Genomic DNA, 288,358 nt, shown 5'->3' with positions numbered 1-288,358 from the left:
TCTTAACAATTTAATTAAAAATAGACAAATAGTCATTATCTTCATAATAAAATTAATAAATCAGCAAAAAGTGATAGCACAGTATTCTAGGAAAATGTAGAATGAGAGACAAAGACCAAGAGGACCAAAGAGCCCCTTTATCCCTCTCACTTCACCTGTTTCCTGTATTATAAAGTTAGCGTTGCACCTTAATTCCTCCCCTCTTTTCCTCCCCTCCCATTAACCTTCAAGTGATCTCATAAATAAATTCATAGATTGAATCTCTCAACAGTTCCTTTCGTTCCGTGTGATTTACATTATTAAGATTAGAGAACTTATTACATCTAATTTATCTAGTATATCCTTTTCCTGTGAATTTTATCTATTTTAGTTGTTCTTCAGCTCTATTGTTTTTTTCTCTCTATAGAAGGGGACCCATTTTTTCCAGCCAGCGCCTCCACATCTTATCAAATTCCTTGAGGTTGCCTCTTTTTGTATACACTGCTCTTTCTTTACAGATGGTCTCATTTATCTCCTTGATCCAGTCTCTTACTGTAGGGGGTGCCCTCGACTGCCATCTAGTTGCAATAATTTTCCTAGCTTGAAACAGGCATCTTAATATTGCAGTTGTGGTGCTCTTCCTCTCCCCCCGTTCCTTCCTATAACCCAGTATACATAGTACAGCATCCATCTCCAGTGTTATTACAAATATATTGCTCATGGTATCACATCTCCACACCATATGTATGACATCGCCAGTTCCCTGACATCTGGGGCACTTGTCATCTGATCTTCTGCTAAACTTAAACAACAGCTTGGGGGGTATAATAAGCTCTATTTATTAACATCAGGTGGAATATCTTCTGCAGAGGTGAGACTGATACCATCGGTCCTATCTCTAGAATTCTTCTCCACTGCTCCTGTGTTATTGCCCCTATATCCTCTTTCCAACTCTCTCTTTCGTTGCGAAGTTTCCACCCAGTGTTGGCTTCTTTGCTTATCTGTCCATATAATTCGCATATAAGACCCTTAGTGGAGCCTACCTGGAGTATATTTTGAAAAAGGGGCGTTTTATTCCATTCTAAGGATTGTTTCCTTAATTGGGCTTCAAGGGCATGCTCCAACTGTAAGTAGGTATAAAATGAGCGTTGCGATATGTTATGTTATATTCCCGTCTCAAGTCCGAGAATTTTTTTAAGAGTATTAACCACATACAGTTGTCTCAGCCTTTTAATGCCTTGTATTTCCCATTCTCTAGCTTTTCCTATCAGGAGAATTTCCTGCAAGTTGCTGTTGTTCCAAAGTGGGGTGTATTCAGTTAACCCATTATTATTATTATACAGGATTTTTATAGCGCCAACAGTTTACGCAGCGCTTTACAATATAAAAGGGAGACAATACAGTTTTAATACAATATAATACAAGAGGATTAAGAGGGCCCTGCTCAGAAGAGCTTACAATCTAATAGGGTGGGGCAGGTGGTACAAAAGGTTGTAACTGTGGGGAATGAGCTGGTGGAAGTAGTAGGAGATTAGTTGGAGACGTGACAGGCTTTCCTGAAGAGATGAGTTTTCAGGGATCGCCTGAAGGTAGCAAGAGTAGGGGATAGCCGGATAGATGGAGGTAGCGAGTTCCAGAGGATGGGAGAGGCTCTGGAGAAATCCTGGAGACGAGCATGGGAGGAGGAGATGAGAGAGCTTGAAAGCAGGAGGTCTTGAGAAGAGCGGAGAGGTCGATTTGGGTGATATTTGGAGACAAGATTAGTGATGTAGCTCGGGGCAGAGTTGTGAATGGCTTTGTATGTTGTGGTTAGTATTTTGAATTTAATTCGCTGGGTGATTGGGAGCCAGTGTAGAGATTGGAGTAGAGGGTTGGCAGACACTGAGCGGTTGGTAAGGTGGATAAGTCTGGCAGCAGCATTCATGATAGACTGAAGAGGGGATGGCCTATGGAGAGGTAAGCCAATGAGAAGGGAGTTGCAATAGTCAAGGTGAGAGATAACAAGGGAGTGAATGAGGAGCTTGGTGGTTTCATTTGTTAAAAAGGAGTGAATTTTAGAGATGTTGCGGAGGTGAATTCTACAAACCCATTGTATCTCATCTGTTTATTAACTGTTTTCCATATTTTGGTTATCATTTTTATTGTTGGCTACCTATAGCAAAAGGAGTCTGCCTCTAGCGCATCAATAATTGTGTTATGTAAAGCGCCAGTTAATATTATTCTCCCATTAGGGGTACCTCCTCTCGGAGTATCGCATCCCTTTAAGTGCTGCAACTGTGATGACAGGTAGTAACGCTCGGAATGAGGTAGTGCCAAACCTCCTTCCCCTGCTGGGAGCTGTAGCATTCGAAGTCTGATCCTGGCTTGTCCCCTTCAGGGCCGGTGCTACCACTAGGCGGACTAGGCAGTTGCCTAGGGCGCACTGCCTCCTAGGGCGCAGCCACAGCCCCTGGGAGGGAGGAGGTGGGGAAGGATCTGGCAAAAGTGACAAGCCGGCGGGAGAAGTCAGGGGTGCAGAAATTGGTTCTCGTCCCCGGAAAACCCATCCACCTGCTCCTCTCCTCCCCCTCCCTCCTCCGATGGCCGCTCCGTCCTCTGCTCTCTGTCCCTGTGTGTGGACATTGCAGGTGATGGCTCCGGAAGTGTAGCTGTCCTATGTGGTGGGGATCCATCCCTCACGCTGCTCTGTCCAACTCCACCTCCAGCATGCCTGCAGCTTGTCCCGAGCAGCTTCACACACATCCCTTCTCTCGCTCTTCCCTCCCTGTTCGTGTACTCCATCTGTGAAGGAGAGGTGGGCCGGAAGATTAAAAAGAAGCAGCCAACAGCCCCACTGATATACTGCTGAGTGAGCCATAGAGCCCCCAGGAGCATTCCAAGTGAGTGTGTGCACTTCCACTGACCCCTCCTCTCTCTCTCTATCTTCCTAACCTCAGCTCAGCATACAGAACATCTTCTAGAAAATCACCCTTTGCAGGGAGAATGGCTGTCATTTCCAGGAGCACATATTCAGGGACTATCTCTTCTTTCTTCTCTTTGCATGTTTCCAACCTTTTCTTCCACTTTTCATCACTGAGGAGTACTACAGCTTTACCTTGAAATCCCTTGAAACAATGCATTTTCCTGTGCTGTGCAGAGCTGTACAGAGTACACTGATCAATGATATATAATTTATCTTCCTGCAGTCAGTCAGTGACTATATTTGCAACAATATGGACTGTGTTTTTAATGTTATTTTATTTTATCGCTTTTCAGTATTTGAATCGCTTTTCATAAAAAAAAAAATCATTTTTGGGTTCATTTTGTGTGTTGTTCACAGCCTCATATAGGTGCAATTTTATGTATTTTGATAAAATGTTATTCTAAAAATATTTTCAGATAATCTTTATTCACAGTAATGCCCTGTACACACGATCGGACATTGATCGGACATTCCGAAAACAAAATCCATCAGATTTTTTCCGACGGATGTTGGCTCAAACTTGTCTTGCATACACACGGTCGCACAAAGTTGTCAGAAAATCCGATCGTTCTGAATGCGGTGACGTAAAACACGTATGTCGGGACTATAAACGGGGCAGTAGCCAATAGCTTTCGTCTCTTAACCTCCCTGGCGGTATGATTTTTTTAGATTTTAGGTGCTGAAAGCGGTACAATTATTTTGCACAGAAATTTGGCGTTTTATATTATAAGCCTGTAATTCTTAGGAATAATTCACTTAAATCTGTCCAAACAAGAGTCTAGTAGAGATCCCGGGTATGATAAAGTTTGAAAAACGAAATAAAAAATTATAATATAATAAATAACTATAAATAATTATAACAAATAATAATATAATAATAATAAAAATTATTCAATAATGTAATCAAATCAAAAACACTGAAATTTGCCCATATAAGAATCTGGCTGGGCAACCCTTGGTGTAATACGGCACCTCATCCCTGTAGTTTGAAAATCAAATTAGAAAGGGGAGGAGTATAGGGATTATGGCGGTGCCAAGAGAAACAATGTACAAACCTTAAAGATTAAAATTAATATTGTTTATTTAACAAAAATCATTAAAATTAGACATGAAATACACATAAGCAAGGTGTGCAGGAAATTCTAAAATCAATTCTGTAGCAAAATTATTTCACATGACTTGGCCTGATAATTGTGGCGGCCCGTTCAGTGAGTAGGTATTTAAATGCCCGACATGTTTCGCCAGTATTGGCTTCTTCAAGGACAGTTGTTTGATACCTAAAACGCTACAGAGCTTTCTATAAAGAGAAATATAACAATCAATAATTGTTTTAGAACAATTAATACAACAAAGTGCAAAAAAGGGAGATATATATATATATATATATATATATATATATATATATATATATATACACACACGTATGTTTGCGAGCTGTCCGGGTAGACTACCCCCCACCACCCTAAATGGTCCCAAGGAACCCCCCCACACCACAGGGAGCCAAAAACTATCCCAACCGGACTATCCAAAGATGGCAAAATACCTGCAACTCGCCAAGGATGGATGCGAATCGCATTTTGCGTTTTCGGACCTGTGCTATTGGATAGTATCACCTGGTACATAAATGCCTCTCCCCTCTCCTCTCTTTTTTATCATTCTCTAGTGACATTTTCTACATCCTTTATCTTATGATAATTACTCCCAATAATGGCTGCTTTCCGGTGTCCTGTCTCGCATTTTGAATAGCTTACTTGTAAGTACAAATTAGAGACTATGTTAGTCTAATACAAGATTTCTCGTTTGAAATTGATGTGTGGCCACTGTATGTACATAATTTGTTTATATATATATTCCTTTAGGCATACTTTCTGTCAGGTCCCTCTTATTGTCCCCTGCAGCTATTCTATTGTGATCTCTGTTTGAGGCCCTGCTCCAGAGGCGCGTAGCATCCATCCTTGGCGAGTTGCAGGTATTTTACCATCTTTGGATAGTCCGGTTGGGATAGTTTTTGGCTCCCTGTGGTGTGGGGGGGGTTCCTTGGGACCATTTAGGGTGGTGGGGGGTAGTCTGCCCGGACAGCTCGCAAAGATATGTGTGTGTATATATATATATCTCCCTTTTTTGCACTTTGTTGTATTGATTGTTCTAAAACAATTATTGATTGTTATATTTCTCTTTATAGAAAGCTCTGTAGCGTTTTAGGTATCAAACAACTGTCCTTGAAGAAGCCAATACTGGCGAAACATGTCGGGCATTTAAATACCTACTCACTGAACGGGCCGCCACAATTATCAGGCCAAGTCATGTGAAATATTTTTGCTACAGAATTGATTTTAGAATTTCCTGCACACCTTGCTTATGTGTACTTCATGTCTAATTTTAATGATTTTTGTTAAATAAACAATATTAATTTTAATCTTTAAGGTTTGTACATTGTTTCTCTTGGCACCGCCATAATCCCTATACTCCTCCCCTTTCTACTGAAATTTGCCCAGTTGCAGAATTATTGCTTTCGTTACTTTTTGTGTTTGATGACGGATTTCCCCACAAATCACTATCGCTCAATTCTGCAAGTGATTCTAATTTATTATCGCTGTTTTCTAGCTGGTCTAAAGCCACTTTTGATGTAAAGGGACAGTTTTGGTTGCTATGGACAATCTCCAGTTTCCAGGCAGAAAGAACAGTTTTTATAATATAAAACTGCATGCAGGACACTGGGCAGACCACTAGGGACAAAGGGGATGTGCAATTATTTGATACAGTATACTGTAATCTTACAGATTACAGTACTGTATCTGTATTGTGTGTTTTACTTTTTGAATTTGGCGCCGAACTCTGTCCCTGTGCGTCGCAACGCTCGCAGGGAACGGAGCTCGGGACTGTGAATTGAGCGAGACACGGCGGCTCACAGATCACAGTGAAGAGACATCGCAGGTTCCAGGGGACAAGGTAAGTAAACTGTACAAGGATGCAATCCCGAGTCTGGCTCGGGGATACCGCTTTTGGTATTGAAAATCCACCCCGAGCCAGACTCGGGAATACCGCCAGGGAGGTTAATTTATTCTGAGCATGCGTGGCACTTTGTGCGTCGGATTTGTGTACACACGATCGGAATTTAAACGATCGGATTTTGTTGTCGGAAAATTTTATATCCTGCTCTCAAACTTTAGTGTCGGAAATTACGACGGAAAAAGTCCGATGGAGCCCACACACGATCGGAATTTCTGACAACACAATCCGATCGCACTTTTTCCATCGGAAAATCCGACCGTGTGTACAGGGCATAAGTGTAAGGCTGGCCGGAAGCCTCCTCCTCTGTCAGGGCCGGTGTTGTCGGCGGTTCTGGGTTCAGAAGGGGCTGGGGCTGAGACGTCACTTCCGAGTCCTTGCTGAGCATGGTCGGCTGCATCATGGTGGTGGTGCCTCTCTTGGTGCTCACACCGGGCTCCACCGGGGAGTCTGCCTGCCCACCCACCCACCTTGTTACCCCTGGGCACATCCCACATCACGAGGGGGGCGCCTGCTTCTCCCGGTGTTCACGCCGGGGGGGGGCGATCGGCCTCCCACCCACCCACCAGCTTCTTTCTTCCTAGGCAGATCCAGCATCAAGGGGGGCACCTGCCCGCTTCTCCCGGTGTTCCCGCCGAGTGAGGGGTGGGGGTGATCGGCTGCCGCCGCTGACTCCTCTCCCCATGCACATCCAGCTCCACGAGGGAGCCGCCCGCCTGGTGCCCCGCCGGGGGGGTGATTGGCCGCCCACCTGCCAGCTCCTCTCTTCCCATGCACACTGTCAGGAGCCAGGGAGCGTCTCCGCTCGCCGGGCTCCGGTGCGCATGCGCACGGGACGAGCGCTTCGCCGCACACCCGTCCGCGGCCTGATGGTGCGGCGCGCGCGGGTGCACGGCGGTCCCCGTGTGCGCGCCGTAGCCCGTGCGGGTGCCCGGTAGCGCGTCACACTGACGCGCTCGCCGGGCACAGGGGGCTATATCTGACGGCTCCAGCACCCAGTCGGGTTGCTGGTTTGTCGTCAGCTCTCCCCTGTTCCTTGAGCCTGTGTTCCCTAAGTAACTTTGCCTGATCTGTGTACCGAACCTCTTGCTGCCTGATTAACCACTACTCTCCTGGATTGTCCCTAAGTACTTTGCCTGATCTGTGTACCGAACCTCTTGCTGCCTGATTAACCACTACTCTCCTGGATTGTCCCTAAGTACTTTGCCTGATCTGTGTACCGAACCTCTTGCTGCCTGATTAACCACTACTCTCCTGGATTGTCCCTAAGTACTTTGCCTGATCTGTGTACCGAACCCTGGCTTGTTTAACCACCACTCTGCTGGACAATCCTATCAGATACCTGCCTGATCTGTGTACCAAACCCCTGGCCTGTTTAACCACTTCTCTGCTGAACTATCCTGATTATACCTGCCTATTCCCTAACTTCTGCTTGTGTTTGCAGCCTTGCTCCCCCTGGATCCCGGGGCACCCGCTTCCAGCCTCTGAACCTGCTATCCGTCCGGAAGCCCGTGCCTCCGCGTGCCCCCAGCCTCCTGTACCCATTTCGGGGGTCTGGGTGCGCGTGGTCGTAAGGGCGAGCCGCTCTCGGCATCTCGGCCTCGGTAAGTACGTGTTCGTGACAGTACAAACCAGCCAGATGTCTGAGGCCGACAGAGCGCGCTCTCCTCTGGAGATCCTGTGCCAGCAAGTGTCTACCCTGGCGGACTCCGTACAGAAGCTACAAGAAGGTTATACACAAATTGATAACCGTCTGCAGCAGATCACCGGGTTACTACCCTCCGCAGCCGCAGCTCCTGCACCCAGCAGTGGGGGTCCGCTTCCCCAAGCTCCGGCCAACCCCACTGTGGTCATGGCCCTTCCTGAGCCCAGGGTCCCTACACCTGAACGGTTCTCGGGAGATCGCAAGAAGTTTAGGGCTTTTAAAAACGCATGTTCCCTCTACTTCGCCCTACAGCCAAGAACCTTCTCTTCAGAGATCGTCAAGGTGGGGTTTGTCATTTCCCTGCTTTCCGAGGAACCCCAGGCTTGGGCCCACAGCCTGATGGAACAGAGCAGCCCTGCCCTGAACACTATCGAGGCATTCTTTGAGAGCATGACCCAGCTCTACGATGATCCGCAACGCATGGCCACCGCCGAAGCTATCTTGCACCATTTGTCCCAAGGAAGAAGACCTATTGAGGACTATACAGTAGAGTTCCGTAAGTGGGCGGCCGACACCAACTGGAATGAGCCGGCCTTACGTTACCAGTACCGCCAAGGCCTATCTGAATTACTCAAAGATGAGTTAGCTAGGATGGAGACCCCTGCTTCCTTAGAGGAACTCATTCAAGCAGCTACAAAACTCGATCGGCGCCTTCGGGAGCGGCGCTCAGAACGGTTTCAGCAGCCTCGCCCTGCCTGGGCGTCACCACGACCTCACTCTACAGTACCCCAAACTTCACCTTCAGTTACCACTGCATCGGTCCCTGAAGTCGAACCAATGCAGCTCGGTTTGGTCCGAGGTCCATTGACCTCCGAGGAGAAGCAGCGCAGGCGGCAGTCTAACCTTTGCCTCTACTGCGGAGGAACCGGGCACTTCCTGCGCAGCTGTCCGATCAGGCCCAGTAAGTTCCCTCAGTCAAACATATTGAACTTTCCTAACCATAACATCCCCAAGGCTTATGTGATGTTGTTTGTTTCTCTGCAGCTTCCGGAAAAGGAGACTCGCCTGCAGGCCATCGTTGATTCCGGGGCCTTCAGCTGTTTCATTGACTCCGCCTTGGCACACAGATTGAAGATCCCTCTACAGACCAAAGAGCAGGATCTACAAATACACCTGGCCGACGGATCCCTTCCTTGCTCGGGTCCCATCACCCAGGAGACCCAACCTATTTCAGTCGTCACAGACTCCGGCCACCGGGAGTTCTTACGGCTTGACCTAATTCGCTCACCAATCTTCCCCATCATACTTGGCCTACCATGGTTGCAAGCCCACGATCCGCTAATCAAATGGAGCACCAAGTCAGTATCATTCTCTTCTCAGTATTGCTCCCAACACTGCCTGCTTCCGGATTCCAAAGTTTGTGCCACAATGGCGGTACCGCCAAACAACCTCCAACACGTCCCCTCTGAGTATCTCGAGTTTCAAGAGGTTTTCAGTAAACAAATGGCCGACCGCCTACCACCTCACAGGGCCTACGACTGTCCAATTGATCTTCTTCCTGGTTCCGAGATTCCATTTGGCCGGATATTTCCCCTTTCTGAAACCGAACTGGAAGCTCTAAAACAGTACATAGATGAAAATCTTGAGAAAGGTTTCATCCGCCCTTCATCCTCACCCGCTGGAGCAGGTATCTTTTTCGTGGGAAAAAAAGATGGTACCCTAAGACCCTGCGTAGATTATCGACAACTCAACAACATCACAATTAAGAACCGGTACCCGTTGCCGCTCATTCCTGAGCTATTCCAAAGGTTTCGATCGGCCAAGGTGTTCTCCAAACTTGACCTCCGGGGGGCCTACAACCTCGTCAGGATCAGGGCTGGAGACGAATGGAAGACGGCCTTTAGATCCAGATTCGGTCACTTCGAATATTTAGTGATGCCATTCGGCCTCTGCAATGCTCCAGCCACCTTCCAACATCTAGTGAATGACATCTTCCGACAATATCTAGATGACTTCCTGGTGGTGTATCTGGACGACATCCTCATCTTCTCCCCTACGCTAGAGATGCACAGGAGGCACGTTAAAACAGTTCTTGCTATTCTTCTGCAACACAAGCTATACCTAAAAGCCGAAAAGTGTGAGTTTGAGAGATCAACCATACAATTCTTGGGATTCATACTCTCCACCAATGGGGTTGCAATGGACCCCCAGAAGATCCAGGCAATTCAGGAGTGGCCAGCTCCATCAAATAAAAAAGCAGTACAGAGGTTTATAGGGTTTGCCAATTTCTATTGGAAATTTATCGTGGGATTCTCTGCCATTGTGGCACCTATTACCCAACTGACTCGGCAGCATCATTCGTTCCAGTGGTCCGCAGCCGCTCAAGAGGCTTTCCTTAAGTTAAAAGAACTATTCAGTTCTGCTCCAATCCTTTGCCATCCTGACCCGACTCAACCCTTCGTACTGGAGGTAGATGCATCAGAAATCGCAACCGGAGCAATTCTTTCCCAGAGACAGGGACCAAAGGCCATCCTGCATCCAGTAGCTTTCGCTTCTCGGAAACTCAGCCCACCGGAACTCAATTACGACGTGGGTGACAGAGAGCTGTTGGCTATAAAGTTTGCTTTGGAGGAATGGAGGTATCTGCTGGAGGGGGCAGTTCATCCGGTGATGATCTTTACGGATCACAAAAACCTCGAGTACCTCAGAACAGCAAGACGGTTAAAACCCCGCCAAGCCCGTTGGGCCCTGTTCTTCTCTCGTTTTAATTTCCATATTGCATACAGACCTGGGGCAAAGAACGGGAAGGCTGATGCCCTTTCACGAATGTTTTCCGCAGACTCCCAAATACCCACACCCAGCACGATCCTCTCTCCTCAAAATTTTCTTGGACTAACTCAAGCAGACTTAATATCCTCCATCAAATCTTCATCAGGCACATGTACGGAACCAGCTGTGCATTCCCTGAAAAAATATGAAGACCTTTTCTGGATTAAAGGAAAAATATTTGTACCACAAGTGACTCGGTCCCTAGCCCTTCAGATGTGTCATGATCACAAGATGGCAGGACATTTCGGGAACAAGAAAACGGCTGAACTCCTTTCTCGTTCTTTTTGGTGGCCAGGATGGAGAAGGGACTGTAGGGAATATGTGGCGTACTGTCCCCTATGCCAGAGAAACAAGGGCCAGAACACCAAATCCTGGGGTTTGCTCAGACCTTTGCCCATTCCGGAACGACCATGGGCTGACGTGTCCATGGACTTCATCGTTGACCTACCCAGCTCAGAGAGTTTCTCCACCATCCTAGTTGTTGTCGACCGCCTTTCCAAAATGGCCCACTTTCTGCCCATGAGGGGTACTCCCTCTGCCGTAGACACGGCCAACATCTTTCTAAAGGAGATCGTTAGGCTCCATGGAATACCAAGGAGCATCGTGTCAGACAGAGGCGTTCAGTTCACGTCCAAATTCTGGAGGGAACTATGCAAGGCTTTGGGTATCAACATTTGTCTTTCTTCTGCTTATCATCCTCAGAGCAATGGTCAGACAGAGAGGACCAACCAGACGCTAGAGCAGTACCTCCGATGCTTTTGCTCGGGTTCTCAGGATGATTGGGCGAGCCTCCTCTCCTACGCTGAATTTGCGTACAATAACTCTATCCATGCCTCCACCAACCAGACTCCTTTCTGGACCAATTGTGGGTTTCATCCCACATCCTTCGCTAACAACATTCCCGAAACGGCAGTTCCTGCAGTCCAGGATAGGATAATCTCGTTACAGTCCAATTTTCAAAGAATTCAAGATACATTACGCAAGACCCAGGAGGACTATAAGAAACAGTACGACCGGGGCAGAAAGGCAAACCCAAAATTTGACGTAGGAGACGAGGTCTGGCTGTCCACCATCAATCTGAAATTACCACTGCCATCTCGAAAGCTCGGGCCTAAGTTCATTGGGCCTTTTCAAGTCAGGAGGATTATCAACCCTGTGGCGGTGGAAATGACACTTCCCAAAACATACCGGATTCACCCCGTTTTTCATGTGTCACTATTGAAGCCTGTGGTGCCCAGCCCTTTTCCAGGAAGAAAAGAACCTCCTCCTCCGCCAGTCAGAATCGATGGCGAGAATGAATTCGAGGTGGAATCCATTCTTGGTTGCAGGAAGAGGGGCAGACAGTTACAGTACCTGATTCAATGGAAGGGGTACCCCCCCGAAGATAATTCCTGGGAGCCCGCCAGGAATCTACACGCTCCACAGTTAATTCGAGCATTTCATCAAGATCATCCAGAACTAATGGCCAGCCTTGGCGTCCAGTGTCCGCCCTTAGGAGGGGGGCACTGTCAGGAGCCAGGGAGCGTCTCCGCTCGCCGGGCTCCGGTGCGCATGCGCACGGGACGAGCGCTTCGCCGCACACCCGTCCGCGGCCTGATGGTGCGGCGCGCGCGGGTGCACGGCGGTCCCCGTGTGCGCGCCGTAGTCCGTGCGGGTGCCCGGTAGCGCGTCACACTGACGCGCTCGCCGGGCACAGGGGGCTATATCTGACGGCTCCAGCACCCAGTCGGGTGAGCCTGTGTTCCCTAAGTAACTTTGCCTGATCTGTGTACCGAACCTCTTGCTGCCTGATTAACCACTACTCTCCTGGATTGTCCCTAAGTACTTTGCCTGATCTGTGTACCGAACCTCTTGCTGCCTGATTAACCACTACTCTCCTGGATTGTCCCTAAGTACTTTGCCTGATCTGTGTACCGAACCTCTTGCTGCCTGATTAACCACTACTCTCCTGGATTGTCCCTAAGTACTTTGCCTGATCTGTGTACCGAACCTCTTGCTGCCTGATTAACCACTACTCTCCTGGATTGTCCCTAAGTACTTTGCCTGATCTGTGTACCGAAACCCTGGCTTGTTTAACCACCACTCTGCTGGACAATCCTATCAGATACCTGCCTGATCTGTGTACCAAACCCCTGGCCTGTTTAACCACTTCTCTGCTGGACTATCCTGATTATACCTGCCTATTCCCTAACTTCTGCTTGTGTTTGCAGCCTTGCTCCCCCTGGATCCCGGGGCACCCGCTTCCAGCCTCTGAACCTGCTATCCGTCCGGAAGCCCGTGCCTCCGCGTGCCCCCAGCCTCCTGTACCCATTTCGGGGGTCTGGGTGCGCGTGGTCGTAAGGGCGAGCCGCTCTCGGCATCTCGGCCTCGGTAAGTACGTGTTCGTGACACACATCTTGCTCCATGTGGGAGCCGCCCGCCCGCTTCTCCGGGTGTTCAGGGGGGGTGATCAGCCGGCCGCCTGCCCGCCTGCTCCTCTCCTCATGCGGCTCCACGAGGGGGCCGCCCACCCGTTTCTCCCGGTGCTCACACGGGGGGATGGGCGGCCACCCGCCCACCTGCTCCTCTCTCCCCACAATTAGTATCGCTGCAGCACAGTCACAGAGGACATCAGACCTGCACACAACAGTCATGGCAACCGCCAGACGGGAGGTGACAAGTCTGTTGTGGCTTGCAGTAGATGTACCATGCTGGATTGTTATCAGTTATCATTATCAACTTTCATTGGGGTTTTTAGTCGCATGTCATTCTCAGGCTTACATAAGGTCACATTCATTGTCAGCAGGGCTTGGCTTGGCAAGACGGGGAGGATGTAAACCACATACATTGCTGCTTTTACTTGGTTATTTTGTTTCTTTGGTCAGTGTTTCTGTCATAGCGTTTCTGCCCCAGGAGTTCTGTCATAGCGTTTTTCGGTCATAGCGTTTTTCTTGCCCCAGCGTTTCTGTCATAGCGTTCTGCCCCGGCATTTCTGTCATAGCGTTCTGCCCCGGCATTTCTGTCATAGCGTTCTGCCCCGGCATTTCTGTCATAGCGTTCTGCCCCGGCATTTCTGTCATAGCGTTCTGCACCGGCATTTCTGTCATAGCACTCTGCCCCGGCATTTCTGTCATAGCATTCTGCCCCGGCATTTCTGTCATAGTGTTCTGCACTGGCATTTCTGTCTCAGTGTTTCTGCCTCAGGATTTCTGTCATTGCGTTCTGCCCCAAGATTTCTGTCATAGCATTCTGCCCTGGCTTTTCTGTCATGGCGTTTCTGCCCCAGGATTTCTGTCATAGTGTTCTGCCCCTGCTTTTCTGTCACAGTGTTCTGCCCCGGCATTTCTGTCATTGCATTCTGCCCCGGCATTTCTGTCATAGCATTCTGCCCCGGCATTTCTGTCATAGCATTCTGCCCCGGCATTTCTGTCATAGTGTTCTGCCTGGCATTTCTGTAATAGTGTTCTGCACTGGCATTTCTGTCTCAGCGTTTCTGCCCCAGGATTTCTGTCATTGCGTTCTGCCCCAGGATTTCTGTCATAGCGTTCTGCCCCGGCTTTTCTGTTATGGCGTTTCTACCCCAGGATTTCTGTCATAGTGTTCTGCCCCAGCTTTTCTGTCACAGGGTTCTGCCCCAGCATTTCTGTCACAGCGTTCTGCCCCAGCATTTCTGTCACAGCGCTCTGCCCCAGCATTTCTGTCACAGCATTCTGCTCCAGCATGTCTGTCTCGGAGTACAGTCTCTGCATTTCTGTCATAGCGTTTCTGCCCCAGGGTTTTTTCATAGCGTTTTCTGCCCCAGAATTTCTGTCATAGCGTTTCTGCCCCAGGATTTCTGTCATTGCATCTCTGCCTCAGGATTTCTGTCATGGCGTTTTTCTGTCATGGTGTTTTTCTGTCATAGTGTTCTGCTCAGAATTTCTGTCTCGGCGTTCAGTCTCAGCATCTCTTTCATAGCGCCTCTGCCAGGTTTTCTGTCATTGCATTTCTGCCTCAACGTTCTGTTGTTGCGTTTCTGCCCCAGGATTTCTGTCATGGCATTTCTGCCCCAGGATTTCTGTCATTTCATTTCTGCCTCAGCGTTCAGTTTTCAGCATTTCTGTCACAGCGTTTCTGTCATAGCATTGCTGTCCTTGCGTTTTTGCCCCAGGATTTCTGTCATGGCATTTCTGCCTCAGTGTTTCTGCCCCAGGATTTCTGTCATTGTATTCCTGCTTCAGCGTCTAAGTCTCAGCGTTTCTGTCATAGTGTTTCTACCCCAGGATTTCTGTTATTTCGTTTCTGCCTCAGCGTTCAGTTTTCAGCATTTCTGTCATAGCGTTTCTGTCATAGCGTTGTTGTCCCTGTGTTTTTGCCCCAGGATTTCTGTCATGGCATTTCTGCCTCAGCGTTTCTGCCCCAGGATTTCTGTCATGTCTGCCTCAGCATTCCAGTCTCAGCGTTCTGTCATAACGTTTCTGCCCCAGGATTTCTGTCATGGCATTTCTGCCTCAGCGTTGCAGTCTCAGCGTTCCTGCCCCAGGATTTCTGTCATTATGTTTCTGACTCAGCGTTCAGTATCAGCATTTCTGTCATAGCGTTTTCTGTCATAGCATTGCTGTCCTTGCGTTTCTGCCCCAGGATTTATTTCATAGCGTTTCTGCCTCAGCGTTCAGTCTCAGCATTTCTGTCATAGCGTTTCAGCCTCAGCGTTCAGTCCCAGCATTTCTGTCACAGCATTTCAGCCTCAGCGTTTCTCAGAGGGGCGTTGTTGTTCAGTCATGGCATATACTTCGGTAGCTGTTTTTATCTTCGTTGTTTGTCATGTCTCATTGTATCTTTGTTCATGTTTTTACCTGGGTCAGTTAGCTAGGGCTCACATGTCGGGATCTGTTACGTTTACAGATCCCTACGGGCTGAGGTTTCGTTTGTTAATGATTGTTGACCACAATCTTCTTGCCCGTATACCATACGTCATACGATGCACGTTGATTCACCACACCTGTACGACCACCCACCATGGTCTGTGGGTACACCAGCCCTGAGTTTCAATTTAATTACCTGTCTCTGCACTGCAGGTTACTCGGGCTTACTTGCCACTTACACAAGGGGGGGGGTCCGTCATCAGGTCAATTTACACGCAGTGGTCTTGACATTTCGGGTCATGTTCTCATACTTAGGTAAGCACAGAGGGGCGTTGTTGTTCTCATGTCTGGTTGCCTTTATTTCTGTAGTTTGTGTTCTCAGGTTGGGCTGTATTGGCATCCATACTGACATCAACCATGCTTGCACTCACTTCCATCAGTCCTGCCCGTTGTTAGGGCTAGTTGATTGGTGCAGATGTCGTTTCACCACTGGGCTCAACCTTGGGTCGGAAGCAGTCGTCAGTTTTCTTTCAGTTGACGTCCTGTTGCAGAGGCCCTGGTTACTGCCCAGGGATTTATAGTCTCTCTCAGTGTTTGCTGAGCCACATCCCCTTGACGGTCCTTAAGTGGTAGGTTTGGGCAAATGTCGTCATGATTCTGCATTCCACTCTCGGCTCTGATCTCTTGTCTAGGACGTTGCCTGGAGAACTGCTCAGGGATGTCAGTCCAGTCATTTTTTCCAATCCCCAGCCTGTTCCATGTGGGGGGTTACTTTGGGTACGACGATGGTATAATGCCATGGGACTCATTTCCCTGGGATGGAGTCTGGTCCTCCTTCCTCTGTTCAGGATTCAGACTCGGTTGTCAGGTTTCAGGCTGAAGCACGACCCGATCGAATCAGGTGGGACTGGTGTTCTGTCTCTGGCATGGTTTCTCCATGTACAAGGATGCCTATTGCCATAGCGCATGGGCCTTATCTGCCTACTCCATCACATCCATCAGCATTCGAACTCCTGCCAGTTGTCTTTTACACTCACCCTCTCACTTCCCCATACCAAGTATGAGTAGGCCAGGGGTTGGGGGGCATTTCAATGAGCTACTTCACTGGTGTCCGTGTGAAGTTTTTCGTTCTTCGGGGCCATCATATTGCAGGGGCTCCTCGGGCCAGCCCTTGCTCCCTTTCCCCCACATATCCTCTCATTCACAATTCTGGGTTGTCTCGGGCATCAGGCTCATCCAATCTTTCACGGGACGTTTAGTTGGGTTCTGGGTAGCTTCGCAGGTTCTATAGGGGGTTCCTTCTCATCACCAAGTCAGAAGTCGGTGGGTTTCTCCTGTCATAGCAGATGCTTACCAGATACATACTGTTGCCATCTGGGCACACGCTACTCCACCTAATGGATTGTTACCTTCCCTTCTTCACCTAAATTTAGTGTATTTTTGCCCTCTTTTCAGGCATACTGACCAGTCAGGCCAAGGCACACCTCAGGCCTTGGTTATTAGGAGTATCGCATTTCACACTTGAAGTCTCTGACTACAAGTGTAAGGCTGGCCGGAGGCTAGCCTGTGTTTGTGGGAGGAGTCTGAGAGGGCTATTTAAGCCTCCTCCTCTGTCAAGGCCGGTGTTGTCGGCGGTTCTGGGTTCCCACCCACCCGTTCCCCCCCAGCCTTCATACATACTCAGTACTTTTTTCTTATTCTTACTTTCAGGGTATGCCCTCTTTTCAGGCATACTGACCAGTCAGGCCAAGGCACACCTCAGGCCTTGGTTATTAGGAGTATCGCATTTCACACTTGAGGACTCTGACTACAAGTGTGTTTTATACACATCTTTTGAGCACTTCACATTGCAACTATTATATATATATATAATATATATATATATATATATATATATAATTTTATGGTAATATAACAGTACCTCACTTTACTGATGCCCAAAACTATTGATAGTGTGATCCACACTTATGGGGCAGCAGTTATAAGTTAACCAATTATAGGTTGGCGCCTTCTTTAATTTGATCATTTAATCCAGTGGCACCAGCCTGATCAAACACTGAGTTGCTACCTGGACACGATGATCCTTGGCTTTCTCATCTTCTTCAGGGCATCTGGTCCTGCTGTCTTCAGTTCTGGCAGTTAGAGGGTTGAATCAATCTATTTAACAATGGCAAAGAGGGTGGAGTCAGGGGCGGAGCCGGGGGGGGTGTGTGTGGCAAAATAACATTTCGCCTAGGGTGTCAAAAATCCTTGCACCGGCCCTGGTCCCCCTTTCCATATTAGCTCCCTAAAAAGGGTCTCAATTTTGTTGAACCATTTCCTGCATATGCAAGCTGGAGAGTTATGCAATAGGTACAACAATTGGGGCATCCAGATCTTCTTTATTAGACTACATCTGCCAGCCACCGACAATGGAAACCATTTCCAGATGCCAATTTTTTGTTTAAATTTGGTCAGTAATGGTATAAGGTTTTTACTTATAAATTCGTTAGGGTCTTTTGTCAGGGCTATCCCCAGGTATTTCAACGTGTCCACTACCGCCAACTGAGGTCTTCCTGGTATTGTTAAATCACTAATGGGATCCACTGGTAAGAGCTCAGATTTCTCCCAATTTATCTCTAAGCCTGTAAAGCTACGAAATTCCTCGACTATGCTCATTGCTTTTGTCAAGGATTGCCCCGTATCTCCCAGGAAGAGCAGAATATTGTCCGCATATAACGCGATTCTTTCATCTCCCGTATTCCTCTGAAACCCAGTTATCTCAGAGCTTGATCATATAGAGATAGCCAAGGGTTCCATTGCTAGGGCAAAGAGCAGGGGTGACAATGGGCACCCCTGTCTCGTCCCCCTCTCCAGCTCAGTCTTATCCGAGAGTTCGTTATTAATTCTAAGTCTGGCACTGGGCCTGTCATAAAGCATCTTTATCCAGCCGGTGAAGGAGTGACCAAATCTAAATTTCCCTAATTCCCTTCAGATGTATCCCCACTCCACGCTGTCAAAAGTTTTAGTCACATCCAGTGACAACACAGCTCTTGATCCCTCCTTCTCCATCGGGGTCTGTAAATTTAGGTATGTCCTTCTGATATTCATGCTTGTGGATCTATTAGCTATAAATCCCGCCTGATCTGGATGGATCAGTTTTGGGATAATTCTATTCAGCCTGGCTGCCAGGACCTTGGCTAAAATTTTAGCGTCGGAACATAAGAGAGAAATTGGTCTATATGCAGCTACGTCTAAAGGGTCCTTCCCTTCTTTTGGTACAACTATAATGGTTGCTTCTAACATTGAAGGGGGCAGTCTTCCCTCCCTGACCGCTCCCCCCCAATGCTTTTAAAAGCTCCGGGAGTAGTATTTCTCCATAATATTTGTACACCTCAGTCGGGAGCCCATCTGGACCAGGGGACTTTTGTTTCAAATATTTTTATGGGTAATTAACAAGCAACTGTTCTATACATTTCAGTACAAAAAGTAGTGTAAATACTAAACACTGCATATCGCAGTCAACAGTATTACATTGGTGTGATGGAGGATAGGGAGTTTCACAAAAGATGGATACTCAGTCAGATAACATGTTGGCATACTTTAGTTGAAACTATGAACAGTAAAAGGGGAACAGGGCCCCTGAATTAGATATATTGGGGTGCCGGCGTTCCCCCAAGGGGTCAGACGAGAGAGCTGCCGGGACCATCTTATGAAACAGAGTACACTACCAATAGGTATTAAAGGTAGATAAAAGAAGAGAGAAAAGAGGAGAGAGAGGGATAGCTAAGAGGGGAAGGTCCAAAAGAAGGGAGAAGGATTAGTGGGGGGGGAGGGGGTCGGTCAGAGCACTCGGGCACGGGTGCAAGGTCAAAGTCCTAGATTGTCACCAGGACTATCTCAAAGTCTCAAGAGATGTTCGTCAATATCAGTGGGTAGAAAATGCTCAATCCCTGGTTGCCAGATTTTGGTGTGCTGGGGGACTTTATCTAGGATTTTCGCTTCTATTTTGCTGTGTATCATTGCTTGAGTGATCCTGTTCTTCATTTCAACTATACTAAGTGTGGGTGTTTTCCATGCCTTAGCAATCATTTGTTTGGCAGCAGTGAATAATTGAAGGAGGCGGTGTTGTGCTCTGGTGTAATCTTGCGGAATGAGATTGAGTAAAGCTACAGTTGGGTTAGGATCTAGGGTGATATGGTGGAGGGTAGATGCCATTTGGAATGTTGTTTCCCAGAAACGTTGCACCAGTGGGCATGTCCACCAGATGTGCAAATGTGTACCCCTATCCCCGCATCCCCTGAAACAGTTTGGGGGAAATTCGGGTAGGAATTTAGTGATTCTAGCTGAGACTAGATACCAGCGCATCAACACTTTGTAATTTGCCTCTGAGGCGACAACATTTTGAGATGAGTTTTTTGTGTTGTTCCAAATGGTCATTCAGTCCTCCGCCTCTAGATTAATATTCAAGTCCCTTAACCATCGCTGTGCGTAGGTGGGGAGGCTTGAGGGGGGCGCTGTGAGGTGGGCGTATAGGCGAGAGATAGCACCTGGGGCATGCGGGTCCGAGTCGCACATAGTTTCGTATTCTGTTACAGTATCCAGCCCAGAGAGAGCTTTTATGGTTGTTTGGACAAAATGAGCAATTTGGAGATAGCGGAAGCATTCTCTACTGGGGAGCTGTGTTTGTGCTTGGATACTTGGAAACGATTTTATAGTGTTACCATTAATTAGGTCACATATGAGAGTCAGACCCGCCTTGACCCAGGCTTGAAATGAGGCTGGTTCCGTGTAGGCTGGATAGAATTGAGGGTGGCCTAGAAAAGACAGAAGCGGGGAGTGCGGGGAAATCAATTTGAAGGGGATCTTCAGTCTATCCCAGAGTTTAAGTGCATGCTGCGTTAATGGGTTGGTTATATGGCCTCGCACTGCTAAAGGGGAGCCATAGCAAGTTAGTTACAGTAATCGGGTGAAGGTCAATGGCCTCAAGGCTAGCCCAGAGTGGTATTTCAGTTTTAGAGTGGTAAAGAGTGGACTGAGCCAGCCGGGCTGCATGATAATAGTGCAAAAAATTGGGTATACCAAGGCCTCCGCTGAGCTTATTACAGAGTAGAACCGGTCTCGAAACTCTGGGCTGTATAGGGCCCCAGACATATTTAAAGACTTTGTTTTGTACGGTTCTATGATAGTAAAGGGGGACCGCGATAGGGAGTACTATAATTTCGGCAACAAGGACATTTTCACAGCGGCAATACGTCCGAGCCAGGAGACACATAAAGGTAACCAGGAGTTAAGTAGAGAAGTTAGTTGGGTTAGCATTGGGAGATAGTTGGATTGGAATAGATTTAACGGGTCGCTGGTCAATTTAATCCCTAGGTAGGGAATAAATGTGGAGGACCAGTGAAAAGGGAAATTTTGATGGAGCTTTTCAAGATCAGCATTTGGTAGAGACACATTGAGTGCTTTTGATTTTGTTTGGTTGACTTCTAATCCGGAGACCTGAGCAAACTTATCTAAGGTGTGCATTAGATTTGGGAGGATGGTATGGGGCGACGTAATAAACAGTAGTGCATCATCAGCAAAGAGACACAATTTGTGCGAGGTTGAAGCAACCTCTAAGCCTCGAATGTCAGGGTTAGCTCTTATCAGGGCCGCTAAGGGTTCGATCACGAGCGCAAATAATAAGGGGGATAAGGGGCAGCCCTGTCTAGTTCCTCGTGAAATAGCGAAGGGTTCCGAACGAAATCCTGAATAGTGCACGTATGCTTGTGGGTGATTGTACAAAGCATTGATCCAGCCAAGAAAATATGGGCCGAAACCCCAGCGTTGGAGGATATAAAATAGATAGGGCCAAGAGACTGTGTCAAAAGCTTTCCGTATGTCTAGGGAGAGGAGATGCATCGTAATTTTATGAGCAAGGTGCTGTAGGAGGATCACACGTCGGATGTTATCGCTCGCTTGTCGTTTAGGTATAAAACCTACTTTGGTCTTTATGTATCAATCCCCCAATAATAGGATTAAGGCGTAGGGCTAAAATTTTGGCCAGGATCTTGATGTCCACGTTTAAGAGTGAGATTGGTCTATAGTTGGACCATAATGTAGTATTTGTGTTTTTGTTTCGGGATCATTGATATGAGCGCCGTCAATGTGTCTCTACCAAAGGAGTGTTGTCTAAGTATAGCGTTAAATGTATTGGTGAGGAGGGGGGCTAGTTCAGGTGCAAATTTTTTATAATAGAGACTAGGGAGGCCGTCCGGGCCGGAATGCTTATGGGGTTTGAGCGACTTGATAGCCGACAGGACTTCCACAGTGGTGATCACGCCCTCCATTAGCTCACGATTGGCATCTGATAGTGTAGGGATAGGCAAATTACGGAAAAGCTTCTCTGCCTGACGCAAAGGGAACGCTGCTTTAGATTCATAAAGATTTGCCAGCTGCTTACGAAATTCCGAGAGAACTTTGATCGGATTACTAGTAATCGTGTCTTTAGCCAATCTGAGTCTAATGGGAACGCGAACACGATCCGGCCTGCGTAGGCATAAGGCCAGGTATGTGTCTGGTTTGTTTGCTTTGGTATAGATCGTATGATTGGATCTGTGAATAGTCTTATCAGCCGCCTCAGCCAGAAGTAAGTCCAACTCAAGTTTAGTTTTTTCTAAAGTTGTTTTATGTGCTTCAGTTGGACTGGATTGGAATTGTAGGAAGCTATCATGATAACTTGACTCAAGCTGGCGCAGTCTGAGAGCTTTATCCCTATTGAGGTGTGACGCAACTGAAATACATGTGCCTCGTATGACTGGCTTATGTGCCTCCCAGAGCAGTATGGGGGAGATGTCAGGAGTGGCGTTATGTGTAAGATAATCTTTGAGGGCTACCTGGATATCCAGACAGTATGACTGGTTGGTTAGAAGAGAATCATTCATGCCCCATGACCTGTTTGTAGCTTGTGGAATTAAAGATGACACTGAGGTGATGACAGCACAGTGGTCAGTCCAAGTGATTGGCTGGATATGTGAGTGAAGCAGGAGTGGAGCGGATGCTATAGAAATAAAAATGTGATCAATTCTTGAGAAGGATTTATGGGGGTGTGAGTAGATTTCTTTGTGGGGTTGGCTTCTCTCCACGTATCTAAGAGAGAGGCCTTTTGTATTTGTTTATGGAATTGTGTTGAGGGGTTGTAGTGCTCAGGGGCATAGGGTGATTTATCTGCGTGTGGTTGCAATACAGAGTTAGAGTCACCACACAGGAACAAAGTTCCTTTACAGTGTGCTCTCACAACCTGTAACAAAATGTGAGAAAAAGGGGTTTGGGTTTGTATTGGGAGCATAATAGGAAACAAAAGTTGTCGTTATGTCTTGCAATAGTCCTACAAGGATTAAGTAGTGACCTTCTGGGTCTTTTATTTCAGTTAAAGGGGTGAATGGCATAGTGCGGTGGAAGGCCAGCAAGACCCCTCTATGTTTCGTGCCTGCTGAGGCGGTGAATACTTGTGGGTATTTAGAACTAAAAAAACTCGGGGTTTGAGGTATAGAGAAGTGGGTTTCCTGGAAAGCCACTACACTGGCTTTCAAAGATGCAAACATTTGAAAGGCTTTTACCCGTTTGTGTGGAGAATTAAGTCCCTTAACATTTAAGGTAAGTATATTAAGCGGGGCCATTGATGGGTACATGGAGAGCTATTATCAGGGAGCACAGGGCCCATGCGAGCCGACCGACAATGGGGGAGAGAAAAAGTAGAAGTATAGGATAGGAGAAGGAAGAAAGAGAGGAGAAGAGAGTACATGAGGTGTAGGGCAAACCACTGAGATATCCCCCTGGTGGGGAGGCAATAGATCAGTAACGCCCGACCGAAAAGTGCACTGACCCTGCAACCAGAAAACCAGTCACAGAGCGGGTGCACCATGGGGGGGGGGGAGAGCAATGACTGCTCCCCGCCGCAAACGGGGATATTAGAATCGATTTAGAATCTAGAACTTCAATACTGTAGATAACATTAGGGTATCAACAAAAGAGAGGGTAAAAACATAAGGAATATTGCGTTTAAATAACTGAAAAGTGCATACACAAACGTTCCACTGGTGACATTCCCATGAATAGGTACAAATGTAGAGGGGCTAGGAGGGAATGGGGGAAGGGGAGGAAGGGAGGGGAGAAAGGGTAGGTGGACATAAGGGAAAAAGGGGGAAGGGCAGGGGAAAAGGACGAAGAGAGGGGCAAAGGGGGAGAGAGGGGAGAGGAGGAAGGAAGGAAGGAAGGGAGTAGGGAAATTAGGGGAGAGGGGTATGGGGAATGCTCTAGTGAATTACATCCGATATAAGCATTATATTAGTCTAAGTATAGAGGGAGTGTAACTACTATATTGCTAGAGTGTCAGAGTGGGAATGGCAAGGTAGTGAGGTTAATCTGGCTCACTAAACACAGACCAGATTAAGCGTACTTAAACACGTACAGCTTACAAGTACATTACTAGGTAAGTAACAGAACAGTACTAAAGTAAAACAATAAATCAATAAAACAAAACAACTGAACCTGATCAGGCCCTAAAGGGCCTGGAAGCCCTGGATAAAAGCCATTCAGGACGAAGAGTAAACACAACCGACGATTGTGGTCCAGCAGGTCTCGGTCGCAGATAAGTCCTCTGGCTGTGGTATGGGGTCAGTCACTGCGGATGCAACCGAGAACCTGTATGCAAAAAGAAAAGGGGAGATAAAAAAAGAAAAAAGAAAACAGCTTTCACGTTGTCAGCGGAGGGCTTGAGATTTCGGGCTAGGGTGATAGTTTCCAGATGATTGAGCTGGGGTTCCTTTCCGGATAGATAACGGGTCAGAATTATTCCTCTTTGGAGTCGTGGTGTATGGCTGGGAGGCAGATCTAGCTGGTGTACGTGGAAGCGATGTTTCCGACTGGCGTGTCTGGGGCGACAGGTGAAGAGACTCCAACAGACGTTGTAGCGAGTCCGGGGTGGAGCAGGTATGTTGCTGTCCTTGGAAAGAGAACTGCAGGGCGAATGGGAATGTAAATTGTCAATTGTCTCCGGTATACCTCGGAGGCGCAAGTTGGACCTGCGAGAGCGATTTTCTGCGTCTTCGAGACGAGATAAAAGCATGGAGTTTTCTTCACGGAGGGCAGCTTGTTCCCGGGCTTGTTCTTGTAAAGTTAGCTCCATATCATCCACCCTAGTTTCTAGATCTGCTGTACATTGGCCTATCTCACGAATTTCTCGTGTCAGGCTATTAGTGATCTGGTCTGATGTCGTCTTTAGGGCCTTATGGAGCACTGATTCCATTAGCCTTATAAAAGCAGATTGTGACATACCTGTCTGCGGAATGGAGGGGGAACCTCCTGGGTTAGATTGCATGTCAGTCTCTTCCTCGCTGTCTAGTATGTCAAACCGTGCAGGAGAGGATGCTGCTTGTTCAGCTAGGGCTTGGGCCTTCGCCGCCATCTTGGAGGAAGCGTGGGCCAGCGCTTCTTTGATGGGTTTTGGCTTTGTCTTGCCGCGATGACCCGTTAACACCATACTGGAGGAGGCACTGGTGTGTAGAGAGGTGATCCCTGGAGAACGGGAGCTGAAATGCCGGTTCAGTGGATCGTAAGAGTCCCAAGTATGCGACGGGAAGTGCAGAGCTTTACAGAGAAGCATCTGCCATGTAAAGCCGCACGCATGCGCCCCCGACCAGGGGACTTTTGATTTGCCATACTAGCTACTGCCTGTTGGAGTTCTGATAAAGTTATTGGAGTTTCCAACTCTTCCCTTTCCTCTTGCGTAATGGTCGGTATTTCCAGGTTTCCCAGGAAATCCTCCATTACGCCCTCTACTCTCACCTTCTGAGCTGTATAGAGATTTTTATAATAAGCCCTGAATGCCTGCACTATCTTTGTGTTATTAGATATAGTCTCTCCTCCTGTAGATCTAATAGTAGGGATAATGGAAGATGGGGAGTTGGACTTCACCAACTGCGCCAACATCTTTCCTCTGCTTTCGCACTCTGCGAAGGAAGACTGCCGCAGGAAGAGTCGTCTAGTCTCAACTTTCTGCATGATTGCTATCTTATAATCTTGTTGTTTATCTAACCATATTTTTTCCCTCTCGGATGTTGGATCTATTACATAATTATTTTCAGCCTCCAGTACCTCTCTTCAGATATTTTTTTCCCATACCCTGGCGGCCAATATGGATTGATTTTCCACACACTCTGGGCTCTTTTCCCCCCTAATTTCAATGTAAGCACCATAGGGGAGTGATCTGATATCCCTCTTGGAAAATATATGATCTTTTCTGTAATCTGGAGTGCTATATCATTACCCAAGGTCATATCTATCCTGGAGAGCGTGGAATACGAGGTTGAGTAGCAAGAGTATTGCTGGACTCCTGGATTCCGTGCCCTCCAAATATCCATCAACCCCACTTTGTCCAAAAATTGGCTCAATCATACTTCTCTACAGGCTCTAAGTGTATCTGTACGGGAAACCTATCCAACTTTTTATCTAGGACCTCATTGAAGTCCCCTACTACTATAACAGGCACTTCTTCTTTATCTAACAGGAATTCATTTAATTTGAACATAACATCCATTTTAAATGGTGGAGGGATATAAATATTTGTCACAATATACATTCTATTTTCAATTGAGCAATACAAAAAGATATATCGGCCATTCTCATCTATGCTGGTCTGTCTGCAGGAAAAATCCACCCCAGTTCTCACCATAACACTTACCCCCCTACAGTAAGAGGAGTGTACCGAATGGTACTGGAGTTGGAATTTCCTATTCTGTAGTTGCTGGGATGTGTGTTTAGTTAGGTGTGTTTCCTGCAGGCATAGACCTGCTCTACACCATATCTCTCCAGCATGGAGAATACTGTTGCTTTTTTGGCCGGTGTCCCCAATCCCCTTACGTTCCAGGATCCTATATTGAGTATTTTAGCTTGCATATAAAGGCAAGAAATATATAAAAAACTGTCGAAGGTGCCTATTCAAAAGTAAGTTTATATTTAGTTTGATTCTAATCTCTACTCTAATACCCTTTATTTTGGTCCCTCTCTAAATGGGAATCGGACCTTGAAACCCAATTCACTGACTCACAGACGGAGAAGATCCTTCACTTTGCCCAGAAGTCTTCCATGGCCACTAGAATCCAAGAGACCGGCTACAAAATTTTGACCCGATAGTACAGGGTACCCACTGCTCTACACCCCTTTTTCCCCAGGTCCCTAGTACATGTTGGCACTGTGGCAATGCAACGGGAACAATGCTCCATATCTTTTGGGATTGTCCCAAACTTAGGGCTTTTTGGCAAGAGGTGATCGGTACTGTCAAGCACCTGACTAACGTTGACCTGGAGGGGAACCCTGCTGCCTGTTTGTTGCATCTCTCGAACCGTCCTATTAAGAAATATAAGGCTTCCCTCACAATTCCGTTGTTGAATGTGCCCATGGCTTGCATCCTCCTATGCTGGAGATCTGAGAACCCGTCCTCAAAATCCTTGTGGTTTTCCAAAGTTCATGAACTTGGGGACATGGCTCACAGCTACTTTGCACAATTGGGAGGATACCTTCCAAGGCACCTGGAGACCTTGGCAACACTTTGTGTTCACTAATGCCTATTTTCAGGAGGTCTCACAACCTGGCTGACCCCCTGGACATAGTCCTATCCCCTGGGTGAGAGGTTCTATCTGTCTTTTTTAATGTCTGCTCTTTTCCTTCTGTACATGGGATGTCTGATCCCCTACCTGTACTTTTCCTGACCGCCTTCTATCTCTCACTTTCCCCCTACCTCTCTCTTCTATTCCCCTCCTCGTTTACCTGGCTCAGTGCTGCTTTCTTCCAGATATGTGAATATCCTGTAATACATTACAGACTGCTGGTTGGAAGCTAAACTGTGGGGACCTTGAGTGGAGAGTGAACAAGTCTTGCTTTTTGACTGCTGGGAATTGCTGGGTTGCATCTTTAGGTTCTTTGTGAGGCTTTTCCTTGTAGCTTTTTAACACCTTTTTCTGACACTTTTTAAACAGCTTTTTTTCTTTGCTTCCTTCAGCCTACTAAGTGGTTAATTGCTCACAGGTGCTTGAGGTATATAAACTGGTGTAGAACTCATTGTGAGCCTGCTCATTTTTGAACTTGAACTCTGTCCAAGTGAAACTGGTCTAAGTGGTGAGTTAAAACCAGAGTTGAAAACAGGAGGTTATGACAGGGGTCATAGTACCTGTGTAGTGTAAGTACCTGAGTGTTGTCTGAGTAGTGTGTGTGTGGATCGTTAATACTTGTGTATTGTGTACTGTATACTTGTGGTCTGCGAGTGCACGTAGTTCTGTGAGTGTTCTGCGAGTGCACGTAGCTCTGTGAGTGCACGTAGTTCTGTGAGTGGTCTGCGAGTGCACGTAGCTCTATGAGTGCACGTAGTTCTACGAGTGGTCTGCGAGTGCATGTAGTTCTGCGAGTGCACGTAGTTCTGCGAGTGTTCTGCGAGTGCACGTAGTTCTTCGACTGCACGTAGTTCTGCGAGTGCACGTAGTTCTTCGACTGCGCGTAGTTCTGCGAGTGGTCTACGAGTGCACGTAGTTCTGCGAGTGGTCTGTGAGTGCACGTAGTTCTGCGAGTGTTCTGCGAGTGCACGTAGGTCTGCGAGTGCACGTAGGTCTGTAAGTGCCTGTATATTGTCTTGTTGAGTACCTGTGTATTGTCTTGAGTATTAGTGTCAGGAAGCTAGTTGTTAGATAATTTGGACAGGGTATAATCCCCAATCCTCATTAAATTTAATAGGTACGATGCCCGGCAGGTGTGGAGAGGCGACTCTTTGTACATCTTGCGGCATGTATGCGTTCCTTGATCATCCGATCGAGAGTGAATACTGCTGTGCAAAATGTAAGCGCATTGTTTCCCTGGAAGCCCAGATTCTGAATCTGGAGAAGCAACTGTCAGCACTGAGAAGTCCCTCCGTACTAAAGGAGAGCCAGGAACGTACACGGCAGGGGCCAGCACAGAGGCAGGTGGAGACAAATAGGTGCAGCCACTAGCAAAAAGTAGATGGGTGACAGTCAGGAAGGGTAGAGGGGGAAGTGCCAAGGAGGCCGATCCAGGGCTGGAGCATCCCAATAAGTACGCTCCATTGAGTAACATTGGTGAAACCACTCAGGGACCAGCACTGCTGGAGCTGAGGGACTCTCCTAGCTGCCAGGGGAAGAACTCCTCCAGTGAGATGGGGGGAAGCAAAGGGAAAGGAAAGACAGATTCTGGTGGTAGGGGACTCAATTCTTAGAAGCACAGAGAGGCCAATCTGTAACAAAGACCTGAAGCATCGAACAGTATGTTGGCTACCGGGCGCTCGGGTTCAGCACATCACGGATCTGGTGGACAGATTACTAGGAGGGGCTGGGGAAGACCCAGCTGTCATGGTGCACGTTGGCACCAATGACAAAGTCAGAGGCAGATGGAGTGTCCTAAAGAACGATTTTAGGGACTTAGGAGCTAAATTGAGGAAAAGGACCTCCAAGGTAGTATTCTCAGGAATACTACCGGTACATCGAGCCACACCAGAAAGGCAGAGGGAGATTATGGAAGTAAACAAGTGGCTGAAGAGCTGGTGTAGTAAGGAGGGGTTTGGGTTCCTGGAGGACTGGGCCAACTTCTCAGACGATAACCAGTACTATAGAAGGGACGGACTGCACCTAAATGGGGAGGGAGCAGATCAGCTGGGAATGAAGATGGCCAAAAAGTTAGAGGGATTTTTAAACTAAGGGGAATACAAAGACTGAATTTCAAAAGAGCCAACTTCCCTAAACTACGAACCTTGCTAGAAGGCATAAATTAGGATAAAATCTTGGGTTTGCTTTAAGAGCATATTAAATAAGGGCATTAGCCAATGCATCCCATTGGGTAATAAATTTAAAAGAGCGAACAAAAGTCCTGGATGGCTTAACTCCAATGTAAAAATGCAATTAAAAGCAAAGGAGGAGGCCTTCAAAAAATACAAGGTTGAGGAATCATCATCAGCATTCAGACTTTATAAAGAATGCAACAAGAAATGTAAGGGTGCAATAAGAACAGCTAAGATAGAACATGACACATAGCGGAGGAGAGCAAAAAAAATCCCAAGAAATTCTTTAAGTATGTAAAAAAGGGAGGAGAGACCATATTGGCCCCCACTCGAGATGGTTTAATGGCACTCTCACCCTACTCAAGCAAGAACGTAGAAGAGCTGAAAGAGCATGGAGAAGAAATCCTACCAAGGAAAACCATACTAACTACAAAGCACTCACTGTGAAATACCACAAGGCAATCTTCAAAGCCAAAAAAGAGCATTTCTCGCACACCATCTCAACTGCCTTAAACCGTCCGCGGGAACTTTTCAAAATAGTCGCCCAGTCATTGAACCCAACCTGCTTAGAGCCCCCAGCAAACAATACTCAAGAATTTTGCAATTAGTTATCAAATTTCTTCATCGACAAAATCGACAACATTCGGAAATCAATTCATCAGAAAATAACAACCAACCTCACTCAACCAAAGCAAAAAGAGGATATTGGCACGAACATCACACAACCACCGAATTTCTCTTTTTCCCCAATCACCACTGACATGACTAAAAACATCATCAGAAACCTTCGAGACAGCACATCACCAAACGACATTATTCCCACAAAACTCCTGAAAGAATGTTCCGACATCTTGGCCCCTACCATAACACACCTCATAAATCAATCATTCAAAGAAGGGACTGTGCTAACCACCCTTAAGCAAGGCATCGTCAAACCCCTGCTAAAGAAACCCAATCTCGACTCTAAGGACCCTAACTGCCGCAGACCGTTAACAAGCCTCAACACCATCTCCAAGATTATGGAGAAAGCAGTAGTACATCAGCTACAATGCCACCTGGACACACACCAACTCCTGGACCCTCTGCAAGTGCTGTTTCCGCCCAGGCCATGGCACAGAAACAGCACTTCTCAAAATATGGGACGACGCCCTTGAAGCAGCAGATGACGGAGAATCGTGTCTCCTGGTACTGTTAGACCTCAGCGCAGCATTTGATACAGTGGATCACAATACTTTACTTGTCCACCTCGCAGAAGTAGCAGGAGCTACAGGTTCTGCTCTAAAATGGTTTGCATCCTTCTTAGAGAATCGCTCTCAGATAGTGAAACTAGGAGCATTCACCTCGGAAACCCGGGCAATCTCCTGTGGAGTCTCTCAGGGCTCACCCTTGTGACCAGTGCTATTCAACATCTACATCCGCCCACTCCTCAATATCACCAGAAAAACGGACCTCTGCTTCCACTCATACGCTGATGATACCCAAATCTACTTCCGCATCACCGGACAAAAAGACCATCATCAGCAATTAGAGAAATGCCTCACTTTAATAGATGACTGGGTGACCATTAGCTCCCTCAAACTCAACGGTTCAAAAACAGAACTTCTTCTCCTACACGCTAACAAAAATTCCAAAACGAAGACTCCGTGGACACCTCCCAGCATCTTCGGACAGACCATCTCTCCAAGCACCAAAGCCAAGAGTCTCGGAGTCATCTTTGACTCAGGAATGACAATGGATGCACAAATAGGATCAGTAGTTAGCGGATCCCACCATCTCCTCCACCTGCTACGTAGACTCATCCCCTTCATCCCAGAAGAGGACAAAGCGGCAGTTGTTGGAACAATCATCAATTCCCGACTCGACTATGCAAATTCGCTCTACATAGGATTACCCCAATATCAGCTTGCGCGCTTACAACTCATCCAAAACACGGCGGCAAGACTGTTAACAGGAAAAAAACCCTGGGAATCCATTTCCCCATCCCTAAAGAGCCTACACTGGCTAACCGTAAAGAATCAGATCACATTCAAGACCCTCTGCCTTACCCACAAATGCATACAAGGAAACGCTCCGCTATATCTCCGGGAGAAGATAAAACACTACACACCTAATCGCAGTCTTCGATCAGCCAACCAAAACCTCCTCATCATTCCCAAATACCGCTACAAAGCAAAGGGAGAACGAAGATTCACAGTCCAAGGACCTCGGCTATGGAACGCTCTTCCGACCTACATCCGCATGGAAGAAAACCATCAGGCCTTCAGGAAAAAACTAAAGACCTTCCTTTTCTAAGCAGCTGACAACAGAGAACGCATCTAGCGCCTTGAGGCGATTCAGTTCGCATTTGCAGCGCTTTACAAATCATTCATTCATTCATTCATAAAGAATGAGGAAGGATATCTGGTTACAAATGATGGGGAGATGGCGAAGGTATTGAATTTATTCTTCTCCTCAGTCTTCACGAGGGAATCGGGGGGCTTTAGTAACCAAAACTGCAGTGTTTATCCTCATGACACATCACAGGAAGCACCTCCATGGTTAACAGAGGACAGAATTAAAATTAGACTTGAGAAACTTAACATTAATAAATCACCGGGACCAGATGGCTTGCACCCAAGGGTACTTAGGGAACTCAGTAAAGTAATTGCCAGACCATTGTTCCTAATTTTTACTGACAGTCTAGTGACTGGAATGGTACCAGCTGATTGGAGAAAAGCCAATACAGCACCAATATTTAAAAAGGGCCCAAAATACACCCCTGGGAATTACAGACCAGTTAGCCTAACATCAATAGTATGTAAAATCTTGGAGGGGATGATAAGGGATTATATACAAGACTTTAGTAATGAGAACGATATCATTAGCAGTAATCAGCATGGATTTATGAAGAATCGTTCTTGCCAAACCAATCTAATAACCTTCTATGAGGAGGTGAGTTGCCAGCTAGATAAAGGAAGGCCCCTTAGACGTGGTATATCTGGATTTTGCAAAAGCATTTGACACAGTTCCCCATAAACGTTTACTGTACAAAATAAGGTCCGTTGGCATGGACCATAGGGTGAGAACATGGATTGAAAACTGGCTACAAGGGCGAGTTTAGAGGGTGGTAATAAATGGGGAGTACTCGGAATGCTCAGGGGTGGGTAGTGGGATCCCCCAGGGTTCTGTGCTGGGACCAATCCTATTTAATTTGTTAATAAACGACCTGGAGGATAGGGTAAACAGTTCAATCTCTGTATTTGTGGACGATACTAAGCTAAGCAGGGCAATAACTTCTCCACAGGCTGTGGAAACCTTGCAAAAAGATCTGAACAAATTAATGGGGTGGGCAACTACATGGCAAATGAGGTTCAATGTAGAAATATGTAAAATAATGCATTTGGTTGGCAAAAATATGAATGCAATCTATACACTGGGGTGAGAACCTCTGGGGGAATCTAGGATGGAAAAGGACCTGGGGGTCCTAGTAGATGATAGGCTCAGCAATGGCATGCAATGCCAAGCTGCTGCTAACAAAGCAAACTGAATATTGGCATGCATTAAAAAGGGGATCAACTCCAGAGATAAAATGATAATTATCCCGCTCTACAAGACTCTGGTCTGGCCGCACGTAGAGTATGCTGTCCAGTTCTGGGCACCAGTCCTCATGAAGGATGTATTGGAAATGGAGCGAGTACAAAGAAGGGCAACAAAGCTAAGGGTCTGGAGGTTATTAGTTATGAGGAAAGGTTGCGAGCACTGAACTTATTCTCTCTGGAGAAGAGACACTTGAGAGGGGATATGATTTCAATATACAAATACCATACTGGTGACCCCACAATAGGGATAAAACTTTTTTGGGAGGGAGTTTAACAAGACTCATGGCCACTCATTAAAATTAGAAGAAAAGAGGTTTAACTGTAGGACTGTCCTAATTGCCGCTGTAGGAGCGGCAAGGATGTGGAATTCCCTTCCACAGGCGGGTGTCTCAGCGGGGGGCATCGATAGTTTCAAGAAACTATTAGATAAGCACCTGAATGACCGCAACATACAGGAATATACAATGTAATACTGACATACAATCACACACATAGGTTGGACTTGATGGACTTGTGTCTTTTTTCAACCTCACCTACTATGTAACTATGTAAAATTAGCTCAGTCTCATTGTCCCCATTCTGGGTCCAGTTGGCCACCGGGAGGCACACTTCCCGGTACAATATATAGCTTTGTTAAAATATAGTTGCGCAGCTTTATACACACAAGTCTATGTTATTGGTCTCTCTTATCGCTACTCTGCCATACAGGCTTTGTACACTGTGGCCATCTTCATTTTTGAAATCTTTTACTTGACCATTCATATTGTGTTCATTTTGTGTAAGTCCTTAACGTCAAGCTCCAGACAGGCAGCTAAAGTGTTTAAAAGGGTGGCCCCAAGGAAAATGGGCAGATGGCGCTTTTGTAAGCGCACCTGTAAAAAGTCACGGGATGTCTTTGTAGTACCCAAGTCAGTGTAACAGGGGGACATTGGGAAAGTCACCTGATAAGACTGGGTTTGGCCCTTGTGGGTACCCTGCCAGGGTCCAGGTCTAGTGAACAGCCAGTACACTAATTGGTCAGCTGTGTTCTGGGCTTTAAGTAATGACCAGACCAGGGTTCTGGTCTCCACCCTGCAGACAAATCTGGCCCAGGAGTCAGTAGGGCTTCACCTAGACGAGAGGTGGGAGCCAGTGCAAAACGAGGCTGTTAGCGATAAGCGCGGAGTTGCTGAGTGTCCGGTCTGTGGGGGACAGACCAAGGCCTAAAGTACAAGGCCTGAGCAGGAGAGCTGCTGTAAGAGAACTGTCAGGATGCGCCCGGCACGCACACGTGCGCATGCACGCATTCACGGGCATCAGCAGATTTCCTTGCGCAGGAACACACATCTGACCACAATTGGCACCTGACAGCCTATTTAAGGGTTGCTCTGATTTCTGACAGGTGCTGCTTGATCTTCAGCTGTGTCCTGAGATTCTGAAACCCTGTTTGTTTGACTTGACTTCCTGTTGCTGAAACCCTGGCCTTCCTGACCCTGTTTCTGGACTCTGATTACTCTGATTACTGGTTCATGATCCTGGCTTCCTGTTTGACCTTGCTCCTGTTTATACCTTGGTACCTCGCTGCCCGCCCGTTACTGAACCCGGCTTACCTGATGACCTCGCTCCTGTCTCCTGTTTGGCTCCACGCTGTTTCCGAGTACCTGTGCTGGCCGTCCATCCTCTCAGCTGTGCTGGTTCCAGCTCTTCACCAGAAACCCTGCCTGCACTTCCCAGTCTGCAACACTTCCGGCAAGTTCTGCACGCAGCATTCACAGGCACTCGTGTTCCTCCTGATCCTTGCCACCATCTGTTCCATCTCCAGTGGGGCTTGGATTGGAGATACAAGAGAGGCTGACCTCGTCATTTCAGACTCCTACCAGGTACGTGACAGCTGCGGTTATTAGCCAAGTGGGCTGAATGTTTATTTCTGTAGCAGAACTGGAATGCTGAATACCCCTGCAAGGGAATTTACTGTATATGATGAGCTTTCTTTTAAATAAAAATCAGCAAAACCAGCCCTTAAATGAAGGAAAAGTGTGTGGTGACGTCCTTAACCAGTTGCCGACCGCCGCACGACGATGTACGTCGGCAGAATGGCACGGGCAGGCAAAAGGACTTACAGGTACGTCCTTGCCTGCCCGTGGGTGGGGGGTCCGATCGCCCCCCCCCCCGGTGCCTGCGGCGGTCGTCGATCGGAGGTGAGGTGGAGGTCATCCATTCGTGGCCCCCCCCCTCGCGATCGCTCCTAGCCAATCAGATCATTTCCCTGCCTCTGTATTGTACACAGAGGCAGAGGAAATGATGTCATCTCTCCTCGGCTCGGCATTTTCCGCTCCGGCGCCGAGGAGAGAAGACTGTAATGTGAGTGCACCAACACAACACATCACAGTAGAACATGCCAGGCACACAATACACCCCCGATCACCCCCCAATCACCCCTCCCCCCCCTGTCACACTGACACCAAGCAGTTTTTTTTTTTTCTGATTACTGCATGGTGTCAGTTTGTGACAGTTAGTGTGGTAGGGCAGTTAGTGTTATCCCCCTTTAGGTCTAGGATACCCCCCTAACCCCCCCAATAAAGTTTTAATCCCTTGATCACCCCCGTCGCCAGTGTCGCTAAGCGATCATTTTTCTGATCGCTGTATTAGTGTCACTGGTGACGCTAGTTAGGGAGGTAAATATATAGGTTCGCCGTCAGCGTTTTATAGCGACAGGGACCCCCATAATACTACCTAATAAATGTTTTAACCCCTTGATTGCCCCCTAGTTAACCCTTTCACCACTAATCACCGTATAACCATTATGGGTGACGCTGGTTAGTTCGTTTATTTTTCATAGTGTCAGGGCACCCGCCGTTTATTACCGAATAAAGGTTTAGCCCCCTGATCGCCCGGCGGTGATATGCGTCGCCCCAGGCAGCGTCAGATTAGCGCCAGTAGCGCTAACACCCACGCACGCAGCATACACCTCCCTTAGTGGTATAGTATCTGAACGAATCAAAATCTGGTCCGATCAGATCTATACTAGCGTCCCCAGCAGTTTAGGGTTCCCAAAAACACAGTGTTAGCGGGATCAGCCCAGATATGTGCTAGCACCTGCATTTTGCCCCCCCGCCCAGCCCAGCCCAGCCCTCCCAAGTGCAGTATCGATCGATCACTGACACTTACAAAACACTAAACACATAACTGCAGCGTTCGCAGAGTCAGGCCTGATTCCTGCGATCGCTAACAGTTTTTTTGGTAGCATTTTGGTGAACTGGCAAGCACCAGCCCCAGGCAGCGTCAGGTTAGTGCCAGTACCGCTAACACCCACGCACGCAACGTACACCTCCCTTAGTGGTGTAGTATCTGAACGGATCAATATCTGATCCGATCAGATCTATACTAGCGTCCCCAGCAGTTTAGGGTTCCCAAAAACGCAGTGTTAGCGGGATCAGCCCAGATACCTGCTAGCACCTGCGTTTTGCCCCTCCGCCCAGCCCAGCCCACCCAAGTGCAGTATCGATCAATCACTGTCACTTACAAAACACTAAACGCATAACTGCAGCGTTCGCAGAATCAGGCCTGATCCATGCGATCGCTAACAGTTTTTTTGGTAGCGTTTTGGTGAACTGGCAAGCACCAGCGGCCTAGTACACCCCGGTCGTAGTCAAACCAGCACTGCAGTAACACTTGGTGACGTGGCGAGTCTCATAAGTGCAGTTCAAGCTGGTGAGGTGGCAAGCACAAGTAGTGTCCCGCTGCCACCAAGAAGAAGACAAACACAGGCCCGTCGTGCTGATAATGCCCTTCCTGCTGCATTCGCCAATCCTAATTGGGAACCCACCACTTCTGCAGCGCCCGTACTTCCCCCATTCACATCCCCAACCAAATGCAGTCGGCTGCATGAGAGGCATTTTCTTTATGTCCTCCCGAGTACCCCTACCGAACGAACCCCCCCAAAAAAGATGTTGTGTCTGCAGTAAGCGCGGATATAGGCGTGACACCCGCTATTATTTTCCCTCCTGTCCTGACAATCCTGGTCTTTGCATTGGTGAATGTTTTGAACGCTACCATACACTAGTTGAGTATTAGCGTAGGGTACAGCATTGCACAGACTAGGCACACTTTCACAGGGTCTCCCAAGATGCCATCGCATTTTGAGAGACCCGAACCTGGAACCGGTTACAGTTATAAAAGTTAGTTACAAAAAAAAGTGTAAAAAAAAAAAAAAATATATATATAAAATAAAAAAAAAAATAGTTGTCGTTTTACTTTTCTCTCTCTCTATTCTCTCTCTATTGTTCTGCTCTTTTTTACTGTATTCTATTCTGCAATGTTTTATTGTTGTTATGTTTTATCATGTTTGCTTTTCAGGTATGCAATTTTTTTATACTTTACGGTTTACTGTGTTTTATTGTTAACCATTTTTTTGTCTTCAGGTACGCCATTCACGACTTTGAGTGGTTATACCAGAATGATGCCTGCAGGTTTAGGTATCATCTTGGTATCATTCTTTTCAGCCAGCGGTCGGCTTTCATGTAAAAGCAATTCTAGTGGCTAATTAGGCTCTAGACTGCTTTTACAAGCAGTGGGAGGGAATGCCCCCCCCCACCGTCTTCCGTGTTTTTCTCTGGCTCTCCTGTCTCAACAGGGAACCTGAGAATGCAGCCGGTGATTCAGCCAGCTGACCATAGAGCTGATCAGAGACCAGAGTGGCTCCAAACATCTCTATGGCCTAAGAAACCGGAAGCTACGAGCATTTCATGACTTAGATTTCGCCGGATGTAAACAGCGCCATTGGGAAATTGGGAAAGCATTTTATCACACCGATCTTGGTGTGGTCAGATGCTTTGAGGGCAGAGGAGAGATCTAAGGTCTAATAGACCCCAATTTTTTCAAAAAAGAGTACCTGTCACTACCTATTGCTATCATAGGGGATATTTTACATTCCCTGAGATAACAATAAAAATGATTAAAAAAAAAAAAAAAAAATGAAAGGAACAGTTTAAAAATAAGATTAAAAAAAAAAAATAATAAAGAAAAAAAAAAAAAAAGCACCCCTGTCCCCCCCTGCTCTCGCGCTAAGGCGAACACAAGGGTTGGTTTGGCGTCAAATGTAAACAGCAATTGCACCATGCATATGAGGTATCACCGCGAAGGTCAGATCGAGCGCAGTAATTTTAGCAGTAGACCTCCTCTGTAAATCTAAAGTGGTAACCTGTAAAGGCTTTTAAAGGCTTTTAAAAATGTATTTATTTTGTTGCCACGGCACGTTTGTGCGCAATTTTAAAGCATGTCATGTTTGGTATCCATGTACTCGGCCTAAGATCATCTTTTTTATTTCATCAAACATTTGGGCAATATAGTGTGTTTTAGTGCATTAAAATTTAAAAAAGTGTGTTTTTTCCCCAAAAAATGCGTTTGAAAAATCGCTGCGCAAATACTGTGTGAAAAAAAAAAATGAAACACCCACCATTTTAATCTGTAGGGCATTTGCTTTAAAAAAATATATAATGTTTGGCGGTTCAAAGTAATTTTCTTGCAAAAAAAAATAATTTTTTCATGTAAACAAAAAGTGTCAGAAAGGGCTTTGTCTTCAAGTGGTTAGAAGAGTGGGTGATGTGTGACATAAGCTTCTAAATGTTGTGCATAAAATGCCAGGACAGTTCAACCCCCCCCCCCAAATGACCCCAAGCTATTTGCTGAGAGGCATGTCGAGTCCATGGAATATTTTATATTGTGACACAAGTTGCGGGAAAGAGACAAATTTTTTTTTTTTTTTGCACAAAGTTGTCACTAAATGATATATTGCTCAAACATGCCATGGGCATATGTGAAATTACACCCCAAAATACATTCTGTTGCTTCTCCTGAGTACGGGGATACCACATGTGTGAGACTTTTTGGGAGCCTAGCCGCGTACGGGACCCCGAAAACCAAGCACCGCCTTCAGGCTTTCTAAGGGCGTAAATTTTTGATTTCACTCTTCACTGCCTATCACAGTTCCGGAGGCCATGGAATGCCCAGGTGGCACAAAACCCCCCCAAATGAACCTATTTTGGAAAGTAGACACCCCAAGCTATTTGCTGAGAGGTATAGTGATTATTTTGTAAACCTCACTTTTTGTTACAAAGTTTTGAAAATTGAAAAAAGAAAAAAAAATTTTTTTTCTTGTCTTTCTTCATTTTCAAAAACAAATGAGAGCTGCAAAATACTCACCAAATTGAAACACGTTAAAAAGCTGGCATAAAGCTAAAAACAAATAAACCACATACGCTACGCAGTGTATGCCATTACGCTATCTAGCCCCATGTAACTGTGCACGGGCGGTTTGTTTGTTTTTAGCTTTATGCCGGCTTTTTAACGTGTTTCAATTTTCCTTGATACTTTGTAATATGATGCCTGATGTATCGAGGCAATAAAATTTTTAAAATTTACCACACTATCGGAGTTTTCTCTCCCCCCTCCCTTCCTCGTTCATCCATGGTCCCTGTGACGAGTGATAGCGTCTCTCAACGCTGAAGGACTGGAATCATTCCCTGCTGGATGCGGTGCATGTCGACTGATCTGTTATCCATCTGTCCCTGCAGAGGGCCATATCTGCATGCCCATACGACCTTGCTATTAAGGAGGTCCAACGTGTCTGGTAAAGGTACATCTTTTATTACCCCTTGGATCCACTGGTGGCTGGAAGTTTTTCTTCACATCCTTCTACTTTCCCCCCATTCATATGGGATGCAGTGAATGAACTGTGGATATGCATCTTTCTACCTGTGCGATTTTGAATTTCTTCATGCAGTTCTAAATCTTCAATTTTTCACCTTGCGTTGGACTGAATCTGAACACCATTCTTTGCACTTTTCTTTACATTTGTTGCTATGAATTGAACACTTTTTGTATTTTTATTTTAATCAATATGAATTCAGCATTTAATTTTCACATTGCCTATACCATGTAGCATAGCGATATTGTTCACTTGGAGTCATTTTCCTTTATGATCCTATATGAATATTGATAGAATGATAGATACCATTTAATGCAAGCGCACATTTTTTTATATAATTTGTTTACACCTCACTGATATTTGTGGTATTTGTTGCAGCTGCAGTTATTACAAAATATTTTCTTTGCTTGGTAGCGCAGGTTTTGGGCTCTTTCACACAGGGGATCCGTATGTCCGTTATTCATCCTTCCGTTTTCGGATGAAAAACTGACATACATGTATCCCTATGGAGCGTCGGATGTCAGCGGTGACATGTCCGCTGACATCCGACCCACTCCGATCCGAAAAGTGTAACGGAGCAAAACCCTACTTTTCCATCCGTTTTCGGATCGGAACGGGTGACGACGGACTCTACGGTCCGTCATCATCCGATCCCTCATAGGGGAGAGCGGCGCTCTGACAGGCGGACCTGTCATTTTCCTGCTCAGCGGGGATCGGTGGAGCGGGTGTTCACTGATCATCACTGATCCGCCCCGTGTGAAAGAGCCCTTTTTCCTTCCCTTTTTTCTTTCAATTGCACTCAACTTCACTAATTTAGTGGTTGATACATCCTGATCACATTTACTAATGGATGCAATAATCACTGATGCATACTCCTGAAGATCATTTGACTCCCCAAGGTAGATTCATTCTTGAACATATTCCAGTCAGTGCATCTAAATCAATCTCCCCAAAATGTCATAATTTTCAATGATGGCTTAGTCCTCCTATGATTCGATTCTGGTGCGAATTCAGGCACAAATTCAGACTGAATTTGCACCTGAATCAGTGAACAGGGACGCACTGGACCCCATGCTGTGAGCCGCGGCCGCAGCATGTGTGAACCCAGCCTAATATCTGTGCATATGATGTTAACAGAAACATTTAAATGTGATCCAATGCTCTGAATTGGGCATACGGATCAGTTTTAAAACCTCCAGGGACATTTGTGTACACATTAGGGTATTTACACCTCTATTAAGGATATGAACATTCTAATAATCCCCAGCCACAATACAAACCCCATCAGGATGTTTGGCCATATGCGCACAAATTGTCTTATATACAGTGTGCAGTACATCTTTATTTTTGGCATCTGGTGGAATATATACAGCAAACAGGTTGACAGACTCCACAGCTATTGGCTTGAAATGGCACATGGAGTGATTACCTTGGGACAGATGAGTATGTCTTGATGCAGTCTGTTTGCATACAGGGCCAATCCTCTCTCCCTTATTACAAATAATCACTTGTGTGTGACATGTGAACAGACATAGACAATAGTAACCTGTCATTAATATGTATAGGCTTCTTGACCATGGCTAATCACAAACATGTGGCCGTACCTGCCACAGAATTGCACTGATCCTGGTGGTGTATGGCCCTGAATGACCATTCAATCTAACAATAAACAAAAAAACATGATATTTTGCAGCTTACCAATCATTAGATGCCATGGCTACATTCCTTTTTTTTCAAACATCTGCCTTTAGTTTCACCTGGTGATTCTGCCAGTAACACACTTTTTGTGCTAGGATGACGATGTTTACTCAGCCTTCTGTGTCAGGATAACTAAAACAAGATAGGACTATGAAACCCTGCCCCTCTCCCATTCTCCATACCAGGGGCATAACTTAAAGTTTGTGGGCCCCCAGATGCAAAAGTTGACCTGAGGCCCCCCACTGCCACTCGCTGCTTCCGCTGTTTGCTAAGATCCTCCAAGTTGATGCCAGCTGCACGTTCACACAAGGTGGGGCAGGCAGGCCACACTCCGAGCTGTAAAAGTGATGGACTTGTATGTATAAGAGGAAACTCAGAAGGCCCTCTGACTTCCAGATTCACAGCTTTCACCCGGCAGCTCATAGTGTGGCTTGCTTGCTCCCCCTGGTCTGCACGTACACGGTTCAACAGGACAGTGAGTGCACCACTAGGGGAAAGAGCTTGCCCACTCACCCTGTGTAGGTGAAACCAGAAGGCGGGGGGGGTTAAAGTGTCACTTACCATCACTGATTGTGGGAGTTTTTGTAGTCTTGTGTGGGGGTGCAAGTTACTTAGTTACTTAAAACACTTTTGTACAGAGTGTATAGTGAATGTACTCCCTCTCCCCTGATGTATCCGAGCCAATGACAGAAGCACTGCCTTCACCCTGCTCTGCACAGTAATGCTACATCCTGTAGACTGTGTGATGCAGCCACAGGAGCATGCATAGAGCAGGATGTACAACTGCACCCTCAGATCAGCCTCAATTCCTGCACCTTCACACCTCAGATGACCCAAATTACTGCACTTTCCCGCCTCAGATCCCCCAATTCTTGGACCTTCACAGGATTTGGGGCATTACTCCAAATCCTGCACCTCCACCCCTCATCTGTAATTTCTGCGCCCTTACACCTTAGATCACCCCAATTTCTGCACCTTCACAACTCGTATGAGCCTCAGTTCCTTCATCATTACATATCAGCAGGGCATAGGATGAGGTCAGCAGGGACGAGGACACAGGTCAGCAGGGCAAATAGCAGGGGTCAGCAGGGCATAGGATGGCATCAGCAGGGCATGGGACAGGGGTTGGCAGGGCATAAGACAGGGGTCAACGGGCATAGGATGGGGTCAGCATGGAAGAGGACAGGGATCAACGGAGCAAAGGATGGTGTCAGCAGGGCATAGGACAGGGGTCAGGAGGATGCAGGAAATAGCACAGGGTGCAGCAGGGCATAGGACAGGGACAGCAGGCAAGAGGACAAGAGTCACAAGGCAAAAGATGCTGTCAGCAGGGCATAAGACCGGTGACAGCGGGGCATATGACAGGCTCAGCAGGAAAGAGGACAAGGATCAAGCAGGGCATAGGAAAGGGGTCAGTGGGGCATAAGATGGGGTCAGCAGGGAAGAAGACAGGGGTCAGCATGGCAAAGGATGTTGTCAGCAGGGAACAGGACAGGGGTCAGTGGGGCAGAGGAGAAGGGTCAGTGGGGCTGAGTACGGGGTCAGCAGGGCAGAGAACAGGGTCAGCATAACAGAGGATAGATGCCTGCAGGGCAGAGGATAGAAGTCTGCAGGGCAGAGGATGGGGTACCAGGGCATAGAACAGGGGTCTGCAGAGCAGATGATATAGGTCTGCATGCAGAAGGATGTTGTCAGCAGGGAACAGGACAGGGGTCAGTGGGGCAGAGGACAGCATCAGTGGGGCTAAAGACAGGGTCAGCAGGGCAGTGAATGGAGTCAGCAGAGCAGAGGTTAGGGGTCTGCAGGGCAGAGGATGGAGTCAGCAGGGCAGAGGATGGGGTACCAGGGCATAGAACAGGGGTGTCACGTACCTTACAGCGGAGCCCGAAATGACGAGGGTGGGCTCTTGCACGGTCCCGGTCCTAGCACCCCTGGAGGTTGAGACAGGAACTGCTAGGGCAGTGGAAGGGTGCAGGTGCCTGCAGACAGGTGACTGAAGATCAGGAACACCGGAACCTTCGTTGAGGGGATGAGACACTGATCACCGGACTTGTTCAGGAAAAGTCTAACAGGATCACTTGCAGAGTCAGGAACAGGCAGAAGTTGGTGGCAGGCTGGCAGCAAGGTACACAATCAGAAGGCAGACTCGTAGTCGGGGACAGGCAGAGGTAGGCAACGGACTAGCAGCGGAGTACAAGATCAGAAGACAGAGCCGTGGTCAGAAGTCCAAGCCGGGATCGGTGCAGGGAGCAAAGGCAGTCAAGGATGCAGGGGTAATCCGAGAGACTGGTCAGAGGAAGCCAGGTTTTCAGGATCAGGACAAATCAACCAAGACAGCAACAGGAACACAGGGATGAGCTGAAGACAATCCAGCACTGGCACTAGGTAAGCTCTTCATTTAAATAGGGCACCGTGCGCCAGGATTAGTTGGTGTGCTTGCGCTAGCGCACACTTGCTTGTGTGGGTACGCCATTGCGCATGTTCGGTCCGGGGCTCACTCTTGCCTGAGACTTGGCGCACGCGCGTTGGTGTTAGAGGAACGAAGATTAACTGCTGGCGCATGGAAACGAGTACTTGTTACAGTGGTTCTCTGACATTGCCCCCTCCTTAGGGGCAGCCTCCAGATGCCCATCTGAGCCATCTTTTCTGGATGAGAGCGATGAAAGGCTCGTATAAGTCTTCGGGTGTGGAGATTTGTCTCAGGCTCCCAGGAATTTTCCTCTGGACCAAAACCTCTCCACTTGATTAGGTATTGATTCTGTCCCTGCCTTCTCCTACAATCCACAATGGTCTCAATCTCAAACTCTTCCTCTCCATTCACCATTATAGCTTCTGGGGGTCCCACTTCACGACCCGGATAGGGATTTACCATGTTGGATTTTAGCAGGGAGGCATAAAAACACAGGGTGGATTTTAAATGAGTCAGGAAGTTCAAGTTCATAAGCCACTGGGTTGATCTTTTTCTTGATCGGAAAAGGTCCCAAGTATCTAGGTCCCAGTTTCCTGGATGGACATGCCAATCTCAGATTTACTGTTGAAAGCCACACATGGTCGCCAACTTTTAAATCCAGTTCCCCTCTCCTCTTCTTGTTGAAGAATCTTTTGTTATCTTCTTGTGCCTTGGAAATGGTCTCACTCAGCATCTGATTATTGGTAGCAAAGAAATTCAGTCTATCCTGGACAGCTAGCAAAGGAGAATCCGGAATCAGTGTTGGTAAAAAAGAGGGGTGAAACCCATAGTTGGAGAAGAAGGGTGATTGGTTGGTAGCTGTATGGGCAGAGTTATTAAATGCAAATTCTGACAAGGGCAGCAGTGAGGCCCAATCTTCCTGGGTAAAGGAGGAGAAGCAACGTAAGTACTGCTCTAGCGTCTGGTTAGTACGCTCAGTCTGCCCATTGGTTTGAGGGTGGTAGGCCAAAGTAAAACTGAGTTTGATGCCCAGGGCTTCACAGGGTGCTTTCCAAAATTTTGAAGTGAACTGCACTCCACGATCTGAGACAATGTCACTAGGAATTCCGTGCAGTCTAATAACTTCTTTGATGAAAACTTTGGTTTCCATTGCTGATGGGGTCCCTTTCATGGGGAATAAAAATGTGCCATCTTGGAGAGGCGATCAACTACCACAAAGATGGATGAAAACCCTTCAGAAGGGGGGAGCTCCACAATAAAATCCATTGAGATTTTATCCCAGGGTCTTTCAGGAATGGGCAGTGGTCTTAGTAATCCCCATGCTTTGCTTTTACTATTCTTGTTCCTGAGGCAGGTTGGGCAAGAACTGACATATTTCCTGCAATGCCTTGCTAGGTTGGGCCACCAGAAATGTCTCTGGACCAAGTCCATGGTCTTGTATCCTCCGAAATGGCTGGCCAAAGGGTAGTCATGGCACACTTGCAGGATGGTGGTGCGCAGATTCTGTGGTATTAAAACCTTATTATCCTGCCAATAGAGTCCATCGTTTTCCTGAAGGTTTGTGTCCGGGGGCAGAGAAGCTCCCCTGGATGCTTGACGGATTTGTGACCATAAATCAGATTGTGTTAGTAGAAAATTTCCAGCCTGTAGGATGGTATCCGGTTGGGGTGGAACTTCAACTTCTGTAAACATGCGGGATAGCGTGTCGGGTTTTACATTTTTGGACCCAGGCCGGTAGGTAATATGGAAACTGAAGCGTGAAAAAAAAGAGCCCATCTTGCTTGCCTGGGTCTGAGGCGTTTGGCGGTTCTGAGGTACTCTAAATTTATGTGATCCGTGAAGATCAGTATTGGGTGTGCTGCTCCCTCCAAGAGATACCGCCATTCCTCCAAGGCTGATTTGATTGCCAAAAGCTCTCGGTCCCCCACATCATAGTTCCTTTCTGACGGCCCCAATTTCTTTGAGAAAAAAGCCACAGGGTGCATTAAAGATTTAGGTCCTTGGCGCTGGGACAAGATGGCCCCCACAACGCTTTCTGGGGCATCCACTTCCAGGATTTAGGGTAGGGCAGGTTTGGGATGCTTCAGTACTGGAGCAGAGGTGAATAGTCCCTTTAATTTGTCAAATGCAACTTGAGCTGCCTCAGTTCATTGAAAACGGTTCTGTTTCTTGGAGAGTTGATTGATGGGTGTGATGATACCAGAGAAGTTTTTAATAAAATTCTTGTAAAAGTTAGAGAACCCAATGAAACGGTGCACCCCTTTTTTATCGATTGGAGGTGGCCAGGACATTATAGCTGAGACCTTTTGAGGATCCATTGCCATACCTCTAGTTGAGATTACCAGTCCCAGAAAGTGAATGGTCTGCCATTCAAATTCACATTTCTCGGCTTTAGCATAGAGTCCATTTTGTCTTAGTCTGAGGAGGACCTGCATCACTTGGCCACAATGTAATTCTAGAGAAACCGAGAAGATCAGAATGTCATCCAGGTAAAAGATCATGAATAAGTCTAGGAAGTCTCTGAAGATGTTATTGACGAAGTGCTGGAAGGTTGCCGGTGCATTGCATAGGCCAAAGGGCATGACGAGGTATTCAAAGTGGCCAAAGCGAGTCCGGAAGGCTGTTTTCCACTCGTCCCCTTTTCTGATTCTGATCAGGTTGTTGGCACCTTGTAAATCCAGCTTAGTAAATATTTTTGCAGAACGGAGTCTCTGGAACAGCTCTGGAATTAGAAGAAGGGGGTAACGATTTTTGACGGTGATCCAATTCAGTTCCCTGTAATCCACACATGGACAGAGTGAGTGATTTTACTTCTCAATGAAGAATATTCCTGCCCCCACTGGGAAGGAAGAGTGTCGGATGAACCCCCTCCTGAGGTTCTCGTTGACATAATCCTTCAGGACCAGGAGTTCAGGCTCTGAAAGAGGGAAAATCCTTCCAAATGGGATTTCTGCCCCTGGTAGAAGTTCAATCGGGCAACCATAAGCCCGGTAAGGGGAAAGAGTGTCCGCCTTCTGTTTGTCAAAAACATCCAGGAAATCATGGTATATGGATGAGACGAGATCTTGGGATTCGGATACAGGTTTTAGACAGCCTATAACTGGGGTCGTATGGTCGAGGGTCTTGAGGCAATTGTGGAGACAGTAGGAAGACTGGAAGACCACCTTGCCAGTAGTCCAATCAATCTGGGGGTTATGAGCTTGCAACCATGGCATCCCCAAAATGATTGGGAACTGTGGTGAGGAGATAATGTCTAGGCATAACAGTTCTTGGTGGTCTGGTAAGATGTCAGCCGACAGGGGTTGAGTCTCGTGGGTGATGGGCCCAAATTTTATGTTTGACCCATCAGCTAATCGTATGGACAGTTTCTGTTGTTTGGATCGCAGAGGAATGTTGTGTTGCAGGATGAAGGCATTGTCGATGAAGCAACTACAGGCGCCTGAATCAATTATGGCCTGGACCTGGAGTGCCCCTTCTGGAAGCTGTAAGGCTATAGATAGATGATTGTGTATTAGCTAGACTTTCATCTGCTTCCTAATAAATGTTATTATATTAGAACTTTCACTCTAGGTCAAAGAACTCTCATTTAACCCACATCCTATCTATGAGATATAAAAAATCTTAAATATAGATTTTTCAGGGTAACAGATGGTGACCACGGAAGTAGAGTACAAGACTGAAAGTATTTAATATAATACTGAGATTTGTGTAATGCAGAGTCAGTTTGTCCTGGAAGTTGGAGGTCACAACAACTTTATCTAGGGAAAAATATAGGTAAATGTTTGTTTTATAAGTGGGTATTAGATAAACTCTAAAAAGGAGGGAGGATACACCACATATTTTGTTTTGCTTAATATCCCGTAATTTTAATTGAAAAAGTTCTTTGGAAGTACCATTATAACTGGTCAATGTAATGGGGAGGAAGTAACTTGGCGGGAAATTTTTCTTTTTGTTTTTATTTGTTTCTTTTGTACTCACCAAGCTTCATTGCTCTCTCTAACCAGTGTTTGAGTGTGCTGTATGGTGAGTACATGTGTTTAATTGGAAAGACACCAATTGAGGGTGGTCTTGGATTTGTTGAAAAGGTTCAACAGATTTTTGTTTTAATTTAAATGGTGTGTCCACTAAATGCATAATATTTGTACATAGGACAGTGAAAATAGCTACAAGAGAGTAGTTTGTTTGTTTTAGCTGTGGGAATTTACAAGCAGTAATATTCTCATTGTTGTCAGTTAAAGTACAAAACTGTGGAAGTCTTGTTGCTGAATGCTGAAGCTAATATCTGAGAAAGATTATTATTATAGGGTATAAGGTGCATTTAGCATACTGGATTATACCTTGAAATTTTTTTTAAGGATAAACCCTACCAAAAATTTGATAATCTGAGTTTATGGTATATTCGTTTTTTTTAAACTGAATTGGGTGTAGCAGATAGTGGTGTAAACACAGCTGTGTTTACCTTTCTATTGTCTACCTAGAGGGTTACCTATTGTTCCTTGTGTGCAGATCTCAGCACCTTTGTTTTTGGGTATAGACATTATTCGGTGAAGATACTAGTGTTATTTTAATGTTTGTGTCTCCACTCTGGTGCATATTCTAAGTGCTATGCCGCGTACACACGAGCGGACTTTACGGCAGACTTTGCTCGGCGGACTTTTCGCCGGACTTTGTCGGCTCCTTGTGCCGGACTTAAAAATGGACGGACTTGGCACACACGCTCACTGCAAAAGTCCGCTGGTTTGGAACGCGGTGACGTATAGCACGTACGACGGGACTATAAAAAGGAAGTTCAAGCCCCACTACGGCACCCTTTGGGCTCCTTCTGCTAATCTCGTGTTTATCTCGTGTTAGTAGAAGTTTGGTTAGAGACGATTCGCGCTTTTCACACTTCAGCTTATTTCGATCGTTTTCTGTGGTTCAGTTTGTGCTTGTGAGGTTTGTATCTGCTTTTCAGTGCATGTTGGTCAGTTCGTACCCTGCCTTGCAGGCCGTTCTGGTCCATCGTTCCTGATTTTCAGGACGTTCTTCATAGGCCTTGCTGTTCTTCAGTGCGTTTGTTATAAGTTTGTTTGTTTGACCAGCCGACCATGTTGAAGCCATGTCGCGTGGACGTTCTCGTTCTCGAGTTCGTGCTGCGTGGGGACTTGGTGTTGGGGTTAATACTTTGACCCGAGTCCAGTCCATGAACAGGGCGAGGAGGAGTTCATGGATGAAGAATTGGTTGCGCCAGCGTGACCAATTCTCTCATATGCCTTTGCTCCGTGAGCTCCGTGAGAATAATTTTGAGGATTTCAGGAATTATCTCCGGATGACGGACCCCGTCTTTGAGCGTCTGCTGGCTATGCTGACCCCCTATATCAGCAAGCAGGATACCTGCATGAGGCAAGCCATCAGTGCGGAGCAGAGGCTAGTTGCCACGTTACGTTACTTGGCGACAGGGAGAAGTCTTCAGGACTTGAAGTTCTCGACAGGCATCTCCCCCCAGGCTCTGGGGATCATAATCCCAGAGACCTGTTCTGCTATTATTCAGGACCTGCAGAAGGACTATATGAAGGTAAGTTTTATCCTTTAACATTACATGATGTGTATTAAATGTTTTTTAATGAATTGTATAAATGTCCTCCTTACCTAATTGCCATGCTTTCAATATGCTGTGAATGTCCCCTTTATCTTCATGCATGACTGTTATTGGACATTAATCATTTATTGCCCTACATGCATATTTTCCTTCATTAACCACTTGACGACCGCCTCACGCCGATTTACGTCGGCAAGGTGGCACGGACAGGCAAAAGTCCGATCGGTCCCCCCCGGTGCACGAGGCGGTCGCCATTTCTTCCCGGGCGATGAGAGGTGAGGGGGAGGCCATCCATTGTTGGCCACCCCTTCCCGATCGCTCCCGGCGAATGAGAATGCTTCCTTTCCCTCTGTAATGTAAACAGAGGGAAAGGAAGTGATGTCATCCCTCCTCGAGTCGGTCTTTTTGATCCGGCGCCGAGGAGAGAAGACATCAAGTAAGTCTGCACAACACTACACTAACAGTAGAACACGCCAGGCACACTTGTCACCCCCCGATCACCCCCCGATCACCCCCCTGTACCCCCTGTCACTCTGACACCAATAGCATTTTTTTTTTTTTTTGCATTGGTGTCAGTTTGTGTCAGTTACAAGTGTTAGGGCAGTTAGGTTAGCCCCCTTTAGGTCTAGGGTACCCCCCCTTAGGTCCAGGGTACCCCCCTAACCACCCCTAATAAAAGTTAACCCCTTGATTACCCCCCGCCACCAGTGTCGCTAAGCGATTGTTTTTCTGATCGCTGTATTAGTGACACAGGTGACGCTAGTTAGGGAGGTAAGTATATAGGTTCGCTGTCAGTGTTTTATAGCGACAGGGACCCCCATATACTACCTGCTAAAGGTTTTAACCCCCTGATTGCCCCCTAGTTAACCCTTTCACCAGCGATCACCGTATAAGTGTTACGGGTGACGCTGGTTAGCTAGTTTGTTTTTTGTAGTTTATTACAGTTTATTACAGTTTATTATAGTTTTAGGGCACCCGCCGTTTATTACCCTATAAAGGTTTAACCCCCTAATTGCCCGGCGGTGATATAAATTACATTTTTAGGGTCAGCTTAGGTCTGCGTCGCCCCAGGCAGCGTCAGGTTAGCGCCAGTACCGCTAAAACCCACGCACGCAGCATACACCTCCCTTAGTGCTATAGTATCTGAGCGGATCGATATCTGATCCGATCAGATCTATACTCCCCAGCAGTTTAGGGTTCCCTGAAATGCAGTGTTAGCGGGATCAGCCCAGATACCTGCTAGCACCTGCGTTTTGCTCCTCGGCCCAGCCCTGCCCAGCCCACCCAAGTGCAGTATCGATCGATAACTGACACTTACAAAACACTAAGCACACATAACTGCAGCGTTCGCAGAGTCAGGCCTGATCCCTGCGATCGCTAACAGTTTTTTGGTAGCGTTTTGATACAGTCGCTGACAGTCAGGAGCTTTTTTGCCTGTGAGTCTCACTAGTGTACCCCTAAATTTAGAGCCCAAAATGGCAAATCGAAGGTACACTAGTGAAGAGGCCTACACGTTTCTGAGTATGACAGATAGTGAAGAGGAAGTCACTCATCTGTCAAGTTCAGGCTCAGAATACGAACCTGTAGAGGACAGCGGCTCCATGACAGATAGCTCTGACGACAGAGTTGTGGTCCCTGCTAAGGTCAGGCGTACCAGACCCCAATCTTCTTCTGTCCTTGAAGTGCAAGAACCGCAGGGCTCTCGTATGGAGCAGAGAAGTACTAGCGCCGCTATTCCTTCTGGTGAACTGGCAAGCACCAGCGGCCTAGTACACCCTGGTCGTACATCCAGCACTGCAGTATCACGTGGTGACGTGGCGAGTCCCATAAGTGCAGTTCAAGCTGGCGAGGTGGCAAGCACTAGTAGTGTCCCGCTGCCACCAAGAAGACAAAGACAGGCCCGTCGTGCCCATAGTGCCCTTCCTGCTGCATTGGCCAATCCGAATTGGGAACCCACCACTTCTGCAGCACCCGTACTTCCCCCTTTCACTGGCCAACCCGGAATTCAGGTGGAAACAGTTGACTTTATGCCACTGGATTTTTATTCACTGTTTTTCACCGAAGATCTCTATAGATCTATTGTGGACCAAAGCAATTTATACGCTGGTCAACACATCGCCGCTAATCCCCAGTCCTCCCTTGCCAGAGATTGGAGACCAATTACGGTCTCCGAATTTAAGACCTTTCTGGGCCTTTCCCTCCTCATGGGGTTGAATAAAAAGAGTAAGTTGCGGTCATATTGGTCCACTGACCCAATTTACCATTCACCCTTGTTCTCTGCTTCCATGGCCAGGGCACGATACGAGCAGATTTTGCGGTTCATGCACTTCAACGACAATGAACTCTGTCGTCCTCGTGGAGACCCTGCATACGATCGGCTCTACAAAATTCGGCCCCTCGTAAACCACTTCAACCAACGTTTTGCAGACTTGTTTACCCCCCATCAAGTTGTCTGCATTGATGAGTCCCTGATTAAATTTTCTGGCCGCTTGTCATTCAAACAGTACCTTCCCAGCAAGCGTGCCAGATACGGGGTCAAGATGTATAAGCTCTGTGACAGGGCCACAGGCTATACATATAGTTTTATGGTTTACGAGGGCAAAGATAGTCACGTAGAGCCGACAAACTGCCCTGACTACATAGGAAGCGCTGGCAAGATATTGTGGGACTTGGTGTCACCCTTATTCGGAAAGGGGTACCACTTGTACGTGGACAATTATTATACGAGCGTGCCACTTTTTAGTCACTTGTTTGATCAGCAGATTGGAGCATGTGGCACCGTGCGACCTAATCGCCGGGGCTTTCCCCAGCGGCTTGTAGATTCCCGTCTTAGGCTGGGGGAGAGAGCCTGCTTGAAGTATAATAATTTGCTCGCTATGAAGTGGAGGGATAAGAAGAATGTTTTCGTTCTCACCTCCCTTCATGCAGACACGACGACCCAAATTCCTACGGCGACTGGTGTTGTGGAGAAACCCCTCTGTGTCCACGAATACAACCTTAATATGGGAGGGGTGGACCTCAACGACCAGTTGTTGGCGCCGTACCTAGTTGCCCGTAAGGCCAGACGCTGGTACAAAAAAGTGTCTGTTTATTTATCTCAATTGGCTTTGCTGAACGCTCATGTGCTATACAGAGCTTCAGGACAGACTGGATCCTTCCTTAAATTCCAGGAAGAGATCGTCAGAGCCCTTCTGTTTCCAGACGGTGCTCTACCTCACCTTCCCCAACCAAATGCAGTAAGCCGGCTGCATGAGCGGCATTTTCTTTATGCCATCCCGAGTACCCCTACCCAACGAGCCCCCCAAAAAAGATGTCGTGTCTGCAGCAAGCGCGGATTTAGGCGTGACACCCGGTCTTATTGTCCCTCCTGTCCTGGCAATCCTGGTCTTTGCAGCATGGGTGAATGCTTTGAACGCTACCATACATTAGTTGAGTATTAGCATAGGGTTCAGCACTGCACAGACTAGGCACACTAACACAGGGTCTCCCAAGATGCCATTGCATTTTGAGAGACCCAAACCTGGAACGAGTTACAAAAGTTAAAAGTTACTAAAAAAAAGTGTAAAAAAAAAAATTAAAAAAAAATTAAAAAAAATAAAAACACAAAAAAAAAATATAAAATAAAAAAACCAAAAATAGTTGTTGTTTTATTGTTCTCTCTCTCTCTATTCTCTCTCTATCGTTCTGCTCTTTTTTACTCTATTCTATTCTGCAATGTTTTATTGTTATTACGTTTTACCATGTTTGCTTTTCAGATTTTTTATACTTTACCGTTTACTGTGTTTTGTTGGTAACCATTTTATTGTTTTCAGGTACGCCATTCAGTTGCAGCGCAGATTTATTTATCTTGACAGCAACAGCGTTTGCTCCCACGATATATAAAGCCGTGACTCCAGCGCTGTCGGAGGTGATTTCACCACCACAGTTACATACTTCAGCATATATGCCGAAGCGTGGGGGCAGCAGTGGGTCGAGGAGCAATTTGCTCCTGCCTTTTGCGGGAGGATGCCCCCATGCTTCGGCATATATATATTTTAGGCACAGGTTGCGTTAAATGTTTTATTTTTTACTATGTTTTTTTTTTTGTATTTGCTTTGCAGGTATGGTAAGTCTTACTGTTATACTGTAATGTTACTTTGTTTTATTGTTAACCATCATTTGCTTAGCAGGTACGCCATTCAGTTGCAGCGCGGATTTATTTATCTTGACAGCAACAGCGTTTGCTCCCACGATATATAAAGCCGTGACTCCAGCGCTGTCGGAGGTGATTTCACCACCACAGTTACATACTTCAGCATATATGCCGAAGCGTGGGGGCAGCAGTGGGTGGAGGAGCAATTTGCTCCTGCCTTTTGCGGGAGGAAGCCCCCATGCTTCGGCATATATAAATGGTGCATGTATGCCCATCATTAGAAGTGGGTGGATGAAGGGAGGTATTCTAATGGTGGGCATACCCACCGATCAATATCTTTTTTTCGTTCAGCCCACAGGCTGCATGAAAAAAAAGTTTACAATATATGCCTAACAAGGACCAGCAACGTACTGGTATGTTGCTGGACTTTGAGTGGTTATACCAGAATGATGCCTGCAGGTTTAGGTATCATCTTGGTATCATTCTTTTCAGCCAGCGGTCGGCTTTCATGTAAAAGCAATCCTAGCAGCTAATTAGCCTCTAGACTGCTTTTGCAAGCAGTGGGAGGGAATGCCCCCCCCCCCCACCGTCTTCCATGTTTTTCTCTGGCTTTCCTGTCCCAACAGGGAACCTGAAAATGCAGCCGGTGATTCAGCCAGCTGACCATAGAGCTGATCAGAGACCAGAATGGCTCCAAACATCTCTATGGCCTAAGAAACTGGAAGCTACGAGCATTTCATGACTTAGATTTCGCCGAATGTAAACAGCGCCATTGGGAAATTGGGAAAGCATTTTATCACACAGATCTTGGTGTGGTCAGATGCTTTGAGGGCAGAGGAGAAATCTAGGGTCTAATAGAGCCCAATTTTTAAAAAAAAGAGTACCTGTCACTACCTATTGCTATCATAGGGGATATTTACATTCCCTGAGATAACAATAAAATTAATAAAAAAAAAATAAAAATGAAAGGAACAGTTTAAAAATAAGATAAAAAAGCAAAAAAATAATAAAGAAAAAAAAAAAAAAAAAAAAAAGCACCCCTGTCCCCCCTGCTCTCGCGCAAAAGCGAACGCAAGTGTCGGTCTGGCGTCAAATGTAAACAGCAATTGCACCATGCATGTGAGGTATCACCGCGAAGGACAGAATGAGGGCAGTAATTTTAGCAGTAGACCTCCTCTGTAAATCTAAAGTGGTAACCTGTAAAGGCTTTTAAAGGCTTTTAAAAATGTATTTATTTTGTCGCCGCTGCGCGTTTGTGCGCAATTTTAAAGCATGTCATGTTTGGTATCCATATACTCGGCCTAAGATCATCTTTTTTATTTCATCAAACATTTGGGCAATATAGTGTGTATTAGTGCATTCAAATTTAAAAAAGTGTGTTTTTTCCCCAAAAAATGCGTTTGAAAAATCGCTGCGCAAATACTGTGTGAAAAAAAAATATGAAACACCCACCATTTCAATCTGTAGGGCATTTGCTTTAAAAAAATATATAATGTTTGGGGGTTCAAAGTAATTTTCTTGCAAAAAAAAATTATTTTTTCATGTAATCAAAAAGTGTCAGAAAGGGCTTTGTCTTCAAGTGGTTAGAAGAGTGGGTGATGTGTGACATAAGCTTCTAAATGTTGTGCATAAAATGCCAGGACAGTTCAAACCCCCCCCAAATGACCCCATTTTGGAAAGTAGACACCCCAAGCTATTTGCTGAGAGGCATGTCGAGTCCATGGAATATTTTATATTGTGACACAAGTTGCGGGAAAGAGACAAATCTTTTTTTTTTTTTTTTTTTTTGCACAAAGTTGTCACTAAATGATATATTGCTCAAACATGCCATGGGAATATGTGAAATTACACCCCAAAATACATTCTGTTGCTTCTCCTAAGTATGGGTATACCACATGTGTGGGACTTTTTGGGAGCCTAGCCGCACACGGGACCCCGAAAACCAAGCACCGCCTTCAGGCTTTCTAAGGGCGTAAATTTTTGATTTCACTCTTCACTGCCTAGCACAGTTTCGGAGGCCATGGAATGCCCAGATGGCACAACCCCCCCCAAATGACCCCATTTTGGAAAATAGACACCCCAAGCTATTTGCTGAGAGGTATAGTGAGTATTTTGCAGACCTCACTTTTTGTCACAAACTTTCGAAAATTGAAAAAAGAAAAAAAAAAAACATTTTTCTTGTCTTTCTTCATTTTCAAAAACAAATGAGAGCTGCAAAATACTCACCATGCCTCTCAGCAAATAGCTTGGGGTGTCTACTTTCCAAAATGGGGTCATTTGGGGGGGTTTTGTGCCATCTTGGCATTTTATGGCCTTCAAAACTGTGATAGGTAGTGAGGAGTGGAATCACAACTTAACGCCCTTAGAAATCCTGAAGCCGGTGCTTGGTTTTCGGGGCCCCGTATGCGGCTAGGCTCCCAAAAAAGTCCCACACATGTGGTATCCCCGTACTCAGGAGAAGCAGCAGAATATATTTTGGGGTGTAATTCCACATATGCTCATGGCATGTTTGAGCAATATATCATTTAGTGACAACTTTGTGCAAAAAAAAAAAAAAAAAAATTGTCACTTTCCCGCAACTTGTGTCAAAATATAAAATATTCCATGGACTCAACATGCCTCTCAGCAAATAGATTGGGGTGTCTACTTTCCAAAATGGGGTCATTTGGGGGGGTTTTGTGCCATCTGGGCTTTTTATGGCCTTCAAAACTGTGATAGGCAGTGAGGAGTGAAATCACAACTTTACGCCCTTAGAAATCCTGAAGGCGGTGCTTGGTTTTCGGGGCCCCGTATGCGGCTAGGCTCCCAAAAAGTCCCACACATGTGGTATCCCCATACTCAGGAGAAGCAGCTAAATGTATTTTGGGGTGCAATTCCACATATGCCCATGGCCTGTGCGAGAAATATATCATTTAGTGACAACTTTGTGCAAAAAAAAAAAAAATTGTTACTTTCCCGCAACTTGTGTCAAAAAATAAAATATTCCATGGACTCAACATGCCTCTCAGCAAATAGCTTGGGGTGTCTACTTTCCAAAATGGGGTCATTTGGGGGGGTTTTGTGCCATCTTGGCATTTTATGGCCTTCAAAACTGTGATAGGAAGTGAGGAGTGAAATCAAAAATTTATGCCCTTAGAAATCCTGAAGGCGGTGCTTGGTTTTCGGGGCCCCGTACGCGGCTAGGCTCCCAAAAAGTCCTAAACATGTGGTATCCCCGTACTCAGGAGAAGCAGCAGAATGTATTTTGGGGTGTAATTCCACATATGTCCATGGCCTGTGTGAGAAATATATCATTTAGTGACAACTTTGTGCAAAAAAAAAAAAAAATTGTCACTTTCCCGCAACTTGTGTCAAAAAAAAGTATTCCATGGACTCAACATGCCTCTCAGCAAATAGCTTGGGGTGTCTACTTTCCAAAATGGGGTCATATCATTTAGTGACAACTTTTTGTAAATATTTTTTTTTTTTTGTCATTATTCAATCACTTGGGACAAAAAAAAAAAAATATTCAATGGGTTCAACATGCCTCTCAGCAATTTCCTTGGGGTGTCTACTTTCCAAAATGGGGTCATTTGGGGGGGTTTTGTACTGCCCTGCCATTTTAGCACCTCAAGAAATGACATAGGCAGTCATAAACTAAAAGCTGTGTAAATTCCAGAAAATGTACCCTAGTTTGTAGACGCTATAACTTTTGCGCTAACCAATAAATATACGCTTATTGACATTTTTTTTACCAAAGACATGTGGCCGAATAAATTTTGGCCTAAATGTATGACTAAAATTGAGTTTATTGGATTTTTTTTATAACAAAAAGTAGAAAATATCATTTTTTTTCAAAGTTTTCGGTCTTTTTCCGTTTATAGCGCAAAAAATAAAAACCGCAGAGGTGATCAAATGCCATCAAAAGAAAGCTCTATTTGTGGGAAGAAAAGGACGCAAATTTCGTTTGGGTACAGCATTGCATGACCGCGCAATTAAAAGTTAAAGCGACGCAGTGCCAAATTGGAAAAAGACCTCTGGTCCTTAGGCAGCATAATGGTCCGGGGCTCAAGTGGTTAACCTCCCCACCATGCAATCCTGGGTCCATTTATATCTCTAGCCTATAGTCCCTTGAACAATGTATATTGTCTGCTCCATTGTCTTGTTTGACCCTCCCCCCCCACAAATGTTTGAACCAGTCAGGTGTGTTTGTTAACCTAATTAGAACCCCTCCCCCACCCCACAAATGTTTGAATCAGTCAGGTGTGTTTTGGGCCCTAATTGGAACCCCTCCCCCACCCCACAAATGTTTGAATCAGTCAGGTGTGTTTGTTAACCTAATTAGAACCCCTCCCCCACCCCACAAATGTTTGAACCAGTCAGGTGTGTTTGTTAACCTAATTAGAACCCCTCCCCCACCCCACAAATGTTTGAATCAGTCAGGTGTGTTTGTTAACCTAATTAGAACCCCTCCCCCACCCCACAAATGTTTGAATCAGTCAGGTGTGTTTTGGGCCCTAATTAAAACACCTCCCCCAACATTCAAATGGGTCAATGGGCCATCAGAGGGGGTGATTAATCTTATAAGTGGGCCTTATGTTTTTTACCATTTCAATTACAAACACACTTATTAATAATGTTTGACTGCTGTTGTTCACTAATGTTTTGGTGTAATCTGATATACAATTTAGGTTTCAAAGTCCTTATCTTAATTTTTTCTTTTTTTGCACTCCACAGTATCCTTCAAGTGCACAGGAATGGCAGACTGTGGCCTCCCAGTTCGCTGACTGTTGGGACTTTCCCAACTGTGTCGGGGCGATTGACGGGAAGCATGTCCGGATTGTGCCACCACTGCATTCGGGGTCTTATTTCTATAACTACAAGGGGTTCCATAGTGTAGTTTTGATGGCGGTGGTCTCGGCACATTTGGACTTTCTGTTTGTGGATGTGGGGAAGAACGGCCGGATGTCTGATGGAGGAGTCTTTGCACAGACCGAGCTGTGCCATCGTCTCCAGACCGGTGGCCTGGGATTGCCACCTGATGACGAGAATGTTGATGGACTCCCCTCAGTTTTTATTGCTGATGAAGCGTTTGCTCTCGGTGAGCACTTGATGAGGCCATTCCCCCAAAGGACACTCACCCCTGAGAGGAGGGTATTTAATTACCGGCTGGCCAGAGCAAGAAGAGTTGTGGAGAATGCCTTTGGGATTCTGGCCAGCTGGTTCCGTTTATTCCTTTCTGCAATTAATCTGGTGGACTATAAACTAAACTACGTCATCCTTGCTTGCTGCATCTTGCATAACTTTTTAAGGAGACATTCAGCAACATATATATCTTCTGTTGGGCCTGAGGCCGGACTGGAACAGGATACCACAATGACAGGCCTAGAAATTGGCCGTATTGGCTTGGCCCCCCGAACCGCATGTCAAGTGCGTGACCGTTATGTAAATTATTTTAATGGTCGGGGGGTCATTGCTATTCAGCAACAGCTGTAATTTTACCCCCAAAAAAAATAAAAATAATTTTTCAAAAATATCTTGTTTTTATTCTTGTTTGCATTTAGTTATGTCTTTCTCCTAGTGCACTTGTAGTAGTGGCAAGTGCATTTACCTTTATTTAATCAGGCCCCAAAAAAATAAAAAAAATATTTGTCTGAAATAATCAGCCACACACATTGTATTATTAACAAAATTTTACTTTGTGCACATTGAAAGGTGCATTTTTGAATATTTTTTTGGTTTTTATTTTTTTTTAAGATTTTTCGTGGTGTAAAAATATATGTTTTTAAACATTATTAAAGGCATATTTTAGCAAAAATAGACCTTTCTAAAAATATTTACATTCACAACAGTGTTTTTATAAACATAACAAAACATTAAAGAACTTACAAAGTTCAACATTTAAAGAACGGTGCATGTGATGTCACCCTTGGAAATCGTTCCTTTTGAATATGCTCAAAATTGAGATTTACAAAAGGGTCAAGTCAACATGTGCTATCTCCCATCATGGGTGAGCAATGTACGTGTTTTGTGTGTGCAATCCTTTTTTGGTTCCTATCACCACAAAATAATTTTGATGATGAAGGGGTTGCAAACACAAAACAAGTACATTGATAACCCATGATGGAAGATAGCACATGATGACACACCGTGTGCATCATAATGTAAATTTGGGTATCCCAAATAAATTCAAAAAACATTTATTAGAAAAAACAAACTTCACAAGGAAATGAAGTACATGATTGATGTTTTTAGGCCAATTGTTATTATATTCTGCCCAAAACATCAATCATGTTCTTCATTTCCTGTTGCATGGAGTCCAGGCAAAGTTGCATGCTGTGAATTTGGTCACGCATTTTATCTATTTGGCCATTCCACAGCATTATCTGGCCAATCAGTCTTTGGGCACTGTCTGTGGTGAATGGCTCTGCCGCTTGGCCTTCCACAACCAGAAACTCACCTAAAATGAGTGAATAAAAACAAGGGTTACAATATGCACGCCAAAATACATTAACTTAAGCTGGGGTGTCAGTCACTCACTTGGTGGGCTTGAAACCTCGCACACTTCCTCCACCTCTCCTTTCTCCAGGTCGTCGGGTGGGCGTGGTCTTGGGCTGGGGCTTGGGATATCTTCTGCCTCAGGCTGGTGACTTGGGGGGGTCCTGGGATCCTTGGACTGTTGTCTGAGTCTTTTCTCCCCTATGAGAATTGAACAAAAGGTATAGTTAAAACACAGTGATATTTTAGATTTTAATAAATAAACTTAAACGTTGGTTAGGAGTTGTGGCCAATTGCCTTTTTTGATCATAAAAAATTTAGAAGACAGGATGAACATTCCCTCTGAACAACAATTATAAACAATGCACATTTTCTGGCAAGTTTCACAGATGCAGACACCTCAATTATCTCCTATGTGTATTACCCCTCTAAAATTTATTTATGGTCACATAGTACACTATAGTGCTCGTGAGTTCAGATGTGGAAACAGCTGCTGTGTCCTGTCCCTACATTACACTGAATCATTTTTGAAGAAGCATTATATTTTCCAACACATCTACACCACATCAACAAATTGTGGTAATTTGACAAATTATCAAGACATAAATGTATGTCCAACCCTGTCCCATCGTATTTGGCGAAAAAATAACGTCATTTTCTAAAGTATCATATGTATTTTACAAAGAACGGTCTTTACGAACAATGCTGTATAAAGTCCAAAAATAAGGATCAGCATGCAAGTTAAGTATCTCAATAGGAAAACACAACAAGTACTTACTTTTTTTAAGCAGCTTCTTTATTTGCCAATATTGTTCTGGCTCCCGACTTTTGATGTCAGACCACCGCTTCCTCAATTGTTCTTTCGACCGTTTTGTGCCAAATTTTGCTTCTAGAGCGGCGACAATTGAGGACATTATTTTGTCCTTCCGCATATTCGGTCGTGTGTACGGTCTTTTTTTCCCATCGTAGTCCTCCCTTCTCAGTATGGACACCATCTCCACCATCTCTTCAAAAGCCATTATGGTGGCCCTATATCTCCTCCGGGATGTGGATGGTTGTGGCTCCAGGCTTTCCTCCGTGCTACTTCCACTGATTCTCTCCGCCATCTTTAGCTATCTACACCCACTGCGCAACGAAGAGTGAAGGGGCGGGGACAAATCATACTAAAGAACGTCAGGGGCGGGCGACGCAGGCGGAGCATGACACATGCGCAGTGTATATAAAGCTATTACGATGGCCTACGTATGTCCGTGCAGAAGTAGCGAGCGTCAGAAACGAAGGTAAGATTAAAGTGGGGGTGTGTGTGTTTGGTGTGTGTGTGTGTGTGTGTGTGTGTGTGTGTGTGTGTGTGTGTATATATGTATGTGTCCCTTAGATTACAACCAAAAATAATCCTGTGATTTGTGACTGACATTAGTTTGGATCTTGTGTCTTGTCTTTCAGAAAAAATGAATCCCTTTAAACAGGAAGAATTTTTGTGCCAATTTATTGAGCTCTATCAGGAAAAGAAAAACCTGTGGGAGGTCAAACACCCACTATATTATAATAGGGATGTAAGGAAGGCAACACTGGGCACACTTTTAGAGTTTGTGAAGACTCGACTCCCCCAGGCAGGCCTCAAGTTTGTGGACAAGAAAATTGGTATCTTGTGAAACATGTACAAGCGGGAACACAATAAAATCCAGGAGTCGCTCAGATCCGGTGCAGCAGCTGACCAAGTATATGTACCCAAGCTGTGCTACTACAACAAAATGCGATTCCTGGATGACCAGACCGAAGCCAGGCAATCACTTTCCACCCTTCCCCCCACCCTTCCCTCCAGCCTTCCCTCCACTCTTCCCTCCAGCCTTCCATCCACCTCCACCCCAGCTGAAGAGTCCCAGGATGAACTGGGCCTTTTCATCATTGATGAAGTTGATGCTCCCAGCTTCAGCCAGGTATCCTTTTTTTTGTAATTTGTGATTGTGTAAATGTTAATGATAACGATTAATATGTAGACATATCACTAGACAGTAGTGGCCAAAAATATACTAACTTCAGATATTGTTGATCAGCTGAAATAATGGTGGTGTCAAATAGATAGCCTTTACTATTTTGTGTAACTTATATTTGAAAGTCATGAGCTGAAAATTGTGTGTGATTGCATAACACAAAATTACAACTATGTCCCTTTTTTTGAAACAGGATGACCTTAGCCAGGAGGAGGCCTTGCCCAGTTGGAGAGAGGAGGAGGCCTTGCCCAGTGGGAGAGAGGAGGAGGCTGTGGCTGGGCCAAGTCGAAGCCGCACAGAGTGTCAGGTGCCTCCCCTCCGCATTCTCCACAAAAGGCCCAGGAGAATGACACCAACTGAGCAGGAATCCCTAGCCCTCATACGGGAAGCAAGCCTGATCCTGAGCAAACCACCCAATGTAGAGGAGGTGTATGGCACCTATATAGCCAGCAGATTGCTGGAGTTGGAAAAGGGCCAACGCCTCCTCTGTGAGGGTCTAATTTTTAAGGCATTTGAGAAGGGCTTGAGAGGGGAGCTTACTGCTACCACATATCTGGCAGATGAAGCCACTCCTCCTCCTCCTCCTGCCCCAAGTACACCACCAGAGGCACAACCTCCGAGGAAGGCTGCAGAGAAGCGTGGAGGGAAGGCTGCAGAGAAGCGTGCAGGGAAGGCTCCACAGAAGAGTCGAAAGTGATTGCCTGGCTTCTGTCTGGTCTGACTGTGCTCCCTGTGCTCCCTATAGTCGCAAGATACCAATTTTCTTGTCCTCAAACTTGATGTGTGTCCTGGGGGACGAAAGGCTTCCCAGATTCTAAAAGTGTCTCCAGTGTTGCCTTCCTAATTTTTTTTTTTTTTTTAAATGTATTTTTTGGTTACCTTACATTATTGCCTATGTGTTTTGATTAAAAAACGCCATTTTGTTTGGGAGTAGGCAGGTACAGGTCAAGAAGACTATGGGGTTGATTTAAGAAAAGCAAATAGACTGTGCACTTTGCAGAGGGCAGTTGCCCTCTGCAAGTGCAATTGCTCCAGAGCATCAGAAATGAGTTAAAAGGCTTGACTTTGCAAAGAGTACCCAATCCTGTGCAAGGAAAATTCTAAAATCAGCATTTTTGCTTGCACATGATTGGATGATGGAAGTCAGCAGAGCTTCTGCTCATTTACTAAGCTCTGGAGCAACTGCTCTTGCAGAGGGCAACTGCACTTTACAAAGTGCACAGTCTTTTTCCCTTTAGTAAATCAACCCCTATGTGTGTTTTTGACAAAAGGCTAAATCATTTCGAATATCAAGTGAAAAGTACTAGTGAAAAGTTCACTTGAGAAATTGCACAGCAAGTGCACTTGTTGGAAGTGCAGTCGCTGTAAAGCTGAGGGGAAGAGCTGAAATTAGGGGAAGCTCTGCTGATTTTATCATAAAATCATGTGCAATAAAAATTATTTTTATTTTTTGGGCTTCCTTGCATGTGCCCCTCGGATCCACAGCGAAGGCACTTCAAAATGCTCTTTCTGTGGAATTCCAAGTAGAATTAGCACTTGTAGTGAAAAATGATTTTGCCTTTGTTAAATACACCCCCCTGTGTCTAATGAACAAGGGACACCAACCTCATTAAGGTTCATTAAAACAACACAAAATATTAAGGTTATTGTGGTAACTTGAAAATCCACACAAAAAACACCAAAAAAATGTGGTTATAGTTTAACACACATTGTAAAATAGATAAATGTTGAAATCAATCAAAAAAATAAAGATGAGTCCAAAATCTAATTAAATTTTTTTTATTTATGGAGATCTGGCTTTTAACAAATATTATATTAGTCATGGCATGAGGATAAATCATGAAGAAAGTAGTTTGTGAGAACTCTGTGTGAATATAAAGCATAAAAACAACTTCATTCCTCTCGCATTATCAATCCTACAAAAAGCGCTGTATTAAAAGATCACAGAAGAGGAATGTGCTAGCTTCAAGATGAAGGCTAGTTTTACCAGACCGAGCGCTTCCGTCTTGTAATTGCTTCAGAGCATGCGTGAGTTTGAGTTCGTCAGACTAGCACACAGACGACCGGTTTGTCCACTAGAAAGAAGAGTCCGTCGGATAGATTTAAAACATGTTTCAAATCTAAGTCCGTCCAACCTTTGAGCAAACAAAGTCCGCTGGAGCCCACACACGATCGAATTGTCCGACGAAATCCAGTCCGCCGGGCAAAATCTGCCGTAAAGTCCGCTCGTGTGTCAGACTTTGTGTGTCAGAATTCTGTTCTGTGGTGTATTATTGTATCATCACTGAACTTGTACATCATGGAGAAATTGATGGCAAGGATTGCTAAAGTAAAAAATAGCTGTGAAATAATAAGAGCAATGGAGGAATCTAAAAGTCCATGGCACCAGGCACAAGAGTATGTAAATGTAAAACTTGCAGAGAAAAAATACAGCAAACGTGAGGGTAAGACTGCACTAATTTTTGCGGCCTTTTGGTTAGCTAAAAATGACAGACCGTTATTGTTGCAAAGCATATCTCTCAAGGAAGAGCTAGAAATAGCCAAAAGTAATATCAGTACTCTAAAAGTTTCTATGACAAATATGAATGCTAGCCACCAGCGGCCAACAATAGACAACTAAAACATGCAGGGAGAGGTTGAGCAGCTGGCACTGGGGCTGAATGCTGCAGACAGTAAAGGTGAACAATTGTCTGCACACGCTGCCCTGGGCTGGAAGATGCAATCTACACATACCATATATTGTAATGCAACCAGTTTGAGTATTTCTAGAGGCAACAGGAAGTTATCTCCACCTGGAGAAGGTGTTAATTTCAACAACTCATTGAAAGGTGAAAGCTCTTTTGTAAGTACCCCTAGATCTCTTATGAAGACAAGAAAATGTCTAAATCAAGTTGTAGCCATTGAATACTCTCAGCCTAAAACCACACCAGTTGTTAAGAGATGCTTTAATACTTTACAAAAGATAAAGTGCTACATGTGTGGGTTATTTGGCCACATTTGGCAGTTTTGTTTGTCTTCTGGGGAAAAGATATTTAAACACAAGCAATATACAACAAAGGGGCGTGACGTGGAAGTGTACTTGCCACACTGGGGTGAAGGGCCTAGGAAATATGAAAATGCAAAATCATACATCCCTTCCTCAACTATTAGGGCTGAAAATTAGGCTTTACAGCAAGAGATTATGCAAATTAAACAGGAACGGGATGAGTTTGTGAAAGAATTCTAATCCTTTAAAAGAAACGTTATTGACTCCTTGAATTGTAAAAATGGAGGGAGTAACTTGTCCATCGGGAAACAAACCACTACACTAAAACCGGGGTGGCAATACAATATATAGGTTAAGTCATAGAGTTCTATGGCATTTAAGTTTCACTATATCAAGGCAGGAATGTCATGGACCATTTACCAATATACACGTATGAATGATGTATTGTTTGCTTTAAATAAGGTTAAAGAAAAAAAGAGGGGGATAGAGTTAATAACTGTTTTCTACAAGTTATCTTTTTTCAGGTTAAGTGAGTTCCTGAAAGTATATGTACGTATAAAGCAGCTATATTGTAGATAGCTGTACATATGCGTAAAATACGCACCTAACAAAGATAAGGTATAATAGACTATTGTTTTTTTTTTTTTTCTCTCTTCTTTCCTTTGTATTCTCCCAGTGGCCAGAAACGCCTAGCTATTCATTTGCAATTATCAAAGCTCTATCCAGAATGTATGGGATTCATTCTAAATGAATGTGTGTGTCTGAATGATGGAATGCATGGGTATGAACTGTCCGTGTGTAAACAAACATTTTTTTTTGTAGAGGTGTACTCACCATTGTTTTTATGGCCATCAATAAGTGTGATCACATTAATGCGCATGCTTTGTACTGTTTATGATTATTTTACTAATCTTTCTTGTTTGTAATGAGCTCAATACTGGTACCAGTTTAAATTAATACCTTTTTTTTTTTTAAAGTTTACATGTATTCGCAAATAAATAACCTGTGCACAGATACGAGATCTCAATCCCTATAACTTAGAGAAACTGTAGGGATTTTGTTTTGTTTTTTCCTTTCCTGTGGCTTAGAGTGAAGTTTCATTCACTCTGACACTCGGAAAATACATAACAATACATTACTTTGCACCTTGTGGCATCTGAGGGATTCAGTAAGTCTTGGGTTTTGTTTTGTTTTCCTCCCAAATTGACACATGTGCTGTTAATATGTGTAAAAGTTTTATGTCTACATGTTGTCTTCTTAGACTTTAAGTACTAACAAACACACCAGGTTTTCCTATAACTTTTTGTTTGTCAGAGTACAGATATGTGGGTGTGTCTGTACATTTTTGACTGTACTTACTGTGAATGGACTCATTACCTCAGCTGGAAGTCTGTTCCAATCATCCACTACTAGTTTAGTCCATTAGGTACAGTGAGGTGTTATTAATGGGTTTTGAGTATTGTATTCTAGGAGAAATACACAGACAAGGACGGATGATTGGACCCAGACTGGGCAAAGTACTTTGAAACACAGAGGACCTTAAAACATATTTTTTATGTTTTTTTAAGGAGAAGCCCTGAATCGAATTAATTGCAGTCAGGCCCAACTAAATTCTAAAAAAACAAAAAAAAAAACAAAAAAAAAAAAACAAAACATTTTTTTTGGGTGGTCTGTTTCATTAACCACTTCAGCCCCGGAAGGATTTACCCCCTTCCTGACCAGAGCACTTTTTACAATTTGGCACTGCGACGCTTTAACTGCTAATTGCGCGGTCATGCAATGCTGTAACCAAACAAAATTTGCGTCCTTTTCTTCCCACAAATAGAGCTTTCTTTTGATGGTATTTGATCACCTCTGCCGTTTTTATTTTTTGCGCTATACACGGAAAAAGACCGAAAATTTTGAAAAAAAATGATATTTTCTACTTTTTGTTCTAAAAAAAATCCAATAAACTCAATTTTAGTCATACATTTAGGCCAAAATGTATTTGGCCACATGTCTTTGGTAAAAAAAATGTCAATAAGTGTATATTTATTGGTTTGCGCAAAAGTTATAGCGCCTACAAACTAGGGTACATTTTCTGGAATTTACACAGCCTTTAATTTATGACTGCCTATGTCGTTTCTTGAGGTGCTAAAATGGCAGGGCAGTACAAAACCCCCACAAATGACCCCATTTTGGAAAGTAGACACCCCAAGGAAATTGCTGAGAGGCATTTTGAGCCCATTGAATATTCATTTTTTTTGTCCCAAGTGATTGAATAATGACAAAAAAAAAAAAAAAAAAATATTTACAAAAAGTTGTCACTAAATGATATATTGCTCACACAGGCCATGGGCATATGTGGAATTGCACCCCAAAATACATTTAGCTGCTTCTCCTGAGTATGGGGATACCACATGTGTGGGACTTTTTGGGAGCCTAGCCGCATATGGGGCCCCGAAAACCAATCACTGCCTTCAGGATTTCTAAGGGCGTACATTTTTGATTTTACTCCTCACTACCTATTACAGTTTTGAAGGCCATAAAATGCCCAGATGGCACAAACCCCCCCCAAATGACCCCATTTTGGAAAGTAGACACCCCAAGCTATTTGCTGAGAGGCATGTTGAGTCCATGGAATATTTTATATTTTGACACAAGTTGCGGGAAAGTGACAATTTATTTATTTATTTATTTTTTTTTTTTGCACAAAGTTGTCACTAAATGATATATTGCTCACACAGGTCATGGGCATATGTGGAATTGCACCCCAAAATACATTCTGCTGCTTCTCTTGAGTACGGGGATACCACATGTGTGGGACTTTTTAGGAGCCTAGCCGCGTACGGGACCCCGAAAACCAATCACCGCCTTCAGGATTTCTAAGGGTGTACATTTTTTATTTCACTCTTCACTGCCTATCACAGTTTCGGAGGTCATGGAATGCCCAGGTGGCACAAACCCCCCTCCAAATGACCCCATTTTGGAAAGTAGACACCCCAAGCTATTTGCTGAGAGGCATGGTGAGTATTTTGCAGCTCTCATTTGTTTTTGAAAATGAAGAAAGACAAAAAAAAAAATTTTTTTTTTCTTTTTTTAATTTTCAAAACTTTGTGACAAAAAGTGAGGTCTGCAAAATACTCACTATACCGCTCAGCAAATAGCTTTGGGTGTCTACTTTCCAAAATGGGGTCATTTGGGGGGGTTTTGTGCCACCTGGGCATTCCATGGCCTCCGAGACTGTGATAGGCAGTGAAGAGTGAAATCAAAAATTTACGCCCTTAGAAAGCCTGAAGGCGGTGCTTGGTTTTCGGGGTCCCATACGCGGCTAGGCTCCCAAAAAGTCTCACACATGTGGTATCCCCGTACTCAGGAGAAGCAACAGAATGTATTTTGGGGTGTAATTTCACATATTCCCATGGCATGTTTGAGCAATATATCATTTAGTGACAACTTTGTGCAAAAAAAAAAAAAAAAAAAAAAATTTGTCTCTTTCCCGCAACTTGTGTCACAATATAAAATATTCCATGGACTCGACATGCCTCTCAGCAAATAGCTTGGGGTGTCTACTTTCCAAAATGGGGTCATTTGGGGGGGGTTTGAACTGTCCTGGCATTTTATGCACAACATTTAGAAGCTTATGTCACACATCACCCACTCTTCTAACCACTTGAAGACAAAGCCCTTTCTGACACTTTTTGATTACATGAAAAAATTATTTTTTTTTGCAAGAAAATTACTTTGAACCCCCACACATTATATATATTTTTAAAGCAAATGCCCTACAGATTAAAATGGTGGGTGTTTAATTTTTTTTTTCACACAGTATTTGCGCAGCGATTTTTCAAACGCATTTTTTGGGGAAAAAACACACTTTTTTACATTTTAATGCACTAAAACACACTATATTGCCCAAATGTTTGATGAAATAAAAAAGATGATCTTAGGCCGAGTACATGGATACCAAACATGACATGCTTTACAATTGCGCACAAACGTGCAGTGGCACCAAAATAAATACATTTTTAAAAGCCTTTAAAAGCCTTTACAGGTTACCACTTTAGATTTACAGAGGAGGTCTACTGCTAAAATTACTGCCCTCGATCTGACCGTCGCGGTGATATCTCACATGCATGGTGCAATTGCTGTTTACATTTGACGCCAGACCGACGCTTGCGTTCGCCTTAGCGCGAGAGCAGGGGGGACAGGGGTGCTTTTTTTTTTTTTTTTTTTTCTTTATTATTTTTTTGCTTTTTTATCTTATTTTAAAACTGTTCCTTTCATTTTTTTTTTTTTTTTTAATCATTTTTATTGTTATCTCAGGGAATGTAAATATCCCCTATGATAGCAATAGGTAGTGACAGGTACTCTTTTTTGAAAAAATTGGGGTCTATTAGACCCTAGATTTCTCCTCTGCCCTCAAAGCATCTGACCACACCAAGATCGGTGTGATAAAATGCTTCCCCAATTTCCCAATGGCGCTATTTACATCCGGCGAAATCTAAGTCATAAAATGCTCGTAGCTTCCGGTTTCTTAGGCCATAGAGATGTTTGGAGCCACTCTGGTCTCTGATCAGCTCTATGGTCAGCTGGCTGAATCACCGGCTGCATTCTCAGGTTCCCTGTTGAGACAGGAGAGCCAGAGAAAAACACGGAAGACGGTGGGGGGGGGGGCATTCTCTCCCACTGCTTGTAAAAGCAGTCTAGAGGCTAATTAGCCACTAGGATTGCTTTTACATGAAAGCCGACCGCTGGCTGAAAAGAATGATACCAAGATGATACCTAAACCTGCAAGCATCATTCTGGTATAACCACTCAAAGTCGTGAATGCTGTACCTGAAGACAAAAAAATGGTTAACAATAAAGCACAGTAAACGGTAAAGTATAAAAAATTGCATACCTGAAAAGCAAACATGATAAAACATAATAACAATAAAACATTGCAGAATAGAATACAGTAAAAAAGAGCAGAAGAATAGAGAGAGAGAGAATAGAGAGAGAACAATAAAACGACAACTATTATTTTTTATTTTATATTTTTGTTTGTGTTTTTTTTTTTTTTTTTTTACACTTTTTTTGTAACTGTAACTTTTATAACTGTAACCGGTTCCAGGTTCGGGTCTCTCAAAATACGATGGCATCTTGGGAGACCCTGTGAAAGTGTGCCTAGTCTGTGCAATGCTGTACCCTACGCTAATACTCAACTAGTGAATGGTAGCGTTCAAAACATTCACCAATGCAAAGACCAGGATTGTCAGGACAGGAGGGACAATGATAGTGGGTGTCACGCCTATATCCGCGTTTGCTGCAGACACAACATCTTTTTTGGGGGGGTTCGTTGGGTAGGGGTACTCGGGAGGACATAAAAATGCCTCTCATGCAGCCGACTGCATTTGGTTGGGGATGTGAATGGGGAAGTACGGGCACTGCAGAAGTGGTGGGTTCCCAATTAGGATTGGCGAATGCAGCAGGAAGGGCATTATGGGCACGACGGGCCTGTGTTTGTCTTCTTGGTGGCAGCGGGACACTATTTGTGCTTGCCACCTCACCAGCTTGAACTGCACTTATGGGACTCGCCACGTCACCAAGTGTTACTGCAGTGCTGGTTTGAATACGACCGGGGTGTACTAGGCCGCTGGCGCTTGCCAGTTCACCAAAACGCTACCAAAAAAACTGTTAACGATCGCAGGGATCAGGCCTGACTCTGCGAACGCTGCAGTTATGCGTTTAGTGTTTTGTAAGTGACAGTGATCGATCGATACTGCACTTGGGTGGGCTGGGCTGGGCCGGGCGGAGGGGCAAAACGCAGGTGCTAGCAGGTATCTGGGCTGATCCCACTAACACTGCGTTTTTGGGAACCCTAAACTGCTGGGGACGCCAGTATAGATCTGATCGGATCAGATCAGATATTGATCAGTTCAGATACTATACCACTAAGGGAGGTGTACGGTGCGTGCGTGGGTGTTAGCGCTACTGGCACTAACCTGACGCTGCCTGGGGCTGGTGCTTGCCAGTTCACCAAAACGCTACCAAAAAAACTGTTAGCGATTGCAGGGATCAGGCCTGACTCTGCGAACGCTGCAGTTATGCGTTTAGTGTTTTGTAAGTGACAGTGATCGATCGATACTGCACTTGGGTGGGCTGGGCTGGGCCGGGCGGAGGGGCAAAACGCAGGTGCTAGCAGGTATCTGGGCTGATCCCGCTAACACTGCGTTTTTGGGAATCCTAAACTGCTGGGGACGCTAGTATAGATCTGATCGGATCAGATATTGATGCGTTCAGATACTATACCAATAAGGGAGGTGTACGGTGCGTGCGTGGGTGTTAGCGCTACTGGCACTAACCTGACGCTGCCTGGGGCTGGTGCTTGCCATTTCACCAAAACGCTACCAAAAAAACTGTTAGCGATCGCAGGGATCAGGCCTGACTCTGCGAACGCTGCAGTTATGCGTTTAGTGTTTTGTAAGTGACAGTGATCGATCGATACTGCACTTGGGTGGGCTGGGCCGAGCCGGGCGGAGGGGCAAAATGCAGGTGCTAGCAGGTATCTGGGCTGATCCCGCTAACACTGCGTTTTTGGGAACCCTAAACTGCTGGGGACGCTAGTATAGATCTGATCGGATCAGATATTGATCCGTTCAGATACTATACCACTAAGGGAGGCGTATGCTGCGTGCGTGGGTGTTAGCGGTACTGGCGCTAATCTGACGCTGCCTGGGGCGACGCATATCACCGCCGGGCGATCAGGGGGCTAAATCTTTATTCGGTAATAAACGGCGGGTGCCCTGACACTATAAAAAATAAACAAACTAACCAGCGTCACCCGTAACGGTTATACAGTGATCAGTGGTGAAAGGGTTAACTAGGGGGCAATCAAGGGGTTAAAACATTTATTCGGTAGTATATGGGGGTCCCTGTCGCTATAAAACGCTGACGGCGAACCTAAATATTTACCTCACTAACTAGCGTCACCAGCGACACTAATACAGCGATCAGAAAAATGATCGCTTAGCGACACTTGTGACAGGGGGTGATCAAGGGGTTAAAACTTTATTAGGGGGGGTTAGGGGGGTATCCTAGACCTAAAGGGGGCATAACACTCACTGCCCTAACACTGTAACTGTCACAAACTGACACCAATACAGTAATCAGAAAAAAAAAAAAAAAAAAACAGCTTGGTGTCAGTTTGTGACGGGGGGGGGTGATTGGGGGGGGGATCGGGGGGCGATCGGGGGGGGATCGGGGTGTTTTGTGTGCCTGGCATGTTCTACTGTGTGTGTGTGTTGGTGCACTCACATTGCAGTCTTCTCTCCTCGGCCCGGAACGGAAAATACCGAGCCGAGGAGAGATGACATCATTTCCTCTGCCTCTGTGTACAATACAGAGGCAGGGAAATGATCCCATTGGCTGGGAGCGATCGCGAGGGGGGGCCACGAACGGATGGCCTCCCCCTCACCACCGATCGCCGTGGGAGATTTGCCGACCGCCGCAGGCACCGGGGGGGGGGTCCGATCGGACCCCCCACCCGCGGGCAGGCAAGGACGTACCTGTAAGTCCTTTTGCCTGCCCGTGCCATTCTGCCGACGTATATAGTCGTGCGGCGGTCGGCAAGTGGTTAAACAGAGATCCTGCTCTCTCTAATACAACTTCTTGTGGCCTGCTTGACTTGCAAATGGATTTGCACTGAGAGTCAATTGATATGTTAATCACCACCGAGAGAGGGTGTTGCTACAGTGTTTGAAGGCAGTTTCAATTGTTTTTTTTGTTGTTTCACAAAATACAGATTCAATATCTTTTTTTTTTTAAATTTGTTTAATTTTTTTTTCTCTCTCATTTTTATTTATTTATTTTTTTTACGGTGACTTGGTTAAATTGATGATAGGAAACTCCTATCCTCATATTGATTAGTGGTTCCAAATTAATAACTACTGCAGTAGGGAACAGACACAAAAGATACGCTCAGCATCTTTCCAAATAACTGGGGGGTGGTGATAAATGGGGAGTACTCAGAATGGTCAGGGGTGGGTAGTGGGGTCCCCCAGGGTTCTGTGCTGGGACCAATCCTATTTAATTTGTTCATAAACGACCTGGAGGATGGGATAAACAGTTCCATCTCTGTATTTGCAGACGATACTAAGCTAAGCAGGGCAATAACTTCTCCGCAGGATGTGGAAATCTTGCAAAAAGACCTGAACAAATTAATGGGGTGGGCGACTACATGGCAAATGAGGTTCAATGTAGAAAAATGTAAAATAATGCATTTGGGTGGCAAAAATATGAATGCAATCTATACACTGGGGGGAGAACCTCTGGGGGAATCTAGGATGGAAAAGGACTTGGGGGTCCTAGTGGATGATAGGCTCAGCAATGGCATGCAATGCCAAGCTGCTGTTAATAAAGCAAACAGAATATTGGCATGCATTAAAAGGGGGATCAACTGCAGAGATAAAACAATAATTCTCCCGCTCTACAAGACTCTGGTCCGGCCGCACCTGGAGTATGCTGTCCAGTTCTGGGCACCAGTCCTCAGGAGGGACGTACTGGAAATGGAGCGAGTACAAAGAAGGGCAACAAAGCTAATAAAGGGTCTGGAGGATCTTAGTTATGAGGAAAGGTTGCGAGCACTGAACTTATTCTCTCTGGAGAAGAGACGCTTGAGAGGGGATATGATTTCAATTTACAAATACTGTACTGGTGACCCCACAATAGGGATAAAACTTTTTCGCAGAAGAGAGTTTAATAAGACTCGTGGCCACTCATTACAATTAGAAGAAAAGAGGTTTAACCTTAAACTACGTAGAGGGTTCTTTACTGTAAGAGCGGCAAGGATGTGGAATTCCCTTCCTTAGGCGGTGGTCTCAGCGGGGAGCATTGATAGCTTCAAGAAACTATTAGATAATCACCTGAATGACCGCAATATACAGGGATATGTAATGTAATACTGACACATAATCACACACATAGGTTGGACTTGATGGACTTGTGTCTTTTTTCAACCTCACCTACTATGTAACTATATGTAACTGTTCTGCTTTATTATGACACAATTGAAGGTTTTTATGCACATGATTACGTAGGTATCACATTAATATTACAATTGTACGTTTATGGTAACAAGGGATGTTACATAGGCAGGTTAATTCTAATCAGGACTTGAAAGAATGTAAACATGTACTGAAAACATTATTAGTGCTGTGTGCACAGTGAGGGCAATGTGCAATACATACAAAATAGAATACAATTATTTACAGAACGTACACATTTCCATTACAGTCTCCCCTCTTTTGATCAATATTTTGATCACTAACCATACCTGCTATCACCTTTAACCTGGAACCTCCACACGTTTAGGTGAAGGTAGTCCTGGCCAAAGAGGCAAAAAAAACTCTATTGTGGAGAAAATAATAGCTGAGCAACTTTTTTCATTACCAAATTACTTTTCATTGCGAAAAACAAATGATTGATAAGACATATTTACAGAGTACTGGCTGTACACTCCTGTGGCCAGAATGGCCTTCTAGCTGAATTGTGGGCATGCTGACTTAGCAAATGTAAACACAGAAGTGCAAAAGACAAATATGACTTCAACATGGCTAAACTACTTTTCAAATATATATATCCCTTACAATTAAAGTAATTGAATCAAAAAGTACCCTAGACTGTGATCACAAGAGGGAAACAAATCAAACACAGAGATTTCTTTAACCACTTGCTGACCGCCGCACGACTATATACGTCGACAGAGCGGCACGGGCAGGCAAAAGGACTTACAGGTACGTCCTTGCCTGCCCGCGGGTGGGGGGTCCGATCGGACCCCCCCCCCGGTGCCTGCGGCGGTCGGCAAATCTCCCCCGGCGATCGGTGGTGAGGGGGAGGCCATCCATTCGTGGCCCCCCCCTCGCGATCGCTCTCAGCCAATGGGATCATTTCCCTGCCTCTGTATTGTACACAGAGGCAGAGGAAATGATGTCATCTCTCCTCGGCTCGGTATTTTCCGTTCCGGGCCGAGGAGAGAAGACTGCAATGTGAGTGCACAACACACACACACACAGTAGAACATGCCAGGCACACAAAACACCCCGATCCCCCCCCCGATCGCCCCCGACCCCCCCCCCCAATCACCCCCCCCCCTGTCACAAACTGACACCAAGCAGGTTTTTTTTTTTTTCTGATTACTGTATTGGTGTCAGTTTGTGACAGTTACAGTGTTAGGGCAGTGAGTGTTAGGCCCCCTTTAGGTCTAGGATACCCCCCTAACCCCCCCTAATAAAGTTTTAACCCCTTGATCACCCCCCGTCACCAGTGTCGCTAAGCGATCATTTTTCTGATCGCTGTATTAGTGTCGCTGGTGACGCTAGTTAGTGAGGTAAATATTTAGGTTCGCCGTCAGCGTTTTATAGCGACAGGGACCCCCATATACTACCTAATAAATGTTTTAACCCCTTGATTGCCCCCTAGTTAACCCTTTCACCACTGATCACTGTATAACCGTTACGGGTGACGCTGGTTAGTTTGTTTATTTTTTATAGTGTCAGGGCACCCGCCGTTTATTACCGAATAAAGATTTAGCCCCCTGATCGCCCGGCGGTGATATGCGTCGCCCCAGGCAGCGTCAGATTAGCGCCAGTACTGCTAACACCCACGCACGCAGCATACGCCTCCCTTAGTGGTATAGTATCTGTACGGATCAATATCTGATCCGATCAGATCTATACTAGCGTCCCCAGCAGTTTAGGGTTCCCAAAAACACAGTGTTAGCGGGATCAGCCCAGATACCTGCTAGCACCTGCGTTTTGCCCCTCCGCCCGGCTCGGCCCAGCCCACCCAAGTGCAGTATCGATCGATCACGGTCACTTACAAAACACTAAACGCATAACTGCAGCGTTCGCAGAGTCAGGCCTGATCCCTGCGATCGCTAACAGTTTTTTTGGTAGCGTTTTGGTGAAATGGCATGCACCAGCCCCAGGCAGCGTCAGGTTAGTGCCAGTAGCGCTAACACCCACGCACCGTACACCTCCCTTAGTGGTATAGTATCTGAACGCATCAATATCTGATCCGATCAGATCTATACTAGCGTCCCCAGCAGTTTAGGATTCCCAAAAACGCAGTGTTAGCGGGATCAGCCCAGATACCTGCTAGCACCTGCGTTTTGCCCCTCCGCCCGGCCCAGCCCAGCCCACCCAAGTGCAGTATCGATCGATCACTGTCACTTACAAAACACTAAACGCATAACTGCAGCGTTCGCAGAGTCAGGCCTGATCCCTGCGATCGCTAACAGTTTTTTTGGTAGCGTTTTGGTGAACTGGCAAGCACCAGCCCCAGGCAGCGTCAGGTTAGTGCCAGTAGCGCTAACACCCACGCACGCACCGTACACCTCCCTTAGTGGTATAGTATCTGAACTGATCAATATCTGATCTGATCCGATCAGATCTATACTGGCATCCCCAGCAGTTTAGGGTTCCCAAAAACGCAGTGTTAGTGGGATCAGCCCAGATACCTGCTAGCACCTGCGTTTTGCCCCTCCGCCCGGCCCAGCCCAGCCCACCCAAGTGCAGTATCGATCGATCACTGTCACTTACAAAACACTAAACGCATAACTGCAGCGTTCGCAGAGTCAGGCCTGATCCCTGCGATCGTTAACAGTTTTTTTGGTAGCGTTTTGGTGAACTGGCAAGCGCCAGCGGCCTAGTACACCCCGGTCGTAGTCAAACCAGCGATGCAGTAACACTTGGTGACGTGGCGAGTCCCATAAGTGCAGTTCAAGCTGGTGAGGTGGCAAGCACAAATAGTGTCCCGCTGCCACCAAGAAGACAAACACAGGCCCGTCGTGCCCATAGTGCCCTTCCTGCTGCATTCGCCAATCCTAATTGGGAACCCACCACTTCTGCAGCGCCCGTACTTCCCCCATTCACATCCCCAACCAAATGCAGTCGGCTGCATGAGAGGCATTTTCTTTATGTCCTCCCAAGTACCCCTACCCAACGAACCCCCCCAAAAAAGATGTTGTGTCTGCAGCAAGCGCGGATATAGGTGTGACACCCGCTATTATTGTCCCTCCTGTCCTGACAATCCTGGTCTTTGCATTGGTGAATGTTTTGAACGCTACCATTCACTAGCTGAGTATTAGCGTAGGGTACAGCATTGCACAGACTAGGACACACTTTCACAGGGTCTCCCAAGATGCCATCGCATTTTGAGAGACCCGAACCTGGAACCGGTTACAGTTATAAAAGTTACAGTTACAAAAAAAGTGTAAAAAAAAAAAATAAAAACACAAACAAAAATATAAAATAAAAAATAATAGTTGTCGTTTTATTGTTCTCTCTCTATTCTCTCTCTCTCTATTCTCTCTATTGTTCTGCTCTTTTTTACTGTATTCTATTCTGCAATGTTTTATTGTTATTATGTTATATCATGTTTGCTTTTCAGGTATGCAATTTTTTATACTTTACCGTTTACTGTGCTTTATTGTTAACCATTTTTTTGTCTTCAGGTACAGCATTCACGACTTTGAGTGGTTATACCAGAATGATGCCTGCAGGTTTAGGTATCATCTTGGTATCATTCTTTTCAGCCAGCGGTCGGCTTTCATGTAAAAGCAATCCTAGCGGCTAATTAGCCTCTAGACTGCTTTTACAAGCAGTGGGAGAGAATGCCCCCCCCCCATCGTCTTCCGTGTTTTTCTCTGGCTCTCCTGTCTCAACAGGGAACCTGAGAATGCAGCCGGTGATTCAGCCAGCTGACCATAGAGCTGATCAGAGACCAGAGTGGCTCCAAACATCTCTATGGCCTAAGAAACCGGAAGCTACGAGCATTTTATGACTTAGATTTCGCCGGATGTAAATAGCGCCATTGGGAAATTGGGGAAGCATTTTATCACACCGATCTTGGTGTGGTCAGATGCTTTGAGGGCAGAGGAGAAATCTAGGGTCTAATAGACCCCAATTTTTTCAAAAAAGAGTACCTGTCACTACCTATTGCTATCATAGGGGATATTTACATTCCCTGAGATAACAGTAAAAATGATTAAAAAAAAAAAAAAAATGAAGGGAACAGTTTTAAAATGAGATAAAAAAGCAAAAAAATAATAAAGAAAAAAAAAAAAAAAAAAAAAAAAAAAGCACCCCTGTCCCCCCTGCTCTCGCGTTAAGGCGAACGCAAGCGTCGGTCTGGCGTCAAATGTAAACAGCAATTGCACCATGCATGTGAGGTATCACCGCGACGGTCAGATCGAGGGCAGTAATTTTAGCAGTAGACCTCCTCTGTAAATCTAAAGTGGTAACCTGTAAAGGCTTTTAAAGGCTTTTAAAAATGTATTTATTTTGTTGCCACTGCACGTTTGTGCGCAATTGTAAAGCATGTCATGTTTGGTATCCATGTACTCGGCCTAAAATCATCTTTTTTATTTCATCAAACATTTGGGCAATATAGTGTGTTTTAGTGCATTAAAATGTAAAAAAGTGTGTTTTTTCCCCAAAAAATGCGTTTGAAAAATCGCTGCGCAAATACTGTGTGAAAAAAAAAAATTAAACACCCACCATTTTAATCTGTAGGGCATTTGCTTTAAAAAAATATATAATGTGTGGGGGTTCAAAGTAATTTTCTTGCAAAAAAAAATAATTTTTTCATGTAATCAAAAAGTGTCAGAAAGGGCTTTGTCTTCAAGTGGTTAGAAGAGTGGGTGATGTGTGACATAAGCTTCTAAATGTTGTGCATAAAATGCCAGGACAGTTCAAACCCCCCCCAAATGACCCCATTTTGGAAAGTAGACACCCCAAGCTATTTGCTGAGAGGCATGTCGAGTCCATGGAATATTTTATATTGTGACACAAGTTGCGGGAAAGAGACAAATTTTTTATTTATTTTTTTTTTTTTTGCACAAAGTTGTCACTAAATTATATATTGCTCAAACATGCCATGGGAATATGTGAAATTACACCCCAAAATACATTCTGTTGCTTCTCCTGAGTACGGGGATACCACATGTGTGAACTTTTTGGGAGCCTAGCCGCGTATGGGACCCCGAAAACCAAGCACCGCCTTCAGGCTTTCTAAGGGCGTAAATTTTTGATTTCACTCTTCACTGCCTATCACAGTCTCGGAGGCCATGGAATGCCCAGGTGGCACAAACCCCCCCCAAATGACCCCATTTTGGAAAGTAGACACCCAAAGCTATTTGCTGAGCGGTATAGTGAGTATTTTGCAGACCTCACTTTTTGTCACAAAGTTTTGAAAATTAAAAAAAGAAAAAAAAAATTTTTTTTTTTGTCTTTCTTCATTTTCAAAAACAAATGAGAGCTGCAAAATACTCACCATGCCTCTCAGCAAATAGCTTGGGGTGTCTACTTTCCAAAATGGGGTCATTTGGGGGGGGTTTGTGCCACCTGGGCATTCCATGACCTCCGAAACTGTGATAGGCAGTGAAGAGTGAAATCAAAAATGTACACCCTTAGAAATCCTGAAGGCGGTGATTGGTTTTCGGGGTCCCGTACGCGGCTAGGCTCCTAAAAAGTCCCACACATGTGGTATCCCCGTACTCAAGAGAAGCAGCAGAATGTATTTTGGGGTGCAATTCCACATATGCCCATGACCTGTGTGAGCAATATATCATTTAGTGACAACTTTGTGCAAAAAAAAAAAAAAATAATAATAAATTGTCACTTTCCCGCAACTTGTGTCAAAATATAAAATATTCCATGGACTCAACATGCCTCTCAGCAAATAGCTTGGGGTGTCTACTTTCCAAAATGGGGTCATTTGGGGGGGGGGTTGTGCCATCTGGGCATTTTATGGCCTTCAAAACTGTGATAGGTAGTGAGGAGTAAAATCAAAAATGTACGCCCTTAGAAATCCTGAAGGCAGTGATTGGTTTTCGGGGCCCCGTATGCGGCTAGGCTCCCAAAAAGTCCCACACATGTGGTATCCCCATACTCAGGAGAAGCAGCTAAATGTATTTTGGGGTGCAATTCCACATATGCCCATGGCCTGTGTGAGCAATATATCATTTAGTGACAACTTTTTGTAATTTTTTTTTTTTTTTTGTCATTATTCAATCACTTGGGACAAAAAAAATGAATATTCAATGGGCTCAACATGCCTCTCAGCAATTTCCTTGGGGTGTCTACTTTCCAAAATGGGGTCATTTGTGGGGGTTTTGTACTGCCCTGCCATTTTAGCACCTCAAGAAACGACATAGGCAGTCATAAATTAAAGGCTGTGTAAATTCCAGAAAATGTACCCTAGATTGTAGGCGCTATAACTTTTGCGCAAACCAATAAATATACACTTATTGACATTTTTTTTACCAAAGACATGTGGCCAAATACATTTTGGCCTAAATGTATGACTAAAATTGAGTTTATTGGATTTTTTTTAGAACAAAAAGTAGAAAATATCATTTTTTTTCAAAATTTTCGGTCTTTTTCCGTGTATAGCGCAAAAAATAAAAACGGCAGAGGTGATCAAATACCATCAAAAGAAAGCTCTATTTGTGGGAAGAAAAGGACGCAAATTTCGTTTGGTTACAGCATTGCATGACCGCGCAATTAGCAGTTAAAGCGACGCAGTGCCAAATTGTAAAAAGTGCTCTGGTCAGGAAGGGGGTAAATCCTTCCGGGGCTGAAGTGGTTAATTTAGTCATTTTTGCAGTGTCTGGTGTGGATCCAGGTGACTTTTCCTTCAAGTTTTGCAAAAACTGTACATGAAATAGATGCTGTATTGAGTCTCCAAAACATTTCCTTATATATAAATGTCTCTTAACAATCCACAAGTCACCTGGTTTTAGTTTTAGATCCTTCCAAACTTTTAGGATTTGGAATTGGGGAGAAAACACATAAATGAGTTTGTAAAAAACCTTAAAAGATCAGCAACGTTCTCTGTGAGATCCGAATGGAGGACTTCTGCTGCTGAGACAAAATATTAGCAAGTGAGTAACACACTCCCAAACCAAATCCCATAGACTCCCATAGAGTCCAACATCCCCCTTAGGGGATTCATAAAATATAAGAGGGAAAAGTTTTCTAGTTTCTTACTCTACTTTGTCCGCTACATTGTAGACAGTAGAGGGTGTAAAAATAAAACCTCAAAATTTCTAGTAAGGACTCTCCTATAAAAATGATTTCCTCTGTTACTCTCTGTACTTTCTGGCACTCTGTACTTACAAACTACTTCTGATAACACTTTTTACTGTGGCCTTTGCAGTAGCATTTGCCACTTGACATCCAGAAAACATATCCATACAGACAAAATGCATACTCGTAAGATCCTGACTTGGGCATCTGGATATATCTTTTTGTAATCTCTGGAAGGGATGTTCAGCTTTTGGTAACACCTTTGGTAACAGGTAAAACAAGAAGTGGTATGTTATAAAAACAACTGTGGAGAACCCTGACTCTATCCCATGCTCATTTACTAAGGCAGCCATAACTGCTTGTGACTGATGACACGGTCCATGTGTCAAGTAAGGAGGGAAAAGAGTGGCTGGCAGACATAAATGATCACCTTTTCCAAAGTCCTGTTTCATAAGAAGTTGCCCCCTGTGGACCACTTGTTCTTCTCGTCCTGGGGTACTTAAAGTTGAATTATTAATCCCAGCTATACTGGGCCAGAACTAGGGTGGAATCTGTGAGCTGCACAGACCCATCAAGTGTCCGGGGCTGTAAATGCAGCATCCTTAGTCACCTGGTCTGCTTCCATGTGTGAGTTTTAAAGTTAATATGGCTACCTCAGCAAGAACCTGGAAGGCTGAAAACAGCCAATCAAATTAACTTAGCATACTTTATTGGGTTACCTGTAGAAGTAAAAACAAACTTCTGGCCCTTCAAATGGAACCAAAAGTTCTCTATATCTCGACTATCTATATAAATATACACTCTTTTTATAGCTCACAGGCTTTGCTAAAACATGGAGCTCTGCTTCTTGAGCTGGGGAAAAAGGATCCAATGACTCTAAATACAGAGTATCCTTCTGGGTGATAAACTGCATACTCAAATCTACAAAAAAATGAAATATCTGGGTCTTCAGGGAGTGTGCCCTGCACGGGGCTCACAGCAGCTGATTCCTACATCATCAGTTTAACACATGCGTCTTCCTTTGTCTCCAGCCTCCTCCAATAGAGGCAATAAGGTGGCTGGATTCAAATGTACGCATTTTGCATTGTTAGATTTGTACATAAACAAACTCATATTTTAAACCTTTCATTAGACAAACATTTAGTTAGCTGTATATTTGCTGCGCAGAATGTCGGACCATTAAAAATTAAATGTTTGACCAAAACAATATCTAACTTTGTCTAATTGCACCTTTGCATAAAAGCTGCTGCTCTGATATATCGGTATGAACCCTTCATTACTGGGTCCAGCTTGCATAAATATATTACAATGGCTTGTTTTCTATCACGTTGTTTGTGTAAGAACTCCAGTTTCATGTTTCAAAAGACAACTTTTTCCTGGTAATATTATAATAAATGATAACAATACCCTGCGGTCATGGAGAGATGCCCATAAATCCAAAATATTCTTCTGCTTATACCATTGTACTTACAAGGAAAAGGGGCACATCATTTCACAATCCACACATTCTGCTTTGGATTTCAAAAATAAAAATAAACAAAAACAAAAGGACCAAGAATCTGTATGATGGAAAACAACTGGCTGCGGGTGGCATCTATTCTAACAGGGTGTGTGGACTTGATGTGATTGGTCTGTTATATTTAAATTTTATTTATTATTGCTCTCACATCATGGACCGCACATCAAGTTATTATCAAAAACCTTAAAATTTCATTTTTGTAGAAAAACTTCTTATCCCATCCATCTTGGCTTTGTTAAATATTATGGCAGCTGTATTCCAAATAACAACCTCATCTTAATCTTTTTTTCTCTCAATAAGGGCTTATTGTATAAATGTAAAATTACAAAATTGTTATCTTAATCTAAACTAATCCCATTCATTACAATTTTCCCCATTAACCTGAATTTCATTTCCAACCAAAGGTTGTCTAAACCAGTTTCAATATATCTATATTATTAATAAAATTGTTAAACTCATATTAGAAATGAATACTCATTATTACTTAATTTCCCTTTTTCAATTTGTGTAATACACGGTTAAATGTAACCTTCATTTTACCATGTCTGGAAAACAGATTAAAAAAATAATTGTGATCACATTGTTTACCATTAGATTTGTTAACCCGGCACATTTTGTTATAAATTTGTACACAACACATGCATATCATTCTCTCACTTTCTTTTAACTCTCATTAATATTTCCCTGCCTAAATTCTGCATTCCTTATTTTGTTCAGATATCCTTTATATCTAGCTTCTATGATCAGATGGGCAGCCAGAGTGCTCATCCCATCTTCCCTCTCTGACAGCATATAAAGTATTCTGTTTTAACTCTCATTTCTCTGTTTCTGACTCTAATAGTTGTAGTGCCTGACCCCAAATTCATCCCACAACTTAACATGAAATTGTCCCTTTCTGTCTGGTGTTAATGTCACCCTTGATCCATCCTGCTCACATAGATAGCTGTTTCTCTAGCTGTTTACTCTGCATGATTCTTAGTTCCTGTGGACCTTGGTAACCCAGTTTCCCATTGTAGATCCCTGTCCACTTTAACCATTAATCTAGGGGCTCGGTATAGGCGGAATCGCACCTTGGGTTCATATATAGCACTCCTCTTGCGCTGGGCATTTTTGAGGGTCTCTTACCCTTCATTCCCTTACTTAATTGAATGCCCATAATGACTGGCCAGTCTTCTCTACATGTGCCTATACCCTCTTGCCTCTAAACTATTTTATCTAGCAGATGTACTACATATACCTATGAACAGCACTATTTTTCCCTTTCTTATCTATAACACTCCAATGGACAATAGACAGGGACAACATAACATATAACCACCAATCAATACAGTTTGATTAAGGGGAGTAAAATAGGTACCCTTTGTCCCGAATATGTCTTAACGATCAAGGAAGTCTGATGACTCAAATGTAAGCAAAAGGCTTACCTCAGCCGGCTGATTATCAGAAATTCCCGGATCGTCTCAAGCTCCTCGTTTCGGATACTCAGGGTCACCTGAAATCCCCTCCTAAGGCAAAGCTCGCCATGCTGACTTGGTTAAATTGATGATAGACAACGCCTATCCTCATATTGATTAGTGGTTCCAAATTAATAATAACTACTGCAGTAGGGAACAGACACAAAAGATACGCTCAGCATCTTTCCAAATAACTGTTCTGCTTTATTATGACGCAATTGAAGGTTTTTATGCACATGATTACGTAGGTATCACATTAATATTACAAATATTACAATTGTACGTTTATGGTAACAAGGGACGTTACATAGGCAGGCTAATTCTAATCAGGACTCTAAAGAATGTAAACATGTACTGAAAACATTATTAGTGCTGTGTGCACAGTGATGGCAGTGTGCAATACATACAAAATAGAATATAATTATTTACAGAACGTACAAATTTCCATTACAGTAATTTTTTATGTTTACAAAAAAAAGGGGAAGAAAGATTTTTATTTTTTTTGTTTTAATTTTTTCTTTTAATGTTTACTATTATTCTTTCTTTCCTATATTACCTCAATTTCTTTTGGTGATTCTTGAGTTTGGTTTCACTAGGGTGAAATAAAAAAAAAAAAAAAAAAAAAAAAAGAGGGGAGTAGGGGGAACATTATATGGAGAACATTTAAAATGGTTAGAAATGTTGATACAGAATATTAAAGCTTCCCTATAGCATTTTGGGGATGGGACAAAGTTCCAACAGTTTTTCTTCTCTCTTTTGACATTGGATAATTGTTTTATATAAATGTATGTCATTGTAGCTATTTCCAACTATGACAGTAACACCTGGGTGTTAGCAACAGTCATGTGACTATTTTCTTTGTATATGTGACATACAATTCTCTCTACAGTTATAATATTGGGCAGTCATCATATGTGGTCATTGATCAATTTTTTTTTTGTTGGTCAGTTTTCTTTTTTGTGCCATAACTAAGTTCAAAGAGCATTGCGGAAATATCATATAGATATACTGGGACTGGTGAGACTCATAGTGATTGGCAAATAGCAGGGAGTATAGTACAATTGTACTTAAGAGTAATATAGTTTGATTGTTCCTGAAGCCACTAGTGACTGGTGACATCACACTTATCCATATTCTGAAATCAAGTTATTTTTGTCTGCGTAGGCGACACTGCCTAATCTGCACTGAGAACTCTTAAAGTGATGACCTCTTCCGCAGCCTGCTAAAGGCAGGACTCATACATTAGCTACACGCGGTAGCCAAGGACGGAGCTATATGCACAAATGTTTGGCACCAGTCAAGGTTGAACTGAACATAGTTTCAGTAAAAGGAGTTAGTGGTGAGTTGCAATGGCAACAAGATCCCCCTGGACACTTGAAGGGTCATACACACACACACACTGTGGTATTCCACAGAAGGTGGGGCAGAGGTACTTGCAGGCATATGACAATGGAGGAAGAAAGATGGGGGATGGAAATCGGACACCTGGCTGAAGGGCGTAACCATTCAAATTGTTACACATGTCACTGGGAAAGGGGTCTCATTATTATGCCTCAGTATATCTATGGCAATTCTAATCAAAGGTCCTTACTTCTCAGACTTACCAGACAAGCATTCATTTGAATGCATATGTCTTAAATGTACTTGTGTTTTTCTTTCTCTACCTCTGTCCACATTAATAAAGAATAATCTCAGAAAACCAGGAAAGCTGGTCCAAAGGCCATTACTCTATGCTGTATCCAACTGGAATCACCATGGAAGGCTGTCCCAGAAGCAAGGGCAACATGACCAGATTGACATTATTGACTTTCGCACTATTATTATTGAACGGTTGAGAACAATGATCCTCATGTTTTTTTTTTCCCCTTCATGTTTTTTTTTCCCCTTCATGTTTTTTTTTGGTGTGTTTTGTATCTTATGATTTGTATTATGGACTTATTACATCCAGAACAAGTGATGACTATCGATACTGGGATCCAGAAAGGTGAACTGTATGACTGAGATGGAGAGTTTAAAAGTTTTTTCTTCTCAAAGAGTTTTATTTCATTTCAGAGGGAAAAGCCAAAAGTGCCAAATATTAAAGGAGATTGCACATAAACCATTATTCTAGGTGTGGCCGAGTCTCATATTCTCAACTGGCCACAAGGGGCCATCTGTTGCCTTATGAGTTTATGTGAAATCTCCATTAATAGCTGTAAAATATTGTAAATATGAATATATTTCATTTAGCTTGCATCTAGGAAACCCGGGCAAAAGGACTTCAACGAAGCGCTTGTTAAGAGCAGACAATGCAGCGCGGAGGCTTGTATATACAAACAATGGAGAGCCAATTCCATTGTTTTACACCTACTCACTTATAAGGGTCCCATGCTGGGGTATGCATGGGAGGGAGCCCAACCGAGATTCATACTTAAACTTCCTGAGGAAATTCAATTAAATCTGCTGGTCAGGATAGTCACAAAGATTTGCATGAAAGGGGGCCGACTTATGGAGTAAGCCCTTCAATCATGATCCAAGTTAGGCCAACCAATAAGACATCAGCCTGGTTTGATATACACAGACTAATGGGGGGGTAAAGCTCTCTTTCTGATAGACCAGCCAGCAGAATGGACCTTTGGTAAGGATGGGTAATTATGGGGAAAGGTAAGCCCTTTTACTTGTAACTAAATACGTTTGTAGATTACTGTTTTACGGAATATACTCTGTATTCCTTCATGTAAATATTTTATTTCAATCTAATATTTTCTTCCTTGGTGTAAGGCTATAGATAATTGATTGTGTATTAGCTAGACTTTCAACTGCTTCCTAATAAATGTTATTATATTAGAACTTTCACTCTTGGTCAAAGAACTCTCATTTAACCCACATCATATCTATGAGATATGAAAAATCTTAAATATAGATTTTTCAAGGTAACAGATGGCGACCACGGAAGTAGAGTACAAGACTGAAAGTATTTAATATAGGAGACAGGAAGAGCAATGTGAGCAGACCTTGATAGAGTCAATGCATAAGGATCAAGAGGAGGAGAGTCAAACTCACAAGTCTCGTTGGGGCACATGTTTGCGTAGTGACCGGTTCCTCTGCAATAGAGGCAGAGATTGTTCAGGCGGCAGTGCTGCTTTTCCTCTGGTGTCAAAGGTGAATGAAGCAGGCCTATCTGCATGGGCTTCAGAGCCTCAGTAATGGCAGTAGGTAGTGGAGGAGCAGGAGTAGGTGGGTTGCTAGGTACCCTGGGTAGCATCCATATGTGCCGGTACTGGCCGGTCCTTTCAGATTGATCTGAATAGACAGTTGGATCAAATCTTCCAAGGATTTTGGGATACCAACACGAGCCAGTTCATCCTTTAGTGCTTCTGAGAGTCCTAGGTGGAACTGATAGCGGAGAGCGGCATCGTTCCATTGAGTATCGGAACTCCACCGTTTAAAGTCTGTCACATAGTCCTCCACAGGCCTACGACGCTGCTGGAGGGAGTGAAGGCTGGCCTCGGCTGTGGTGGTACGTTGGGGGTCATCATAAAGTTTGGCCATTTCATTCAAAAAGGAATCCATAGAGTTCAGCAAAGGGCTGGCTTGTTCCAGCAGGTGGTGAGCCCAGTTTTGGGGTTCTCCCTGAAGCAATGAAATGATGAACCCCACCTTGGTGCTTTCCAAGGAGAAGGTGCGGGGTTGCAGCAGAAAATACAACTGGCAGGCATTCCTAAAGGCACGGAACTTGCTGTGGTCTCCTGTAAATCTCTCAGGAGCGGGGGCCCATGGCTCTGGGGGTGGCACCACTAAGGTGGGTGTGGATGCTGAAGCAGGTGGTGCGGGTGCTGTGGCTGTCAGGTGCATTGAGGTACTTGGAGAGAGCGACTCCACTCTTTGTTCGAGCCGCTGGTAGCCATCTTGCAGGCCCTGGACTGCCTGGGTAAGGTTTGCAATCTGTTGGCACAGTGCTTCCATAGCTGAGGCCCCCCTTTCGGACTCCATGTGGCTGGATTGTACTGTCACGTACCTTACAGCAGAGCCCGAAATGACGAGGGTGGCCTCTTGCACGGTCCTAGCACCCCTGGAGGTTGAGACAGGAACTGCTAGGGCAACGGAAGGGTGCAGGTGCCTGCAGACAGGTGACTGAAGATCAGGAACACCGGAACCTTCGTTGAGGGGATGAGATCACAGGACTTGTTCAGGAGAAGTCTAACAGGATCACTTGCAGAGTCAGGAACAGGCAGAAGTTGGCGGCAGGCTGGCAGCAAGGTACACAATCAGAAGGCAGACTTGTAGTCGGGGACAGGCAAAGGTAGGCAACAGGCTGGCAGCGGAGTACAAGATCAGAAGACAGAGCCGTGGTCAAAAGTCCAAGCCGGGATCGGTGCAGGGAGCAGAGGCAGACAAGGATGCAGGGGTAATCCGAGTGAATGGTCAGAGGAAGCCGGGTTTTCAGGATCAGGGTAAATCAAGCAAGACAACAACAGGAACACAGGGACAAGCTGCAGACAATCCAGTACTCGCACTAGGTTAGCTCTTCATTTAAATCGGGCGCCGTGCACCAGGCATCGCTAGCATGCGCGCGCTAGCGCACACTTGCTCGTGTGAGTGTGCCATTACGCATGCTCGTTCTTGCCTGAGACTTGGCACACGCGTGTTGGTGTTAGAAAGATTGACAGCTGGCGCAGGGAAACGAGTACCTGTTACAGTGGTTCTCTGACAAGGGGTCTGCAGATCAGAAGATATAGGTCTGCAGGGCAGAGGATGAGGTCAGCAGGGCATGAGACAGAGGTCAGTAGGGGGAGGGTTAAATCAGCACTGTAGAGGATCTTGTCACTGCTGGCAAGGCTTTCTGAAGTTTTGCTTTTTCCCACACTGCACATAGCTGAGGTTGGATTCTTTTACAGACACAGTCTCAATCTGCACAATGTGTAGCTGGCTGTTGCAGCTCTGCTGCCTTTCCCATCTGAGGATTTCATAGGTCAGAACTGCAACAGCCAGCTAGCCAGCTACAGCCAGCTTGTCTGTACAAGAATCTAATCTCAGCTGTGTGTAGTGCAGATAGAGACAATCTGGCGCTTACCAACCAGCACAGCATCCTTGGGGGGGGCCTCCTCAACACCGTTTGAGCAGATGGAAACCCAAGTGACAGAGAGGCGCATGAGCAGGGTCGCTATTGCAACCTCTGTGACCCCCTGACGCTATGCCCATGCTTTGTGCCATAAAAGAATGTGGTTCTGTAGTCTTCAGAAATGGCTGAGAAGAATGTAATTCATAGCAGTCAGCACAGGAAGTTATAGGCTTACAAAATTTCTGGCATAATCAACAGGTATTTTTTTAAACTTATCAGACCTATAATAAAACACATTTATCGGTATTTTTAACAGTCCAAAAAATTACTAAATAACAGAAGTTCATGATTGTTAGGGTTTACATATACTTCAAAAGAGAATAACATGGGGTTAAGTGATTTCACTTTTGAACTAGCTGAAGAGAATGTGTGTGTGTGTGTATATATATCTATATATCTATATAGATATAGATATATATCTATATCTATATAGATAGATATCTATATAGATATATATCTATATAGATATATATCTATATATAGTATCTCACAAAAGTGAGTACACCCCTCACATTTTTGTAAATATTTTATTATATCTTTTCATGTGACAATACTAAAGAAATTACACTTTGCTACAATGTAAAGTAGTGAGTGTACAGCTTGTATAACAGTGTAAATTTGCTGTCACCTCAAAATAACTCAACACACAGCCATTAATGTCTAAACCGCTGGCAACAAAAATGAGTACACCCCTAAGTGAAAATGTCCAAATTGGGCCCAATTAGCCATTTTCCCTTCCTGTGATTCGTTAGGGTTACAAGGTCTGAGGTGTGAATGGGGAGCAGGTGTATTAAATTTGGTGTTATCTCTCTCAATCTCTCATACTGGTCACTGGAAGTTCAACGTGGCACCTCATGGCAAAGAACTCTCTGAAGATCTGAAAAAAAGAATTGTTGCTCTACTTAAAGATGGCCTAGGCTATAAGAAGATTGCCAAGACCCTGAAACTGGGCTGCAGCACCATACAGAGGTTTAACAGGGCAGGTTCCACTCAGAATAGGCCTCGCCGTGGTGGACCAAAGAAGTTGAGTGCACATGCTCAGCGTCATATCCAGAGGTTGTCTTTGAGAAATAGACGTAAGAGTGCTGCCAGCATTGCTGCAGAGGTTCAAGGGGTGGTGGGTCGGCCTGTCAGTGCTCAGACCATACGCTGCACACTGCATCAAATTGGTCTGCATGACTGTCATCCCAGAAGGAAGCCTTTTCTAAAGATGATGCACAAGAAAGCCCACAAACAGTTTGCTGAAGACAAGCAGACTAAGGACATGGATTACTGGAACCATGTCCTGTGGTCTGATGAGACCAAGATAAACCTATTTGGTTCAGATGGTGTCAAGCATGTGTGGCGGCAACCATGTGAGGAGTACAAAGACAAGTGTAGTGAAGAGGACTCCAGTGGCAACCTGTGAAGCTCTGGTGAACTCCATGCCCAAGAGGGTTAAGGCAGTGCTGGAAAATAATGGTGGTCACACAAAATATTGACACTTTGACCAATTTGGACATTTTCACTTAGGGGTGTACTCACTTTTGTTGCCAGCGGTTTACATTGTAGCAAAGTGTCATGTCTTCAGTGTTGTCACATGAATAGATAGAATAAAATATTTACAAAAATGTGAGGGGTGTACTCATTGTTGTGAGATACTGTGTATATGTATGCGTGTGTGTGTGTGTGTATGTGTGTATGTATATATATATATATATATATATATATATACACTCAGGTCCATGAATATTAGGATTTAAAATGAAACAAACAAAATATGCTTTAAGTGCAGACTTTCGGCTTTAATTTGAGGGTATTTACATCCAAATCAGGTGAACGGTGTAGGAATTACAAAAGTTTGTATAAGTGCCTCCCACTTTTTAAGGGACCAAAAGTAATGGGACAATTGGCTGTTCAGCTGTTCCATGGCCAGCTGTGTGTTATTCCCTCATTATCCCATTTACAAGGAGCAGATAAAAGGTCCAGAGTTCATTTCAAGTGTGCTATTTGCATTTGGAATCTGTTGCTGTCAACTCTCAATATGAGATCCAAAGAGCTGTCACTATCAGTGAAGCAAGCCATCATTAGGCTGAAAAAACAAAACAAACCCATCAGAGAGATAGCAAAAACATTAGGTGTGGAAAAATCAACTGATTGGAACATCCTTAAAAAGAAAGAACGCACCGGTGAGCTCAGCAACACCTAAAGACCCGGAAGATCACAGAAAACAACTGTGGTGGATGACCGAAGAATTCTTTCCCTGGTGAAGAAAACACCCTTCACAACAGTTGGCCAGATCAAGAACACTCTCCGGGAGGTAGGTGTATGTGTGTCAAAGTCAACCATCAAGAGAAGACTTCACCAGAGTGAATACAGAGGGTACACCACAAGATGTAAACCATTGGTGAGCCTCAAAAACAGTAAGGCCAGATTAGAGTTTGCCAAACAACATCTAAAAAAAAGCCTTCACAGTTCTGGAACAACATCCTATGGACAGATCAACTTGTACTAGAGTGATGGGAAGAGAAGAGTATGGAGAAGGAAAGGAACTGCTCATGATCCAAAGCATACCACCTCATCAGTGAAGCATTGTGGTGGTAGTGTCATGGCATGGGCATGTATGGCTGCCAATGGAACTGGTTCTCTTGTATTTATTGATGATGTGACTGCTGATAAAAGCAGCAGGATGAATTCTGAAGTGTTTCGGGCAATATTATCTGCTCATATTCAGCCAAATGCTTCAGAACTCATTGGACGGCACTTCATAGTGCAGATGGACAATGACCCGAAGCATACTGCGAAAGCAACCAAAGAGTTTTTTAAGGGAAAGAAGTGGAATGTTATGCAATGGCCAAGTCAGTCACCTGACCTGAATCCGATTGAGCATGCATTTCACTTGCTGAAGACAAAACTGAAGGGAAAATGCCCCAAGAACAAGCAGGAACTGAAGACAGTTGCAGTAGAGGCCTGGCAGAGCATCACCAGGGATGAAACCCAGCATCTGGTGATGTCTATGTGTTCCAGACTACAGGCTGTAATTGACTACAAAGGATTTGCAACTAAGTATTAAAAAGTGAAAGTTTGATGGATGATTGTTAATCTATCCAATTACTTTTGGTCCTTTAAAAAGTGGGCGGCACATATACAAACTGTTGTAATTCCTGCACCGTTCACCTGATTTGGATGTAAATACCCTCAAATTAAAGCTGAAAGTCTGCAGTTAAAGCACATTTTGTTTCATTTCAAATCCATTGTGGTGGTGTATAGAGCCAAAGATTAGGATTGTGTTGATGTCCCAATATTTATGGACCTGACTGTATATACATACACAGTTGTGCTCATAAGTTTACATACCCTGGCAGAATTTATGATTTCTTGGCCATTTTTCAGGGAATATGAATGATAACACAAAAACATTTCTTTCACTCATGGTTAGTGTTTGGCTGAGGCCATTTATTATCAATCAACTGTGTTTACTCTTTTTAAATCATAATGACAACAAAAACTACCCAAATAACCCTGATCTAAAGTTTATATACCCTGGTAAATTTGGCCTGATAACATTGACACAAATGGGTTTGAATGGCTATTAACCGCTTGCCGACCAGCCGCTGTCATTATACTGCGACAGGTTGGCACGCTCCCGCGAGCCATCGTAGCTGTACGTTGGCCCTTTAAGCGGGGATAGCAGGCACGCGCGTGCCCGCTACACTGTGGGGGTGCTGATGCGCAAGGCCGGCTGTCGCGATGGCCGGCGACCACACGCGGTTGTGGGCAAGAGAGCCAGAACAGGGATGTGTGTGTGTAAACACACAAATTCTTGTTCTGTGAGGAGAGGAGAGACAGATCGTCTGCTCGTACTAGCTAGGAACAACTATCTGTCATCTCCTCCAGTCAGTTCCATCCCACTACAGTTAGAACACACACGAGGGAACACATGTAACCCCTTGATTGCCCCCTAGTGTTAACCCCTTTCCTGCCAGTGACATTTACACAGTAATCAGTGCATTTTTATAGCACTGATCGGTGCATAAATGTCAATGGTCCCAAAAATGTGTTAAAAGTGTCAAAATTCTGTCCGCCATAATTTCACAGCTCTGATAAGAATCGCAGATCACCGCCATTACTAGTAAAAAAAATAATAATAATAAAAATGCCATAAAAAATGCCATAAATCTTTCCCATAGTTTGTAGACGCTATAACTTTTGCGCAAGCCAATCACTATGTGCTTATTGCGATTTTTTTATTACCAAAAATATGTAGAAGAATACATATCGGCCTAAACTGAGGAAAAAATTGGCTTTTTTAAAAAAAAATTGGGTATATTTATTATAGCAAAAAGTACAAAATATTGTGTTTTTTTTAAATTATCGGTCTTTTTTTGTTTATAGCACAACAAATAAAAATCGCAGAGATGATCAAATACCACCAAAAGAAAGCTCTATTTGTGGGAGAAAAAGGATGTCAATTTTGTTTGGGTACAGCATTGCACGACCGCGCAATTGTCAGTTAAATTGACGCAGTGCTGTATCGCAAAAAATGGCCTGGTAACCATCCTCATCTGTGATCTGTTTGCTTGTAATTAGTGTGTGTGTGTGTATAAAAGGTCAATGAGTTTCTGGACTCCTTACAGACAATTGCATCTTTCATCCAGTGCTGCACTGATGTTTCTGGATTCTGAGTCATGGGGAAAGCAAAAGAATTCTCACAGGATCTGCGGTAAAAGGTAGTTGAACTGTATAAAACAGGAAAGGGATTTAAAAAGATATCCAAGGAATGGAGGATGCCAATCAGCAGTGTTCAAACTTTAATCAAGAAGTGGAAAATAATGGGTTCTGTTGAAACCAAACCACGGTCAGGTAGACCAACTAAAAATTCAGCCACAATTGCCAGGAAAATTGTTCGGGATGCAAAGAAAAACCCACAAATAACTTCAGATGAAATACAGGACTCTCTGAAAACATGTGGTGTGGCTGTTTCAAGATGCACAATAAGGAGGCACTTGAAGAAAGATGGGCTGCAAGGCCGAGTCGCCAGAAGAAATCCATTACTAGACAAATGCCACAAAGTATCCCGTTTACAATACGCCAAACAGCACAGAGACACGGAGGTGGATCGTTGATGTTTTGGGGATGTGTGAGCTACAAAGTCACAGGAAATTTGGTCAAAATTGATGGCAAGATGAATGCAGTATGTTATCAAAAAATACTGGAGGAACATTTGCATTCATCAGCCAGGAAGCTGCGCATGGGATGTACTTGGACATTCCAACATGATAATGATCCAAAACACAAAGCCAAGTCGACCTGTCACTGGCTACAGCAGAATAAAGTGAAGGTTCTGGAGTGGCCATCTCAGTGTCTGGGGAGATCTCAGACGTGCAGTTCATGCAAGACAGCCCAAGAATTCACAGAACCTGGAGGCTTTTTGCCAAGAGAAATGGGCGGCTTTACCATCTGAGAAGATAAAAAGCCTCATCCACAAATACCACAAAAGTCTTCAAGCTGTCATTGATGTTAAAGGGGGCAATACATGGTATTAGGAACTGGGGTATGTAAACTTTTTTGATCAGGGTCATTTGGATAGTTTCTGTTGTCATTATGGTTTAAAAAGAGTAAACACAGTAATGCCCTGTACACACAGTCAGACTTTCCGACGGAATATGTGCGATCGGAGCTTGTTGTCGGAAATTCGGACCGTGTGTGGGCTCCATCAGACTTTTTCTATTGGAATTTCCGACATACAAAGTTAGAGAGCAGGCTATAAAATTTTCCAACAACAAAATCCGTTTGCGTAAATTCCGACCGTGTGTGGACAATTCCGACGCACAAAGTGCCACGCATGCTCAGAATAAATTCCGAGATGGAACTGCTCGGTCTGGTAAAATTAGCGTTCGTAATGGATATAACACTTTCGTCGCGCTGCAATGTTTTAAATCTTCTTCTTTATAATGCTAGAAGAATGAAGTTGTTTTGCTGCTCATATTCACACAGAGTTCTCACAAACTTCTTTCTTTATTATTTCTCGTGATTTCATGAATATAATATTTTTATTTGTCACATCTACCGAAAATGTCTTTATTTTTCAAAATTTTATTTTTGGTATTATTTGTTGTATTTTTTTTAAAATACAGATCTCCTGTTTTTTTTAATTTAGTTTTTTGTTTTTTGGTGATCTCCAGAATGGTTTTGGGTGTGTTTTGTGTGTCAAGTTACCACAACACCATTATTATCTTGTCTTTTTTAATCTCAAGGAGGTTGGTTGGTGTTGGTGTCCCTTGTTAATTTCACATTGTATTTTTGAAATGTACCTGCCTCCTCACAAACAAACTGTCCCTTTTGAAGGAAAACACACATAGGCAAGTATTACTTAAAAAAAACTTTATTAAGGGGTCCTAACCAAATAAAGAGGGAGGCAACGCTGGAGAAACAGCAGAAATTGGCGAAGCCTTTGGCCCCCAGGGCATACATCAACTATTTTCAGGCAAAATTGGTGGCCTGAGGATTCCTTATCTAAGGGAGTACAATCTTGTCCAGAAGCCCAAGAGATCATGAACAGCAGCAGATGACATACATGTCCCCAGGCTGTGGTCATACAAGAGCCTGCATCTTTTGTCAGACCAGACTGAACCCAGGCCATCACTTCCTTGTCTTCCTTCCAGGCTGTGACTGTGGTGTTGGAGGTGTGGCAGGAGGAGGATGATGATGCAACTCACACAGGTGGGTATTGGGTGTGATTTTGCGTAATAGCGTAATAACGTTTTAAAACACTAGTTTATTAAAATAATAAAAAACAGACTCACATTTTGGAAGAACGAAACAGAGCTCAAATATCAAATAGCGGCGATCGTGAGGGAGGTGTGTGGACCCCTCACGATCGCCGCTATTTGATATTTGAGCTCTGTTTCGTTCTTCCAAAATGTGAGTCTGTTTTTTATTATTTTAATAAACTAGTGTTTTAAAACGTTATTATGCTATGTGAGTTTTGTTTGCTCCTTGCATGGCATATGAAACTACACGTTTGGCTTATGCTGGATTACCTACGGGAGAGGAAGCCGTGCGGACAAGACGCATTTCCCAGAACCAGTGGTTATTATGCTTTTTTTACTTGTCTGGCGTACGCCATTTCAGGTCAATTTTTTCCGGTAAGCCTCCTCTACTGCTGGTGTTGGCCCCGGCACTGATGTACAATCTATGCACACTTGTGGTCTCCCTTCTGCCCACTCGCCAGATTTGGTGCGACTAAAATTCTGTGAATACCATCTGGCCATGCAACATCACCCCATTTGAACTCTGTTGATGTTTTCTTCACTATTTTTCTACACATTTTTTATGGACTTTTAAAGTTTCATGTTTTTTAGTTTTGGTGTCTGGCTCATGGAACCAGCACGGGTTTCTACTAATCACTGGCACATCTGATGATTAAGTATTATTGTGTATTTACTTTATATGTGATCAACACTGATTAATTATTTGACACTATCCATTTTATGGTCATACATTTTTTGGTAGTATTCACCATTTTTATATGTCTTTATTGTAATACACACGGCTGTGGATGTGATATATAGCGCCACACTTTTGTTTCTTTTGGATGGAGAGGAACTGAATTACTTTCTTCCAAATCACTGCCAATACTGACAACCAGGACTGGGCGAGGATTATCCGTGTGCGACATGGATCATTACTCAGAAACACAAGTGAGTGTAACCCAGAGGGAAACAGAACTTCTACAGGGACTTTAGAGGGGTTAGTGTACGGGGTCCAGGGTAATAGAGCTGGGCCCCAGAGGAACGAATGCCCTGGAGGAATCCGGAAAGTCACTTCCCGAGTATTATTCAGAGTATCACAGAGGGAGTTAAACTCAGAAGTTCTGCTAAGTCGGGAAGTGGTGGTAAAGAGGAAGAAGGAAACATGCAATGCACAAAGGAATATTATTCAAGATGGAGGTCTACTATTCAGGGCTTATATAATCTGAGAATAATGTTGTATCATCCAACCCTGCTGCATTATTCAGAGTGACTGTTCAGCATGATGCTGCATTTCATTTGGAAAACACAATAAACTTGTATACTTGTATATAGTTCACTTTCATTGACTGTCTGCGTATTCTGTTTGGTTAAGGAGTGGGGTTGATGGAACAAGCTCCAGGGTAGAACAAACTTTTAGCCGCTCCTACGGGAGTAGGGCGCTTCATGGAGGTCCCACCGAGATTTTACTACCCTGTGAGCCCATTACCCCTAACAACCGCGCAGACAGTCCCAGCAGTACAGTGACTGTATCCCAGATAGACCCAAAGGACTATAGCCGGAGGCACCATGCCGCATGCAGAGATGTCTGGCGTGAGTACAGCGCCAGCATCACCACTGTCACTACAAATTTGCCTGCTGCACAGTCGGGAATGTGATGGAGAAGAGGCTATCTCTTTTACAGTTTGGGGTTACCCAAAAAAAATTTCTATTGTGTAAAAATCAGTTCGCTGCTGTAACCTGCAGTTCCAAAGAGCCTGCCACCAGGTGTTGCTGTGGTGCGGCCGCAAAATGTAGTGTTACAGTTCCTCACATGCTGAGCCAACAAGCTGAGAGGCGGATCCACGCCCTAGAGGAGAGGGTGTCAGCATTCAGTGTGCCACGCGCTATACACAAGGCGGAGGAAGATGGCCACACGTATTCAGAGTACGCCAGCCATGCAGCAGACTGATCAGCAGGACCAAGTTCTCATGGACACTGGCATCCGCCTGGAGCTCACCGGAAGACCGGCTCTTGGAGTGGTGGAAGGTGTGGAGCAGCTCTGCATGCTATGCTCTGCATGTCAGCATCCCACAATAGGTGTCTGCGCCTGGACACTGCGGAGCACAGCTTACACGCCTGGGACCTGTGCAACAGGAGGTCCGGTACTACCATGCCAGTCCCACAACCGGACTTTGCAAGCCACAAGCTTTGCAAGCCACAAATACGGACGACCGGAGTGGCCGGAGAGGGACGAGAGTAGTCTGTGCAACAGGAGGTCCGGTACTACCATGCCAGTCCCACAACCGGACTTTGCAAGCCACAAATACGGATGACCGGAGTGGCCGGAGAGGGCCGAGAGTAGTCTGTGTTCGCAGTAGCAGCAAAGGAGTTCCAGCCTGTTCCCTCAAAATAATCGGATGTGTCGGAGGTTCGAGTAGGACCTGATGGGGAGGCCTGTGGTTTGGTCGGGACTCCAGGGGAAGCTGGGTTAGTAGAGCAGGCCTCAGGATGTTCCCCGGAATTGCCAACCATTAAGAATAAGCCCCTTATTGAACCTGTCCAGAGGGAGCCATGTGAAGGAGATGGGGATATCTCGGGTGAGCTGGACAGGGGAGATGGGGGCCAGGCCATAGACTGGGGGTCACCAGAGATGCTGGACAGGTATGGATCTGTCGAACACCTGTTTGAGTGGTCATCCACAGAAGAGGTCAGCTCTAGTGAAGATGAGGTGTTCCTGGAAAGTTCTACATCCTTAGAGGCTTCTAAAGGAGTTACGGGGGACGCAGCCATCTTCACCAAGCCCTTTACACCCCCCATCAGACTTCATTCCAAAATTCAACGTACATCCTCTTTTGCTTCTTCCTCCTTCCAGCAGAGGGCTATCAAAGCTCTGGACGCATGTGTTCTGCCTGGGAGGGGAAAACCGAAGGAACTACCCCGTTTATCTAGGTTCCAGAGGGATGTACAAAAGAGAGTGGCACAAGAATGGGGGTATGAGTACCCATATGTTCCAGAGTCAGTCATGACTATTGTTGAGGATTCCAGGGAGGAATGGGAGAGAGAACTAGTATGGGACTACCTGCATGTGCCAAAACCTCAGCGCAACCCAGACAGCGAAGTGTGGATCTGCTTTCAGGACATCTACAGGGAATGGAAGCTGGGGAGGGCTATCTATAAGGACAAGGTCCTAGTCCTTAAAGCAGGTCAACACACCCGTAGTTTCTCAATCTCTGTAAAGGGGACGGGGGATTCCTGTAAAAGACTGCCTGATCCCCGCTATTACCTGTAAACAGTATTTGGGCTCTGGAACTGTCATCAGGAAGTATGCTGAATTTGTGCACCCACTGACCACAAGTGAGTAGTTGGGTTAGGGTGGATTTTTGTCCCAATTACTGCCAACACAGGGAACAGCTACAGTGCCTACTTGGCTAAGTAAGGACCCTATCTCTGCTGCTGTCCCTGTCCCGTCACTTGTAGTGTGGTGCTACTAAAAAAAAAAGTTTTATGAACTCTCTGTTGGAGTCATCCAGAAAGTGTTGTGATTCTTAGAGACTTGAAAAATGTATATATGGCGTGACCATGCAGGCTCTGTTTTGCAGGAGTCACTTTGACTTCTTTTGAAGGAACAGCAGTCCTGATGGAATGACTCATGCCAAGAGAAAAAAAAATGTGTATATTATGAATCTGTAAGATAGGGAAAAGACTAGGATGTATTTTCATGCTTTCTTTTACAGGTACTTCAAGACGGCTGTCTGCATGTTAATACCTATAGTGATAGGGAATCATGAGATAGGAAATGTGATTATGATTGAAAATGTGATTTGTTTAGTTTTTTTGTACATGTTTTTGCACACAACACTTAGAGAAAAAAAAAGGACGAGGCTAGTTAGTTAGTACGACTGTTTCCAGGTTGGGGGAAAAGGATTTTTCCTTACAACTGGGGACAGTTGTGGTTTTAGGGGGGGGTATATGTAGCGCCCACCAGTTTGGGTGAGTGCTACAATAGAGAGTTTAGTGTTATATTAGGCTAAATTTGCCAGAATCTCACTTTGCAGTGTAGTCTGGAGGGGTTTGATTTCTGGGAGGTTTATTAGTGTAGAGGAGGGTGTGACCCCCTGCACTCTGCTTGAACAGTTTCCTTTGTGTTCTGGGGTTTGGCCTAGAAGACAAGAGGAATACAAGTGTGAGTGACAGGTAACTTCTGGAAGACGCCTCTGGACCAATAGTTAATTTGTTGGGACAGGGGCGGGACTTCTATTTAAGACCTGGTCACATGTCTCCGGGGGGTGGTTCTGCATGGGGAGTGAGGAGAACTGGCTGAAGGATGTAAGGTCCAGGATCCGTGCAGGTGCTCTCTCCCCTAAAGGGGGAGAGGAGAGTATGCTATGGAGAAGGTATCCAGGAGTCAGGATATAGACACTGATACAGCGCTGATGTTTTCCCCTGTGTGGGGACAAGAAAAGCAAGCTATGCGGATGGAGAGGAACTGAATTACTTTCTTCCAAATCGCTGCCAATACTGACAACCAGGACTGGGCGAGGATTTTCCGTGTGCGACATGGATCATTACTCAGAAACACAAGTGAGTGTAACCCAGAGGGAAACAGAACTTCTACAGGGACTTTAGAGGGGTTAGTGTACGGGGTCCAGGGTAATAGAGCTGGGCCCTAGAGGAACGAATGCCCTGGAGGAATCCGGAAAGTCACTTCCCGAGTCTTATTCAGAGTATCACAGAGGGAGTTAAAATCAGAAGTTCTGCTAAGTCAGGAAGTGGTGGTAAAGAGGAAGAAGGAAACATGCAATGCACAAAGGAATATTATTGAAGATGGAGGTCTACTATTCGGGGCTTATATAATCTGAGAATAATGTTGTATTGCATATCATCCAACCCTGCTGCATTATTCAGAGTGACTGTTCAGCATGATGCTGCATTTCATTTGGAAACCACAATAAACTTGTATATAGTTCACTTTTATTGACTGTCTGCGTATTCTATTTGGTTGAGGAGTGGGGGTGATGGAACAAGCTCCAGGGTAGAACAAATTTTTAGCCACTCCTACAGGAGTAGGGCGCTTCATAGAGATTTAGAAAACCTAAAGCAAAACATCAATGATGTTCAAAACAAAATGAAGAACGTCATTGATGTTTTAGGGAGAATCTAAAACACCCAGAAATCCCTAAATTTCTCCTCTTTTTTGTGACAAATTTTTTTTACGTATGTTAAAAGCCAAATTTAGAACATGCACACAGTGTGTCAACATGTGCTATCTGCCATCACGGGAGATCAATGTACGCATTTTGTGGGTGCAACCCCTTCCTCAATAATAAAGTAGCTGAGAGGAAGGGGTTGCACCCACAAAACACGTCCATTGATCCCCCATGATGGCAGCTAGCACATGTTGACATTAGGCAATTTGTGTGCATCTTCTAAATTTGGCTTTTACAGGGGTGACATCATCCCATCTGCTGAACGCAATATCAAACACAGTTTGTACATACTCATGTCTGATATTGCTTTCACTTTATAAAAGTTGAACTTTGTAAGTTCCAGAGTTGTGTATTGTTTTATGGTTTTAAACATGCCTGTTTTACCTTAAAAGGCAATTTCTACTTAATGTGACCTAAAAAAATGTTATACAACAAACATGTTGGTTTGTTCAAAAACCCTTTTAGAAATGCACATGTGATTGTGCTTTGATTAAAAAGATTGATAATCAACAATGTGTGGCTTCTTTCAATGCTCAAAAGCATTTTTTGTAGTAAAGTTGTTGTTTTCAGTGACAATGTGGGTTATTTACTAAAGGCAAATCCACTTTGCACTACAAGTGCAGTTTCAGTGCAGTCTCACGTGCACTTGTAGTGCAAAGTGTATTTTCCTTTAGTAAATAACACCCAACAGTGCTTTCTAATTTTACACACTCATGCCATTTTCATATCTCCCCAAATTTTGGTCATGGTGTTGAAAATTATTAATATTTTTGTCAGTAATGCATTACATACATTAACAAAAAAAACAAGGTGTGTGTGTAGCAGACCCATAACATAATAATAATAGTTAGCCAAAGAAGATATTGTCACCTCATGTGTCAACGAAATTTCATTTGCACTGTTGAAGAAAAAGGCAAAAAAATTAGAACATTAATAAAAGATAACCGAGGAGACAGCTAAAAGAAAGCCAAGCAGTAAATCAAAGCAAATATTTGTTCAGTTTCAAATATATTTTTATTTTAAAAATGTCTCAGACATTGTCTGGCATATCGATGGCCCCCCTACCCGCAAAGTATTCCATGTATCTTATACGGACCTCGCAGGCACTCTGGGGGGGCAAGCCAGGACGGCCAGTTTCAAGCGCCGTCAGGGTTGGTTCATTAATATGAATTCCGGCCTCAGGCCCAACTGAGGCAGCATAGTTAAAAGAATTTCTCCTTAAAAGTTGTGGAGAACACAGCAACACAGGATGATGTGATTGAGTTTATATTCCGCCATGTGTATCGGTGTAAGAAATAGGTGGAACCGGCTGGCCATTATTCCAAACGTATTCTCCACCACTCTTCTGGCTCTGGCCAGCCGGTAATTAAAAACCCTCTGGTATGGGGTGAAGGTCCTCATAGGGAATAGCCGCATAAGATGGTCCCCCAGCGCAAACGCTTCATCCGCAACGAAGACGAATGGGAGTCCTTCCGCATTGTCTTCTGGAGGTGGCAAGCCCAAGCTGCCATTCTGGAGACGCCTGTAGAACTCGGTCTGGGCGATGACTCCACCATCCGACATCCGGCCATTCTTCCCCTTGTCCACATACAGGAACTCGTAAGTAGCCAACACCACCGCCAACATCACAATACTATTGAACCCCTTGTAATTATAATAGTATGACCCCGAGTTGGGGGGTGGGACTATGTGGACATGTTTCCCATCAATTGCCCCTCCGCAGTTGGGAAAGTCCCACCGCTGGGCAAAGTGGGAAGCCACAGTCTGCCATTCCTGTGGGTTGGAAGGAAACTGTGGAGTCAAACAAGAATAAAAAAATTTAGTCATTTTGCACATAAACATTGAAAGCAGATTAGACACAAACATTCTTGGCCAACATCAGTATAACATTTATTTTTGGGAGACAAAATTATAAGGTCCACCTATCAGATTCCTCACCCCCTCTGATGGCCCATGGTTTAAATTTTTTTGGGGGGGATGTTTTGGACAGGTAACCCTCTCCACTTCATTGAGAGATGAATGCCTAAATAATGTGTATTACTTTGGCCAGCCCCTCCTTACTTACACTATTGGCAGCCCACTGGACAGGTAAGAAGTGTCATAATACAAAAATATAAATACACAGTGTCCAAATTGGAGCACAATTTTAACATTCTGCAATTGCCTATCAAGATAATAATAGGATACAAAAAACTTTAAACAGTACCATTTGAAAGTATTCAGGCAGGCCCTTGCACTACATGCTTTGGGGAATTCATACAGAAATCTGACCACAAAAGAGGTAGGTATAGTGTGTATGGGTTTGACAAAGTCAGCAGATAGAGGATTGTTATGGGTTGACTTAGCGGTTGGGGGGAGGGAGGGTTCCAAATGATTTTGGGACCCAAAAAAAAAGCCTCTGGCCCTCTGCCAGAATTTAAGGACACAAATAACATTTGTACACATTTTAGGGGGTGTTTAGGGTAAAGCACTACAATGGAGCTGACAAAATACATTGTTAAGTGACTAGGCGAGATGGATATAGGCCCAGGAGAGCATGCTGGGGAGGTAAGTGAAGGCAAATATGTATGAAGGACAAAAAAAACGTTAAAAAATTCCAGCATGCATGAGGACAAAGGGGACATTCACAGCATATTACAATCATGGTAATTAGGGAATGATGAAAGAAATACAATATATTATCAAACATTAAGTACAATAAAATGTGATGTTCAAGGATACAAATCTTACCTTAATATAGTCCTTCTGCAGGACCTGAATGATGGCAGAACAGGTCTCTGGGATAATGATCCCCAGAGCCTGGGGGGAAATGCCTGTCGCCAAGTACCGCAACGTGGCGACTAGCCTCTGCTCCGGAGTGATGGCTTGCCGCATGCAGGTATCCTGTCTGCTGATATAAGGGGTCAGCAAAGCCAACAAACGGTGAAAAACGGGGTACGTCATCCTGAGAAAGTTCCTGAAATCGTCAGGATTATTCTCACGGATCTAACAGAGCAAAGACATGTGACAGAATTGGTCACGCTGGAGCAACCAATTCTTGGTCCATGAACTCCTCCCCACCCTGTTCATGGACTGGGCTTGTGTCAAAGTAAGAACCCCAACACCAAGCCCCCGCACAGCACGAACTCTGCAATGAATACATACACGCAACATGGCTTCAAAACGGTCGGCTGGTCAGAAGGAAGTAACAGAACGCACTGAAGAACAGCAAGGCCTGTGAAGAGCGACCTGAAAATCAGCAATGAGCGGACAAGAACACAAGGATAAATCAATGCGAACTCACTACACGCACTGAAGACCAGATTCAAACCCACAAGCACAAACTGAACAGCAGAAAAACGATCTGAAAAGCACGAGTCTGAAAAGCGCGAATCGTCTCTCACCAAACTTTTACTAACACGAGATTAGCAAAAAAAAAGAGCCCAAAGGGTGGCGCGCTTGGTATTGAACTGCCGTTTTACAGTCCCTTCGTACGTGTTGTACGTCACCGCGTTCTTGACGTTCGGAAATTCCGATAACTTTGTGCGACCGTGTGTATGCAAGACAAGTTTGAGCCAACATCCGTCAGAAAAAATCTGATGGATTTTGTTGTCGGAATGTCCGATCAATGTCCGATCGTGTGTACAGGGCATTACGCAGTCGATTGATAATAAATGGCTTCGAAGAAAAAGAAAAGTTTTTGTGTGTGTGTGTGTGTGTGTATATATATATATATATATATACAGTATCTCACAAAGGTGAGTACACCCCTCATATTTTTGTAAATTTTTTATTATATCTTTTCATGTGACAACACTGAAGAAATTACACTTTGCTAAAATGTAAAGTAGTGAGTGTGCAGCTTGTATAACAGTTTAAATTTGCTGTCCCCTCAAAATAACTCAACACACGCCATTAATGTCTAAACCACTGGCAACACAAGTGAGTATACCCCTAAGTGAAAATGTCCAGATTGAGCCCAATTAGCCATTTTCCCTCCCCGGTGTCATGTGACTTATTAGTGTTACAAGGTCTCAGGTGTGAATGGGGAGCTGGTGTTTTAAATTTGGTGTTATCACCTTCACTCCCTTGTACTGGTCATTAGAGGTTCAACATGGCACCTCATGGCAAAAAACCCTCTGAGGATCAGAAAAAAAGAATTGTTGCCCTACGTAAAGATGGCCTAGGCTATAAGAAGATTGCCAAGACCCTGAAACTGAGCTACAGCACAATGGCCAAGACCATACAGCGGTTTAACAGGACAGGTTCTAATCAGAACAGGCCTCGCCATGGTTGACCAACGAAGTCGAGTGCACATGCTCAGCGTCATATCCAGAGGTTGTCTTTGGGAAATAGATGTATGAGTGCTGCCAGCATTCTTGCAGAGGTTAATGGGGAGGGGGGTTAGCCTGTCAGTGCTCAGACCATATGCCGAACACTGCATCAAATTGGTCTGCATGGCTGTCATTCCAGAAGTAAACCTCTTCTAAAGATGATGCACAAGAAAGCCCACAAACAGTTTGCTGAATACAAGCAGACTAAAGACATGGATTACTGGAACCATGTCCTGTGCTCTGATGAGACCAGGTTAAACTTATTTGGTTCAGATGGTGTCAAGCGTGTGTGGAGGCAACCAGGTGAGAAGTACAAAGACAAGTGTGTCTTGTCTACAGTCAAGCATGGTGGTGGAAGTGTCATGGTCTGGGGCTGCATGAGTGCTGCCAGCACTGGGGAGCTACATTTCATTGAGGGAACCATGAATGCCAACATGTACTATGACATACTGAAGCAGAGCATCATCCCCTCGCTTTGGAGACTAAGCTGCGAGGCAGTATTCCAACATAACGACCCCAAACACACCTCCAAGACGACCACTGCCTTGCTAAAGAAGCTGAAGGTAAAGGTGATGGACTGGCCAAGCATGTCTCCAGACCAAACCCTATTGAGCATCTGTGGGGTATCCTCAAACGAAAGGTGGAGGAGCGCTAGGTCTCTAACATCCTCCAGCTCCGTGATGTCATCATGGAGGAGTGGAAGAGGACTCCAGTGGCAACCTGTGAAGCTCTGGTGAACTCCATGCCCAAGAGGGTTAAGGCAGTGCTGGAAAATAATGGTGGCCACAAAAAAACTTGACACTTTGGGCTTAATTTGGACATTTTCACTTGGGGGTGTACTCGCTTTTGTTGCCAGCAGTTTAGACATTAATGGCAATTTTACATTGTTATACAAGCTGCACACTCACTACTTCACACTGTAGCAAAGTGTCATTTCCTCAGTGTTTACACATGAAAAGATATAATAAAATATTTACAAAAATGTGAGGGGTGTACTCACTTTTGTGAGATACTGTGTGTATATATATATACAGTGGAGACGGAAAGTATTCAGACCCCCTTAAATTTTTCACTCTTTGTTATATTGCAGCCATTTGCTAAGTTCATTTTTTTCCTCATTAATGTACACACAGCAACCCATATTGACAGAAAAACACAGAATTGTTGACATTTTTGCAGATTTATTAAAAAAGAAAAACTGAAATATCACATGGTCCTAAGTATTCAGACCCTTTGGTGTGACACTCATATATTAAACCCAGGTGCTGTCCATTTCTTCTGATCATCCTTGAGATGGTTCTACGCCTTCATTTGAGTCCAGCTGTGTTTGATTATACTGATTGGACTTGATTAGGAAAGCCACATACCTGTCTATATAAGACCTTACAGCTCAGCTAGCGTAGCAGCACTGAAAGCACTTGATTATATATATTTGTTTGTTCGCTACATATGTACATTATCGATTTATGTTATGGATCACATAATTTTGCACAAATATTTTTAATTTAAAAATAGGGTTCATTTATATATGGATATTTATACGGATTAAATTATATCTTTTTTAGAGCACACACTGCACTTTATTAAGTCAGACAACCAACTTGACTTATGCACATCCAGGACCTTTAGGCTGGGTTCACACTGGTCCGACAAACGCTCCGACATTGAGAGCTCATGTCGCATGACGTGTGAAATTTAATGTTTCCCTATGGGAGCCGTCCTAACTGGTCCGACACAAGTCGTTCCGACTTTAGAAATGCTCCCTGTACTACTTTGGTCCGACTTTAATCCTACTTCAGCCTATTGACTATCATTGAAGTCGGATCAAAGTCGGATTGCCGTCTTGCATGATCCGACTTCGGCACGCGACTTGTGCTCAGATGTTCTTGAGGGGGAACTCCGCGCCAAATTTTAAATAAAAAACCGGCATGGGTTCCCCCTCCAAGAGCATACCAGGCCCTTGGGTCTGGTATGGACCTTGAGGGGAACCCCCTACGCCGAAAAAACGGCGTGGGGGGTCGCCCCCAATCCATACCAGACCCTTATCCGAGCACGCAGCCCGGCCGGACAGGAATGGGGGTGGGGACGAGCGAGCGCCCCCCCCTCCTGAACCGTACCAGGCCGCATGCCCTCAACATGGGGGGTTGGTGCCTTGGGGGAGGGGGCGCGCTGCGGCCCCCCACCCCAAAGCACCTTGTCCCCATGTTGATGAGGACAAGGGCCTCTTCCCGACAACCCTGGCCGTTGGTTGTCGGGGTCTGCGGGCGGAGGGCTTATCGGAATCCAGGAGCCCCCTTTAATAAGGGGGCCCCCAGATCCCGGCCCCCCACCCTATGTGAATGAGTATGGGGTACATGGTACCCCTACCCATTCACCTAGGGAAGTGTCAATAAAAAAAACCACAGTACACAGGTTTCAAAATTAATTTATTGGGCAGCTCCGGTATCTTCTTCCGACTTCTCCCGGTGTTCCGCCTCTTCTCCCGGGCCCCGCCGCTATCTTCTTCCAGCTCTATTGCCAGCGAGGGGCCCGGTCTGCTGCCGCTGTCTTGTCGCCGCTGTCTCGCCGCTTCTTCTCTTCATCTCTTCTTCCGATGTTGACACGACGCTCTCCCCGGCTGGAATGCTCTCTGTGCGCTCTGCTCTGACTTATATAGGCGGTGACCCCGCCCCCTTATGCCGTCACAGTCTCTGGGCATGCTGGGACTGTGACGGCATAAGGGGGCGTGGTCATCGGGTGATGACCACGCCCCCTAAAACGTCACAGTCCCAGCATGCCCAGAGACTGTGACGGCATAAGGGGGCGGGGTCACCGCCTATATAAGTCAGAGCAGAGCGCACAGAGAGCATTCCAGCCGGGGAGAGCGTCGTGTCAACATCGGAAGAAGAGATGAAGAGAAGAAGCGGCGAGACAGCGGCGACAAGACAGCGGCAGCAAGGGCCTGGCATGCTCCTGGAGGGGGAACCCATGCCGGTTTTTTATTTAAAATTTGGCGCGGAGTTCCCCCTAAAGATTCATACCAAACACAGTGCCGGGCATTGGCGGGGATCCAAGTCGGATCCCCGTTCATTGAAAGTCGGACACATGCCGGCTTCATGTCGCAGGGCAAAGTCGGATCCAAAGTAGGACGGCTGTCATGTCGCACCAGTGTGAACCCAGCCTTATACACAATTCCACTGGATAAACATTCACTGAATAGGCAGCATCTTTACAATCTTTCCCACTCCATACTGCCCTCCCACTAAGGGAATAACACATTTGAATTCACCGGGCTTGGAAACAGCGCCTATCTACTTCTATTCCTTTTTTCTTAGTTATTAGAATAGCCACTTAACATGCATTGGTTTTGCAAAAAATAGTATTCTGACTTCTCAGAATACTATTTTTTGCAAATGCAATGCATGTTAAGTGGCTATTCTCAGAATAGCCACTTAACATGCATTGCATTTGCAAAAAATTAAATTGTAAAGTACTTTCTCGCTCAGTTGTGAGCGATGGGGTCGCATTATCACCCCACCATGGCTGAACACATGTTCAACAGGTGCGCTTGATGCAGGGACTGACATAACTCTTACCGCTACCCTGAACAGAGAGGGGAGCATGTGCCTGTTCATGGCCCAAAACTGAAGGCAGCTCTGTCCATCACAAATGTCTAAATACTGGTTCAGCTGAATTTGGGGACTGGAACATGAATCTCTCTTCTGTTTTTTGCGGTATGCTGTGAACAGCCCAGATTGACTCTCTGACTCTGCCACTGGCATTTGCTCGTCTTCATCGGTGGTTGTCGGGGTGGGCTTGCAGTCTTCTTTGAGAATCAACTCTGAAAAACACAAGCATAAAACAGTGACTCAATGCACTCAGGTGTTATTACTGCAAACGGGTTATTACCAAAAACATAACATACTTTTTATCATCGCAGACACAGCCTCCTTGACATTTCCGGTAGCCAAAACATCATGGGTCAACCACATGGTGCCAAATGAAGGATCCAGCAGAGCAGCTTTTAGGTATAGAGGGTCAGAGAAGGGTAAGGTTGCTACATCATTCTGTTCATCTGCCATTCTCACATTGACAAAGATCCCTTCGAATCGTCTTTGGAGTGATTCTTGCAGGCTACGGATCAAGCCACCAAGGTGGCGCACGCTCTCTTTATGATTTTCCAAGTGGTGATTCAGAGAAAGGATACAGAGTACAACAGCACTTATTGTCACAAGTTTTTCACCCTGTGAGAGGTCTGTGGCTTCTCCAAAAGGTTGAAGGACATCCACGAGTTCCTTAATCTGATTCCACTCTCTAGCTGTGAATACAGTCTCTTTGTGCCCCCCATCTTCAAACATTCTAGTCAGTTTCAGCTGGTCACAGCTGACCACTGATTTCAATTGCCTCAGTGTGTAATTAAGCGTGTGGTAACAGAGGCAGGGATTCCACGCTGTCCAAACTCCTCCTCAAATTTTTCCTTGAAAGAGGTGCTCGTGTGTAACAAGGAGCTCAACCTGGAAGCTTTGGCGAGAGCTGCATTGACTAATTTAGTCTCTTTAAGTCCATCACCTATTACCAATTGAAGCGTGTGTGCAAAACATTGAAGTCTAGTCTGGGTTTTTGCAGTCAAATAATTGTCAAACATCTCCTGTTCTTCCACTGACAGGTCATTCCAAATGTCTGAATCATCAAGGTCATCGTCTTCATCTAGCTGTCCTGGAAAACATGTAGTGAATGCTTTTTTCATGTTTGCGGAGTTGTCACAGATGATGTGGTCTACCTTTTTTTTAATCTTGTACTCTTCACATATATGCTCAAATTCCTCACAAATTCTTTCCCCTGTATGGGGACCTTTGAAGCTGTTGCACGCAAGCAACTGTGATTTTAACTGAAGACGGTCATCCTCAATGTTGATCCAGTGCACTGTGACTCCAAGAAAGCCTCTCATCCTGCGGTCTGACCATATATCTACAGTCACTGACAGATGATCTACCACTTCAAGTTCATTTTTCAGCTTCATTTTCCTATCTGCCACCAGATTGTCAAGCTTGCAGTAATTGTTCTTATACTTACTGGAGAGTACTTGTTGTCTACTATTGACAAAAAGCGACGAAAGCTTTGATGTTCAATGATGGACAGTGGCATGTTGCAGTTTATAATGAGGTCTGACAGGATTGAGTTTGTAATTGCCTTCTGCTGCTGGTGGTTGCAGTGGTATAGCTGCACAGTCCCCTGTGTGATGAATTGTGAGATATCAGGCTGGCTAGCATCAAAAGTCCCTTTGGTATGGATGTACTCTTCATACCTATAGAGTAAACAGAAGAGAGATAGAAAAAAAAGTTAGCTATGTGATTTATTGATTTGAACAACAATACACTGTGCTCCCACCTAAAGTGGGATGTAGGCCTAATTTTCATATATATATATACATTACATACACGTGACGTTACTGTACCTACTTTTCTTTGTGGGTTTTGTAGTGACGGATGAAGTTGGATGTTGTGGTGGACGTGTCTCTTATTTTTGAGTTGCAGACCTTGCATATCGCCGTTCTCTTCTTTTCACCAACATCTAAAACATAATCCTTAAATCCAAATTTAATTATTTTTGGAATCGCTCCCTCCATTATAACTGCCTTGTGCGTTGGTCTGTCAGGGGCGGATCCAGAGTTTGCTGTCGGGACAGCCCGGGCACTGCCAGAAAATAAGGTGTTGCTTAGTACACTACTTACAGAACTATTTTTAATATTATTAATACACGGTATTATACACGGTCCTAACCTAACCTTGTTTAAAACAGTGACACGTTTATCATTCCAGATTAGAATATTACATTACATTAGTGACTCATAGTGACACTTTTTGGGCACCAGTGACACCAATACAGTGACCAGTGCTAAAGTTTGCATTGATTTCTGCATGCATGGAGCACTGCAGTACATGAACTTTCACTGAATGTGGACTGTTTAATGAGTTTGTAGTACGCATGGAGCACTTAATTGCAATATGATTTTTATGTAATATTCACGTTGAGCACTTTGTACTTCGCACAAGTAATAGTTAATTAGTGAAGGACTCCAAGAGGAACTGGTCTGGGACTGGGGGTCAGTGCAGTGGCCGTCGCAGCGCAGGAGAAAAAAGCACAGAGCCGAGGAGGAGGAGAAAACAAGGAAAGAAGGTTTGGGTACCTACCTAGGTGTTTAGTTTTAGCATGTGCAATGATATTGATGATTGCATCTGCAATCATATCTGCATCCTGCATCATCAGTACAGGCCAGGGCCCTGATAGCTGCTACATCACTAGTGCAGATTTGCAGAAGCTGCAGGTCTGTTTGATGCAGTGCCAAGCAAAGCTTATGCTTCCCTGCAAAGTTTGCAGGGAAATTTTCAGGGAAGCATTTAGTTGGCACTGCATCAAACAAACCTGCAGCTTCTGCAAATCTGTTTCCTCCTCCTCAGCTCTGTGCTTTTTCTTTTGCGCTGCGATGACCACTGCACTGACCCCCATTCCCAGACCAGTTCCTTCCTGAGTCGTGTGACTGTCCCTGCTCCAGTGCCCCCTCAGTAGAAGAATAATAATACAAGAGTCTGCTATGACTTACTCTATGGCTGCTGGACTGGACTCCACTCAGATTCAGTCAGTCGGCTCGGCTCCTTGGGCAACTTCCAGTTCCTTCTTCTTCCTCCCCCACCGTGAGGCCCGAGACTCACGCTGCTGGCTCTGCACACTTGCACAGAAGCCCAGCCCCTCCCTCAGAGATCACTCCGCAGCAGGAGGGGGCGGCGCCGCGGCCTGGCCGGACGGAACACAGAGACCTGTACAGCCTAGGAGGAGAGGCTGCAGTGCAGTCATCATCAAATAAAAAAAAAAGTCTGCGGCGGCCGCGAACACTGCAAGTGCCGCTCGCGGACACCTATCCGATCCCCACCCACAATGTTAGCAAGCTGTATTTGTGCGGGCAGAAGCCGGGACTCGGGGGAGCTTTCTTTTGTGGGGGGGCGGCTTTTGCCTAGGCCAAGACACAGCACTGGTGGTGCCAAGTCATTGCAAGTCAAATAACCCAAGTCAAAGTCAAGTCGCAAGTCATTAATGGCAAGTCAAAGTCAAGTCGAGTCATTTATTTAATTTTGTCAAGCAAGTCGCAAGTCCTCAAACAGGTGACTCGAGTCTGACTCGAGTCAAGTCATGTGACTCGAGTCCCCCACCTCTGTCACTTAGTCACACATCTGGTTTTACCTCCCACTTCCCTTTGAACTTGGAGCATTATATACAGTTATATCATCTATTTTTGGACTTTCTATCAATATTAACCATAAATTGACTTTTGGAGGAGATTATTATTTTTATACCATTTGATCATAATAAGAGTCTTTTTGAAGTAATTATTATCACTTATGAAGAGTTTTTTGAAGTGAATATTATCACATTTCATATGTGTGTCTATTATTATTTTTAGTGGTATTTTATTTCACAAGTGCGTTTTATTCAGTGTTATTTTACCACTATTTTCATTTATGTGCGCCTTTTTGGCAATTAGTGTACACAGTGGTATTTGTTTATTTATTTATTCACATGATTTGTTCTCATTTTTATTTTATTTCTATTTATGCGCGAGATCACCTTGATTTTTAATTTTAATTTTGCTCTGTGGTTTGGTGTACACCATTAGATTTTGCTGCATAAGTCTGTCATCACATTTTAATTTAGACACTAGGTTCATTCACTACCCCTAGTGGCGCGAAGGACACATTACAATTCTTATATAAAAAGTGTTTGGGGTTACATCAGCATCAGGGGGTTTGGGGTTACATCAGCATCAGGTGCTTGATAGCTGCTGATCCAAGACTGATTCATTTTTATGAATGTGGGCCTATCAATGGAGTCTATGGACAGGCGCACTCTTTGACCTGTTACAAACCCTCCAGCAGCACTGAATGTGCGTTCAGAAAGCATGCTGGATGCAGGACAAGCCAGTAGCTCAATTGCATATTGAGCAAGTTCTGGCCAGTGGTCCATCCTCAAGACCCAGTAACCCAGTGGATGCTCTGTTGGAAAGGTCTCCAAGTCTGCTATTGCCCCTAGATATTCCTGCACCATGTAATGCAGATGCTGGCGATGATTGCTTGAACCAATCAGACCTTGGCGCTGAGGACTGAAAAATTGTTTAGAGGCATCGGTCAGTCGGCCACCTTTCTTCACAGCTCTTCCTCTGACTAAATGAAGCCTTAGCAACATGTTGTCCAGCACCAGGAAATGGTGACCTCCCAGGGTCTGGAAATGCGTTGCACAAACCTTTCTTCAAGGCCTCCTGAAGATGTTTCATCCTCTGCTCCCTCTGCGAAGGCAGCATGAGTTCTGCAACCTTACCCTTGTAATGTGGATCAAGAAGGGTTGCCAGCCAGTAATGATCCCTCTCCTTGATACCACAAATCCTAGGGTCCTTTCACAGACTTTGCAGAATCAGGGAGGCCATGCAGAGTGAGTTTGCAGAGGCATTTGATTCTGAGTCCTCTGGGTCACTAAGGATCTGGGTAACTATCTCCTTCCAGCCACGTACAACTCCTTGGGGTTCTGGGGACTGAAAACCATCTCTTGAAGACTGCTGCTGAGTGTTATCCTCTACATCCATGCAGACACAATCATCCTCCTCCTCCTCCTCTTCTTGCTGTGTGTTTGGCGGGCCCGCAGGAATGCTATCTGGATAAAGGGTGCCTTGAGAGGTAAGGAAGTCCTCCTCTTCCTCCCGTTGTTCTGCCTCAAGTGCCCTGTCCACGAAGCATATGCTCCAGCAGGAAGACTAGAGGGACAGTGTCAATGATTCATGCACCACTGCTCTTTATCCTTGTGGCCTCCTCAAATGGTGACAGGACAGTGCATGCATCCTTGATCAGTAGCCACTGGCGTGGCAAAAAGAAGCCAAGCTCCCCTGACCCTATCCTGGTGCAATACTCGCACAGGTACTCATTGATGGCCCTCTGCTGTGTGTGCAGCCGCTGCAGCATTGCCAACATTGAGTTCCACCTGGTGGGCATGTCACAAATGAGGCGGTTGGTGAGCAGGTTGTATTCCCTTTTGAATGTCAGTCAACCGAGCACTGGCATTGTATGACCGGCAGAAACGACCACAGACTTTTCTGGCCTGCCTCAAGAGATCCTGTAAGCCTGGTACCTGCTCAAGAACCGCTGCACCACCAAATTCAGGATGTGTGCCAAACATGGAACATGGGTCAAGTGTCCCTGTTGGAGGGTGCAGAGAAGGTTGGTGCCATTGTCGCATACAAACATTTCTGGCTGAAGCTTGCGTGGCATCAACCACCTCTGAGCCTGCCCCTGCAGAGCTGACAGAATCTCTGCCCCAGTGTGGCTCCTGTCTCATAGGCAGACCCACTCAAGCACCGCATGCCATCTTTTAGCCTGACTGCTTGCGTAGCCCCTTGAACGCTTACGGAGCACCGTTGGTTCAGAGGACAAATCTGCAGAAGAACCCTGTCTTGCATCCTTCCCAGCTGCCAGCAGAGTTACCCAGTGCACCGTGAAGGAAAGGTACCTGCTCAAAAACCGCTGCCCATGCTTGCTGGACCATGAGTCAGCAGTAATATGAACCTTACTGCTGACCGCCCTGTCCAACGAGGCCAAAACATTTCCTACCACATGCCGGTAGAGCCGGAATGGCCTTCCATGAAAAGAAATGGTGTTTTGGAACCTGCCACTGAGGTACAGCACATTCCACAAATTCATGAAAGAGAGCAGAGTCTACCAGCTGAAAATGCAGCGGTTGCAGTGCTAGCAATTTGGCCAAGCTAGCATTTAGACGCTGAGCATGTGGATGGCACTGGGACCGAATTTCTTTTTATGGTCCAGCAACTGGGGTAGGGAAATTTGCCTGCTAAAATCAGATGGTGGTGTACTGCTGGCAGATTGGCTGCAAGTACTTGGGACACTTATTGCTATACCTTCATTCCTCTCAGTGCAGGTTTTTGAGAGGACTGGAGGTTTAGTAGGGTTGGAGATCCCAGATGAGGAGCAAGGAGAAGTCTGCCTTTTTCTTTAATGTGGTTCTTTCAAGTGCTGTTGCCAATGGACTGCATGGCAGGTCGTCATATGTCTGGTCAAGCATGTGGTGCCCAAGTGGCTGCTGTTCTGGCCACGCTTGACCTGCTTCAGACATGGGTTGAAACAACAACGGTGCGATCTGCTGCACACATGTCGAAAAGGCCAACACCAAGGAACCTTTAAAAGTCAGCGGGGAGTCAGCAGCGCCCTGTACCTGCGGAGCTCTGCGGTGTGATGCAATAGGGTGGCTGCCCTTAAGCTGCCCCCTAGAGAACATCCTGCCTCGTTTGAGTTGTGCCCTCTCCTCCCTCTTCTTCCTCCTCCTCCCTCCTCCATCAGTGACCTCATCATCCCCTCCCTCCTCGTCACTGGAGCAAACATGGCAGTATGCTGCAGCTGGGGGAACATGACTGCCAGTTTCTGATCCTTCTGTGGCACCCCCTCTCTAGGCTCACGTTACTCCCTTCCTCAACCTGAGAACCAACATCGGAGCCTTCAAATCACTGCGCATCCTCCAGCAGCATGTACCCAACAATGTGGTTGAATAATTCTGGGGACTCCTCCATGCCTGATGGTGGGGCTACGGAAGGAGTGACTGTGGACAAGAAGCCGGTGGAATAGGTCGCTTTGGCAGCTGCATTGGAAGGCAAACTACTCTGAGCCTGGGTGAGAGAGGATGAGGAGGATGAGGACGGCTTTGTTATCTACTCCACCAACTCTTCGGCATGTTGTAGCTCAATAACACGGCCAGCAGCAGAAAAAAAGGACAAGCGGGCCCCACAGCCACCTTCAGAGAATGCACAATGTCCACGACCACCACTGTTGACTGTAGACACAGAGGCTGTTTGCCCTCTTTTAGTGGCCTGTGAGCGTCTGCCTCTGCTTGGTGGTCTTCCGAACATGATAAATTGTTTTTGTTTTGCAACACCACACTACACTATATTAGATACCGTGTACACCTCCTGAAGTGTATTAGAAACTGTACACACTGTATTAGATACTGTGTACACCGCCTGCACTGTATTAGCAACTGTACAATGGCTGCACTGTATTGTGTACTGTGTACACCACCAGAAGTGTAGTAGACACTGTACACACTGTATTAGATACTGTGTACACCTCCTGCACTATATTAGAAACTGTACAATGGCTGCACTGTATTTTATACTGTGTACACCACCAGAAGTGTAGTTGAAACTGTACACACTGTATTAGATACTGTGTACACTGCTTGAAGTGTATTAGAAACAGTACACCACCAAATGCACTGTAGATATAGGATACACTGGATGCAGAGTGTGTGTATATGTGTATAGGGGTTTGCACAGGCTGGGATTGCATTGGCAACTATCATCTTGGATAAAGTATTCATATTGGATTAAGGATTACATTTCCGCTCTAACACAACTCTTCTCTACCCCTCCTACAGGTATGTGTCAGCTCAACCACATCTTCCACCTTTAATTGAAACTGGGACCTGCTTGCTTATTCTGTGTATGTGTAAGCTCAACCACATCTTCCACCTTTAATTGAAACTGGGACCTGCTTGCTAATTCTGTGTATGTGTCAGCTCAACCATATCTTCCACCTTTATGTGCTTTAGGTGATCTATGCTGCCTTCAAATTCTTTACCTCTGTCCATATCACAGTGATGTTTATTTTACTTTCTTATTGTTTATACCTAAATTATGAGCTGTTCTTATCTTTATGGCTCTGACCTTTCTGCTCTCTTGCTGTGTCTTGTAGTGAGCCTTGGTGTGAGAAGTTCATTCTGTTAGCCATGTGTTCCTCCTATACAATCCTGACTAATTGGCAATACCCCCACCCAAACTCAGTATAAATGTAGGCCTTACCTAGGGGATGCACAGGCAGGAGTTTGCACAGGATAAGATTACATTGGCAACTATCATCTTGGATAAAGTATTCATATTGGATTAAGTATTACACTTCCGCTCAGCACTTCTGTGAATGCACAAAGCAAAAATACACAACGGACTTCTGCAGAACACTAAACAGACTACAGGTGACTTGATTCTCCATCAAACTATTTCATCTCTCATTCAGGCTTCCTCTCTATTTCACCACTGTGTATCATGCACTCTCTACTTTTCCTTCTCACAGTTGCATCCTCTCCCCCTAAATTCTCACTCCTTCACCCATCTTCTCCACCCCACAGCTTATATATATCACCCATACTCCTGTCTTCACCTTATTACTGCACATATCAGCTCCTGCTAATTCTGAACCCATATACCAATAAAACCTGCAGGCCACTGGGACGTGTCCCCCCACATAAGTCACACTCCCATATCACCTCTGTCACCCTTCTGCTTCTCCTAACTTCTGGAGATATATCCCCAAATCCTGGACCGCCATCATTTACCTTCGTCCAACATACCCAGCACCCCCCATCCTCTGATAGCAGCCGCAATCCACACAATCTCATTTCTATTCCTCTTCAGCCTAGAACCAGTCTCCCCTTCTCCTGTGCCCTTTGGAATGCTCGCTCTGTTTGTAACAAACTCACCACTGTCCATGACCTATTAATCACAAACTCCCTGAACCTACCTGCAATACTGAGACCTGGATTCAAGAATCTGACCTTCCTTCTCCTGCTTCTCTCTCCTATGGTGGCCCCCTGTGGACTCACTCTCCCAGGCCTAGTGGACAGAAAGGAGGTGGTGTTGGAATCCTCCTATCCCCTTTAAAGCACTTTTCAGGTTCTTCATTGACTCCACTTTCTGTCCCTCTCCTCATTTGGAGCTCACTGTATTCGTCTATTTTCTGCAGTTTCATTGAGAATTGCTGTGATCTATCGGCCCCCGGGACCGGTATCAAACTTCCTTGACGACTTCTCTGCCTGGCTACCCTACATTCTCTCTTCTGAAATTCCAACAATCATTCTTGGTGACTTCAACATCCCTGTTAATCTTAACACTCCCGCTACTTCTAAGCTGCTGAGCCTAACCTCCTCTTTTGATCTAAAACAATGGACAAGCGCTTCTACTCAATCTGTTGGCAACTGCATTGACCTCATATTCTCCTACCAATGCACTCTGCACAACCTCTCCAGTATTCCTTTTCCCTCTCTAATCACCACCTTATTAGTTTCACTCTCTCCTTGTTTTCCTCCTCCTTGCCTTCCAACTACCAAACTATTACACGTAGAAACCTTCACCATCTTAACCCTTCTCTTCTTTTTTCTGCTACAGATTGTCTCTATGACAAAATTTCATCCTTGTCCTGCCCCAACTTGGCCACTTCTGTCTACAACAGTTCACTGTCATCCACCCTGGATACCTTTGCCCCCTCACTACGCACAGAATCAGGCCCCGACTGCTACAACCCAGGCAGACAGACAATACCAGAAGCCTCAAAAAACATAGCTGCGCTCTTGAGCGTCTGTGGCATAAAACTAAGTCACAGCAAGATTTCAGCCAATATAAATCTGCCCTCCAAAAATACCATTCCTACCTGCATACTGCCAAACAGATCTACTTTATCACTCTCATTAACACCCTCTCGCGCATTCCCCGTCAACTCTTTTTTACCTTTACCACTCTACTTCGTCCTCCATTACCTCCACCCACTAACTTACTCACTGCCCAGGAGATTGCTAATCACTTCAAAAATAAGATTGAGACAATTCGTCTCGAGATCTCCACTCTACAGATATCTCCCTCACTACACTTTACTTTTCCTTGTCCTCCTGCACAATCCATACTTCCCTCTTTTTTAACCCAGCTACTATAGAGGAAGTCACTAAACTTTTTTCTAATGCCCACCTAACCTCCTGCCCCCTGGACCCTGTTCCTTCTCAAATACTACGGTCACCATCTGACGCAATCCTACTCTCCTTAACTCATCTTCAACCTCTCACTCTCTACTGGCATCTTCCCCAACCCTCTAAAACATGTGCTAGTCACTCCCATACCAAAAAAGGCCTTAGACCCCACCAATCTTAACAACCTAAGACCCACCTTTTACTCCCTTTTGCCTCCAAACTCCTTGAACGTTTAGTCTACAACCGACTGAGCGACCACCTCATTGAGAATAACCTTCTTGATCCTCTTCAGTCTGGATTTCGCCCACAGCACTCCACAAAAACTGCCCTCCTAAAACTTACAAATGACTTACTAGCAGCCAAAACCAACAGTCATTATTCCATACTCTTACTCTTGGACCTTTCTGCTGCCTTTGATACAGTTGACCACACCCTCCTCCTCAAAAAACTCAATTTGCTTGGTTTCCATGGCTGCACTCTCTGTTGGTTTGAATCTTACCTATCTCATCGCACCTTCAGTGTCACTTACAACTCCACTTCCTCTTCTCCAACTCCTCTTACCGTTGGGGTCCCCCAGGGTTCTGTCCTTGGACCTCTACTATTCTCGATCTACATGTCCTCCCTGGGTCAGCTGATAGCTTACCATGGCTTTCACTACCATTTATATGCTGATGACACCCAAATCTATCTCTCTGCCCCTCAGCTCATCCCATCAATCTCCTCACGCATCACCGATCTACTAACAGACATATCAGTCTGGATGTCAAACCACTTCCTCAAACTGAATCTATCTAAAACTGAGCTCTCAATATTTCCTCCCCCACGTGCCCCCTCCCCTGACTTCTCTGTCAAGATCAATGGCACATCTATCAGTCCGTCCCCACATGCCAGGGTGCTAGGGGTAACCTTAGACTCTGAACTGTCCTTTCAGGCCCACATACAATCCCTGTCCAAATCATGCCACCCTAGCCTCCGCAACATTTCCAGAATACGTCCCTTTTTAACTAATGACACCACCAAGCTTCTAATTCACTACCTGGTTATCTCTCGCCTCGACTACTGCAACTCCCTCCTCATTGGATTACCTCTACATAGACTATACCCCCTTCAGTCCATAATGAATGCCGCTGCAAGACTCATCCACCTTACTAACCATTCAGTGTCCTCCACCCCTCTCTGTCAATCCCTCCACTGGCGTCCACTCACCCAAGGAATAAAATTCAAAGTACTAATAATAAATTACTAGAGCTAATCTCCATGAAAAGATATCATAACATATTTACAAAAATGTGAGGGGTGTACTCACTTTTGTGAGATACTGTGTGTATATATACAGTATCTCACAAAAGTGAGTACACCCCTCACATTTTTGTAAATATTTTATTATATCTTTTCATGTGACAACACTGAAGAAATGACACTTTGCTACAATGTAAAGTAGTGAGTGTACAGCTTGTATAACAGTATAAATTTTCTGTCCCCCTCAAAATAACTCAACACACAGCCATTAATGTCTAAACTACTGGCAACAAGGATGAGTACACCCCTTAGTGAAAATGTTCAAACTGGGCCCAAAGTGTCAATATTTTGTGTGGCCACCATTATTTTCCAATACTGCCTTAACCCTCCTGGGCATGGAGTTCACCAGAGCTTCACAGGTTGCCACTTGAGTCCTCTTCCACTCCTTCATGATGACATCACAGACCTGGTGGATGTTAGGGACCTTGCACTGCTCCAGCTTCCATTTGAGGATGTCCCACAGATGCTCAATAGGGTTTACATCTGGAGACATGCTTGGCCAGTCCATCACCTTTACCCTCAGCTTCTTTAGCAAGGCAGTAATCATCTTGGAGGTGTTTTAGTTCGTTATCATGTTAGAATACTACCCTGCAGCCCAGTCTCTGAAGGGAGGGGATCATGCTCTGCTTCAGTATGTCACAGTACATGTTGGCATTCATGGTTCCCTCAATGAACTGTAGCTCACCAGTGTCGGCAGCACTTATGCAGCCACAGACCATGACACTCCCAACACCATGTTTGACTGTAGGCAAGACACACTTGTTTTTGTACTCTTCACCTGGTTGCCACCACACACACTTGACACCATCTGAACCAAATAAATTTATCTTGGTCTCATCAGACCACAGGATATGGTTCCAGTAATCCGTGTCTTTAGTCTGCTTGTCTTCAGCAAACTGTTTGCGGGCTTTCTTGTGCATCATCTTTAGAAGAGGCTTCCTTCTGGGATGACAGCCATGCAGATCAATTTGATGCAGTATGCGGTGTATGGTCTGAGCACTGACAGGCTGACCCCCCACCCCTTCAACCTCTGCAGCAATGCTGGCAGCACTCAAAGTCTATTCCACAAAGACAACCTCTGGATATGACGCTGAACACGTGCAACTTCTTTGGTCGACCATGGCAAGGCCTGTTCTGAGTGGAACCTGTCCTGTTAAACTGCTGTATGGTCTTGGTCACCGTGCTGTAGCTCAGTTTCAGGGTCTTGGCAATCTTCTTATAGATTAGGTCATCTTTATGTAGAGCAACAATTCTTTTTTCAGATCCTCAGAGAGTTCTTTGCCATGAGGTGCCATGTTGAACTTCCAGTGACCAGAGTGAGAGCAATAACACCAAATTTAACACACCTGCTCCCCATTCACACCTGAGATCTTGTAACACTAACGAGTTACATGACACTGTGGAGAAAAAATAGCTGATTGGGCCCAATTTGGACATTTTCACTTAGAGTGTACTCACTTTTGTTGCCAGAGGTTTAGACATTAATGACTGTGTGTTGAGTTATTTTGAGGGGACAGAAAATTTACACTGTTATACAAGCTGTACACTCACTACTTTACATTGTAGTAAAGTGTAATTTCTTTAGTCATGAAAAGATATAACAAAAATGTGAGGGGTGTTACTCACTTTTGTGAGATACTGTGTGTGTATATATATATATATATATATATATATATATATATATATATATATAATATAATATATATTAATACACTGCCTGCACTGACGGAATATCGAATGAACGCTAAATATATAGTCTATGCTAAATGCAGAGTATGTGTATGTGTATATATATATATATATATATATATATATATATATATATATATATATATATATACTAGACCGACTCTGTCTATATGTACCGTATTTGTGTGTGTGTATGTATATCAAATACACTGCCACTAACTGAATAACCTGCCTGCTTAATCTAACTCAAGCTATCTCTCTGTCCACGCCAACAACACTACACACGGCCGCTGTGTAAGCAGCCTTATATAGTGTGGGGCGTGGACTTAGTCCCCCTGAGACATGATTGCATCAGGTGCATGCTTTGGCCAATCATAATACAGCAATGCACTGCGATCTCGCAGTGCATTATGGGGCATTTCACGGCGCTCAAATATTCCGCAAACACAGTATCTAATAGGGTCCCCCCCATTGCAGTGTCTTCTGTCCCCCTTCACATCACTCCCATAGTGTCCTCTTCCCCCCTTCCCCCCATAGCAAGTTTCCTGTGCCCCCCCAAAGCAGTGTCCTCTGTCCTCTCCACCCCACTGTACTGTTCTCTGCCCCCATAGTGTCCTAAGCCCTCTGCCCCCATAGTGTTCTCTGCCCCCATAGTATCCTCTGCCCCCATAGTATCCTCTGTTCCCTGCACCCCACGGACACACACACTGTGCAGGTAGAACTTCCCTACCATACACAGGTGTAGAGCAGAGTGGCTGGTATCACAGGCTGGATGGGGAAAGGAACTGCTGAAGTTAACTTTTTTCATTTTATACATTAACAGGCTGGTGATTGGTTGCTAGGATCACCTGGCAACCAATCACCCACTGTTTAATATAAAAGGTTAACTTCAGCGGTTCCCACCCCCATCCAGCCCTGTGATTTCAGACGCTCGCTGCTGTCCAATAAAGAGGACAGCAGCGAACGTGTCTGTGGGCCAATTAATTATAGGCACTGACAGGCTGGACAATTAGCAGTGGCTGGCCAGGTGAGGCCCGCGGCCCGCGGGTTGCCGACCCCTGCTGTATAACATCTACAAGAATAAAAAAAAGTAGATCTTCTTTGTGGATCACTAATGTGCATGTACAAGCAGTGCTTGTATACAGCATGTTCTGCAACAGCTGAATGATGGTGAACACATTTGTTGTACATGCATAATTATGCAGACCCACCACTTGTGCCTACTTGCAGAAATAATTTTGCTCACTTTTGTTTTATTAAATCATGCCCAGTCAATTTTGGAAAATAAAGTACGAAGAAATTAATAGAAGTCCTCCCTAGTTTCATCTTCTATCCAGTAAATTATTATTGCTTTTTTAGTGTTTATGAAATGGTAAGTTTTTATAGCTTATGTAACATAACAATATTCAGTACAGTAGTTCTATTTTAACTAAAAACAAGAGGTATATGATTTGTTGACAACTGCATAAATCATGGAAGGTGACTATACCTATATTGTTCTACTTCTACTTGCTACCAGTACTAGCATCTCAGTTACCAATGAAATCAACACTGCTGATAACAATTACTTAGATCAACACCTGTGCTGATAACAGCATAAGCTTAGACCTCTAATGTTTCTTTCCTGCTTACTGATTCCTCTGCACTCTTGCAAATACTCTACATTTGTGCTTATTTCCCATACACCACACCAGGAAAAATATAGGAAGAACAAGACTAACTTTCTAAAGTCTTCTATTTTATTTTTGCAGGTTGTTCAGAAGTGCGTGGCCTTATTAAAAGAAATCACTGCACTTCTAAGCTTTTTAATGCATTTAGATATTGTGCCTAGATTACCTACCTAATTTTTTTTTTATTTGCGTGAGGGTTTTAATGGCAGTTTAATTGTTTAAAATCTTAAACAGACCTTTAAGGAAATTCATTGGATTCATACCTTACCATTTATGGCCACACACAGTGTAATCGCTGTGATTAATAGAAGCACAGTGAAGTCAGTCTGAATTTGGAATACCAAGTGCACTGCTCTACTCTTTCATGGGATAGATTGCTTTTTTTCCGGGATGTGAGTAGAAAGTGACTATTGTATAAGACAAAAGGAAGGAATTACTTCATACTGTAAGTATACCTTCATTAAATTATGCATATATTATTAACTTTTTAACAAGAACTATACATGTAATACTTGTGTTTACTAAAGTATTTTGTGTGCAAAAAATATTGAAGTTCAAAAAATATTCAGTGCAGTCATATTTCTGCTCCGTGTTACATATAGAGTTGTTTAATGAGGCAGCTCAATGTGCAGTGATAATCTATAGCCCATAACATTTCAGTTTGATGTTGGAAGATGAATAAAAGGTGGTTACTGTAAGTATCTTACACATTGTTGTTTGCTTTATAGTTGGTCTTCAATCTGTCTTCAATTATAACTAAAAAATATTATGAGATAAGGTATGTTAATGGATTTATTCAGCTAGGGCCTTCCACTGCTTTATGGAAAGACCCCTTACCTGGAAACACCAAGTACAAAATATTGCATATTCTTGATTTATTTTTGTATTTGTGCCATATAGCACTCAGCATAAAGATTACAAATAATATGCTACATGTCGAGTAAAAACAAAATCTCACAAAAGAAGCACAATATAATTTCAGTAGATAAAAATATAATAATTTTAAAAGAAAACTAATTGTAAGTATTATTATAATGCATGTATTCATTAGTTGCACTAGAAACACTGTCATGATCTCATGCAATGCAACTCAAGAACATATATTTAAAAGTTTGCATGTTTTATGGTACTTTAGAATCACTGACTGTAAGATGAACTGATAGAACATTTAACCATTATAGCAAAAATAATTTTAATAGTCACATATTTTACATATTAAGTTCCCTTGCTCTTACAAACTAGGTTTGAGCATAGTGAATATGGTGAATTCTAATAGACGTAACCAAGCACGTTAGAGTCTACCAAGCAGGGGCGTTGCTAGGTCTACAAAAGATCTGGGGCTAGATCCCATAACAGCGTAGTAAAGAAAGTCTTATGCTTGGGCGGGCATACACATGTATATATGTGTGTGTGTGTGTGTGTCTATATCCCCCCCCACTTACATCAGTGTTCCCAGAGAGCCCCCCACTTACATCAGGGTTCCCAGAGAGCCTCCCCATAAATCAGGGTCCCCAGAGCGCCTCCCCATAAATCGGGGTCCCCAGAGCGCCTCCCCATAAATCAGGTTCCCCAGAGAGCCTCCCCCTTAAATCAGGGTCCGAGAGAGCCTCCCCCTTAAATCAGGGTCCCCAGAGAGCCTCCCCCCTGCATCAGGGTCCCCAGAGAGCCCCCCACTTACTTCAGGGTCCCCAGATAGCTTCCCCTCCCCTTGGGGACCCCTGCAGAGACTTGGGGCTATGGGCCCCAGATTCGGAGCTATAGCTCAAAAGCCACCCCCTCGCGAAGCCACTGCTACCAAGTTTAGGTAAATCATATCAAAATCAATTTTAAAAATGAATGGATTCATTAAATGGATAAATTAGTTGTCTTTTTAAAAAGTAAATCTGTTACCAGACTTTACACACTAAAGTGTTTCCATATTCTAAAAAGAAAAATTAATTCTCAGGCTGGATTCACACCATTGTGAATTGGATGCAGTTTTCCTGCATCCAATTCGCAATAGCAGGAGATTTTGACCGGCTCTCTATGGAGCCGGTTCACATATGTCCGCAGCAGGTCCTGTGCGTTTTGCACAAAAAACGCTGTGTCAGTTGGGACACAGTCAGTGGCGGAACTACCGCCATAGCAACCCACGCGGTCGCAATGGGGCCCGCAGTCGCTATGGGGCCCCGGCGGTTTTCGTCCAATCTCTCCATAGTAACCAGCGGCGCTCGACAAGCCCCTCCCCGCTCAGTGAGCAGAGAGGGCCCTGTCATCAGCCGGCTCAGCAGAGATCAACGGAGAGATCTCCCGCTGAGCCGTCGGACCGAGGCGGACTCCGTGGAAGCGGATCCACCTCCTGAGAATGAGGCCTTAATGTCCTGCAGGCTGCACTGGTCACAGTCACTGATGAATGAATTTACTGGTCACTGAGGAATGAATTTACTGGTCACAGTCACTGATGAATGAATTTACTGGTCACTGAGGAATGAATTTACTGGTCACGGTCACTGAGGAATGAATTTACTGGTCACTGATGAATTAATTAACTGGTCATGGTCACTGATGAATGAATTTACTGGTCACGGTCACAGATTCATGAATTTACTGGTCACAGTCACTGATGAATGAATTTACTGGTCACGGTCACTGATGAATGAATTTACTGGTCACGGTCACAGATGAATGAATTTACTGGTCACGGTCACAGATGAATGAATTTACTGGTCACGGTCACTGATGAATGAATTTACTGGTCACGGTCACTAATGAATGAATTTACTGGTCACAGTCACTGATGAATGAATTTACTGGTCACAGTCACTGATGAATAAATTTACTGGTCACGGTCACTGATGAATGAATTTACTGGTCACGGTCACAGATGAATGAATTTACTGGTCACGGTCACAGATGAATGAATTTACTGGTCACAGTCACTGATGAATGAATTTACTGGTCACGGTCACTGATGAATGAATTTACTGGTCACGGTCACTGATGAATTAATTTACTGGTCACGGTCACTGATGAATGAATTTACTTTGTTGATCGAAAGTAATATAAGCTGTTGCCTGGGTACTGTGCCACATGAGTGTGGTAATCTTTTGTTCAATGGAATTAGTTATTTTTTTTTGTGGGGGGGGGGCTGTTTGCAGGGGGGCCCCATACAGCATTTTGCACAGAGACTGCACTGACACAGCTGCTGCTCCCAATTTGATATCCATGTGGGTGTGCTGCCCCAAACACAGACTCTGGGCCGTGCACCTGCACAGAGGTCAAATTGGGAGCAGTGGCTGTGTCTGTGCAACTGCTGTGTCCCTATTGACACCAATAGGATTGCCTGCATGGGGATCTACAGAACACCTGTGCAGCTCTTGTATGAGTGTACATTGTAGTAAGCCCAGTGAGAATGGGGCCTAAATGTCAGAGGAGTTATCTAGGAGGTATAAACAACATTTATGCTTCACTGATCACTTTTTTTCTGCAATTAGATGTTCCTGCTTTAACCACTTGCCTACCAGGCACTTTTACCCCCTTACAGGCTAATTTTCAGCTTTCAGTGCTGTCACACTTTGAATGACAATTCTGTGGTCATGCAATGCTGTACCCAAATCCAAAATATTTCTCTCTTTTTTTTTTTTCTTTTTCACACAAAAGAGCTTTTTTTGGTGGTATTTAATCACCACTGGGTTTCTATTTTATTTTTTGCTAAATAAACAAATAAAGACCGAAAATTAAAAAAAAAACAAAAAAAAAACCTTTGAGGCTCGGTTCACACTATTGCGAATTGGATGCGGGTTCACCGCAACCAATTCGCAATAGCAGGAGATTTTGACCAATGAAATGAATAAATTACAGCGCTCGCAGTGATGCTAATAATATATCACTAAATAGAGTGAAAACAATTCATAAGTAGGTGAATGTCCATATATTGGTGAATGATGCGCTCCAATTTATAAAGTGCAATCGTGTTCCAAAAGTTGAAGTGCGCCACACTCCCTCCTGTGTCCCCACTCACTGGATTGAATGGACCCCCAGCTTTGCAGTCTAGGGGTCGTTCAGGCTTAGAGTGTTGGCCAGTGATGGCAAATTCACATCAGGATACAAGGAAATCTCCCATGCTCATGACAGTCATGCATGGATCATGATGCCCAAAACGAAATAAAGTAAGGTGATTATTGTGCAGATAAAAAAAGGTACTTACAAGATGTAGGTTAAAATAAGCATGAACTAGCAAAGGATTGCAATGGGAAGCGCCGCGAGTATATATATTTAGAATGTGCTCCTTTCACAGGAGATTTTGACCGGCTCTCTATGGAGCTGGTTCATATATCTCCGCTGCGGCTCCAGTGCAAATTTGCACAGGAGCCCTGTGCACCATTTGGTCCATTTATGGTCTGAATTCAGCCAAAAATTTGGGCTGAAATCGGACCTGAAACGGTGAACGGGGACGCACCGGACTCCTGCTGTGAGCCGCATGCGAAGATAGTGTGAACCCAGCCTCATGGTTTCTTATAAAATTTTGCAAACAGCTAATTTTTCTCCTTCACTTATGTGCACTAATGAGGCAACACTCATAGGTGACACTGGCAGCACTTGTGGGCACAGATTGGTGGCACTGGTGGGCACTGTTGGGACTGCACTGATAATCAGGACACTGATAATCAGTGCCTTGATTATCACTGTAGATGTCCCTTTTAGAGAAGCTGGTTATCGCTGCCAGCATGAGGAAAGGAGTGCTGATAACCGGCTTCTGTTGACATCCGTGATGAGCTGTGATTGGACACAGTTGATCACATAGTAAAGAGCCGCTGATTGGCTGAAATCAGCAGTGTCGCCCCCCCCCCCCCAATATGACAGCCTCCCAGAACTAGCAGGCCATGCTGTAGCCATCATTCGGCTATAGCGAGATCCTAAATTGGTTAAAGCAGGTTTAGATGCATTTACATCAATTTGGCATCAAACGGTTCAGCTTCGCAAAACCAACACTAAACTGATGGTGTATGCAAATTTGTATTCATTTAGCAAACATTCAAACGTTGAGCTTGTAAATGCTTCTTAATGTCTAGTGAACAAATATACATAGGATACATTCCTATGCGAACCTGGACATTTCGGTTTTGATGCAAGTGTGTATGAGGTCTGTTAGAAACCAACAAATCTGACTCTAGAATCTATTTTGTGATCGTTCTTTAAGATGAGTTACTTCACAGTACAGGCAGGTAGAGAGGTCAATGATGCCTGGTTTAAAGCTGGGTTCACACCATTGCGAATTGGATGTGATTGGTTTCCCGCATCCAAATCGCAATAGCAGGAGATTTTGACCGGCTCTCTATGGAGCCGGTTCCCATATCTCCGCAGCGGGTGCGGTGTGTTTTGTGCATCTTTTGGTCCGTTTCAGGTCTGAATTCAGCCCAAACTCAGCTGAACTCGGACCTGAAACAGTGAACCAGGACGCATCGGACCCCTGCTGTGAGCCGCATGCATATGTAAACCAAGCCTAAAACTTTTTAACTGCTTGTTGACATAAGTATTGATATTCATATTTTTATCAATAATCTAATGTTAATTTGGTAAATATGTGTGCCTAGACTAACATAAAAGGTGTCAGGTTCACAGGTTGGTACACACTATAATGCCGCGTACACACGATTGGAATTTCCGACAACAAATGTTCGATGTGAGCTTGTTGTCCGACCGTGTGTAGGCTCCATCGGACATTTCCAGTCGGAATTTCTGACAACAGATATTTGAGAGCTGGTACTCAAATTTTACGACAACAAAATTCGTTGTCGTAAATTCCGAGCTTGTGTAGACAATTCCGATGCAACAAATTCCACGCATGCTCTGAATCAAGTACGAGACAGAAGCGCTCGGTCTGGTAAAACTAGCGTTCGTAATGGAGATAGCACATTCGTCACGCTGCACATTTTTACATTTTTTAAAGCAGCGCATTCTCTTCTTCTTCTTTAGAATGCTAGAATAATGAAGTTGTTTTGCTGCTGATATTCACACAGAGTTCGGACAAACTGATTTCTTTATTATTTCTAGTGATCTCCTGAATAACCTTTTTTTTTTTTTTTCGCCAGATCTCAAGAATAATTTTTCTATTTTTTTATTTATAGTGATCTCTTTTTTTTGTTTTTTTGTTTTTTTTATCAAGATCTCCTTATTTTTTTTTTTAATGTTTTTTTTTTATTGTGATCTCCATAATATTTTTTGTCATTTTGTGTGTCAAGTTACCACAACACCATTATTATCTTATATTTTTTAACCTCAAGGAGATTGGTTGGTGTTGGTGTCCCTTGTTAATTTGACATTGTCTTTTTGAAATGTACCTGCCTACTCAAAAACAAACTGTCCTTTTTGAACTAAAACACATAGCCAAGTATTTGTGAAAAAAAACTATACTTTTTTTTGGGTTATAACAAAATAAAGAGGAAGGCAACGCTGGATAAACTGTTGAAATTGTCGAAGCCTTTGTACTCCAGGGCATACATTTGACAGGCAAAATTGGTAGCCTGATGAGTCCATTTAATAGGGAGCACAATGCGGTCCAGGACTCCGAGAGATCGGAAGCAGAAGCAGATGACATGTATGTCCTGAGGCTGTGGTCTTACAACAGCCTGCGTCTTTTTCCAGACCAGACTGAACCCAAGCCATCACACTCTTGTCTTCCTTCCACACTTCCTTCCAGGCTGTGGCTGTGGTGTTGGAGTTGTGGCAGGAGGTGGAGGAGGAGTATGGTCCAACTCACATACATGACTTTTTTTGTGAGTTCGCCCATCACCCTCTTATTTAGGGCCTGGCATAGCTCTCTTGAAGATTGGGGGTGGTTCTGAGGGCCACAGTAGCCTGCCGAATCAAAGAAAGCGCTGACTCCTCCACGTTACTCCCCTTCCTGGGCCTTTTTGTTGGAAGGCAGGGGGGAAAAACCTGCTATTCGGTCAGGCTACTGGGCACGGCCCTTCATAGCTGCCACTTTCCACGGCCACCTCCTGGCTGCCACTTTCCATGGCTTCCTCCTGGCTGAGACTTTCCTTGCCCTCCTCTTTATTTTATTATTATAAAAAGAGTGTTTCACCTGTCACAGACAGGGCAGCTCCCTGTATTTATCAATGAAGATGGGGAGGAAGTCATGATCGTTGAATCTATTCATTTTCTCTGCAAGACACAACACAAGACAAACCCTATTGCCAGGCTAAACTCTCCTAATCTTGTCCCAATATAGCCCTCAATCTATAAGCAGAATAGGCCACTGATGCCCCAAGTTAAAATGTTACCTTCATTAGCACAATCGGCGCTTACGCTACTCCGTCCTCCGCTCACAGATCACACGTACAACGCACGCGTGTTACGCTTTATATATATATATAATGGTGGAGACAGAGCAGGTGCATGCAGAGGAGAGCAGCAACGAGGAGGAAGGCAAAAGCCCGGAGCCACAAACGTCACGATCCAGGAGATTTAAGGCGTGAAATATGTCCTTTGGTGAGATGGTGGACATCTTGAAGAGGGCCTACTATGACGGGAAATATGGACCGTACAGCAACCCAAATGTGAGAAAGGCCAAAATCATAACTAACGTAGTAAAAAGTCTGCAGAATAATTTTGGGGTACGGCGATCCAAGGATCAACTGAGGAAACGATGGTCAGACCTCAAATTGAGGGAGCAGGATCAGTACAGAAGAATCAAGAGAGTGCTGCAAAAAAGTAAGTATTTTGTCGTGTGTTCCTATTATTATTATTATTATTACTTTAGTGCTGCTCCATGTGCTTTTCTTTACTGTTGTACAGTTTAAAATGGCATTTAAAATGGCAAGTTTCAGGTTCGTGGGCACAGTAATCGTTCGTAGTAAACATCGTTCGTTCAACCACTAATACAATGTTTTTTTGCAGGTGCAGGTTAACTACATTTGTTCAGACCTATTTGTATTAAAAGAAGTTTGTTGTCTAGATGGGTTTGTAACTAGAATGAAATGCAAACTTGATTCAGTGCAAGGAGAGAAAACTTAGCAGCTGTTTACACATCTGGACGCAGGAGCACTAGTGTGGGACACAAGAACACCCTTTTTAGGGTGTCCCACACAGGTGCTCAAGTGGATACTAGGGGTGTCTCCATGTGGGCAACTTTACCAAAAAGGTAAGTATTCCAGCTTGAAGAAAGGGAAAAAAGAATGTCTTCAGCTTGGAATTCTGCCAAAACAGACAATTGTACATCACTTCCAAGCAATGTTTCATATTCCTATTTCTTGCCTCAAATATCTGTGTGCTAAGTATACCTTTTTTTTATTCACATAGGGGAGAAAAGACTCGGGACATCAGAGGACACCAGGGACCCCCAACCTCCTAAAGAAGGGGAAGTCACCACACCACAACCTGAAGATGTAGAGGGAGGAGAGGTTCATGACGCGGTTGAAATAGTGACCACAACAGGTGAGTGTCTGAGACCACTGCTTCAGGTAATAGATGTATGCCTGCATATTTATAATACATGGTGTGTTTTTTTTATTTTAGGTGATGTGGATGTAGTGGATGTAGTGGAAGAAGAAACTAATTTCACAAGTGCAAGTGCACACGTCCTCATCTAGGAGATCATGGTGTGCAATCTTGATTTAGAAAAGATAAAGGAAAACATCAAAGATGTTCAACAAAAAATGAAGAACATCATTGATGTTTTAGGCAGAATCTAAAACACACAAAAAATGTACCGTTTTGTCGAGGACTTTTTTTATTTTAATTCGAGTTTTAAAGTATTTTAAAATCCAAATTTTGAATATGCACACAGTGTGTCAACATGTGCTATCTGCCATCAAGGGATATCAAGGTACGCGTTTTGGGGGTGCAACCCCTTCCTTGCAACTAAAGTAGATGAGAGGAAGGGGTTGCACCCCTGAAACATATCCATTGATCCCCCATGATGGGAGCTAGCACATGTTGACATTAGGCATGGGATCAGGAGGGAAATCCACATTTTGACTCCCAATTTGTGTGCATCTTCAAAATTTGGCTTTTACAGGGGTGGCATCACCCCATCTGATGAAGGCAATATCAACACAGTTTTGACATACTAATGTCTGATATTGCCTTCACTTTTTCAAAGTTGAACTTTGTAAGTTCATGAGTTGTGTATGTTATGGTTTGAAACATGCTTGTTTAACCAAAAAAAATTATATTTCTAATGCCAAACATAAAAACAAAGATGTTGGTTTGTTCAAAAACCCTTTTCCAATGCACATGTGAATGTGCTTTGAGTAAAATGTTTTCTACTCAACAATGTGCGGCTTCTACTTTCAATGCTCAATACCAGTTTTTGGAGTAAGTTGGTGTTTACAGTGACAATGGGGGTTATTTACTAAAAGCAAATCGACTTTGTACAACAAGTGCACATTCAGTGCAGTTTCAGTGTACTTTCAAGTGCACTTGTAGTGCAAAGTGGATTTGCTTTTAGTAAATAACCCACACAATGCTCTAAAATTGTCCCCAATCAGGCCATTTTAGGCACTCAAAACAAACAATTCATGGTGCTGAAAAGCATGATTATTTTTAACATTAATGCATTACATACATTAACAACAAAAACAATGTGTGTGTAGCAGACCCACAACAGAATAGTTAGCTGAAGAAGAGATTGTCACCTCATGTATCAAATAAATTACGTTTGCATTATTTAACCACTTCAATACCCGCGTATAGTCATATGACGTCCACAGATGGGATCTCCCATCCTGGGTGGACGTCATATGATGTCCTGGGATTCCCGGCCGTCTAGGGGGCGCGCGCGCGCCGCCGGGAGCGCTCACGCCGGCCGCGATGTCCGCCGGGTACCCGCGATTGCCTGTTAACCGGGCCGGCATGTGGATCTGTGTGTGTAAACACACAGATCCACAGCCTGTCAGCTCTGAGGAGAGCGATCTGTGTTCCCAGAACGGAGGAACACTGATCGGTCTCCTCCCCTAGTGCGTCCCCTCCCCCTTCAGTTAGAATCATTCCCTAGGAAACATACTTAACCCCTCCCCGCCCCCTAGTGGTTAACCCCTTCACTGCCTGTCACATTTACACAGTAATCAATGCAATTTTATAGCATTGATCGCTGTATAAATGTGATTGGTCCCAAAAATGTGTCAAAAGTGTCCGATGTGTCCGCCATAATGTCGCAGTCACCAAAAAAAATCGCGATCGCCGCTAAAAAAATTAAAAAATATATATTTTTTAAATATGCCATAAATCTATCCCGTATTTTGTAGACGCTATAACTTTTGCGCAAACCAATCAATATACGCTTATTGCGATTTTTTTTTTACCAAAAATATGTAGAAGAATACGTATCGGCCAAAACTGAGGAAAAAATGTGTTTTTAAAAAAAAAAAATTGGGATATTTATTATAGCAAAAAGTAAAAAATATTGTGTTTTTTTCAAAATTGTCGCTCTTCTTTTGTTTATAGCGCAAAAAATAAAAACCGCAGAGGCGATCAAATACCACCAAAAAAAAGCTCTATTTGTGGTGAAAAAAGGACATAAATATTTTTTGGGTACAACGTCGCACGACCGCGCAATTGACATTTAAAGTGCGACAGCGCTGAAAACTAAAAATTGGCCTGGGAAGGAAGGGGGTGAAATTGCCCTGTAGTGAACCGGATAATATAGGAAAATGTCCAAAAAGAAAAGCCCATTGGAGAACCTAAGAGTCAGCTAAAATAAACACAAGCAGTAAATCAAATTAAATATTGTTTCAGTTTAAAATAAAAATGAATTTTTAAAAATGTTTCCCAAACATTTGCTGGCATATCAATGGCCCCCCTACCCGCAAAGTATTCCAGATATTCTTGTGGGGGGGGGGGCAAGCCAGGACGGCCAGATTCAAGTTTCGTCAGGGTTGACTAATCTGGAAATCTGGCCTCAGGCCCAACTGAGGACACATAGTTTGAAGCATTTCTCCTTAGAAAGTTGTGCATAATGCAGCATGCAAGTACTATATGGTTTAGTTTATATTCCGCCATGTGAATTAGCGTCAGGAATAGGTGGAACCAGCTGGCCATTATGCCGAAAGCATTCTCCACCACTCTTTTGGCTCTGGCCAGCCAGTAGTTAAAAACCCTCTGGTCCGGGGTGAGGGTCCTCATGGGGAATGGCCGCATCAGGTGTTCACCAAGCCCAAATGCTTCATCAGCGAAAAAGACGAACGGTAGACCAGCCACGTTGTCTTCCACAGGTGGCAATCCCAAGCCACCACTCTGGAACTGTCTGTAGAACTCGGTCTGGGTGATGACTCTACTATCCGGCCATTCTTCCCCACGTCCACATACAAAAACTCGTATGTCGCAGACACCACCGCCAACATTGCTATACTATTAAACCCCTTGTAATTATAATATTATGACCCCCAGTTGGGGAGTGGGACGATGTGGACGTGTTTCCCATCAATTGCCCCTATGCAGTTGGGAAAGTCCCACCGCTAAGCAAAATGGGATGCCACAGTCTGCCATTCCTGTGGGGTTGAAGGAAACTGTGGAGTCAAACAAGAAAAAAAATAGTACTTTTGCACATAAACATTGCCAGCAGATTAGACACAAACATTCTTGGCCAACATAAGTATAACATTTATTTTAAGGAGTATTTAAAGACAAAAGTATAAGGTACACTTCCTTCAGATTCCTCCTCCCCTCTGATGGCCCAGTGAAAAAATTTTATGTTGGGGGGGGGGGGGGGGGAGATGTTTTGGACAGGTATCCGTCTTCACTTCATTGAGAGCTGAATGCATACATAATGTGTGTTACTTTGGCCAGCCCCTCCTTACTTACACTATTGGCAGCCCACTGGACAGGTAAGAAGTGTCATAATACAAAAATAAGAATACACACTGTCCAAATTGAAGCACAATTTTACATTCTACAATTACATATCTAGATAATAGGAGAACAAAACTATAAACAGTACCATTTGAAAGTATTCAGGCAGGCTCTTGCACTACATGATTTGGTGAATTCATCCATAAATCTGACCACAAAAGGGGTAGGTATAGTGTGTATGGTTTTGGCAAAGTCAGCAAATAGAGGATTGGTATCGTTTGACTTAGCGGTTGGGGGGGAGGGAGGTTTCCAAATGAGTTTGGGCCCCCCCCCCCAAAAAATAGCCTCTTGCACTATGCATGAATTTAAGGACAAAAATAACATTTGTACACATTTTAGGGGGTGTTTAGGGTAAATCACTACAATGGAGCTGACAAAATACATTGTTAAGTGACTAGCCTAGGTGTGTATGGGCCCAGGATAGTATGCTGGGGAGGTTAGTGAAGGCAAATATGCATGAAGGACAAAAAAGCTGCATTAAAAGCTTCCAGCATGCATGAGGACAAAGAGGACATTCACAGCATATTACAATCATGGTAATTACAGAATGATGAAATAAATCCAATAGATTAGCAAACATTAAATACATAGAATGTGATGTTAAAGGATAAAACTTACCTTAATATAGTCCTTCTGCAGGACCTGAATGATGGCAGAACAGGTCTCTGGAATAATGATCCCCAGAGCCTGGGGGGAGATGCCTGTCGAGGACTTGATGTCCTGCAGACTTCTCCCTGTCGCCAAGTACCACAAGGTGGTGTCTAGCCTTTGTTCTGGAGTGATGGCTTGCTGCATGCAAGTGTCCTGCTTGGTAATATAGGGGGACAGCAAAGCCAGCAAATGGTGAAAAACGGAGTCCGTCATCCGGAGATAATTCCTGAAACCATCAGGATTATTCTCCTGGATCTCCAGTAACAAAGGCATGTGTGAGAATTGGTCACGCTGGAGCAACCAATTTTGGTCCATGTACTCCTCTTCCCCCTCTTCATGGAGCGGGCTTGGGTCAAAGTAAGAACCCCAACACCAGGCCCTTGCATAGCACGAACTCTATGACGAGTACGTAAATGCATCATGGCTTCAAAATGGTCGGTTGGTCAGTACGAATTAACAGAACACACTGAAGAAGAGCAAGCTGAAAATCAGAAACGAGCAGACAAGAACGCAAACAGATACAAACTGTCTACACGCACTGAAAAACAGATACGAACCCACAAGCACAAACTGAAGAGCAGTAACGAACTGAAAAGCATGAGGCTGAAAATTGCAAATCATCTCTCACCAAACTTCTACTCAGGGCCGCTGATAAGCCAGTACAACTGGCCCTGTTGTACCGAGCCCAGCCAGCAGGGGGGCCCAGCAATCAGAGAATAAAAGAATGAATGCAGAATAAAAAAAAAGTCTTTCTCCAGCCAGCATCCTCCTGCCCCGCTCTGACTTATCTGAGGTTTTTTTCTTCTTTCTGGGTACCTCTGTATTCATGTTCTTGTGGATGTGAAGGAGGGACTATTTTTTCTATTTGGGGCGCATGTCATTTCCGCGGCCGCTCCGCTTGCTGGCTCAAGTCCCGTCCTGCATATTCCCTTCCCAGGCGGAGTTATTCATCTCCCTCTGCTCATGGCAGGGGCAGACAAATAGGGGTCACAGAAGTCACCATTGAGACTGGGCCCCATGCTGCAGGGGGCCTGTGTGGCCCCCCCATACCTGAATTGTTAGAGAGGTGGCTGCCCGATCCTCAGCCGATGTGTAAATCGGCAATGCAGGAACGTGATCTCACTGTTTACAGTTACACTGAAAGTGAAAGCAAAGGGAGAGATGTCTTGCAGTGTGTGCTGTGCTCTCTGCCTCCCCCTACAGCGCAGTACCCGACATGGAGAGTGAAGGTAGAGTGCTGCTGCTGCCAATTTAAAAAAAAGCAATCTGTATATGTTTGTATGCATGTGTGTGTGCTCAAAATCAGAGGGCAGGGAAGAGGCATATAACTGACTATAGTAGATGGTAAATTCCCACAGTAGCCCCTCAGAAGAGGAGACCATAGACCCTTCAAATGCACGGATTTTGGATATATAGTAGAAGTGAGGGGCCTATTCTGTTGAGAAAGCATGGCCAGAAATCTGTCATTTTTGTCCCCGTCCCAAAAAAAAGTTGCCTGCTGCTATGTAAATCTAGCTTCATGACCTCTGCCATGTGTAACTGCAGGTCCCCCTTAGCAGACAGCCACCGTTTCAGAGATGTGTCTGTGTGTGTGCATTTATGTGTGTGTATATTTACGTGTGTGTGTATTTATCTGTGTATGCGTGTGTATGTTTATGTGTGTGTGTGTATTTGTATGTATATGTGTGTATATATTTACGTGTGTGTGTATTTATATGTGTGTGTATGTTTACGTGTGTGTGTATTTATATTTATATGTGTGTGTATGTTTACGTGTGTGTGTATTTATATGTACATGTATATGTGCGTACATGTGTGTTTAGATGCATGTGTGTATCCACACACTACTTTTAAACCTGACGCCCTTTTTCTATACGATCTTAGAGCAGTTTATAATACTATGCATTAAGGTGAAAAAACTTCTGACACTGACCAGCCCCCCCGTTTTCACCTGAGCCCGTTCATTCCCTCAGGGGAGACGCTCTCACCTTCTCTGCTCGGGGTTCTCGGCTCTTCATTGGACTGATTGATAGCAGCGCAGGCGCCAGGGGGTGGGGCTGAGTCCAGCATTCTGTGTCTATGCACACAAATGCTGGACTTGGGAGCATGCCTACAAGGTAACCCCCAGGGAGAGTGCTTCTCCCAGGGGGTTTACCAATGAGAGGAGGAGCCGTGAGCGCCACCGGGGGACCCCAGAAAATGACAAGGTTCGGGGGCCACACTGTGCAAAATAAACTGCACAGTGGAGGTAAGTAAGATATGTTTGTTATTAAAAAAACAAAAAAACAAATGGTTCACAATTACTTTAAGTAAATTGTAGTTAGAGTGTAATGTCTTTGACAGGTATCCTGTTCCCACTTCCAGGAGCCTAAGCTGTGGATATTGACGTCACAGCTTGGCTCCATCCTCTTCCCCCTGTCGCCCGGCCAGTAGAAAAGAGGAGCGGAGCTTTGCGCATGCGCAGTAAGGTTCCCGGCGTGAAACCGTAAGGCTACACTGCCAGGTTCCCTTACCTGTAATGGTGGCAGCACCCAACAGCTGATGGAAACATCAGCTGCAGTGCCAACATCTCTGGACTCCAGGACAGGTAAGTGTCCTATTTAGGGATGAGCTTCGAGTTCGAGTCGAACCCATGTTCGACTTGAACATCGCATGTTCGACCGTTCGTCGAATTTCGAACGTTATGGGCCATTCGCGCCAAATTTGAGTGGTGCATCATGGCCCATAATTCACGGTGGCATCTCAGTGCATTGCTGGCTGATGATTGGCCAAGCATGCACTATGACCCGCATGCTTGGCCAATCACAGCGCCGTCTGTACAGATAGCCGTAATTAGCCAAAGTCAGGGTGGCTTTGGCCAATTGTGGCTCAGGGGGTTTAATACACGCCCCACACTATATAGGCCACCTGCGTGGTGGCCTTGTGTAGTGTGTGGCGGCGGTGGTGGAGAGATAGACAGAGAGACAGTGTCTTTTGATTTAAGTTAGAGTAGGCAGGCGACTCAGTTAGCTGTGCACTTACAGTGTATCGTGTATATATATGCATCATATATATATATATATATATATATATATATATATATATATATATATATATATATATATATACTATTCAGTTTAGCTAGATCTGTTCCTGTTATTCTCTTCCTACTGACAGGCAGGTGTTTTTACAGTATTTACAGCTACCTGAAGAAAATTGCTGGTGTTCTTCTGATCCTATTAGCTACAGTATTTACAGTTAGTGTAGTGCGTCCTCAGCACAGTGTGCACCTAAAGCTACCTGAAGAAAATTGGTGGTGTTCTTCTGATCCTATTAGTACCACAGGCAGGCAGCTACAGTATTTACAGTTAGTGTACTGTGTCCTCTGCACAGTGTGCACCTAAAGCTACCTGAAGAAAATTGGTGGTGTTCTTCTGTTCCTATTAGTACCGCAGGCAGCTACAGTATTTACAGTTAGTGTACTTCGTCCTCTGCACAGTGTGCACCTAAAGCTACCTGAAGAAAATTGGTGGTGTTCTTCTGATCCTATTAGTACCACAGGCAGGCAGCTACAGTATTTACAGTTAGTGTACTGTGTCCTCTGCACAGTGTGCACCTAAAGCTACCTGAAGAAAATTGGTGGTGTTCTTCTGATCCTATTAGTACCGCAGGCAGCTACAGTATTTACAGTTAGTGTACTTCGTCCTCTGCACAGTGTGCACCTAAAGCTACCTGAAGAAAATTGGTGGTGTTCTTCTGATCCTATTAGTACCACAGGCAGGCAGCTACAGTATTTACAGTTAGTGTACTGTGTCCTCTGCACAGTGTGCACCTAAAGCTACCTGAAGAAAATTGGTGGTGTTCTCATACTAATAATACTACAGGCAGGCAGTTGATTCTGCTAGCTGTGCAGTATCAGTATATACACATCCCAGCTTTGTGCAGCTACATCTCACTGCAGGCCATTAGTATGTCTGGAAGGCCAACAAGGAGAGGCAGACAGTCACAAGCCAATAAAAGAGGGCAAGCAGGCTCTGTGTCTAGAGGCAACAGTGCTGGTCATGCAGACGGTGCATCCTCATCAGCACATTGCCGTGGGACACTCTTGTCCTTTTTTTGGCAGTTGGCCGTGTTGAGCTGCAACATGCGGAAGACTTGGTAGAGTGGATAACCAAGCCGTCCTCATCCTCCTCACCCAGGCTCAGGGTACTTTGTCTGGCAAAGCAGCTGCCAACGTGGCCTCTTCCCTCGGCTCAATGGCATCAGTCACTCCTTCCCTAGCCCCGCCATGTCCTCCTGAGGAGTCCCCCAAACTGTTTGACCACAGTGTTGGGTACATGCTCCAGGAGGATGCCCAGCGTTTTAAAGGCTCCGATGATGGTACCCAGCTAGAGGAAGGCAGTAACGTGAGCCTAGAGAGAGGGGGTGCTCAAGAAGGACAGCAATCTGGCAGTCATATTCCCCCAGCTGCAGCATACTGCCAGCTTTGCTCCAGTGATGAGGAGAGATGGGATTATGATGTCACTGACTCCACGTGGGTGCCTGATAGGAGAGGGGAGGAGGAGGAGGAGGCACATCTCTAACGAGGCAGGATGCCCTCCAGGGGCCAGCTTAAGGGCAGCACACTGACTGCATCACACCGCAGAGCTCTGCATGTGCAGGGTGCTGCTGTCTCTGCACGTTATTCCAAAAGTTCTTTGGTGTGGGGCTTTTTTGAGACGAGTGCCTCAGCTCCCACCACTGCTATTTGCAACATATGTCTCAAGCGTATCTCGCGTGGCCAAAACATCACCCACTTGGGCACCACATGCTTGACCAGACATATCTCGACCTGCCATGTAGTTCTTTGGCAAGCGTACCTAAAAGACCCACACCAAAGAACAAAGCGGACCTCTCCTTGCTCCTCAGCTGGGATCTCCAACCCCACTATACCTTCAGTCCTCTCTGAAACCTGCACTGAGAGGAATGAAGGTGTAGAATTGGGTGTGTCACAGCCAAGTACTTGCGGGCAATCTGCTATCGGTACACCGACGTCAGATTGTACCAGGCAAATTTCCCTGCCCCAGCTGCTGCACCGCCGAAAGAAGTTTGCTCCCAGCCATCCAGATGCCCAGCGGTTGACTGCTAGCTTTGCTAAATTGCTAGCACTACAACTGCTGTCTTTTCAGTTGGTAGACTCTGCCCCCTTCTGTGAGTTTGTGGAATGTGCAGTTCCTCATTGGCAGGTTCCCAAACGCCACTTTTTCTCACGGAAGGCGATTCGGGCTCTCTACCGGCATGTGGAAGGTAATGTCTTGACCTCGCTGGACAGGGCAGTCAGCAGTAAGGTGCATATTACCGCTGACTCATGGTCCAGCAGGCATAGACAGGGACGTTACCTATCTCTCACTGTGTAATGGGTGACTCTTCTGGCAGCTGGGAAGGATGCAGGACAGGGTGCAGTAGTGTTGGAGGTTGTTCCGCCACCACGCCTCCAAAATTCTACTAGTGGTGATTCTGCCACACCTCTCTCCTTCACCCCCTCCTCTTCTTCTTCCTTCATGGCCTCTTCCTGTGATGATTTGTCCTCGGAACCAGCGGTGCTCCATAAGCGTTCAAGGGGCTACACAAGCACACAGACAAAAAGATGCCATGCGGTGCTTGAGCTGGTGTGCATGGGGGACAGGAGCCACACTGGGGCAGAGATTCTGTCAGCAAGAGCAGGTTCAGAGGTGGTTGACGCCACGTCAGCTTAAGGCAGGTATGGTGGTTTGCGACAATGGCACCAACCTCCTCTCCGCCCTCCGACAGGGACAACTGACCCATGTGCCCTGTTTGGCTCACGTCCTTAACTTGGTGGTGCAGCGGTTCTTGGGCAGGTACCCGGGCTGCACCTAAAGCTAGGATGTCCTGAGGCAGGCCAGGAAAGTCTGTGTGCATTTCCGCAGGTCATATAATGCCAGTGCTCGGCTGGCTGACCTCTAAAAGGAATTTAACCTGCCCAAGAACCGACTAATCTGTGACATGCCCACCAGGTGGAACTCAATGTTGGCCATGCTGCAGCAGCTGCACACACAGCAGAAGGTCATCAATGAGTACCTATGCGACTATGGCACCAGGACAGGGTCGGGGGACCTTGTTTTTTTTTCCCCATGCCAGTGGGCTATGATCAGGGATGTATGCACTGACCTGTCACCATTTGAGGAGGCCACGAGGATGGTGAGTAGTGACAATGCATGCATCAGTGCAACTGTCCCTCTTGTCCAGGTCCATGGGTTTCTTCGGACTGTAAATGATGCCTTGAAGACTGCTGCTGATGCTGAGTGCCAGGCTCCACCTCCATGCTGACACAATCCTTCTCCCCCTCCTCCTCCTCCTCCTCTTCGTCCTCTTCCTGCGTGATCAGCAGGCACGCAAGAACATGGTCTGGATAAAGGGGGCCTTGAGAGGTAAGGAAGTCCTCCTCTTCCTCCCTCTGTTCTGCCTTAAGTGCCCTGTCCATTATTCCACGCAGCGTGTGCTCCAACAGAACAGAGGGAGGAAGAGGAGGACTTCCTTACCTCTCAAGGCCCCCTTTATCCAGACCATGTTCTTGTGTGCCTGCTGATCACACAGGAAGAGTCTTCAAGGCATCATTTACAGTCCGAAGAAACCCATGGACTTGTACGTGGCTGGGAGGAGGTGGCTGCGGATCATGTCGTCCTTATTGACCCAGAGGACTCTGGACCGAATGCCTCAGCAAACCTACGCTGCATGGCCTCCCTGATCCTGCAAAGCCTGCGGAAGGATCCTCGTATTTGTGGTATCAAGGGGAGGGATGATTACTGGCTGGCAACCCTCCTTGATCCACGTTACAAGGGTAAGGTTGCAGACCTTATCTTGCCATCACAGAGGGAGCAGAGGATGAAACATCTTCGGGAGGCCTTGCAGAAAGGTTTGTTCAACGCGATTCCAGAGCCTGGGAGGTTACAATTTCCTGGTCCTCCTGGACAACGTGTTGTTGAGGCTTCGGTCAGTCACAGAAGGAGCGGTGGAGAAGGTGGCCGTCTGACCGATGCGTTCAGACAATTTTTTAGTCCACAGCCCCAAGGTCTGATCAGTTACAGCAACCAGCGTCTGATTCACATGGTGCAGGATTACCTAGGGGCAAGATCAGACTTGGACACCTTTCCCACCGAAAATCCTCTGGGTTACTGGGTCTTGAGGATGGATCACTGGCCAGAGCTTGCACGGTATGCAGTTGAGCTACTGACCTGTCCTGCATCCAGCGTTCTTTCGGAACGCACATTCAGTGCTGCTGGAGGCTTTGTAACCGATCACAGGGTGTGCCTGTCCACCGAATCGGTCGATCGGCTGACCTTCATAAAAATGAATCAGTCTTGGATCATCAGTTACCAAGCACCTGATGCTGATGTAACCGATTGATTTTTTTTTTTAATGTGAGATCCCTTAAAGACTGCCTATGCTGATGCTGAGTGACTATACTGTTATGCTGAGTTACAATCCTCTTCCTCCTCAATTTTCATGCTGATAGCTTGTAAGAACATTTTTGGTTCTGGGCACTGCCACCAGTGGCCAAGACCCAATTTTTCAGCCCCTGTTTAACAGGGACGTATAATTACAATTTTTGATGCAATACTTTGCAGCAGGGCTCATTCCTGCGCTCCAACTATAGCACCTGTGAGGGGTTGCAGTGTTGTGGCACCAGTGCCTAAGGCCCAATGTTTCTGCCCCTGTTCAACAGAGACATGTAATTACAATTCTTGATCTAATATTTCACAGCAGGGCCCGTTCCAGCGCCCACCAAGATTAACTGTGAGGACTTATAGGGCGTACACACGGTCGGACTTTGTTCGGACATTCCGACAACAAAATCCTAGGATTTTTTCCGACGGATGTTGGCTCAAACTTGTTTTGCCTACACACGGTCGCACAAAGTTGTCGGAATTTCCGATCGACAACCACACGGTCACGTACACCACATACGACGAGACTAGAAAAGGCCGGTTCAGAACCAAGCGCGGCACCCTTTGGGCTCCTTTTGCTAATCTCGTGTTAGTAAAAGTTTGGTGAGAGGCGATTCACGCTTTTTCAGACTCGTGGCTTTCAGATCGTTTTCTGCCGTTCAGTTTGTGCTTGTGGGTTTGTATCTGCTCTTCAGTGCATGCAGCAAGTTCCGCGTGACTTTAGGTAGTCATTGTATTCTTGTTCGTTCATTACTGTTTTTCAGGTCGCTCTTCACAGGCCTTGCTGTTCTTCAGTGCGTTCTGTTACTTCGTTCTGAGCAGCCGACCGTTTTCTAGCCATGTTTCGTATGCGTACTCCTCGTAGAGTTCGTGCTGTGCGGGGGCTTGGTGTTGGGGTCCTGACCTTGACACAAGTCCAGTCCATGAACAGGGTGGGGAGGAGTTCATGGACCAAGAATTGTTTGACTCAGCGTGACCAGTTCTCTCATATGCCTTTGCTCCGTGAGATCCGTGAGAATAATCCTGATGATTTCAGGAACTTTCTCAGGATGACGGACCCCGTGTTTCACCGTTTGTTGGCTTCGCTGACCCCCTATATCAGCAGGCAGGATACCTGCATGAGGCAAGCCATCACTCCGGAGCAGAGGTTGGTCGCTACCTTGCGGTATTTGGCCACAGGGAGAAGCCTGCAGGTTCTAGACAGGCATCTCCCCCCAGGCTCTGGGTATCATCATCCCAGAGACCTGTTCTGCCATCATACAGGTCCTGCAGAAGGAGTATATGAAGGTAAGATTTTTATCCTTTTATATCACATTTTATTGTATTGAATGTTTGATAATATCTTGTATTTCTTTCCTCATTCCCTAATGACCATGATTGTAATATGCTGTGAATGTCCCCTTTGTTCTCATGCATGCTGGATTTTTATGTAATTATTATTTTAGGTCCTTCATACATATTTGCCCTTCAATAACCTCCCCAGCATGGTGTCTCCTGCCCTATATTCACCTCATGTAGTCACTTAACAATGTATTTTATCAGCTCCATAGTAGTGCTTTACCCCAAACACCCCCTAAAATGTTTGGAAATGTTATTTTTTCTTTAAATTCAGGCAGAGTGCCAGAGGCTTTTTTTGTGGTCTCCCCAAATAATTTTTAGTAACCCTCCCTCCCCCAACTGCTAAGTCAGCTGATCCCAATTCTCTATCTATCCTCAATCATCTATCTGCTGACTTTGCCAAACCCATACACACTATACCCACCTCTTTACTGGTCAGATTTATGAATGAATTACCCAAAGCATGTAGTGCAAGGGCCTGCCTGTATACTTTCCAATGGTACTGTTTAAAGTTTTTGTATCTTATTATTATCTTGATAGGTAATAGCAGAATGTCCAAATGTCCTCAAATGTGTACAGTGTGTATTTATATCTTTGTATTCAGACACTTCTTACCTGTCCAGTGGTCTGCCAATAGTGTAACTAAGGAGGGGCTGTTCCAAGTAATCCCCATTATTTAGGCATTCATCTCTCAATGAAGTGAAGAGGGTTACCTGTCCAAGATTTACACACACCCCCTATAATGTTAGAAATGGCCCATGAGAGGGGGGGGGGGAATATAATAGGTGTACCTTATACTTTGGTGTTGTTAAATTCCCCTTAATAAATGCTATCTGGAGGTTGCCCCATAATGTCTGTGTCTAATCTGTTTGTCATGTGTCAGAGTAAAAATAGTAATGTTTATTGTTTTTTCCTCAACAGTTTCCTTCCACGCCGTAGGAATGGCAGACTGTGGCCTCCCACTTTGCCGAGCGGTGGGACTTTCCTAACTGCGGAGGGGCAATTGATGGGAAACACGTCCACATCATCCCACCACCCAACTCGGGGTCGTACTATTATAACTACAAGGCGTTTAATAGTATAGTGATGTTGGCAGTGGTGTCGGCTAATTACGACTTCTTGTATGTGGACATGGGGAAGAATGGCCGGATGTCTGATGGTGGAGTCATCGCCCAGATGGAGTTCTACAGGCGTCTCCAGAATGGCAGCTTGGACTTGCCAGCTCCAGAGGACAATGTGGAAGGACTCCCATTTGTGTTCGTTGCTGATGAAGCATTTGCGCTGGGGGACCACCTGATGCGGCCATTCCCAATGAGGACCCTCACCCCGGAACAGAGGGTTTTTAATTACCAGCTGGCCAGAGCCCGAAGAGTGGTGGAGAACACATTTGGAATCCTGGCCAGCCGGTTCTGCCTATTTCTGACACCTATCCATATGGCGGAGTATAAACGGAACCATATAATACTTGCGTGCTGTGTTCTCCATAACTTTTTACAGAAACATTCGGCCAACTATGCTGGCTCAGTTGGGCCTGAGGCCGGAATCCTACATCAAACCACACTGACGGCGCTTGAAAGTGGCCGTCCTGGCTTGCCCTCCCTGAGTGCCCGTGATGTCCGGTTACGCTACCTGGAGTTCTTTGCGGGTAGGGGGGCTATCAATATGCCAGACAATATGTGAAGCCTTTTTATAATAAAAAAAAAAAGAAATTCTTTGTGGACATTTACTGCTTGTGTTTGTTTTAGCTGACCCTGACATAAATGTTTTGAGTGCAGAAAATGTCGTGATTGGGTAACCTTATACAAAGCACTGTTGGCTGGTATTTCCTAAATGCAAAAACACATTTCACTACAAGTGCACTTGCAACTGCACTGAAACTGCACTTGTAGTGCAAAGAGGATTTGCCCTTAGGAAATAACCACAATTTTTGCATAAAACAGCTATTACATCACCCCAAAAGTGTTGTAGTGTTGAGACAATAATCCACACATTCTTGAGTAAGCCACTTTTTTATACCTGCACAATCACATGTGCATTTACCAAAGGTTTTTAAAACAAACCAACATGTTTGTTGTATAACAATTTTTGCAGTAGCATTAGCAAAATTCGAAATGTCCATTTCAGATAAAACAGGCCTGCGTAAAACCAACAAGAAAGCCAAAAAACTTGAACTTACAAAGTTCACATTAGGTAAAACCTGAAGGCTATATCAGACATCAGTATTTAGGAACTGGGTTTGATATAGCGTTCAGATGGGGGGAAATCACCCCTGGAAAAGCCAAATTTGGAAGATGCACACCAATTTACGAATGTCAACATGTGCTATCTGCCATCAGAGGGGATCAAGGGACGTGTTTTGGGGGAGCAAGCCCTTCCTCAACGCGACTTTATAATTGAGGAAGGGGTTGCACCCCCAAAACGCGTCCATTGATCTCCCGTGATGGCAGATAGCACATGTTGGCACACTGTGTGCATCCTCCAAATTTGGCTTTTCAAAACATTGCAAAAAAATTTAAAAGATTGGACCACAATCCAAAAAGTGATTTTGTGGGGTTTTAAATTCGCCCCAAAACATCAATGATGTTATTATTTTTTTTAATAACATCATTGATTTTTTGCTGGATGTTTTGCAGTTCGGCATTACACCCCATGATCTCCCCGATCAGGATCTGGGCACTTTCTGAAGTAAAGCATTCTCTATCCCTCACATCACGATCACCTAAAAAGAGAGAAAGAAAAAAAAAAACAGGTCTCAAAAATCTGCCACCATCCATCTCTTTTACCTGAGCCTGTGGTCGCAGACACTCACCTGTTGTGGTGCCAATCTCCACCACATCTTCTTCTTCCTCCTGCTCAGCTTGGGTTTGGGGTATTTCACCTTCTTCCAGCGGTGGAGGGTCTCTGGTCTCCTCGGATGAGGGGTGTCCTCCGAGTCTTTTCTCCCCTATGTAAAACAAAAATGGTATAATTAGCACACAGATATTTGATGGCCGAACTAGAAATAGGAAACATTGCTTGGAAGTGGGGTACAATTGTCTATTTTAGCCGAGTTCAAAGATGTCTTTTTTTATTGCCCTTTGTCAAGCTGCAATACTTTACCTGTTTAGTACAAGCTTCACAGATGGAGACCCCCCTATAGTATACACTGGAGCACCTGTGTGGCCCCCTAATAAAAATGGTGTTCTGGGGTCCCACACTAGTGCTCCAGTGTCCAGATGTGAAAACAGCTGCTCAGTGTCCTCTCCTTACACACAATCTAGTTGGCATTTCATTCTAGTAACAAACCCATCTACACAAACAAATATTTGGCATCCAAGTAGGCCCAAAAAAAATGTGGGAAAATGCATATGGCCTAAACAATGGTGTTTTAGAGGCCGAAAGAAAAATGTTTGATACGAACGAATAATGGGCCCATGAACATTAAAGTTGCCCTTTTAAACGTTACAATTAATAAAAGCACATGGAGCAGCACGAACGTAATAAAGACAGAAAGAATAGGAACACAGCACGACTACTTACTTTTTTGCAGCACTCTCCGAATCTTTCGGTACTGCTCTGGCTCTCTTAACTTCAGGTCCGACCACCGCTTCCTGAGCTGATCTTTCGATTTTCGTACCCCGAAATTCCTGTGAAGGCTTTTGACCACTTTCGCCATGATCTTTGCCTTTCTGATGTTGGGGTTGGGGTAAGGCCCATACTTTCCATCATAGTCGGACTTCTTCATGATGTCGACCATCTCCAACATCTCCCCAAAGGACATATTTGTGGCCTTAAAACGTCTCCTTCTGGATCGGGACGTGTCCGGATCCGGGCTTTCCTCCTCCTCCTCCTTGTTGCTAGAATTAGCATGCACCTGCTGTAACTCCGCCATGTGCTCTTCACCCACTGCGCCAAACGAAAAGGGGCGGGGAATAGACTAGAAAGAACGTCAGGGGCGGGCGGAGTTACACGCATGTGCAGTGTGTATAAAGCGTAACACGCGTGCGTATTACGTGCGATCTGTGAGCGGAGGAAGGAGCATTGGACGCGCCGATCGTAAGAACAAAGGTAAGAGACAAACTTGTGCCTATACTGCTTCTAGATTGAGGCCTATATTGTAACAAGATTAGGAGAGTTTTGTCTGACATTAGGCTTTGTCTTGTGTTGTGTCTTGCAGTGAACATGGATATGCTACTCAAAGATAATGACTTCATGTCAGTATTCCTAGAGATGCTAAGGGAGCTGCCCTGTCTGTGGGAAATTAAACACCCCCATTTCAAGAACCAAGCAAAGAGGGAGGCAGCACTGGAGCAATTGTGTGAAATTGTGAAGCAGGTGATCCCCACGGCAGACATCACCTATTTAAAGATATTAATTGGTTGCCTGAGGAGCACATATCTAAGGCAGCGCAAGAAGGTCCAGGATTCACAGAGATCTGGAGCAGCAGATGACATCTATGTCCCCAGGATGTTGTGCTATGACAGGCTACATTTTCTGGCAGGCCAGACTGAACCCAGGTCATCCCTCTCCAGTCTTCCTTCCACGCTTCCTTCCCCCCCGGCTGAGGCTTCTGACGCCCAACCTGGGCCTTCCAGGCCACATGTGGAGGAGCCCAGATTGAGCCAGGTATAGCATTCCTCTAAATATTTCTGCTTGTCCAATCAATGATGTTAACTAGATGTTAGTTGGGAGTACTAATTTAGGATTGAGATTGATGATGCAAAACATTACAACCATGTCCCTTTTTCATACACAGGGAAGTCTCAGCCAGGAGGTGGCCGGGCCGAGCCGGCTGGCTGATCTGCAGGTCCCTCCACCCCCCCTGAAAAGAGAAAGTGGCAGTAGGAGGAGTGCCCTAGAGGAGGCTGCTATAGGATTCTTTTGGAGGGCTACAGAGGTCCTGGGAGCACCCCACACCATGGAGGAGAACATTGCTGCCTTCATTGCATATAAAATGCAGAGGATGGAGGAGGGACAACAAGTCATGTGTGAGGCCCTCATATTGGAGGCTCTTGAGAAAGGTATGAGGGGCCAAATGACACCTCAGACACACCTTTGGGATGGTCCTCCTCCTCCTCCTGCAGGTCCTCCTCCTCCTCCTCCCTCTCCTCCAGGTCCTCCCAGTCCTCCTCCAGGTCCTCCCAGTCCTCCTCCTCCTCCAGGTCCTACTCCTCCTCCTGCCACATGTCCAACTGCACAGCCACAGCCCGGAAGGAAGCGTGGAAGGAAGACCAGACAGTGATTGCCCTGGGTTCAGTCTGGTCGGCCAAAAGATGCAGCCTCTTGTGGTACCACAGCCTGGGGACACAGATGTCATCTGCTGCTATCCGGATCTCTACGAATTCTGGACCAGACTGCCTTCCCTTACATATGGACTCCTCAGGCCACCAATTTTGATGTTGAAGAATTGATGTCTGCCGTGGGGGTCCCAGGCTTTGCTAATTTCTCCTGTTGATCCATTGTTGCCTTCCTCTTTGTTTGGTTCTGATCCCTTAATAAAGGATTTTTGTTTTGAATTCTACTCTCCTATGTGTTTTACTTCAAAAAGGACAGTTTGTTTGTGAGGATTCAGGTACATTTCAAATATACAATGTGAAATGAACAAGGGACACCAACAACAAACAATCTCCTGGAGATTAAATAATACAAGATATCAATGGTGTTGGGGTAACTTGACACACAAAACACACACAAAAATATTCTGGAGTAAAAATAAAAATAACATTGAACAAAGATCAGCCTTGGAAAAAATACAAACATTAAAGAAAAAAAAAGGCTGAAAATCCAAAAAAAAAAAAAATAATAATATAAAACTGTCAGATGTGACAACTAATAACAATATATTCAGGGAATCCCACTAAAAAAACACAAATAAAACTTTGTGAGAAGTGTGTGTGAATATGAGCAGCAAAACTACTTAATTCTTGTCACATTATAAAGAAGAAGAGAGTGCGCTGTATTAAACCATTTTTAACATTGCAGCGTGACGAAAGTGCTGTATCCATTGCGAACGCTAAGTTTACCAGATTGAGCTGTCCCGTCTCGGAATTTTTTCTGAGCATGCGTGGCACTTTGTGCGTCGGAACAGGCCACACACAGTCGGAATTGACGCGATCGGATTTTGTTGTCGGGAAATTTTATCTCCTGCTGTCCAACTTTGTGTGTCGGAAAATCCGATGGAAAATGTCCGATGGAGCCCACACACGGTCGGAATTTCCGACAACACGCTCCGATCGGACATTTTCCATCGGAAAATCTGACCGTGTGTACGGGGCATTACAGTGTTGTGGCACCACCACCACCAAAGGCCCAATTTTTCTACCACTGTTCAACAATGGCATGTAATTACAATTCTTGATCTAATATTTCATAGCACGGCCCGTTCCTGCGCCCACCTAGAGTAACTGTGAGGGCTTACAGTGTTGTGGCAACCTAAGGCCCCAATTTCTGCAGAGTATATAGGGCAGGCCCCTACTTTCAAACATCCAACTTACAAACGACTCCTACTTGCAAACGGAAGGAGACAACAGGAAGTGAGATGAAATCTACCCCTAGGAAGGGAAATTCTCTCCTGTAAGAGTTAATATGTCTCCTCTTCACTGATGCTTTATCACCAATCCTTGTTTCACTAGAAACCCCACATTTTCAAAAAACATTTGTCATTGGAACAGAAAGTGAGGTGAAATCTTCTGAAGAGGTGCACAGACAGCAAAACAAATGTTACAGGGGTAATAACCCTTCCCTAGGTTTTCCAAAAACCTTCAAAATAGATTTTTTGGCTGGAGCTACACTTTAAAAATGTACCAGTTCAAAATTACAAATAGATTCTACTTAACAACAAACCTACAGTCCCTGTCTTGTTTGCACCACCTGTATACTGCTGTTCAGAGTATATAGGGCCTGGGGGCCCCACGCCTTTCCTTTTTTTAATTTGGGTGCAGGGTCCCCCTTAATATCCATACAAGACCCAAAGGGCCTGGTAATGGACTGGGGGGGGGGTACCCATGCCGTTTGTTGAACTGATTTTCATCCATATTGCCGGGACCCGACATTACATTAAAGCCGCAAGCAGTTTTAAATGACTTTTATTCCTTTAAAAATGTAATTTTGTGCAGGGACTGTTCTAAGCATGGGAAACACGCGCCACTTTACAGGCATACTACAGACACCCCCCAGGTACGATATTTAAAGGAATATTTCACTTTTTTTTTCACTTTAGGCATTATTAAAATCACTGCTCCCGAAAAAAACGCCGTTTTTAAACCTTTTTTGCATTGATACATGTCCCCTGGGGCAGGACCCGGGTCCCCAAACACTTTTTATGACAATAACCTGCATATTAGCCTTTAAAATTAGCACTTTTGATTTCGAACATTCGAGTCCCGTACACTTTAATGGGGTTCTAAAGTTCATGCGAACTTTCGGTCCATTCACAGGTTCTGGTGCAAACAGAACCGGGGGGGGGTGTTCGGGTCATCCCTATGTGCTACTAAAACCACAGGTAATCTTTTGTTTACCCTTTGCTCAGCATAATGTGTTTTGGGGTGTAATTCTTGGTATGTGCATGCTGTGTGTCCCTGGAACACCTGACGGTGTTCCTTGCATGTTGGATCTCTGTATGTAGCCAGGCTGTGTAAAGGTCTCACACATGTGGTATTGCCATACTCAGAAGGAGTGGCAGAATGTATTTTGGGATGTCACTTTTGCTATGTAAATGATATGTGTTGGAAATATCTTATAAACGGACAACTTTGTGTAAAAAAAAAAATGCGTTTTCATTTTTTTCCACATTTTCCAAAAACTTCTGGAAAAAAAATGAACTGTTCAAAAGACTCATTATGCCTCATAGATTATACGTTGGGGTGTTAGCTTTCCAAAATGGGGTCATTTTGTGGGTGTTTCCACTGTCCTGGTGCTCTAGGGCCTTCAAAAGTGTAATAGGTAGTCAACAAGTTACATGGGTAATTTATGCTCCTTGAACACCTGATGGTGCTCCCTTCATTTTGGGCCTCTGTATGTGGCCAGGTAGTGAAAAAGTCCCATACATGTGGTATCATAATACTCAGGAGGAGTAGCCGAATGTATTTTGGGGTGTCATTTGTGGTATGCACATTCCATGTGAGAGAAATAAGCTATTACAATGACAATTTTCTGAAAAAAATCTAAAAAATAAAATAAAATCTTAATTTGCAAAGAATTGTGTGAAAAATGACAACTTCAAATAACTCACCATGCCTCTTACTAAATACCCTGGAATGTCTACTTTCCAAAAAGGGGTCATTTGGGGGGCATTTGTACTTTCCTGTGTTGTTAGGGTCTCAAGAAATGAGATGGGCCTCAGTATATCAGATGTGATAATTTTTTTTATGACTTGCACCATAGCTTGTAGACTCTATAAATTTCACACAGACCACATAATATCCACTAATTTGGGCAATTTTTACCAAATATATGTAGCAGTATAAATTGTGGTCAACATTTATGAAGAAAAATTCTAATTTGCTAAATTTTAACGCAGAAACAAAGAGAAATGCATTTTTTTTCAAAATGTTCGGTCTTTTTTCATTTATAGCGCAAAAAAATAAAAAACCCAGAGATGATCAAATACCCCCAAATGAAAGCTCTATTTGTATGAAAAAAAAGGACAAAAAATCATTTGGGTACAGTGTTGCATGACTGAGTAATTGTCATTCAAATTGTGAGAGCACTGAAAGCTGAAAATTGGTCTTAGCAGGAGGGGGGGTTAAATGCCCAGTAAGCAAGTGGTTAAAATAAAAAAAAACCTTCTGTCTTTACAACCACTTAAAATTAATGTGACAAACAACTACACTTAAAAAGCAGCAAGATGCCTAAAAAGATTGCATTATTATCATGACTGGTTTATAGCTGATGTCCCGTATGCTGCACCTACACCATAATACCTCCAACTACTTGCCTTACTTTACTTATTAAAATAAAACACACCACACCTTCTGGATTAAATGACCATCCGGCCCCTTTATTAACGAATACCAAATTTATAAAAATAAACTCAATTTAAATGATATATATATATATATATATATCTATCTATATATCTATAGATATATAGATATATACTGTAGATATATATATATATTATATCACCTATATAAACCCAACTTTTAAACTACTGTTCTGTCTAAGGTTCAAGAAGGAAGGTATATCTACCGCATCGGCTGCACCACCACCATCTCAGCATCCTGGCCCCTAGCCGTGATCCCACTAGCACAGGGGTGAACTCTTGGCACCTTCTTGCCACTGCAGCCCAATGACCGGTAGCCCATTATTTCCATCTAGGGAGGGTACCCATACCGAGATGGGTCCAACCCATCCCCACACCATATCCTGTTTACCTTCCACCATTCCAATCTTCCCGAACCAGATACCCATGCCACAGACTCCCACCAGTGACCACCTCACGCGTGAGAGGCCCGCCACAGCCGCCAGGCCTGCTGCAGCCCATCCTGGAGCCCCAGGAATCACATGTCAATCCCCACGGCTGACAAATGTACACCATCGGCCCTTAAATACAGGCCGATATCCCACTCCAACTCGCAATGACGGACCACCAGTCCCCCATTGCGAACCACAAACTTAGCCACTGCTTTGTTGACCTTTATCCTGGTCTTGTTGATCCGCTCAACCGACCTGGCCCCCCTCCAAGTTGTCCTGCCAACAATGTCTGACCATACCACCACCGTCTCTGGAAATGCCACTCTTAACCGCAGAAAGTCCCACTTTACATCCCTAATCAGATCCTTCAATGCCCTGATACTCAGGTCATTACATCCTACATGCAACAACAGCACGTCCGGAGGCCTATCCAGCCTAGCATAACGCTGAACTTCAGGAAGGACGCAGGCCCATAACATGCCAATCCCAATCCAATGTACTGAAGCCTCCTCCCTTGGGAAACCCAGCTGCCTGCCCTCCCTTCTAACCAAGGCCCTTTTTTCTCCCCAATGGACATACGAGTGCCCCAGGATCCACATCAGGCACACCAGGCCTGAAAGATAGAAAAATACAGAGGGAAACAGAGACATAAAATCACACACTTTACACCACCCAGTACTTGACACAATTCTTTTTTTTTTTTTAATTTAACCACTTGACAACTGGGCACTTAAACCCCCTTCCTAACCAGACCAATTTTCAGCTTTTGGTGCTCTCACATTTTGAATAACAATTACTCAGTCATGCAACACTGTATCTATATGAAATTTTTGTCCTTTTTTTCACACAAATAGAGCTTTCTTTTGGTGGTATTTAATCACCGCTGGGTTCTTTATTTTTTGCGCTGTAAAAGAAAAAAGACCGAAAAATCTGTACAAAAATACATTTTTCTTCATTTCTGTTATATTTTGCAAATTAGTAATTTTTCTTCATATATTTTGGCCAAAATTTATACCGCTACATATCTTTGGTAAAAATAACCCAAATCGGTGGATATTATTTGGTCTTTTTGAAAGTTATAGAGTCCAAAAACTATAGTGCGAATATCTGAAAATTGATCACACCTGAAGTACTGACGGCCTATCTAAATTCTTGAGACCCTAACATGCCAGAAAAGTACAAATACCCCCCAAATGACCCCTTTTTGGAAAGAAGACATTCCAAGGTATTTAGAAAGATGCATGGTGAGTTTTTTGAAGTTGTCTTTTTTTCCCACAATTCTTTGCAAAATCAAGGTTTTTTTTTTACTTTTTTTTTTCCACAAAATTGTCATATTAGCAGGGTATTTCTCACACACCGCATATGCATACCACAAATTACACCCCAAAACACATTCTGCTATTACTCCCGAGTATGGCGATACCACATGTGTGAGACTTTTACACAGGGTGGCCACATACAGAGGCCCAACATGCAGGGGAGCACCTTCAGGCGTTCTGGAGCACCCAGGCCAATTCTGACATTTCTCTCCTACAAAATTATCATTTATTAGCCAGAAAATTACATAGAACCCCAAAACATTACATATATGTTTTTTTTAGCAAAGACCCTAGAGAATACAATGGAAGTCGTTGCAACTTTTTATCTCGCACGGTATTTGCGCAGCAATTTTTTTAACGCTTTTTTTTGGAAAAAAAAACAGTTTTGTGCTTTACAAAAACCAAAACAGTAAAGTTAGCCCAATGTTTTTGCATAATGTGAAAGCTGAAGTTACGCCGAGTAAATAGATACCCAACATGTCACCTTTCAAAATTGCACGTGCTTGTGGAATGGTGCCAAACTTTGCTACTCAAAAATCCCCATAGGCGACGCTTTAAAATTTTTTACTGGTTACATGTTTTGAGTTACAGAGGAGGTCTAGGGCCAAAATTATTGCTCTCGCTCTACCAATCGCAGCGATACCTCACATGTGTGGTTTGAACACCGTTTTCATATGTGGGCGGACTTACGTATGCGTTCGCTTCTGCATGCGAGCACACAGGGACAGGGGCGCTTTAAAATTTTTTTTTTTATTGTTCATTTTACTTTATTTATTTTAGTTTGATGCTTTTTTCCAAAAAAAAAAAATTTTTTGACCACTTTTATTCCTATTACAAGGAATGTAAACATCCTTGTAATAGGAATATGGCATGACAGGTCCTCTTTACAGTTAGATATGGGGTCAATAAGACCCCACATCTCACCTCTAGGCTGGGAAGCCTGAAATAAAAAAAAAAAAAACGATCCTGGCTTCGATCGTAGCGGTGAGTCGGTATAAGCGCGGGAGGGGGGGACATCCCCTCTCGCCTCCCGTAAGAACGATCAAGCAGTGGAACAGCCGTTATGATCATTCTTATGGTGTAGGGAATCGCCGGCTGAAAAAGCTGATATCTGAATGATGCCTGTAGCTGCAGGCATCATTCAGATATCCCTGCACAAAGTCAAGGATGTTGTATGACGGCCGGCGGGCGGGAAGTGGTTAAAACGCATTTTTTTTTAACACAAAGTTGTCCATTTATACAATATTTCTAACACATAACATGTACATATCAAATATGACACCCCGAAATAGATTCTCCTACTCCTCCTGAGTACGGCGATACCACATGTGTAAGACTTCCACAGCCTGGCCACATACAGAGGCCGAGTACAGCCGAGCATGGCTCAGCATGGCAGGGTATGGCTGGGTATGGCGGGGTATTGCAGAGTATGGCGGGGTATTGCGGAGTATGGCGGGGTATTGCGGAGTATGGCGGGGTATTGCGGGGTATGGCGGGGTATTGCAGAGTATGGCGGGGTATTGCGGAGTATGGCGGGGTATGGCGGGGTATGGCGGAGTATGGCGGGGTATGGCGGGGTATGGCGGAGTATGGCGGGGTATGGCGGAGTATGGCGGGGTATGGCGGGGTAATGCGGGGTATGGCAGGGTAATGCGGGGCTTTGCAGAGTATTGTGGGGGTATTGCAGAGTAATGTGGGGTATTCCAGGGTAATGTGGGGCTTTGCAGAGTATTGTGGGGGTATTGCAGAGTAATGTGGAGTATTCCAGGGTAATGTGGGGCTTTGCAGAGTATTGACGTCCTCCCAGAGTTAAGCAACCGCCCTGCAGCCGTCATTCGGCTATGAGCCAGTTGTTAAGTGGTTAAACCCGGGCACTACCATACCCCCCAGACCAGTCCTCCAACTCCTCACAGTAAATAAGGGCGAATGTAGAGACAGAATCGTTGAGATTCCCAGCGACCAATCCGTTGAAGAATCTGGTCACTGACCCCCCCACCTCGCCGCCTCTGTAGCCGCCCCAATTCTAAATGAATGAGAGGAATAGTCACGAAGTGAGAAACCCCCTGCCGTCAAACTCTTCTTAAAAACGGACATAAATTGATACCGAGACAATGGCAAACCATTATCATGTACCAAGAGGGAAACCCCACCGGAAGGCTATATTCCCAGCCACTCCCGGATAACCGATACCGGGCATAACTCCAGCCCTGCTACCACACCTAACACCACCTTAGCCCCTTTTTCCAGCTGATCCGTTTTTGAACTATGAATGACCAGCGTGACTGAATCGTCCATCACTGACACGTCCGAAAACGCCAAACTCCCAACCGCTAACTTCGAGGGGCTAACCAATTTCCCCACTTGCAACGCCCCAAAAAAAGCTACCACGAACGCTGTCCTGAACAACATTGCTTCAAATGGTTAAAAACAGAGCTGGGGCAGGTTACTCACCAACATGGTTAACATCACCAAAGACACTGGCCTCCGGGAATCCGGCTTCCTTCGCCCCTTTTGGTAACCCCACAAAGCCTTGCGCACTATAAACGACTTAGTAACGTCCTCCCCCCCATTGAACTGGAACATAAACGCGAGGCCTGACATCTTCCTGTGATGTGCACAGCAGGCACACAAATATTCAGCCGTAAACACAATAACACCAGATGACGCAGTAGGCGCATTACCGGCAAAGAAGACGCTGACAGGAAATTGATGGCCTGTACTATCCCCAAATTGTCACAATGGAAACAAACCATCCGGTTCGTAAATTCTGCGCCCCACAGTTCCACCGCGAGCACTATTGGAAACAGCTCCAGCAGCATAAGGTCACGAACGATAGCGGATTCCACTAACTCCTCTGGCCACCTACCCGCACTCCAACGCCCACTGAAATAGGCTGCATAGCCCACCGACCCCGCTGTGTCCATGAATAACTCCAGCTCAGCTGCCTGAACCGCCGGCCCCAACCAAAAGGCCCTTCCATTATACTGCTCCAGAAAAGAGTCCCACACCTGCAAATCCGCCCGATGATCCTGACTTAGGCGAACAAAATGATGCGGCGCTCCCGCAGTCGCAGCAGCCAGGCGACTGCAAAAGATCATCCCCATTGGCATAATTCTGCACACAAAATTCAGCTTCCCCAACAAAGACTGCAACTCCTTAAGCTGAACCTTGGGGCGCTTAGCGGCCGCAGCCACAGTCGCCCGAAGGTCCTCCAGTTTGTCACTAGGTAACCCGCACTCCATCCGTGTAGTATCAATTATGATACCCAGAAACTTAAAAACCGTGGTCGGGCCCTCCGTTTTTTCCCTAGCCAGGGCGACCCCAAAGACCTGAAATATATGTTGTAAAGTGGCCAACAGAATGGAACAGGTCCGTTCCCCTGGCAGACCTATCACCAACAAATCGTCCAGATAATGCACAACTGAACCAAGGCCGGACAAGTCCTTTTTGACCCATTCCAAGAAGGAACTGAACAACTCAAAGTACGAACAAGAGATAGCACAACCCATCGGAAGGCACCTGTCCACAAAAAACTGACCCTCCCAGCAACAGCCCAACAAGCGCACACTATCCGGATGCACTGGCGATAGGCGAAAAGCCGACTCAATGTAAGTCTTGGCCATGAGCGCCCCCTGCCCGAACTTCTGTACCCACCGCACCGCTTCATCAAATGAGGCGTAAGATACACTGCAGCCCAGTGCATCGCATAGTTCACTGACCCCCCCCCCCCCTTTGGATGAGACAGATGATGGATCAGCCAGAATTGATTCGGTTCCCTCTTGGGCACCACACCCAAAGGGGAAACCACCAAAACAGCCACCAGTAGCTCCTCAAACAGGCCTGCCATCCTACCCAGAGCAACCTCCTTACCCAACTTACTACCCACCACCTCCAGATGCTCGTATGCTGATCTAAGATTAGCCGACATGTGGGGGACCCTGTCCAAGTCGCTTGGAATGGGGAAGCCATCCTGGAAGCCCAACCACAAAGTCCAGGCTGCCCCCCTGTTAGGGTACCTACTTGGGTACGGAGCCATTTTTTCCATCCTCACCTGCGTCTTCCCTTTTTCCAGCGTCGGGTGGTTTCTTACCTTTTCTGAAGCATTTTGATCAAGGGTGGGCACCTCTGCAACCCGAACACTCATGTCGGAAACAGCAGGCTCCCCCGAATTTGCAAGTCCCCTCATTAAACTGCCAGCAGAACCCCTTGCGCTTTGTGGCCCATGGTGGCGAGGTGTTGGCACCCCCGGCCCTGCCATGAAAGGGGGGCGGAACTGCTCTGGCTTGTGTCATGAGCTTCATCCACAACCCAATATCTTTTTGGTCCCACCGCATTGATGGCCGATAAGCCTTCCATTGCCGGAACTGCTCGTCATACCTGAGCCACCCCCCATAAACCCTTTGGGCCTCATTGATTGAATCCAAGTAGCAGAACAACCCCAAACAATTGTCTGGAGCCTTCTCCCCAATGACGCTCGCTAAAATGTGAAATGCCTGCGACCAGTTCGCAAACGTTCTTGGGATAAGCCGATACCTACGTTTTTCCTCCTCCTCCTTTTTACTCTCATCCGGCTTGACCTTGTCCAGATTAAACTTTTCTAACGGAAGGAGCGAGAAGATCTCCACATACTCCCCTTTCCAGATCCTTTCCCTAACCTCCGCCTTCAGATGGGAACCAAGGGGGCCCTCATAGCAAAAGTATACCTCACAACGTGCCGCATCCGCCAGCTGCACCCCATCCACCACTGACCCCCCTGGTGTACCCGCACTTGTACTCACCTGTGAAGGTCCCGCCACTGTCACAGGAACCCTAGCCCCCGGCATTGCCTCGGCTACCGGCAACGAAGCTGTCACTACTGCATGTGCCAGCGGAACAGCCCCCCCCCCCACCGGGCGCCACTGCACCCACCCGCACACCCCCCCACCTGTCCAAGCTGGTACCGGGGAGACTAAAGAACGGGGGGCGACCGGTTCCAGCAAATGCACCAGCATTTCACCGGCACCCATGCCCCATATACCCGCCTGTGGAGACCCGCTACCCCCCACGGGATCAACGCCAGCACCGGCGCCGGAGCCGTACTACCCCCCACCCACATCCAAATGGGGGAACTAACAGGGGGAGGGGGGACACAGACATAACAGGCACATTGACAGGAGAAGACAAGGACTTACCAGGCTGACCAGGGGAAAATGACCGACCAGCCGCTGCTCCAGATCCCTACAGAGGTCCCGCCCAAACTAGCGCCGCACCAGGCACGTCCGACTTGGAGTCTGAGAGTTCACCACCAGGGGACGCTGTGGACATAGAGGGCCCCGGTTGCGCATCCATGGAGTCATCAGCCTGCGACCTGGGGGCACCACGGCCGACTCCTATACCTCTCCCTCGCTGAACGTCATGTCGGCAGACAGACACTGCTCCGCCATCACCACCATCCCCACCATCCCCAGTGGAACCTCCACTTCGTCCACAGAAAGCCGCGGCTTCCCAGTGGGAGGGGCTTGCGCCAGAAGCCGAGCGGTCACAGGGGAAGGCCCAGCACTGTGCGCAGCTATGTTTTCCTACCTCACTTCCCATTGTAACACCTGGTGCTCACCCCACAGCTGTCCCCAGTCATGCTAGTTCTTCACCCAAGGTTCCCTTTAGCTACGGGCCTGTTCTTTCATAAATCACAGTACAGTATTACTGTACAGTATCTAAAACTGCAGTGATGCCCAGTAAAAAACAATACTAATAATATCCGTAATAATTCAGAATGATGCAAATTTTACCAGTATCACAGCATCAGGGATAAAGATGTTCCTCAGCATGATGATTCTAGACCTGATGCTGTATAACTATCCCTGAAGAGCGGAAGGGCAAACCATTTTAAAAGCCGGATGAGAAGTGTCCTCCTTTACACTGAGAGCTATCATGGCCATCTGATGGAGGGCAGATTGCTTCAAATAATCCTCTTGGGCGATCTTTACCACTTGCTGCAGTGCCTGTTTATTTGCAGCAGCGTAATTACCAATTACCATAGCATGCCCGCGGTAAAGTGGCTCGCCATCACACACCTTGAAAATGAGATTATGACTCCCTTTAGAGTGTAAGCTCCATGAGTAGGGCCCTCCTATTTCTTCTGTATTGTAATTATACTGTTTCTCTTTATATTTTAAAGCCCTGCTCAAACTGTTGGCGTTATATAAATCCTATATAATATTATTAATAATAGTAAAACGTACCAAGGTCGTTTCTTCTGTGACTGCTGTCTGATTACTGTTACCAGTAATCGGTTACTGGGTTATCATGTAATCGCTATGATTGGGCATAGCAATCACATGATAACATTGTGAGAAACCTGTCATGAATGGCTTTCCATTCATGAACAACTTGCTTATTGTTGTGATCTGTGATTAGACCAAAGCAATCACACGTACCTGGCTATCTGTACCATGTGATGAGCTTAGCCAATCACAGATCACAACCAAAAGCAAGCTGTTCATGAATGGTTAACCCATTCATGATAGCTAAAACTATTGCTTGTACAGTGATCATCACTGTATAAGCAATAAAAATGTTTTTTTTTCTACATTCTGCCACCAGTCAGTATCCCTGATCACCAGTCCTACGGTGATGCTGCACTGTACTGGTGACATTATGTAAAAAAAAAAATTGTGAAAAATTGCCTTCCACAGACTGCTGCTATGGGCACATTGCTGGGCAACCGAATGGTATAAAGGGCATGAGGTGTACGAAGATGGCGCCTCTCCTGATGACATCTGCATGACGAAATGTAGGGTGAAGCTTACAGCATCACTGTGCCAATTTCCGGTTTTGGAGTTTCTGGTCTGTGGAACACAAGGCGTCCCAGATGATTTTGTTGTAAATCTCATACTACCTTTTGGCACTAATGACAGTTCTTTTTACTAAACTTTTATGCAATAAACTTTTATTTACAGATTTACACGATGGGATACAATTTTTTCTTATCCATCTATATGTGAGTGCATTGAACGATCCTGTATGTCAAAGAGGGAATGCAGGACAAAGAGTTGACTCCATTGTGAGGCCTTTTACCCCTGCAGGGATACATCCCTTTGGTTAGTGTGGACCTGAGGGGGGAGCGCATGTCATGAGTCACCAAATTTGTCGCTTAAAATAATTTTTTCACTTTACCACTACTTTTTACGAACTTTAAAATTGAATGCATTCTATATGTTGATGTTCTTTTGCTGATCTATGCACTTTGGATTCACTAAAGTATTGGACACTTGTTGGACACATACTCATTGATCAGTTTTTTGAACACTTTATTAAGTGTGTTTGCACATTTAACACATTTGCACCTTATATGATGAATGACAGTACACTTTTTTTTTTCATTTAATCTTCCAATGATTTTTATTAACATACTCTGTCATATAAGTATATGTTATAGTTTGTAGACTCTTTAACTTTAACACACATTAACTAATATACACTTATCTGGAGTTGTTTTTTACCCAAAGACATGTAGCAGAATTCATTTTGGCCTAAATTTATGAAATTTTATCTTATTGGATAGATTTTAAAACAGAAATTAGAATTTTTTTTAAATTTTACATCACTAAAGGAGCTAGGGAGGAGGTGGAATCCTGGATAGAGCTCCAAAGGGATGAAGGTAAGGAAAATAATAATAATGGGAAGTGTTATCATAATGGAGAATTTTAATTATCTAGACATAGACTGGGCGGAGGGAAACACGCATTCATCCAAGGCTCGCCAGTTCTTAAATGTCTTGCAGGCCAATTTTATGGGTCTGATGTTAGACGCACCAACTAGAAATAAAGCGTTACTGGATCTACTGATTACCAACAATACAGACCTGATCACAGATGTGGAAATACAGGGCAATTTAGGTAATAATAACAGTGAGCACAGGTCAATTGGCTTCAGTATAAATCACACAAATGGGAAACATAAGGGGAATACAAAGACACGATTTCAAAAGAGCCAACTGCCTTAAACTACAAACCTTGCTAGAAGGCATAAATTGGGATAAAATCTTAGGAACAAAGAACACAGAGGAGAGATGGGTTTGCTTTAAAACCATATTAAATAAGGGCATTAGCCAATGCATCCCATTGGGTAATACATTTTTTTTTTAAAGAACATGTTTATTCGTAAGTAAATCATACATATATGGTGCATATCGTACAACAGCGCAAAAAAACAAAATGGGATATACATTTTCCGTAAATAGATATATCTTCCATAATTTACATCAAGGTATATAATCTGTTATAACTTCCAATGATGTGATATATTAATTGCCACACTAGACTTCCATTCCCTATCACAAGGATTCCCATCACCGAGCTCAACATATTGTATGGTGTGGCAAAATTATGCATCTTACGGTGACCCTTTTCCCCCCCTGTGTAGAGACAGACACTTCTAGTTATTCTGCACAAGTGTCAATGTTATCAAGCCACCTATCCCAAATCTTGTTGTACTTGGCCGGACATCCCCTATGCCGGTATAACATCTTCTTGTATGGTAAGGTCATGTTTAGTTCTCCAATCCAGGCCTGGATTGTAGGAGAGATGGCCCTCATCCAATGTTTAGCAACTACCTTCCTGGCGCAAAAAAAGAGTTTCGCCAAGGAAGGTGGCTAGAAACTTGTCAATGGTGACATCTGGGAGCAGCCCCAATATACATGGTCTGGGGTCAAGCTGTACAGGCGAACCCATGTGATCATGTAAAAATTTTATTATTAGATTAGGTGAAAAAATGAACACAGGCTGCCCGAGCATCTTGGACACTTTGGGTTCTGGTTCGGAGAGTCAGGCATTCGGATAGTCTAGGTGATGCCTTTTTGACGTTTTCTAGTATTTCATCCCAGTCAGAGTCATCTATTGGGCCTATGTCCTCCTCCCATCTAATTTTAGCTGTGTCTATGATTCTTGCCACTGAGCGTGTACGTAGTATACTATAAAGAGTGGATATTAGTTTGTCTGGGTCCGCTCTTATAATTACATCCACCAGTGGTATCATTTGTGGGTTAGGGAATCCGTCAACGAATTGAGTTCGAAGCGCATGGCTCAACTGCATATAACCATGTGGGAGGGAAGTTCAAATTCTTCTCTGAGTGATTGGAAATTTCTCACACCCGTCAGAGTAATTACCTGGTAAAGAAACAAAACCCCCTTAGCGGCCCATAGGGTAACACCCGGTAGAGACAACAGCTCCCTCAGATGGGGGTTGTGACATAGGGGTGTGTGTGAGTGGAAGAAGTCGGCACCAGTCAATTTGAGCGCAATCTCCCAAACGCGTTTAAGTTGAAATAGCAGCAGGTTCCAGCCGTCCCCTCCCCTCCCACCACCCAACCCCTAAAGAGTACTTGTAAAGGGGAGTGAGTATCGTTGTTCGGCTTTCTACAGGTTAAAGTTTGGTATCTGGTTTTATCTGTTTTGTGGATGTAATAAAAGTGTGAGAGCTGTGCAGCTATATAATATGCGTGGAGGTCTGGGAGGGCGGTCCCCCCTGAGGAGGTAGGGTTTTTAAGAGTATTCCAAGCCATCTTGAATTCCAAAGTATATAGAGGAACTTCGGAAGTAGGATCATTTTAAAATGGTTGATCCTCCCCATTACTCCCAGGGGGAGTCTTGCCCAGGATTGTGTGAGGGATTTTAAATATGTAAAAAGCAGTTCAATATTGTTAACAATATATTCTAGGGGCTCTCTTGTAATTTGTACACCTAAGTACTTAATAGATGCAACCCTTTGCAGGGGGAGGGAGGCCGAGCTGCATGTGGGGGGTGATAGGTCAAGGGGCAGAATTTGCAATTTGGACCAGTTCATGCTCAGTCCTGAATATTTACCAAAATCCTCAATGGTCTGAAGGGCAGCCTGGAGAGACAGGCCAGTATCTTCCAAGTAAAGGAGCATATCGTCTGCATAAAGGCTCACTGTCTCTACCAGGGTCCCTATACGGAGTTCACGTACATTTGAGTTCATCCTAAGGGAGATGGCAAGGGGCTCAACTGTAAGGGCATATAGGAGAGGGGACAGCGGGCAACCCTGACAAGTTCCACGCCCCAGTGGGAAGGAGTCTGATGTCCATCCGCTCACCACCACCCTGGCCACTGGGGAAAAGTATAGCAATTGTACCCATTTAATGAAACTGCGACCAAACCCGAACCCTTTTAGACATTCCCATAAGTATCCCCATTCCACCGAATCGAACGCCTTAGCGGCGTCTAGTGCCACTACTGCTCTGTCCCCTATATTCTCATTGCCTGCTTGGATGTTCATGTATAGACGGCGTAGGTTCATGGCTGTATTTTTCCCAGGCATGAACCCCGTCTAATCAGGGTTTATGAGGGAAGGGGATGTTCTGAAGGAAGGCCTGAGTTTCTTGTGTAGTGACCTTTACCTTGGAGGAGTAAGTATCTCTGGAATGCCTCTGCCACCCACGGTGGATCTGATAATAGAACGTTTTGTGAGTCTACCAGGGAGACCACTACTGGAGGGCTATTATCCTGACGGGCCAAATATGCTAAGTTTTCCCGCGCGCTCTCCCTGTTCAAACACCCGTTGTCTCGAGAAAAAAAGCTTATGTTTAGCCTTTTCAAAATGTAAATGGTCTAATACACGAGTTTGAAGCTTAAGTTCAGCTGCTTTGGCCAGCATAAGGTCTATCTTAAACTCATTTGTTACTAATTCTAGTTTTTGAGAGGCTTGTTGAAGTGCTATTTTCAAAGAGGCTTTTAATCTATTTATACGCAAGGAAAGAGTGGTACGAACATGTCGTTTAAATGCCTCCCATACCATGCCCACCGAGGCCGTATCCCTGTTAATATTGAAATAGAATTGCCATTCCCTTTGTATGTCCTCCTGATCTTTTAAAGCAGGCAACCAAAAGGGGTGGAGATGCCATGTGTGGGGTCCCGTATATGGGGCAAGGTGCAAAGTGGCCCAACATGGGGCGTGATCAGAGAGGGACCTAGTGTGATAACCGGAGTCTGATAACAAGGAAAGTAGCACGTCTGAGACTAGAATGAAATCTATACGGGTCATGGTGGAGTGTGTCGCCGAAAAACAGGAGTATACCTGAGTATTTGGATGTTTGTAATGCCATGTATCAGTTAGCGAGAATTCTTTCAATGTATGTCCAAAGCGAGTGGTACTAGGGAGGTGGGTGCTCTGACTCAGCTGTAGTCTGTCCATTATTGGGTTTAGAACCACATTAAAGTCCCCTAACCAAATGGCAGGGATTGTGGGGTGTTGCGCCATTTATAAAAATCCCTCGGTGATTAGAGTGGACTTGTATGGTGGAGGAATATAAAAGGCCATAATTAGATATTGTGAGCCACATAAAGTACAGTGCAAAAAAATGAATCTGCCCTGAGGGTCCATCCGCACCGAGATAATTCCAAATGGGGTAGTTTTGGCAATTAAAACGGACACACCCCGAGAATATGGAGTGTGTGTGGCATAGTATGCCCATCCTATCCATGGGCACTTCAACGCAAGTTGAAGTTGACCTGTAACATGTGTCTCAACCAAAACGGTTATATCTGCTCGGTATGACTTGAGGCATCCAAAAATTGCTGTGCGCTTAATTTGTCTTGGAGCCCCCTGACATTCCAGGTAAGAAATTTTATGTTAGCCATGCATACCGGGTAAATAATTTTGGGGAAGTGGTTGCAGAACATTTCCCAGGGCAGGGTCCTCCACACTCCATATTATTGCATGTATAACGTTATATCTCAACCCCGTATGACACCACAAATGATTACTTCCAATACTTCTCGGTAGGTTACAAATCATGTTCTTTAAACTAAACTTGAAATTTTCCCTCCCCCCCCACCCTCAGCCTCCCAAACTTGGCCGGGGCATAAATCCCAAAACCTGTGTGAATACAACTCAGCAACATATTAATTGAACAGATATAAGTAGTACGCACTAATCATACTGTCACCAGCAGAAGCCTATTGAGCAGTGCCAGTGAAAGCGTAATAGTCTCCTGGTGGGGGCGAGCAGACGCTGGTTGTGAACCCAGCAATGAAATATACGGTCGTTATAACTTACCAACGTTTGTTAGCTATATGAACCCGACCACTTGCCCTGCTGTGGTAAGTAGTATTTAGAAACATCTCATGGAAATAATGAGAACAAATACCAAATGGCAACCAGCAAAGAGAACCCCCCCTCCCTTTTTCCCTCCCCCCTTTGGCCATGTCCACACTCATGGTATATTGCAATGAGGAAAAAGAAAAGAATGGCAATGAACCTCTCATAGGTAAACATATCCTCCAGTCAAATGAGCTCGGCATCATTTATTCTACACTATGGGAGCAAGGTAAAGGTGCTAATGAGGGTTCATTGTGTGGGCTGAGTGTCATGGTGTGTTTGGGAACATGAAATCTCACTCACATAGTATAACGTGCAGGGGTCTCCTTCAGGCAGGACGATTCTTCTCCACATCTCTTTGATCCACCCACGCTGAGGCTAGCACTGGATCCTCGAAAAAATGTGCTTGGTCCTCACCCACTATGCGGAGACGGGCCGGGAATAACATTGCATATTTTATGTGGTGAGCTCTCAGGCGCCGTTTGACCTCCGAGAAGCGGGTTCGCTGATTCTGGACCTCCGCAGAGAAGTCCGGGAACGCTGAAACATATCCCGATTGGAAGGGAATATTTCCTTTGACTCTGGCCAGGCACAGGACAGCGTCCCTGTCCCTGGAGTTCAATAGCTTTGCTATAAATGTGCGTGGCGGTGCACCCTCAGGCGGGCGGTGTGCGGGCATGCGATGAGCTTGTTCCACCATGAATGTAGTAGAGAAGGCCTCTCTGCCATATGTTGCGATCAGGAGCTTTTCAAGGAAGCTGGCAGGATCTGTGCCCTCGGAGCCCTCCAGCAAACCAATGAAACGAAGATTGGACCTGCGGGCACGGTTTTCAAGGTCATCATGTTTCTGTGCAGGCTACTGTATTTGTAGTTGCAAATCCTCCTGGGAGTGTTGTAGGGGATATATCGTGTCCTCCGCCCAGCCGAGCCTGGTCTCCACCTCGGTGACCCGCTCCCGGAGTTTAGTCATGTCTTGCCTTATCAAAGAGATGTCCACCTTCACCTCCTCTATCTTGGTTGTCAAAGTGGACTGACACAGTGATATAGCCTCCAGGACCTTCGCCGTGTCAGCTGCCTAATGCTCTGTATGAGAAGCCGCATGTGCTGCTGCAGAGGCGCCATCTTGCTCCTCAGGGTCCCGCTCTGTTCTTCGGTATCTGTCCAAAGATGAGGAGGCTGCATTGCTCCTCTTCAGTGGAGACATGACGCGGTAAGTATTGTATACTTGTTCTTGCAAATTTTAGGGCAAAATGTCGGTTTTAAGGATGCAGGATATCGATAACAGGATCCACCACGAGCGGAGCTCTGATCACTTGCGTCCTATCTCATTGCCGTCCAGGCCACTGGGTAATAAATTTAAAATAGTGAACAAAAGTCCTGGATAGCTTAATTCCAATGTAAAAAGGCATATAAAAGCAAAGGAGAAGGCCTTCAAAAAATACAAGGTTGAGGGATCATCATTAGCATTCAGACTTTATAAAGACTGAAACAAGAAATGTAAGGGTGCAATAAGGATGGCTAGGATAGAACATTAAAGACACATAGCAAAAAGGAGAGGAAAGCAAAAAAAAAAAAAATCCCAAGAAATTCTTTAAGTATGTAAACAGTAAAAAAGGGAAGACATACCATATTGGCCCCATAAAGAATGAGGAAGGACATCTGGTTACAAAGGATGGGGAGATGGCGAAGGTATTGAATTTATTCTTCTCCTCAGTCTTCACGAGGGAATCGGGGGGCTTCAGTAACCAAAACTGCAGTGTTTATCCTCATGACACATCACAGGAAGCACATCCATGGTTAACGGAGGACAGAATTAAAATTAGACTTGGGAAACTTAACATTAATCACTGGGCCCAGATGGCTTCCTGACAGTACTTAGGGAACTCAGTCAAGTAATTGCCAGACCAATGTTCCTAATTTTTACTGACAGTCTACTCACTGGAATGGTACCAGCTGATTGGAGAAAAGCCATCGTAGCACCAATATTTAAAAAGGGCCCAAAATACATCCCTGGGAATTACAGACCAGTTAGCCTAACATCAATAGTATGTAAACTCTTGGAGGGGATGATAAGGGACTATATACACGATTTTAGTAATGAGAACGGTATCATTAGCAGCAATCAGCAGTAATGCACAGTGGATTCATGAAGAATCGTTCTTGCCAAACCAATCTATTAACCTTCTATGAGGAGGTGAGTTGCCATCTAGATAAAGGAAGGCCTGTAGACGTGGTGTATCTGGATTTTGCAAAAGCATTTAAAATAGTTCCCCATAAACGTTTGCTGTACAAAATAAGGTCCGTTGGTATGGACCATAGGGTGAGTATATGAATTGAAAACTGGCTACAAGGGTGAGTTCAGAGGGTGGTGATAAATGGGGAGTACTCAGAATGGTCAGGGGTGGGTAGTGGGGTCCCCCAGGGTTTTGTGCTGGGACCAATCCTGTTTAATTTGTTCATAAACGACCTGGAGGATGGGGTAAACAGTTCAATCTCTGTATTTGCGGATGATACTAGCAAGGCAATAGCAGGGCAATAACTTCTCCACAGACTGTGGAAACCTTGCAAAAAGATCTGAACAAATTAATGGGGTGGGCAACTACATGGCAAGTGAGGTTCAATGTAGAAAAATGTAAAATAATGTATTTGGGTGGCAAAAATATGAATGCAATCTATACACTAGGGGGAGAACCTCTGGGGGAATCTAGGATGGAAAAGGACCTGGGGGTCCTAGTAGATGATAGGCTCAGCAATAGCATGCAATGCCAAGCTGCTGCTAACAAAGCAAACAGAATATCGGCATGCATTAAAAAGAGGATTAATTCCAGAGATAAAATGATAATTCTCCTGCTATACCGGCCCCACCTAGAGTATGCTGTCCAGTTCTGGGCACCAGTCCTCGGGAAGGATGTACTGGAAATGGAGCGAGTACAAAGAAGGGCAACAGAGCTAATAAAGGGTCTGGAGGATATTGGTTATGGGGAAAGGTTGCGAGCACTGGAGAAGAGACACTTGAGAGGGGATATGATTTCAGTTTACAAATACCGTACTGGTGACCCCACAATAGGGATAAAACTTTTTTGCGAAAGGGAGTTTAACAAGTCTTGTGGCCACTCATTAAAATTAGAAGAAAAGAGGTTTAACCTTAAACTACGTAGAGGGTTCTTTACTGTAAGAACGGCAAGGATGTGGAATTCACTCAGCGGGGGGGGGGCATCAATAGTTTCAAGAAACTATTAGATAAGCACCTGAACGACCACAACATACAGGGATATACAAGATAATACTGACATATAATCACACACATAGGTTGGACTTGATGGACTTTTTTTGACCTTACCTACTATGTAACTATGTAATATAATTTTTTTTTCATTTTTTTTAGCTTCTCTTAAAAATGTACTACAATTCTGCAATGGTGTGTGTCAGGTTATTTTTAGTGCTATAGTGGGACGAGTCATTGAATAACATGCACAGTAACACTATAGATAAACAATTTTTTTTTTCTTTCTGGTTACATATAGCGCATCTGGAATGTATTTGCAGCGCTTCACTTTTTCAACATTTTGTTATGTACAGTTACAGCCTCATTCCAAAATGGATTAAATTCACTATTTTCCTCAAAATTCTACAAACCATACCCCATAATAACAACATGAAAGAAGTTTGTATGAAACCTTTGCAAATTTATATAAGATAAAAAAAGGAAAAAAAAATCACATGTACAAAAAGTATTAACTAATTAGCCTTTGCTCAGTACTTTGAAGCACCTTTGGCACCAATTACAGCCTCAAGTCTTTTTGAGTATGATGCTACAAGCTTGGCACACCTATTTTTGGGCAGTTTCTCCCATTCTTCTTTGCAGGACCTCTCAAGCTCCATCAGGTTGGACAGGGAGTGCGGGTGCACAGCCATTTTCAGATCTCTCCAGAGATGTTCAATCGGGTTCAAGTCTGGGCTCTGGCTGGGCCACTCAAGGACATTCACAGAGTTTTCCCGTAGCCACTCCTTTGTTATCTTGGATGTGTACCTAGAGTCGTTGTCCTGTTGGAAGATCAACCTTCGCCCCAGTCTGAGGTCCAGAGCGCTTTGGAGCAGGATTTCATCAAGGATGTCTCTGTACATTGCTGCATTCATCTTTGCCTCAATCCTGACTAGTCTCCCAGTTCCTGCCGCTGAAAAACTTCCCCACACCATGATGCTGCCACCACCATGCTTCACTATAGGGATCGTATTGGCCGGGTGATGAGTAGTGCCTGGTTTCCTCCAGACATGACGCTTGCCATTCAGGTCAAAGAGTTCAATCGTTCTTTCATCAGACCAGAGAATTCTGTTTCTCATGGCCTGAGTCCTTCAGGTGCCTTTTGGCAAACTCCAGACAGGCCTTTTACTGAGGAGTGGCTTCCGTCTGTCGACTCTACCATACAGGCCTAATTGGTGGAGTGCTGCAGACAGGGGCGTATCTATCATGAGGCAAACAAGGCGTTTGGGGCGGCACCGCCCCCCAGGCAGAAGAGCAGATGCGGCTCTTTAATTGGGCATCGCGGCTGCCTAATTTACCTAAGTAAAGAGCCGCCTCTACTCCTAAGCAGGACAGCTCAGTCCTCTGCCAGTATCCCCACCTGAGATTATCAGCCCCTGACCCCTCCCTCTGTTCTGTCCACCCAGGGCTCCGCTGCAGAAGTCGAGAGGTTCGGCTCTGTCCAGTGCCAATCCCTGCAAGGAGGCTGGCTAGGGGGAGGCTGTGTGCAGAGCGGAGCCAGGCGATGGGTGCAGTACTGGGGCAGTGCATTGCCCGACTGTAGCCTCATACCACCTCCTCCTCCTGTTAGGACACTCACATACAGAGCATGTGGACTCCATTACCAAAGCCTGGGACCTGCTATGGAAGAACATCCAAGAGAAGCGCCTCGCAGGTCAGTGAAGAGACCTGGGGATCCCCGTCTTGGCTGTGTCTGGGGGGGGGACAAGGTGACTGCAGATGAGATAGTGTGAGGTCACTTCAGTCTGTGTGTGTGTGTCTTTGCTGCCTGTCACTAGAGGGTAGGAGGGGAAAATGCTGCAACTAAACTTCCAGACACAAACACTACATTGTATATACTTACTGGGATCACACTGCAATAATTGGTCACTGGTATGAGATCATCCTATGCCCTGCTGCATGCTGTGCCCCACTGACCCTGTCCTCTGCCCCACTGACCCTGTCCTCTGCCCCACTGACCCCATCCGCTGACCCACTGACCCTGTCTTCTGTCCTGCTGACCTCATCCCCTGACCCACTGATCCTGTCCTCTGCCCTGTTGACCCCATCCCCTGACCCACTAACCCCTGTCCTCTGCCCCGCTGACCCCATCCACTGACCCTGTCCTTTGCCCCGCTGACACCATGCTCTGCCCTACTAACTACATATATGGGACTTGTCTGAGCCCAGGTTCACACAGCGCGATCTTAAACACGCATGTAATTCACACCCGCGCTGCAGGTGACGATCACATACGATGTCTGTGAGATGCAAGTTAAGCCATATAGTGGTAGGGCTGAAATTGCAATAAATTCGCAGGAAAAAAAGTGCAGGGACTTTCCCCCCCCCCGCACTGAAATCAGATTGCATGATTGTTCTCACCCATGCGATCTGATTCCTGTGCGAGTTCACAATTCGCACTGCGATCTGTGAACCGATCTGGGGGTGTCATTAACAATGTATTGACACCCACAGCGGTTCGCAGAAGGCAGTGTGAACTGCCTGCGGGAGAAATGCGATGCGGGAACCAGCGCTGTAATCGTGCTGATTCCTGCATCAGTGTGAACCCAGGCTCAGGGTCTGATGAGGTATCCGCAGCTGTTCACTGTGAAGGGCTGCTACTTCCTCATCAGACGCTGAGACAAGAACGGTATAATTTGGCTGGAGTGAGACAAATTTAGATGGGGGACGTCCTATTTTTGTCTTGCCTAGGGCAGCATAAAACCAAAATACACCACTGGCTGCAGAGATGGTTATTCTTCTGGAAGGTTAAATAGTTATATAGTAGGTAAGGTCGAAAAAAGACACAAGTCATCAAGTCCAACCTATGTGTGTGATTATATGTCAGTATTACATTGTATATCCCTATATGTTGTGGTAGTTCAGGTGCTTATCTAATAATTTCTTGAAACTATCGATGCCCCCCGCTGAGACAACCGCCTGTGGAAGGGAATTCCACATCCTTGCCGCTCCTACAGCGGCAATTAGGACAGTCCTACAGTTAAACCTCTTTTCTTCTAATTTTAATGAGTGGCCATGAGTCTTGTTAAACTCCCTTCCGCAAAAAAGTTTTATCCCTATTGTGGGGTCACCAGTAGGGATGAGCTTCGTGTTCGAGTCGAACCCATGTTCGACTCGAACATCGGCTGTTCGATCGTTCGCCGAATTGCGAACGTTATGGGCCGTTCGCGCTAAATTCGTGTGGCGCGTCACGGCCCATAATTCACTGCGGCATCGCAGTGCATTGCTGGCTGATGATTGGCCAAGCATGCACTATGACCCGCATGCTTGGCCAATCACAGCGCTGTCAGTAGAGAGAGCTGTAATTGGCCAAAGCCAGGGTGGCTTTGGCCAATTACGGCTCAGGGCATTTAGTACACACCCCACACTATATAAGGCCGCCTGCACGGCGGCCCTGTGTAGTGTGTGTTCCGGTGTGCTGAGAGATAGAGAGAGAGAGAGACAGTGTCATTTGATTTGAGTTAGATAGATTAGGCAGAACAGTCAGTCAGTTAGCTGCACTTACAGTGTATTGTGTATATATATGCATCCCAGGTGTTGCATATATATATATACACTGTATTCAGTTTAGCTAGATCCGTTCCTGTTATCTTCTATCTAGACTATTTACATTTAATGCAGTGCGTCCTGCTCACAGTGTTCAGCTAGATCCGTTCCTGTTATCTTCTAGACTATTTACATTTAGTGCAGTGCGTCCTGCTCACAGTGTTCAGCTAGATCCGTTCCTGCTATTTACATTTAGTGCAGGGGCATGTAATTACAATTCTTGATCTAATATTTCACAGCAGGGCCCTGTGAGGGCTTACAGTGTTGTGGCCACAGCAACACCTAAGGCCCAAATTTCTGCTGAGTATATAGGGCAGGACCCTACTTTCAAACATCTAACTTACAAACGACTCCTACTTGCAAACGGAAGGAGACAACAGGAAGTGAGATGAAATCTACCCCTAGGAAGGGAAATTCTCTCCTGTAAGAGTTAATATGGGAAAACAAGTTCTCCTTTCCACTGATGCTTTCCAATCCTTGTTCCACAAAAAAACCCAAATTTTCAAAAAACATTTTTCATTGGGACAAAAAAGTGAGGTGAAATCTTCTGAAGAGGAGGAAAGACAGCAAAACAAATGTCACAGGGGTGATAACCCTTCCCTATGTTTTCCAAAAAGCTTAGAAAAGATTTTTTGGCTGGAGCTAAACACGTTAAAAATGTTCAAAATTACAAACAGATTCTACTTAACAACAAACCTACAGTCCCTGTCTTGTTTGCACCGCCTGTATACTGCTGTTCAGAGTATATAGGGCCTGGTGGCCCCACACCTTTCCTTATTTTAATTTGGGTGCGGGGTTCCCCTTAATATCCATACAAGACCCAAAGGGACTGGTAATGGACTGGGGGGTACCCATGCCGTTTGTCTCACTGATTTTCATCCATATTGCCATGACCCGACATGACATTAAACCCGCAAGCAGTTTTAAATGAGATTTTTTCCTTTAAAAATGACATTTGGTGCAGGGACTGTTCTAAACATGGGAAACACGCGTCACTTTACAGGCATACTATAGACACCCCCCAGGTACGATATTTAAAGGAATATTTCACTTTTTTTTTTTACTTTAAGCATCATTAAAATCACTGCTCCCGAAAAAACGGCCGTTTTTAAAAGTTTTTTTTGCATTGATACATGTCCCCTGGGGTAGGACCCGGGTCCCCAAACCCTTTTTAGGACAATACCATGCAAATTAGCCTTTAAAATGAGCACTTTTGATTTCGAACGTTCGAGTCCCATAGACGTCAATGGGGTTCTAACGTTCGTGCGAACTTTCGGTCCGTTCGCGGGTTCTGGTGCGAACCGAACCGGGGGGTGTTCGGCTCATCCCTAGTCACCAGTATGGTATTTGTATATTGAAATCATATCCCCTCTCAAGTGTCTCTTCTCCAGAGAGAATAAGTTCAGTGCTCGCAACCTTTCCTCATAACTAATAACCTCCAGACCCTTTATTAGCTTTGTTGCCCTTCTTTGTACTCGCTCCATTTCCAGTACATCCTTCATGAGGACTGGTGCCCAGAACTGGACAGCATACTCTTGGTGCGGCTGGACCAGCACCTGTTCTCCTCAGAGAAAAGCTGGAGCTCTGTCAGAGTGACCATCAGGTTCTTGGTCACCTCTCTGACTAAGGTCCTTCTTTCCCCAATCGTTCATTTTTGCCTGTTCTAGGAAGAGTTCTGGTGATTTTAAACTTCTTCAATTTACAGATGATGGAGGCCACTGTGCTTATTGGGACCTTCAAGTCTGCAGAAAAATTTCTGTACCCTTCCCTAGATCTGTGACTGAATACAATCCTGTCTCGGAATTCTACAGGCAATTCCTTGATCTTCATGGCTTGGTTTGTTCTCTGATATTCACTGTTAACTGTGGGACCTTATATAGACAGGTGTGTGCCTTTCCAAATTATGTCCAAGCAACTGAATTTACCACAGGCGGATCTCAAGAATGATCAGTGGAACAGGATGCACCTGAGCTCAATTTTGAGTGTCATGGCAAAGGCTGTGAAAACTTACTGTATGTACATATGATTTTTTTCCTTTTTTTTTTTTAATTTTTAATAAATTTGCAAGGATTTGCAAATAAACTTCTTTCATGTTGTCATTTTGGGGTATTGTTTGTAGAATTTTGAGGGAAAAAATGAATTTAATCCATTTTGGAATAAGGCTGTAACATAACAAAATGTGGAAAAGGTGAAGTGCTGTGAATACTTTCTAGATGCACTGTATTTTGTCCTTAGATTGCATAGAAAATTAACCACTTAACAGGCGGCCCATAGCCAAATGACGGCTACAGGGCGGTTGCTTAACTCTGGGAGGGCGTACAGTGACGTCCTCCCAGAACTCCGCTCTCGTGCTCCCCCTGGGGTGCGCACTCAAGAACATCCATGACCGCCGGTTACAGAGGACCCAGCGCATCACGGATCGTGGTAAATGACGGAACGATCACATGTAAACAAACCAGCATCATGTCATGACGCCGGTTCCTCTCTCCCCTCTCTGTACCGATCGGTACAGTGGGGGAGAGATCGGATGGCAGCAGTGCTGTGGGCTGCATCTGTAGTGCCCACAACGCTCCTCTGTGACACAGAGCCACAATCCATCCATCCAGGCTCAGCTATCCCTCCATGCTCAGAAATACCCTGCAATACTCTGCAATACCCTGTGCAATACCCTGTGCAATACTCTGAAATATCCTGTGCAATACCCTGTGCAATACCCTGTGCAATACTCTGCAATACCCTGTGCAATACTCTGTGCAATACTCTGCAATAACCTGTGCAATACTCTGCAATACCCTGTGCAATACTCTGCAATACCCTGTGCAATACTCTTCAAAATCCTGTGCAATACTCTGTGCAATACTCTGCAATACCCTGTGCAATACCCTGTGCAATACTCTGCAATACCATGTGCAATACCCTGCAATACTCTGCAATACCCAGCCATGCTCAGCCATACTCTGCCATACTCTGCCATGCTCAGCTGTACTCGGCCTCTGTATGTGGCCAGGCTGTGGAAGTCTGACACATGTGGTATCGCCGTACTCAGGAGGAGTAGGAGAATCTATTTTGTGGTGTCATTTTTGGTATGTACATGCTATGTGTTAGAAATATTGTATAATTGGACAACTTTGTGTTAAAATAAAAAAAAAAAAAAAAAAAGCTTTTTAACCACTTCCCGCCCGCCATCATATGACGTCCTTGACTTTGTGCGGGGATATCTGAATGATGCCTGCAGCTACAGGCATCATTCAGATATCATTTTTTTCAGCCAGCAATTTCCTACACCATAAGAATGATCATAGCGGCTGTTCCACTGCTTGATCCTTCTTACGGGAGGTGAGAGGGGACTCACCCCCCCTCCCGCCACCCTCCGGTGCTTCTACCGACTCACCACTACGATCAAAGCCAGGATCGTTTTTTTTTAATTATTATTTTAGGCTTCCCAGCCAAGGGGTGAGATTTAGGGTCTTATTGACCCCATATCTCACTGTAAAGAGGACCTGTCATGCCATATTCCTATTACCAGGGATGTTTACATTCCTTGTAATGGGAATAAAAGTGATCAAAAAATTAATTTTTTGGAAAAAAGTGTCAAACTAAAATAAATAATGTAAAATGAACAATAAAAAAAATATATTTTTTTTTAAAGCGCCCCTGTCCTCTCTCTCGCATGCAGAAGCGAACGCATACGTAAGTCCCACCCACATACGAAAACGGTGTTCAAACCACACATGTGAGATATCGATGCGAATGTTAGAGCGAGAGCAATAATTTTGGCCCTGGACCTCCTCTGTAACTCAAAACATGTAACCAGTAAAAAATTTTAAAGTGTCACCTATGGGGATTTTTAAGTAGCGAAGTTTGGCGCCATTCCACAAGCGTGTGCAATTTTGAAAGGTGACATCTATTTACTCGACGTAACTTCATCTTTCACATTATGCAAAAACATTGGGCTAACTTTACTGTTTTGGGTTTTTTTTTAAAACACAAAACAGTTTTTTTTCCAAAAAAAACGCGTTTGAAAAATTGCTACGCAAATACCGTGCAAGATAAAAAGTTGCAATGACCGCCATTGTATTTTCTAGGGTCTTTGCTAAAAAAACATATATAATGTTTTGGAGTTCTATGTAATTTTCTAGCAAATAAATGATGATTTTTACATGTAGGAGAGAAATGTCAGAATTGGCCTGGGTGCTCCAGAACGCCTGAAGGTGCTCTCTGCATGTTGGGCCTCTGTATGTGGCCCCGCTGTGTAAAGGTCTCACACATGTGGTATCGCTGTACTCGGGAGTAATAGCAGAATGTGTTTTGGGGTGTAATTTGTTGTATGCATATGCGGTGTGTGAGAAATAACCTGCTAATATGACAATTTTGTTAAAAGAAAAAAAAAAAATCTTGATTTTGCAAAGAATTGTGGGAAAAAATGACAACTTCAAAAAACTCACCATGCATCTTTCTAAATACCTTGGAATGTCTTCTTTCCAAAAAGGGGTCATTTGGGGGATATTTGTACTTTTCTGGCTTGTTAGGGTCTCAAGATAGGCCATCAGTAATTTAGGTGTGATCAATTTTCAGATATTGGCACCATAGCTTTTGGACTCTATAACTGTCACAAAGACCAAATAATATACACCAATTTGTACTTATTTTTACCGAAGATATGTAGCAGCATAAATTTTGGCCAAAATTTATGAAGAAAAATTAATAATTTGCTAAATTTTATAACAGAAACAAAGAAATTCATTTTTTTTTTACAGAATTTTCAGTCTTTCTTTTATAGCGCAAAAAATAAAAAACCCAGCGGTGATTAAATACCACCAAAAGAAAGCTCTATTTGTGTGAAAAAAAGGACAAAAATTTCATATAGGGACAGTGTTGCATGACTGAGTAATTGTCATTCAAAATGTGAGAGCACTGAAAGCTGAAAATTGGTCTAGTTATTAAGGGGGTTTAAGTGCCCAGTGGTCAAGTGGTTAAATCATTTTCCAAAACAATGTATTTCAAAAGAAATGAAATAGGGGGGGCAGGAGGCGGAGCCTAGCAGAGCAGACATGCATTGTTAGAGCTCCACACCGCTGAGGAGAGAAGAGAAGGACAAAGCGGAGCCTGCAGGCTCAAAAGGTATCCATTTGAACCTTTTTGCCCCAGGGAACAAACTGTGAAAGTTTGGGCAGGAAATATGGTACTGGGAGGAAACCGTGGCAGAAATAAAAATCACCTCACAAAAAGCTCACAGGCACTCACTGCAGCTGAAGCAGCTCCAGTTACCTCACAAGATACAGCATCAGGGCGCTCTCACAGACAGAAAATGTCACAGCAAGACTCTCCATTTGAGTCAGATACAGAACAAATCCTCTCACAAACTTCTCCACAAGCCTCCTCAGTATCCCCAGTAATATTATTACAATTTGAAAAGATGCTTCATAAGGCTTTAAAACAAACCTCAGACCAAATAACAAACAGCCTGACCAAAGAAATAAGAGAGCTGGGAAACCGCACCGCAGCCTTAGAAATAAAAATGGATGAAATTGAAATTACAACCCAAGAAAATATAACAGAATTGGAACAATTAAAAAAAGAGAATTTAATACTTCAAACTAAGCTCGAAGATTACGAAAATAGAGCCAGACGTTCAAACTTGCGCATAAGGGGAATACCTGAAACTGTGACAGACCTGCAATCTACTATTACTGCTTTATTACAAGAACTAAAGCCAGATATCCCTATTGAACGTTTAGAACTGGACAGAGTACACAGAGCCCTCACAGCCAAAAAGAAAGATGGACCCCCACGTGATATAATCACAAAATTTCATTATTACAGAACGAAGGAACAAATACTAATTGCTGCAAGAGAAAAAAAGGAACTTAATTTTCAAGGACACAATTATCAAATTTTTGCTGACCTATCCCAACTTACTATTACTAAAAGACGATCCATGAAACCCCAACTAATGGAACTGCAACGCCACAACATTATGTATCAATGGGGCTTCCCCTTTTCAGTCAGATTTAACTACCAAGGTACAATTTACAGAAGCAGATCAGCAGATGAACTACAACAAACCCTTTTAAAATTAAATCTGACAGAACCCACAAGCAGCAACACTCTCACACGCAGAAGAATGGCGTCATCTTCACCTTCAGGCAGCACCCAGAAAATTTCAGAACAAAATGGGAATCATCATTCTCACAAAAGAGGCCGTTATGCCACATCATCCATGGACCAAGAAGATTCAATGGACTGACATCCTAATTCCTGATATCTCTTCATTTATTATACCAAGAGATGGTTCTCTATAAAAAACCTATATTTATAACTGAATGTAACTGCATTCTGATAGTCACACACTGTGTGGGATCATGTTACATTCCAGTTATATTTCTTATTACTTCTGATTCATATAGCCTTAGAATATATAAGTGAAATAAGGAAATTCTTGTTCAGTTATATATTATCAGGTAATAACAATAGATTTATTACTTTTTAGGACAAATATGTTCAATAATCCAGAAGTAATGGAAGCTTTTTCTTTCTTTTCTTAAAACAAATATATTATTACCTAACTAGTTCGTAGAATTATGTTTTTGTTTATTCTAATCTGAAGCAATACAACCTCAATTTTACGAGTTAACATATCTAAACAGTTACATATGAATAAAATATGTAATTGTTTACTCTAAAAGGGTTAAAATCCCAAAATAATTCAAACTATCTTCATCAATACCAAAGTTATTAACAGTACCTTTCTAACTGAATTATTTAGCCTAGGGCAAGACTAACCATATACAACCACCCTGGAATAAATAATTTCAACAAAAACTATATTCTGCACTCCAATTAATGAAACATCATTTTGATGTCTTTTGACATAGCACTTCTCTCCTGTAAGCGGAAGATCCGTGTACCCCCATTAGCCCTCCTCATTCTCCCAACCATATTATGTGGGAGTGTGACGAAGGCACTTATTCCCCTGAGAGAGATATTTATTCTCTTTCACGGGTAAATTGTGATTACTTGCAAAAAATAATTTATACAATGTATCATCTAATCTCATATGTTTTTTGTTTACTCTTTACTCCAGAATTCACTGGTTTCTTTTCTATCTATTCATCTCTTCAGTCCACACAGGTTGATCTGCGCAGTCAGCTCTGCATAACAAAAAGTAAGTCAAAACTATTTGATCTATTGCCATGGCACCACTGAATATACTTTCCCTGAATGTTCAGGGAATAAATGTCCCTCAAAAAAGGACCAAAGCCTTCCGTACTTTCCATAACAAGAAGGCTCACATAGTATGCCTCCAAGAAACACACTTCACCAAAGATTCTACTCCAAAATATATTTCTCCTTTTTATCAACAAATTTACACGGCTTCTGCCTGTACCAAGCAAAGGGGAACTCTAATTGCATTTCACCGATCCACACCATTCACCTTATCATCAGAAATTAAAGACCCAGAAGGTAGATACCTGATACTCATGGGTTATATAATGGATACAGCAATCACGGTGATTTCCTACTACGCTCCTAACAAACAACCTACACCATTCCTCTCACATATATTACAAGTGATTAATACACACAAAATAGGAACAGTGATAATGTGTGGGGATTCGAACCAGGTCCTCCTCCCATTTCTAGATAAATCACCTTTTACACCATCCAAAATAACCTCTAGATTACCTTTTTCTCAACTTCTTTCCAAATACAATCTGGTAGATTCATGGAGAGAAAGTAACCCAATGAAAAAGAAATTCACTTATTTCTCACACCCTCATCAAACCTTCACCAGAATAGATCATATTTTTCTAACAATAGGAATGATACCAGAAATTATTGCATCAGATATAATTCCGATTCCGTGGTCTGACCATAATGCAGTATACACTACTATAGCCTCAGCCATACCAAAAGCGCATGACCCAACGTGGTACTTACTGGACATAATGCTCAAACACCCACTACATCAGATGGCCATTGAACAAGCTTTAAAGGAATACATATCAATTAATAATACAACAGACATCTCCCCAATAACACTGTGGGAAGCTCATAAGCCTGTCTTGCGTGGTACAATACAAAGACAAATGGCACTATTTAAACGGGAACGCAAAAATCTAGCAAAAAAACTAGAACTCAATTTTAATGCAGCCTACATATCATTTCAAGATAATCCATCTCAGAGTACAAAATCTCATCTGGAAAAATCTAGATTGGAATACGATCTATTTCTCACTGAATCAGTTGATAAATCCCTCAAACGCTCCAAACACAATTTCTACATGAATACAAACAAACCAGGTACATATTTGGCTCGGGCATTAAATTCAACTAACAAATCTTTCAAATCAATACGTTTGAAATTATCAAAAAATGTTTACACTTGTAATCCAGTTAAAATAGTCCATAAATTTCACTCACATCTCGCAACTTTATACAAGACAAACAATGAATTTAATCCTACAGAAGCTGAATCCTTCTTCTCAAAAATAACCTTACCTGAGTTATCTCAGAATCAAAAAAGCAGTTTGGATGAGCCTATAACTATAGATGAAGTTGCTAACGCCATAAAAGACCTAAAACTTAACAAAAGACCAGGCCCAGACGGCTACTCGGCTTTATACTATAAAACATTCTCAGAAATACTCTCTCCCATTCTCACTGAAACTTTTAACAAACTTCTAGATGGACATTCTTTTCGGCAAGAAACACTAATGGCAATTGTTTGTATGATCCCAAAACCCCTTTCTGATGATACTTCCTGTGTGAATTATAGGCCTATCTCACTGTTAAACCTCGATATTAAATTATTAGCAAAAATAATAGCAAAACGCCTCAATAGCATTATAGGAAAATTAATACATAGAGATCAAGTAGGCTTCATGCCAAATAGACAGGCAGGCGATAATATACGCAGGGCAGTGTTATTGGCACATATTGCTAAAAAACGGAAAATCCCTTTATGTTTTCTATCTCTCGATATTAAGAGGGCATTTGACACAGTATCCTGGCAATATATGCAATATTCATTACAAAAATGGGGTTTTGGACCCCACTTTTTAACATGGATCAAAGCATTATATAATAAACCCAAAGCCTATATAAAATATGCTGGATACAAATCTGAAGCCTTTAATATCGAAAGAGGTACCCGACAGGGTTGCCCATTATCTCCCTTATTATTTGCCCTTATACTCGAACCCATGGCCCAATACATCAGAACAAACCAAACTATAACTGGCATTGAAGTAGGAGGTATTACACACAAATTATGTATATTTGCAGACGATATATTACTTTTTCTATCATCACCACAGGTCTCTGGTCCTAACTTAATACCAGCTCTTGATGCAGCCCTATCCGGCCTTATGATCCGGCCTTATGATTAATCCTAAGAAATGCCTAGTGCTTAATATTTCTCTCACAAACATGGAATTGATCCCGGCTAGGGCTGCACTCCCATTCACATGGGCAGAAAAATCAATCCCATATCTTGGAATTCATTTAACAGCATCTCATTCTGACTTATTCTCAACCAATTATCCTCCTGTATTAAGACAGATCACAAATCTAATAAAACAATGGTCGCAACTTCCTTTATCCTGGATAGGGAAGATTAATGCAATCAAAATGACTATTCTACCCAAATTGCTTTATCTATTCAGAGTCCTCCCTATTCCAATTCCTTCCTATTTTTTGAGAATAGTACAAAAAAGAGCAACTTTGTTTATATGGGGCTCTTCTAAACCACGTATACCTATACACACACTACATCTTCCCAAAAATAAAGGAGGCCTGGGATACCCTAATTTTACTAACTACTACAGAGCAGCACATTTGGCCAGTCTGTCCAAATACCATGCAAAACAGGAAATCCCATTATGGGTATTTATAGAGGCTTCAGAAAATGACCCTCTATTAATATCAAATTTATTATGGCTTGATCCTAAAGACCGCTTTAAAATTCATAATCCCATAACTAAACACTTCTTATCTCTCTGGGATAAACTAAAAACCAAACTAAAACCAAATATCAGTTACAATCTCCACACAATCCTCTCCTTTCTTTTATCCGGCATGGATCTACCCAAATTCTTTTAAAGCTTGGACAACATCAGGCATTCAGACACTAAATGACTTCATAGCATCTAAATCATTCCTTTCATTCCCATCGCTTAGAGAAAAATATGATCTACCAAACTCTGAGATATTTAGATATCTCCAAATCAAAAATTTCTATACACCATTCCTAAAGGGGGATACACCATTATCCCAATTATCCATTTTTGAATCAATCTGTACAAAAGATCCATTTGCTAAAGGTACAATTTCATCACTTTATAATCAATTATATGGAGTAGCAAATCTTAATAGACCCTCTTACGTTCAGAGGTGGGAGGAGGACCTGGGACGAACTTTAGAAGACACGGACTGGTCTAACATATGGCTCACATCTAAGTCATCTTCACCCAACATCTTAGCACTGGAGACAAATTATAAAGTCCTAACTCGCTGGTACCTTGTACCCGCTAGAGTGGCAAAATATTCACCTAATACCTCAACTCTTTGTTTTCGAGGATGCCCAGAAATAGGCACATATTTACACATATGGTGGACGTGCCCAGTAATCCAAACCTTCTGGAAGGAAGTCTTCGTGATTGCATCTAAAATATTTAAAAAAATAATACAACCAGATCCATATTTAACTTTGCTTAATCTAAAACCGGAATGGTTAACACTCTCTCAATTCAAACTTATGATCCAACTAATAACGGCTGCAAAACAAACAGTGGCCAAGGCATGGAAATCTCCTACATTGGTACTAGCAGAAACAATTCACAGAATGAATAATACAATGTCCCATGCTAAGATGGTAGCCATCGATCAAAATCAAATTCCAAAATTTGAAAAACTTTGGCATCCTTGGATAAAACAACAGTTCCTGTCAAACTTCAATGACTCTGTCCTGTTGCCATGGTAACAGATTAAATGACTTACAGAGACACCCATTCTAAGGCTTCAAAGAGAACTAAAAAGAATAATAAACTGACAAGCGAGACAACCTTGTGGACCATACCTCTACCTTTCAACCCTTTTTCTTCTTTCTCTTTCCTTTTCTCCACCTTACGATTAAAGCTCATTATCAGAATTTATTTGACCTATATACACTCTACTTGTAAACAATATGTATAGTAGGTATAAATCATTTAAATACCTACAAAAGTAACTAAGGAAATGATATATATCTTTAATTTAGGTTTACGTGAACCCAATGTTTAATATTTGAAATTTCATGATATTTACCTATATAAACCCTACTGTAAAACAATGAGCTTACTTTATAGATCCTTGTAAACTTACTTTATGTATCTTTATAACATTGTATACTCAATAAACTCCTTTTGACAAGGAAAAAAAAAAAAAAAAAGAAATTAAATAGGGTCAAGATGAGTGCTTCTCCACCATTTAAAAGAGAATGAATACAAGGCTTCCCCTAAATGGCTGAGGTGAAAAACATGATGTCATCCACCTATCTCTTCACCTTGACCAATCAGAGGAAGCCTTGTATTCAGTGATAAAAAATGCAAATCTTCCCCTGAATAGCAAAGAAGCACTCAAGCCGACTCTAGTTAAATACAGCAGCAGACAGGAAGTTGCCTGTACTGCTGTTGGAACACAGCACTGCTTACTGTATGTCAGCTGCACAATGAACTATGTAAAGTAAACTGAAAAGTGCTAGTCTACTTTAACTATTCATTCTTTTGTAATAGTATGTTTTTCTTGATTTTTTTTTAAATTATTATGTTGGGTTTTAAGTACTTTTTGAACATGTCCTTGTTTGGTTCGTTTTTGGACCAGGAGGTGCTAGAGTGTCCCTGGTAGCATTTACTATTACATTTTTTTTTTGCCTAATGTGTATTTTGGATATTTACATCGGTTTGCTTTGCCATTGACTACACTGTTTGGGTGGAATCTGAACAGTCCCCAAGGCCCTGAGGCATAACATTATGCTATATTCTATATGCTATAGTCTATTGTTCCATCCCACCTCTTATGATTGGTTCTAGTGGAAGCATGTACAGTGTAGCTAAGAGGCGTGTCTAATGATTCACTTCCTTCTGGGCTCTGATGCAGTTCCTGGGCCTTATCAAGGAAGGGGAGTTACCATGACGATGGATACAAAGTCCAAATTCCATTTGAGCTTTATACAATGATGCATTTAGTGCTGTGATGGTGCTTTTGCTCCAGGTAGCTTATGTAATGTGTTTTTTTGTGTAATGGTTGTTTGGCACCTATATATGATGCACTGATTGCTTTATATGCACACTAGGTGGGATTGTGGGCTGTCTTTGGGTGTTTCTGTAGGTGGATGGATTGTGATTGGGTAATGGGTATTGATGCTTTCTGTTGCTGACATTAAAATGTCCTAAACATAGTATGTTGGTAGATTGAACTTATGCTTTGATGGCACCATCTGCCATTTCACCACGTCACCCTCCATGACAGGGATTTATTGCTGTATGGAGTACACTGGACTCTTTGTGAATGCTGGAATTAAAAGTCCTATGTGTATTGGTACATTTACTTTGGCATTCATCCAAAAACAAAGTCAATTTTACAACACACATATGTAAAAATGCCTTTTTATTTATACATCAATGTATATAAAATCATGTATACATGACCCATATGTCATAGAGCTCGCTCAGAGCCATTAAAACAAATAGGCATATATTGCAAATGGTATGCACAATGCAATCAAATCATTTACAATCTGGTTCTAAGCAGTTTGCAGCAAGCTGGCCACTTCTTCAGGTCCCCCACAATCAAATGGTATACAGTATACACTATATTACCAAAAGTATTGTGACGCCTGCCTTTACATGCACATGAACTTTAATGGCATCCTCGTCTTAGTCTGTAGGGTTCAATATTGAGTTGGCCCACCCCCAGCTATAACAGCTTCAACTCTTCTGGGAGGGCTGTCCACAAGGTTTAGGAGTGTGTCTACGGGAATGTCTGACCATTCTTCAAGAAGCCCATTTGTGAGGTCAGGAACTGATGTTGAGTGAGAAGGCCTAGCTGGCAGTCTCGACTCTAATTCAGCCCAAAGGTGTTCTATTGGGTTGAGGTCAGGACTCTGTGCAGGCTAGCCAAACTTGGTCATTCATGTCTTTATTTAAATACCTTTTGTTTCATAAATCCACCATGATTCCTGTTTGCTCAACTCTCTCACAAAATTGCCCCCTCTCCAGTGTTTACTGACCTTTTCTATTGCCCAGAACTGCAATTGTTCACAACCATGTTTAACCACTTTAAATATTATATGTTACCGCGCTAGGTGATTTTTTTTTTTTTTTTTTATGCAATCTAATTACAAATGAGAAGAAAGCAGTGTCTTAAAGTGAGATACACACCAAAGTAATAGGAAAAAGAAGATGAAGCTGCGCTAATAAGTGACATACATAAATTAATTAACAGTAAGTAAATGAACCAAGAATTCAATGAAACTCAATTAAGGATTATACTTAATAAAGTCCATCAACCACAAGTGAATGTGCACATCCTGTGTTTTGAGACTGTGTTTTGAGACTGGTTGAAACAGCACCCCAAACACAGCTACAGACTTGTGAACCTCCACCACAGGCTGACGCCATCTTGTGACAAAACGCGCGTCGGGAGGAGTGGCGTGCTGACGTCATCGCGCCGAGTTCCCGAGAGGACGGGTGTTCGCTAGCCAGCCGGCTTTTTACAATTGATGCTATGATTTTATGCCTTTTATGCAATTTTTACTTTAAATAAACCTGTGTGTTACATATTACACTATAGTGAGTCCTTTTTCTTTTGGGGTAAAACTGCCTTGTCTATGGCGACTGGATAGCCCTGAGTGGTGGGTGTTTTGTCTACTACATATCAAGAGTCTATTGTGTGCCGGTATTTTACATTCCCTGGATAAAGGCCCTGGCTGGGTTGATAGCCGCAAGCACGACAAGCTTGCCCTCTGGTAAGCACGCACTTTATGTGGTGGAGGTTCACAAGTCTGTAGCGGTGTTTGGGGTGCTGTTTTAACCAGTCTCAATACACAGGATATGCACATTCACTTACGGCTAAGAGGAAATAAACCCAAAAGACAAAGGCATAATGAGCTAGTATGCATAGCATACTAGCTCATTATAAATTACTTACCTGAGATCGAAGCCCCCGAAGCGGTCCTCATTCCCCTCCTCCGTCACCGCCATATCTCCCGGAGTGACTTCCGGGTATCAAGGCTCCAGCGCTGTGACTGGCCAGAGCCGCGATGATGTCACTCCCGCACATGCGCGTGGGAGCAGCCACTAATGGCACGCTCAGCCTTAGAAACGGCACGCTCAGTGCGCCTGCGTGCCGTTGTCTATGGTACATGCGCCATAGACATCGGTGCCTGTCTTTTGCAAATATCTCCTAAACCATGTAGGTTTAGGAGATATTTCTTGCACCTACAGGTAAGCCTTAATCTAGACTTACCTGTAGGTAAAAGTGGTCTGTAAGGGTTTACAACCACTCTAATAGACTTTATTATGTATAATCCTTAATTGAGTTTCATTGAATTCTTGGTTCATTTACTTATTGTTAATTCATTTATGTATGTTACTTATTGGCGCGACTTCATCTTCTTTTTCCTATGTTTAACTAGTTGACCTCCGGAAGATTTACCCCCCTTCTTGACCAGGCCAGTGCGATATGGCACTGTGTTAATTTAACTGACAATTGCACAACCGTGCGACACTGTACCCAAATAAAATTTATGTCCTTTTTTTCCAACACAAATAGAGCTTTCTTTTGGTGGTATTTGTTCACCTCTGCGGTTTTTAATTTTTCTGCTATAAACAAAGACCAACCAATTTTCAGGTGGCACAGTGGTGTAGCGGGTAGCACGCTCACCTAGCAGTAAAAAGGGTCGCTGGTTCAAATCCCAACCATGACGCTACCTGCCTGGAGTTTGCATGTTCTCCCTGTGCCTGCGTGGGTTTCCTCCGAGTACTCTGGTTTCCTCCCACACTCCAAAGACATGCTGGTAGGTTAATTGGCTTCTGTCCAAAATTGGCCCTAGTATGTATGAATGTGAGTTGGGGACCTTGGATTGTGGGCTCCGTGAGGGTAGGGACCGATGTGAGTGTGCGATGTATGTGTGTAGCACTGCGTAAATTGACGGCATTATATGGGTACCTTAAATAAATAGGGATAATTGTAGACACGCACCCACACTCACTCAGGTTGAACTGGATGGACTGGTGTCTTTATTCAACCTTACTAACTATGCAACTATGTAATTTTGAAAAAAAACAATGTAAAGTAGTAAGTGTACAGCTTGTATAACAGTGTAAATTTGCCGTCCCTTCAAAATAACTCAACACACAGCCATTAATGTCTAAACCGCTGGCAACAAAAGTGAGTACACCCCTAAGTGAAAATGTCCAAATTGGGCCCAAAGTGTCAATATTATGTGTGGCCGCCGTTGTTTTCCAGTACTGCCTTAACCCTCTTGGGCATGGAGTTCACCAGAGATTCACAGGTTGCCACTGGAGTCCTCTTCCACTCCTCCATGACGACATCACGGAGCTGGTGGATGTTAGAGACCTTGTGCTCCTCCACCTTCCGTTTGAGTATGACCCACAGATGCCCAATAGGGTTTACATGTGGAGACATGCTTGGCCAGTCCATCACCTTTACCCTCAGCTTCTTTAGCAAGGCAGTGGTCGTCTTGGAGGTGTGTTTGGGGTCAATATGTTGGAATACTGCCCTGTGGCCCAGTCTCTGACGGGAGGGGATAATGTTCTGCTTCAGTATGTCCCAGTACATGTTGGCATTCATGATTCCCACAATGAACTGTAGATCCCCAGTGCCAGCAGCACTCATGCAGCCCCAGACCATGACACTCCCACCACCATGCTTGACTGTACACTTATCTTTGTACTACTCACCTGGTTGCTGCCACACGTGCTTGACACTATCTGAAGCAAATAAGTTTTATCTTGGTCTCATCAGACAACAGAACATATTTCCAGTAATCCATGTCTTTAGTCTGCATGTCATCAGCAAACTGTTTGTGGCTTTCTTGTGCATCATCTTTAGAAGGTTTTCTTCTGGGACAACAGCTATGCAGACCAATTTGATGCAGTGTGCAACGTAGGGTCTGAGCACTGACAGGCTGACCCCCACCCCTTGAACCTCTGCAGCAATGCTGGCAGCACTCAAACGTCTATTTCTCGCAGACAACCTCTGGATATGCCGCTGAGCACGTGCACTCATATTCTTTGGTCGACCATGGCGAGGCCTGTTCTGAGTGGAACCTGTCCTGTTAAAACGCTATATGGTCTTAACCACCTTGCTGCAGCTCAGTTTCAGGGTCTTGGCAATCTTCAAATAGCCTAGGCCAGTGGTTCTCAACCCTGTCCTTGAGTACCCCCAACAGGCCGTGTTTGTAGGTTTTCCTTTATCTTGCACAGGTGCTTTAAATCAGTCAATGGCTTGGTATTTTGGACAGCTATTTTATCTAAGAGAAATTCCCAAAACATGGCCTGTTGGGGGTACTTGAGGACAAGGTTGAGAACCACTGGCATAGGTCATCCTTATGTAGAGCAACAATTCTTTTTTTCAGATCCTCAGATAGTTCTTTGTCATGAGGTGTCATTTTGAAACTCCAGTGACCAGTAAGAGAATGAGAGCGATAACACCAAATTCATAGTTGCCAACATTGTAAAAAAAAAATTCGGGACACTTTTTTGGCTGTAGGCGGAGTAACCTTATAATTAGGGGGCAGGGTATGCATTAGTAGGTGTGGCATAGGGAAAGAGAAAAATGCAGGAAAATGGGCGTGGTTTGCGTGAAATAGTGGGTGTGGCTTAAAGGGGCATGACTCAAAGGGGGTGTGGTTAGAGTCTGAGCTAAACGAGGGATGAAGGGAGAAACAAAGGGAGAAAGAAAGGGATGGAGGGACAGCAGGCCCAGATCCTACACCACAATAGAAATATGTGTATTTCAGAAAGTTTAACAATCAACAAATAAAGATACTCCAAACACCTGGTGTTAGCGCTTCAAGCATTCTGGCACCATAGTTGTTATGGTGTCAGGGTGATTGAAGCGCATTATTATTACATTGTAATGTACATTATTACATTGTAAAATTAAATAGTTCAACTCACCATAATGCAGAACCAGTGGGAACCCCGAGTGTGACACTTGTCACGTTGCCTGCCACCAGATGCCATCAGGTGTCCCCAATAGAGTCCCTCCTTACATCTCAGGTGTCCCCAGCGGAGTGCTTCCTTACATCTCAGTGTCCCCAGCAGAGTGCCTCCTTACATCTCAGGTCGGTCAGTATGCAGTGTTGCAGTGTAGGGGTCCCTCTATGATAGGGTGTAGGTGAGTGTGGGGGTCCCTCTGACAGGGGGTAGGTCAGTGTGGAGTGTAGGGGTCCCTCTATGACAGAGGGTAGGTCAGTGTGGAGTGTAGGGGTCCCTCTATGACAAGGGGTAGGTCAGTCTGGAGTGTAGGGGTCCCTCTATGACAGGGGGTAGGTCAGTGTGGAGTGTAGGGGTCCCTCTATGACAGGGAGTAGGTCAGTGTGGAGTGTAGGGGTCCCTCTATGACAGGGGGTAGGTCAGTGTGCAGTGTAGGGGTCCCTCTATGACAGGGGGTAGGTCAGTGTGGAGTGTAGGGGTCCCTCTATGACAGAGGATATGTCAGTGTGGAGTGTAGGGGTCCCTCTATGACAGGGGGTAGGTCAGTGTAGAGTGTAGGGGTCCCTCTATGACAGAGGGTAGGTCAGTGTGGAGTGTAGGGGTCCCTCTATGACAGGGGGTAGGTCAGTGTGCAGTGTAGGGGTCCCTCTATGACAGGGGGTAGGTCAGTGTGGAGTGTAGGGGTCCCTCTATGACAGAGGATATATCAGTGTGGAGTGTAGGGGTCCCTCTATGACAGGGTTTAGGTCAAGACACATCCGAACTGGTGCACTCACTCACAGGGCTGCTGTTAGAAATTATTTGGGCCCCCTACAGCCTGAGGAGGAAAAGAGGGAGGTGGGAGAGAGGCATTAGTGAGGGGGGTGAGAGAAAGGGGGGAGGAGGGGAGAGAGGTGAAAGAGGGGGGTCTGAAAGAGGAGGGGGGTCTGACAGAGAGGAGGGGGGTCTGGTGCACTCACAGGGCTGCTGTTAGGCTGTACGGGTCTGACAGAGAGGAGGGGGGTCTGACAGAGAGGAGGGGGGTCTGACAGAGAAAGGGGGGTCTGACAGAGAAGAGGGGGGTCTGACAGAGAAGAGGGGTGGTCTGACGAAGAGGGTGTCAGACAGAGGAGGGAGGGTCTGACAGAGGAGGGGGGGTCTGACAGGAGGGGGTCTGACAGAGAGGAGGGGGGGTGGCTGACAGAGAGGGGAGGGGGGAGCGGCTGACAGAGAGGAGAGGGGGGAGCGGCTGACAGAGAGGAGAGGGGGGCGGCTGACAGAGGAGAGGGGGGGCGGCTGACAGAGGAGAGGGGGGCGGCTGACAGAGAGGAGAGGGGTGACTGACAGAGAGAAGAGGGGCGGCGGCTGACAGAGAGGAAGGGGGGCGGCTGACAGAGAGGAGAGGGGGGAGCGGCTGACAGAGAGGAGAGGGGGGAGCGGCTGACAGAGAGGAGGGGGGGCGGCTGACAGAGAGGAGAGGGGGGCGGCTGACGGAGAGGGGGGGGCGGCTGACAGAGAGGAGAGGGGGGGCGGCTGACAGAGAGGAGAGGGGCGACCGGCTGACAGAGAGGAGGGGGGGCAGCTGACAGAGAGGAGAGGGGGGCAGCTGACAGAGAGGAGAGGGGCGGCGGCTGACAGAGAGGAGAGGGGTGGCGGCTCACAGAGAGGAGAGGGGTGGCGGCTGACAGAGAGGAGAGGGGTGGCGGCTGACAGAGAGGAGAGGGGTGGCGGCTGACAGAGAGGAGAGGGGCGGCGGCTGACAGAGGAAGGGGGGGCAGCTGACAGAGAGGAAAGGGGGGCGGCTGACAGAGCAGATGATAGAGACGCACAGCACGAGTATAGGACACTCCGGGAGCATGCAGGGCTGGTGCGATTACCCACACAGTCCAGCCCTGCATCCACATGTGACCAGCTCCTCCAGGCGAATCGTGTCCTCCGTCCGTCCCGCACATGACCTGCTCGGCCAATCACAGGACACCGACCACTGCCCATTGCTGAGCTCGGCTCAAACACAGAGCGCATGGATGTTCTGGTCTTCTGGAAAATGGCGGCCGGCGGAGACATTATCTCCGCCGGCTGCGGGCCTCTACCGAAAAAAAAAAATCGTGAAAAAAGGGATTTCCCGGGACATTTCCTGGGAAACACTAAAATCGGGAAAAGGGTCCAAATCCCGGGAATATCCCGGGAAATTCTGGACTATTGGCAACTATGCAAATTTAACACACCTGCTCCCCATTTACACCTGAGACCTTGTAACATTAACGAGTCAGATGACACCGGGGAGGGTAAATGGCTAATTGGGCCCAATTTGGACATTTTCACTTAGGGGTGTACTCACTTTTATTGCCAGCGGTTTAGACATGGCTGTGTGTTGAGTTATTTTGAGGGGACAGCAAATTTACACTGTTATACAAGTTGTACACTCACTACTTTACATTGTAGCAAAGTGTCATTTCTTCAGTGTTGTCAAATGAAAAGATATATGGTAATAAAATATTTACAAAAATGTGAGGGGTGTACTCACTTTTGTGAGTTACTGTTAGCACTGTCACTGTACTAATTACACTGGCTGGGAAGGGTTTAACATCAGAGGCAATCAAAGGGTTAACTGTGTGCCTAAGCAGTGTTTTATATACTGTGTGAGGCAATGGCATCACTACGGTTGGTGTCACCCGGTGCGGAAAAAATTGATGTCACCCCCCCACCTCCACCAGCTATAGTCCCCCTTCAAAACAGACCCCCCTTCATCAGTATAGACCCCTCAGTGCAGACCCTCCTCCTCCATCAGTGCAGACCCCCCCTTCCATCAGTGCAGACACCCCCTTCCATCATTGCAGACCCTTCCCTCCCAAAGCGCCACCCAGCACATGTCCATTTGCGGGATAGGCACAGCAGTGTGTCCCTTGGACTCCCTCCTCCACCTCCTGTGTAGATGTGGGAGGCAGCTTCGCTCCGCTCCGCTGTGTGAGACAGGGAGACAGCCGGAGAGATGCGAGAGACCAGGGTAGGGGGAGAGGGTCATGCGGCATTAGAGGTGCCTATACCCACGTCCCTCTGGCGGGTGTCACCCGGTGCAGGCCACACATCCCCTAGTGGTGCCACTGGTGCCACTGGTGTGAGGTGCTTTTACTAAGGTAAGAGATGGAATTTATTTCCAGCTTTTCTGGGACACAAATTCCATCCCTTCCCACCTGTCAGAACAGCGATCTGCCTTGTTTAAATAGGCAGATTGCCATTCTGTGTCTCTAATGATTGGCAGGTGCCAGTGGATATCGGGCACCCTGCACTAGCTGATTGGCTTCTGCTGTGTGTAGTCACACAGCAAAAGCATACGCACCACCTACCCACAAGAGTCAGATCACGTGTGTATATATACATGATCCGGCGCAGAGGTGCCGTCCTGTAGCAGTAAAACTGTTATATATAGGACCTTAAAGCGGAGCTCCACCTTAAACAAAAAAATTAAAAGCCAGCAGCTACAAATACTGCAGCTGCTGACTTTTAATAAATGGACACTTACCTGTCCCAGGGTCCAGCGATGTTGGCAGCCGATCGATCGCTCGTCTCTCGGCTGCCCCCACCGCCATCCTCGGTTAGGGAATCAGGAAGTGAAGCGTTGCAGCTTCACTGCCCGGTTCCCTACTGCGCATGCGCGAGTCGCGCTGCGCGTCTACACTGGTCCCCGTTGTGTTGTGGGAACTGATGTGTTTCCCAGAACACAACGGGGGGGGGGGGCGGGCATTTGCGGCTAGCTATTCCCGGAAGTGGGTGCAGATACCTGTATTATACAGGTATCTGCACCCCCCTCCCCCCTGAAAGGTGTCAATTGAGGCACCGGAGGGGGAGGAATCCGATGAGCGGAAGTTCCACTTTAGGGTGGAACTCCGCTTTAAAGGAGAAGTCGAGCCTGAGCTTTTTAGGCTGGGCTTCTCCTCTGGGCCACAGGAGTGAAATTCGTCGTGCACTCCTGTGACCCGTTTTCAGCGGAGAGCGGACGTCAGTCAAGGCAGCTCGTCATCCCAACTTCCCAAGTCTGGATCTGCCAGCTGGCTTGATTGATGGCAGTCTCAGCGAGCCGCTGAGAAGGCCACTCCCCGCCCCTCCACAGCTTATTGCTCCAATGAGCGTGGAGGATCAGAGCAGGAGAGATGCTGACTGACAGGCAGCATCTCTCCGCTCGGGGAGGAGTGAGATGCCAAGCCATCGGCGATGTTCGGTGGTTTAGTTCTCAGTGCAGAGACGCCGGGGGACAGCTGCAGTATGTATCAAAAAAACAAAAAAAAACCATACTTCTGTTTTAAGTGTTTAGTTTTGAGATATTTAGAAGCACTATGGGTTAATTTACTAAAACTGGAGAGTGCAAAATCTGCTGCAGCTGTGCATAGTAGCCAATCAGCATCAAACTTCAGCTTGTTCAATTAGGCTTTGATAATAAAAACCTGGAAGCTGGTTTGGTTTCTATGCAGAACTGCACCAGATTGAGCACTCTCCAATTTTAGTGAATCGACCCCTATGCTTTGTATATCCTTTTTTGATGTTATACATATGTTCCCTTCTTCTAATAGTTAGAGTCCTAGAGGTCCGTCCACATACTGAAATATGCAAGGACATTGCAAAATTGCAAAATATAAATGTCCGCTTCAGTAGTACAAGAAACAAAACTTTTAAATATATATTTTTTATCTGTAACAGTAGCAACTAGAAAAGGTACAATTTCTGGGGAAATTGTGTGAAGTATTCTTGCCTCCACCAGTAGTCTACAACTGGAGTGGGCGGAGTAACTGGGAGGAGTAGCTTGAGTAACTGTTGTGTGGTTGGAGTGGCTGGAGTAACTGTGGAAAGGTTGGACTGGGCATAGTAACTTTATGGAGTGGGCAGAGTAACTGTGTGGAGTGTTTGGAGTGAGTAAAGATAGTAAACATTACACTAACCAATTGATTGATCAAATTTAAAAAGTGCACATGACAAGTTTGATAGAGTTAGAAATCTTTCATTTTTCCATTAAGATATTTGCCACGCTGGGGGCAAACTTTGCCCCATGGCAAGAGCAGTCAATTGTTGATAATATTGGGAATTATGCCGAAAGTAATTGCGACTCAACCCAAACAGCATTCAATAATAAATTGTTATGTTTGTTCTAGAGATCAGCCCAAAGCCCATCTTACAGCTTCAATTGCATCTTTGTGGTCAATGAGGGTATTGAGTGAATTAACATCTGCTGTAATCATTTTACACTCTTCTCTACAACTTAGGAGCTTTTCTGAAGGACACCAAGTATGTTTTGCAAAGATCTTTTTTTTCAACAAGGGGCTGTAGAGAAAGTGGAAAGTATGCACAGTGCTTCACTTTTTCCACATTTTATGTTACAGCCTTGGATTTAATTATAAAGACCAGTTAGGTTATTTAGTAAATTGAGCCTATTTTTAAGTGTAAATGATAATTAGAAGTTTGTAACTATTGTCTTTTAACTGAGGTTAAGGTATTTTTATTGTCTTGATAATTTCTACAGCAGGAATTTACTGATTAACTATATCGTATAGTTGTTCAATTGTGGTTATTTAATAATTTCTCATTCAAAATGACTAAGTATTTAGTATGTTGGAATGCTCAGTGCCGGTTCACACAAGGGCGACCTGTCGGGTGACAAGTCTCGCTCCATTCAGTACAATGAAACCGTTCTAATAGGAACGACTCAAGTCGCTCTGACTTAGAAAAAGGTTTCTGTACTACTAGGGGGCGACTTCGGAGCATTGACATCTATACAGAAGTAGTTTTGCAAGCCGCACTGAAGTCACGCTGTACGGGGCGGCTTCAGAGCTGGACGGGAGTCGGGCCACTTTGAAGCTGCCCCTGTGTGAACCGGCACTCAGAGATGATTTTGTATAATAGAGCTATATACAGAATAGGGCATGGAAAATAATTCCTTATATTTAAATATATCAGCAATGGCAATGGTTGATTTTGAAAATGTCATTCCTCAAATAAAATACTCATTGGAGTAACTCAAATATTTTATACACACACACACAAACACACCACAAAATTAATAATTTAACTATGTAATTTTCTGCAGTTAGGGAACAACTTTCAAAACACATGTGCTAATATTAGCAGAATCCCGATTTGTTTTTTGTTTTTTTTATTGTATAGGGCAGTGCTGACAAGTGATATCTACCTCTGTTTAACTTTGTGATGTTTTAATTCTCAAACATAACCTATACATTGTGATATCTTTACTTACAGCCATATAGAAAACACCATTTCACCAGATGAAATAATTATCGTTTGCATTCCATAAATGAATTTACGATGGGAAAGAAACTTTTTATGGCTCAAAAGCGAGGAGAGACACGAGCAATATGCTTGGGCATTGGAATGATTATATGTTCGGTAATGATGTTTTTTCTGTTGGGAGTCACCATTCTACCTAAGTATATTAAAAGGTACATTAAATTTATTGTTAAAATATTTAAAATGAGCTTCTTTTATTTGCTGTCCACCCTGTCAGAAATCTAGTCCTATTCACTGTCCTGCACATTCTGTAGTGTTATCTCAATCTCATTAGAATGTTTATTAAGACTACAGGATTCCACCATCCCTGTTATACTGAGAAATGAGAGAAGGTGTTCTTAAAGCTGGCCATATACAGGTAGAATTTCAACTGAAATAATCTAATATGTTTGTTTTTGTAGTCATTAGTGGATCAAATCAATGGTCTTTTTTTACTACGATAATGAGAAAATTTGAAGGAGCAGAATGGAAATTTTTCTTGAATTAATTTCTAACAGTGTATGTGGTTTGCATTCAGTAAAGTCCATTCATTCTAAAATCAAATGTTAAAAACAAACAATATTTTGAATGACATTACAATTTTCTGAGAATTTTCGTATGAATTTTTCTAAGACTTCTTAATTTTCATTTGAAATTCTATCCATTGTGAGATTGGGGTGAGTAAACTCGAGTAGCAGGTGCATTTACAATGAGCTGCGCTAGTCCAAACTGCAGTTTTATGGCGTGGCAGCCCACTTTTATTGAGTTAAGGAAAAGTTCACATATACATCAGATGCCCATGCAGGGGTTTCTTCCACATAACATGAATTAACGAAAATACCAAGCCACCTGGCTTATGTGTTGGCAGCACGGCTGCTCCTCTTACCAGTCCTTTGAATGTGTCATTCAGCTCTCTCAGAACACTTGGCTCTCTAGCCTTCAGTCGCAGTGCCCTGCTGCATGGCCCACCTCTGGCCTAAGGATTAGGGTTTCTCCTGACACCCCTGATAGGAGCTGACTTACATAGTTGCCAACAGTCCCGATTTTCCCAGAACAATCCCGATTTTGGGACCCTCGTCCCGATCGGAGGCTGTCCCGAATCGGGATTTGCCCAGGGAAAATCGGGAATGTTTGCAATTTACAGTTTTTTGGAAGCTGGCTTCAGAAAAATGGCCGCCGGTGCCGCCGCCGCCACTAAATCGCTCCCTCTTGTGTTCAGTAGAGAGGGGAAGGGGGCTTGATCCATGCAGCCAATGAATCGGCTTCTCCTCTTGCACGAATCGGCCCCTCCCCTCTCCACTGAACACACGGCGCCGGCGGCCGCTGTATGTGCCCACTGCTGGGGCATGGGGGGCGTTATGGGAGGGGAGGGTCTGCACTGATGGAGGGGGGTCTGCTGAGGGCGTCTGCACTGATGGAGGGGGGTCTGCTGAGGGGTCTGCACTGAGGGGGGTCTGCTTTGAGGGGGTCTGCACTGATGGAAGGGGGTCTGCTGAGGGGGTCTGCACTGAGGGGGGGTTTGCTCTGAGGGGGGTCTGCACTGAGGGGGGTCTGCACTGATTGAGGGGGGTCTGCACTGAGGGGGGTCTGCACTGAAGGGGGGCCTGCACTGATGGAGGGGGGTCTGCTGAGGGGGTCTGCACTGAGGGGGGTCTGCACTGATAGAGGGGGGTCTGCTGAGGGGGTGTGCACTGAGGGGGTCTGCACTGATGGAGTGGGGTCTGCTGCGGGGGTCTGCTCTGAGGGGGTCTGTACTGATGGAGGGAGGTCTGCTGAGGGGGTCTGCACTGAGGGGGGTCTGCTCTGAGGGGGTCTGCACTGATGGAGGGGGGTTTGCTTAGGGCGTCTGCACTGATGGAGGGGGGTCTGCTCTGAGGGGGTCTGCACTGATGGAGGGGGGTCTGCTCTGAGGGGGTCTGCACTGATGGAGGGGGGTCTGCTCTGAGGGGTTCTGCTCTGAGGGGTCTGCTCTGAGGGGGTCTGCACTGATGGAGGGGGGTCTGCACTGATGGAGGGGGGGTCTGCTCTGAGGGGGTCTGCACTGATGGAAGGGGGTCTGCACTGATGGAGGGGGGTCTGCTCTGAGGGGATCTGCACTGATGGAGGGGGGTCTGCACTGAGGGGGGTCTGCATTGATGGAGGGGGTCTGCACTGATGGAGGGGGGTCTGCACTGATGGAGGGGGGTCTGCTCTGAGGGGGTCTGCATTGATAGAGGGGGGTCTGCACTGATGGAGGGGGGTCTGCACTGATGGAGGGGGGTCTGCACTGAGGGGGGGTCTGCACTGATGGAGGGGGGTCTGCACTCAGGGGGTCTATACTGACTCTGCTGGGGGCACCTGATGCAAGGACGGACTCTGCTGGGGGCACCTGATGCAAGGAGGGACTCTGCCGGGGGCACCTGATGCAAGGAGGGACTCTGCCAGGGGCACCTGATACGAGGACAGACTCTGCTGGGGACACCTGATGCAAGGACAGACTCTGCTGGGGACACCTGATGCAAGGACAGACTCTGCTGGGGGCACCTGATGCAAGGACGGACTCTGCTGGGGGCACCTGATGCAAGGACAGACTCTGCTGGGGGCACCTGATGCAAGGACAGACTCTGCTGGGGGCACCTGATGCAAGGATGGACTCGACGACATGGCAGGTGACACGCTCAGGGATCCCACTGATTCGGCATTATGGTGAGTTGAATGATTTAATTTTATATTACAATGTAATAATAGAAATAATGCGCTTCAATCATCCTGACACCATAACAATCATGGTGCCGGGATGATTGAAGCGCTAACACCAGGTGTTTGGAGTATCTTTATCTGCTGATTTTTAAACTTTCTAGAATACACATATTTCTATTGTTGTGTAGGATCTGGGGCTGCTGTCCCTTCATTCCTCTCTCCCCCTTTACCTCTCCATCCCTTATTCATCTCAGACTGTAACCACACCCCCTTTAAGCCTTGCCCCTTTGAGCCACGCCCACTATTGCACGTAAGCCACGCCCATTTTTTCGCCGCGGTGCGCGAAGCGCGCCGCAGTTTTATTTTTTATTGCTAAGCCACGCCTACAAATGCATGCCCCACCCCCTAATTATTATACAGCTCCGCCTACAGCCAAAAAAGTGTCCCACATTTTTTTTTGCAATGTTGGCAACTATGAACTTAAATCCTGGAGACCTGATGGCTTGTAGCTGGGTCCTCTGACCCCTTGATGAGACCTCTGTCCCATGGCTCCTGGTTGGGCCCCCCTTACCCTGGGTGAGATCTTCCATCTCCCACACTGGGAGCGGTCTTCAAACTGGAAGCTGTCTCCAAAAATGAGAGCTTTGAGCAATTCTCAGACCTGACTATGTAATGACCCTGCACCTGTGTAGTGAGCCAGGTTGCAGGCGTCTAGCAATACCTGCACCCAGGATTGATTGTTCTGATGCAGAACTACCAAACCTGGAGAGATGCTAGTTCTTAACCTTGTATTAACCCTTAATGAGACTCCTGGGTCACGTTTTCCTATAAACTTATAGTGACAGAGCCTCTCTCTCTCTCTCTGTCACACCATCTATGGCTAGCTTCATTCATAACATGCTTCTTGTCCTAGGATGACAACTCCAGTTCCTTCATAGAAACAGTAAAGTAAGTGAGCTTTGTTACCATAGGAAAGAAAGTGTGTTACTGACTGGGTCACCAGGGCAAAACAGAGCAAAAAGCCTGAAAAAAAATTACTTTAGTGACCACATCTAAGGACTGGTAAACTGCAAAACATTATTTTTTTTTGGTTTAGAAGCACTTTAATTTTTAGTGTCTGTTTTACTAACCTTAAAACTTTCCCTTGCTTAAAGGAAAATACAGTGATAAAAAAACACCAATAAGCCTACATAATTTCAGTAGCAGCGTATAAATAAACAGGAGAGTAATTATGAATCACAGAACCCCACAGCAAAATGTTGATGCTTCTCCAATGGTACCCTCCTTTTTCCAGTTGAATCTCTAATGCCGCGTACACATGACCGTACTTTCCAGCAGAAAAAGTCAGACGGAATCATTCCATCAGACATTTCGATCGTGTGTGGGCTTCATCGGACTTTTTCTTTCTAAAATTCTAAAAAATAGAACATGTTTCAAATCTTTCAGACGGACTCAATACCTATCGGGAAAACCGTTCGTCTGTATGCTAGTCCGATGGACCAAAAACGACGCAAGGGCAGCTATTGGCTACTGGCTATTTGAACTTCCTTTTTCTAGTCCCGTCGTACGTCATGGCGTTCTAAACGAACTGACCTTGGTGTGATTGTGTATAGGCAAGTCCGTTTCAGCGGAACTCCATCGGAAAGACTGTCAGAGTCTACTCTGACGGAAAGTCCGGTCATGTGTACGCGGCATAAGACATCAACAAGTATTTCTCAACCGTAATAACAGTTGGCAGCATATATAGGTGTGCGATTTATGTCGCTGGCCACCAGTGGTAATGGAGCCTTACCACTGCTAACAAGCTACCTGTGCTGAACGCCAATATATAACTTCAACTTACAGGTACTCTGTGGTACCCTATGCAAACCCCCTACTAGTTTCTTCTTTTACTTTGATTGTCAATGTACAGCCCCCTATTTAAGTATACCGATGGCTAGTGTAAAGGGCAAGAGCCCCTAATAAAACCCCTTTACATCATTGGTTGGTGTAAATGCCCCAGTATGTGGCAGTCAGTGGTGCATTGCCCCCTTACATTGTTAGTCAGCGGAGAGAGGCCCAATCTTTATTAGTAGTTAGTAGAAATACCTTGCTATATTGGTAGTCAATATTATGTACCCATTACCTTCGAAGGAAGTGAAGTGTACCCTTACTTTGTTGGTCAGTGTATAATTTCCCCATTATGTTTGTATTTTATTTGGTGCCCGACTGCACTGGTGCTCATTTAAAACGCACGCCATTATATTGTTGTTAATGGTCATTGACGCATCCTGTTATATTAATGGTTAGTGAATGGTATCCATTACTTTGGTAATCAGGGGAAAACTTGTCCAAGGCCTTGGTAGTCAGAGGAGAAGAGTCTGTTACACTGGTGGTCAGTAGAAAATGTCCTTGTGTTGGTGGCCAGTGGGAGTGGTCAGGGGGAGTACAAATGCTACCTTACAATAAAGCTCAGTGGGAATTAAAATATTCCACTCTGACAATGGTAGTTAGAGGAAAAAAGACTAAGGACCAGTTCACACCACAAAAATGCACTCCAGATCCGTTCTGGATGCATTTCTGCATGCGCGTTTTTAACCCGTTTTCGATGCGTTCCGTTGTGTTTTTGGTGCGTTTTTGACACGTTTCCGGAAGCATTCCAGGTGCTTTTTTCCTTTTTTTTCTTTTTATCTTTTTCACTATACCAGGGTCCAGTACATTTTTGATGCATTCCAGTGCATTTTTGTTGCTTTTTACTGAATTCCAGTACAGTCCAGTGCAGGAAAAATGCGCATGTTCTACTTTTTTCTCTAGCACTGAAAAGCCCTGGAACTGACTGCACTGGTGTGAACTATGCTATTGGAAATCATATAACCCACTTTCCATGCGTTTTTGATGCAGAACAAAAATGCACTGGACTGCATGTGGTGCGAACTGGCCCTAAAATAAAGTTTTAGTGTCAGTGTGGTTGCATACATGACAGCAATAGAGAAGAGATGCTGCTTTGCTTTTATTGCTGCTGAATAACATCTCAAATGGAACTAGGAGACCACCACTGGGTGGGAAAGCAAGCCACCCTGGAACTCTCTGAACTATGGATGCCAGTCAGGTCCTGGGAATTAATGGACAGGTAAAGAGAGCACTGCAGGCTTCTGCCACCCAATTCTCTTTTCCCTGGTCCCTCCCCAAATATTATTTTATTTATATTAAACAATGGAAAAAGGCAGATTCATTTCCATAAATGGTATCAGTAATGAAAATCAAGAGAAAAAATGTTATATCCCTGATATGGCCCAAATATTTCAAATTTTGACTCCTCAATCCAGAGCACCTGCTGCCATTTTTCTGCACCCCCCTGTTCCTATGTTGTGCATAGTTGAGTCGCTTAGCCCGGTTTCCACATCAGAGGTTTGGGTTTTTGGCTGCAATTCTTCCATGAAAACCATTTCTGGTCAAACTTCTCCGGGCAGTAGATGGGTGTACCTGGGTCCCACTGCTTTCTGCAGTTCTGTGCTGATGGCACTCCTGGACATCGAAGGGAAGTAAGCATAATGTGCCTTTCATCTGCTGCATTAAGTTTCCTTGGCTGACTACTATGTCATTGTCTATGGTCCTCAGCATTGTGCATTTCTTTGTGCTTCTTCAAAGGAGCTTAAACAGCACTTCTGCTTTGAAATCTTTGCCAGGGAAATACCTTGCTGATGCAGTATAACTACCTTGTATCTTGTTGCTGTTCTCATTCTTACCAAGGTGTATTACCTGTAACTAGGGATGGGCGAATGGTTTGGCCTGAGCATAAGTTCAGGCCGAACTTTGGTTGTTCGGCCGCTTGGCGAACTCCGAACAATATACGGTGTTCGGGCAAATTTGAAAGCCGCAGAACACCGTTAAAATCTATGGGACGGTAACATGAAAAACCAAAAGTGCTAATTTTAAAGGCTTATATGCAAGTTATTGCCATAAAAAGTGTATGGGGACCCGGGTCTTGCCCCAAGGGCCATGTATCAATGCAAAAAAAAGTTTTAAAAACGTCCGTTTTTTCGGGAGCAGTGATTTTAATAATGCTTAAAGTGAAAAAATAAAAATCAAATATTCCTTTAAATATCGTTACATAGTTACATACTAGTCGAGGTTGAAAAAAAGACACAACTCCATCAAGTCCAACCTATTTGTGTGATTGTTATGTCAGTATTACATTGTATATCCCTGTATGTTGTGGTCGTTCAGGAGAGAATAAGTTCAGTGCTCGTAACCTTTCCTCATAACTAATGTCCTCTAGTCCCTTTATTAGTTTTGTTGCCCTTCTCTGGACTCTCTCCAGTTCCAGCACATCCTTCCTGAGGACTGGTGCCCAGAACTGGAAGGCATACTCCAGGTACGGCCAGACCAGAGTGTTGTAGAGTAGGAGAATTATAGTTTTATCTCTGGAGTTAATCCTCTTTTTAATGCATGCCGATATTCTGTTTGCTTTGCTTGCAGCAGCTTGGCATTGCATGCCATTGCTGGGCCTATCATCTACTAGGACCCCCAGGTCCTTTTCCATCCTAGATTCCTCCAGAGGTTCTCCCCCCAGTGATTAGATTGCATTCATGTGTTTGCCAACCAAATGCATTATTTTACATTTTTCTACATTAACCCTCATTTGCCATGTAGTTGCCCACCCCATTCACTTGTTCAGATCTTCTTGCAAGGTTTCCACAACCTGCAGAGAAGATATTGCCCTGCTTAGCTCAGAGATTGAGCTGTTTATCCCATCCTCCAGGTCGTTTATAGATAAATTAAATAGGATTGGTCCCAGGACAGAACCCTGAGGGACCCTACTTTCCACCCTGACTATTCCGAGTGCTCCCCATTTATCACTACCCTTTGAACGCACCCTTGTAGCCAGTTTTCAGTCCATGTACTCACCCTATGGTCCATGCTAATGGACCTTACTTTGTACAGTAAACGTTTATGGGGAATCGTATCAAATGCTTTTGCAAAATCCAGATCCAGTCTACGGCCTTTCTTTATCTAGATGGCAGTTCACCTCCTCATAAGAGGTTAATACGTTGGTTTGGCAAGAATGATTCTTCATGAATCCATACTGATTACTAGGGATGAGCCGAACACCCCCCGGTTCGGTTCGCACCAGAACCTGCGAACGGACCGAAAGTTCGCACGAACGTTAGAACCCCATTGACGTCTATGGGACTCGAACGTTCAAAATCAAAAGTGCTCATTTTAAAAACTAATTTGCATGGTATTGTCCTAAAAAGGGTTTGGGGACCCGGGTCCTACCCCAGGGGACATGTATCAATGCAAAAACAACTTTTAAAAACGGCCGTTTTTTCGGGAGCAGTGATTTTAATGATGCTTAAAGTAAAAAAAAAAAAAAAAGTGAAATATTCCTTTAAATATCGTACCTGAGGGGTGTCTATAGTATGCCTGTAAAGTGACGCGTGTTTCCCGTGTTTAGAACAGTCCCTGCACCAAATGTCATTTTTAAAGGAAAAAATCTCATTTAAAACTGCTTGCGGGTTTAATGTAATGTCGGGTCCTGGCAATATGGATGAAAATCAGTGAGACAAACGGCATGGGTACCCCCCAGTCCATTACCAGGCCCTTTGGGTCTTGTATGGATATTAAGGGGAACCCCACACCCAAATTAAAATAAGGAAAGGTGTGGGGCCACCAGGCCTATATACTCTGAACAGCAGTATACAGGCGGTGCAAACAAGACAGGGACTGTAGGTTTGTTGTTAAGTAGAATCTCTTTGTAATTTTGAATGGGTACATTTTTAACGTGTTTAGCTCCAGCCAAAAAATCTTTTTTAAGCTTTTTGGAAAACATAGGGAAGGGTTATCACCCCTGTGACATTTGTTTTGCTATCTTTCCTCCTCTTCAGAAGATTTCATCTCACTTTTTGTCCCAATGGATTGGAAAGCATCAGTGGAAAGGAGAAATGTTTTTCCCATATTAACTCTTACAGGAGAGAATTTCCCTTCCTAGGGGTAGATTTCATCTCACTTCCTGTTGTCTCCTTCCGTTTGCAAGTAGGAGTCGTTTGTAAGTTAGATGTTTGAAAGTAGGGTCCTGCCCTATATACTCAGCAGAAATTTGGGCCTTAGGTGTTGCTGTGGCCACAACACTGTAAGCCCTCACAGGGCCCTGCTGTGAAATATTAGATCAAGAATTGTAATTACATGCCCCTGTTGAACAGGAGCTGAAAAATTAGGCCTTAGGCACTGGTGCTGGTGCCACAACACTGCAACCCCTCACAGACACTCTAGTTGGAACGCAGGAACGAGCCCTGCTGCAAAGTATTGCATCAAAAATTGTAATTACACGCCCCTGTTAAACAAGGGCTGAAAAATTGGGCCTTAGGCACTGGTGCTGGTGCCACAACACTGCAACCCCTCACAGACACTCTAGTTGGAACGCAGGAACGAGCCCTGCTGCAAAGTATTGCATCAAAAATTGTAATTACACGCCCCTGTTAAACAGGGGCAGAAAAAATGGGCCTTAGGCACTGGTGCTGGTGCCACAACACTGCAACCCCTCACAGACACTCTAGTTGGAATGCAGGAACGAGCCCTGCTGCAAAGTATTACATCAAAAATTGTAATTACACGCCCCTGTTAAACAGGGGCTGAAAAATTGTGCCTTAGGCACTGGTGGTGGCGCCCAGAACCAAAAATGTTCTTACAAGCTATCAGCGTGATGATTGAGGAGGAAGAGGATAATTACTCAGGGATAGTCACTCAGCATCAGCATAGGCAGTCTTTGAAGGGATCTGAGATTTCAAAAAAAATTATTCGGTTACATCAGCATCAGGTGCTTGGTAGCTGGTGGTGATCCAAGACTGATTCATTTTTATGAAGGTCAGTCGATCGACCGAGTCAGTGGACAGACGCACCCTGTGATCGGTTACCACGCCTCCAGCAGCACTGAATGTGCGTTCCGAAAGAACGCTGGATGCAGGACAGGCCAGTAGCTCAATTGCATACTGTGCAAGCTCTGACCAGTGATCCATCCTCAAGACCCAGTAACCCAGAGGATTTTCAGTGGGAAAGGTGTCCAAGTCTGATCTTGCCCCTAGGTATTCCTGCACCATGTAAAACAGACGCTGGCGATGGTTGCTGGAACCGATCATACCTTGGGGCTGCGGACCAAAAAATTGTCTGAACGCATCGGTCAGATGGCCACCTTCTCCACCGCTCCTTCTTTGACTGACCGAAGCCTCAGCAACACGTTGTCCAGAAACAGGAGTTTGTAACCTCCCAGTCTCTGGGAACGCGTTGCACAGACCTTTCTGCAAGGCCTCCCGAAGATGTTTCATCCTCTGCTCCCTCTGCGATGGCAAGATAAGGTCCGCAACCTTACCCTTGTAACGTGGATCAAGGAGGGTTGCCAGCCAGTATTGGTCCTTCTCCTTGATACCACGAATACGAGGATCCTTATGCAGGCTTTGCAGGATCAGGGAGGCCATGCAGCATAGGTTTGCTGAGGCATTCGGTCCGGAGTCCTCTGGGTCACTAAGGACGACATGGTCTGCAGCCACCTCCTCCCAGCCACGTACAAGTCCATGTGTTTCTTGGGACTGATCCCTTAAAGACTGCTGCTGATGCTGAGTGCCAGGCTCCACCTCCATACTGACACAATCTTCCTCCTCCTCCTCCTCCTCCTCCTCCTCTTCCTGTGTGATCGGCGGGCACGCAGGAACACTGTCTGGATAAAGGGGGCCTTGAGAGCTAAGGAAGTCCTCCTCTTCCTGCCTCTGTTCTGCCTCAAGTGCCCTGTCCATTATTCCACGCAGCGTGTGCTCCAACAGGTGGACAAGGGGGACAGTGTCACTGATGCATGCACTGTCACTGCTCACCATCCTCGTGGCCTCCTCAAATGGTGACAGGACAGTGCATGCATCCCTGATCATGGCCCACTGGCATGGGGAAAAAAAACCAAGCTCCCCTGACCCTGTCCTGGTGCCATAGTCGCACAGGTACTCATTGATGGCCCTCTGCTGCGTGTGCAGCCGCTGCAGCATGGCCAACGTTGAGTTCCACCTGGTGGGCATGTCACAGATTAGGCGGTTCTTGGGCAGGTTAAACTCCTTTTGGAGGTCCGTCAGCCGAGCACTGGCATTATATGACCGGCGGAAATGCACACAGACTTTCCTGGCCTGCCTCAGGGCATCCTGTAAGCCCGGGTACCTGCCCAAAAACCGCTGCACCACCAAGTTAAGGACGTGAGCCAAACAGGGCACATGGGTCATTTGTCCCTGTCGGAGGGCAGAGAGGAGGTTGGTGCCATTGTCGCAAACCACCATTCCTGCCTTAAGTTGGCGTGGCGTCAACCACCTCTGAACCTGCCCCTGCAGAGCTGACAGAACCTCTGCCCCAGTGTGGCTCCTGTCCCCCAAGCACACCAGCTCAAGCACCGCATGGCATCTTTTGGCCTGCGTACTTGCGTAGCCCCTTGAACGACTACGGAGCACCGCTGGTTCCGAGGAAGAGGCCATGGAGGAAGAAGAAGAGGAGGGGGTGGAGGAGAGAGGTGTGTCACAATCATTAGCATTTTGGAGGCGTGGTGGCGGAACAACCTCCAACACTACTGCACCTTGTCCTGCATCCTTCCCAGCTGCCAGCAGAGTCACCCAATGCGCCGTGAAACTTAGGTAACGTCCCTGTCCATGCCTGCTGGACCATGAGTCAGCGGTAATATGCACCTTACCGCTGACCGCCCTGTCCAGCGAGGCATGGACATTGCCTTCCACATGCTGGTAGAGAGCCGGAATCGCCTTCCGTGAGAAAAAGTGGCGTTTGGGTACCTGCCACTGAGGAACCGCACATTCCACAAACTCACGGAAGGGGGCAGAGTCTACCAACTGAAAAGGCAGCAGTTGAAGTGCTAGCAATTTTGCCAAGCTAGCATTCAACCGCTGGGCATGTGGATGGCTGGGAGCAAACTTCTTTCGGCGGTGCAGCAGCTGGGGCAGGGAAATTTGCCTGGTACAATCTGACGTCGGTGTACCAAAATCAGATTGCCCACAAGTACTTGGCTGTGACACACCTAATTCTACACCTTCATTCCTCTCAGTGCAGGTCTCAGAGAGGACTGAAGGTCTAGTGGGGTTGGAAATCTCAGCTGATGAGGAGCAAGGAGAGGTCCTCTTTGTTCTTTGGTGTGGGTCTTTTAGATACGCTTGGCAACAAACTGCATGGCAGCTCAACATATGTCTGGTCAAGCATGTGGTACCCAAGCGGGAGATGTTTTGGCCACGCGAGATACGCTTGAGACATATGTTGCAAATAGCAGCGGCGCGATCTGATGCACTCGTCTCAAAAAAGGCCCACACCAAAGAACTTTTTGAATAACGCGCAGAGACTGCAGCGCCCTGCACATGTGGAGCTTTGGGGTGTGATGCAGTCAATGTGCTGCCCTTAGGCTGGCCCCTGGAGGGCATCCTGCCTCGTTGGTGATGTGCCACCTCCTCCTCCTCTCTCCTATCAGGCACCCACGTTGAGTCAATGACCTCATCATCCCCTCCCTCCTCATCACTGGAGCAAACCTGGCAGTATGCTGCAGCAGGGGGAGCATGACTGCCAGATTGCTGTCCTTCTTGGGCACCCCCTCTGTCCGTGCTCATGTTACTGCCTTCATCGAGCTCAGTATCATCATCGGAGCCTTCCAAACACTGGGCATCCTCCTGGAGCATGTACCCAACACTGTGGTCAAACAGTTCGAGGGACTCCTCAGGAGGACATGGTGGGGCTAGGGAAGGAGTCACTGATGACATTGAGCCGAGGGAAGAGGCCGCTGCTTTGCCAGACAAAGTACCCTGGGCATGGGTGAGAGAGGATGAGGAGGATGAGGACGGCTTGGTCATCCACTGACCAAGTCTTCCGCATGTTGCGGCTCAACATGGCCAGCTGCCGAAAAAAAGGCCAAGCGTGTCCCATGGCCACGTGCTGATGAGGATGCACCGTCTCCATGACCAGCAATAGACACAGAGCCTGCTTGCCCTCTCTTATTGGCTTGTGACTGTCTGCCTCTCCTTCTTGGCCTTCCAGACATACTAATGGCCTGTAGCTGCACTAAGCTGGGATATATATATATATATATATATATATATATATATATATATATATATATGTACTGATACTGCAGCTAGCAAAATCAACTGCCTGCCTGTAGTATGAGAACACCACCAACCTTCTACAGGTAGCTTTAGCTGAACACTGTGAGGTGGACGCACCCCACTAACTTGTAGGTTTAGCTGAACACTGTGAGCAGGACGCACTGCACTAACTGTAAATAGTCTAGCTGCCTGACTGTGGTACTAATAGGATCAAAAGAACACCAGCAATTTTCTTCAGGTAGCTGTATTTACTGTAACAAGACAAGCCTGCCTGTCAGTAAGAAGATAACAGAAATGGATCTAGCTGAACACTGTGAGCAGGACGCACCCCACTAGCTTGTAGGTTTAGCTGAACACTGTGAGGTGGACGCACCCCACTAACTTGTAGGTTTAGCTGAACACTGTGAGCAGGACGCACCCCACTAACTTGTAGGTTTAGCAGAACACTGTGAGCAGAACGCACTGCACTAACTGTAAATAGTCTAGGTGCCTGACTGTGGTACTAATAGGATCAAAAGAACACCAGCAATTTTCTTCAGGTAGCTGTATTTACTGTAACAAGACAAGCCTGCCTGTCAGTAAGAAGATAACAGAAACGGATCTAGCTGAACACTGTGAGCAGGACGCACCCCACTAGCTTGTAGGTTTAGCTGAACACTGTGAGGTGGACGCACCCCACTAACTGTAAATAGTCTAGCTGCCTGACTGTGGTACTAATAGGATCAAAAGAACACCAGCAATTTTCTTCAGGTAGCTGTATTTACTGTAACAAGACAAGCCTGCCTGTCAGTAAGAAGATAACAGAAACGGATCTAGCTGAACACTGTGAGCAGGACGCACCCCACTAGCTTGTAGGTTTAGCTGAACACTGTGAGGTGGACGCACCCCACTAACTTGTAGGTTTAGCAGAACACTGTGAGCAGGACGCACTGCACTAACTGTAAATAGTCTAGCTGCCTGACTGTGGTACTAATAGGATCAAAAGAACACAAGCAATTTTCTTCAGGTAGCTGTATTTACTGTAACAAGACAAGCCTGCCTGTCAGTAAGAAGATAACAGAAACGGATCTAGCTGAACACTGTGAGCAGGACGCACCCCACTAACTTGTAGGTTTAGCAGAACACTGTGAGCAGGACGCTCTGCACTAAATGTAAATAGTTTAGCTGCCTGACTGTGGTACTAATAGGATCAAAAGAACACCAGTAATTTTCTTCAGGTAGCTTTATATACTGTAACAAGACAAGCCTGCCTGTCAGTAAGAAGATAACAGGAACGGATCTAGCTGAACACTGTGAGCAGGACGCACTGCACTAAATGTAAATAGTCTAGCTGCCTGACTGTGGTACTAATAGGATCAAAAGAACACCAGTAATTTTCTTCAAAATACTGTAACAAGACAAGCCTGCCTGTCAGTAAGAAGATAACAGGAACGGATCTAGCTGAACACTGTGAGCAGGACGCACTGCACTAAATGTAAATAGTCTAGCTGCCTGACTGTGGTACTAATAGGATCAAAAGAACACCAGTAATTTTCTTCAAAATACTGTAACAAGACAAGCCTGCCTGTCAGTAAGAAGATAACAGGAACGGATCTAGCTGAACACTGTGAGCAGGACGCACTGCACTAAATATAAATAGTCTAGAAGATAACAGGAACGGATCTAGCTAAACTGAATACAGTGTATATATATATATATATGCAACACCTGGGATGCATATATATAGACAATACACTTTAAGTGCAGCTAACTGACTGACTGTCCTGCCTAATCTAGCTAACTCAAATGAAATGACACTGTCTCTCTCTCTCTCTATTTCTCAGCATACCGGAACACACTGCACAGGGCCGCCGTGCAAGCGGCCTTATATAGTGTGGGGCGTGTACTAAATCCCCTGAGCCATAATTGGCCAAAGCCTCCTTGGCTTTGGCCAATTACGGCTCTCTGTTAAGGCGGCGCTGTGATTGGCCAAGCATGCGGGTCATAGTGCATGCTTGGCCAATCATCAGCAAGCAATGCACTGCGATGCCTCAGTGAATTATGGGCCGTGACGCGCCACACGAATTTGGCGCGAACGGCCCATATCGTTCGCAATTCGACGAACGATCGAACAGCCGATGTTCGAGTCGAACATGGGTTCGACTCGAACACGAAGCTCATCCCCTGATTACTGGTATGATTACTAAATTACTGATTACTAAAATCTTGTATATAGTCCCTTATCATCCCCTCCTAGAGCTTGCATACAATTGATGTTAGGCTAACTGGTCTGTAATTCCCAGGGATGTATCTTGGCCTTTTTTAAAATATTGGTGCTAAATTTGCTTTTCTCCAGTCAGCTGGTACCATTCCAGTCAGTAGACTGTTCGTACAAATTAGGAACAATGGTCTGGCAATTACTTGACTGAGTTCCTTAAGGACCCTTGGATGCAAGCCATCTGGTCCCGGTGACTTATTAATTGTTAAGTTTTTCAAGTCTGTTTCTAATTCTGTCCTCTGTTAGCCATGAGGGTGCTTCCTGTGACGTGTCATGAGGATAAACATTGCAGTTTTGGTTACTGAAGCCCTCCCCGATTCCCTCGTGAAGACCAAGGAGAAGAATAAATTCAATATCTTCGACATCTCTCCATCCTTGGTAACCAGATTCCCTTCATCATTCTTTATGGGACCAATATGATCTGACCTCCCTTTCTTAATATTTATGTACTTAAAGAATTTATTGGTATTTTTTTTTACTCTCCTCCGCTATGTGTCTTTCATGTTCTATCTTAGCCGCCCTGATTGCACCCTTACATTTCTTGTTGCATTCTTTGTAAAGCTGGAATGCTGATGATGATCCCTCAACCTTGTATTTTTTGAAGGCCTTCTCCTTTATATGCATTCTTATGTTGGAGTTAAGCCACCCAGGAATTTTATTAGCTCTTTTATATTTATTTCCCATTGGGATGCACTGGCTAATACCATTATTTAATAAGCTCTCAAAGCATACCCATTTTTCCTCCGTGTTCTTTGTTCCTAAGATTTTATCCCATTTAGTATCTTCTAGCAAGGATTGTAGTTTAGGGAAGTTGGCTCTTTTGAAATTCAGTGTCTTTGTATTCGCCTTATGTTTCCTATTTATGCGATTTATACTGAAACTAATTGACCTGTGATCATGGTTTCCTAAATTGCCCCGTATTTCCACATCCGTGATCAGGTCTGTATTATTCATAATCAGTAGGTCTAGTAATGCTTTGTCTCTAGTTGGTGCATTTACCATCTGACCCATGAAATTGTCCTGCAAGACATTTAGGAACTGGCGAGCCTTAGATGAATGCACGGTTCCTTCCACCCAGTCTGTCTGGATAATTAAAATCCCCCATTATAATGACACTTCCCATCCATGCTGCTAATCCAAATTGTGATAGGAGGTCCGCCTCCTCCCTCTAGTTAGGGAGCCTATAGCATAATACCAGTATTACTTTCCCCTTAGTTTCCTCCCTTTGTAGCTCTACCAGTAAGGATTCCACCTCCTCCCTTGCTCCCTTAGTGATGTCGTCTCTCAAATTTACTTGTACATCATTTTTGATACACAGGCATACCCCTCCTCCCTTTTTACCCTCTTTATCCCTGCGATATAGGGAATACCCTTGAACCAAGTCTCTGAAATTCCTACAAAATCTAAATCCAACAACAGTAGCTCTAGTTCTCCCATCTTGTCCACCAGACTTCTGGCATTGGTGAACATGCCACGTAGTTTAGACCAGTCGCATGCTATCTCCTTATTGGGTGTTCTGAAGTTGCAAATAGGACTTGTTACTGTACTTACCTCGGGTTGGGGTGCTTTAGTCAACCTACCACTAATGCCCCAATACTACCCTCTGGAATTTTTTCCATGATGACTATCTCTACCTCTGGACCCTCCCACCCGTCACCTAGTTTAAAAGTCCCTCTAACAGTTGTGAGGTGTCAATTGCATTCTCTGCCTGGAGCTCCTGCAGAGTGGATTGTTGTGTGCAGAGGCCAGTAGCGTTCTCCCCTGTTAGCGCTTTAGTGCTCACATCATCCGCTCCGGATAACTGTTGGGGAGGGAAGACAGTTTCCTCAACTCTGGCTGACTGTTGGGGGGAAGCCAACAAACCTTCTCTCCCTTCTCCACCTGGATCCTGATCTGCTGCTCAGGAGCGACCGTCACCTCCTCACCCTGGGCCTCCAGAACTGCTGAAGCTGCGAGGCAGAGGTCTTGGACCCTCTGTCCGGTTACCAGTGCTTCAGCTGGAGAAGTTTCTTGTAACTCCACAGATGCTGCTGACAGGAAATCCCATGTCCCTGTCAGTGGTGTGAGAGAAAGGCCAGCTGCCCCTTCTCTCAGGAAGGCTGAAGTTAATGTTGGTGCAGGGCAGAGCTCAGTGTTGTTCTGCCCTGATGCCAGCTCTTCTGTTGGGTTGGTTCCATCATTCTGGGCCTCCGAAACTGCCGTGGGTGTGGGGCAGGGGTCTGCAGTACTCTGTCCTTCTGCCAGCACTTCTGCTGTAGGTTCGCTAGGTAGTTCCTCCTCTACAGAAAAGTCTATTAAACCCCCAGTCTCTGGAATTGCTGAAAGTTCAGGGCATGGGCTGGTGGCCCTTGGGCCCAGTGCCAACACTTTGGCAGGTGACTCATCATCCATAACATGCTCCTATCAAAAGTCAAGTAAATCCATGCTTTCTGTGATCCACGTCTGAGGAATGAGGACAGCTTCCTCTTCTCCTGAGCCCTTGAACTGCCGCTGGACAGACTCTTCACACTTCAGCCGAGATTTCAGGACTGTCGGCTGGTATATTCTGGCTATTCCCAGGCAAAGGGAGCTCTGGCACTAAGCAGAGTCTAGCAGTCGCCTGTAGGCGATCTCCAGCTCACATTTCTGAACGGCCAGAAACTCTATCTTCCAGTGCCCAGCGCACTTCCGAGACATTCAGTATCTCTTCTCTGAAAACTATGATTTCATCCAACCGCCACTCTAAAAGGCTCCCAAAGTTAGGGTCCCCTGACAGCTTCACGTACAACAGTCCCAGGCCGCAGTAGCCAAAGCCTTACGTTGGGTTGTCATCCACTATCCAAGGGCATGCTTGGGATACATGCCACTGGAGGGGCTCTATAGCTCTCATCCAACCGCATCTCTGCCCGGACCAGCCTGATAAACTCAGCCATCTGCTCCTTGTGCAGTTTTTCTCCCAAAAACAGCAAATGCAATCCATACTGTGACCAGTACCTTTCCTGGATGGAGGGGAGAATTTTCCCTGATGGTGCTGCTCATGGGCTAGCATTTCCTTCCAGAGTTCACAGTGGATAGAATCATACCATCCCAGCAGGACCTGCTCTGATACTGGTCCTCTGTGCTGTATCTGCATCTCTCGCAACCTCCTTCCGAATTCCTCTTCCATGGCGGCTGTGTAGCTCTCCTCTTCTCCTATCTGGACCTTTGATCCCAAAGGAGGTTTGGATGTCCCAGGCTGCAGGAAGCATCCCACCGCTTGCCAACACTGTAACGGAACAGCTTCCACTGAGTGCTTCCGTCAGTACACTGCTTTCTCCAGTCTGGACCTTTAGATATCAGATATTACAGCCACAGGTCGTAACCAAGAACTAGGCGAGACTAGCTCAGTTACAAACTGGAACATGGAATGTTTATTTGAACAAACTCACACAAGCTATATACACCAGGAGAACATCCCTCCCTCCTGATCATATTACCCTAACAATACAACTATACCAGCAACATAATTAACTAGTCATTTAAACCAGCCTAGGTGACTAGACTATTCGCCCCCTACAACAGTGAATACAACGGACACCTTATTACAAGTATAAACATATCCCACAAGGGTTTTCTAGGAGAGATAAAAGGTGTTCCAATTACCACAATTACCAGTACAAACAGTAGCCTAGCAGGCAAAAGACTATAGCAGGAGACCTCAATAGCAGACTGTTCGGCACCTACATCAAAGAGATCAATATGACCAGTTCTTTCCATGAACATGTATAGTTCAGAATCAAACAAACCAGGAATATATATTTCCTGGGATATATTGTGGATAAATATTACTGTCCCATCTGAAGTAATCCAAACCACATTCTCAGTTTCCATTAAGTGGTGGTCCATAATTAGAGTATGATCTGCTTTTTTTTCACATCTTTTACATACTGTCACCAGTGCAGTACAGCGTCATCATATAACTGGCGTGGGGGTGACCAGGGACACTGACTGGTGACAATATGCAGTTAAAAAAAAAGTTTTTTTTTTTTTTTTTAATTAGGTTTTCTTTTTTCTTTCATTTTTTCTTTCATTTTTTTTTTTTAACATTCTGTGACCAGAGCAATGCAGTGTTACCATAGTAACACTACCACTCTGGGGAGTTGATTAGGATATATTTTTTCCATACTATGTTTGGTTATAACAGTGAATCACACTGCTATAAGAAAATATTTTTACAGAATGATAGTGTGTAGACGCTGTATTTTGTTGCGATTAGCTATGATTGGTCACAGCTAATCACATGGTACAAATGGGCTGTGATTGGCCCTGTTTGCACCATGTGATCACTGTGACCAATCACAGCTAGCAACACAATTGTATTCAATGAATGGCATGAAAGGAAGCCATTCATGATTTACAACTGTCACGTGGTCTGCTGTGATTGGTCACAGTGATCACATGACACTGGCTGGTATAGTGATCAGTCATCCGCTGTGTCCAGAGGATGCAGTGGATGACAGATTGCGCTGGAGTGTGGCCCCGAGCAGCCACGCAAAGTGTGTTCTCAGGACGACGTCGTCCAAGAACAATAGGGTTTCTGCCAGTCCGTCATTTTACGACGCATGTGGGAAGCAGTTAAAGGTAACCTCTACCTTTGCATTTTACATCTCTTCTCAAATTGCATTTCCCTGGAATGGGACAGTATCAGAGGGATATTCTTGCAAATAGCAATGTTATGTTTGTATATAAAAGGAAAGAAGTTGAACATTCTTATCTCGGAGACTCAGAAATGTGAGGAAATCGTCAGTCTTGGGCTTGTGCTTATAGAGGTAGGACATCTGAGTAACTGGTGGGGGTAGCAATGGCTCCACAATTTTAATGGGGGTTGTGCGCGGACTATTTGGCTGGGATTGGGCAAATTTTCTTTGTGCTTGCAGCCTTGGCCTTTTCCTTACTGGACCATGCCTGGGGGTATCTATAGTATGTCTGTAAAGTGGCGCAGTTTTCCATGTTTAGAACAGTACTCCAGCAAAATTACATTTCTGAAGGAAAAAAAGTCATTTAAAACTGATCGCGGCTGTAATGAATTGTCGGGTCTCCGCAATATAGATAAAACTCATTGAAAAAAAGGGCATGGGTTCCCCCCCCCCCCCAGTCCATTACCAGGCCCTTTGGGTCTGGTATGAATATTAAGGGTAACCCCAAACCAAAAAATTAAATAAAAATTGCATGGGGGTCCTCCCAAAATCAATACCAGGCCCTTCAGGTCAAATTAAGGGGAACCCTGTGCCAAAATTTTAAAAAAATGGCATAGGGGCCCCCACAAAATCCATTCTAGACTCTTATCTGAGCACGCAACCTGGCAGGTCTCAGGAAAAGAGGGGGGATGAGAGAGCGCCCCCCTCCTGAACCGTACCAGGCCACATGCCCTCAATATGGGAAGAGGGGTTTGGGGTCTGACCCCAAAGCACCTTGTCCCCATGTTGATGGGGACAAGGGTCTAATCCCCACAACCCTTGCCCGCGGGCGGGGGGCTTATTGGAATCTATTGGAATCTGGAAGCCCCCTTTAACAAGGGAACCCCCAGATCTTGCCCCCCTATGTGAATTGGTAACTGGGTACATTGTACCCTTACCAGATCACAAAAAAAGTGTCAAAAATGGTAAAAAACACAAGAGACAGCTTGGGACAAGTCCTTTTTATTAAAATATAAAAAAAATTAAAATATCCATTAAAAAATCCATGCTGCCCGACGGACCGAAAAAAGAAAAGAAAAAAGCCGCAACAGTTCCGCCTTCATGGGAGGCTCCCGCTGAGTGACGCTTCTTCTCGATGACAGCTGTTATATAGCTGAGGGCGGGGCCACCCGGTGACTTAAACGGGTGACCCCGCCCCCCTCTGACGCCACGGGGGCTTCCGTCGGGTGGCGTGGATTTACATCGCTGGACATTTTTATTTTTTAATAAAGGACTTGTCCCAAGCTGTCTCTTGTCTTTTTTACACTTTTTTTGTGAAATGGTAGGGGTACAATGTACCCTGTTACCAATTCACATGGGGGGGCTGGGATCTGGGGGTCCCCTTGTTAAAGGGAGCTTCCAGATTCCGATAAGCCCCTGCCCGCAGACCACCACAACCACAGGGCAAGGGTTGTGGGGATGAGGGCCTTGTCCCATCAACATGGGGACAAGGTGCTTTGGGGTCAGGCCCCAAAGCACCCTCCCCATGTTGAGGGCATGTGGCCTGGTACGGTTCAGGAGGGGGGGTGCGCTCTCCTCCCCAGTCTTTTCCTGTGGCCTGCCAGGTTGCATGCTCGGATAAGGGTCTGGTAAGGATTTTGGGGGGGACCCCATGCCATTTTTTTTATTTTGGCGCAGGGTTCCCCTTAAAATCCATACCATACCCTTCGGTCTGGTATGAATTTTGGGGGGACCCCACGCCATTCTTTTAAATTTGGCACAGGGGTCCCCTTAATTTCCATATCAGACCTGAAGGGCCTGGTATGGATTTGGGGGGGGACCTCCACGCATGGGGGTGGGACCCATGCCGTTTTTTTCAATGAGTTTTTACTATATTGCCGAGACCTGACAATTCATTACAGCCACGATCAGTTTTAAATGACTTTTTTCCTTTACAAATGTCATTTTGCTATGGTACTGTTCTAAACACGGGAAAACTGCGCCACTTTACAGGCATACTTTAGACACCCCCCAGGCACAATATTTAAAGGAATATTTCATTTTTATTGTTTCACTATAAGCATTATTAAAATCACTGCTCCCGAAAAAAGGGACGTTTTTTTGTTTTGATACATGTCCCCTGGGGCAGGACCCCAGGTCCCCAAACACTTTTTATGACAATAACTTGCATATAAGCCTTTAAAATGAGCACTTTTGATTTTTCATGTTCATGTCCCATAGACTTTATTGGTGTTCGTGTGTTCTTCCAAATTTTTTGCCTGTTTGGATGTTCTGGTGCAAATCGAACTGGGGGTTGTTCGGCTTATCCCTACCTGTAACATGAAATGCTCTTCCACAACATCACCTTAGTAGATAGAGTTTGACTGTTCCTCATCCAGTTTTAAGCCTCCTGCACAGATTTTTCTGTTTCAGTTAATGACTGTTTCAACCCACATATCAAATTGATATTCATTAGCACTAGGGATGAGCCAAACACCCCTCGGTTCGGTTTGCGACAGAACATGCGAACAGACCAAAAATTTGTGCAAACCCCCGTTAACGTCTATGGGACTCGAACGTGAAAAATCAAAGTGCGAATTTTAAAGGCTAATATGCAAGTTATTGTCCTAAAAAGTGTTTGGGGACCCAGGTCCTGCCCCAGGGGACATGTATCAATGCAAAAAAAAAGTTTTAAAAACGGACGTTTTTTCGGGAGCAGTGATTTTAATAATGCTTAAAGTGAAAAAATAAAAGTGAAATATTCCTTTAAATATCGTACCTGGGGGGAGTCTATAGTATGCCCGTAAAGTGACGCATGTTTCCCGTGTTTAGAACAGTCCCTTTGGGTCTGGTATGGATATTAAGGGGAACCCCACATCCAAATAAAAAAAAGGCTTGGGGCCCCCAGGCTCTATATAATCTGAACAGCAGTATACAGGCGGTCCCCGGGTTACAAACAAGATAGGGACTGTGGGTTTGTTGTTAAGTGAATCTGTTTGTAATTTGGAAGAAGGTACATTTTTTAAATGTAGCTCCAGCCCCAAAATCTATGTTTAAGCTTTTTGGATAATATAGGGCAGGGTTATCACCCCTGTAACATTTTTTTTGCTGTCTGTGCCCTTGTTCGAAAGATTTCACCTCACTTTCTGTCCCAATGCCAATTGGATTTTGAAAATTTGGGGTTATTAGGGGAAGAAGGATTGGTGATAAAGCATCAGTGGAGACACCTTTTTCCCATATTAACTCTTACAGGAGAGAATTTCCCTTCCTAGGGGTAGATTTCCTCTCACTTCCTGTTGTCTCCCTCCATTTGTAAGTAGGAGTCGTTTGTAAGTAGGATGTTTGTAAATAGAGGACCGCCTGTATATACTATACAGCCTGCCCTATACACTCTGCGTAAAATTGGGCCTTAGGTGTTGGATCAAAAAACCTAAGGCCCTATCAAAAAATATTAGATCAAAAATTGTAATTACACGCCCCTGTTAAAAAGAGGCAGAAAAATTGGGTCTTAGGTGGTGGTGGTGGTGGTGGCACAACACTGTAACTCCTCACAGATACTCTTGTTGGGCGCAGGAATGGGCCCTACTGTGAAATATTAGATCAAAAATTGTAATTATAATACAGTGCAGCTTTAGTGCAGTTTCTACTACTTTTCAGGTGGTGTACACAATACAGTGTTGTGCGGTGTTGCAAAGCAATATATACATCATGTCCAGAAGGCCACCAAGGAGAGGCAGACGCTCACAGCAGGCTAATAAAAGAGGGCAAGCAGGCTCTGTGTCTACAGTCAACAGTGCTGGTCATGGACATGGTGCATCCTCTGCCAGTGGCCCTGGAGCACACTTGTCCTTTTTTTCTGCTGCTGGCCGTGTTATTGAGCCATAACATGCAGAAGAATTGGTGGAGTGGATAACAAAGCTGTCCTCCTCATCCTCTGTAACCCAGGCTCAGAGTAGTTTTCCTTCCTATGCAGCTGCCAAAGCGGCCTATTCCACCGGCTCCTTGTCTAGAGTCACTCCTTCCGTAGCCCAACCATCATGCACGGAGGAGTCCCCCGAACTATTCGAACACAGTGTCGGGTACATGCTGCTGGAGGATGCGCAACGATTTGAAGGCTCTGATGTTGATTCCCAGGTTGAGGAAGGGAGTAACGTGAGCCAAGAGAGAGGGGGTGCCCAAGAAGGACAAGAAACTGGCAGTCATGTTCCCCCAGCTGCAGCATAGTGCCAAGTTTGCTCCAGTGACGAGGAGGGAGGGGATGATGAGGTCACTGACTCTACTTGGGTGCCTGATAGAATAGAGGAGGTGGCACAACTGCAATGAGGCAGGATGTCCTTTAGGGGGCCGCTTAAGGGCAGCCACCCTACTGCATCACACCTCAGAGCTCCGCAGGTGCAGGGCGCTGCTGACTCCCCGCTGATTTTGAAAAGTTCCTTGGTGTGGGCCTTTTTGGACACGTGTGCAGCAGATCGCACCGTTGCTGTTTGCAACCTATGTCTGAAGCGGATCAAGCGTGGCCACAACAGCAGCCGCATGGGCACCACATGCTTAACCAGACATATGACAACCTCCCATGCAGTCTTTTTCCCGTATACTATATTTGAGATTTAATATCTCTTAGATATGATTTGGGTTAAATGCGAGTTCTTTGACTATGAGTGAAAGCTTTAACATAATAACAACATTTATTGGTGAGTAGTTGAAAGTCTATCTAATACACAACCATCTATCTATAGTCTACAGCAAGGAAGAAAATATTAGGTTAAAATAAGAGAATTGCATGAAGGAATACAGAGTATATTCCTGAAAACATTAATCTGCAAACATATTTAGTTACTTACAAGTAAAATGCAGACCTTTCCCATAATTACCCTTTGCACTAAGGTTCCATCCATTCTGATGGTTGCTCTCCCATAAAAGTGTGTGTTTCCCTCCCACATAGTCTGTGTATATCATTACATGCTGATGCCTCATTGGTTGGCATAGCATGGCTCTGATTAATGAACTTCCCTATTCCTGGTTAAGGACCATACTTTGCATAAGTCAGCCCCCTTTAATGCAAATCCTTGTGACTAGTCTGAGTAGGAGCTTAACTTGAATTTTCCTGGGAAATTAAGTATTGATTACGAGTTGGTCTCCCTTCATTGCATATCCCAGCATGGGATTCTTTGAAGTGAGGTTTGGATCCCATTGTTTGTATACACAAGCCTAGGCACCGACTTGTCTTGTCTACCAGAGAGCCCTACATAGCTACAAGCTAAATTAAATATATTCATTAAATATAAATTAAATATATTAAATATAAATAAATTAAATATAAATTAAATATATTCATAATTACAATATCCTACGGCAACAGCACTTCAAAAGACACACATCAAAGAAAAATGCAGACTTTTCCTTGCTCCTCATTTGGGATCTCCAACCCTACTCCAGTCCTCTGGAAAACCTGCACTGAGAGGAATGAAGGTCTAGCAATAGGTGTCCCAAGTGCTTGCAGCCAATCTGCTAGCAGTACACCACCATCTGATTTTAGCAGGGAAGTTTCCCTACCCCAGTTACTAAACATTAAAAAGAAATGTGGTCCCAGCCATCTACATGCTCACCTTCTGAATGCTAGCTTGAATGCCAGCTTGGCCAAATTGCTAGCACTGCAACTACTGCCTTTTCAGCTGGTAGACTCTGCCCCCTTTCGTGAATTTGTAGAATGTGCTGTACCTCAGTTGCAAGTACCAAAACACACTTTCTTTTCACGGAAGGCCATTCCAGCTCTATACCAGCATGTGGAAGCAATGTTTTTTGCCTTGGTGGACAGGGCGGTCAGCAGTAAGGTGTATATTACCACAGACTCATGGTCTAGCAGGCATGGGCAGGGATGTTACCTTTCCTTCACGGCGCACTGGGTAACTCTGCTGTCAGTTGGGAAGGATGCAGGACAGGGTTCAGTATTGTTGGAGCTTGTTAAGCCACCACGCCTCTAAAATGCGAGCAGTGATTCTGCCACAGCTCTCTCCTCCACCCCCTCATCTTCTTCTTCCTCTATGGCCTCTTCTGCAGATTTGTTCTCTGAACCAGCGGTGCTCTGTAAGCGTTCAAGGGGCTACGCAAGCACTCAGGCATAAAGATGCCATGCGGTGCATGAGTTGCATAGTAGGTGAGGTTGAAAAAAGACACAAGTCCATCAAGTACAACCTATGTGTGTGATTATATGTCAGTATTACATTGTATATATGTTGCAGTTGTTCAGGTGCTTATCTAATATTTTCTTGAAACTATCGATGCCCGCTGCTGAGAGTGACCACCGCCTGTGGAAGGGAATTCCACATCGTTGCCACTCTTACAGTAAAGAACCCTCTACGTAGTTTAAGGTTAAACCACTGCTTAGGGGACAGGAGCCACACTGGGGCAGAGATGTCGGCTCTGCAGGGGCAGGCTCAGAGGTGGTTGACGCCATGCCAGCTTCAGCCAGGAATGGTTGTATGTGACAATGGCACCAACCTTCTCTCTGCCCTCTGACAGGGACACTTGACCCATGTTCCATGTTTGGCACACATCCTGAATTTGGTGGTGCAGCAGTTCTTGAGCAGGTACCCAGGCTTACAAGATCTGAGGCAGGCCAGAAAAGTCTGCGGACATTTCCAACAGTCATACAATGCCAGTGCTTGGCTGGCTGACATTGAAAGGGAATGCAACCTGCCCACCAACCGCCTCATTTGTGACATGTCTACCAGGTGGAAGTCAACATTGGCAATGCTGCAGCGGCTGTAGATACAGCAAAGGGCCATCAATGAGTACCTGTGTGAGTATGGCACCAGGACAGGGTCAGGGGAGCTTGGCTTCTTTTCGCCACGCCAGTGGCTGCTGATCAAGGATGCATGCACTGTCTTGTCACCATTTGATGAGGCCACAAGGATGGTGACCACACTGAGCAGCGACAATGCATGCATCAGTGATACTGTCCCTCTTGTCTTCCTGACATTATTCCATGAAGCGCACGCTTCATGGAATAATGGACAAGGCACTTTAGGCAGAACAGTGTGAGAAAGAGGAGGACTTCCTTACCTGTCAAGGCCCCCTTTATCCAGATATTATTCCTGCAGGCCCACCAAACACACAGGAAGAAGAGGAGGATTGTGTCAGCATGGACGTGGAGGATAACACTCAGCAGCAGTCTTCAAGGGATGGTTTTCCCCAGAAACCCAAGGAGTTGTACGTTTCTGGGAGGAGGTTGTTAAGGATCATGTGATTCTTAGTGACCCAGAGGACTCAGAATCGAATGCCTCTGGAAACTTTTGCAGGCTTGGCAGAATCAGGGAGGCCATGCAGCATAAGGACCCTAGGATTCATGGTATCAAAAAGAAGGAATCATTACTGGCTGGCAACCCTTCTTGATCCACGTTACAACGGTATGGTTGCATAACTCATCCCGCCTTCGCAGAGGGAGCAGAGGATGAAACATCTTCAGAAGAAAAGAAAGGTTTGTGCAATGCATTTCCAGACACTGTGAGGTTACAATTTCCTGGTGCTGGACAACGTGTTGCTGAGGCTTCTGTCTGGTCACCTGAGGCCAGGTGACAGATGCACACCGTTGGGGTCAGGAGTGCACCGCAAAGGTAGTGGACCCTAGGCTGACTGCTGCAGATAGGAGTCTAGGAGGTTAAGGAAGGCAGGTCCGCTGGAACACCAACACGGATCCCACAGGGGCTAGAGCATAAGATTCCCCAGGGCGCAGAGTCTAAGAGCCAGCAGGTGTTCACCAGAGCCTCTAGTGGTGAGGATGGACTGGTCTGCAACTGGCTCCAGGTCGCGACAGCTCACGCCCACTGTAGGCTACAGGAGGACAGAGATAGTAAGGGAATAAGCCAAAGGTCAGGACGACTAGCAGTAGCAGACAAGAATAAACATAGAACACGCCAAAGGTCAGGGTCACAAGGCAGGGATAGTCGAGAACAAGCCAAGATCGGTAACTGGAATCAGACGTAGAAGACACAGCAAGATGCACACGGAAGCTAAACACGTAAAGGTTGATCAGCAAGGCAGGCTTGCAGTGCACAGGTTAATATAGAGTTCCCTGATAGGGGCTGGGGTGGAGCCATGCTTTGAGGAGAGATTATTTAAGTAGTCAGGTGAGAGTGGCTGGCCTCTAAAGGTGAACACATGGAGGAGAGGTAACCTGACAGACAAAGATTACTGCATAACCATGACAGCTTTGTTCAGTCAGAGGAAGTGCAGTGGAGAAGGTAGCCGGCTGACCGATGCCTTTAGACAATTTTTCAGTCCTCTGCGCCAAGGTCTGATCAGTTCAAAGCAACCATCGCCAGAATCTGCATTAGATGGTTCAGGAATATCTAGGGGCAAGAGCAGACTTGGAGACCTTTCCAACAGAGCATCCACTGGGTTACTGGGTCTTGAGGATGGACCACTGGCCAGAACTAGCTCAATATGCAATTGATCTACTGGCCTGTCCTACACCCAACGTTCTTTCTGAACACACATTCAGTGCTGCTGGAGGGTTTGTAACGGATCATAGAGTGCGCCTGTCCACAGACTCCCTTGATAGGCTCACATTCATAAAAATGAATCAATCTTGGATCAGCAGCTATCAAGCACCTGATGCTGATGTAACTGCTTGATTTTTCTATGGATGTGGGATCCCTTGAAGACTGCTTATGCTGAGTGACTATCCTAGTCCTCCTCAATCTTGGTGATGCTAGCTTCCAACAATATTTTTAGTTTAGGGCACCACCACCAATGCCTAAGGCCCAATTTTTCTGTCCCTGTTTAACAGGGGCATGTAATTACAATTTCTGATCTAATGTTTCACAGCAGGGCCCGTTCCTGCACCCAACAAGAGTATCTGTGAGGGGTTACAGTGTTGTGGCACCACCACCACCAAAGTCCCAATTTTTCTGCCCCTGTCCCAGCAGCAGAAAATAAAAAAGACAAGCGTGCCCCACGGCCACCTGCAGAGGATGCACCATGTCCATGACCAGCACTGTAGACACAGAGCCTGCTTGCCCTCTTTTAGTGGCCTGTGAGCGTCTGCCTCTCCTTGGTGGTCTTCTGGACATGATGGGGATTTTGTTTTGCAACACCACACTACACTGTATTGTGTACAGTGTACACCACCAGAAAAGTAGTAGCAACTGCACTATGGGTGCACGGTATTTTGTACACCACCAGAAGTCTAATAGCAACTATGGGTGCACTGTATGTATTGTGTACTGTGTACACCACCAGAAAAGTAGTAGCAACTGCACTAGGGGTGCACGGTACTGTGTACAAGTATATACAAAGCTATGATTAAGCACTGACTACAGTGTGAAACGCGTCAGTCTTCCTGCATTTTTCTGTTGCAACATGTATTTTGGATTATTTCCATTTAATAAAGGAAAAAAATTTTTTGAGTGTGACTGTCCAGGACTTTTGCTCATTACTTCACTGTGTACAAGTATATTAGAAACAGTACACCAGGAACGGCCTGCAGTGAGATATAGCTGTATGCAGTGGATATATATATATATATATATATATATATATATATATATATATATATATATATATATATAGCTAACTGAATCACCTGCCTGCCAGAAGTATAGTAGAAACAGTACACCACCAGGAACGGACCGCAGTGAGATCTAGCTAAACTGTATGCAGTGGCTAAATATTTATACTATACTGACTGTATATATATATATATATATATATATATATATATATATATAAAATACACTGCAGCTAACTGAATAATCTGCCTGCCTGCTCAATCTAGCAACGACACGCTACACAAGGCCGAAGTGCAGTCAGCCTTATATAGTGTGAGCAGGTACCCTGCCTTTGGCCAATTATGGCTCTCTTAGCTGAGGGGGCTGTGATTGGCCAAAGCATGCAGGTCATGGTGCATGCTCTGGCCAGTCATCATACAGCAATGCACTGCGCTGCCGCAATGCTTTATGGGCCGTTAAGCGCCGCTCAAATTTGGCCCATAATGTTCGGTCTTCAACGAACGGGCGAACAGCCAATGTTCAAGTCGAACTCATGTTCGACCCGAACAGAAAGCTCATCCCTAATTAGCACCTGCTCTGTATAATTGGTTAAGCATACACCTGACTCTAGTCCTACAGAATCCCTGACTTTGTGCAAGTGTGCAAAGCATGCAAGTGTAAGAATTGATGCTGGTTTAAAGCCAAAGGTTAGTCACACAAAATATTGGTTTGATTTTAGATTTGTCTTCTGTTCGCTCACTTTGCAATTTGTAAAATGCTAAAAATAAACAATTAAATATATTTTTGAAAGCATTCTTACTTTACAGCATTTGTTACACCTGCCTAAAACTTTAGCACTGTAGTTCTGAGATTTACACAACACTCACACGGCACAGCTTGTGGATAACACAACTTTTCTATTACAGTTGAAAAAATGATTTTGTTCATCTCTTTACTACCACCCTGCTGACTGAGCAGTGAAAGACCAACAACAGACTGTTAACCTAAAACAGTGAATAATAAAATTTCCTTCGCGCTGGTAGATGTGGGAGAAATTAATAATAACTAAATGGTGTAGAATAATGATGTAAATATTGCAGCAAAATAAAAGTGCTCACACAACCACTTAATAGAATAATATTTAAAATAGATTTCGCGCAATATTAGCAATGGTGATGTGAAATATAGTAAGATAGGGACAAAAGACTTTATAGATAGTGATATCTGTAATAGTAGTGGTTAGGATCTACGATCTCTGTGTTAAAACATATGTTTATTACCACTATTTGACAGTAAAGTGATGGTGCTGTATTAAAGTGAAAACGTGCAAGTGTATAAAATACCAAAAAAATCGAACATAAAGTGCAAGCAAGCTAGGATGCCATAAATGAATTATCGTAAATAAATACTGGTAAATACAAAATCCTTATTTGAAAATACTTATATAAAGTGAATAATTAGTGTGCAACCCATCAAAAGGATGAATACATTATACGCAGACAAATGCCTAAAGTGAACTATAAAATGGTACAATCACAATTTAGCTTGATGTGCCTTTAAAAGTAAGGTGACAGCATTGCAGGATTTAAAAATGAAAAGTTAATAAATTCATAGATAGGTGGCGCTGTTGTAGAGGTAAAAATAATCCTTTTATTCAGATCTGTGTGTATCTTGTGTGCTGGATAGATTATTCCTATAGTGGTGCCTTCTAGTTCGGTCTCACAGAACTCTCACCTTAAAATAGTAGAAATCAAGCTGTGGTAGTATAATCCTTGAAGTGTGGAAGCACTGTCTGGAAACTTCTCCTCCTTAATGCTTAACTCTCCATATTTTCTCCTTGGTGCCTCCGCTCTGGTGCAGCTCAAAGCAGGGGGGGGGGTAAAAACAGGGGAGGGGGAGAGAAGACAGGCTCCACTAGTGTATTATTGTTTTAAAACAAAGGGGGGGTGTTTATTTGACTTATGCTCTTACATTTAATAATATACAAACAGGCAGAGTAAAATGGATGAGAAGTCTGGCGTTCTCAGCGCCCTCTCACTTGTATTAACAGCTGTGTGCTGCTCCAGCCAATCCCTACGCGTTACGACACGTCACGTGTCTTCATCTGGGGAATCCCAGCGCAATTGTCACTTAAATCAACGCAGATTTTGCGGAATTGCAAAAAGTGCTCTGGTCTTTGGGCAGCCAAATGGTCCGGGGCTTAAGTGGTTGGCTAAGGTCACCTTTTTTTTTTTTTTTTTCTAAAATCCAGCTCCCCTATGTACCAATATACTATTCATGTACATCGGTTACAGAAAAATACAACCTTTAGCCCTTGCTATATTTCTTAGACTCCCTGGTATACAGACAGACCGAGAAACCAGTAAGACACAGGGAGGAGTTTACCACCTGACCTTATTAGCACACACCCTTCACCCCTCAACTAAGTTGTCAGAGTATCCCCGGCATTTCTCCATGGGTGCATTTGCCCGGCTTTCCCAGGGTCCATTCAGGCGGGCTCAGGTTACATGCTAAATCCCTGGGGCTACATGCAGCCCATGAGACACCCCTGATGTAGTGCAAGGGCCTGCCTGATTGGATACAGAGTGATTGGATAGATGGTGTGTCCTCCTATCAGGGCCGCTGATAGAAATCATGGGGCCCCCTACAGCCCACCTGACGCAGCCCCCTTCAGCCCCACCCCTGGTCCTGCTCCTGGTCCCTCCTTCAGCCCCCTGGCTCCTCCCCAGCGAGTCAGGACACACACAGGGATGTCTCAATATAAGGAGTTACATCTCCCCCATCCACATGACATGACAGGGGGTCACCCATTATGAGTACACTGTCCCTGCTCAGGACACACGGGCCCACCATTATATGAAGTACAGTACACCTCTGCACACATGTTCCATCACAGTACACCTCTGCACACATGTTCCATCACTGTACACCTCTGCATACATGTTCCATCACAGTACACTTCTGCACACATGTTCCATCACAGTACACCTCTGCACACATGTTCCATCACAGTACACCTCTGCACACATGTTCCATCACAGTACACCTCTGCACACATGTTCCATCACAGTACACCTCTGCACACATGTTCCATCACAGTACACCTCTGCACACATGTTCCATCACTGTACACCTCTGCACACATGTTCCATCACTGTACACCTCTGCACACATGTTCCATCACAGTACACCTCTGCACACATGTTCCATCACACTACACCTCTGCACACATGTTCCATCACAGTACACCTCTGCACACATGTTCCATCACAGTACACCTTTGTACACCTCTACACCTCACCTCTAAATGTCTGCTGGAGCAAGTGTGGTAAGAGCCAGTGGCCTCTCTTGTTATTAAATCTCCAGGCTGCACATTGTATTTCCTGCGCAACCTGGACATCAGGAGGAGGCAGGTGCAGCTCTGAGTGACAAAGCAGCAGACCAATCGGCTTCCAGCTACATTCGGGAGAATTAGCAGCCAGACATCCTGCTGGGAGGCAAAAATATGTAGATAGCAGTGTAGGAGAGGCTTCTGCGGTGCTGTTCTCCTCACTGACACAAGGGACATGAGAAGAGATGTGAGTGTAATGTGAGCAAGTCACACATGCAGGCTACTTGCCGTCGGTGCTGCTGAACTGAAGTCAACCCCTGCCCTGAGTTCTCTTACCATCCGGAAAGTGTTCTCCTCCTCCTCCCCAGCCTCTTTTTTTTCCCTTTCATTCAGATTGCCCGGGCCCCCCTGCTGACTGGGCCCGGTACAACAGGGCCGGTACAACAGGGCCAGTTGTACTGGCTTATCAGCGGCCCTGCCTCCTATAATATAGTTTTGGTAAATCTGAGCTTCTCTGGGACGATTGTTGTGTGTAGGGCAGCCCATTGAAGTGAATGGGCTGCCCTATGTCTGACGAACGAAAAAAAAACGCACCAAAACAAACGAATGTGAGATTGTGAGTCTTTGCTACATGGATATGTGAATGGGGCCTGACTACTGAGTGTCTCTGTCTACTCCCTCCAATGGACTTGTATAAAGATGGCCATACACCATGCAATCTGTACACTCCCTGTAAAATTTCCTTTAGCTCTATCATAGCTATGGAATAGGAGTACACACCTGAACAATCCATTCAATTTGTATCAAATTAGACAGGCCCTTGATTATAGGAAGTGGGTGGAAGGTGGTATTGTTATGAGGGAGGTGTAGTCCAAAGTGGTGACCACACCTTATTACACCCTTGTCTGTGATGCAACAAGGATGTAAAGGCTTCACGGAGATGGCCTACAAGAAATGAATGATCAGACAATCTACAGGAAGTAATGGAATCTAAAAATCACTTAAAACATTCAAATAAACTGATAAACCTCCTGTGGATAAGGTAAGTGGGAGAAAAGCACATTGGAATAGCTGGGCCAGAAATGCACATTTTTTTTACTGCATTTGTCACCTGCTTTATCATGTGGCAAAATGTGTGTTCGCTTCTCTGTTTGGTGTGCCATTAACAATTACTGACACTGAAAGTGCAGCTAGGAAATTTGCTAGGAGGAAACACCATCTATCCAATCACTCTCTAGCCAATCATACAGACCCTTGCACTACATCATGGGTGTCCCGTGGGCTGCATGCAGCCCCAGGGATTTAAGCATGCAGCCTGGCCCGCCTGAAGGGACACTGGGGAAGCCAGCCAAATGCACATGAGGAGAAATGCCAGGAATGATGTGAAAACTTAGTTCCTGGGTGAAGGGTGTGTGCTAATGAGGTCAGCTGGCAAACTCCTTTCTGTGTCTTACTGGTTTCTCTGTTTCTGTCTGTATACCAGCAATATAGCAAGGGCTAAGGTATGGTCTTCTCAAAATCAAAGAAAGCTTGTATTTTTCTGCAACTGAGGTACATCAATGGTATAGGGGAGCTGGATTTTAGAAAAAAAGTGAACTTGGCCTTTAAACTCCAATCCGGGTGATGCTGTACAACGGGATTCAGCAACCTGTAAATCGCGGACAGGTGACTGGTAGATTGCGGTCTGGGCTTGCTGACCCACCATTCCAGAACATCAGAGTGCAATGCAGAGGGACTACTTGTAATGTTTGAGCTGTAGTCAAAAGCAAGAGCCACATACGTCGATGCCTCCTCTGTAGTGCTGGCTCCTGTCCCATGCGGAGCAATACAAACTCCACCTCTTATCCTTGCTAGCAGTCTCCAGAGTAGTGCCAGCAGGAAAGAAGAGATCTTCAGGTCAATGTGAAGCAATACACTGGGCATAATAGCAAACTTGTGGTGTTTTCTACCCACCTGTTTTAACCCCTTGGACCACTTCAGAAACATGAAGTAGTGGGGCGCTTGCAGAGTGGCCCCATTTACTTGAATGGGTCACGAATGGGAGGCGGTTGTACCCACCAAAAGCAACAGGGGGGTTAATTCCTGCTGTGGCATGTGTACACAAAATGGGGGTAGGGATTGGAACAGGTAAAACTGGGACTCAACCACCCCCCAACTTTACGTGTCAAGGAGCCCTAAGGGTGCCGCTGCTGAATGCAACTAAGGGCTCATGTACAAGTGCAGCAGGCACTGCTCCTCCTCTGAAAAGCAACCCAAGTGTGTTTGACAGGTGGTGAGGTGGCGATATGTGGGGCAGAGCATGTGGTCAGTGGTGCAGAGGATGGGACCAGCAGGGCATAGGACGATCTCATACCTGTGACCAATGGTCAGTTGGCATGGACCATAGGGTGAGTACATGGATTGAAAACTGGCTACAAGGGTGAGTTCAGAGGGTGGTGATAAATGGGGAGTACTCGGAATGGTCAGGGGTGGGTAGTGGGGTCCCCCAGGGTTCTGTGCTGGGACCAATCCTGTTTAATTTGTTCATAAACGACCTGGAGGATGGGGTAAACAGTTCAATCCCTGTAATTGTGAACAATACTAAGCTAAGCAGGGCAATAACTTCTCCGCAGGATGTGGAAACCTTGCAAAAAGATCTGAACAAATTAATGGGGTGGGCAACTACATGGCAAATGAGGTTCAATGTAGAAAAATGTAAAATAATGCATTTGGGTGGCAAAAATATGAATGCAATCTATACACTGGGGGGAGAACCTCTGGGGGAATACAGGATGGAAAAGGACCTGGGGGTCCTAATAGATGATAGGCTCAGCAATGGCATGCAATGCCAAGCTGCTGCTAACAAAGCAAACAGGATATTGGCATGCATTAAAAAGGGGATTCATTCCAGAGATAAAACGATAATTCTCCCTCTCTACAAGACTCTGGTCCGGCCGCACCTACAGTATGCTGTCCAGTTCTGGGCACCAGTCCTCAGGAAGGATGTACTGGAAATGGAGCGAGTACAAAGAAGGGCAACAAAGCTAAAGCTAAAGCCACGCACGAAACATGTCGGGGGGCGTGGCTGTACGGCAACCTATCATTTGATTGTAACGTGTGACGTGTTGCGCTGTGTACGCTGTGAACTGGTCTGTTGAGACTACCTCGTGCTGCTGAGGATCTATCGAGGGGAAGGGTGAGGTTTAAATACTGCATCCCGGGTCCGCCGTGACCATAATATATTTCCACAGCCTTGTCACATGAAGTTTTCGTTTTATGCCTTAAATTATTGGAAGAGTGTGAGTACAATGATTGAAGACCTTGATTGTGTATTTTAATAAATGTTTTCTACGGTATGACACTATTGGAAGCATTATTTCTTTTCATGTGGATACATTTCTTTACGATGAGTATTGCCGCTAATTGAAGAACTTCACTCGCCTTGAATACAGTTTCATTTATCTTGGTCAGCCCCGGGGGGCTATGTTACTGCCTATTTGCTGAGCATAAGAGTGCAAGGCAATATTTCCTGGTGAGTGCGGCTCCATGAGAGTGGATCACAATCACAGACGGTGTGGTGGAAGACATTTTTATTGCATAAGAAGTTTGCTTCATTCACTCTTTGACACTTAGTACTTTGCATAGACTTTTTTTCATCATTCTTCTATTCATTATTGTACGACTTGATGTCACTATTAACTCTTATATCTAATATGGTTTCATTACATATTTTTTAAGATATTTTTATGAGTTAAATGGTTCCCCGTTCATCATTGGAAGAGGATACTGGTTGATAATTTCACAGACCCACTAGTACTAGTGGGTGATTCATTACATTCATTTATAGTTCATTTATTTCTTATTCACTGTATTTACTTTTTGACATCATCATAGTGATGTGACATATAGCGCCACTATTTCTATTTGGAATATCATTTATATATATTATTTTAAATAAGTTGGCAGCTTTAGGGAATTTTTTGATTTTGCACAGAAGCGCAGTGGTTCATTGCCTTGTTGTGCGGCACTTGAACACCAACTTTTTAATGTAGTGTTTGTGTCTGGAAGTTTAGTTGCAGCATTTTCCCCTCCTACCCTCTAGTGATAGGCAGCAAAGACACACACACACACAGACTGCAGTGACCTCATACTATCTCATCTGCAGACACCTTGTCCCCACCCCTCCACCCCCCAGACACAGCCCAGACAAGGATCTCCAGGCACCTGCAAGGCGCTACTCTTGGATGTTCTTCCATAACAGGCCTTGGTGGTGGAGGTCCTTTAACATCATCATCATCATTATCATCATCATCATCATCATAATCCCGGCTCCTTCGCTAGACGGCTTTGCATGTGAGTGTCCTGACAGGAGGAGGAGGTGAGAGGCTACAGTCGGGCAATGCACTGCCCCAGTACTGCACACATCGCCCAGCTCCGTTCTGCTCTGCACACAGCCTCCTCCTAGCCAGCCTCCTTCTGGGGATTGGCACTGGACAGAGCTGAACCTCCCGACCTCCGCAGCGGAGCCCTGGGTGGGCGGAACAGAGGGAGGGGTCAGGAGCTGATAATCTCAGGCGGGGATACTGGCAAAGGACTGAGCTGCCCTGCTTAGGAGCAGAGGTGGCTCTATATTAAGGTAAATTAGGCGGTGCCTAATTAAAGAGCTGCCACTGCTCTTCTGCCTGGGGGATGGCGCCGCCCCCTTGAATAATGCTGCCCAAGGCAAACACCTTGTTTGCCTCATGGTAGATATGCCCCTGCCCATGAAGATTCTGGGCATTGCCCAACAGAGAAGTATTGTGCCCCTTTTTTTTCACTGTAAGCATACCATAACAAATGTATCAGAAAAAGGTAAACCATTCATGAATACAATACCTTAATTAAACATTAAACTAGTGATATTAACATTTGTACAATGATGTGAAGGACATTTTGATAAACAATTTTAATGTAACATTTTGCCTTTTGAAGTGTGTGGACTGCTGAATCTACGTGTACCCTTGTACGAGCAACTTTCAAAGACAAAACGAACTGTATCCATAACAGCAATACAAAACCTGAAAGTATTTTAAAATACCCATGCCTGGAGGTGTTGGTAAATCTTAATTTTTCAGAAGAACTTTTTATGCTTTATCATAATGAAGAATCTCCAGAATGGAATAACAAGGTAATGCTTATTTACTTCATATTTTGCTTTTTGCTTTTTTGGCTAACTACTTGTCTAATTATTTGCAGAAAAGCAAGGAAACCACCCAGTAGTACATTAATGTGGTTTTACTAAGTGTACAAACTGCTTAAAATTACAGGAAAACAATACAAGACATACAGAGTGCTAAAAATAAGCATACATACAATTTAAGATACTCTAAAATTAACTTATCTTCTGTTATAGTTGGTTTATGATTTCCTAGTGGACAGGCCATTGTCTGTACTACGTGTGATTAATCAGAAGGTGTAATGCTATAGTTACAGCCTTTTTGATCCTAGGATTCATGATCTCATCAGTTTAGTGAAACACTCTGACTTTCAAATTCAAAGGTGATCATATGATGTAAAGCTGACTTTAATGGATGTGCCACTGTGTATAGGCCTCTGTAATCCAGTCATTACCCTTGTTCCCTCCAGTTTCCATACTGGAAACAGTGGAGCAGGGAAAGTGCTTTCAGCAAGCTTAAGGACCCCTATTCTCAATAGTCTTCTGCTTTCTTATCAATAACCAGTGCCAGTGCGTTCTGTCTTCCTAAACCTTCTACATGGATCACGTCTCCTTTGTGATGGGGTAGGTTTCCTGGTAAAAGCATGACTTCTGCTCCAGTGTCCACTGAAGCCATCACTTGTGTGGGAGAAGACGAGTTTTCCAACGGTACAGTGACAAGTGAAAATGGGCAATCTCCTGCTCTCACTGCCCTCACTGCTGTAACTGGAGACCTGCCTTCCCATCATAAATAAAAGGGAACCCCGCCCAGTTCCCCCTCCTGAGACTATAACCCCTCTCCAGGATAAAATGATTGCGTTTTGATTCTCCTGACAGGAGGGGTCAATTTTGTTTCATCCAAGTCCATGCAGGTGTTATCTTCACTAGAAGTGGTCCTAACCCTGACAGTTTCCCCCACTGTTTTCACCTCTTCAGCAATCCTACTTTAGAAATCCCATCTATTTCATATTTAGGTGCTACTGCCTTTAATGGATCCATCCACATTTATCACCTAGAGGTAACTAGCCTGGTGTTTTTTTGCACCCTCTGTCTTCTCCACTGACGTCCCATTCTTCTCTGATCTTTTTGCTTTCTTTCCTCCTGCCAGGCTTTAACCTTACCTGCCTTATATACTGCCCTGACAGGTTTCATTTTAGACACAAATACACATTTTTTGTTTTCAAAATAACATACAAATATGAGAATAAAACCACAACAAGATTGGGTCTTATACATATTGCATAAACCATAATCAGCATGTCAAACATAGCCAACAAGCATGTAAGTAAAGGCAATGCACATGCGGTCTTGAGGGAAAGAAATAACCCAAAAATATGGTGGCATAGGCTGTATAAAAAAAAAAAAATGGGAGATGGGATAGAAAAGAAGGAAAAGGAGATGACCTGAGATGGCCGAGACTAGAAAAAGAAACAGAGCAGAAGAAGGTAAGAAGGAGAGACAGTCTTGAGCGACAAACCAAAGCCAGGAGAATAATAGAATTAATGAAAATAATGAAAATAATAAAAATAATAACAATAAGAGAACCACAGGGGGATAAACGACTCAGCTAGAGCAGCGGTGCTACAACCCAGAGGGCCCTGTAGGAGATCACTAGTGGGACTCTGTTGCCTCCTGATTAGAAGGTTTAAAATTGCACTTATGTATGAGCATTGTGGGGCAGTAGCATTTCCTCCATACGCATGATTTCATTAAAGACCCACAAGGATAAGGAGGGGGTAACATCCGTCTTCCAATGTAGTGGTATGAGTTGTCGAGCTGCTGAAAGGAAAAAACATAATAAGCTCAATTTCTGAGAAGCTACCGATCCCGGGAGTATGGAAAGGAGTGCTATCTCTGGGTTGGGGGTCAAGGACTCAAGCATTGTTGTAAAATGCAAGAACATGTGACCAAAAGGGCCGGATCCCACCACATATTTTATATATATATATATATATATATATATATATATATATATATATATATATATATTATATATGTTACCCTCCGCAGAGCCACATCTCCAAAAGGTGGCAGGTGTGGGCGTAAACATCTTATGTATTGAGGCCGGGTCCCTGTACCACAACGACAGAAGCTTAAAGTTCTTATGCATAACATGAGATTGTGGATTTGCCTGTAAAGTGGAATGAAGTCTGCCAATCAGCAGTTGAAAGTTTTTTCCCACGTCCCTAGACCATATCTTTCTGGAAAGTGGGAGATCGTCTTGCACTAATGCCTGAAGTAGTTTATAAAGTGAAGAGAGTAGGTGCCCGGGTGTCTCATGGAGAGCGCATAACCGTTCATACTTGGTTAGTGACTGGTGGGTTTGGATAAAGGGGAGCAATTGCCTACAGAAAGAGGATAAATGTAGTGTAGTAAGCCAATCCCCAGGTCCTCCAAGGAGAACGGGTGTTCCCGACTGGGAGTGAATAAAATGTGGCACTGGCCATTTGGCCATTCATACCCTGTGGAAATGAGGGATTGTCAAATAATGAAGTGAGGGGAGATGGGTCTGAGGATATGAGTATTGCTGCCTCTCCTGTACCATAAATGAAGGGCAGCAAGCGTCAGTGATGAGGAAAATTGGAGTTGGGGAATATCATGTTTATACCCCCAAAGAAGGGCTTGCAGATCGACAGGGGATAGATCTTGTTCCATTGTGGAAGCCTCAGTGAAGTTGCAGGAAAACCAGTCAAGTGAGCGTGACAGCAGAGCAGCTTTATGGTAGAGTTCATAGTCGGGTAAACCAACCCAACCCCTCCCTGAAGTTTCAGGAAAGTGAGCAATTTATGTCGAACCCTCGAAAAATGTTTAGGAACCACTATAGGGACAGTCTGAAATAATTGGAGTAATTTTGACCACTTAAGGACCAGCCACCGCAGTTACACTGCGGCAGGTTGGCTCCCCTGGGCAAATCACCGTAACTGTACCTTGGCCCCTTTAAGAGCTCTAGGGGGCACGCGATCACTCCTGACAGAGACAGAACAGAGATCTGTCAATGTAAATTGACAGATCTCCATTCTGTCAGGGGAGGAAAGACATGCAGTTCCTACTGATTAGGAGCAGCGATCGGTCTCCTCCTCCAGGCAGTCTCATCCCCCCACAGTTCTAAACACCCCCTAGGTAACAAATTTAACCTCTTGATCGCTCCTAGTGTTAACCCCTTCTCTGCCAGTGACATTTATACAGTAATCAGTGCTTATTTTTAGCTCTGATCACTGTATAAGTGTCAATGGTCGCAAAAAAGTGTCAAAAGTGTCCGGTCTGTCCGCCGCAATGACACATTCCCGCTAAAAATCGCTGATCGCCACCATTACTAATGCCATATATCTATCCCCTATTTTGTAGACGTGATAACTTTTGCGCAAACCAATCAATATACACTTATTGCGATTTTTTTTTTTTTTTTTATCTCGAATTGTCTTCCAGGGCAGCTTCTGAGAGATAGGCTCCTCCTCCCTGAAACAGGAAACACATTAGTCCACCATTATAAATGTGTTAGCCTTACCTGCCTCAGTTGTTTTTGTTTCCTCCGGACCCACAGGAGCTGCAAAAAAAATTTATTATTTTCAAGTCTCTGTGCTTGTTGCAGGAGACTCCCTTTCTGGCATCCCGTCCAGCCCAGCGGGCCTTGGGAGGGCGAGCAGGGGCAGCAATTTGAGAAAATCACTTTTCCGTGATGTTTCACCTCTAAAGAGGGGTCTGCAACCACCCCCCCCAAGCTGGAGCGCATGCACTGGCATTCTCCCCGGGATACCGCTCTCCTTGCTGGTGAAGGGACCCGTCTGCAGCTTTCATCTGATTTCCAAATGGCCACTAGTGGCAGTCGTGCTGAGAGGCTTCTAGCACAGCCTCTTTCCCGGTCCGTCCGCCCCGCCCACTTACCGCCGCGATCGGTGTCCACTGCACTCCGCAGTCTGCCCCGGCTCATCTCCCTCATGGAGGTCCCACAGGGGCCTCCAGATGGCGCGACGCCCGGAAACGTCATTTCTGGTCAAGCGGTTCCAGTCAGCGCCCATTTTCTCGAAGACTGGAAGCCTTCTAGGGAAACAATAGAGTGGGGCACTTCCGGTGACGTCATTTACGGGCAGCGGTGCGAAATAAAAAAAAAAAGAGGAAAAGGCATGTGCAGGAATGTGCAGGTATGTCCACAAACCTGCACAGGGTCAGCTGGGGGCGGGGCCGGAGCTTACACAGAAGCAGTTAAAAAGGTCCCTCTAAGCAGAGGATCCTGGTGGCTGACCATGTCTGACGCCTCTCCACCCTGCCCTGCAGATCCTGCAAGTCAGGACAACTCCAAGGTATGCCAGAGTACTCTGGAGTCACCTCTGTCTTTACCTCACTACAAATTTGTCTATTTACATGCAGTTTGGTAACCACCTACCTCACGGGACCTTTGTGCTTGATTTCAGACAAGGACCCCAGAGGAAAGGAAAGGTTAAAACAGCAACAAAGCATGCGCTTTTTGTGGCCACTGTTTTCCGTCTCATTGGAAAAAACCTTTATGCCAAAAATGCATAGACAAGATGGTGGCCAAAGAATCACAAGGTTACCCAAAAGACCTGCTCAGCTCTTTCAAAAAAGAAATAAAGAGCACCATGTCACTCCTACGCTCAGCAATTGAGAAGTTAGAGACTCCGGCAAGTGCCAGTCAAGCCTGTACCCCATCTACCAGCGGGACATGCATCCCTTCGGGTAGCAGGGAGCAGGCAGAGCGACAAGAGCAAGAGGAAGATTCTGACGAATCTGAGCAGGAATCTGAGGATGACCTATGCTCAGACTCTGAGGAGGAAGATCCGGCATCAGAGGGCAATTTATTTCCCTCAGAAGATACGGACAGCCTTCTAAAAGCTATAGCCGACACGCTGGGTGTCAAAGAGAAAAAAGTCGCAGAGCCTACCCTACATGACAAGATGTATAAAGCACTGCAGCCCAGGAAACCTAGAACATATTCTGTACACCAAACTCTTAAAGACATCGTCAAAAAAGAGTGGGAAGAACCAGAGAAAAAACTCTTCATACCAGCAGCGGTCAAGCGCAGATATCCATTCGCAGAGACAGACACCAAAACCTGGGCTAAATGTCCCAAAGTGGATGCCTCTTTAGCAAGAGACACAAACAAATCCGACTTAGCTTTTGACGATGGGGGTACCTTAACCACTTCAGCCCCGGAAGGATTTACCCCCTTCCTGACCAGAGCACTTTTTACAATTTGGCACTGCGTCGCTTTAACTGCTAATTGCGCGGTCATGCAATGCTGTACCCAAACGAAATTTGCGTCCTTTTCTTCCCACAAATAGAGCTTTCTTTTGATGGTATTTGATCACCTCTGCCGTTTTTATTTTTTGCGCTATACACAGAAAAAGACCGAAAATTTTGAAAAAAATTGATATTTTCTAGTTTTTTTTCTAAAAAAAATCCAATAAACTCAATTTTAGTCATACATTTAGGCCAAAATGTATTCAGCCACATGTCTTTGGTAAAAAAAATGTCAATAAGTGTATATTTATTGGTTTGCGCAAAAGTTATAGCGCCTACAAACTAGGGTACATTTTCTGGAATTTACACAGCCTTTAATTTATGACTGCCTATGTCGTTTCTTGAGGTGCTAAAATGTTAGGGCAGTACAAAGCCCCCACAAATGACCCCATTTTGGAAAGTAGACACCCCAAGGAAATTGCTGAGAGGCATGTTGAGCCCATTGAATATTAATTTTTTTTGTCCCAAGTGATTGAATAATGACAAAAAAAAAAAAAAAAATTACAAAAAGTTGTCACTAAATGATATATTGCTCACACAGGCCATAGGCATATGTGGAATTGTACCCCAAAATACATTTAGCTGCTTCTCCTGAGTATGGGGATATCACATGTGTGGGACTTTTTGGGAGCCTAGCCGCGTACGGGGCCCCGAAAACCAATCACTGCCTTTAGGATTTCTAAGGGCGTACATTTTTGATCTTACTCCTCACTACCTATCACAGTTTTGAATGCCATAAAATGCCCAGATGGCACAAACCCCCCCCCAAATGACCCCATTTTGGAAAGTAGACACCCCAAGCTATTTGCTGAGAGGCATGGTGAGTATTTTGCAGCTCTCATTTGTTTTTGAAAATAAAGAAAGACAAGAAAAACATTTTTTTTTTTCTTTTTTCAATTTTCAAAACTTTATGACAAAAAGTGAGGTCTGCAAAATACTCACTATACCTCTCAGCAAATAGCTTGGGATGTCTACTTTCCAAAATGGGGTCATTTGGGGGGGGGGGGGGTTTGCCACCTGGGCATTCCATGGCCTCCGAAACTGTGATAGGCAGTGAAGAGTGAAATCAAAAATTTACACCCTTAGAAAGCCTGAAGGCGGTGCTTGGTTTTCGGGGTCCCGTGCGCGGCTAGGCTCCCAAAAAGTCCCACACATGTGGTATCCCCGTACTCAGGAGAAGCAGCAGAATGTATTTTGGGGTGTAATTTCACATATTCCCATGGCATATTTGAGCAATATATCATTTAGTGACAACTTTGTGCAAAAAAAAAAAAAAATTGTCTCTTTCCCGCAACTTGTGTCACAATATAAAATATTCCATGGACTCGACATGCCTCTCAGCAAATAGCTTGGGGTGTCTACTTTCCAAAATGGGGTCATTTGGGGGGGTTTTGAACTGTCCTGGCATTTTATGCACAACATTTAGAAGCTTATGTCACACATAACCCACTCTTCTAACCACTTGAATAGAAAGCCCTTTCTGACACTTTTTGATTACATGAAAAAATTATTTTTTTTTGCAAGAAAATTACTTTCAACCCTCACACATTATATATATTTTTAAAGCAAATGCCCTACAGATTAAAATGGTGGGTGTTTCATTTTTTTTTTTCACACAGTATTTGCGCAGCAATTTTTCAAACGCATTTTTTGGGGAAAAAACACACTTTTTAAAATTTTAATGCACTAAAACACACTATATTGCCCAAATGTTTGATGAAATAAAAAAGATGATCTTAGGCCGAGTACATGGATACCAAACATGACATGCTTTAAAATTGCGCACAAACGTGCAGTGGCGACAAACTAAATACATTTTTAAAAGCCTTTAAAAGCCTTTACAGGTTACCACTTTAGATTTACAGAGGAGGTCTACTGCTAAAATTACTGCCCTCGATGTGACCTTCGCGGTGATACCTCACATGCATGGTGCAATTGCTGTTTACATTTGACGCCAGACCGACGGTTGTGTTCGCCTTAGCGCGAGAGCAGGGGGGACAGGGGTGCTTTTTTTTTTTTTTTTCTTTATTATTTTTTTGCTTTTTTATCTTATTTTTAAACTGTTCCTTTCATATTTTTTTTTTAAATCATTTTTATTGTTATCTCAGGGAATGTAAATATCCCCTATCATAGCAATAGGTGGTGACAGGTACTCTTTTTTGAAAAAATTGGGGTCTATTAGACCCTAGATTTCTCCTCTGCCCTCAAAGCATCTGACCACACCAAGATCGGTGTGATAAAATGCTTTCCCAATTTCCCAATGGCGCTGTTTACATCCGGCAAAATCTAAGTCATAAAATGCTCGTAGCTTCCGGTTTCTTAGGCCATAGAGATGTTTGGAGCCACTCTGGTCTCTGATCAGCTCTATGGTCAGCTGGCTGAATCACCGGCTGCATTCTCAGGTTCCCTGTTGAGACAGGAGAGCCAGAGAAAAACACGGAAGACGGGGGGGGCATTCCCTTCCACTGCTTGTAAAAGCAGTCTAGAGGCTAATTAGCCGCTAGGATTGCTTTTACATGAAAGCCGACCGCTGGTTGAAAAGAATGATACCAAGATGATACCTAAACCTGCAGGCATCATTCTGGTATAACCACTCAAAGTCGTGAATGGCGTACCTGAAGACAAAAAAATGGTTAACAATAAAGCACAGTAAACGGTAAAGTATAAAAAATTGCAGACCTGAAAAACAAACATGATAAAACATAATAACAATAAAACATTGCAGAATAGAATACAGTAAAAAAGAGCAGAACAATAGAGAGAGAATAGAGAGAGAGAACAATAAAACGACAACTATTTTTTTTTATTTTATATTTTTGTATGTGTTTTTTTTTTTTTACACTTTTTTTTGTAACTAACTTTTATAACTGTAACCGGTTCCAGGTTCAGGTCTCTCAAAATGTGATGGCATCTTGGGAGACCCTGTGAAAGTGTGTCTAGTCTGTGCAGTGCTGTACCCTACGCTAATACTCAACTAGTGAATGGTAGCGTTCAAAACATTCACCAATGCAAAGACCAGGATTGTCAGGACAGGAGGGACAATAATAGCGGGTGTCACGCCTATATCCGCGCTTGCTGCAGACACAACATCTTTTTTGGGGGGGTTCGTTGGGTAGGGGTACTCGGGAGGACATAAAGAAAATGCCTCTCATGCAGCCGACTGCATTTGGTTGGGGATGTGAATGGGGGAAGTACGGGCGCTGCAGAAGTGGTCGGTTCCCAATTAGGATTGGCGAATGCAGCAGGAAGGGCACTATGGGCACGACGGCCTGTGTTTGTCTTTTTGGTGGCAGCGGGACACTACTTGTGCTTGCCACCTCACCAGCTTGAACTGCACTTATGGGACTCGCCACGTCACCAAGTGTTACTGCAGTGCTGGTTTGACTATGACCGGGGTGTACTAGGCCGCTGGTGCTTGCCAGTTCACCAAAACGCTACCAAAAAAACTGTTAGCGATCGCAGGGATCAGGCCTGACTCTGCGAACGCTGCAGTTATGCGTTTAGTGTTTTGTAAGTGACAGTGATCGATCGATACTGCACTTGGGTGGGCTGGGCCGGGCTGGGCGGAGGGGCAAAACGCAGGTGCTAGCAGGTATCTGGGCTGATCCCACTAACACTGCGTTTTTGGGAACCCTAAACTGCTGGGGACGCTAGTATAGATCTGATCGGATCAGGCATTGATCTGATCAGATACTATACCACTAAGGGAGGTGTACGGTGCGTGCGTGGGTGTTAGCGCGACTGGCGCTAACCTGACGCTGCCTGGGGCTGGTGCTTGCCAGTTCACCAAAACGCTACCAAAAAAACTGTTAGCGATCGCAGGGATCAGGCCTGACTCTGCGAACGCTGCAGTTATGTGTTTAGTGTTTTGTAAGTGACAGTGATCGATCGATACTGCACTTGGGTGGGCTGGGCTGGGCGGAGGGGCAAAACGCAGGTGCTAGCAGGTATCTGGGCTGATCCCGCTAACACTGCGTTTTTGGGAACCCTAAACTGCTGGGGACGCTAGTATAGATCTGATCAGATCAGATATTGATGCGTTCAGATACTATACCACTAAGGAAGGTGTACGGTGCGTGCGTGGGTGTTAGCGCGACTGGCGCTAACCTGACGCTGCCTGGGGCTGGTGCTTGCCAGTTCACCAAAACGCTACCAAAAAACTGTTAGCGATCGCAGGGATCAGGCCTGACTCTGCGAACGCTGCAGTTATGCGTTTAGCGTTTTGTAAGTGACAGTGATCGATCGATACTGCACTTGGGTGGGCTGGGCCGGGCGGAGGGGCAAAACGCAGGTGCTAGCGGGTATCTGGGCTGATCCCGCTAACACTGCGTTTTTGGGAACCCTAAACTGCTGGGGACGCCAGTATAGATCTGATCGGATCAGATATTGATGCGTTCAGATAGTATACCACTAAGGGAGGTGTATGCTGCGTGCGTGGGTGTTAGCGGTACTGGCACTAATCTGACGCTGCCTGGGGCGACGCATATCACCGGCGATCAGGGGGCTAAACCTTTATTCGGTAATAAACGGCGGGTGCCCTGACACTATGAAAAATAAACGAACTAACCAGCGTCACCCGTAACGGTTATACGGTGATCAGTGGTGAAAGGGTTAACTAGGGGGCAATCAAGGGGTTAAAACATTTATTAGATAGTATATGGGGGTCCCTGTCGCTATAAAATGCTGACGGCTAACCTAAATATTTACGTTCCTAACTAGCGTCACCAGTGACACTAATACAGCGATCAGAAAAATGATCGCTTAGCGACACTGGTGACAGGGGGTGATCAAGGGGTTAAAACTTTATTAGGGGGGGTTAGGGGGGTACCCTAGACCTAAAGGGGGGTAACACTCACTGTCCTACCACAGTAACTGTCACTAACTGACACCATGCAGTAATCAGAAAAAAAAAAAAAAATACTGCTTGGTGTCAGTGTTACAGGGAGGGGGGAGGGGTGATTGGGGGGGATCGGGGGCGATCGGGGGGGGATCTGGGGTGTTTTGTGTGCCTGGCATGTTCTACTGTGTGTGTGTTGGTGCACTTACATGTCTTCTCTCCTCGTCGCTAGAACGGAAACTGCCGAGCCGAGGAGAGATGACATCACATCCTCTGCCTGTGTGTACTATACACAGGCAGGGGATGTTCCTCATTGGCTGGGAGCGATCGCGAGGGGGGTGCCACGATCGGATGGTCTCCCCCTCGTCTCTCATCGCTCCTAGCCAAATGCCGACCGCCGCTGGCACCGGGGGGGGGTCCGATTGGACCCCCCGCCCGCGGGAAGGCAATCACGTATGGGCAGACATGGGGGTAAGTCACACATGTGCAAGTCACAAGCAAGTCTCAAGTCTTAACCTTCAAGTCATAAGCAAGTCCCAAGTTACTGTGGCGAAAAGCAAGCAAGTCAAGTCGAGTCCCTGCTAGAAGTCAAGCAAGTCAAGTCAAGTCATTTATTTTGGTCAAGTCACAAATTAAGTCAAAATACTGATCTACCCCATTTCCATCCTTAAAATTAGTTAAAAGTCAGTTTTCAGGAAAGGTTTTGTTTCATTTTCAACATTAACAAAACTGCTTAGTGCTTTTTTCTTGGCATATTTTGCCTAGGCCAAGACACAGCACTGGTGGTGCCAAGTCATTGCAAGTCATTGCAAGTCAAATAGCCCAAGTCAAAGTCAAGTCGCAAGTCATTAGTGGCAAGTCAAAGTCAAGTCGAGTCATTTATTTAATTTTGTCAAGCAAGTCGCAAGTCCTCAAACAGGTGACTCGAGTCCGACTCGAGTCAAGTCATGTGACTCGAGTCCCCCACCTCTGCGTATGGGTACGTGATTTTGCCTGCCCGTGCCATGACTAGTGTATTCCAGATGTACCCACCTACTACCTCTTATCGCTATACCATTTTACTCTGACCCCTTTTACTTCTTATCTTAATTAACGAGACCACACCAACTTGCTGGAGTATAAACTGGCCACAACAGCCTTTTTATTAAACAAAATGAATAAATAACTCCAATAACTTAAAGTATAAAAATACCATATAACTTCAGTGCAAACGACATATTATTAACCGCAATCTGTTGGTCAATGGCAGAGCTACCCCCTTTTACCACATATCAAAACAATACACTGCGGGAACCATTTCCAACTTGATAGGCCTCCAGCTGTGCCGCTCGGAGACAACCCCTTGCCCGCAGTGTAAACATACCGGTATTCCCATTTCGGGAATACACCGGAGGGGCCATACTATCGATGACCCCCCACCCCTTTTACCACATTTGTTTACTGCTACCGCCACCGACCAACAGAAACAACACAGCCAACCCCCCAGCTGTCATGACGACCTCTTCTTCCGAACCTGAAAAATAAACACACACGTTAACCACACTAAAACAGACCTAAAAAGGGAGGGAGGGTGGGAAAATCTGCCTCCTCGTGTCTTTCCTCGATCCACTGACCCAGAGCAAAACTCCACCCCTCCTTTTGTATGGCCGCTCCCCTCAAGTTTCCTGCTGCCTCCGCCCCCCACCAAAACACAACCCAGGTTAACCCTGTGTGTCACTAGACACACTGTCATGCCCGGCCCTGCACTATTCTTTTCCTTCTTTGACGTTCCGGGCCTCACTTGACTAGTGTATTCCAGATGTACCCACCTACTACCTCTTATCGCTATACCATTTTACTCTGACCCCTTTTACTTCTTATCTTAATTAACGAGACCACACCAACTTGCTGGAGTATAAACTGGCCACAACAGCCTTTTTATTAAACAAAATGAATAAATAACTCCAATAACTTAAAGTATAAAAATACCATATAACTTCAGTGCAAACGACATATTATTAACCGCAATCTGTTGGTCAATGGCAGAGCTACCCCCTTTTACCACATATCAAAACAATACACTGCGGGAACCATTTCCAACTTGATAGGCCTCCAGCTGTGCCGCTCGGAGACAACCCCTTGCCCGCAGTGTAAACATACCGGTATTCCCATTTCGGGAATACACCGGAGGGGCCATACTATCGATGACCCCCCACCCCTTTTACCACATTTGTTTACTGCTACCGCCACCGACCAACAGAAACAACACAGCCACAGCCCGAAAGGATGAAACCTTATCCTTAAGGGCCCCTCCACACCCTCAACGCCCTTTGGATTCCATCCTGCAACCCCATGGTCCACAAATCTATCCCCACATCCGTGAGGTGAACACCATCCCTGCGTAAATAAAGGCCAACATTAATCTCCAGCTCTCTATGCCTTATCACCATACCCCCCTGTTGCACCAAAAACCTCCCCACTACCTTGTTAACGCGTATTCGTGCTTTGTTAAGCCGTGCAACAGATCTTGCCATCCGCCAGGTGGTTCGAGCCACCATGTCGGACCATAACAGAAGTGTATTAGGAAAAATCGTGCGGATATATAACAAATCCGACTTAACATCTGCCATTAATGCTCTGACCGTACGTACCCCTAGATCATTTCCTCCTGCGTGAATGACCAACACATCTGGTGGTCTGTCTAACCACGCATAACGTTCTACTTCTGGAACAACTCTACTCCACATCATACCCGGTCTCCCCAGCCACCTGATATAAGCCTCTCTCCTTGATATTCCCAGCTGCCGCCCATCGGGTCTCGCATCACCTCTCCGGGCCCCCCAACACACGTAAGAGTGCCCAAGAATCCAAACAAGGCGTGGAGCACCTCCTTCTGAAATGAAAAGATCACAAACCAAGGCATCGTTATTTATAATGAACTTGACAAGAACCCCCACTTACCCGGACTTTCTCTTTTTATATTATTTTATTTTTTTTTTTTTTTTTTTTTTATTCTACAATCAGCTGAGGTCGTATGTAGGTGCGGAACCTTCTCGATTCCCATCTACCGATCCTCCTCACGGCTGCCTCATCCAACCCACATCTGGCAGCTTCGGTAGCCGCCCCAATGCGGAAGGAGTGTGAAGCGTAAGCCTTCCCATCCAAACCCAACTTCATCAAACATTTTCTAAATACTGCTACAAATTGAAACCTAGATAAATAGGACCCGTCCTCATGACGCAAAAATGGTCCCCCACCCGTCGGCCTCACTCGTGCCAATTCCTCGACCGCCCTTACCGGGCATACCGTGGATCCAGGCAGAGCGAACAACCATATGTCTACCCCCTTCCCCGACTGATCAGTCTTTGACCTCCGCAATCGCAAACACACTTTATCCCTGTGTGACCTAACGTCCTTTGCCAAAATGCCACCCGCAGTCCCCCGTGTCGGGCTAACCAATTCCCCTATCCTGAACGCTCCAAAAAACGCTAATGAAAAAGCTGCTGTAAACAGCAAACGTTCATAACTAGAAGAACATATTGACCCTAACTGCCCGCAAATGGACATCAGGTTTGCAAAAGTGACGGGCCTTCTTGTATCTTTTCCTTTTTTTCCTTTTTTGTACCCCTTGAGGGCTTGCCTAACCCAAAAATCCTTCGTCCAGTCCTCCCTCCTTTGTAACTTGAAAAGAAATGACAAAGCCGCCATCTTCTTTTCAATAGACGAAACCGCAACCCCGTTTTCTATATGTCTGGACGCAAAATACAAGACCAGTAGTCTCACCTCGGACCCATCCTTCTCCACCCCAGCTTCTTGTATTAGATCTGCCCATTCTCTCCATACCTTCACATATGCCATCCAAGTTGAATTACTCACTGATTGCTGGATCCATCCTGCGGCGACTCCAATGCCAGCTCCCAAATCCACTCCGGGCAAGGAATCCCTTCCTTCTCTGCCGCAGGAGCTAGTTCCCTGAACTTGTCCCACTGAAAGCGAGACAGCGAATCAGCCAATGAGTTGTCAATTCCCGGTATGTGTACAGCATATATAAAGATATTCAATTGCAAGCACCGTAATACCAACTGTCGCATCAGCCTAATGACGGGTTGGGAAGACGCTGACATGCGATTGACCACCTCCACAACCCCCATATTATCGCAATTAAGCCTCAACTTTAAATTCTGGCAGGACCGCCCCCATAACTCAATAGCCAGCACCACTGGAAACAGTTCCAACAGTACCAGGTTACGAAGAAGCCCTGCCTTCCCCCATGATTGTGGCCAAGGTTCGGCGCTCCATTGCCCCTGAAAATATGCTCCGTAACCCGTAGAACCCGCCGCATCCGTAACTAGCTCCACGTCAAAGTTACTTACCGGACCTGACATCCACACTGCTCTTCCGTTATACACTGACAGAAATTGATACCATACCTTCAGGTCCTCACGATGCTCCCGAGTCAACCTGATAAAATGTGTAGAGGCTTTAACTCCCGCCGTGGCTGCGGACAGCCTTCTACAAAACACCCTACCCATAGGTATGATCCTACAAGCAAAATTTAGCTTACCTAGCAATGACTGCAGGGTCTGCAATTGCACCTTCCGCATGCCATGCATCTCCCGGATCTCCTTCTGCAAATCCACTAATTTTTCTTGCGGTAACCTGCATTCCATTTGTATCGTGTCGATAACGATACCCAGGAAACTAATCTCAGTTGTCGGGCCTTCTGTTTTCTCAGCTGCCAATGGCACACCGAACCTTTCCGCAATGTGCTGCAACGTGGACAATAAAATCGCACACACACTGGAGGAAGGAGGACCTATACAAAGGAAGTCATCCAAGTAATGGATAACCGAGTCCAGCCCTGACACATCCCTAATCACCCACTCCAAAAAGGAACTAAATGCTTCGAACATGGCGCAAGAAATGGAGCAACCCATGGGCAAACATTTATCGACATAAAACTGTTCTTGCCAATGGCAACCCAGCAGCCTAAAGCTGTCCGGATGCACTGGGAGAAGCCGAAACGCCGCTTCTATGTCGGATTTTGCCATCAGTGCCCCCTTTCCGTACCTCCTAACCCACCGCACCGCTGCATCGAATGAAGTATAGGATACAGCGCAGGCATCAGGGTCAATGAAGTCATTGACCGAGCCCCCTCTTGGAAAGGATAAATGCTGAATTAACCGAAACTTATTAGGTTCTTTTTTGGGGACCACCCCCAGTGGGGACACGACTAAATCCGGTAGTGGCTTCTCCTTGAATGGCCCTACCATGCGGCCTAACGCCACTTCTTTTGCCAATTTTTCGCCCACCACCCCCGAGTGTTGCCATGCTGATTTTAAATTCCTTGCCATGGGGGGAACCGCCTCCAATGTGCATGGTATTTTGAACCCCTCCCTAAAACCTGCAGTGATTAGCGATGCCGCTTCCTTATCCGGATACTTACTTAGGAAAGGCAGCATCCTTTCCACCTTCACCGGCGTCATCCCTCTTGTTAGCAGGCTCCCCGGTACGTTTCCCTTTTTTGAAGCATCTGGCAAATGTGTGGGCTCCCCCGCACCCTGAGCATTCGTGCTTGAATTTGCACGAACCCCCAAACTTACAGTTGCCTTCGTTGTATTGCCAACACACTCCCCATTTTTTACCGGCCGGTAGTCCTGGGGAGTGTGTACCCCCGGCCCCCCCTTGAAAAAACTGAGGCGAGGCCTTGGCCGAGGACATCAGTCTCATCCACAGACTAATGTCCTTATGGTCCCAACGCAGGGCCGGACGAACCGCTCTGCGTTGCCGGAACTGCTCGTCATAGCGCAGCCAAGCCGTTCCCCCATAAACTCTGTGAACCTCTCCGATAGCATCCATATAACAAAACAACCCTGAACAATGTTCAGGATTCTTTTCGCCAATGACGCTGGCCATGATAGCGAACGCTTGTAACCAGTTAACAAACGTCCTTGGAATCAACCTGTATCTCCTCTTCTCCTCCTCTTCCTTCTTGGAGTCATCGGGCCTAACCCTGTCCAAGTTAAACTTTTCCAACGGCAACAAGGAAAAGATTTCCACATATTCCCCTTTTTGAATTTTTTCCCGCACCTCCTGTTTCAGATGCGCACCCAGCGGGCCCTCAAAACAGACGTATACCTCGCATTTCGCTGCGTCCGCGATCCTGACAATGTCCGTTCTACCCAGAGCCTCCGCTGCCCCTCTTTCCCCCATCCTTTCCTTACTGACCCCCGATTCCAGGGTCTTGTCAGCAGACGCCCCTGAAGTGACTTCTACCTCCCCCCCCGCGGACACACCCCCGCCAGTCCCTTGCGCTCCTTGCGATGCTGAACTCGTGGTCGCCTGAGGAGGTTGTTCCCCAAAGCGCCCCACTAGTGCCCTCAGGCCCTCCAACAGCTCCTGAAGTTGTCCCCCTGACCCCGAACTGGCGGATCCTGGTCCCGCCAATTGGTGGTCCTGGCCCTGTCCCTGCAAATGTGGCGGGTAGGCGGCTACCCCTGCCGTACCCGAGGTAGCCATGGCCCATATACTTTGTAAATCATTGGTGACAGAAAAATTATTACTGGACTTACCGGGCCGACCCGGAGACCTCCCGACAGCCGCTGATCTGGTTTCCACCGCCGTATCTTGTGGGCGTGTCTCCACCTCACCTTCTTCTGACTCCTCATCATCCGACGGGTCCCCTTGAGATGGGCTTGCCGGCGTAGTGAGCCCCCCAGGCGCGTCTCTCCTGGAGGCCGTGTGTCCCCGCTGGGACCCGATCTGTCCGACCTCCGAAGCCCCGCCTCCCGACTGGAGTCCGCGCTGCCCTGGAGTGACTGACACCCGTCCGGCCTGATCAGTCTTCTGGCCTTCCCTCTGCAGCTCTCTCCCAACGCCAGGTGACCGATGCCCACCTGCGGTGCCGGTCCGACTTCTAGTTACGGCCCTGGACGCCGCTGCAGCTGTCCTCTCCCTTCTGTCCTCCCCCCTCGGCTCGTGCTGAGCTGCTGGGGGGTTCGCTCGCTCTCGCCTAGGCCCTGTAATTGTGCAACCGGCGCCATGTTGCCTCGTAGCCCCGCCCACTGCGCCGTGGTCCCGGCGTGTGTTCCGCCCGGTCCCAGCAGCGGCCGTCGGGTGACTCCTCTTGGCCGGTGGGGCTGACTGTTCTCCCCTAGGGCTTCGTGCCTGGCGACCCGATCGGCCACCGGGTCCCGGCGAATAACGCGCCGGAGGCCGCGACCTCCGCGCACGCGCAGTCCCCTCACCTGCCTCCGCCGAACCGCCAGCCTCAGTATCGATGATCCCCGCCACCTGGCTATGGAGCCACTCCGGTCCCCTGGACGCCGCTGCCTGCCGCAAACGAGCCAGGATCAGATCAATGTCGGCCATAGCTGTAGAGGAGCAGAGAAAATCTGCCTCCTCGTGTCTTTCCTCGATCCACTGACCCAGAGCAAAACTCCGCCCCTCCTTTTGTATGGCCGCTCCCCTCAAGTTTCCTGCTGCCTCCGCCCCCCACCAAAACACAACCCAGGTTAACCCTGTGTGTCACTAGACACACTGTCATGCCCGGCCCTGCACTATTCTTTTCCTTCTTTGACGTTCCGGGCCTCACTTTCTGCTCACGTATATATGCGTGAGGCGGTCGGCAAGTGGTTAAGCAATCCCATGGATAAGAAGATAGAAGCCCTCCTGAAGAGGGCCTGGGAAGCAGGGGCAGCAAACCTGAATCCAGAGATAGCTTCCACCTGCACAGCCCGCACCTTACTAATTTGGTTGACCCAGCTACAAGAATTACTGGAAAGTGACACACTAAGAGAAAAATTTGTAAGAATCATCCCCACACTGACCCGAGGGGCAGCTTTTCTAGCAGATGCCTCGGCTGAAACCGTGAGAATTTCTTCAAGGGCCACAGCTCTAGTGAACTCAGCCCGAAGAGCCCTGTGGCTGAAGTCATGGGAAGGTGATATCCCTTCCAAGAACAGACTATGCGGAATCCCATTCACAGGAGATCTGCTATTCACGCCTGGCCTAGAAACAGTGCTAGACAGAACCGCAGCAAAAAACCAGGAGTTTCTCCAAACTAAAAAGAAGTAAGGGAAAGCGCCCTTTCGGCAATTCAAAAAATTCAACAAGCTGGGAGCAAAGAAGTGCTGGGGACAGCAAAACAAAAAAGGCAACGGTGAATTCATCCTCAAGCCTCCTAACCCAAAGAACAAAAAACAATGACGGTCTTCAGGTGGGGGGCAGACTCGCAACTTTTGGCCACCAGTGGATGAAAGCAGCAGGGAACTAATTCATCCGCTGCACCATAGCAGAGGGCTAGGCGATAGAATTTTCCACCCGCCCCCCAACCAAGTACCTAGTAACCATCCTACCAAAGGACGAAGATCGGGCAAAGGCCTTTCTGGAGTCCCTGGAGAACCTACTAAATCAGAAAGTGATTTGCCATGTCCCTCAAAAAAGAGGAACAAAGGGGTTTTATTTGCATTTGCAGTCCTCAAGGCGCACCAACAGGTCATGTTTTCAGGATTTCCCTCAGATGAAACAGCTGTGGTAATTACTAAGGCAGTGAAACTGATCAAATCACCTGTGCAAAATAATGGTAAGCCTGAAAACATGACCTGTTGGGGCACCTTGAGGACTGGAGTTGAGAAACACTGCTATAGCTCATACTGAACCTCAAGCCACTCATCAGAATAATAAATTACAAAAAATTCAGCATGGAGTCTATCTATTCAGTCAGAAATACAGTATCTCACAAAAGTGAGTACGCCCCTCACATTTTTGTAAATATTTTATTATATCTTTTCATGTGACAACACTAAAGAAATGACACTTTGCTACAATGTAGTAAGTGTACAGCTTGTATAACAGTGTAAATTTGCTGTCCCCTCAAAATAACTCAACACACAGCCATTAATGTTTAAACCGCTGGTAACAAAAGTGAGTACTCCCCTAAGTGAAAATGTTCAAATTGGGCCCAATTAGCCATTTTCCCTCCCCGTGTCACGTGACTCATTAGCGTTACAAGGTCTCAGGTGTGAATGGGGAGCAGGTGTGTTAAATTTGATGTTATCGCTCTCACTCTCTCATACTGGTCACTGGAAGTTCAACATGGCACCTCATGGCAAAAAACTCTCTGAGGATCTGGAAAAAAAAGAATTGTTGCTCTACATAAAGATGGCCTAGGCTATAAGAAGATTGCCAAGACCCTGAAACTGAGCTGCAGCATGGTGGCCAAGACCATACAGCAGTTTAACAGGACAGTTTCCACTCAGAACAGGCCTCACCATAGTCAACCAAAGAAGTTGAGTGCACATGCTCAGCGTTATATGTTATGCAAGCTGTACACGCATTACTTTACATTGTAGCAAAGGGTCATTTCTTCAGTGTTGTCACATGAAAATATTTACAAAAATGTGAGGGGTGTACTCACTTTTGTGAGATACTGTATCCTACCACAAAGAACATGCATGGCTACAATAGACCTACAGGATGCCTACCTACATGTCCCAATAAAGGAAGGTCATCAAAAGTTCCTGAGATTCCCTATTCAGGGACCGGCAACCACCCTACACCTGTGGTATACAGCTCTCCCTTTCAGCATCTCTTCTGCTCCCAGGATCTTCTCAAAGATAATGGCAGAAGCTCTAAAGGGCTTAAGACAGGGGTGTCCAAACTTTTTTTTCAAAGAGGGCCAGATTTGATGAAGTGAACATGCGTGAGGGCCGACCATTTTGCCTGACATTCTTTGAACCATTAAAATTAGGTCTGAGTGTGTTCGTTCGAGCACTAGTACACTGCCCATCAAGAATTGTTTTGCCTTTTGTGGCGGTGTGTGAGTAAAGAGATGAGCTCGGGTGTGTTATTTGGACCATATTTATTGGCGTATAACACACACCTTCACTTTAAGAGGGAAGTTTTAGGAAAAAAACTTAAATTTTAAATAAAGAACTGTGAAGCAAAATAAGGGTCAGTGCCCATCTGCAGCCTCACAAGTGCCAGGAATGCAGCACCCCCATTGCCAGGAATGCAGCAACCCCCATTGCCAGGAATGCAAATACCCCCATTGCCAGGAATAGAGCACCCCTCTTTGCCAGGAATAGAGCTGCAGCACCCACCATTGCCAGGAATGCAGCACCCACCATTGCCAGGAATGCAGCACCCACCATTGCCAGGAATGCAGACTCACCATTGCCATCAGTGCAGCCTGATGGATGCCCATCCATCTGCAGCCTTGGAGGGGGCGGGACAAGCGCCAAAAGATTACATACAGGAAAAACTCCTGTTTTCTCGGCGGCCTCTTTAATAGAAAGTCCCGCCTCCTATGATGGACAGAACAGTCATCCAATGGCAGCACAGGAGATGGGACTTCCTATTACAGAGGCCACCGTGTAAACAGGAAATATTCCTGTGTGTACAGCACTCGTCCGGCCTCCTCCCTGTCCCCTCCAAGGCAGCCAGCATATATATCTTTTATGGCCCCGGCGCTGGGTGATCGTTGGGGCCACAAAAGATATATATGTCCAAATAACCAGGCGGCTATTCAAAACCGGAACGCGGCCGCGATTGGCCCACGGGCCGGACTTTGGACATGCCTGGCTTAAGACAACAAGGCATTGGCATCATACCATACCTAGATGATCTACTGTTCTTTGCGGATTCAGCTGAGACCCTAGAGACCAACCTGTGCACAAGTATGTCCTATCTACAAAACCTGGGTTGGACTGTAAATACAGAAAAATCAGAGGTGACCCCAAGCCAGAGAGTTGTGTACTTAGGTTATGTACTGGACTCCAGACTAACCAAAACCTTCCTAACGGGGGGAAAAAACGAAAAAAATCATACAGGCAATAGCCTCTCTAATGGGGACCAATTCCATCACGATCAGACAAGGAATGACAGTACTAGGACTGATGACGTCTTCAATCCCAGCCATCACCTGGGCGCAGATTCACATGAGACCTTTACAGAATCTTATTCTGTCCCAGTGGGATGGCAACCACTCATCCCTAGACACGTCCATTTCTGTTCCGAACTCAGTCAAAAAAACAGTGGTGGCTCAACCCGCTCCAATACATCGAAGGGCGCAGATGGGCTTAATCCAACCCTGTCAGGATCACCACAGATGCCAGCGCCCTAGGTTGGGGAGCACACATGGAGGAGCTCTGCACACAGGGGAAATGGAACTCCAAATGGTCCCAAGCCTCCTCAAACACGAGGGAACTAAAAGCAGTGGAGGAAGCATTAAAAGCCTTTCAACCAGCGATACGGGGGAGAGACGTAAGGGTTCAATTGGACAATGCCACCATGGTGGCATACCTAAACAGGCAAGGGGGGACAAAATCCCAAAGCTTGATGAGGCTGACAGAAACAACTGTGTTATGGGCAAAAGCAAACATAAGATCAATATCAGGCATCCACCTGAAAGGAACGGACAATACGCTGGCAGACTTCCTGAGCCGGAAGACTATAAAACAGACAGTGCTCGCTAAACCAAGCAACCTTCTCACAGATTACACAAACCTGGGGGCTACCCAAGGTGAATCTATTCGCTTTTAAGGCAAACACAATCACCAACATTCTTTTCACTGGATCCCACCAATGGCAACAGTGGAGTAGATGCTTTCAGCCAAAGTTGGGGATGGCAGTGTTATGCATTCCCTCCAACTGCCATAATACCAAGAGTGATTCAAAAAATCAAGGCAGAAAAAGCAACGGTGATACTCATAGTACCGCACTGGCCCCAAAAAGCATGGTTCAGCCACTTGAACCTCAGCATCCAGCCACAACTGACACTGCCGGACCGTCCAGATCTCTTATCACAGGGACCAGTCAACCATCCAAACCACAGAATCCTGAAGCTTTTGTCTTGGTTACTGAAAGGGTAAGACTACAAAACAAAGGGCTGTCAGACAAAGTGACCATCCTAGACAGCAGGAAACCCGTGACTAGAGCAATCTACGAGAAGGTGAGGAAAAAGTTTGTCTCCTGGAATAAACACAGATTCCTGACAGAGGGATAATCCGGATGATTCTGGATTTCCTACAGGAAGGAGCAGTCAAGAACATCTCTCAGAGCACGCTTAAGGTACAAGTGGCAGCACTCTCCTCCTTCATGGACACCAGACTTGCAGATGATCCGCTGATAAAGTGATTCCTAATGTCACTGAGCAAAGCTAGACCTATAAAAATTAACAGAACTCCAACATGGGATATGTCCACAGTACTCAGAGGGTTTCTCTCTTCCCCCATTTGAACCAATGGAAGACAGCTCAGACAAAAATCTTACTTTCTGCACTTCTAGCAGCCCTGGTATTGGCCAGAAGAGTGAGCGAAATCCAAGTGCTTTCCATGATAGAACCATACTGCCTGATACAAACAGACAAAATTATTCTCTTGCCAGACCCAGCTTTTCTACCCAAAGTCTCTTCAGCATTCCATAGGACCCAAAAAGTCATCATCCCATCGCTCCCAAAATTTATGGGCAGCAAGAAAAGAGACACATACAATAAGCTAGATGTAAGAAATACACTCCTAACATACCTCGAGAGAACGAAGGATTGGGGAAGCACTACCTCTCTATTCGTCCTCTATGCAGGAGTCAACAAAGGAAAACAGGCATCGAAAAACATGATCAGCAGATGGATAAGAATTTCCATACAGATGGCCTATGAGGCAAAAAACCACACCCCTCCAAGCGGGATCACAGCACATGCAACCAGAGCCTTGGAAACCTCGGTCGCAGAGAAAGCAGGGGCAACTCCGGAGCAGATCTGCAGGGCAGCAACATGGTCCAGCTTCAGTACCTTCGCAAGGCACTATCGTATAGACCAGCTGTCCGACTAAGATCGGGCATTTGGCACTAGTTCCCACCCTAAAGTGATAATACCAGGTATAGTGGGGAAGCTTTAGCTTACTGAGAGTTCCTTCGGTGCTTTAATATAACTGAGGCACGCAGAGTCTATCTCTCGGATGCTGCCCTGGAAGACTTCTTAAAAATAGTTACCAGGTACCTAACTCTGTTTGTTTTTTTTGTTTTGTTGTTTTTTTTTTTTTTTTTTACCAAAAATATGTAGAAGAATACAAATTGTCCTAAACTGATGAGAAAATTTGTTTTTAAAAAAAAAAAATTGGGGGATATGTATTATAGCAAAAAGTAAAAAATTTTTTTTCTAAATTGTCGCTCTTTTTTTTTGTTTTATAGCGCAAACAATAAAAACCGCAGAGGTAATCAAATTCCACCAAAAGAAAGCTTTATTTGTGGAAAAAAAAAGGACCTCAATTTTGTTTGGGTACAGCGCCGCACGACCGCGCAATTGTCCGTTAAAGCAACGCAGTGCCGTATCGCAAAAAATGGCCTGGTCATTAAGGGGGCAAATCCTTCCGGTCCTTAAGTGGTTAAAGTGTTAACATATATAAACATATAAAATAATACGACCAAACCACGGTAAGGAGGTGAGGCCCCATCCACCCGCTTTTCCTGGTGCTCACGCCGGGAGGGGGGGAGTACTGGCCGCCCGCTTCTCCCGGTGCCGCCTGCCCATGTTACATGCTCCATCCGGCATTTTCGGGGGGACGCCCGCCTGTTTTCCCCTGTGCTCATGCCGGAGGAAGGGGGCGGGGCATCCGTTCCCCTTCTTTCTCCCTATTCATGTCAGCATCAGGGGGAGGTGGTATCTCTGCATGTTGTCACCCCTCCCATACAGTATGAGAAGCGAATGGGATGGGGGAGAGGGCCTGAGACAACGTTGGGAGCTGGGTCTAATTTACATAACCACGTCCAGGGGCTGTACGGGGCGGGAATCGATGCATGATGTGAGCTGTACCAGTGCTAGTGTCTCCTGCTGGGGCTCCTCTGCAGCTAAGCATGTCCAAATACAATGTACACATAGTAATAATAGTCAACTTCTCCACACATTGTACATTTGGAATTGTATCTCCCGGCTCCTCATACCGACAGGGGCCCATATACTTTGACTCTGGCTTTCCGATGGGGGGGCGGAGCTTCGTCCCTCCAGCCGACTGCACACCAGCATAATATCCACCAGCCTGATAAAGCTGCAAGCAGCTTATCTTTTCACTCATTCACACGGCCATCCAGGGCTATACAACTCCCAGATCAGCATTTCTGTGGCCTGTACAGCCAGGTATTCATGAGCTGCAGCCAATCAGCCATACAAGCAACGACAAGCTCTGCAGCTGTGCGCATATGACCGCTCATGCGGCAATTATCTGCTGTTAGGGTCAGATGAGCGGCCTTGACAAAGGACGGGGTATTAATACAGGGAAATACCTGTTTTGTGGTGTAAATATTGGCGCTTTTTCTGTATTTAAAAAAAAAAAAAAAATTAACAACGGAATCTATTAACTCTTCTGCCGCCCTTGCCCACGTGCGCCCCCCCCCCCTTTCAAAATGCAGAGGGGGGGAGGGGGGGTCACTCAGGGCAGTACCAGGATAGGGGGGGGCTGGTTGGTGGGTTAGCTCCACTGCCGTGGTTGGTTCATAGGATTCCTTGCCCGTGTTCCTGTCTTAACGTGTTCCTGTGTCAGCGTGTTCCTGTCAGCGTCTTTCTGTCTTAGCATGTTTAGTCACAGCATGTTCTGTCTGCCGGTTTGTCAGCAGGTGGTCATAGCGGTTCTGTCAGCATGTTCAGTTTCAGTGTTTTTCAAGTCATAGCTTCCTGTCATAGCGTATCCTGTCATAGCGGAGCTGTCATAGTGTATCACTGTCATAGCGGGTGCTGTCTCTCATGTTCAGTCATGACGTTCCAGTCTAGCGGGTGCGTCCTAGCATTGTTGGTCAGCGCGTCCAGCCTCAGCATCTCGGTCATACCACGTTCAGTCATAGCATTCCTGTCATTCGTAGTATGTCAGCCATTGCATGTCATTCGTAGCATTTTCATTTGTAGCTTTTTCATTCGTAGCATGTAATTTCGCAGCATTTTCATTCGTAGCATTTTATTTGCAGCATATTTCATTAGTAGCATTTTCATTCGCAACATTTTCATTCGCAGCATTTTCCTGTCGTAGCATTGCGTTAGTATTGTTTCCTGTCATAGCTTTCTTTCGTTGCATTTTTCTGTCATAGCATTTCCTGTGTAGCTTTCTTTCGTAGCATGGTCTTGTCGTAGCATTTCCTGTCATAGCTTTCTTTCGTAGCATTTTCCTGTCATAGCGTTTCTTGTGTAGCTTTCTTTCGTAGCATTTTCCTGTCATAGCATTTAATGTGTTGCTTTCTTTCGTAGCATGGTCTTGTCGTAGCGTTTCCTGTCATAGCGTTTCCTGTGTAGCTTTTTTCGTAGCATTTTCCTGTAGTATCGCTTTCCTGTCATAGATTTCATTCGTAGCATTTTCCTGTCGTAGCGCTTTCCTGTCATAGCTTTCTTTCGTAGCATTTTCCTGTTATAATGTTCCTGTGTAGCTTTCTTTCGTAGCGTTTTCCTGTCATAGCGTTTCCTGTGTAGCTTTCTTTCGTAGCATTTTTCTGTCATAGCGTTTCCTGTGTAGCTTTCTTCATAGCATTTTCCTGTCGTAGCGTTTCCTGTGTAGCTTTCTTCGTAGCATTTTCCTGTCATTACGTTTCCTGTGTAGCTTTCTTTCATAGCATTTTTCTGTCATAGCGTTTCCTGTGTAGCTTTCTTTCGTAGCATGGTCTTGTTGTAGCGTTTCCTGTGTAGCTTTCTTTTGCAACATTGTCCTGTCGTACCTTTCGTTCATAGCATTTCTGGTAGCTAGGGCTCACATCCAGGGTCTATCACGTCTACGGATCCAAACGGGCTGAGGTTTGGTTTTAATTCATTGTCGTCCCACAATCTTCTCGCCCGCATACCATACGTCATAGGATGCATGTTCACCATTACACCTTTACTACTACCCACCACGGTCTGTGGGTATCTCAGCCCTGAGTGTTCGTTTTTAATTACCTGTCTTGGCGCTGCAGGTTGCTCGGGCTCGCTCACTACATACACTAGGGTTGTGTCATCATTAGGTTCACATTTACATGCTGTTGGTCTTGTCATTTCTGCACCTACACTACCTCCGAGGGTTCAGTTTTGCTACCTGTCTGTTTTCTGTCGAAGCCTTTCATTCGTAGCATTCCTGTCGTAGTATTTCGTTCATAGCAAATCTGTTAGCTAGTGCTCACATCCAGGGTCTGTCACGTCTACGGATCCATACGGGCTGAGGTTTCGTTTTTAATTGATTGTCGTCCCACAATCTTCTCACCCGTATACCATACGTCATACATGCACGTTCACCATTACACCTTTACTACTACCCACCACGGTCTGTGGGTATCTCAGCCCTGAGTGTTCGTTTTTAATTACCTGTCTTGGCGCTGCAGGTTGCTCGGGCTCGCTCACTACATATACTAGGGTTGTGTCATCATTAGGTTCACATTCATGCGCTGTTGGTCTTGTCATTTCTGCACCTACATCCTCACACTTGTCAGGTACGAAGGGGTGTTGTTGTTCATGGGTTGGTTGTCTGTTCACATTCCACATTCCGGAAGTGCCAAATTCACATTTATATCTCCAACGCCCCCTGGGGGTTCAGTGCATGGAGCACCCCATCAGGTAGGGGTGAATCATACTTTTTAGTTTGTTATTCCAAACTCCATCCAAACCTCTTCTATCCACCAGCACAGAACATGTTTCTATGCATAATTCTTAACCCAGATTCATGCAGTACTTAGTGCACTCTTATCATCCATGCTACAATTGTTAGACAGGATGGAAGGGATCATAGCCGCTCGGCTAGACCGGAGGTGTCAGCTGCGCCCCTGGCTCCTGCTCTTTTCTGTGCACTTGCAGGTGATGTTGGTATTTCTTCACCAGGGGCATGTGGAACTGGGGGCAAGCTTGGTCACAGGTGAACGATCTGGCCAATGGTTCTTTATCCAGAGTATTTTGAGGGCTTCTACCAAGGGTGGGAAGGTTTCATTGGTTCTGGCTCTCGCTGCATATTGCCTCTGCATTTTGGCCATCTGCCAACACTATCAAGTATCTATCAGGTGACCAGCATTTCAGGCCCTTACAAACTCCTGTTAGTCTGTCCAATTTTTGCAACTCACCCTCTCTAAGCCATGATAAGGGAAGTCAGGGATGTTCTCTTGGCACGGCTACCAGGTACCGGCTAGGTTTCGTGGTGTTTCAGACTACCTGTCTCCTACCCCTGGCTCAGTTACCAGTTGGTTCTCTAGGCAATTACCTTTTGCTAGGCTCACAACTTCTCCATGTTTAAAATAGAGAGACAAGCTAGGGGTTCGTGGTCATTACCGTAGGTACGGTATCAATTTTTAAGTATACGTCTTTCTCTGCAATATTCCTCTGGTCAGCTCTTTCTCCCTTCCCCATGCATCCTCTCACCACGAACATGTCCAGGTTTACCTTCCTTATTAGGCTCATATCCTAAACCCTTTTGCTGGATTGTCTTCAGGATCGGAGGCAACTTTGTGGGTCCCGAACAGGGGGTGCCTTCTTTCATCATCAGGTACATCCGTAATCCCCTTTTGTAGGCATTCAGGCTTTCGCTATTTTCTGGATGGATGGCTGTTGCTGGCCCTTCATTGAATCTTTCACATCAAACCTACTTTGGATCTCTTTTTGCCCTCTTTTAGGCATACTGACCAGCCAGGCCAAGGCACACCTTAGGTCTTGGTAGTTAGGATTATCGCATTTCCAAGTGAAGACTCTGACTACAAGTATGAGTTGTATGGGATGACGTAGTGGACTTGGGTGTAGGACTCTCACTAAGCGTTGGCCACATTAATTGGCCAAGGAACAATGATAGTTGCAAGCCCTATCGCGGGCATTTAGTGAGTTTGATTCAAGGATTTGAAGCAGGTTGCATTGTGCATTTGTCAGGTCAACAAAAACAGAGGTATCTAACTCCCGTTTATGAAGGGACTCAGGAGTAGCAATGGTAGAGCGCAAGCGACGAATCTCTATTGTACTAGCTTTCTTCAAGTGAGACCCGTGCTCAATTTTAGGTTAACAGGCGTGTGGTCTGACCATAAAATGTGGCCGAGGGATGTTTGTAGAGGAGTATCTAGAAGTGATTGGGAGACAAGGAAATAGTCGATGTGAATGGGCAACTGAATAGTAACTGTAGTCTATTTACATGGGATGCTGAATGCGCCCAGGCATCTACTAACTAAACATCATGCAAGAGTGATTTGATGTGTGATAGTGCAAAATGAGAAATAGAAGACTAACAGAAGATGTGTCTATGGATGGGGACAATGCAAGATTGAAGTCTCCTCCCACGATAAAACAAGGACCCCTGAATGACGCCAATCTGGTGAGGACTGTAGAGAGAAATTGGCCCTGGTCTTGATTAGGGGTGTATATGTTTGCCACTGTAAAAACAGAAGTTTGGTATTTCAGTTTGAGAATAAGAAAACAACCTGCAGGGTCTAATAATGAGTCCAGGAACTTCGGAGCAAACGATTTTTGAAAGGCGATGGATACCCGCCTTACTGTAGATTTAGCCTGTGGATTGGTGCTATGATACCAAATGTGATAATGGCGATTATGAAGGGTGGGGATGTTATCATAATGAAAATGCATTTCCTGCAGGAGTATAATTTTGGATTGGGCCATATGAAAATGGTACAATACAGGGGCGGACTGACAGCCCATGGGGCTCCCCAGACAATAGAAGATCATGGGGTGCCCCCCCTGTGTCCCTGTCCACACTCAAGCCACACAAAACACCACCTACTTATTGCCCTGCGCCCACATTACATACGTTCATCCCTATCCCTTTTAGCTGCAGTGGCAGCAGCTGAGGATGTACACTTGCTGCAGCAGGAATTAAACCCCTTGTTGCTTTTGGTGGGTGATTCAAGTGAATAGGGCCATTCAGCAAACACCCTGCAACCATGTGCAATGCATGCAGTTGCAGCATGCTAGTGTGGGATCCAAGGGGTTAAAGCAGGTGATGAGGAGGCAATACCACGCCTCCTCACTGTCTGCTTTAACCCTTCTTTTTTTTTTTGCTGTACTGCACAAGGTTGCACGGCCTTTGTAGAGCAGCCCCATTCACTTGAATGGGTTATGCTTCGCAGGTGCTACACCTGCCAAGCATGACAGGGTGTACAATGCCTGCTGCAGAGATATGGCTGCCTGTGTACACCCCCGGCCACTGCAGTTAAAGGGGTGTGGTTGAGGGTGAGTAAAAACATGGCTCAACTATGAGGTTTTACCCCCCCCCCCCCCAAATTGCGAATGAAAACAAGCCCTTACTGTCCTGAGCTCCCTATCACAGTTGGCGTTTAGGGGACACCTGGGATGAGGACAGGAAGGGACCCTTGGGATGAGGACAGGGAGGGTCCCCTGGGATGAGGACAGCAGAGAAGGGGTCCTGAGATGAGAGCAGAAAGGATGCATGATCTGAAATTGTAAGGGAACCAATAGATGCAGCAAAGAGGGACTCAAGGGAAGACAGATCAATCAACAGAAAGTCTATCCGGGTGTACACATCATGATCAGCCGAATAGTAACTGTAGTCCTTCACTATGGGATGTAGCACCCTCCAGCAGTCGACCAAGTGATGGGCATGCAAGGATTTACGAAAGTGTTTTAGAAAGGCAAATGAGTGAACGGAGCAGCCCGAGGAAGTATCTAATTGCGGGTCAGGGCTTACAGTATCTCACAAAAGTGAGTACAGCCCTCACGTTTTTAAAAAAATATTTTATTATATCTTTTCATGTGACAACACTGAAGAAATGACACTTTGCTACAATTTAAAGTAGTGAGTGTACAGCCTGCATAACAGTGTAAATTTGATGTCTTCTCAAAATAACTCAACACACAGCCATCTAATGTCTAAACCGCTGGCAACAAAAGTGAGTACACCCCTTAGTGAAAATGTCCAAATTGGGCTCAAAGTGTCAATATTTTGTGTGACCACCATTATTTTCCAGCTCTGCCTTAACCCTCTTGGGCATAGAGTTCACCAGAGCTTCACAGGTTGCCACTAGAGTCCTCTTCCACTCCTCCATGATGACATCATGGAGCTGGTGGATGTTAGAGACCTTGCACTCCTCCACCTTCCGTTTGAGGATGCCCCACAGATGCTCAATAGGGTTTAGGTCTGGAGACATGCTTGGCCAGTCTTACCTTTACCCTCAGCTTCTTTAGCAAGGCAGTGGTCGTGGAGGTGTGTTTGGGGTCGTTATCGTTTTGGAATACTGCCCAGTCTCCGAAGGGAGGGGGTCATGCTCTGCTTCAGTATGTCACAGTACATGTTGGCATTCATGGTTCCCTCAATGAACTGTAGCTCCCCAGTGCCGACAGCATTCATGCAGCCCCAGACCATGGCACTCCCACCACCATTCTTGACTGTAGGCAAGACACACTTGTCTTTGGACCAATTTATGGTAAAGCCCGTGAACTCACCAAAGTCAGTTTTAATCCCCATCACTGTTTGCATTGAGGCAGCCGTATCTCCCAGGTAAATAAGTGTGTCATCCGCATGGAGGGATATCTTATCCTCTACAGAACCCCACGACCTCAGGCGTGTTGCTGATCAAAATGGCTAGAGGCTCTACTGCCAGAGTGAACAGCAATGGGGATAATGGGCATCCCTGAGGGGTGCCCCTGTGCAGAGTAAAAGATAGGGAAATATTTTCTTTATCGTGCATCACGGGACACAGAGCCACAGTAATAACTGTATGGGTTATATGGCACCTGATCTGATCTGATCCCTATCCTAAGCCCATCCTGGACTTGTCCCTCCTGTTTCCTGCTTTCCTTGGATCCCTGCTCTCCAGCCTATCCATCCATCCTCTCCCTGTCCTGTTGGTTTCCCGTCCTTACCCATTTGCTGACCTCCCTGTGTATGACCTCGGCCTGGCTTTTGTTTACGATTCCGGTATCTCCATTTATTTGTATATACTATTTGTTGGTGGGTCTGTGGTTGGTTTTGCAGTGTTTATATTTATTTACTTATCACCTATTTAAATAAACACCATTATTATTCACTTTACATGCATTTCTGGTTTCCTCTGTGCAGTCCACACAGTCTGGCCTACTAAATTCCCTGACATAACCCCTCCCCTTACCGGGAGTACCTCAGTTTTTTCACCAATGTCTTAGGTGTTGGTCAGGAGTAAAGATGTGCTGTGCTGAGCTCCGCTGGAATATTCCTTACTGAGGCAAGCCATGCAACCGGATCCATTCAAAGTGTCTCTTCCAGGCCGAATTGAATTGTACCCGGGCCTCTTGTCCGAAGAAACAAGGTTTTACCTGTAACACTTCTCTTTTTAGAGAGCTGGACCCTGGGATCCAGTATTTGTTTTTTTCATCCATATTCCTGGCGGGGTGCTTTTTACAGGCCCAGGGCTGTGGATCCCCCAATTAAAAAGGGGGCCCCAGGCCTTGAAGGTTTTCTAACGGAACCCACCGTCAGAGGTGAAGATTGGGTCTGTTACCACAGAACCCTGCAGCTGGATAAGGTATAAGAGATTCCTAAGGAATTTTTCAAATTCTTGTGGGTTTTCTCCTTTAAAGTAAAGGTTGCTATGCCTATAGTCACCACTGGGGGGCTGTCAAGAGCACGTACCTGTTCCATGCTTGTCAGTCTCACCTCTGTGTCTCAAGCTGCACGCTTCCTGTGGCCCAGGCTCCAGGTAAAGTCGTGGGAAAGGGGAGTTTTCTTCTCCTAGGAATGTCCCGCCACCTGGATAGCTTTCCTCCAGGCAGAGGGAGCATGGCATTAGACGGCGGTGTGCCGCGCCGCTCCCGCCGCCATTACGGCGGTTCCCTTTGGCTGCTCTCCTCCACCCCAGTCCTCCTCCATGCGGTCCAGTCAGGATCGGAACCCACTCATGCGTTCTATTAAAACGTTCTATTTTAAAATAGATGAGGGAGGGGGGCGTGCTGGGTGGTCGGAGGAAGGGGGCGGGGCTTAGCAGCGTTGGCACGATTTAGCGTCCACATCGTGGGCTGCATAGCTATAAAATGCGCCTTTTTCAGGTGCATACAGCTAGGAGGGACACATAGCGGATGGGTGGCATGTAAGTGGGTGACAAAGGCATTCCCAGGCACATTTACTTTAAGCATCAGGCTTAACAGTGACAGTTGCTGGACTATTGCTCAGCAGTGGGTGCATTTTTTTGGTGGTACCTCTGTGTTTGTGCTCAGCACTATGACCAGAGGAGGTGGGTCAAATGCCACAAAGACCAAGGACACAAAGGGGTCGCCCTCAGGTCCTAAGGACCCTCCCTCTGCAACACCATCCCAATCTAAGGAGGCTGGTCAGAGTGAGCCATCAGGGTCATCGTGGGCTGCAATTGCTTCCGACACTTCAGGCCCTGTCTATATAACTGAGCAGGTTTTCTCATCAGATATGAGTGGTTTAGACAAAAGATTAGTGGCTTTAATCACGTCTTAACAGAGTGGAAAAAAACGCATTAGGTCCCCTTCTAGCACCCAGGTTCCTCAAACGGAGGAACTGTGGGAGGGGGAAGATGAATCCCCCTCAAGGGACCGTGAGCAGGCTGATGATTCCTCTTCCGAGGAATTAAGTGGGGAAGGACCTTCTTCAGCTTCACAAGCTGAGAAGTTGCTGGTGCATTCTCTTACTGAAATGGTCTGCGTCACATTTAAGCTACCCTTAACAGAGTTGGTTGAAAAGCCCACTTCCTGTTTGGGTTCACTAAAGCCTCCACAAGCCTTGCGTGCCTTTCCTGTCCTTTCATTGCTAGAACAGCTTATGTATTCTGAGTGGAATCACCCAGATAAGCACTTTGTGAATCTCTGTGAATAAAAGTTTGACTTGTCCGGTTGACAATGTGCAAATGCTTAGGGCTCTAACTGATTAAAAATTGGAATTCCTGTTAAAAAAAATTTTTCTCCCTGGCAGGTTCAATGGCTCAACCTACAGTGGCGGCAATTGGGGTATCTCAGAACTTGAGAGACCATTTGAAACAGGTACTCAAGGTGTTCCCTGAACAGCAGGCCCAGGAATTAGCTGAGCTGCCAGCAGCTTTGTGCTTTGCAATTGACGCAATCAGAGATTCTATTCTTCAAACCTCTCGTCTTACACTTGGGTTGGCACATATGCGTAGAATCTTATGGTTAAAAAGTTGGTCAGCCGAAAGTGCCATGCAAAGAGCTCCTGGCTGCTTTTCCTTTTCGTGGTGAAAAGCTATTTGGGGAGGATTTCGACAAATATATCCAAAAAATACCAAGTGGGAAAATATCCTTTTGCCAGTTAAGAAAAAGAGTAAACGACCCTCATTTAAACAGTTTGTTGTCCCCGGCCCACTCCATGCCATCTGCCATGCGCCACGCTCAGTGTCAGGGTTGGTAAGTGCTTGTCTGGCCAAAATTTTTCCAGCATTTTTTGTTTTATTCCTCTCTATACGGATTGAGGTTGACTATGCGTATATATTCTACAGGATTACTATGCATCAGCTCCTGATGAGTGGACAAAATCATCCACGAAACGCGTCAAGCTACAATTGATGTCAGAACTCTATCCATTGTTACCTTGATATCATTAATTTATTAATATCATGACTATATCATTTTGCTATGCAATTTTATTATCAGTTACCGGATATGCCATCCCTGGCACCTATAGGCTATATGTTATTTTATACTAACATTACTCTGACCATGATCTATCCAGTGTAATTATGTATTCTACTGCTTGTACCTTTCCACCTAATATGCCTATAATTTTGTGCCAATTATATATGTATGTCTGTATATACACATGAAATTCCTTTACTATATACTTACTAATACTAATAAAATTACAATTTTAATCCTCCGCATTTCAAATTGCTTCATTTAAAGTCCCAAACTCCCTGTTTATATATACTCATTTAAACAGGCTCTTTCTCCAATGCCAGGGGCATCAGCCTCCAGGCAGTTGCGACGGCCTCCACCGTCAGGTTCAAGAGGTAAACCTCAGGGTCAACCCCAGGGACAAAAGAAGTCCTGGGGAGGAAACCCGCAAGACAGAACACTAAAGCCTGTTTATGGAGGGGTACCCCTGCTCACTCGAGTGAGGGGAAGACTTATGCAGTTCTCAAAGGTCTGGCAGGAAGAATTTCGGGACAGATGGGTGGTCTCCACAGTAGCTCTAGGGTACAAACTAGAGTTCTGAGAATTCCCGTCTCCTCGTTTCCTCAGGTCAAATGTCCCCAAATATCCAGAGAAAAAGAAGTCTCTTTTTCTAGCGTTAGACAGACTTTTGTCGCAAAAGGTGATCAAGGTGGTTCCTGTGGAAGAGCAGGGGTCAGGGTTTTATTCAAACCTTTTCACGGTGCCAAAACCAAATGGGGATGTCGGACCCATTCTAGATCTCAAAGATCTAAACCGGTTCCTGAAGATTTGCACTTTTCGCATGGAATCAATCCGATCAGTAGTCTCCATCCTACAAGGGGGAGAGCTTCTGGCATCAATCGACATCAAGGATGCATACCTGCAAGTACCTATTTTCCCCTCTCGCCAGAAGTATCTGCGTTTCGAAGTAGAAGGACTAAATTTTCAGTTTGTAGCCATGCCTTTCGGTCTAGCTACTGTACCTCGGGTGTTTACAAAACTTCTGGCACTTCCCCTGGCCAGATGTAAGGACTTAAGGTATAACAATAATAGCATACCTGGACGACCTGCTCTTAATAGACCGGTCGGTAGTCTGCTTGGACCAAAGCGTGGTCACCACAGTCAACTACCTGGAACACCTAGGTTGGGTCATCAACCTAGAGAAATCTTCTTTTAAGCCAGTAAGAAGATTAGAGTACTTGGGTCTGGTCATAGATACAGCCCAGAAGAAGGTCTTTTTACCCCAGGCAAAGATGAGCACCATAAAGGAGCTGGTCAAATGGGTCAGGGCAAAGAAGGGTCCTCCCATTTGCTTTTGTATGAGATTGTTGGGAAAGATGGTGGCTTCATTTGAAGCAGTTCCCTATGCTCAGTTTCATTTGAGACTGCTGCAAAACAGTATCCTATCGGCCTGGAACAAGAAGATTCAGGCACTAGATTTTCCAATGCGTTTGTCGCCAAAAGTGTGCCAGAGCCTCAGTTGGTGGAGGATATCCGAGAATCTGCAGAAAGGGAAATCCTCCTTACCAGTTACCTGGAAGGTGGTAACAACCGATGCCAGCCTTTCAGGTTGGGGAGCAGTCCCGGAAGAAGCGTCTGTCCAACGGAAATGGTCCAGAACCGAAAGCACCTTGCCCTTCACCATTCTAGAAATTTGGGCAGCGCATCTAGCCCTAAGAGCCTGGACATTCAGGTTGCAGAATTCTCCTGTCAGGATTCAATCCGACAATGCCACAGCAGTGGCTTATATCAATCACCAAGGGGGCACCAGAAGTCAGGCAGCCCAGGGAGAGGTAAATCATATCCTAACCTAGGCAGAAAAACATGTGCCATGCATTTCGGCAATCTTCATTCCAGGCATGGGCGTCCGCAGGTAGGGGCAAGGGGGTCAAGTGCCCCCCCAGGCAGGGCTGGTGCTACCTATAAGAGAGTGCACACAATCAGTTGGGGGGCGCCGCACTGCATGTCCCAGGGCCGGGAGTCACATACACAACATGGAGTGTCAGGGAGTGATAATGTTTGCAGCCCCTGAGCTGAGGGGAGGCAGTGTGGCCACAGGCAGGAAATACAAAGCTCTCCCACAGCTTGCTTGTTACCTTGCACCTGATGCCTGGACAGCGTCTGCTAATGCTCAGCCTGACCAGATCACTGATTTCTCTCCCCTCCTCTCCTCCACAGCTCGGACTGCCAGCTGTGTGTGCTCTGCCTGGACATGTGTGAGAGGCCCAGTGCTCCCTTATAGATAGGGGCCCCAAGAACACCCACTGCATGGGGCTCTAGCTTTATCTGAGCTGCTTGGCATGTACAGCTGTTGGAGCCTTTCATCTGCCTTTTCTGGGGTTAGTAATCCATTTAATTCTCGCTAATGTCATTTGAAGCTTGCAATATAGAAATTGATTGGAGGGGAGTTCTCCATACTAATGATTGTGTGTGTAATGTACAGGGGATGTAATGTATCCGGGTGTAATCTGTGTGTATGGGGGTGTAATGTATCCGGGTATAATCTGTGTGTATGGGGTGTAATGTATCCGGGTGTAATCTGTGTGTATGGGGGTGTAATGTATCTGGGTGTAATCTGTGTGTATGGGGGTGTAATGTATCTGGGTGTAGTCTGTGTGTATGGGGGTGTAATGTAACTGGGTGTAGTCTGTGTGTATGGGGGTGTAATGTATCTGTGTGTAATGTATCTGGGTGTATTGTATCTGTGTGTATGGGGGTGTAATGTATCTGGGTATATCTGTACTATGGTCACAGTCCCTGACCGTGATAATGACATTGTCGAAAAGGTGTGGAGCATGGGTGACCTTAAAATGATGCCCCCCCCGTGAAAAAAGTTCTGCGGATGCCCATGATTCCAGGGGTAGAGAACTGGCAGGCAGACCAGCAGTTGTTCCCGGGGGAATGGTCCCTTCACCCCGATGTCTTCCTGGCTATATGCCAAAGATGGGGGATCCCGGGTGTAGATCTGTTTGCATCCAGGTTCAACAACAAAGTTGACAACGTTGTGTCAAGAACAAGCGATCCACTCGCATGCGGAACAGATGCGTTGGTCACCCCGTGGGATCAGCTCTCACTGATTTATGCATTCCCTCCTATTCTGCTGCTACCTCGACTTCTTTGCAGGATCAAGCGGGAAGTCGGTAGTTCTTGTGGCCCAGAAGATCTTGGTATGCAGAAATAGCAAAGATGGTGGAAAGGGCCCCTTGGACCCTACCACCACGTCCAGACCTGCTATTGCAGGGACCTGTGTTCCATCCTACTTTACAAAGCTAAATTTAACGGTTTGGCTATTGAAACCCACATTCTAAGGAATTGTGGGCTTTTAGGCTCAGTGATACCTACCTTGTTTAATGCAAGGTAGCCAGCTTCCAGAGTCATTTATTATAGAGTCTGGAAAGCATATGTTTCTTGGTGTGAATCCAGGGTTTGGCAACCTAGGAAGTATGTCATAGGTAGAATTCTTGCCTTTCTGCAAATGGGGCTAGAAATGAAACTGGCCTTGAGTACTATCAAGGGCCAGGTCACTGCCTTATCAGTATTGTTTCAACGTCCGCTTGCTTCGCATTCTTTGATCCAAAGCTTTATACAGGGGGTAACGTGGCTTAATCCACCGGATAGGGCACCCCTGAAACAGCCTTTTGAGCCGTTGTGACATATTCCTTTGGTCCTTTTGACAAGGAATCTAGTTTTGCTTGTAGCCATTTCTTCTGTAAGAAGGGTATCAGAGTTGGCGGCTCTTTCTTGTAAAGAGCCATATTTAATCGTTCACAAGGATAGAGTAGTATTGCGTCCTCATCCTAGCTTTCTGCCAAAGGTGGTTTCAGGTTTTCACCTAAACCAGGATATTGTTTTACCTTCATTTTTTCCAGAACCCTGTTCTAAGGAAAGAAAGTCACTACACTCTTTGGATGTAGTAATAGCAGTCAAGATCTATTTAAAGACGACTGCTCAGATTCGAAAGACAGATGTTTTGTTTGTGTTGCCTGAAGGTCCTAGGAAAGGACAGGCAGCATCAAAATCCACTATTGCCAAATTGATTTGGCAGGTAATCATTCAAGCTCATGGCTTGAAGAAGGTGGTTCCACCTTTTCAGGTCAAACCGCACTCCACCAGGGCTGTTAGTGCTTCGTGGGCAGTGCATCACCAAGCCTCCATGGCTCAAATCTGCAAAGCGAAACCTGGTCTTCAGTCCATACATTCACCAGATTCTATCAAGTGGATGTAAGAATGCATGAGGAATCGCCTTTGGGCGTGGTGTGCTGCAGGCAGCAGTATAGGTCCTCAGGTCTGATCGCACCCTACTTTTGTTTGTGTCCCCTCCCCTCAGGTGGCATTGCTCTGGGACATCCCATACAGTTATTACTATGGCTCTGTGTCCCGTGATGTACGATAAAGAAAATAGGATTTTTATAACCGCTTACCTGTAAAATCCTTTTCTTGGAGTACATCACAGGACAAAGAGGTCCCTCCCCTCTTTCTGGTTACACGTGTATTGCTTTTCTACAAAACTGAGGTACTCCCAGTAAGGGGAGGGGTTATATGGGGAATTGAACTTCCTGTTTAGGGTGTGTCCATCACCTGAAGGTGCCATGTAACCCATACAGTTATTACTGTGGCTCTGTGTCCTGTGATGTATTCGAAGAAAAGGATTTTACAGGTAAGCTGTTATAAAAATCCTATTATTGTTAATACGGAGTCTAGCTCTGGGTTTTGAATATAGAACCTTCACCCACTCTATAAAATGACTTCCCAAACCAAACCTTGCCAGGATCTCCAGCAGGTAGGGCCACTCCACGCTCCACAAAAGCCTTTGCGGCGTCCAGCGATAGAATGGCCCTCCCTCCAGGATCATCCACTGGTATCTGCAGATTGATGAACAATCGCCGTATGTTATCGGCCGTGGAACGGGTGGGAATGAACCCAGACTGGTCTTTATGAATTAGCCTACCTATCACCTTAGAAAGTCTGGTGGCCAGAAATTGTGCCAGTAGCTTAATGTCCGAGTTCAACAAAGAAATCGGACGGTATGAATCCGGCAGAAGTCTATCCTTACCTGGCTTGGGAAGTACCACTGTAATGGCCTCCTGCATACTATCAGGTAAGTAACCTGTCTCAGCAGCTTCAGATAGGGCCTACAGCAGAGGTGATAGAAGGACTTCACCCTAACGTGAGTACACCTCAGCCAGAAAGGCATCCGAGCCCGGGGATTTATGGTGTGGGGCCTCCTCCAATGCTTCCGCTAGTTCCTCCAGGGTGATTGGAGAGTTCAATGTGTCCCTCTCAGCATCAGATAGTTGAGGAAAGGGACGAGCCTGTAAGAACCACATTAAATCAGATGGAGCATACCTAGCTTTAGAGGCATAGAGATCATTGTAAAACTGGTGGAAATCATTCAATATGTCAGGATTAAGAGTGTGTATTTGCCCTGTTGTAGATCCTATAGCTGTAATAATAGAGGGGTCCCATTGTTCTCTGGCCACCAGTGCCAGGACATGCCCAGTGTTTTCCCCCTTCCTCAAAATAGCTCTGTTGGAGAAAGTATCACCATTCCTCTGCTGCAGACATTATAACAAAGTTATACAAAGATTGAGCCTGAGTCCAAGTCTCATGATTGGACTGGGAGGGGTCAGTAATCAGCACCTGTTACCTGCTCTGCATCTCATTCTGTACTCTATCCTCCCATTCCCTGGAGCGGTTCTTAATGCCCCTGATTTCCCGAATAAGGCAGCCCCTCAAAAATGCCTTGAGTCTCTCATCACTGCTGCACTGGCAGAGTGTTTTATTAAATGTCAAGAACTCCCTCAATGTACCCGGGATGCCGTCTGAGAGCAGGAATAATGTCAGCCAAAAAGGGTTCCCTCTCCACAGTGGTCGGCCCAATGAGGCGGTTGCATCTAGCCATACCCAGAATGGGCAGTGGTCAGACAGGAGACGTGGTTCATAAGCCAAGTCCCGCACCCGTTGCATAAGCATCCCATTACCCAGCTCCAGGTCAATATGAGAGAGTCCACCATGTGTGGCTGAGTAGCAGGAATAGCATTGGTCCGCAGCATGCCTCACCTGCCACACATCATGGAGTCCCAGTTCTGTAAGCAAAGAGGCAAAGGCACAGTAAGAAGACAAATTTACCCTCTCTGTCAATCCGCTGTTGAATGCATTCAAATAAAAACAGAGGCTGAGATCATCACACTGACCCCTCTAGAATAAGAAGAGTGTGTAGAGTGGAATTGTGTTGGGAATTTGCGGGAGGGCAGCAGATGGACAGAGTCAGGTTGCAGATGTGTCTCCTGGAGACACACCAGGTGGAGCTGCAGTCTGCTAAAATACTTAAATATTGCATTTCTCTTAATTTTATCCCCCATGCCTCTTATATTCCATGACAGGAGTAATAAGTCCTTAGCTACGGTATTTGACATTTTGCGTAGTGTTAGATGAGGAGAAGAAGCCTGCGGACCCCCCTCCTCCATGAAATATAGGTACTACAATAAACATGGTAAACCTTAGGCAGAGGTATATGTAAAAGGTGCTTGAGCACGATAGCTGTACCAAACGGTCAGGGATAGAGTTCTTACGCCATCTATTGGATGCTTGGAGCATGACCAGCAGTGTCAGGAACAGCAAATGTCCCACCTGCGGAGAGAAAGGTTTCAAGGGGAAAGAGAGATTTTCGCATGGATGAAGTCTGAATTAGTGCAGTTTGTGGCCAACTGGGCCCGAATAAAAACCAAGTAACACCCCAAAAACACAGACGAAAGGGTCCGCTCAGAACCATCTTGTGGGGGCACAATAGCAGCCTTGGGGCTAGAAACCAGTTTGTGCTGTAGAACCATAACACAGTTAGAACAATAACTTTGTGCAACTTGGGGAAGATAAGCTGCGAGAGCTGTCCCCGCTGGTTAACATCAAAAGCACCTTGAAGAAGAATGTAGGGAGCTGATGGCATCTTGGTGATGCTAAGGTGGTTGCTGTGCTAGGTGTCCCTCCTCTCTGTCAAGCCAGTGCAATGCGGACACAGGATTCTCAAAGAAGTGTGAGTTGCCATTGGTGATGCATTGTGATGTGATGGTGATTGGTGACCGCAGCAGCTGATGCGAGATGTCCTGGGTCCATGCTGGGAAGGATGGCGATGTTATGCTCAGGATTGTGCAGGATGGTCAGCGGAGCTAGCCCCAGCACGTCTTACTGCATGCCATGTGTAGCCACGCCCCCAGAAGCGTAGAATTAAGTTCCCCCCAGTGTGCCTCCAGAGCTTCAAATAGTCCATTATAACCTATAAAGCACAACAGGAAAAAAAGGTAAAAAATAAAGTGTCCAGGGCATTCAGGATTATAACTGGATGGTAAAAGAAAAACAGGTAAAACAGTTTTGGGCGCCGGATAGTCAGGGTCAGCTAACCTGAGGCTAAAGATCCTCAGAAGGGCAGGAAAAACCTGTCCGCAGAAGAATAGGGCAAAAAGACAGAAGCATCTTGTGCAGAAATCAGTAATCGGGGGATCTTTGTGATGAAGATCTGGAATGCTTCTTCTTCCAATTTAATACAGAAACCTGAGGCAATTCAAGTGTGCTAAGAAAGTTTAGCAAGTCACCCAACGTACAGAACAGCGCAGTTTTGCCCTCGTGGTCAACTCGAAGTTAGAAAGGGAATCTCCGTTGGTGTTTGGTCCATCAGTCTTGAAGTAGTTGCGTGAGTGGTTTTAGGGCTCGTTGCATTGTTGGTACATACGCTGCTGCAAAACTGTGTGTGTTCAGGGTCTCCTCGTGAGATTGCAGAGCATTTCACAGACCATCCGTGGTGCTCTCGATATCTTCCATGCGGACCCCCAAATCCTTCTTGCGCTCGGTGATCTCCTGTCTGTATGTCTTCTCTATGCGCTTCACACAGTGCTCAAAGTCTTCTTTGGTAGGTAGGGACTTTATATAAGAATGCAGGGATCTAATGTGAGACTCCATATCCCATCCCTCACCAGAGCAGAGCAAAGGCTGTGAAAGGCTGTGTTTTTGCAGCTTGTGAGCCTGTCAGATCCCCCAGGGGATGAGGGGCGGCTGCTGGAGCTTCCCTGCCTGTAGGCTGAGGACTTGGAACGTGATGGGGAAGGAGGTGCCAGCGCCATCTTGGATTTTGGCCTGTGTTGTGCTGCGGCTGAGGATAGGGTGAAAAAGTGTCCCCCTCTGGACTTCTTAGCATCCTAGAGCTGGGGCTTCCCCCATTTGCGGGGTTTAGAGGTGATAGCTGCCAGTAAAAGGTCCTGTGGAGCCTAAAGGACCGGGAGCTGCACAGGAACACGTCCTACAGTTCCATGCGCCGAGCCACAGCCCTCAACAGGTTTCATTTTGGTCTCCCCAATTGCTTTAAAATTGTAGCCTTATGAATTTTGCCTCCCAGCAAGAATAAAGGTGCCCTAAAATTGAACAAACAGCACAGACTTAATCAGGTCAGCAGAGTGCAGAGAAGATGCAAAGGTTTCCATATCCTGACCTATTCATTCTCAGATCTTAGTCCAGTTACACAGCCCAGGCCTCTACCGGGCCTGGTGTCCACATCAGTTCAAAAGGGGGGCCCGGGCACCTAGATTCTTTCCTAGGTGTACATAATATAACTGGGTACATTTATAGGTAAAGTTGATCCAGGGAATATGCGATTGCCTCTCGGGGGATCAGGAAGGAATTTTTCCGCCTGCTGTAGCAAATTGGATCTTGCTTTGCTGGGGTTTTTCGCCTTCCTCTGGATCAACTGTGGGTATAGGATTGTGTATATGGGATTGTATGGTTGTGTTTTTTTTTTTTAATTGGTTGAGCTAGATGGACTTGTCTTTTTTTCAACCTGATTAACTATGTAACTATTTGTAACTATGTCTCCCCCTCTTTCAGCCCCCCTCTCTCACTAATTGCAGTGTTGGCACATTGAAATAAATAAGTTGGTTTTGTGTTGCAGTTTGGGCACTCGGGTTCATCATCACTGGATTAGGGTGACAGGCTGCAGAGACTGGAGAGAGGATGGTGAAAGGCAGCAGTGATAAAAAAAGAGGAGTGTGACAGGCTGAAAAGACACAAGAGAGGAGGGCTATCAAGGCTATAATGATACAAAAGAGAGGAGAGTGACGGGCTTCATAAACACAAGCTGGATGCTTTCCACCACTGGCATATTATGAGCTTGGTTATTTTTATTTTCTCCCAGTCTGACAATTGAGCGGTCATGCTACACTGTACCCAAACAATTTTTATCATCTTGTTCCCACATATAGAGCTTTCTTTTGGTGGTATTTGCTCACCTCTGCGATTTTTGTTTTTTTTTTGTTAAAAAGACCAAAAATTTTGAAAAGAAGAAAAAGTTTTTCTTCATTTCTGTTATACAATTTTGTAAAAAAGTACGTTTTCGCCTTCACTGATGGGCACTGATAAGCTGCACTGATGGTCACTGATAAGGCGGCACTGATGAGGTGGCACTTATGGGCAGTGACGATGGGCATTGATAGGCGGCACTGGGCACTAATAGGTGGCACTGATGGGTGGTACTGATACGCAGCACTGATGGGCATTGATAGGCGGCCGCTGATAGGTGACATTAGGCACTGAAAGGCTGCACTGATGGGTACTTATGGGTGGCACTGATAGGCGGCACTGCTGGGCACTGATGGGCATTGATGACTGGCACTGATATATTGCACTGATAGGCATCACTGATGGCACTGGCAGGCATTTTTAATGGACATTGATTGGCAGCTGCCTGGGCACTGATTGGCATATCCCTGGTGGTCTAGGGTGGCATACCTGGTGGTCCTGTGTGGTGGCCATCCTTGGTGGTCCTGGCAGCATCCCTGGTGGTGCTGGGCGGGCATCCATGGGGGGGGTGGGCTGCACGGATTAACAATCAGCACAGACCCCCCTGTCAGGAGAGTCACCGATCAGCTCTCCTCTACTCATGTCTGTCAGACGCGAGTGAGGAAAAGCCGATAAACGTCTCTTCCTGTTTACATTGTGATTGGACACGGCTGATCACATGGTAAAGAGTCTGTCAGAGGCTCTTTACTCAAATCGGTGTAGCGGTGTGTCAGACTGACACGCCGAACCACCGATCGCTGCGCACCCCCACGGGCGTATGCCGACAGTTATCCTGAAAAACGTCATATGACGTCCATTCAGTATAACTCAACCACCACCCGGCCGTCATTTTGCTATAGGCCGGTTGGGAAGTGGTTAAAGTGATACTGAACATATAGGGGGAGATTTACTAAAACTGGAGCACACAGAATCTGGTGCAGCTGTACATGGTAGTCAATTAACTTACAGGTTTTATTGCAAAAACCTAATTGAATAAGCTGAAGTTAGAAACTGGTTAATAGGGATGAGCTTCGAGTTCGAGTCGAACTCATGTTCGACTCGAACATCGGCTGTTCGCCAGTTCGCCGAACAGCGAACAATTTGGGGTGTTCGCGGCAAATTCGAATGCCACGGAACACCCTTTAAAAGTCTATGGGAGAAATCAAAAGTGCTAATTTTAAAGGCTTATATTCATGGTATTGTCATAAAAAGTGTTTGGGGTCCTGGGTCCTGCCCCAGGGGACATGGATCAATGCAAAAAAAAGTTTTAAAAACGGACGTTTTTTCGGGAGCAGTGATTTTAATAATGCTTAAAGTGAAACAATAAAAGTGTAATATCCCTTTAAATACCTGGGGGGTGTCTATAGTATGCCTGTAAAGGGGCGCACGTTTCCCGTGTTTAGAACAGTCTGACAGCAAAATGACATTTCAAAGGAAAAAAAGTCATTTAAACTACTTGTGGCTATTAATGAATTGCTGGTCCGACAATACACATAAAAGTTCATTGATAAAAACGGCATGGGAATTCCCCACAGGGGAACCCCGAACCAAAATTAAAAAAAAAAAAATGACGTGGGGGGGGTCACCCTAAATTCCATACCAGGCCCTTCAGGTCTGGTATGGATATTAAGGGGAACCTAGCCAAAATTTTTTTTTAAAATGGCGTGGGGTCCCCCTCAAAATCTATACCAGACCCTTCAGGTCTGGTATGGATTTTAAGGGGAACCCCGCGCCAAAATAAAAAAACAAAACGGCGTGGGGTCCCCCCAAAGATCCATACCAGACCCTTATCCGAGCACGCAGCCTGGCATGCCGCAGGAAAAGAGGGGGGGACGAGAGAGTGCCCCCCCTCCTGAACCGTACTAGGCCACATGCCCTCAACATTGGGAGGGTGCTTTGGGGTAGCCCCCCAAAACACCTTGTCCCCATGTTGATGAGGACAAGGGCCTCATCCTCACAACCCTTGGCCGGTGGTTGTGGGGGTCTGCGGGCGGGGGGCTTAACGGAATCTGGAAGCCCCCTTTAACAAGGAGACCCCCAGATCCCGGCCCTCCCCCCTGTGTGAAATGGTAAGGGGGTACAAAAGTACCCCTACCATTTCACTAAGAAAGTGTCAAAAATGTTAAAAATGACAAGAGACAGTTTATTTAAATGCTTCTTCTTTCTTCTATCTTCTTTCTTCTTTCTTCTTTCTTCTATCTTCCTTCGGTTTCTTCTGGTTCTTCTGGTTCTTCCTCCGGTGTTCTCGCCCGGCATCTTCCTCTGCGGCGTTGGCGTCTTCTTCCCTTCTTCTCCTCGAGCCGCTCCGCGTCCATGATGGCATGGAGGGAGGCTCCCGCTGTGTGATGCTTCTCTCTTCATCTTCTTTTCGGGCCGCTCCGCATCCATGATGGCATGGAGGGAGGCTCCCGCTGTGTGACGCTTCTCTTCCTTCTCCTCTATCCCCATGCGTCAGAGGGGGCGGGGTCACCGGGTGGTCCCGCCCCCGTTATTTAAGAACCGTCAGAAGAGGAGAAGCGTCACACAGCGGGAGCCTCTCTCCATGCCATCATGGATGCAGAGCGGCCTGAGGAGAAGAAGGGAAGAAGACGGCGACGCAGCGGAGGAAGATGCCGGACGAGAACACCGGAGGAAGAACCAGAAGAACCAGAAGAACCAGAAGAAGATGGAGGAAGAAACCGAAGGAAGATAGAAGAAAGAAGATAGAAGAAAGAAGAAGCATTTAAATAAAGGAATTGTCAAAAACTGTCTCGTCATTTTTAAAATTTTTGACAGTTTTTTAGTGAAATGGTAGGGGTACTTTTGTACACCCTTACCATTTCACACAGGGGGGAGGGCCAGGATCTGGGGGTCCCCTTGTTAAAGGGGGCTTCCAGATTCCGATAAGCCCCCCACCCGCAGACCCCCACAACCACCGGCCAAGGGTTGTGGGGATGAGGCCCTTGTCCCCATCAACATGGGGACAAGGTGTTTTGGGGGGCTACCCCAAAGCACCCTCCCAATGTTGAGGACTTGTGGCCTGGTATGGTTCAGGAGGGGGGGCGCTCTCTTGTCCCCCCTCTTTTCCTGCAGCCTGCCAGGTTGCATGCTCGGATAAGGGTCTGGTATGGATTTTTAGGGGGACCCCACGCCTTTTTTTTTTTTTTAATTTTGACGTGGGGTTCCCCTTAAAATCCATACCAGACCTGAAGGGCCTGGTGTGGAATTTAGGGGGACCCCCACGTAATTTTTTTTTAAAATTTTGGTTCGGGGTTCCCATGCCATTTTTATCAATGAACTTTTATGTGTATTGTCGGACCGGCAATTCATTAATAGCCGCGAGTAGTTTTAAATGACTTTTTTTCCTTTGAAATGTAATTTTGCTGTCAGACTGTTCTAAACACGGGAAATATGCGCCCCTTTACAGGCATACTATAGACACCACCCATAGGTACGAAATTTAAAGGAATATTACACTTTTATTGTTTCACTTTAAGCATTATTAAAATCACTGCTCCCGAAAAAACAGCCGTTTTTTGCATTGATCCATGTCCCCTGGGGCAGGACCCAGGTCCCCAAACACTTTTTTTATGACAATAACTTGCATATGAGCCTTTCAAAAATTATCACTTTTGATTATTCATGTTCGTGTCCCATAGACTTTAACGGTGTTCGCGTGTTCGAACAAATTTTTTGCCTGTTCGCAAGTTCTGGTGCGAACCAAACAGGGGGGTGTTCGACTCATTCCTATTGGTTACTATGCACAATGGCACCAGGTTCTGCGTGCACCAGTTTTAGTAAATCTCCCCCACAAAATCTAAATGCCATCATATCTTCTATTTATGTGCAACCCCTTCCTGACCGGCGCACGCCGATGTGCGTCGGCAGAATGGCACGGCTGGGCAAATGATGTAAACAAAATCTCTCCGTTCTGCCTAGTGACAAGTGTCACTGATCACAGCTCCCTGTCCGCCATAATGTCGCAGTCACAATAAAAATCGCTGATCGCCGCCATTACTAGTAAAAAAAAAAAATTATTAATAAAAATGCCATAAAACTATCCCCTATTTTGTAAACGCTATAACTTTTGCGCAAACCAATCAATAAACGCTTATTGCGATTTTAAATTTTTTTTTACCAAAAATATGTAGAAGAATACGATCAGCCTAAACTGAGGAAAAAAATGTTTTTTTTTATATTTTTGGGGGATATTTATTATAGCAAAATGTAAAAAATAATGCGTTTTTTTCTAAATTGTCGCTCTTATTTTGTTTATAGTGCAAAAAAAATAAAATCGCAGATTCGATCAAATACCACCAAAAGAAAGCTCTATTTGGGGAAAAAAGGACGTCAGTTTTGTTTGGGAAACACGCCGCACGACCGCGCAATTGTCAGTTAAAGCGACGCAGTGCCGAATCGCAAAAAAGCTCTGGTCAGGAAGGGGGGTAAAATCTTCCGGGGCTGAAGCAGATAAAGATCATGGCACTGTATTCAATTTGATCTAAATGTAGCAAAGTCCCAGGCCTACTTTAGTCTAATAAAGAACCTCCAGAGCCAGGGACAGCTGACATCCTTCTGTATCTGCATAGAGTGGGTTACAAGGCATAGTGGGTGTAATTTAAGGTAGATTCATGGGTGCCAGACACTTCTTGAATGCAAACAGATTTATTTTCTCTTGAACAGAACAGTGGGAGAGAGGTTTTAGGGCCAGGACACCCTTAGGAAGTTGCAATGACAGTTAGCAGACTCAGAGACTTCTACAGGTTGACAGCCATGCAAGGAAAGGCATCCAGCAAGACCCCACATCTGCATGTGTAGGAGCGCTGTCTCCAATGGCAACAGTCTTAGAACAGTTCCTAACACAAATTCTAACAAACTCCTTTACTTTTATATAGTCACTTCTTGTAGACTCTCAGCCCACTGAGCTCCCAGTCTCTCTCACTAGATTTTCTGATTCACTGCCACTGAATCCCATGAGCTCTTCTAATCTTCTTTCTTTAGTATCTTCCTCAAGCGTCACCCCCACTTCCCCGCTGGGTCCCTGGCTTTACACTCCAGATACTCCTTAAGCATCACCCCAATGGCAGGGTCCCTGGCTTGGCACCAGCTGAAGTTTCCTGATTCTTCACCATCCCCGGTTGGTGAGAATACTTCTCCGGTACTTTCTTCAGCTACTCACTGTGGTCCCTGGTAACAAGGTGGTTGGCCCCTTAGTGGCGACAGCTTCCCCTCTACTTCCGACCATGACAGGTTCTTCAGCCGGCAGAACCATCACTTCTGGTTGGACTGCAAGCCGCAATCCCAACCCTATGCTGCTCTCTTGCTTCTGGATAGGCCCTCAGACAGCTAGCAGCCAGATGTGCCCGGGATAGGCCCAATCTCCATCCTAGCAGCCTGGGCAGCACAACACACGTCCACCCAGACAGCCGTCCAGGTGGCAAAGAGCACTGATCACCTCACCTCACCCAAATCAATAGGCTCTCCCAGCAGGCCAAGGGTACCTGCCCATTGGCTGAGATACCTTGTGTATTCCTAATCTGTCCTTGCAATGCTCTTGTCTTATCTAATGTCACCAGATACCTGGCCATCTAGTGACAGAAGAGAGAAGTGCAGCAATTCCAGACTTGGGGTGAAATCGATTGATCCCTCACAATTGGCCAAGGCAATGATACCTGGCAGGTAAATTTAGGAGCAACCCTGCCTAGACATCAGGGTGCTACATAAAAAAAAAAAATCTTTGTTCCTTATTTAATCATTGCTTTTCACATGGCATTTCCCAGGTCTTTCCTGTCCTCATGGAAAGATCTGAGGGAGGAGTTTCTAGTACTCTGCTGATGTATGAATCTGTGTCTGTACAGTGGTGACTGGTGCTGTGCCGGTCACAAAACATAAAGAAGGCTTTCAGAATAGAGAATGAAAGTAAATAATTAATAACAACAAAGTGATTTAAAGCTTCATACAAATCTTTATTTCAAAGTAAGTTTTTTTTTTTTTTTTTAGTTTAAGTTGACTGACAATAGCTTTTACGTTGTTTGCCCTGTAAAGATATCTGGAGGAAGTTCTTCCAAGCACAGGCTGTGTCACTTTCCTCCAGCCTGTGTCTATGATGTATATGTGCTGGGATTAACAGGGAGATGAAGCCTCCATCAATCACCATCCTATGCCCCCCCCCCATAGTGTTTAGCAATATTGTGAAATGAAGGAGCAGTAAGGGGAGTGTCATTTACCATTGTGTATACACTTACATGTGTGACTCTATAGTCACATGGGCTGCACAGATAATAAGGATCAAATGAACAGCTTAGCGTGGAAACTGAAAGTGGAGCATAATTAGTAGATGTCAACAGCTGGTCTACACAATCTCAGGCTGCAACAGGGAAACACACACAAGGAGGGAGGGACAATGAACAGCAGGATCAACCAGGATTTTTGCAGTCTACAGAAACAAATGCTCTAGGGGATGCGTGAGTATGAACACTATGTAATATAGCATGTATTGACAGTTTTTTATTTGGGTTTAATGACACTTTAAGTACTAACCCAAAAGTTAATTACAAATTGAGTGAAAAATGTGAAATATTTTAAATAAATAATTATTTTGCTCAGTTCTTAATATAAATATTTAGGAACGTATTTAGTAACATTTAGAAAAGTACTGGGGAGCAAATCTCATTACATCACAGTATATATAAAGTGTATAAAATTAATGTAAGCACTTTAAAATTAAAGAGGTATTAACCTCCCTGGCGGTATGATTATTTCGGATTTTAGGTGCTGAAAGCGGTATCATTATTTTGCATGGAAATTTGGCGTTTTATATTGTAGGTCTGTAAATCTTAACAATAACACACTTAAATCTGTCCAAACCAGAGTCTAGTAGATATCCCGGGTATGATAAAGTTTGAAAAACAAAAACATAAATTATAATATAATAAATAAAAATAAATAATTAAAAAAAAAAATAGTAATAAAATAAATTTCCCCACAATTCACTATCGCTCAATTCTGCAAGTGTTCTAATTTACTATCGCTGTTTTCTAGATGGTCTAAAGCCACTTTTGACGTAAAGGGACACTTTTTGGTTGCTATGGACAATCTCCAGTTTTCAGGCAGAAAGAACAGTATATATCATATAAAACTGCATGCAGGGCATGGGCCAAAGCACTGGGGACAAAAGTGATGTGAAATCATTTCATACAGTACTGTAATCTGTAAGATTACAGTACTGTATGTGTTATGATTTTTACTTTTTTTTTAATTTGCCGCCAGGCTCCGCCCCCGTGCGTCGCGCCGCTCGCAGGGAACGGAGCCTGGCACGGAGAGGCTTCAGAGGAGGACGGAGCCCTCAGACACTGCGGGTGACATCGCAGGATCCCAGGGACAAGGTAAGTAATGCCGCCCCAGGATCCTGCAATGCGATCCCGAGTGTGGCTCGGGGTTACCGCTAATGGTACTGAATTTTAACCCCGAGCCACACTCGGGAAAACCGCCAGGGAGGTTAAACAGATTATAAAGTTTTGTTATTTTTTTTAATTAAAATAACAAACATGTCATTCTTACCTGTTCTGTGCAATGGTTTTGGACAGAGCAGCCTTGATCCTCCTCTTCTTTGTTCCCCCTGCTGGCACCCCAGCTCCTCCCCGTCGCCGAGTGCCCCCATAGCAAGCCACTTGCTGTGGGGACACTGGTGCATGCTCACTCCCAAGCCCCGATCTCCTTGTCCATAAGACACAAAGAGCAGGGCTCGGCCCCGCTCCCGCCTGACTGGCTGTGATTGACAGCAGGGGGAGCCAATGATGTATCTAAGCCAATGAGGAGGGAGAGAGCCGAGAAAGCATTGGCTCTCTTGCACATTGTTGGGTCAAGATTGAGCTCAGATAAATTTTTGGGGGGCTGCATGGGGGGCTGCATGCATACGTTTTTTTTAGAATGCAGCAAAAAACCTTCTGCCTTTACAACCACTTTAAATCCTAAACCAAAAATGTAATACATTGCAGCTTACCGATCCTTAGATGTGGTAGCCGCATTAATTTTTCTTTTTCTTTTTTTTAGGCTTTTTCCCTCTGTTGTCACCTTGTGATCTGACTAGTAAGACACCTCCACTCTGGATAAAGGAGCACAGGGGCACCTTTGAATAGCAGCATTGTTAATCTGCATTTACACAAGGTGTTACAGCAACAGTTTTTTTTATTCTTTTGGGATAAAGGTTTTACATAAATGGGTAAAAACTGATCCTTGTAAGCACCCCTGTCTGTGGTAAATGGTCTGTCTCCACACTCTTAATTGCTACATTTGCAGTAGTCCTTGTTCTGTTAAACAGCAGACTTACTGACTAGATAACCAGGTGACTATAAAGAAAAAGTCTATAAAATAAAAAAAATATGTAGCCATCACATCTAAGAATTAATAAGCTGTAATATAATAAATGTTTGCTTTTGGGTTTAATACTGCTTTATGGAAAGTGTTTAATAAAACTAGCGGAAGTAAACATTTTTGTTGTTTATGCATAGCAACCATAACTTCTCCTTTGTATTTCTTGTGTATATTATGGCAAGGAAAGCACATGGTTTGTTACAACTGTTAACACTTCAATTTCTTGTATTTATTTCAAACATATTGTAAAGATTACAGATAATAAACTGTAATGTTTTTTTTTCAGTGTTCCTACATACCTGAATGCAAGCAAAACTACACAGAAGTAACATTGCATATAAAAGAAATTCAAAGGAAATTTAATAAATCATCTTCTTTTGTTTGCTATTTTGACCCAAAAGGAAAATATAAGAGTACTATTTTAATGAGAAAATTTGGACCCCAGAAGATGATTTCATATTTTTTTTGGCCAACATCGATGTTTGCTGTTGGACTTTGTGTGGTTGTTATTGTTAAAATCAGCCAATATTTTGCCATGATTTCTTTGCAAGCAAACAAAGCACTTGAGATTGTTAAAACCTAAACCAGCTATTTGTATCTAAAATATATTTTGTTTTGTAATTTACAAGCACAGTTGAATTATATATAAATGAGTAAAGGAGGATGCTGAGCAAACAAAAACATGGTATAAACAATGTAATTGTCATGGTAAGTAGGTGGCTAATGTTGAGTAGTTCTTACTAAATACACATGGACAAATATAAGCTTCTGCACATATTTAGTAACATCTTGTGGAACTAAACTCACCCCAACAACCTTTGTTTTTATTATACCCCCTCCCCCCCTTAGATTTTTTTATACAATTTTTTTACCTTTTTATTTTTTTATGTTTGTAGCTCTTCCGGGATTCTGGCCACGTGTGCACAAGTGCTGATATAGTGGCAATCTTCCAGAAGTTGCCAGCATTTCTGTGCACAGACAGAAATCATACTGTGCATACATATGGGCCACTAGTACCTGCCAGGTCCTAGATACCTGGAAGACACTGGGGGCACATACATGAGATTCAGGTACTTATGTTAGTTGTATATAAATGAACGTTTGCTAATTTTAAAGGACTACACATCTAAATCAGTTTGTGTTTATTTCCATTTGTTGAGTTTTAGTAGGGAAGCTGGCAATTTTTTTGCAAAAACACTAGTGTCACTATTTTATACCAATAATATGGTCTGTTTTCACAAAAACTATTGCATATAAAGTTCAAGAAACTGACAATTTCTTGCAAAACCCAATATTCTACTGGTGTCTGAATTTGTTGGAATAAATGGAGCCATGCTTAGAAAAGCACCTGCTGTATTAGGAATTGTTTTTTTTTTCAATACTCAGCATACCACTAGTTACACTATTTGTATTAAAAATGAAGGCTTGTTTTTGTAATGGCTCTTGCTACTAACTACTAACAGGAGCTGACAACTTCCTGCAAAACTCATTGCATTATTGGGGTCACTGTCTATGAAAGAAATGAGGACTGTTTTTGACAGAAGCTCTTGTTATTTTAATCCAAGGATTTTACAATATTGTGTGACAGCACTACCATTGTTGCCTTTTGTAGAAAAAATAAAGTCAGCTATTGCTTTTTTGTAGTCCGAGGAGCTGACAATTTCA

The 288,358-nt window shown here is 45.1% G+C and overlaps 1 protein-coding gene across 3 annotated transcripts; it reads left to right on the top strand.

Moving 5' to 3' along the window:
• The first annotated feature begins 123,423 nt into the window (after positions 1-123,423).
• On the top strand, positions 123,424-287,824 carry KCNMB1 (potassium calcium-activated channel subfamily M regulatory beta subunit 1). 3 transcript variants are annotated; one of them, XM_073620742.1, is made up of 6 exons: positions 123,424-123,854; positions 131,693-131,827; positions 131,909-131,991; positions 197,718-197,917; positions 235,184-235,379; positions 286,980-287,824. In XM_073620742.1, the coding sequence occupies exons 4-6, from the start codon at positions 197,784-197,786 to the stop codon at positions 287,274-287,276; spliced, it is 627 nt and encodes a 208-aa protein (XP_073476843.1). In that variant the 5' UTR covers positions 123,424-123,854; positions 131,693-131,827; positions 131,909-131,991; positions 197,718-197,783; the 3' UTR covers positions 287,277-287,824. The 3 variants fall into 3 exon arrangements, with proteins under 3 accessions (XP_073476843.1, XP_073476842.1, XP_073476841.1); XM_073620741.1 differs by lacking the exon at positions 131,909-131,991 and having other exon boundaries at positions 123,425-123,854; XM_073620740.1 differs by lacking the exons at positions 131,693-131,827; positions 131,909-131,991 and having other exon boundaries at positions 123,633-123,854.
• The last annotated feature ends 534 nt before the right edge of the window (positions 287,825-288,358 follow it).

This window comes from Aquarana catesbeiana, linkage group LG03, assembly GCF_042186555.1.
Source record: "Aquarana catesbeiana isolate 2022-GZ linkage group LG03, ASM4218655v1, whole genome shotgun sequence".
In the NCBI taxonomy this organism is placed as follows: Eukaryota; Metazoa; Chordata; class Amphibia; order Anura; family Ranidae; genus Aquarana; species Aquarana catesbeiana.
This window is presented reverse-complemented; position numbering and strand designations above follow the sequence as displayed.

Bases quoted from the DNA above. Each gene is read 5' to 3' on its own strand.
- KCNMB1 (XM_073620742.1), top strand. From the start codon at position 197,784: ATGGGAAAGAAACTTTTTATGGCTCAAAAGCGAGGAGAGACACGAGCA. The intron at 197,918-235,183 runs GTACATTAAATT...TGCCTTTTGAAG, and splicing joins CTACCTAAGTATATTAAAAG to TGTGTGGACTGCTGAATCTA. The intron at 235,380-286,979 runs GTAATGCTTATT...TTTTTTTTTCAG, and splicing joins CTCCAGAATGGAATAACAAG to TGTTCCTACATACCTGAATG.